At 40.1% G+C, this 288,358-nt stretch overlaps 3 protein-coding genes across 10 annotated transcripts; 1 reads left to right on the top strand and 2 right to left on the bottom strand.

Moving 5' to 3' along the window:
• Nucleotides 1–10,271: 10,271 nt before the first annotated feature.
• On the bottom strand, nucleotides 10,272–62,032 carry EIF4ENIF1 (eukaryotic translation initiation factor 4E nuclear import factor 1). Of its 4 annotated transcripts, none has more exons than XM_053702021.1 (19): nucleotides 61,888–62,032; nucleotides 61,210–61,328; nucleotides 57,187–57,260; nucleotides 56,967–57,094; nucleotides 55,317–55,609; nucleotides 55,018–55,219; nucleotides 54,374–54,540; nucleotides 53,344–53,479; nucleotides 51,850–52,026; nucleotides 39,079–39,311; nucleotides 38,445–38,510; nucleotides 38,156–38,336; nucleotides 37,998–38,080; nucleotides 37,655–37,791; nucleotides 37,436–37,523; nucleotides 12,318–12,447; nucleotides 11,800–12,129; nucleotides 11,522–11,686; nucleotides 10,272–11,014 (listed from the first exon to the last, which is right to left on the bottom strand). In XM_053702021.1, the coding sequence occupies exons 2-19, from the start codon at nucleotides 61,297–61,299 to the stop codon at nucleotides 10,803–10,805; spliced, it is 2,892 nt and encodes a 963-aa protein (XP_053557996.1). In that variant the 5' UTR covers nucleotides 61,300–61,328; nucleotides 61,888–62,032; the 3' UTR covers nucleotides 10,272–10,802. The 4 variants fall into 4 exon arrangements, with proteins under 4 accessions (XP_053557996.1, XP_053557998.1, XP_053557997.1 ...); XM_053702023.1 differs by lacking the exon at nucleotides 61,888–62,032 and adding an exon at nucleotides 61,792–61,848; XM_053702022.1 differs by lacking the exon at nucleotides 61,888–62,032 and adding an exon at nucleotides 61,645–61,772.
• Nucleotides 62,033–81,665: 19,633 nt separating this feature from the next.
• On the top strand, nucleotides 81,666–227,855 carry SFI1 (SFI1 centrin binding protein). 2 transcript variants are annotated; one of them, XM_053702014.1, is made up of 32 exons: nucleotides 81,666–81,764; nucleotides 87,152–87,313; nucleotides 95,222–95,293; nucleotides 99,803–99,913; nucleotides 101,892–101,986; nucleotides 103,253–103,370; nucleotides 103,466–103,568; nucleotides 105,889–106,045; nucleotides 106,955–107,116; nucleotides 107,656–107,726; nucleotides 107,868–107,960; nucleotides 108,910–109,007; nucleotides 133,672–133,738; nucleotides 133,809–133,939; nucleotides 151,355–151,436; nucleotides 151,786–151,964; nucleotides 153,340–153,415; nucleotides 170,313–170,408; nucleotides 170,514–170,590; nucleotides 171,049–171,151; nucleotides 171,232–171,328; nucleotides 171,469–171,629; nucleotides 171,728–171,802; nucleotides 171,882–171,956; nucleotides 172,100–172,276; nucleotides 180,715–180,935; nucleotides 209,909–209,998; nucleotides 210,774–211,029; nucleotides 211,568–211,700; nucleotides 211,809–211,914; nucleotides 227,356–227,467; nucleotides 227,605–227,855. In XM_053702014.1, the coding sequence occupies exons 1-32, from the start codon at nucleotides 81,742–81,744 to the stop codon at nucleotides 227,713–227,715; spliced, it is 3,690 nt and encodes a 1,229-aa protein (XP_053557989.1). In that variant the 5' UTR covers nucleotides 81,666–81,741; the 3' UTR covers nucleotides 227,716–227,855. The 2 variants fall into 2 exon arrangements, with proteins under 2 accessions (XP_053557989.1, XP_053557988.1); XM_053702013.1 differs by having other exon boundaries at nucleotides 209,906–209,998.
• LOC128649001 (phosphatidylserine decarboxylase proenzyme, mitochondrial) lies at nucleotides 227,784–257,989 on the bottom strand. 4 transcript variants are annotated; one of them, XM_053702016.1, is made up of 8 exons: nucleotides 257,708–257,989; nucleotides 256,799–256,857; nucleotides 255,123–255,298; nucleotides 232,893–233,129; nucleotides 232,648–232,786; nucleotides 229,276–229,410; nucleotides 228,832–228,992; nucleotides 227,784–228,736 (listed from the first exon to the last, which is right to left on the bottom strand). In XM_053702016.1, the coding sequence occupies exons 1-8, from the start codon at nucleotides 257,761–257,763 to the stop codon at nucleotides 228,512–228,514; spliced, it is 1,188 nt and encodes a 395-aa protein (XP_053557991.1). In that variant the 5' UTR covers nucleotides 257,764–257,989; the 3' UTR covers nucleotides 227,784–228,511. The 4 variants fall into 4 exon arrangements, with proteins under 4 accessions (XP_053557991.1, XP_053557994.1, XP_053557990.1 ...); XM_053702019.1 differs by lacking the exons at nucleotides 256,799–256,857; nucleotides 257,708–257,989 and adding an exon at nucleotides 246,811–246,976 and having other exon boundaries at nucleotides 255,123–255,217; XM_053702015.1 differs by lacking the exons at nucleotides 255,123–255,298; nucleotides 256,799–256,857; nucleotides 257,708–257,989 and adding exons at nucleotides 246,811–246,976; nucleotides 248,496–248,750.
• Between the last annotated feature and the right edge of the window lie 30,369 nt (nucleotides 257,990–288,358).

Here is a 288,358-nt window from a genome sequence, read left to right as displayed (position 1 = left end):
GTAGAGGTCTCTTACACAGCGCAAGAACGCCTCTACGTCTGGTCTACGAATAATCTTGAAAGCAGTAGTCTGCCTCTGGGAGGAAAACTTTTGAACTCTAGTTTGTATGCCGGGGACACTATTTCTACTGCCCAAGGATCCTGAACATCTCAAACCCAAGCCTGAGCAAAGGAGGAAAGTCTGCCCCTACAAGATCCGGTCCCGGATTAGGGGCAGACCCTTCATGCTGACTGATTCAATAGCAGGCTTCTTGGATTGTTTCCCCTTATTCCAGGACTAATTGGGTCTCCATGAGGGTTTAGACTGTTTCTGCTTGGAGGCAGAAGAGGAAGAATTTCCCTTGAAATTTCGAAAGGAACGAGGATTACTCTGTCGTCCCTTTTGTTTGTTTCTCTTGTCCTAAGGGAGAAGGTGACCCTTACCTCCCGTAATGTCAGAGATTATTTCCATCAAGCCAGGTCCAAACAAGGTCTTACCTTTGTAAGGAATTGCTAAAAGCTTAGACTTAGATGATACATCCGCAGACCAAGGTTTTAAACCATAAAGCTCTGCGAGCTAGAACAGAGAAACCTGAAATCTTTGCTCCCAGTTTCATTACTTGAAGTTAAGCATCCGTAATAAAGGAATTAGCCAATTTAAGAGCTTTTATCCTACCCTTTATTTCATCCAGGGGAGTTTCTGTCCTGATAGCATCAGACAACGCATCAAACCAATATGCCGCAGTACTAGTGACGGTAGCAATGCACTCTGCTGGCTGCCATTGTAAGCCCTGGTGTACATACATCTTTTTGAGTAACCCCTCTAATTTTTTGTCCATATGATCTTTAAAAGCCCAACTATCCTCTATGGGTATAGTAGTTCTCTTAGTCCCCAAGGTGGAAGGAGCCGTTTCCACCTTTGTTGTTTGCCAAGCCTCCTTAACTGAGTCGACTGTGGGAAACATCTTTTTAAATATAGGAGATTGAGAAAAAGGTATACCCGGTCTCTCCCACTCCTTAGCAATGATCTCAGAAGCTTGGTGTGGTACCGGAAAAACCTATCAAGGAAGGTACCTCAAAATATTTGTTCAGCTTACTGGATTTCTTGGGATTATTAACAACTGTGGAGTTGCCGTCGTCCAGAGTAGCTAAAACCTCCTTAAGTAACAGACGGAGGTGTTCTAGCTTAAACCTGAAGGATACAACTTCAGTATCAGCAAGAGGAATTACATGTCAGAATCTGAAATTTCACCTTCAGATGCTACTGCAGTATCCTCCTCCTCAGGCTTCTGTGATGGGACATCTGAAATAGCAACAACTGCATCAGAAAAAACATAATTTATGCTTCCTGATAAATTTATTTCTCTTGTAGTGTATCCAGTCCACGGATCATCCATTACTTATGGGATATTCTCCTTCCCAACAGGAAGTTGCAAGAGGATCACCCACAGCAGAGCTGCTATATAGCTCCTCCCCTAACTGCCATATCCAGTCATTCGACCGAAACCAACAGAGAAAGGAGAAACCATAGAGTGCAGTGGTGACTAGTTTAATTACATTTTAGACCTGCCTTAAAATGACAGGGCGGGCCGTGGACTGGATACACTACAAGAGAAATAAATTTATCAGGAAGCATAAATTATGTTCTCTCTTGTTAAGTGTATCCAGTCCACGGATCATCCATTACTTATGGGATACCAATACCAAAGCTAAAGTACACGGATGATGGGAGGGACAAGGCAGGGATTAAGCGGAAGGAACCACTGCCTGAAGAACCTCCCAAAAACAGCCTCCGAAGAAGCAAAAGTATCAAATTTGTAAAATTTTTTAAAAAGTGTGAAGCGAAGACCAAGTTGCAGCCTTGCAAATCTGTTCAACAGAGGCCTCATTTTTAAAGGCCCAGGTGGAAGCCACAGCTCTAGTTGAATGAGCTGTAATTCTTTCAGGGGGCTGCTGTCCAGCAGTCTCATAGGCTAGGCGTATAATACTCCGAAGCCAAAAGGAAAGAGAGGTTGCCGAAGCTTTTTGACCTCTCCTCTGTCCAGAATAAACGACGAACAGGGAAGATGTTTGACGAAAATCTTTAGTAGCTTGTAAGTAAAACTTCAAGGCACGGACTACGTCCAGATTATGTAAGAGACGTTCCTTCTTTGAAGAAGGATTAGGACACAATGATGGAACAACAATCTCTTGATTGATATTCTTGTTAGAAACCACCTTAGGTAAAAACCCAGGTTTGGTACGCAGAACTACCTTATCTGCATGAAAAATCAGATAAGGAGAATCACATTGTAAGGCAGATAGCTCAAAGACTCTCCGAGCCGAGGAAATAGCCATCAAAAACAGAACTTTCCAAGATAAAAGCTTAATATCAATGGAATGAAGGGGTTCAAACGGAACTCCTTGAAGAACTTTAAGAACCAAGTTTAAGCTCCATGGGGGAGCAACAGGTTTAAACACAGGCTTAATTCTAACCAAAGCCTGACAAAATGCCTGGACGTCTGGAACTTCTGCCAGACGCTTGTGCAAAAGAATAAACAGAGCAGAAATCTGTCCCTTTAAGGAACTAGCTGATAATCCTTTGTCCAAACCCTCTTGGAGAAAGGACAATATCCTAGGAATCCTAACCTTACTCCACGAGTAATTCTTGGATACACACCAGTAAAGATATGTACGCCATATCTTGTGATAGATTTTCCTGGTAACAGGCTTTCGTGCCTGTATTAAGGTATCAATTGTGGTTATCTATTAATTTAAAATATCTCTACTTTCTACTAAATATAATATACTAAATCTCTATGGTGGTACCACTAAAACCAACACAGATAAATTGTGAAATAAACTCTATGAGAGGGCCTCCACAATTTGTCAAACAGTTTATTTAGGAATCAATATATGTTAATAATAAGATAAATATTTACAGGTATATATATAAATCTATTTTACAGATAAACAGTCCAAAATTTAATTAATACAGGGCAACTCTTCTACACTAACCCCAATTGTGGAATACTGCTACACAGAATATTATCCCAGAAATACTTAGCCAGATTCTCTGTGTCCAACATCATCCATCTTTTAGCAGGAGCAGGATAAAATAGAGAGACAGAGGCTCTGGTGTTACAGTATTTTATAACCCAATTCAAAAGGGAGTGGCTTATCAAATGTCACTCATAAAGACCATGGGTGTGTCTTTCTAGACTACACTAGACAAAAGAACTACTTGAATAAACCAGCTATGTGAATTGTCAGTTATAAAATCTGTGAGCTATATTCCAATATCCCTGTGATAAAAATGTCACCACATCAATGACTGACTCAGAGAAGCCACACTTTGATAGAATCAAGCGTTCAATCTCCATGCAGTCAGTCTCAGAGAAAATGGATTTGGATTATTGAAAGGACCTTGTATTAGAAGGTCCTGTCTTAGAGGCAGAGTCCATGGTGGAAAGGATGACATGTCCACTAGGTCTGCATACCAGGTCCTGCGTGGCCACGCAGGCGCTATTCGAATCACCGATGCTCTCTCCTGTTTGATTTTGGCAATCAGTCGAGGGAGCAGAGGAAACGGTGGAAACACCTAAGCCAGGTTGAAGAACCAAGGCGCTGCTAGAGCATCTATCAGCGTCGCTTCTGGGTCCCTGGACCTGAATCCGTAACAAGGAAGCTTGGCGTTCTGGCGAGATGCCATGAGATCCAACTCTGGTTTGCCCCAACGATGAATCAACTGAGCAAACGCCTCCGGATGGAGTTCCCACTCCCCGGGTGAAAAGTCTGACGACTTAGAAAATCCGCCTCCCAGTTCTCCACGCCTGGGATATGGATTGCTGACAGGTGGCAAGAGAGTCTCTGCCCAGCGAATTATTTTTGAGACTTCTAACATCGCTAGGGAACTCCTGGTTCCCCCTTGATGGTTGATGTAAGCCACAGTCGTGATATTGTCCGACTGAAATCTGATGAACCTCAGTGTTGCTAACTGAGGCCAAGCCAGAAGAGCATTGAATATTGCTCTTAACTCCAGAATATTTATCGGAAGGAGTTTCTCCTCCTGAGTCCACGATCCCTGTGCCTTTAGGGAGTTCCAGACTGCACCCCAACCTAGAAGGCTGGCATCTGTTACAATTGTCCAATCTGGCCTGCGAAAGGTCATACCCTCGGACAGGTGGACCCGAGACAACCACCAGAGAAGAGAATCTCTGGTCTCTTGATCCAGATTTAGCAGAGGGGACAAATCTGTGTAATCCCCATTCCACTGACTGAGCATGCATAATTGCAGCGGTCTGAGATGTAGGCGCGCAAATGGCACTATGTCCATTGCAGCTACCATTAAGCCGATCACCTCCATACACTGAGCCACCGAAGGGCGCGGAATGGAATGAAGAATATGACAAGCATTTAGAAGCTTTGATAACCTGACTCAGTCAGGTAAATTTTCATCTCTACAGAATCTATACGAGTCCCTAAGAAGGAGACTCTTGTGAGTGGGGATAGAGAACTCTTTTCCTCGTTCACTTTCCACCCGTGCGATCTCAGAAATGCCAGAACTATCTCTGTATGAGACTTGGCAATTTGAAAGCTTGACGCCTGTATCAGGACGTCGTCTAGATACGGAGCCACCGCTATGCCTCGCGGTCTTAGAACCACCAGAAGTGAGCCCAGAACCTTCGTAAAGATTCTCGGGGCTGTAGCCAACCCGAAGGGAAGAGCTACAAATTGGTAATGCCTGTCTAGAAAGGCAAACCTTAGGAACCGATGATGATCTTTGTGAATCGGTATGTGAAGGTAGGCATCCTTTAAGTCCACTGTGGTCATGTACAGACTTGGATCATGGGTAGGATGGTCCGAATAGTTTCCATTTTGAAAGATGGAACTCTGAGGAATATGTTTAAGATCTTTAGATCCAAAATTGGTCTGAAGGTTCCCTCTTTTTTGGGAACCACAAACAGATTTGAATAAAAACCCTGTCCTTGTTCCGTACGCGGAACTGGATGGATCACTCCCATTACTAGGAGGTCTTGCACACAGCGTAGGAATGCCTCTTTCTTTATCGGATTTGCAGATAACCTTGAAAGATGAAATCTCCCTTGTGGAGGGGAAGCTTTGAAGTCCAGAAGATATCCCTGAGATATGATCTCCAACGCCCAGGGATCCTGAACATCTCTTGCCCACGCCTGGGCGAAGAGAAAAAGTCTGCCCCCTACTAGATCCGTCGCCAGATAGGGGGCCGTTCCTTCATGCTGTCTTAGAGGCAGCAGCAGGCTTTCTGGCCTGCTTGCCTTTGTTCCAGGACTGGTTAGGTTTCCAGGCCTGCTTAGATTGAGCAAAAGTTCCCTCTTGTCTTGAAGCGGAGGAAGTTGATGCTGCACCTGCCTTGGAATTTCGAAAGGCACGAAAATTAGACTGTTTGGCCTTTGATTTGGCCCTGTCCTGAGGAAGTGTATGACCCTTACCTCCAGTAATGTCAGCAATAATTTATTTCAAACCAGGCCCGAATAAGGTCTGCCCCTTGAAAGGAATGTTGAGTAATTTAGACTTTGAAGTCACATCAGCTGACCAGGATTTGAGCCATAGCGCCCTACGCGCCTGGATGGCGAATCCGTAATTCTTAGCCGTTAGTTTAGTCAAATGAACAATGGCATCAGAAACAAATGAGTTAGCTAGCTTAAGAGTTCTAAGCTTGTCAACAATTTCAGTCAATGGAGCTGTATGGATGGCCTCTTCCAGGGCCTCAAACCAGAAAGCCGCCGCAGCAGTGACAGGCGCAATGCATGCAAGGGGCTGTAAAATAAAACCTTGTTGAATAAACATTTTCTTAAGGTAACCCTCTAATTTTTTATCCATTGGATCTGAAAAAGCACAACTGTCCTCAACCGGGATAGTGGTACGCTTGGCTAAAGTAGAAACTGCTCCCTCCACCTTAGGGACACAGTCTGCCATAAGTCCCGTGTAGTGGCATCTATTGGAAACATTTTTCTAAATATAGGAGGTGGGGAAAAGGGCACACCGGGCCTATCCCACTCCTTACTAATAATTTCTGTAAGCCTTTTAGGTATTGGAAAAACATCAGTACTCACCGGCACTGCATAGTATTTATCCAGCCTACACAATTTCTCTAGCACTGCAATTGTGTCACAGTCATTCAGAGCAGCTAATACCTCCCCAAGCAATACACGGAGGTTCTCAAGCTTAAATTTAAAATTAGAAATCTCTGAATCAGGTCTCCCCGAATCAGAGACGTCACCCACAGACTGAAGCTCTCCGTCCTCAGGTTCTGCATATTGTGACACAGTATCAGACACGGCTCTTACAGCATCTACGCGCTCGGTATCTCATCTAACCCCAGAGCTATCGCGCTTGCCTCTCAATTCAGGCAATCTGGATAATACCTCTGACAGGGTATTATTCATGATTGCAGCCATGTCCTGCAAAGTAATCGCTATGGGCGTCCCTGATGTACTTGGCGCCATATTATCGTGCGTCCCTTGAGCGGGAGGCGAAGGGTTCGACACGTGGGGAGAGTTAGTCGGCATAACTTCCCCCTCGACAGACCCCTCTGGTGACAATTCTTTTATAGATAAAGACTGATCTTTACTGTTTAAGGTGAAATCAATACATTTAGTACACATTCTCCTATGGGGCTCCACCATGACTTTTAAACATAATGAACAAGTATCCTCTGTTTCAGACATGTTTGTACAGACTAGCAAGCTTGGAAAACACTTTAAAGCAAGTTAACAAGCAATATAAAAACATTACTGTGCCTTTAAGAGAAACAATTTGACAAAATTTGAAATAACAGTGAAAAAAGGCAGTTAAACTAACAAATTTTTTACAGTGTATGTAACAAGTCAGCAGAGCATTGCACCCACTTGCAAATGGATAATTAACCCCTTAATAACAAAAACAGAATAATAAATGACAAAAACGTTTTTTAAACACAGTCACAACAACTGCCACAGTCTACTGTGATTGTTACCCTCCTCAAACACGACTTTGAAGCCTTTTGAGCCCTTCAGAGATGTCCTGTATCATGCAGAGGGAAGCTGAATGTCTGTCAGTATTTTTACCTGCACAGAAAAGCACTAAAATAGGCCCTTCCCACTCATATTGCAACAGTGGAAAGCTTCAGGAAACTGTCTCTAGGCAGAAATCAAACCAGCCATGTGGAAAAAAACTAGGCCCCAATAAGTTTTGTCACCAAACATATATAAAAACGATTAACATGCCAGCAAACGTTTTATATTACATTTTTATAAGAGTATGCATCTCTATTAATAAGCCTGATACCAGTAGCTATCACTGCATTTAAGGCTTTACTTACATTAATCAGGTATAAGCAGCATTTTCTAGCAAATTCCATCCCTAGAAAAATATTAACTGCACATACCTTATTGCAGGAAAACCTGCACGCCATTATTGCAGGAAAACCTGCACGCCATTCCCCCTCTGAAGTTACCTCACTCCTCAGAATATGTGATAACAGCCATGGATCTTAGTTACTTCTGCTAAGATCATAGAAAATGCAGGCAGATTCTTCTTCTAAATACTGCCTGAGATAAACAGCACACTCCGGTACCATTTAAAAATAACAAACTTTTGATTGAAGAAATAAACTAAGTATAAAACACCACACTCCTCTTACGACCTCCATCTTGGTTGAGGCTTGCAAGAGAATGACTGGATATGGCAGTTAGGGGAGGAGCTATATAGCAGCTCTGCTGTGGGTGATCCTCTTGCAACTTCCTGTTGGGAAGGAGAATATCCCATAAGTAATAGATGATCCGTGGACTGGATACACTTAAGAGAAATACCTCAGCAGGGGGCATAAACACTTTTTTCTTACATTATTGCAATTTGCCAAGGAAATGAAAAAGGCGGAATATCACTAGGCAGCAGTTTTTAAGAGAGTGAAGTCTCACAAGATAAATATTTTATCATCGGACGAGATTTGCGAGTCATATTAAAAAAAAATTATGCTATTAACATGATTAGAGAGGCACGTGAAATGCTGAAGCTAGAGAGTACATAGAAGGGGGTGGGCGAGCAACACCTTAACTAGCCACTAGAGGTGGCTGAAAACACCACAGAAGGAAACATTATTCCTTCAGGAATGGTGCCAGTCTTGTAGATGGTCACAAAAACAAAACACATTAACACAAGGCAATATACCATACAAGCTCTTAGAACCTTGTAGCTAAATGATCTGGCTGTTTGTTTTGAATTAGACAATTTAGAACATCACCTGACTGACAGTTTTTTGCCTAAAGTACATATGTGATCCACCAGGATAGCCTATAGGTGCTAGTGTGTGTATTTTTATTTACATCTGTTGATTTTGAATTGGACTTAAATACAATTTGAACTCCTAGTATCATTTGTTGAAGAGAATACCTAGGTAGGTAGCACACAGCAGTTTTTGCAAGAACTGGACATGGCAGCAAAACAGTTGCCATATATTTATCTGGGCCCATGCCCTACCTGCTGCTGGATATTAGAAGTTTTAAAATGTTCTATTCCTGCAGACAGTTTTTTGTTTTTCATTTGGGTGAAGGTGTCCACACCTACCAAAAGAGCTGTAGCAATTACCAGCCAATGAACAACCTATCCCTAGGGATGCCATGTACACAAACCTGCCGTTCAAAGAGCTTTCACACTTTTTCTTGCAAAAAGTTGCCTTAAGCCCTTCAGGATGGAGGCAATTTGACAAAATTAGAGCAAAGTTCCGAAGTAAACAAACCAGGAAAAAAATAAATAAAAAAATGTTGATTTGATTCAGGGGGCTGCCTACGCTGCAGGCATGTCCCCCAGTCAACCCTTCAGTTTACTCATCTAGGAGGAAAACAGGACGCCAAAAACCCTTAGGATGTTCCATGCTGTCCTAAGGGTGTTAAAGCCCAGAGCTGTTCGGATGGCATGGGACGTCCAAAGGGAATGAAGGGGTTAAAAGGGATATAAAGGAACAAAGCTGTTTGTTATACTTAAAATCTTAGCTACACGTAAAAAATAAATACATTTTTATTGTTTAAAAAGATAGATAATCCCTTTATCACCAATTCCTCAATTTTGCATAACCAACAGTTAAATATACTTTTAACCTCCGATTACGTTTTATCCAAGCCTCTACTGACAGACCACTGATCACATGGCTATTATCTATTGACTTGCATTTTAGCCAGTTAGTGTTGTGTCCTGCACAACTCCACAGGAGTCAGCACAATATGGCACACACAAACTAGAAGTCTCCTGTTGTGAAAAGCATGTGATAAGAGGCTTTCTGTAGTGGCTTCGAAAAAGGCAGAAATTTTGAGGTTTAAATGTTAAAGTATATTTAACTAACAATGTTGGTTGTGCAAAGCTGGGGAATGGGTTGTAAAAGGTGTTAGCTTTCTTTTTAAAGAATAATTTTGGTGTAGATTGCCCCTTTAATCATTTTATCTTTATTTGTGCAGGGTCCATTACTTCCGGTCACAATCCAACAAGTGGGCTGGAGTAATCCAGCTAGGTCACAGCTCTAGAGCAACATGCGCTGGCTTACTGTTTAGCGAATGCTTTAAGGGAAAGGTCAAAGTTTAAAATGTGCAAGGGTGCATTTAAATTTGAAAATTAAGCATTTTGCAATATCCTTTTCATTAGCATTTTTCTGTAGCATATGCACACATACTGTGAGGGCCTGTCAATTTTGACTTTTCTATCCCTTTAAGAAATAAAAGTTGGTTTCTTGGCTATGCTCAGGAGACAGAATGCAACTTTCCAGTTTACTTATATTTTCCAATTTGCTTAATTCTTTTGGTATCCTTAGTTGATAAACATACCTAGGTAGCCACAGGAGCAGCAATGCATTACTGGGAGCTAGCTGCCAATTGGTAGCTGCACACAAATTCCTTTTCATTGGTTTTGTGATATGTGTACAGCTAGCTCCCAGTAGTACATAGCTGCTCTTTCAAACAGAAGATACCAAGAGAATTAAGCAAATTATATAATAGAAGTAAATTGGAAGGTTTAAAAACTAATGTTGTAGCTGAATAATGAAAGAAATTTTGAGTTTGATTTACTTTTAATTTCAGTATGTCAGCTTCCTTATATTACTAGAGACCGTGGCTACATGAACCATGCTTGTTTTGCAAGAAAACAAGCAAGTTTTTTGCTTAACAATTTTTTTCTTCTTCTAAAGGAGCACCGTTTCATATCCCTTTAAATCATGATAGAAATATGTACAATCTCATAAGTATCCTGTTTTTCAAACTGCCAACTCATGCTGGGATATGAGAGGGCAGATTAATCACAAACAGTCAGTTGACATATGCAGTTTTAATTGAAAGGAAAGCCACATGTACAATTAAAGGGAGAGCTCAGACTTGGTAAGTGGTGAAACAGCACAAGCACCAGCTTTCTCTTCTGTACAACTATGGTCTCCAAACAAAAACTACCCTAAATGTGAGTATATACAAGAACAAAACAAAAAAATAAACTTTATACAAATTTGTACACAAAGTTCTCCATTTCATCATCTGTCACAGGCCTCTCCGTTGCCCCTCAGCAATGTAAAAGTAAAAATAAATCGAAATGTGCCCTTTTCCCAAAAAGGCTTCCAGGGCAAATGAGATGCTGTTCTCTTTTTCATACAGACAGTCTGCAGTGTATTCAGCACATTGAGGGAAAGAAGCCGCTCCATTATTCCTGCAGTTCAAGTATTCCTGCATAGAACAGCCCAAAACTAACAAAAAAAAGTCATGCGGATGTCTCAGGTTGTTTTATCAGAGGCAACGGTCATCCTCTGACATTCCACAGATTGGGGCAGGAAGCAGACAGATGACCATTTCATCTTCATTGTCTGTATTCCAGCTCATCCACACTAATAACTTTAGCTGGCATGGAGGGGAGTGGCTGCTGCAGAACATCTGAACCAAACCACTTTGCCAGTCCCACAGGAGAAGTGCTTCTCTGAGAGTGACGTTGCTCCATCATATGAAGGCCTGTTCGACTGGTCATACCTTGGTGGGGTGCATGAATTCCAGAAAAGTTCTGTGCACCTGGCCCTGAAAGGAGAACCATTTTTAAAAAGTCATGTGATCCAGACAAAATAATATATATATATTATATATATATATATATATATATATATATATATATATATATATATATATACACACACACACACACCTATTATCAAATTTGCTTCATTCTTAGTGTTTTGTTGAGAAGCATACCCAGGTAGGTAGCGTACAGGTGCCTGACTACATAGCTGTAAACACTGCTCCCATCTAGCATACTTGCAAAGTTTTTTTTCTTGATTCAGATAAATGTTAAATCAGGTTTTGTTTTCCCTTTAATGGGTGAAACAGGAAAGGGAGGGAGAGAAACTGACAAATGTAAAACTAGACTAGTTTTGCTTTGAGAAAAAACCTCTCCAAATTGGCGCTAGATGCCCACCACTGGTCTAAACAAGAGTTATAGTTATAACAGCAGTATTGCAAAAGTGTTGACCAGTTTACCGAGTAGGCATTAATCTTGTGTTATATTATTTTAAAGGTACAGTGCCATACCAGAGCGCTGAGTTGGCTGCATCATTGCCAGCTGGATAGGATTTGCAGGACGTTGGTTTAGCAGTGGGTGATTTGTAGCAGCTGTTAATGGGTAGAAAGGCTGGCCAAGGACTGATGGGGAGAGACCCTGGAGGGGGGGCAAGTCGACACCAGATGAAAGAAGTCCTAAAACAAAAAAATGCATTTAAATTTCTGTACACTATAGGAATGAATTACAGTAAACTTACAGAACCCCCCCCCCCCACCACAACACCCTCCCCTCACACACAGTTACATACCTGCCTGCAGCAAGGGGAGATGCTGTGGTGGAACTCCTTGTGCCAGTAGCCTTTGTACTAGACCTGGGTGCATTTGGTGAGATGGCCGAACTATTGGAACAATGGGCATCTGATGAAGTGGCCGTAGGAAGGGTGCTCCAGGAACAGGGGAAGGTAAGGTAGGCGTTCTCCTGCCAGCTGTTTTGGGACGGAAGTCCTGGTCTTTGGTGTATCGGCTCTGGTGTGAGAGTGGTGGGGTGCATACAGGACGCTGAGATGGGAATTTCACTCCCATTATCGGTGATGTTTCTTGATGACTATTCTCAGACAACGGAGTGATTAGTACTCCATCTGCGCAATATAATACATGCTTACATTTTTTTGTAGGTTACCATAGGAGACAAGTAATTCATAATTGGATTATATTTCTAACATTCTCATTTGACCGTATGTTAGGATAGGTCTGAATAATACAAAAGCAGCATTGGAACATTGCAAACAAGAACCAGCTCTACAAAATGTCAGAGGGAAGAGAATACCTTCCTGCACCCTCTGCCCATCTTCCTTTCCACGACTGTTCTGTTTTGCAGTAGCGAAATCGTCCTTGCATTTCTCTTTGCTTTCATACATCTTGCGGATCACAGAGGTAGGCGTAAAAGATGGAGAAAGCTAAAAAGAAGAATTTGTATTTCAACAACTAGAGTATCCTAAAAGAATTAGAACTTCACATCTTCTACCAACAGAATCAAGTGTATATGCCAGAGACTGACTGGAAGCAAATAAAATCTTACAACTGATCAAAACAATTTTTTTCTTTAAATGAGTCAGGTAGAACATGCAATTTTAAACTTCTTTCCAATTTACGTCTATCATTAATTTGCTTCATTCTCTTGGTGTCCTTTGTTGAAAGGCATACATAGGTAGGAGCAGCAATACACTACTGGGAGCTAACCGTTGATTGATGAAGGCAGGTACCAAACGATACCGAATGAATGAAGCATACTAAAGATTTAAGAGAAGAACTTGCCAAAATAGTTTTTATCTTTTTTGTCACCAGTTTAACAGATATAGCATCCTTGTGATTTGGGAAATATATTGTAAAAAAAATAGTTTTCGGGGGGGGTGTGTGACAGTTTTAGTTAGCTTAATTTAAAGAAGAAATACATAAAAACAAAATAAAGAACAAAAACAGAAAGCTGCATGTTTTTGTGGAATGTATACACTATATACACACAAAAATATGAGAGTACGCTTTTTTTTAGTTTTGATAAAAAGGTCTTTATCTGCAGCTATGTAAATCATGTCTAAAATGATGCAATGGGGCAACTCATTTAGTATAGCAGAACTGCCCAAATTCTTAAAATTGACCAACAAAATTATATATACTTTTAAGTAAATAACCCCAGGTATTGATCTAGGCCCATTGTGTTATATTTAAACTGTTGGCAGTTAAACACACAACCACTTTTTTTTTAACCAAAACTACAAGTTTCTCACTGAAATAGTAATTTATTTATTTTTTTAAAGTCTTAAGACAAATTATTGGCTTCCCTAGTATCCCGTGTTGAGAATTAGCTGACATGTATGGGTTTATCATTGTTTTGTGTAATTTGAAGGGAACCAATTGCAACTGTGCACCACTTCTGAAAAGATAGACACATTATGACAATGGGTTCAGCGCTCATTTGGTATGGCATAACTGCATTTTCAAAATTAAAGGATAGAGATAGATATCATTAGAGATATCATTAGAGATAGATATATATTAGACAAGCCAGGGTTTTGATCTAGGTCCATTTTGACGTTTTATGCCACAAGTTGGCAGTCAGATGTATGTTAAATGTGATTAAAAATAAATGGGTTTCTCACAAAGTTTTTTTTTTTTTTTACACAACTTGTGAAGTCATAAGAAAATTGGTTGTTAACGCTTATCTAGGTCCTCTGTGTATAGAATTACCAGACATTTATAGATTTGTCATTGTTTAAGTAATTAGAAGGCCACTATTGGCAACTACTGAAAGATGATTTTTAAATAAGTTATTGCAGTGGGCCTGGGGCCAAGTATTTTGAAAGTAGACAACCAACCAAATCGGTTCGTGGTCAATCAGGGGTCACTCAAGGGATACACTCACTGGCCACTCAGGGGGCCCCAAGTTCCTCCATGGTCACTGATCCCCGACTGATCAAAACCAAACAGACAAGTGATAATTTGGTGCAATTAGTAAACAACTTGAGAGACCATGGTGGTAACAGGTCAATCTGTGGACTCTGAGTGACCCAGGTATCAATTCCTTAGATTACTGGGTCACTTTGTGAACACCACGACGACGGTCATCACCTAGTGGTCACTCATTCAGCATTCCTCAATGATGTGAATCACCAAATGGTAACTCAACCAGCATCCCACAACATCATGAGTCAATTAGTGGTCACTCAGCCAGCAACTTACAATGAACTTTGTCACCTTATCACAACCAGTCATCTTGTTCTCTGTTTAGAACATTTTTTAGAACATTTTTTTTTTTTTGCGATCTGGGAGACTAATACCTAGCACCAACGTTTCTTGTATTACAGGCTTTAAACTCCTTTCCAGTGTTTCACATAAAAGAGGTTCTTAAATGAACTGACAACAGAATTTAAAGCGATTGTTTCTGTAGCCGATATGCTAAGGAAACCATCACTTTGCACAAGACGCACTAAGACCACCTTTTGTAGGAAAGTTGGTGATTGCAGAGTATAAAGACTTCAATGGGACTACACTGCACTACAGCGGCCAGGAAGACCAGCTAACAGGTGGACATTCCCCGATTGTGTGCATTTAAGATTTTTAACTTTGTAAGTGCATTTTAACAGCGTGATTTGGGCATAATAAATTTACTACACTTGAACCGTGAATGCGCTGCTGCATTTGCGTTTTGTAGTCTAGTCCTCAATTCCTTGAGTTAGAGTGTACTGACGGGGATGGCCATCATCATTACTTGTGAGATATTCACCTCCTGGCCAGCAGGAGGAGGCAAAAAGCACCACAGCAGAGCTGTTAAATAACTCCTCCCTTCCCTCCCACTCCAGTCATTCGATGAAGTTAGGAAGAGAAAGGAAAAGCAAAAGGTGCAGAGGTGTCTGAAGTTTACAAAAAAATAACCTGTCTTAAAAGAACAGGGCGGACCGTGGACTTGTGTCTAAAAAGAAACAAATTTATCAGGTAAGCATAAATTTTCTTTTTAAAGACACGATAAGTCCATGGATCATCATCCTTACTTGTGGGATACAATACCAAAGCTAGAGTCCACGGATGATAAGGGAGGGACAAGACAGAGAACCTAAACGGAAGGCACCCCTGCTTGAAGAACCTTTCTCCCAAAAGCAGCCTCAGCTGAGGCAAAAGTATCAAATTTATAAAATTTAGAAAAAGTGTGGAGAGAAGACCAAGTTGCAGCCTTGCAAATCTGTTCTACAGAAGCTTCATTTTTGAATGCCCATGAGGAAGCAACAGCCCTAGTGGAATGAGCCGTAACTCTTTCAGGAGGCTGTTGTCCAGCAGTCTCATATGCAAAACAGATGATACTTTTCAGCCAAAAAGAAAGAGGTAGCCATAGCTTTCTGACCCTTACGTTTTCCAGAGAAAATTACAAAAAGAGAGGAAGACTGACGAAAGTCCCTAGTCGCTTGTAAGTACTACGTCCAAATTGTGCAGAAGATGTTCCTTCTGAGAAGGATTAAGACACAAGGAAGGAACAACAATCTCCTGATTAATGTTCCTGTCTGAATCAACCTTAGGAAGAAACCCTAGTTTAGTACGTAAAACTACCTTATAAGAATGAAAAATAAGGTAAGGCGAATTGTATTGCAACGCCGAGAGCTTAGACACTCTTCGAGCTGAAGAAATAGCAACAAGAAATAAAACTTTTCAAGCTAATATCTAAAGGAATGCATAGGCTCAAACGGAGCCCCTTGAAGAACTTTAAGAACTAAATCCAGACTCCATGAAGGAGTAACAGGTTTGAACACAGGCCTGATCCTAACCAAGGCCTGACAAAAAGATTGTAGATCTGGAACATCTGCCAAACGTTTGTGTAACAAAATCGATAAGGCAGAGATCTGACCCTTTAGGGAACTTGTCGATAAACCCTTCTCCAAACCTTCTTGGAGAAAAGACAAAATTATGGGAATCCTAACTCTACTCCATGAGTAGCCCTTGGATTCACACCAATAGAGATATTTACGCTATATCTTATGGTAAATCTTTCTAGTTACAGGCTTACGTGCCTGAATCAAGGTCTCTATGACCGAATCAGAAAACACCCGCTTGGATAGGATTAAGCGTTTAATCTCCAAGCAGTCAGCTTCAGAGAAACTAGATTTGGGTGAAGGAAGGGCCCTTGAATTACAAGATCCTTCCTCAACGGAAGTCTCCAAGGTGGCAGAGATGACATGTCCACCAGATCTGCATACCAAATCCTGCAAGGTCAAGCAGGAGCAATGAGGATCACTGATGTCCTCTCCTGCTTGATTCAAGCAATGACCCGAGGCAGAAGCGCAAACGGGGGAACAGGTATGATAGGCTGAAGGACCAAGGAACTGCCAGAGCATCTATCAATTCCGCCTGGGGGATTCCTGGACCTCGACCAGTATCTCGGGAGCTTGGCATTCTGACGAGATGCCATGAGATCCAACTCCGGCCGACCCCATTTGAGAATCAGGTTGGAGAACACTTCCGGATGGAGTTCCCACTCTCCCGGATGAAAAGTCTGTCTGCTCAGAAAGTCCGTCTCCCAGTTGTCCACCCCTGGGATGTGGATCGCTGACAGATGGCAAGAATGAGCCTCTGCCCACCGGATTATCTTGGCTACCTCGGTCACCGCTAAGGAACTCCTCTCGTTCCTCCCTGATGATTGATGTAAGCCACGGTCGTTATGTTGTTCGACTGGAATCTGATGAACTGGGCCAAAGCCAACTGAGGCCAGGCCAGGCCAGAAGAGCATTGAAGATTGCTCTTAGTTCCAGGATGTTTATAGGAAGAAGACTCTGAGTCCATACTCCCTGAGCCTTTAGGGAACCCCAAACAGCTCCCCACCCTAGAAGGCTGGCGTCTTGTCAAAATCACCCAGGACGGTCTGCGAAAGCAGGTTCCCTGGGATAGATGATCCGGAGACAACCACCATTGAAGAGAGTCCCTCGTCTCCTGTTCCAGGGTTATTCGAGGAGACAAGTCTGCATAGTCTCCATTCCACTGCCTGAGCATGTCTAACTGCAGAGGCCTGAGATGGAACTGAGCAAACGGGATGATGTCCATTGCCGCCACCAACAGTCCGATTACTTCCATGCACTGAGCCACTGACGGCCAAGGAGTGGACTGAAGGGCTCGACAGGTATTGAGAATTTTTCTGACAGAGGTCAGGAAATCAAAGATTCTGATGGATATAGAATCGATTAGAATTCCCAAGAAGGTCACCCTCGTCTTCGGGATTAAAGAACTCTTTTCCAGATTTACCTTCCACCCGTGAGTTCTGAGAAGGATAGCACAATGTCGGTATGAGATCTTGCTTGTTGACAAGATGGCGCCTGGATTAGAAAGTCGTCCAGATAAGGTGCCACCGCAATGCCCCGTGGTCTTAGAACTGCCAACAGAGACCCCAGAACCTTTGTGAAAATTCTGGGTGCGGTGGCCAGGCCGAAAGGAAGAGCCACGAACTGAAAGTGTTTGTCCAGAAAGGCAAACCTCAGGAACCTGTGATGATCTCTGTGGATAGGAACATGTAGATATGCATCCTTTAAACCTGAACTCTTAGCTGCCAATTTAATAATTTGTAGAGAAGCATCCATAATAAAAAGCATTGGCTAACTTCAGAGCTTTTATCCTATCTTGAATCACCTCTAAGGAAGTCTCAGTCTTGAGAGGCTCTGATAGAGCATCAAACCAATAAGCTGCTGCACTAGTGACAGTAGCAATGCACGCAGCCGGCTGTAAAAGCAGACCCTGGTGAACATAAATCTTTTTTAAGTAGACCCTCTAACTTATTGTCCATGGGATCTTTAAAAGCACAACTATCCTCAATGGGAATAGTAGTTTGCTTGGCTAAGGTGGAGATAGCCCCTTCCACCTTAGGGACCGTCTGCCAAGCTTCCCTGACAGCGTCTGCTATAAGAAACCTCTTTTTGAAAATAGGAGATAGAGAGAAAGGAATACCTGGTCTCTCCCATTCCTTGGAAACAATCTCAGAAGCTCGCTTCGGCACTGGAAAAACTGAGTAAGAAGGAACTTCAAAATATCTATCTAATTTACTCGACTTCGACTTCGCAGGAGCGACCACTACTGTAGAATCAGTTGTCTAAAGTAAACAAAACCTCCCTGAGTAACAGGCGGAGGTGTTCTAGTTTAAACCTGAAAGATACAACCTCTGAATCAGTCAAAAGGTAATTATCTTTGAGTCTGAAATTTCGCCTTCTGATAGAACCTCAATACCCTCCATCTCAGTTCCATGAGAGGGTACATCAGAGATTGCCACCATTGCATCAGAAACCTCACTGACAACATGGTTGTCTTTCCTCTTACGCTTGCCTTGAAGTATAGGAAAAGCAGACAACGCATCAGAAATTGTGGAAGACCTAAGCGCAGCTATGTCCTTTAAAAAGGTAACTCCAGCAGGCGCTAGTGCAGAAGTACAGGGCACTGCTTGTGCGGGCGTTAAAGATTGGGACGCTTGGGGAGAAAGCTGTGGCATACTTTGACACTCAGACTCCTGAGAAGCATCCTCGGAGAAATTTTGCTCATTGAAAATCTTATCCCTATAACTTAAAGCCCTCTCAATACATGAGGGACAGAAAGGGATTGGTGGTTCCACATTTGCATCCAAACACATGGAGCAAGTAACATTTTCCACGGCTCCTATGTCCATACTTAAGCACAATAAGAAAAACAAATGTAATAAACTTTTTTTTTTAAACATTACTGTCTCAAAAAAAACAAAAAAAAAACTACTACTACATGAGAATGAGCTCAAGCAAAGGGGCAAAATATAATCAAGTTACTCAATTTAAAAAAAAATATGGATGACAGAGAAAAAAAAAAAAAAAAATGTTACTGTGTCTTTAAACTTAAGATAACAGTTTTTACTGTAATATGCAAAGCGTGTCCCAGTAGCTAAGAGAACAAAATTCTGACACCCCTACACCTCAGCAATTCTGCTGAGGTGCCTATCTGCCAAACGGACTCACTCCTGGTCTCTTAAAGCTTGAACGATCCGGATGTGCAAGGACCCAAAAAGCGCTATAACCGCCTGCTTAAACTGTAAAGAAACCATGCGGTTTTTGGGGCAAAAAGGGCCGATGCCTTCCTACTCTTACAGGCTATGGCAGCTATAGATGGCTGAAAGTTGTGAAACTATTAGAAGCGTGCAAATGGATAGCCCCGCCCATCGTGGGAGCCACAGAGAAAACATAACCTGATCTGCTTAGAAGCGTTATCCTAGACTGATAGGAAAATAAACCACCAGAATTTTAAAATGAGCTCCCCAGCCCCAGTGCCTGTACTTATGGCTGTCCTTTACGCTCTAAACACGAGAGATAGATGTCCCAACACAAGGTTGTTTTAGAATCTGAGCCTTATGTACTATGCAATAATTTAAAGTGCTCACTTTCTCTTAATAAAAAGTTAGTTAGCACTTACCTTTGTATTCTGCCCGACAGCAGGGCAGCTCAGCAGGTTTAGGAGGTCCTCGCCCTCCCATAGCCCTGTGGAGAAAGATAAACCTGAGTTAAGAGTGCTTAGGCTATCAGGAGAAGGGCAGCATAAATGTATAGGAGGCGCAGTGAGAATTATGTCCCACCAGTTCCTATTGCTCTAAAGCCAACAAAAGCTCTACTGAAGAGACTGATATGGACTACGGCTACACCCTAGAACAAAGCAGCACTCTGGCACTACTTTAAAAATAATAAACTCTTGATTGAAGAATCTATAATATCTTCCTATCACTAACGTAGGCAAAGAGAATGACTGGGGTGGGAGGAGCTATTTAACAGCTCTGCTGTGGTGCTCTTTGCCTCCTCCTGCTGACCAGGAGGTGAATATCCCACAAGTAAGGATGATGATCTGTGGAGGAGCAGACAAACAAAAACAACTGCCTGCAGAACCCTTCTACCAAAATGGTAAAATTTTGTGAAGGTATGTAAAAACCACCAAGTAGCTGCTTTGCAAATATGATCAACTGAAGCCTCATTCTTGAAAGCCCAAGAAGTGGCAACTGACCTAGTAGAATGAGCAGTTATCTGCTGTGGTAGAGGCTGACCTGCCTTCAAATTAACTTCTTGGTTTAAACTTTTGATCAATGCACTAGGAAATTTAAGTTTTCCAAACCTTATGAAACATTTTCCTAGACACAGGCTTATTAGCCTAAAATCAGAGTGTCAATAACAGAGTCTGAGACCTCTATGCCTCAGAACCAAGCGTTCAATTTCCATGCCATCAAGTTTAGAGACTGTAGATCCGGATGGAAGAAAGGATCTCGAGACTAAATATTCCCTTTTCAAGCTTGAAGAGCCCTTAGAAAAGCACGGAGTTCCAGAACATTGATTGGAAGCCTCACCTCTCAAGGAGCCCAAATGCTCCCCTGAAAGACTTGCATGTGTAATGATCAGAGACCAGGTAGGACGAGTAAAAAGAAAATTTATGCTTACCTGATAAATTTGTTTCTTTTTAGACACAATGAGTCCACAGATTTCATCCTTACTTGTGGGATTATGCCTCCTGGTCAGCAGGAGGAGGCAAAGAGCACGACAGCAGAGCTGTTATATAGCTCATCCCCTCCCTCTCCAGTCATTCGACTGAAGTTAGGAAGAGAAAGGAAAAGCCAAGGTGCAGAGGTGTCTGAAGTGTACAAAAAACAACAACCTGTCTCAGAAGAACAGGGCAGGCCGTGGACTCATCGTGTCTAAAAAGAAAATTTATGCTTACCTGATAAATTTGTTTCTTTTTAAAGACACAAGTTCACGGATTTCATCCTTACTTGTGGGATACAATACCAAAGCTAGAGTACACGGATGAAAAAGGGAGGGACAAGACAGAGAACCTAAACGGAAGGAACCACTGCTTGAAGAACCTTTCCCCCCAAAACAGCCTCAGCCGAAGCAAAAGTAGCAAATTTGTAAAATTTAGAAAAAGTGTGAAGAGACCAAGTTGCAGCCTTGCAAATCTGCTGAACTGAAGCATCATTTTTGAATGCCCATGAGGAAGCTACAGCCCTAGTGGAATGAGCCGTAACTTTCAGGAGGCTGCTGTCCAGCAGTCTCATATGCCAAGTGGATGATACTCTTCAGCCAAAAAGAAAGATAGCCGTAGCTTTCTGAGCCTTAAGTTTCCCAGAAAAAAAAAAAAAAAAAGTTGATAAACAGAGAAGAGAATTGACGAAAATCCTTACTTGCTTGTAAGTAAAACTTTAACGCACGGACAACGTCCAAATTGTTCAGAAGACGTTCCTTCTGAGAAGAAGGGTTAAGACACAAGGAAGGAACAACAATCTCCTGATTAATGTTCTTGTCTGAAACAACCTTAGGAAGAAAAGTATAGTACGCAACACCACCTTATACGAATGAAAAATAAAAGGTAAGGCGAATTATATTGTAATGCCGAAAGCTCAGACACTCTTCGAGCAGAAGAAATGGCAAGAAGAAATAAACTTTCCAAGATAACAACTTAATATCTATGGAATGCATAGGTTCAAACGGAACCTCTTGAAGAACTCTAAGAACTAAATTCAAAAACTCCATGGAGGAGCAATTGGTTTAAACAGGCCTGATTCTAGTCAAAGCCTGACAAAAAGATTGAACATCTAGGACATCTGTCAGACGCTTCTGTAACAAAATAGATAAAGCAGAAATCTGACCCTTTAGGGAACTCGCTGATAATCCCTTCTCCAATCCTTGGAGAAAAGACAAAATCCCAACTACTCCATGAGTAGCCCTTAGATTCACACCAATAAAGATATTTACGCCATATCTTATGGTAAATCTTCCTAGTTACAGGTTTATGTGCCTCAATTAAAGTATCTATAAACAAATCGGAGAAACCTCGCTTGGATAGAATTAATCGTTCAATCTCCAAGCAGTTAGCTTCAGAGAAATTAGATTCGGGTGAAGTAAGGGTCCCTGAATGAGAAGGTCCTTCCTCAACAGAAGTGTCCAGGGTGACAGATGACATGTCTACCAGGTCGGCATACCAAATCCTGCGAGGCCACGCAGGAGCGATGAGGATCACTGATGCCTTCTCCTGTTTGATTTGAGTAATAACCCAGGGAAGAAGAGCAAATGGGGGGGGGGGGAATAGATATGCTAGGTTGAAGAACCAAGGAACCGCTAAGGCATCCATCAGCTCGGCCTGGGGATCCCTGGACCTGTATCTCGGGAGCTTGGCATTCAGACGAGATGCCATGAGATCTAATTCCGGCCGACCCCATCTGAGAATCTGTTTGGAAAATATTTCCGGATGGAGTTTCCACTCTGCAGGATGAAAAGTCTGCCTGCTCAGAGAATCCGCCTCCCAGTTTTCTACCCCTGGAATGTGGATCGCTGACAGATGGCAAGAATGGGCCTCCGCCCACTGGATTATCTTTGCTACTTCTGTCATCACTAAGGAACTCCTCGTTACTCCCTGATTGATGTAAGCCACTGTCGTTATGTTGTCCGACTGGAATCTGATGAATTGAGCCGAAGCCAACTGAGGCCAAGCTCGAAGAGCGTTGAAGATTGCCCTCAGCTCTAGAATGATGGGAGAGACTCGGTCTGAGTCCATATTCTCTGAGCCTTTAAAGAACCCCATACTGCTCCCCAACCTAAGAGGCTGGCGCCCGTCGTCACAATCACCCATGACTGTCTGCGAAAGCATGTCCCCTTGGACAGATGATTCAGAGACAACCACCATTGAAGAGAGTCCCTCGTCTCTTGTTCTAGGGTTATTCGAGGAGACAAATCCATATAATCTTCATTCCACTGCCTGAGCATGCTTAACTGCAGAGGCCCGAGATGAAATCGTGCAAAAGGAATGATATCCATTGCCTCTACCATCAATCCAATTACCTCCATGCATTGAGCCACTGATGGTCAAGGAGTGGAATGAAGAGCTCGACATGTAATCAGAATATTTGATCTTTTCCAAATTTACCTTCCACCCGTGAGTTCTCAGGAAGGATAGCACAATGTCGGTATGGGACCTTGTCTGCTGAGAAGATGACGCCTGGATTAGAATATCATCCAGATAAGGCGCCACCGCAATGCCCCGCGTTCGTAGAACTGCCAACAGAGACCCCAGAACCTTTGTGAAAATTATGGGTGCCGTGCTGTGGCTAGAACGAAAGGAAGTGCCACGAACTGAAAGTATTTGTCCAGGAAGGCAAACCTCAGAAATGTATGATCTCTGGATAGGAACATGAAGATATGTATCCTTTAGATCTACTGTCGTCATGAATTGACCCTCCTGGATCAATGGAAGAATGGTACGAATAGTTTCCATCTTGAACGATGGAACTCTGAGAAACTTGTTTAGACTCTTTAGGTCTAGGATAGGTCTGAATGTTCCCTCTTTTTTTGGGCATTACAAACAGATTTGAATAAAAACCCTGTCCCTGTATTGGAACGGGACGAATTACTCCCATGGAAGAGAGGTCTCTTACACAATGTAAGAACGCCTCTCTTTATCTGGTCTGCAGATAATCTTGAAAGAAGAAATTGAAAAGGGGAAGAATTTCTGAACTCCAGTTTGTATCCCTGAGACACTATTTCTATAGCCCAGGGATCCTGAACATCTCGTACCCAAGCCTGAATAAATAAGGAAAGTCTGCCCCTACCAGATCCGGTCCCGTATCGGGGGCAAACCCTTCATGCTGACTTGGAATAAGCGGCAGGCTTCTTGGATTGTTTACCTTTGGTCCAAGATTGATTTGGTTTCCAAGTGGACTTGGTTTGTGAATAGTTTACTTCCTGTTTAGGAGGAAGTGAAAGAATTTCCCTTGAAATGTCGAAAGAAACGAAAATTACACCGTCATCCCTTCTGCTTATTTCTTTTGTCTTGAGGGAAGACATGACCCTTGCCTCCCGTGATGTAAGCGATAATTTCATCCAAATCTAAGCTTTTGGCAATTCCCTATAAGGGAAAAACCTTGTTTGGACCTGGATTGAAGGAAACATCCGCAGACCAAGGTTTCAACCATAAGGCTCTGTGGGCTAGAATAGAGAAACCTTAACTTTTAGCTGCCAATTTAGTAATTTGCAGGGAAGCGTTTTTTATGAAGGACTTTGCTAACTTTAATCCGATCCTGGATTTCTTCCAAAGAAGTCTGTCTTAAGAGACCCTGCAAGAGCATCAAACCAATAAGCTGCCGCACTGGTTACTGTAACAATACATGGCAGGTTGCAGAAGTAAACCCTGGTGAAAATACATTTTTTAGTAGACCCTCCAACTTCTTATCCATGGGGTCTTTAAACACACAACTATCCTCAATAAGAATAGTAGTTCGTTTGGCCAAGGTGGAAATAGTTAATTCCACCTTAGTGACCGTTTGCCAAGGTTCCTTGACAGCGTCCGCAATTGGGAACATTTTCTTAAAAATAGGAGAGGGAGAGAAGGGAATACCAGGTCTCTCCCATTCCTTAGAGGTTTTTCCAGTTCCCAAGCGAACTTCGGAAATTATTGCCGAGTAAGAAGGAACTTCTAAATATCTGTCTAACTTACTCAATTTCTCAGGAACGACCACTCCAGTGGAATCACAGTCGTCCAAAGTCATTAAAACCTCCCTGATTAACAGACGGAGGTGTTCTAGTTTAAACCGGAAAGAAACAACAACTTCTTAATCAGTCAAAAATAAGGAACACCCCGAGTCTGAAATTTCACCTTCCGATAGAACCTCCATACCCTCTCTCTCTGAAACCTGGGAGGGTACGTCAGAGGTTGCCACCAGAGCATCAGACACTTGGTTAACCACATAGTAGTCCTTCCGTTTACGTTTGCCTTGAAGCATAGGAAAGGTAGATAGCGCCTCCAAAAGAGAAAGACATAACTGCAGCGGAAACTAGAGGCGAAGTATATGGTACTGCTTGGGCGGGCGTTAAAGGCTGGGACGCTTGGGGAGAAAGCTGTGGCATACCTGGACTCTCATTGTTAGACTCTCGAGAAGCATCCGCCACTGACAATTTTTTTTTTATCATGAAAAATCTTATCTTTATAGCTTAAAGCCCTCTCAATACATAAAGGGCAAAAAGGAACAGGAGGTTCCACATTGGCATCCAAACACACTGCGCAGACAACATTTTCTAATTCCATTCTGTAGAACAGGTCAGAAAATTAAACAAAAAATGACTTGAAAATGTTTAGGTTGGCCCTTTAAATGCACCACTCAGACTCTTACTATATGAGAGAATATTATTAATAATACGATCTTAATTTACTTTGAACACTTTCTTTAAAAACTAAACATAGCGGTTTTTCTTATGTCTTGTTGAACAGAAAAAAAATAGACGTTTAATAACTGAGCATATTAAATTCTGAAACAGAAATACTATTTACCCCATTCAGACACCTCACAGCCTCAATCGGCTAAGCTGAGGCGCCTACCTGCCTCCAGACCTCTCTCTTTAGGAATATGTCTGGTTGGGCTACAGAGCGCTAACAACCGCCTGCTTAGATAACCATGCGGTTCAGCGTACTGCCCGAAGAGCTGTAGAAATATGCAGCAGACTTGTTCCGTCTTCAATCTGAACAGGACCGGAACAAGCGTCAATATAAAATACGCAACGTCAAGAAAGCGCACAAATATAAGCCATTGTGGGCGTCATCTTAAACTGTTCGTACCGGGAGTATATAATAAAAATATGACCGATACTGTCCCTAGCCTTAGCCCAGTGCCTCAGTACCCATGCTATTATTATGGGAACCCTTTAGCCTTAGCCCAGTGTAAATGTACCCATGCTGTCATCATAGGAACCCCTTCCATCTGAAGAGTCTCATCCCAGAGAAATAAAGTAAAATTTTATCCGTGCAGAGTCCACTCCGAGTATAACTAAATTTGCCACAGAATCAATAGAAACTGCACTTACCTTAATGCTGTCTGACAGCAAGACAGCTCCAACAGGTGTAGGAGGTCCTCTCCCTCCCATAGCCCTGTTGAAAAAGATAGGTCTTCTTGAGAAGGGCAGCATAACAATACAGGAGGCGCAGTGAGAATTATGTCCCACCAGTTCCCATTGCTCTAAAGCCACCAAATGCTCTTCTGTAGAGACTGATATGGACTACGGCTACACCCTAAACAAAAACAGCACACTCTGGCACTGTTTGTAAAATAAACTCTTGAGGGGGGGGCGGAGCTAGCCACTGATCTGACTAGACGTGTGCACACTGAGCTCCGTGAAACAAATTTCTAAAAGAGATTTATAAAGTATTAATTTCGGTTTAACCTAAAGATAAAATCACCCATTCTGCTGCTGGACATTACTGTAATGCAGAGTGACCTCTTTTATACACCCTGTTAGCAGCCGATAACCATCGCATAAGGGGACACCTATAGAGGGACGAGTGGTCCCGCTACGGAGAGTGCAGACGGGTGTTAACGACAACTTGAGGAGTTTATGGTTCCCTCACCGGACTTTCTGCAGTCATCTGGACTAGCCTGATTAGATACAACTATCCTCTCTGCCTCTGCTGCCACTCGTTTGTGAACCGTGGTCCACACAGCAGCCCCTCACCTCTGGCGGCAGCCGTTTCCTAACTCCGGAGGGTCGGGGCTCCGCTCCGGAGTTGCGGCCTTCCCTCACACCAACTAGCATCGAACACCTGCCGTCGCCGACTGACTTCGCTCCGGAGGATCGGGGACCCGCTCCGGAGCACTCAGCTGTAGCCAGTTCCTGTGGGAGGAAGAAAGGATTACTAGCCTCGGGACTTACCTGGAAGTCTTGAGATACATACCCGCATACCTCCAGTGCCAGTCGGATTCAAGAGAGGGCTCAGAACGCCCAGATTCTCAGCGGTCAACAAGTTCTTGCCGTGCGGTGGATCCGGTAGCCACCTTGGAAGACTGCCCATTACCGAAGCTGGTGTTGCTCACGTCTTGGCCCCTACTGTGACCTGGGGGACCCGGGAACGGCCCTCACAGGCCGCTTCGTCTAAGTTCCGATTTGGCACGAAAGATCGCCATTTTGAGGCCTATGCGGGGGACTCACCAGTGTTCTACGCAGAGAGCATCTTGTCACAAGCGGAGTGTGAGGTAAGAGTACATGCCTGGCCACAACTCCATACACTGCTCTCATAAGCATAGCTAGTCCGTGGATGGTTAGGACATAAACGGCTCCATTGCAAGCATAATTTATAGTACAAGCAAGCTGCAGGCAGGTCTGAATCACGTACTGCCAGCCGGATCTACTGAATAAAACTCTGACACTCTGATATTTAATATTTAATGCTTGCTTCCTTTGCCTATGAGCCCACAGAGCTAGATTTAACTAACTTGCTGTCAAGGCAGGGTACTGACAACCCACCATATCTTACATAACATTCTGCCATCTAGCAGACAGATTACCTAACAGTAACTGAACTCAAGCCTACATTCAGAGCAATAGCTTGGGACACTAAGTGATATTTTCATACAGCTGCTGCGTCAGCCAAATGTTCTCTGTTATAAACAGAGTGGAGTGTAACTTTCTTCAGTGTATTGCTGCATATGTGTGCTGTCTCTACTTATGGTTTAAGAGTACTGATTATGTACAATAATCTCACTACACACCTTCTCCTTTTTAAACTCTAAGATACCCCTCACAACTGGTACAACATACTGACAACCTTTGAGCCCACACTGCACTCCCCCTACTGTAAAATACCTTCTGAAATCTTATATCCAGAAGAACATCATCTTCACCTACACTCCTGAACTAACAATTTAAGGACTTAATAGCAGGGTACCTTATCCACCCCTGCTCAATATTCCGCTGAGTTACACTGTCTGTTAATTCTCTCTGGCACCTCTCCCTTTCCGGTCCAGACAGTCTGGGCTGGTCACTTCCCTTCTCCCTTTTCCCTTCTATATAGTCATATCCCACCACTCCCTGGGGTGCCAGTGACTCACATACTTGCATTTATATGTTGGGACCGAAGGGTTCAATTACTACCTACTATTTGATGCTGTAACAAAATGTCATAAATATAGAAAGTGTTATTGACCCCTGCTCCGCAGTCTAGCAATACATATCAGACCTAGTAAACTTTACTGTACGGTGCTTTATACTCTTTAGATTGTTTTCAGAGCGCTCTATAACAGAAGGTTGGTGTTAATTTTTAACCTACAGACATACCTAACAGTCTTAACACAATGCCCCATGGGCCCAGACGTCAGGGGAAACCCTCCACTAACACTCAGAAGACTGTTTATGATCATTTTACTCAATCAGGAAAGGAATCTAACCCTGTCACCGAGGAGATGAGCGACCCTGAGTCGATCGATGCTGAATCTCATTCCAGTGTGCGCTCAGAAGCGCCATCACATTACATTACTAAGGCTACCCTACAACATATGTTGGCCAGTCAAACACGCTCTATCACCCAGGAAATTCAACGGTCCTCTGCGGAACTGAAAAAGGAAATCTCCGAGATTGGAGAAAGAGTTGAAGCACTAGAGCGGAAACGGGATGATCTAGCAGTAGATCAATCAAACCTGCTCACTTACTCTGAAACCCTAGCAGACCAGATGACTCAACTTGAATTTAAAATGGCAGACATTGAAGACAGATCTCGCAGAAATAATATCCGGTTTAGGGGCATCCCAGAAACCGTGGAAAATACTCATCTCCAACCCTACCTAAAAGGAGCTGTTTACAGTACTCGTGGGCACCCCAGATGGACACACTGATACAATGGAGAGAGCCCATAGAGCTTTAAGATCACGACTTGCTCCTGCCGACAAACCAAGAGATGTAATTGTCTGCTTTCACAGCTACATATATAAAGACAAACTTATGCAAGCAGCCTTCAAAAGACCGCCTATGCCAGAAAAATTCAAGGATGTTCAACTCCTGCCTGACCTTTCAACTCATACACTACAGTACCGTAAAACCTTTCAACAAATTACTCTGACACTCAGGAAGGCTAATATTAAATACAGGTGGGGCCACCCCACAAACCTAGTGGTCACCAGAAATAACCAGAGCCACACAATTAACTCCATACCTCAAGGTATGGCTCTCCTGGCCACATGGGGCCTACACCAGGAACAACCTCCACCGTTACAGCCAACTTACCCAAAGCCGAGAGCTTCGGCTCCCGAATGGTCTATTAAAGAACAAAGAGCCAAGAAACCTAAAACTAACCCACCGTAAAAACACGTCTGGTAGCCTTTCACGGAATTTACCTAGACTTTATTTAACCTGGAAGTTTGACCTGTCTCCAACAGATCATAACTGAGACTGAGTTAAAGTTTAAAAAGTTTACTATTAGATAGTACAATTAAGTTATGTGTTTGATTGTTATTTTAAGGTTGTTGTCTTAATTTAAGTATTGCACATATGTAATAGCAAGTTAATTTACAATGATTACTGCGGAGCAGGGTCCATTCCAAAGACCCCTGTTTCTATTAGCTTCTCGCCCCCTCACGGGCAGCCCACACTAGGGCTCCACCATAGCGAACTATTTTCGCTAACTTTTCTTTACTCTGTTGTCTATTTCCCTCCCCCTACCCTCCCCACCTACACTAACTCTCATTATTAAAAGACCTGACCTACTCCCAATACCTCCCTATGCCACCCCTCAAAATACTAACCCATAATGTAAGAGGCCTAAACTCCCCACATAAGCGTAGCCTTTTAGCTAGATCACTCAAATTCCATAACCCTGACGTAGCATTCCTTCAGGAGACACATTGGTCGTCAAGACAATCCTCCTTGCACAATATCTAAAGACTACACTGTCCTCGAATACACCTCTTTTTCAAAAAAAGCCAGAGGTACGGCAAATACATTAAAGAATAGCTTATGAACCAATCCAAGTTCTAAAAGACCCCCAATCTAGATTTCTCATTCTAACATGTAAGCTAGACCATACTGATCATACCTTAGTTTCTATCTATCTACCTAACTCACATCAGCCTAGATACCTCAAACGGATCCTACACACAGTTGACCGGATAAAAATAGGTAGAGTCTTGCTAGCGGGGGACTTCAACATGACTTGGGATCCAGCACTAGACAGAAAAAGAACTACCCGGACAAAACACACTACCCCTCCTGCTCAACTCTCCCAAAAGTTCAGACAAATTATCATCCACTTCTGCTACTTCGATGTATGGCGTTCACTTCATGCTAGAGATAGAGACTACACTCACTTCTCATTCCCTCATAAAACATACTCCAGACTTGATTATGTTTTTTGCTCAGCAGAAACCCTTGACCAAGTCAAACATTCTAACATCTCCCTATGCCCATGGTCTGATCATGACCTAGTTTCAGTAACTCTCCGCTCAGCGGAGCGACACCATGTGAAGCCTTCATGGCGCCTCCCGCATTTAAGGAAACCTTGAGAAAAGACATTGACCTGATTATTGTCATTAGTTTGGCAGTAGAAGGTTGAGATGACACACTATGGGGGGCGGCAAAGGCCACCTTTAGGAGGTCTCATAATTAAAAAACAAGCTCATCTTAAAAAAAACTATCTGGCCTACCCCTTTCCAAATCTCATATTGAATTGCGTCGACTAGAACTCCTAAATAGAAGTACACCCTCAGATGAAACCACAGCTCAAATTACACTGATTAAAAAACCATATTAACCAACTAGAGCTAAAATGCACCCAGGCTAACTTATTTAAACTGAAACAGATTACTTACCATAAGAGTAACAAAGCAGATACACTACTAGCAAATAAACTTAAAAACAGGGCGAGTACCTCAAGAATTCACCAGATTCAATTTGAGAACCAGACATACCGCAAACCCTCAGACATTGGTACTTGTTTTGAGAAATTCTACTCAAACCTGTACAATCTAGAAAAAAATGCAAGCGACAAACTAACTCCTGTTGACAAAATATGCTCCTTCCTTCGCAGCTTAAATCTCCCCTCATTGTCGCCTGACGACCAAGAAACACTTTCATCCCCCATCACCTCTATGGAAATCAAACACGTAATAAAGCATCTAAAGCCTTTTAAAACTCCGGGTCCAGATGGCTACTCAGCAGCCTTCTACAAAACATACACAAACGAACTAACCCCACTACTCTTAAGATTTTTTAACCACGCTAGAGAACAGGGTAGGTTTAGTCAGGAATTCTTGGAAGCAACGGTGATTACTATTCCTAAGCCCCAAAAAGACCCATCCTTATGCTCCAATTACAGGCCAATCTCCCTGATTAATTTAGACATTAAAATTTATGCTAAATTATTTGCTACACGCATCTCTAAATTACTCCCGAAACTCATAAACTTAGATCAAGTAGGATTTATCCCTCACCGCGAAGGACCAGACAACACTAGACGTCTCCTAAACATCTGCACTGAATCCACCAGACTAAATAGGCCATTCTCTGTCATCTCATTGGATGCAGAGAAGGCTTTTGACCGCGTTAGATGGTCCTACTTATGGGAAGCTCTTAAAATCTTTGGTTTCCCAGATCAAATTATCAAAGCGATACAGGCTCTTTACTCCACTCCCACAGCAGTAGTTAGAGGCCTAGGCTTTGCCTCACCCTCCTTCCCAATATCTAATGGCACCAGACAAGGATGTCCACTCTCACCCCTTCTTTTTGCCCTGGCAATCGAGCCACTAGCAGAGCAAATCAGACAAGATAAAAAAAATTGATGGCATTCGCCTACATGGCACTATTCACAAAATTGCACTCTTTGCAGACGACATTACTATATTCTCATCAGACCCCCTATCTTCATTCCCGAGACTGATAGAAATCTTAAACTCCTTTGGAGACATGTCACTCTACAAATTAAATCTAGATAAAACAGAAATCTTTACCTGGGGAATCCCACAGAACACAATAGACACCCTCAGGGTCCAATACAGAGTACATTGCGTCAATAACTTCATCTCCCACTTAGGTGTTAAGATATCGAATAATATCCCTCAGATGATCAAAGACAACTACCTGCCCCTTTTAACCGAACTGCGTACCCTGAAAGACAAATGGGACTATACTCACATCTCATGGATAGGTAGGTTAACAGCCCTTAAGATGTCTTTTCTACCTAAAATTACTTATTTATTTAGATGTCTTCCTCTCCGCATCCCAGGATATCTCCTTCACCAATTTCAGAGTGAATTTACAAAATATATATGGCAGCACAAACCCCCCAGAGTGGCGCACAAAATCCTTCAAAGCCCCCTTAGTAGAGGAGGTATAGCCTCCCCATCAATAACTAGGTATTATGAAGGAGCCATGCTCACCCACATCTCACAATGGGGTGCTAAAGACTCCCCTAGTAAATGGAAAACCATAGAACAAGCCTCCCTCCCAAATCATATATTTTTACCCGACTTAATTTGGATTCCTGCCCACCTAAGACGTACCACAGACATCAGAAATGACATAATACGAGAATGCCTCGCCATGTGGGACACGCTTAGACACTATCCACACATCGCCCCACATCCTTCACCTATTACTCCCTTGACAGGTCTCCTACGAGGCTTACCTGACTCTCATCCTTATGGCTGGACTAGAATTGGAATACAAACAGTAGCTGACCTTTGGGTTACTTCACCAACCCCGCGCTTCATGACACTCTCAGAAATAAAGGCTGGCTCCAATTTACCCAGGTACATGACATACGAATACACAAGACTAAAGAGCTTTCTTACTAATTGGGGATTTCAACCTGAGTTACACCGACCCCGTACACTCTGGGAAACGACTTGGCAACAAGGTAACAAACTACACAGACCATTATCAATGCATTACACCTTAATAGGAAACACAGACCCTGAGAATAAACTTCCTCACTTGGGAATCAGTTCTGAACCTGACTCTGCCCCCACAAGTATGGCAACATGTAATTTCCCTCACTAAAAAAGCACTGCACTGTGTCACACTCTTCGAAACATATTACAAACTCTTAACGAACTGGTACCTTACCCCTGCGAGACTTAATAAAATGTTTGTCTCTACCTCTCCCCTATGCTGGCGTAATTGTGGCAAAAAAGGAGACTCTCTACACATATGGTGGGAATGCCCCAAGTTAAAACCCTTATGGAGTACCTGCTTCCGTACGCTAGGGAGATTAGGCATAACACTTCCTATAACTCCTTCTAATGCCCTCTTACACATAGGCATTACTAAATTACCTAAACACCAAGCATATCTAGCAATTTATTTGCTAACAGCTACTAAAGCGACAATAGCCAAGGCATGGAAAACTGAGACGCCCCCAAAATGGTCATGCATCCTAAACTATATGGCATACATCTACAATATGGAGAAACCTATCTTTTACTCTCTAAATAATTCAGACCTATTTGAATTAGTGTGGGCAGATTGGCAATCTAACCACACCACTACTTGGGCCCCGTACACTAGAGCAAACACACACTAGGTAACCCTCTCCAAGTACCATCCGCATATGAACCAAAGCTCTGCCTCTAACAACTACCCTTCCTTTCCTCTCTCCCCAGTCCCTTCCCCCCACCCCAGTTAACCCACCCCATCTGACTTGAGCTATATTTCGTTCACTTTTTCATTTTAGGAACACATTCTAACCTGACATATTTTTAATGTTCCAATTTTTCTGTTCATACTTTCTGTAGGAGCCTAAGTGCTCCAAATCATCTAATATGTCATTGTTGTATTTGAGAAATCTTTACTAATAAAAATTTGAAAATTTAAAAAAATAAATAAAAAAAAATAAACAAACTCTTGATTGAAGAATCAAAAACTAATACCTCACTTTGCCATCGCCCATCACTAACATAGGCAAAGTGACTGGAGTGGGAGGGAGGGGAGGAGCTATATAACAGCTCTGCTGTGGTGCTCTTTGCCTCGTCCTGGTGACCAGGAGGCGTAATCCCACAAGGATGAAATCCATGGACTCATTGTGTCTTTAAAAAGAAAGAAGCCCCCTGAATAATGAGCTGATGATTCAGCCAAGTCAGAGACAGACTTGTACTGGAATCTAAGAATATCCTTTGAGAAATTTAAGAAGTCTTTGGTAAATTGATCCTTCAATCATGTTTGAAGACACACTAACAGTTGTCTGGTGTAAGATTCTGCTAAAGGAAAAGACTGAGCCTGAACCAAGATATCGTCCACAGCAGCACCTTCATGCAGACTTGGAGGCTGTGGCAGACTTCTTACCCTGATTGGGCTTGTTCCAATTGGCATTAGGCCCCCAGACTAAACCAGAATTACCTTGCCTCTGAAAACGAGTTCGGTTTCATTCCTTTTGTCAGACTTTTTGTCCTGAGGAAGACAGTAGTAGTAGCTATAAAAGAATCTAAAGCAGACCCAAAGAAACAATTTCTTCCCTTGAAGAGAGATAAGTTCCAATTTTCTGTCTAGAGGGTCTTTAAAAGAAGTGCCGTCTTCCAAATGAATAGTAGTATGCTTAGCTAGAGTGGAAATAGACCCATCAACCTTAGCAATGGTTTCCCATAACTTTAGAATAGCAGTAGGTTAAGGATATATCTTTTTTTTTTCAAATTCTCTTTATAGATAGAAACACACACATGGGAACCGACAGTTGTACAGAGACTTTTGTTCTCCTGATAACAATAGGAGATACGCTATAATACAGGCATGAGATTTTTCAATACAACAGTTTGACATTTAGTCTCATACGTTTTCCCGATATTGAGTCTAAGCATTTGATTAACATAATAGTTAAAGGTGTATATCTTTTTCATCCATGTATCCTTCTATACCAAGTTTTTTTGTTTTAATGCATTCTAACTTCTTAACTATTAAAACAATTACACTAAACAGTAGCCCCCCAACTTATAGTACGGTACACTTTTGGGCGATCCCTTACCAAGTTGCCGTTACTACCTCCCCACCCCCAGCCCAAACTGTGGTCTTTAAAATACAGTACTCCATTCCCCCTGGAGCTGTGCCTCTACAAAAGATCTCATGATGCAAGAAAGGTCTTAACACCTGTTGCTGTTGGCCCGGGGGGGGCAGTATAAAACTTTGCCATTTGTTTAGAAAGTGTCTCAGCCTACGCTTAGTGTCCAGAGTGGTGTCAAATTGCTCAATGAAAAAAGTTGTCTAAGCATTCTATGTTTGAATTGAGTCAAAGTGGGTGGTTATTTGGAGATCCACTGTGCCAGAATACACTGCCTCGTCAACAATGTGCCGAGTATAAGCATGCGATAATGATTTATGTTGCGCCTCCCACGAAAAAGATTTTTTTGGTCAAAAAAAAAAAAAAAAAAAAAGAGACCCACCTTAAAAGGTAATTTTAACCCAGTATTGCAAGAGTTTCCAGAATTGGTTTACATATGGGCACTCAGAAATAATGTTTAAGTGTAGGCCCTAGTAACGAGCATTTGATACATTGGTTTGGCAAGTCTTGGTTCCAATGTGATAGAGAAATGCAGATTAGGATGTTAAATAGACTAATCTGGACCGCTAGACTAGCCAATCTCGTTCTGTCTAAACTGGTAAGTACGTCATTAGTGGATATTTCCCCCAAATCCTCTATCTGTAGCCTAGTCAAGATATTTCCTACAACACCTTTGGAGGCCTGCGCCATCAAGAGTTGGTATATGGGGGACATAGAAAAATTACCCATCTTATAGGCAACATGGATATATGAAAAGGAAGAGAGCTGCCAAAAATCTGTCTGTTGGGCCATCAGCGTGTTAATATAGTGCCGGACCTGAAGGTAGGCGTAAAAAAAAAGTGTGAATTTGGTAAGTGATACTGGCTTTTAAAAGGTCCTGACCGTGTGACAAAGGGTCCAAGAGAGTGCCCACCGATGTGATCTCTCGCGATTTCCAGTCCTGAAAATGGGCCGTTTCATAGCCCGCCAGGAAATACTTATTTCCCCATCAGTGGGATGTATCTAGATGTGGGTGACCTGTTTCTCAGAAATTTGAACGCAAGCTTCCAAGCTCTTAGAGCATCCCTATAAATAAAGTTATTCTTGAGACTTGAGGGTAGGTCAACAAATGGTATGTATGGCAAATATGAAAAAACAAAACAAAACAAAAAAAAAACACAAAAGTGAAGTGAGACAACAGCTGTCTCCAAAGATGGGTCCTGAAAGTACATTGTGTTAAGTTGCCAATCCATCACCAGTCGAATTAGTGTTGCCCAGTTGTAAAACTTAAGATTTGGGAGCACCAGACCCCCTCTGAGGTATGGTTGCTATAGAACCGCAGCCGCTATACACGGTCTCCTGCCCCAAATAAAAAATTTTATTGCTCTATTTAGAGTTGCTATGTCTGCTTCGGTAAGCAGGAAGGAGGTTAAGGATATATCTTAATATGTACCACCTTAAATAAGAAAGAGGAATTATCAGGCTCAACATCAGATGAGGGATCCTCAATCCCAGAGGAAACCTCACCATCTGAAGATAACATTGTATCTCCAGCATCAGGACACTCACTACTAATAGAAGGAAAAACTTGAACTGACCTTTTATGTTTGTTTGAATGGCCGCCAGCAATGCCCTTGTAATTGCAGAAGCAATAAAATCTAATGCATGAATTAGCACTAACTTGAGACCGTAAAAAAACAAAAAAACAAACACCTCACTAACCCGAGCATATGACAATGTTGAGAACCGGGCATGGGAAGACTAAAGCGTGCCAAACATTATGCACACAAAAAGCAAAGGGGAAAGGTAAGAATGTGTGAGATATATAGATATATATATATATATAGATATATATATATATATATATATATATATATATATATATATATATATATATATATATATATATATATATATATATATATATATATATATATATATATATATATATATATATATATAATATCTCCACTTGCCCACCAGTAATAGACTGCCAAATCAAGTACTGAAACATAACAGCAGTGATAATTGAGATAGGAGTATAACAGATCTGAAGAAGAGTCCCTGGGACCGAATTTACAGAGGATCTGTGAAGGATTTCCCATGAAGCAAAAACCATCATATTATAGACCAAACTCCAAAACATCCCTCTAACAAGAGGGGAACCAGGCCTCAACATAGATTGAAGACCCTCTTCTGAAAAACATCTTCATTCTTTGACTACCTCCAACAGAGGCAAAGTAAAGACTGAGGTATGTGCCAGGTGGTAGGATGCAGCAAAGATTCCCAAACCCTAAGAGCTCTATAAAACCCCTAGCAGTAGAGAAGTAATTCCCAGGAGTAAAGGATCATACAATGTCCTTTTAAGGAATGAGGAAGGTGTTTTTCTTCCTACCAATTCCTAATGGAAACTTTACCAGTGTCCTGTGAAATATTACATAATGATTCCTCCGTTCCACACAATACACGTGGAGACAAATTATCCCATTTTAGTAATGTTTTCTATGCTGTAGGTTATTCCAGTTTATACAGGTACACTTCACTTTTAGAGTCACAAATCTAAGTTTGGCACCAGCTTAACAAACAAAAATGCAATTTGAATATATCAAATGATGCTTCATAAGTTATTTCCACCACAGAGATGCTATAACGATTTACCATGCTTGTGACGGAGGCACCAGGTCCTGGTGATATTGATGTCCCACGCATACTGGGCACTGGGGATTTGCTTATCCTCTGTTGTGGCCTGGAGAAAAAAAAATAATAATAAAAAAAAATAATAATTAGATGATAGATATAGAAGTGGTGTGGGGGGGTTAGATACCGACATGCCAAGAGATTTTAATATTCAAAACTAAATACGGTAACGAGCCTGACCTGCTACGGAAGTTGTCTCTGTTCTTATCCATTGACATCTTCCCATATCCTGGATGGTAGTAGCTTGCAGTCTGGAAAGCAATATCAGGTGGAACTAATCCTTCTAATGCCGCTTGCTGGAGTTCCAACGGACTAACCTGTTGTGAGGTATACAGCAGTTTTATATGCAGTGATCACTGAAATCTAATTGCAGCCTACATAGTAAACCAACACATGGGGGGGGGGGGAGAAGCAGGAAGTAACTACAAATTTAGTTTGTTAATTACATTACACTGTAATACTTCACCAACTGCTTAGTGAAACATGCATTTGCTCCCCTTCTGTAAAAAGTCATGATATTTACCTGGGCAATCATTGGGCTGTCAGACTTGGGTACCCCTGTGGGAAAGTTCTCTCCTAGAAGCTGCTGAGAACCTGAAGCAAAACCTGTTTGAAATAAACTTCTATTGATCAGCAAAATGTCATATGGTGAACAGTCATTCCAAATTATAGCAGCCTTACCTATGGGAGAAGGTATTCTAGGTTGTAGGTAATCTGCAGAGGAGGCACGTGTGGGAAACACCTGGGGAATTTGAGGAGAAGGTGTCCTATGTCCCATTAGTGAAATTGTTGAGTCAAGAGTCCCCATTAAATTACTGAGTACATTGGAGGAGGAATTAGAAACAGGAGGTCCTAGAAGCTCCTGAATAATGGATAGGATAAAAAAATAAAATACCAAATTTTTTTTTTAGAAAGTCTACTAGAAAAACAATTGAAAACAAGACAGCATATAAAAACAAACAGTCTATACCTGCAGTATGTTTCGCTGCAAAGAGGGACCAGTGATATCAGAAGACAAATGACTGTCAAGGTTTCTCTGAAAGAAACAGGATATAAGAGCTACGCACACAAAAAAATCCAAGAACTACACCCAACAGCCCAGAAGTAAAAACACCATTAAGCAAACACCCTTAAAACCATGTGAGAAATATTTAAAGTTAGGTACCACTTTAAACCAGGCATGATATGTCACAACTATTGTGAAAAAGGGGGGGGGGGGATGCACCTACTATTTTTGGATCTGGAATATACTAGACCTGAAGAGATGAAGCAACAAAATCAACAGAAGCTAAAATAAAAAATAAAAATCAGGAATCCAAAGAGCCAGAAAAAAAAAAAAAAAAAAAAAAAAAAAAAAAAAAAACACAGAAATTAAAAAAGTGGAATCCATACATTAATGACTCACCGGAACAAAAGCAACTAATCCATAAAAAAAAAAATAAAAATAAATATATAATAACCTCATTGCAAAGCCAGGCAGAACCAATGCCGCTACCAGACTCTGGTCATGCACAAGCAGCTGAGAAGTCATCTCCGGAAAGCAAAGGAGAATTTTACAAAAAGGTCAGTGAGGGCCTCTTAGGACTTCACGAGAAAGTACTTACATTTGCTTGAGGTTGTGAAGGCAAAGTCCCACTTGCCTTCATACTGTTTACAAGCTTGTTAAAAGCAGACATGTCTCCATCTCGACGGGGCTTCCTAGGACCAGCAATTGCTGTAAGAGCTTCCTCCAACTGTTCTGCCATGAACGGAGTAGCAATCTTCCCCTCCTGCTCTACTTTTAACCCTTTAAGACCAGCTTCAACTTCTTCCACTGACAGGACTACTCCAGTATGTGCTGTAAAAATGATATACATTACATACAGTAGTGCACCAGTTAAATTTTAGCTGTTGCTTTTGTGATTCAGCAGAAGACTTGCAGGTCCTTTAAAAAATGAAAATGAGTATTTTATGTTAAAGTGATGGTAAATCCTAGGATTACCAGTGCAACAAAAATACTTCATGCTTAAAGTTGCTTTTTCTGACTGCAGTGTATGCCGCGCAGAGTGCCTCAGACCACTCGTAGCAGAATTCTATTTTTTCAATGAGGTGACGTTTCCACCACTTAGCCAGATAGCTGCGTGGGCCAGTTGGCATTAAGCCAGATAGCTAGCACGCTATTGGCCAACATATCTTTTTTTAAAAACAAAACGCTCTGCTGTAGGTGGCCTGAGGTGCTCAGTGCAACATACGCTGCAATCAAAAAAAGGAACTTTCAGCACAAGGTATTTTATACTTTGAAATTTTGCTGCAGTGGTTAATCCTATTATTTCAAAAACACTAGGATTTACCATCACTTTAAATGCGGGGAATAGATAGAATAAGGTCCAAGAGATGCACTCGCCGTGTTACAATTTTTTTTTTAAATTAAAAGTGAGTTAACATTTTCGGGGAGTGACCCCGTCTTCAAATTCCTGTGGAGGGTAAAAAAAAAAAAAAAAAAAAACCCACCACACACCAGGAGTCTGAAGACGGGGTCACTCCCCGAAAACGTTAACTCACTTTTAATTTAAAAAAAAATTGTAACATGGCGAGTGCAACTCTTGGGACTTATTCTGGATATTATCTGGATTGCACCCTGCACTATGATCAAGGGAACAGTGAATGCGGATATTTGGGAAAAATTTTTTTTTTTTTTTAAATGCAGAAAATGCTAAGGCTAACAAGTCATAAAAGCAACTTCAGAAAGAGATAATGTGTAGTAACCAAAGTGGGTGCAGTGCTGAAGTTCCAATCTGTTGCTGCCCAACTGCCAGAAAGTTCATTCCACACACCCAATAGTGCGGCACTCAAGTCAAAAACGTTAATGATTTTATGTTTCTTTAGATAGACCATGCAATTTTAAAACTCTTCCATTCTTTTATGTGCACAATTTCTGATGCACAAACTCGTATACAAAATATATGCAAGAGAGCATAGGATACACTCAAGTTGATGGCTGTCACACGTGGAATGAAAATATAATTTATATTTTTACACAAAAAAAAAAAAAAACCCACCACACACACAAAACACTGCTGCATTGTCAGTCAATTATGCAATTCTACAGTTTTTTATTTAAGACAACACACAGTACAACGCTGCATATTTTAGTATTTTGCCATGCACGGCAACCAGAGTGCAGGGACTCCGTATCATAGTGTTGCTCTGAGTCATGTGACTGGATACGGAATTTCCCCTACCTGCACTGCTGGCCAGTGGGGATTGAGACTATGTCCCTGGATTACAACAGTACTAAAATGAATTGCACTAGGGTAATCTGACTGAATACCTACTTTTTGTGGTTGAAGACTTAATATGCATGCCTAGACCAGCATTGTGTATAGGTTTTATTAAAGGGACAGGAAACCCAAAACTTCTTTTATTTGGATAGAACATTTCCAGTTTAATAAAATCTATACACAAGGCTGGTCTAGGAAACTGGCTCACCCATGTGTTCAGATAGAAACCAGTAGTGCCATGCTGCTTCCTTAACAAATGATACCAAAAGAATGAAGCAAATGTGATAATAGAAGTAAACTGGAAAGTTGTTTAAAATTGTGCTATCCAATTCATTAAAGAAAATAAAAAAAAAATGGGTTTAATGTCCCTTTAATAAGACCTATACACAAGACTGGTCTAGGAGTAAAAGGGACATGAAACTCAATTTTTTCTCTCTCATGAATTGGATAAACAGAATTAAACTGAAAAGTTGTTTAAAATTGTATTATCACATTTGCTTCATTCTCTTGGTATCATTTGTTGGAGCAGCAACGCACAACTGGTTTCTATCTTAACACATGGGTGAGCCAATGAAAATATAGATATATCTCTCCACCAATCAGCAGCTAGAACCTAGGTTATTTGCTGCTCCTGAGCTTTCCTAGATAAACCTTTCAGATTCGGCAAGGTAGTACTGGCGCTTGGAAGCTTAAGGGTTAATGAGTATTGTTTTTGTAATAATTAATAAATCATAAATATTCTCAATATAAATAAGGACCTTTTAGATAGTTATATCAAGGAAAAAATGATTTCATAAAGTGATTATGAGTATTGATTAGATCAATATAAAGTACATTAATATATTCTCAGAGGACCCTTTTTAGGTTCGGTAAAGGAGACGATAAATATAAATTGTACTGAGATAATTCAATATAGCTATAAGCTCACGTGTATTAATCAGTTGTGTGGATCGGTATAACACTTATATGTTAAATTCTTAGGTGACTAAAGCTCCCTATCACTTGAGACTAGCTCGATATAAGCAGGTTACAAAAGTGTAGGAGAATAGGATTAATCTCAAACGTGTAGCAATCTATATAAACAGACTGTAAGTGATTGATAAATAACATTTATTATACAAAAAAATCTCCACAAACACTTATAAAATATACATATACAGTTGTTTATAAAATGAAAATGGGGTAAAACTAAAATTGGACGTCCAATAGTTCAAAAAAATAGAGTACTAAAATTCAGATTAGAAATCACATATAAATAACCTGCTGAGATGCAGTGTAGGCATAGAGTATGTAGATAAAAAGTTTTAAAGCGGTACCTTAAAAGTTTTTAATGCCTCTCTCTACGTCTAGAGAGAGGATATTAATGTGCCACAGTGTTGATACGAATGGATCCGGTTCTCATTAAATTGTACTTGGAATATCACGCTGTCACTGTACTGGTACTTTGCAAATTCAAAGTCTCTGAAACTTTTCCTGGGCCCAGGTAGTCTTCCGGCGTTGAGGTGTTACTGCTTCACCTTTGTTGTGTTCCGGCGTTGCAGATCTGATCCGCCTGTTGTATGTAGCAGAGGGCGGTTTTTAGTGGTGAGCCCCTGTCTTCTTCTTGTGACGTAAATCCCAACGTCAAGCTTTTTAGTTGTTGGCCCTTTTTGCCTGGTAGCAAGTTTTTATAGGCTGTGTCCAACTTTAGGATGGGCTGGTTTCCACTGGTTATATCCCTCTTTATGCTCAATCCAGGTTGAGGGTCTGTAAATCCGTAAGGTGCACTGTATTATTTCACAGCTGCTCGTCAGTTGTTGGTATTAAGTAGAAAATTTAGCAATTCAGTTCAACATGTTTCACCCCTCACTCGGGGCTTTTTCAAGAATGAAATGATTTAACTTACAATCTGTTATATAGATTGGTACACGTTTGAGATTAATCCTATTCTCCTACACTTTTGTAACCTGCTTATATCGAGCTAGTCTCAAGTGATAGGGAGCTTTAGTCACCTAAGAATTTAACATAAGTGTTATACCGATCCACACAACTGATTAATACACATGAGCTTATAGCTATATTGAATTATCTCAGTACAACTTATATTTATTGTCTCCTTTACCGAACCTAAAAAGGGTCCTCTGAGAATATATTAATGTACTTTATATTGATCTAATCAATACTCATAATCACTTTATGAAATCATTTTTTTCCTTGATATAACTATCGAAAAGGTGCTTATTTATATTGAGAATATTTATGATTTATTAATTATTACAAAAACAATACTCATTAACCCTTAGGCTTCCAAGCGCCAGTACTACCTTGCCGAATCTGTCCTCACTAACCCCTGGATCTTGTATGAGGGATCCTTTTCGTACTTGGCATATAAGGGGTCCTTAGCGCCACTTCTTTCCCTACTTCGCTAGATAAACCTTTCAGCAAAGGATAACAAGAAGGAAGCAAATTATAGGAAAGTTGTTTAGAATTGTATGCTTTATCTGAATCTCATGTAAAATTATGACTTTTCTAGCTGATCAAGGCCCTTAAAAGGGACAGTAAAGGGTATTACTTTTGGATTCCTGTTTATTGGCTGAAGACTGAATATCAGGATGCCTGTGAATATTGACACAAGTGTTTGGAAGCAAAGACAAATGCCTGGGTCTTTTTGCTCGATACACTAGAAGGCCAAAAATATGTTAATGGACCATACCCCTATATGGTGGGCATCAATATGGAGTTGCCCCCACCCCTTTTGCAGCCACAACAATTGTCACTCTTCTGGTAAGACTAAAAAAAAAAAAAAAAAAAAAAAAAAGATTTTGGTGTGTAACAATTTGTGCCTGTTCAGCCAAAAGAGCATGCGAGATCAGACACTGATGTTGGATGAGAAGGTCTTGCTTGCAGTCAGTTTCATTGCATAAAGATGTTAAATGGGGCCGAGGTCAGGGCTCTGTGCAGGCTACTCAAGCTCAACACACAAAAAAAAAAAAAAACAACCACTTGTCAAACCATGTTTTATGGACCTAGTGTTATCTAAAACAGTGATTTTTAACCTTTTTTTGCCGTGGCACACTTTTTTTTTACATTAAAACAATCCTGTGGCACACAACCATCTCAAAAAAAACAAACAAAAAAAAAACAGACATTGTAGCCTAATACAGTGTGTGTGTATGTGTGTATATATATACACACACACACATACACATACACACATACACACATACACACATACACATATATATATATATACACACACACACAAACCCACACACACTGTATGTATTGTTCTGCTATGCCATGCCTCCTACAAACTACCCCTGCACTGGGAGTAAAAAACAAGCAAAGTTTAAAAAAAATGTCACACTGTTGTCAGTCTGCTGTGGCACACCTGGGGATTTCTCACGGCACACTGGTTGCAAAACACTGATCTAAAATGTCTTTAGATCATGTAGCATCAAGATAACCCTTCATTGGAACCAGTGGGCCTAACCCAAGTTCAGAATAAAAGGAGATATAGATACACACACCACTATTGTAGCCTTTGAATCGTGAAAGAAAAGTCTAATTGACATACATACAGCATCCCTTTATTACCCATTCCCCAGCGTTACACAACCAACATTGTTATAGTAATATACTTTATAACATATAAAACCTCAAAATTTCTGCCCTTTTCTAAGCCACTACAGACAGCATCTTATCACATGCTTTGTTTTTCACAACAGGAGACTGCTAGTTCATGTGGGCCATATAGATAACATTGTGCTCACACCTGTGGAGTTAAACTACTCAATGCAGTAAGTTACATAACTAACAAGTATATAACAAGACAAATAGCACTAACTGTCATAAAAAAATCTAATGCTTATTTGAAATTCAAATTTATTTTTCTCCCATTTTCTGACCCCATGTATCATGTGAAAGACATCACTTAAAGGGACAGTCAAGTCCCCAAAAAAATTAAACAATGGATTCAAAAAGGGAATGTAATTTTAAACAACTTTCCTATTTACTTTTATCGCCAATTTTGCTTTGATCTCTTGGTATTCTTAGTTGAAATCTAAACCTAGGAGGTTCATATGCCAATTTTAGACCTTGAAGGCCGCCTCTAATCTAAATGCATTTTGACAGTTTTTCACCACTAGAGAGCATTAATGCGTTTTATATAGACAACATTAAGCTCATGCACGTGAAGTTACCCTGGAGTGAGCACTGATTGGCTAAAATGGAAATAAGGGGGGCAGTCTGCAGAGGCTTAGATACAAGGTAATCAGAGGTAAAAAGGTGTATTACTATAAGAACTGTGTTGGTTATGCAAAACTAGGGAATAGGTAATTAACCCCTTAACGACATACCAAAAAAAAAAAAAAAGGCCGTTAACGACCAAGGACGTACCCTGTACATAGTTTGTGTCTTCAAGCGGTGGAAGCGATCCTAATCGCTTTCATGTTATTGCATTGATATTGAGGCATCCCGCAATAAAAATGTTAAGCCATCCTATGCAGAGAGAGCCACTCTGTGGCCCTCTCTGCATCGGACATCGATGGCCAAGATCATTGGGTGGGTGGCCATCAATGGGGCGGGATCACGTTCAGGAACGCGCATGGGTGGGAACGCTACACTATGGCAAAATTCTTGTAAAATAAAGTTGGAGAGAGGAGGGAAGGAATTTTCATCTAAGGGATCTGGGAGGAGGTGGGGCACCTACACTACAGAAAAATTTGCGCAAAAAAACAAAAAAAAAAAACAAAACCACAAACACACAACACACAACCCACAACCCAAAACCTTTGATTTTAGTACTGGGAGACTTTTTGGAAGTACTTAAGGGACACTGAACCAAAATGTTTTCTTTTGTGATTCAGATAAAGCTTACAATTTTAAGCAACTTTCTTATTGACTCCTATTATCAAATTGTCTTCATTCTCTTGGTATCTATTTGAAATGCAAGAATGTAAGTTTAGATGCCGGCCCATTTTTGCTGAACAAACTGGGTTGTTCTTGCCGATTGGTTGATAAATTCACCCAGCAATAAAACAAGTGCTTTCCATGGTTCTGAACCAAAAAAATAGCTTGGATGCCTTTTTCAAATAAAGAAAGCAAGAGAACGAAGAAAAATTGATAAAAAGGTATAAATTAGAAAGTTGCATGCTCTGAATTATGAAAGAAAATTTGGGTTCAGAGTCCCTTTAAGATGGCAGGGACAATTGTGGGGTGGGAGAGGAGCCCATAAAGCCTTCAAAACCAAATTAAGACTCCAAGGAGGAGAGATTGATTTAATGACAGGCTTGATACGGACCAAAGCCTGTACAAAACAGTGAATATCAGGAAGCTTAGCAATCTTTCTGCGAAACAAAACAGAAAGAGCAGAGATTTGTCCCTTCAAGGAACTTGCAGACAAACCTTTATCCAAACCATCCTGAAGAAACTGTAAAATTCTAGGAATTCTAAAAAAATGCAAGGAGAATTTGAGAACACCATGAAATATAAGTCTTCCAAACTCGATAATAAATCTTCCTAGAAACAGGTTTACAAGCCTGTAACATAGTATCAATTACTAAGTCAGAGAAACCTCTGACTAAGCATTCAATTTCCATACCTTCAAATTTTACGATTTAAGATCCTGATAGAAAAACAGACCTCGAGACAGAAGGTCTGGTCTTAAAGGAAGTGGCCAAAGTTGGCAACTGAACATCCGGACAAGATCCGTATATCAAAACCGGTGAGGCCATGCTGGTGCTACCAGAAACACAAACTAATGTTCCATGATTATCTTGGAAGAAGAACTAGAGGCGGGAAGATAGCAGTTCCTTGGTTTTACCAACCGGCTTATAACGCATCCACCGACTTCGCCTGAGGATCCCTGGACCAGTACCTAGAAAGTTTCTCGTTCAGATGTGGGGTCTTCCAGAAATAGATCTGTTGGCTTCTCATCTAAACAATCTGAAAAAACACATCTGGATGGAGAGACCACTCTCCCGGATGTAAAGTCTGATGGCTGAGATAATCCGCTTCCGAATTGTCTACACCTGGGATATGTACCGCAGAAATTAGACAAGAGCTGGATTCCGACCAAGAAAGTATCCAAGATACTTCTTTCATAGCTAGGTGACTGCGAGTCTCATCCTGATGATTGGAATATGCCACAGTTGTGATATTGTCTGCACAACCAACATTGTTATAGTAATATACTTTATAACATGGCTGTTTCTTATTCTGTCGAAAAGAACGAAAACTATTAGAAGCTTTAGATTTACCCTTAGATCTTTTATCCTGAGGTTATAAAAAACAAAAAAAAAACCCCAACTTCCTTTGGCCAGTGACAGTTGAAATAATTGAATCCAACTGAGAACCAAGTAAAATTGTTACCTTGGAAAGAAAGATAGTAATCTAGACTTAAACACCATTCCAATATTTGAACCACAAAGCTCTTCTAGCTAAAATAGCTTTAACATCAATTTTTATAACAAAAATAGCATCACAGATAAAATGATTAGCATGTTGAAGCAAGCAAACAATGCTAGACAAATCAGAATCTGTTGCGCTAAGCTTTCCAACCAAAAAGTTGATACAGCAGGATATAGCAGGCCTAAGAATGTAGCCAGAAAATAAATAAGCTTTCCTTAGATACGATTCAAGTTTCCTATCTAAAGGATCTTTCAAAGAAGTACTATCTTCCTTAGGAATAGTAGTACATTTGGCAAGAGTAGAAATATCCCCATCAACTTTGGGGATTTTTCCCAAAAACTCCAATCTAGCTGCTGGCAAAGGATACAACTTTTTAAACCTAGAAGGAAGTACCAGGCCTATTCCATTCCTTTGAAATCCTATCAGAAATAGCATCAGGAACTGGAAAAATCTCTGGAGTAATCACAGGAGGTTTATAAACAGAATTAACCGTTTACTAGTTTTAGTATCAAGAGGACTAGTTTCCTCAATATCCAAAGTAATCAACACCTCTTAACAAGGAATGAATATACTCCATCTTAAACAGATAAGTAGATTTGTCAGTGTCAATATCTGAGGTAGGATCTTCTGAACCAGATAGATCCTCATTAGGAGGAGGATAAATCAGTAGGTTGTCGGTCATTTGAAATTTCATCAACCATATGAGAAGTTGTAAAATACCTTTACAAAAAGCGGATTAGCAGACAAAGCATTCTGAACCGCATCAGCAATAAAATCTTTTATATTCACAGGAATATCATGTACATTAGTTTTTGAAGGAACAGGCATTGTACTAGTACTGATGGATACATTATCTCCATGTAAAAGCTTATCATGTCAGCTGGAGATATAATCTCCACTAACTTACACCAGATACACTTAGCTTTGGTAGAACGGTTATCAGGCAGCAGGGTCCCAACAGTGGTTTCTGAGACATCTTGCAAATATAAAAGAACCCCCCCCCACTTATAAAGCAAAAGTATCAATTTCCTTATATGGCAGTTTCTGGAATGGGAAACAAAAAACGCAAACAGCATAGCCCTCTGACAAAATGAAATGACGCAACTCGCATCATGGCAGACGCAACCTTGTGCAAGGAAACTTGGCGTCAACTAAGATGCCGGAAATGACGAATTTGCGTCACCGAATGTACCTTCGCACCAAAAAAAAAAAATAAAAAAAAAATCTTGTGTCAAGAATGACGCAATAAATATCAGCATTTTGCGACCTTGCAAGACCAATTTTGCCTGCGAAAATGAAAAAGCAGTCAATTTGAACAAAAGACTATACCCCAGGTAAGAAAAAGATTTTTTTTTATAACTTCCTAAATATATTTTCCAAATTTTGAAACTGATAGGTTTATGTACATTTCCTTTTGCAGACTGACTCATGGCAAATAAGTATAATTACATATATTTAGAACTTTATATTGATACATAGAGTGCCAAACCATAGCTGAGTGTCTTAAAAAGGGACACTGTATCCAAATTTTTTCTTTCATGATTCAGATAGAACATGAAATTTTAAGCAACTTTCTAATTTACTCCTATTATCACATTTTCTTCATTCTCTTGGTATCTTTATTTGAAATGCAAGAATGTAAGTTTAGATGCCGGCACATTTTTGGTGAACAACCTGGGTTGTCCTTGCTGATTGGTGGATAAATTCATCCACCAATAAAAAAAAAAAAAAAAAAAAAAAAAAAAAAAAAAAGGCTGTCCAGGATCTGAACCAAAAAACCTTAGATAGCAATAGAACGAAGAAAATGTGATAATAGGAGTAAATTAGAAAGTTGCTTAAAATTGCCTGCTCTATCCGAATCATGAAAGAAAAAAATTGGGTTCAGTGTCCCTTTAAGTAATGAAAACATACTCACCAAAAGACACCCATCCACATATAGTAGATGGCCAAACCAGTACTGAAACAGTTATCAGTAGAGGTAATGGAATATGAGAGTATATTGTAAATCTGAAAAGGGAGGTAGGAGATGAATCTCTATGACCGATAACACAGAGAACCTTTGAAAAGATTTCCTGTGAAGAAAACCATAGAATCAATAGGTGAAACTCCCTTCACATCCCTCTGACAAACACTGTACTCTGCGAGGAATCTGGCTTCAAAATGCTGAGAAGCGCATAAACGAAGATAATCAAGCACAAACTTACTTCACCACCTCCATAGGAGGCAAAGTTTGTAAAACTGAATTGTGGGTGTGGTGAGGGGTACATTTATAGGCATTTTGAGGTTTGGGAAACTTTGCCCCTCCTGGTAGGATTTTATATCCCATACGTCACTAGCTCATGGACTCTTGCAAATTACATGAAAGAAAGTCCCCCCCCCCCCCCCCCCCCCCCATTTTTTCATCATATTTTGTTATAGTAAATTCTAAGATAATGAAAATGGAATCTTTAGAAAGTCTGTTAAATGGGTGAGAAAAAAACGGTATATAATATGGGTGGGTACAGTAAATGAGTAAGAGGAAAATTACAGCTAAACACAAACACTGCAGAAATGTAAAAATAGCCTTGGTCCCAAAAGGTCAGAAAATGGAAAAGTGCTGTGGTCCTTAAGGGGTTAGAGGGATAATCCAGCCAAAATTGGAAACCACATGGATGCATTTTGGTATTGAACAGAAACATTTTTGTAATTTACATGTATTAGCAAAAATGCTTCCTATAAAAGCGATAGCCGTTTCAAAAGTGTATTTAAGTATGCACCGTGCACCAGCATTTTAAGCACAGCACTTGCACTATCTGGTAATGACTCAACAAGGAATACAAAGAGAAGAAAATTTGATAAAACTAAAATTTTGAAAAATTGCATTCCATATCTGAATCATGAAACTTTCTTTTTGACTTGACTGTCGCTCTAATTTTTGTATTTTCAAAAAAAATTATTTATTTATTGAAGACCCAAAACAAAAATACAACAAATAAAGAGACAGTGTTGAATGCAAAACTTGGCAGACAGGTACAAGGAGATGCAAAACACAAAGATGTAAACAAATGTATTAGCTGTGCTATACAGACCGTGTCTAATATATAATTAAAAGGACATTGAACAACAAAAGTAGCATCAGCTTTAGTGCTAGTCATACCATATGCTTAGATTTAGCAGAACTGTTAACATATGTGACATATCCTGTATAAGTATTTATGTTATGTTATAACTAGGGATGCCCCGAAATTTCGGCCACAGAAATGTTTCTGCCGAAAATGGCATTTTTGGCTATTTCGGTTTTTTTGCATGTTATTTTCGGTAAAATTGTGTAGCATGTTTCAAATTTGATGCTAGCCTAGAGCTGCTGTTTAAGTTCATTAACTGACTTACTGTTTTGCATACGAGTTTTCTAGGACTATACTTTATTTGAATAATTGGTAAAAGAAAAAAACCCTTTTAAAACTGATTGTTACATAGAACAAAAACCAATTTACTGTATTATTCTTTAAAGGGATACTAAACCCAATTTTTTTCTTTCATGATTCAGATAGAGCATGAGATTTTAAGCACCTTTCTAATTTACTTCTATTATCATGCTATCTTGATTTGAAAAAGTAGTACTGTAAGCTTTAGAGCCGGACCATTTTTTGTTCAGCACCTGTGTAGCACTTGCTGATTTGTGGCTAAATGTAGCAAACCAATCAGCAAGCTCTACCAAGGTGCTGAACTAAAAATGGGCCGGCTCCTAACCTTTTATTACTGCTTTTTCAAATCAAGATAACAAAAAAACAAAGAAAAATTGATAATAGGAGTAAATTACAAAGTTGCTTAAAATTGCCTGCTCTATCTGAATCATGAAAGAAAAAATGTGTGGTTAGTATCCCTTTAAAGTAGGGATGCACCGAAATTTTGGTCGCAGAGACATTTTGGCCGAAAATGGCATTTTTTGCCTGTTTTTTTTCTTGGTAAAATTAATATGTAGCATATTATTGTTGTTTAAAGACATTTTTGTCCAATGTTAGTGTGCTACTTTCAATAAAAGTGTGTTTTTTTGATTGGCTTGAAGTTTTTCAATTCAGATTGATTAATTAAATTTAATTATGCAAAAAAAAAACCCAAAAAAAACCCCAACATTTTCAGTATCTGTTTTCGGCCAAGTGCATCCAGGATTTTCGGTGCATCACTAGTTATAACTATGTGGGGGATAACCCACATCTAGAGTCCCAAAGCGTTTCTAAGTAAATTATCTATATTGAAGAACCATAAACAAACGACCAGGCAACATCAAGGAGCCTCAAAAATGTTCCAACTCCCCAATTTATGCTAAGAGATTAAAACTTGTATTTTACAGCATGGGTATATAGAAGAAAAAGAAACAAAAATGGGAGGGGGAATGGAGAGAAACAGAACATCATATCCTTCCTCTCTCTACTCCATTTCCCAACTTTCTATCCTCAGAATGTTAGGTTCAGATTGCAGCCCTCCCAGTCTGCTCTATACAACCAGGCATCACAAACTTTCCAGTAAGAGTCTAACTTATCCAAATGTTAGCAATAGCTTCTTTCCATTTAAGCAAACCTGATTAAATATTTTTTTAATTTTTTTTTTTTTTTTTAGAGGGACAGAAACAAATCTATCCCCTTTCAATAGACTTAAGCCAACCAACCGCTCCAAAGTAACTTATGTAGGGACCTATCACACACACACATTAATCACCACCCATGCCCCATTTTACCCTCAACTCACAGCTCTCTCGCAGCTTCTCCTTGTTGGCTGTCAGGCTATTTAACAAGGGTTTCAAGTCTACTTTTGCTTTATGCAGCATCTCCAAGATGTCCACTTTGTCAGCGTTTTCTTCAAACTGGATCGGTGCAAAATAGTTTCCAGAATTTTGGCCCAGGGACGGAATCACTTGCTCCAAGCCTGCAGAAAACAGCCATATTACAAACATAAAGGAGAAGATTATATATATTTTAAAGTGATGGTAAATTGAGTGCAATTTGAAGGTAAAGTCTTATTACTCAAGTCGCTATCACCTAAATCAATTTTTTTTTATTTGTAACACTTTTTTTTTAATTTTACTTACTAAGCGCCATCTCTCCGCCCCCGGGATTACTTCCTGATCTATGTATGAGCTGTAGTAGAGAGCGGAACCACCCGCTCTCTAAGTCATTATATGGGCATATTGTTCTTCACTATTCACTTGCGCTTAATTCTTAATACATGTTTTCAGAAGATCAGTTTGAGATCTAACATGTAGCACATGTTTTACAGTCGCTGACTGGCCAGGATTCTGATTGCAAGTTGAAAACACGTGATTTTTAAAATCTATGGCGGCGATTGTATGGGTGGAGGAACGTAGGTGAAATTGAAGCATCTAAAAAGTAAATATTTACAAAAATACAGTTTTCTGCATTTTGGTGAATGAAACTGCATTTATTTTTTGGTTATCTATACGATCGCATGTTGGGGTTTGTGATAGAATTTTTTTAAATGGAATAAAGAACATGGACCTTAACTTGTGAAGTGCCGGATGGCTAGCACAGCTATTGTGTAAGTGGAAACTTAACCTCATAAAAGAACATTAGTTTTGCGGTGGATGGTTGGATGAGGTCATTTTAAAAAAACAAAAACTGAGGTTATATTTTAGCACATATTCCCGTAAAAAAAAAAAAAAAAAAAAAAAAAAAAAAAAAAGTTACAAAAAATAAAATTATATAATCATGAATTGAGGTCCAAGTTATATATTGTGTAGGCTAGCGGTTCACATTTAACATCACTTTAAAATGCATTAAATTAGATAAATGTATTACATGCATATTGGCGTGTAAAAACAAACACACATTACATAGTTACTAATTAGGAGCTAAAATCTACCAGCCAATAGGGCAAAGGTTACAAGTTAAAGAAAATGTTAACTCTTTTTACTACTCTGCTGCAATTTTTATATTTTAAGAATATATTGATGCCGTTTTGAAGAGAAAAAAAAAAAAAAAAAAAAAAAAATGTTCACTCACTTTGCATTTTAAATTTAAAAAATATATATTTTTTTTATCAAACGCATTCTTACTTTACAGCATGTATGCGTGCGCACAGTTCTACGTATGGTGAAAAAACAACAACTTTGGAGTACACATTTTCCTTAATCTGTTTGACCAACATCCAGAATGAAATCCTTTCCTTGCACTGCAGACACCAATCAAGTCTGCACTTAATTATCGCCCTTATGATCAATTTTACCTGCCAGCCTCTCCAGTTCTTCGTGGGGAGTGGACCTTAAGCTGCTGGAGCGACTTCCAGAGTGACTGTGATTGGAGAACCATATGCTGAATCTGCTGGCAGATACGGATCCTTCTCCCAACACATCCTCTATCATCTACAGAACAGAAAACAACTGTAATGCTCAGTCTCCCATGGCTTTGGGGAGTCTGATCACGAGAGGGAGAGACACTTACTTGCCAAAGATGGAACTGCTCTGGGGGTGCGGCACATCTGGTGTGAACCCGAGCTGCAGCTTTACGACTCTGAATCTACCCATCAACAACCCAAAGAGAACTGGCAGATGGGGAACAAGACTGGCCTTGTCACAATATGACAAATAAGAGGCCAGCAGATCTGGGGGTTCAGCAAAGCTAAGATACCAAAATTCTCACAGTAAACTAGCAGCCACTGCAAAATACATCTTAACATCCACTCAAAGAGGTTGAGAAAAAAAAATAATAGCCACATACAATACTCAATCGAAAAACAATCACACAGATCTTAATCTGCACACAAAAAATTAAAATTAATAATAATAAAAAAAAAAAAAAAAAAAAAAAAAAAAAAAAGTATATCTATCCTTACCATCTACACTGATGGTCAATTTGTTTTGCTAGGAGAAATGGAACAACTTACAACACAATATAATGAAGTGAATATATGCCTATTTGCATAAAAGGAAGTACCTGTGCTCAATATCTTTAGTACATGCTAGTGGCAATTGAGGAGTAGTAACAAAAAGTATTTAGTGAGATATCAGGCCAGGTTTTAACACCCTACATGCATACAGAACCCGTGAGTTTCCACCAGAAGTGTAAAGACACCATATGTGAAGAGCAAATTCAACTCAAACCCAGGAAGCATCTCTCCTACTCGTTCTATTTTTTATATTAAATACATTTTTTAAATAGAACAGACTCTTCCCCCAGCCATGTTTAAATATTTTTTTAAAAAAACTAGGAAGGTGCTTCCATAATATACCAAGTGCCACCCTCTTCACAGGACTCACCGATGCCAGGCCGGGCACACTTTTATCCATGTTGAAGAACTCATTAAAGTCAAATTCACCAGGTGTTGTTTCTGGAAGAACAGCCTCTTGAGGCACTTCCTGGTCTGCTGTGCGTTCAGGGGGAAGTGCAACTTCCTCTTCCAGTATTCCTCCATTGCATTCAATCCCTGGGAGTAGCAACAATTTGAAATTAATAAAATGCTAAAATATCAAATCAACAGATCTATTAGGAAAGAAAATCACATACACACAAAAATCACCTTGAAGGGACAACACTTTATTTTGTCCCCCTTTTCATGTAATTAAATTCTGAATTTGAGTTTTTAAAATTCCTGTGAGAAATGGAAGTGCAGAGCAGTTATATTCCACACAGCTATTTGAACTGTCCCTAATTGGCCACAGCAGAGAAGGTAATCCAAGTTACAACATGGTAGCTTCCATTGTTTTATAGACACCAAGTATTTAAAACTTTAGATATTGACAAAATAAGTGTAAACTTAAAAAAAAAAAAAAAAAAAAATCAGACACCACAACACACATGCACATACACTGGTTGCCACTTACCAGCATAATCTCCTAGACATTGAATTGGTGTTAACATAACAGTGCACTCAATCTAAACAGAAAAACTTTATTTGTCCTACCTTCTTTGACAGAGGTTGTCCGCTTTCGTATTCTCTTCCTCCCTTTTTGATCTTCCTCCAGTATTTTGTCATCAAAACCTGTAAGCTCAATGGTTTCAGACTGGCTAGTAGGACCCCCAGAGTACCACTCCGGTTCCTCCTCTGTGTAAGAATCATTCCTTCGTCGCTCTCCAAACACACGCTTACTTTCACCATACTCTCTCTGTGATTAAATTTAACAAGAAGTCAGCATACTAAGAATTGAAAACAAGTGTGCTAATTTGCTGCCTTGTTATAGGAGATAAGCAAAAACATCTCACCCTGAAACGTTTATCTTTGTACTCCTTTTCTCTATCCCTTCCTTCACGTGACTCTCTCAGGTCCTTTTCTCCCCCTCTGAGATCACGGTCAAACCCTCTGGCAGCTATTAACCTGCCACTTCCGATCCTACGGTTACCCATAAGACGTAGACTTTCATTTTCCTTATTGTCCAAGGGGCTTCCAGCTCGACGTGAGCTAACAGCAGCTGTAACATGGCACCCACCCCCAAAACTCCTCCTCTGTGGACTGAGGACTACATCCAAGTCATCTTCTTTCACACGTTCCCTTGGGTCTAGAGTCAACAACAAGAACACAAACATAATATAGAGTGCTAGATTTCCAGCACATGCCTTTTAAAAAAAAATATAAAATTAGAAAAATATTTCTAATAAAACCTCCAGGGAACATTAATCCACCAGAATATCATATAGGTTGGCATCACAAATAGAGAGACACAGCAGGAATTGCCATCTTATAGTCAAGAACTGTGGTGTTATAGGGATGAACTTTTTAGACCCAAAGACTGGCACCAGGGAAAAAGTTCTAGAAGCTGTAAGTCTCAGTGAGATACTGTATAAATTGCAATAAATTTCCATTTAGTACAGAGTCTCCTAACTTTGGAAGCTTACAAATAATGGTTTGTCTATGCTGTCCATAGGTTTTAAGTTTACCTAAATTAAGGCTCAACAAACTATGGTGCCAGGGAGCCACTGGAGCCTTAAATAAGGTATGGGCACCTATAGTTGATACCCATGGGTGACCACCCCCCTTAAAATGTAGTTTGGTGAAGCTTGACCCTTTCTAGCAGTGAGAGGATTTAGATTTTATTGATTTAATATATCTAGCGCTTGCTCAAAGGTGGCTAAATGTAGCCACCTATCAGCAAGCGCTACCCAGGTTTCTGAACCAAAAATGGGCCGGCTTCTAAGCTTACATTTCTGCTTTTTCAAACAGATACAAAGAAGAAAATTTGATAACAGGAGTAAATTAGAAAATTGCATGCTCTCTGAATCAGGAAAGATAAACAATTTGGGTTTACTATCACTTTAAAGATTACTAGATTCTAGTGTCTTCATTTTCTTTGCACTCAAAGCAGCAAGGATGTCCTCTTGATTCCCTCAATTCTGTAATTGCTAACCAATTACCAGTTATTTGGGATTTAATCCCTAGAGGATATGTAATAAAAATGATCCCACTTCATGAATACCGAGACTTTCAAAGCTTACACCTATATCAAGTAAAAACATGCATGGACCAACATGAGGTGGACGTGGAAAAAGGGGTTTAATAGCATTGAGACTTTCTAAACAGAAAACAAAAATTTGTGGCAATGCTGTGTATATATCAGATTGAGATAGATACAAAGGTTTCGGAAGCCTCCGAATGTGGAAGGCAGCAGTCATTCACTACCTTAGACACCGGATTTCTTCTTGTGGAAGTGCAACACACTTAGATCTGGACAAGAAAAAACTGGCTCCGAAAAGAGCTGAATGCCACCTTCGGAATGCACATGCCTATTCTATAGCACTTTAATGCCCCTATAAGTCATCCAATGATTCTCTAAAACTAATAGAATCTAAAAAAAAAACAAAAACCAACTAGGATTTTACACAGGACAGAGCACAAATTGAAATGCACAACAATCTCACCTGCTATTCTGCGTTTTAGAGACGTCCTATCTACATCAGGTTCTTTTCTCAAGCCTTCCACCGGAGAGCTACGTCCTGAGGTCGGATAAAGGGACGCATGCCACTTCTCAGGGTCCCATACACCATCACTGTATGCAAAGAGGCAACAAGTAAATGTATATGTTCTTAAAAAAGCATCATAAAAATAACTAAAATAAGGTTAACACCACACAGAACATACCTATCATATTTATCTAGAAGACATGAAGGCCTCTGTTTACAGTGTGGCAGCTCTTTTATATCCAAAAGCTCTTCCTGTAAAAGCACAATATTTTAAACATGAATTTCATTAAACAAAACAGAAACAATTCATAAACCTTTCTAAAGTTTAGAAGATGACAGCTAATTAACAACTAGGTGTTCAAACAGAACTTGGTATACCATGCAGTATATTAAAGGGACACCATAGAGAAATTTATTGTTGCATTATCGCAAAAGGGTTAAACACATAAATACACTGACAACCATGTCTCGAACAGAACAATGGCAACCTGCTTAACTGAAGTGTTTTAAACCCCTGCAATAAATTACATGTTTAAAGGGATATGAAACCCAAAAATTCTCTGATTCAGATAGAGAATATAATTTTAAATAACATTCTCAAATTTTATTGAAATATTTCAGGGTACAGAAAAAAGAAAGGAGGTGAGTTATCACAATAAATACATATTAGGGGAAAAATACATTTCTAATTATGTATCAAACCCTCCTAAAAAAGGAGGAAGTAAATAAAGGAAAAAAAAGAGGGGAAAAAAACCAAAAAAAAAAAAAAAAACCACAGCACAAATAATTGGACACCTATTGAAGCTTATTTGGTGTATAATAAAAAAAAAAAAAAAAAAAAAAAAAAAGAAAACCCCCCTCCGCTCAATTATACTTGCCAGTTAGATGAAAATAAACCGAGTTCCACTTGTTGCATAAACCAACTAGATTCCCTTAATGGGGCAATTAATTGTAATTGAGCCTCTAAGGGTAGAGTTAATATTATTTTCTCCCATTTAAGGAAACATCTTTGTATTTGATTGTCATTGGGATTTCTCAAACTGAATCGTTACAATATTATCTGATTATGAATTTTATTTACAAACTCCTTAAATTTAGGTTCCTGTGTAGTTTTCTAGTTTCCAAGGATGACATTGCGTCCAACTAGAATTACCGTATTTATAAGCCTGATGTTCTTATATGGTTCATCATGACTTAGAAGAAAGAAAATATGTCTTGGCCGGAGAATAAGACTACTAGCAAATACCTTATTTATCCAAAAGCAGACTTTACTCCAAAACTGTGAAACTTTAGGACAGGTCCAAAAGCAATGCATTTCATCTGCATCAATGAAGTTACATTTCGGACTGTTGTCTGCTTTTTTTTATACCATTTTGTCATCTTACTTGGAGTGATATATAATAAAATGTATTAATTTAAAGTGCGATTACCTCCAGTCTGTAGAGACCAGAGTTTGATCGGTTAGCTTAAAGCTTTGGAGAATATGTTCTTTAGTAAGGTTTGGAAGAATTTTGTTCCACTTCCTCACTAAATTATCAATGTGTATTAACCCATGATACTTGATAAGCATATTATAGAGAAGTGAAATAGTAACCTTCCCACAATGATAGTCTGATAATATCATCCAAACCCCCAAAAGAAAGGTTGGTCCCAGTCTCCACACGTAGTGTTCCAATCCAATGCCGAGTCTGAAGATAGGCATAGAAAGAGGTTTTTGGTAAATTGAAATTAGATCTTAACTCTGTAAAGGTCATTATCGTTAATGACTCATTTACACAAATGTCCTTTAAGTTTCTAAGACCTTTCCTGGCCCATATAGAGAAAACTTCATGCATGAGCCCAGGTGGAAAATCTGGATTCCCTAACAAAGGTAAAAACTCTGATTTACGAAAATTAACTTGAATCTCAGAGCAAACTTTTTGCCATGCCAGGATTATGTACAAAAGTGTACAAATGTGACACATTTACTGGTAATCTTGCAAATGGAATATGAATCATTGATTTAAGTGAAAATGGAGCTATCAGCTGTGATTCTAAATAATAAAAAAAAAAAAAAAAAAAAAAAGAGACATATTCCTTTTCTGATAGCCAGCCCAGCACAAATTTAGTAAGTGTGGCATAGTTGTAAAATTGAATATTGGGAAGAGCCAATCCACCATGTGTCTTAAAGAAAGATAATATAACAAGTGAAATCCTGGCTTTCTTCCCATGCCATAAAAATTTAGAAGATATTTTTTGCAAGAGATAGAGAATATGAATATATATATATATATATATATATATATATATATATATATATATATATATATATATATATATATATATATATATATATATATATATACATATACATATACATACATACACATATACACACACAATATCTTTCTTCAGAAGTAATAAAAGGTAGATTCTGAAGTAGATATAATAGTTTTGGGAATAGGATGTTTTTTATTAACATTACACGCGCCGACAATGAAATAGGAAAATTGTCCCATGCTAATAGTTTGCTCTCAAACATAGTAAAACATTTCGAGAAATTTAAGCTATCATTGTGAGGGATTCTTGCTCAAGAAAATACCTAAATACTTAATTTCCTGTACTTCTTTGAAAGGATGGAGTATGAGGTTCTTTGGTTTATAAATCCAAAGCAGCTCTGATTTCCCCCAATTAATTTTGTAACCTGAGATGGAACTAAAAATTTCAATGATCTGTAACAAATGGGGTATAGATTGTTTAGTATTACTTAAAAAAAAAAAAAAAGTAAAATGTCATCTGCAAATAGCGAAGTCACAAGATTCTTGTCTCCTAACTTAATCCCTTTTAACTCTTTACTCAGCAAAATCGCAAGAGGTTCTAGTGACAAGTTCAAGAGTAAAGGGGAAAGGGGGCAACCTTGGCGTGTACCTTGTTGCAGAATAAATCTGTTACCTCACCATTAACAATGATAGCAGAGGATGGAGCCTGATCTGATATGATAGCAACTTTCAAGTACATTAAAGGGTTTAGTAAAACTGAGGCTGTGGGTATTTTACATAAAATGGAAAATTCAAGAACAAGGGGTCATGAGCTTAAGCTAAAGGGTAGTAGATTCAGGAGTAATTTGAGGAAGCACTTCTTTACAGAAAGAGTGATTGATTTATGGAATAAACTTCCTCAAGAGGTAGTAGCAACAAACACTGTGGGGGACTTTAAAAATGCATGGGACAAGCATAGGGCTATCCTACGAACTAGATAAGTTTATACTGTTAGGTAAGGTCGGGCAGACTTGCTGGGCCTATGGCTCTTATCTGCCGTCAATATCTATTACACGTATAAATTGGTAAAAGTTTCTTGTAAACCAAATCCTTCAAGCGCACCAAACAGATGGTCCCATACTATACAGTCAAATGCTTTCTCAGCGTCAACTGTAAGTAGAGCTAAATCTGTTCTATTATGGGACTTTTTCCTTATTGATCTATTCCAAAAGTGGTCAATGACCAACATAGTTTTCCGTAAATTCTTCACCGGGTTCCTTCCCATCATGAATCCTGCTTGATCCATGTGTATTAATGATTTCAGATAATGCTTTAATTTTTAAATATTCTAATGTACTTCTATTATCTAATCTGTTTCATTCTCTTGTTATCATTTGTTGAAGGAGCAGCAATGCACTAATGGTTTCTAACTGAACACATGGGTGAGATTATATATACACACACACATTATATATATATATATATATATATATATATATACACATACATATATACACACACATACACACCAATCTACAGCTAGAACCTAGGTTATCTGCTGCCCCCGAGTTTGCCTAGATAAACCTTTCAGCAAAGGATAGCAAGAGAAGGAAGCAGATTAAATAAGTAAGTTGGAAAGTTGTACTCTATCTGAAATATGAAATAAATTTTTTGGGTTTCAGGTTCCTTTAAACAAATAATATTGGATGTTAATTTAAACAGATGTACCTGGTAGCATTGTAATCAGTGACATTTGACTGGCAGATCATGTAAGGTAACTTTGTAAACAACTGCAACATCTCCAATGTTGTATGCAGTCTAGTGTATTCAAGTGAAAGGATTTTACACTACAGTTGCTCATTTATGTTTACAGCAGACTGATCTTCTAAACGGGATAATTATTACACAGGTGTGGCTGTGGTCTAATGAATAAGAATGAAGTATAAACCTCAAACATCACCCACCTTAGTATAACAGTGCTGGGATTTGCTGCGGGTAGGTTTTCGAATGTCACCAAGATAGTCCCTGCTGTCTGTTTCTTCCTTATGATCCATGCTGAGAGGCCCAGAAAACCACTGAACACCTGACACAAACAAATTCACAAAACAAACTCCAGAGACCATCACGAGGAGAAAAATAAGACTACTAGAGGGTAAAACAGATAAATTATATGAACCCCATTGCTACTAGAAGAATTTCAAACGTAATTTTAAAACTATGTAATTATCAAACACCTACACAATGAGTTTACAGCCCTCCCTGGCAACCAGTGGGTTAATTGGAGGATACCCTTACTCTCATGAGGTAATACAAATTACCGTCCTATTAAAGACAAGGTACTGAATTAAACCAAAACACAAGCAAATCCCTAAACAGGCATATCCAAGGATGCCACATACTTAGCGGTACAACAGGAAGAGTGAGGACACTGCAATTGTAACACTACACCCAAACAAAGGGAGCCGGTACATCAACACCCAATTAAGACACAAGGCCCCAAATCAAAAGTGACCCCACCACCTGCTCAGTAAACAACAAAAACTCACCTGGGCACGCCCCCACTAACTCCCGGTTCCCCCTCCCTCTAATACCCTATGCCGCGCATTCACGCCGCCTGACGCACGGCACGCACGATTACGTACCGGCCCCGCGGCTCCCCTAGTTTGCCGCTACCCCAACACTGCTGGGAGCTCCGGGGCCCAGGTTACTCAGTGGCTTTCGGAAGACGGCACAGAATTTTGCGTTCGTCTTCCGGTCGGCGCAGGCAAGAACGGACAGCTACGTCAGAAGGACCCCGGGCGTTAAACGTCAAATGTTGACGTCACTGGGCGGTTCAGAGAGTATCACATGATATTTCTATCGGAGTTGATTGCGTGTAGTTTTCCACTTTTCTGTTGTATTTGTGTTTGTGAGAGACGTGGTTTGGGATCAGTAACAATTCAAATAAACAGTTTCCATCCCGCATATTTAAGCAGTGGCCGTGAGTCGCTGTAAAGAGCTCCCCATGTAAGGGCTTGCCTTATGAATTAAAGGGATATTAAACTGCCTGTTAATGGTTAGTATGCACCATCCTGTTGCTTGTTTTTATCTCGTGTGCTTGCAGTTTTCTTATTTAAACACTTTACAGAAGTGATGAATATTTACAGATTAGTGATGTTGCAGTTTTTCACAACTGTATTATGATATATAACAATGAACACACACACACACATATCACTATGGTTTATTAGGCAGGGGTTAAAAGCTTCTAGCCCAGATGGAAAAAGTTACTAGTCCACTCAATGTTGAAGTGATTGTAAAGTTGAATGACTTAAAGGGACAGAACATCCCAAAATTCTCTTTCAAGATTTGGATAGAACATAATTTTTAACCCCTTAGTGACCGGACCACTTTTCAATGTTCTTACCGTTAAAAGGACCAGGGCTATTTTTACATTTCTGTGATGCTTGTGTTTAGCTGTAATTTTCCTCTTACTCATTTACTGTACTCGCACATATACAGTTTTTCTCGCCAATAAATGTACGTTCTGGGGGAACTTCCGGGCGGCGGCCATGATAGGTCGTGTTGTTGTGAGCTGCTCCAGTATTCCCATATTATCTACAAATTATCTCTGGAACCAGCAGCCATCCAGGCTTTAATCAGCAGATATTTGTTTAAGGATATAAACAGCACCTAAATGATGTTCCTTTATTAGGGTTTGCTGCCAGCTTCAACAATCCGGAGCTAACTTTGAGGTTAAGGCCTCATTCTAAACCCCCCAGTGGTATACCCTTGGGATACTGCTGTTGCGTAGGGCCTGAGTCCTCTACATTCACCTAAAATTCTACACATTGCGGACTTCTTTTCAACAGTCACAACCAGTATGGAGGTACAGCTCTTCAAAGAACTTGAGAATCTCCTACACTATCATCTCACTCGAATTGACGATCATCTAAATGGCTCTATGATCGAGGGCTCACACAAAGCCTCACACACCACTTCTGATCCGGCGGCACACGCAAGCGATCCTGGGGTGAAGCCAGCTGACTTACCTTCAAACCGCTCACCACAGAGGACCCCTCCGAAAAAGGATTATCCAGTCTTGGACCCGATCGCTGAAAGCGAGAAGGAGACCATCCTCAGCCGCGATGCATCTGCAGCCGGTTCCAGCATAGCAAGCTGTGAAAGAGAGAATCCACCCAATGACCCGATACCTACTATATGGGCTACAGATAGGGAGCTCCATATGAATGGTGATTACCTAAGGTCTCGACACTCGCCACCTCCTACCTATTCTCATTGTGATATGATGGAAGCAGGCCAGCAAGCCTCCTGCAAATATGCACAGACTGCGGTCTCATGCCGGACCTCCTCTGATCAGTCTGAGCAGTCCGTTTGTAATCCAGATTCAGTAACCCAGATTGCAGAGGTACAGCATAGGTATAACACACTGTACACGGCTGGAACCACACCACCCCTTAAGGAGAGTAAAACAGACAAACAGGCCCTGATCTTACAGATCGCTGCAGAATTTGCCCATCGCCCTGTTAAAGGTACAGCAAGGAACTCAGGAGCCATTCTCATACCGGGTCGCATTGAACAGGTATGGGGTCCCATATCCCCATTAAAGTACTGCAGGGTAGAAACCCAAATCTGGGACAATAAGCATTCTCTCATATCAACCCTAGCAGCCCCCGCCGCACCAACTACCCACCAGCGGGCAACGGTATTTATAAATGCACGAAGGGAGCAGGTTCCAATCCTACATGACAGGCAGCTGAGGCATGGACACGCTTATTCACAAATGGAGCATTCTTTAGTAAAGGCTGGTGTCGGCTAAATGACTTGTTTTAATGTCGTCTAATCTGGCTATCATACTAGCCGGTTGATGTTCTGGGACATGCAATTTTCAATTCTTGCTCTACTTGCTTACACGTAAAGTTAACCTCTTGCATACTGGCATACTAACCAACAGTGAGTGCCATTGTGTGCAACATTTAACTTGGTTACATGCTGTGGTGGGACTGTTTAGATGACTGTTACAAGCGGAGCGTTATTTCAGCACTGTTTTTATGTAGTTGTTTTGTCTTTTGAACAACCCCACTTAGCACGAGTACTTTTCATATAATAGTTGGGTACCAATGTTTTGTTTGTCCCCTTAAAGGCCTCTTTCCATTCCCTTTCCCACTGTATAATATAACATTGTCCTATGATCATGCTTTGCCTTCCATTATGTTATACAAGTTTGATAACAGGTATGTAATGACGATAACAGACTGATAGGATATTTCTCTAGAGATTTTATATAATACTTATTTGAAGCTTAGCTATATCCTGAATTAGTAAATTAGAACACTTATGCCACCTGCAGTATATTACTTAGATGCTTATAACCTACGCCCTTAGTTAACAATATACTGGCGAGCATTAGTTTCAGGCACTTATAGTGTAATCTATATGAGCCCCGCGGCAACTGTGTATTAAGCCCTAATCCTTATTATTTGTTAACCCATTTAACTGCTCGTTACCTCTGGGGAGTACAGTATACCACTTATATTGGCATCCATTTCCTATTGCATGTTTGGAAGACTGGTCTCAAGGGTGTTGGATAATTTCATCTCCATGCCACTTCTATATGGTTACCCTAGAAATGTGAAATGTGTTTTTTTGTTTGTTTTTTGCTATAATGTTCTATACTTCAAAGCCAAAAGTGACTAGCGATTCAATTTTCTTGCCTCCATTGTATAGGTATATTATTCCATGGTACAAGAGTGACCTATTAATTCTAAAAGAGGCTTATATAATCATAAACATGAGGTTATAGCTATTCTTGCCACTTGTTATTATTTCATTTGGAATCTGTATATCACTGATCGTGGACTTTTTATGACTGTGCATTATATTCCAATGTTTATACTTTTCCAGTTTTGGCAATTCTTCCTATACTGTACATGTCAAGGGGCATTGTTCACGAGGTCATAGTACCTCACTGCTTTTAGCCGCTCGCTCGCTATTATATCTTCTAAAATCATAGAATACATGCGTGTGTGAAATTTGAGCAGATTAACAATAATACAGTCTCCGATATAGTAGAGACCTTTGCAGATGGTGATGTGAATGTTGGATGTTTATTAGCCAGAAGTAATATTAATGATAGCCTCCGCTATAGAAGAGGCTTACTTTAGCCAGGGGTTATGCGAGTCTCTCACTTTGTTAATTTGAATAACTGACAACTCATAATACCTCAACCTATATGTGTTTGGCAACTAAGGTGGCAACCTGATATTAGTGCTGGGTTTACTTGAATATCATAATTATAGCAATTGGTCAACAAAAAATCAACGGTACTGACATATATGTTATAATATTTATTGTATATTATCTTAAATACCTTCTTATATACATTAATGTAATGATACCCTGGTATTAACCTAAGCTACATTAATAACAGTGCAGCTTAGCATATAATTTCTTGTTACTGAGAGACATTAGGTATCGTTTTACTTCTCCGGTTGTGCTAATATGTATCAAACATACAATTGTATTTACTAGTAAGCACGCACACACCGGTCAAACCATTGAGAATACTGGGTCACAAAATACCGCATTGGTTAGACCTGTATTTTTTCTGAGCAACATAGCTGAACCTAAGATCTCAGTCATATCGCAATACATTTAATCTATTTCTGCGATATCGGGCGCTACCTTGTGCTCACTATTAGTGCACATATCACTGAACTTTATGAGACCCTAAATGCCAAAACTGAATACGTTATATATACATACTCTGGTTATTATTTCCTGAACACACCATCCAAGGGCCCACCATTTACTGTGCAACAGTTAATCTGCACATTATTAATAATCTAAGGAATCTTGTAACATTTGCCCATATCAGATATCCTTAAGAACTTTATTTGCAGAGATTACTGCAAAATTATTATTTCTGTTTCCCTCGCTATATATTGGATTCTTCTAATTAAAGACACGAGTTTGAGCTATTTTTAATCAGTGTATGTGTGAATGTTTGTCTGAGTCCTGCTGGACTTTATCTTTTGTCTCCCAATAAAGATTTTTCAGTATGAATGGTTTTCTGAGACAATTTTAACTTCATTCTAACCTCCAACTGGGTATTTGGGGTTCCATTTACCCCCTGACACAGAGCATTGCTCTCCTATATCATTTCACCACTTTGTGTTGATAATTTAAACTAGTGGGTTTTTTCAAGATATATACTTAGAGTCAGACAGGCCTAGCCCTTTTCTTGCAAGATCTCTTCTTGTCTTTGCAATTAATGGTACATCCATATGTATCCTTCCTGCCTCTCTCTTAAATTATAGGGCTAATATATTTATAATTCTCTATTATTTTTTCCCTATAATTTTTTATCCACTCTCAACCCACTAGCCCTCAGCCTCCCGTTTTCTATTTATACTGTACATGTATTTAATAACCTCAATAAAAATTAAAAAAAAAAAAATGTACGTTCTAAAGATACCATTATTTTCATCATATCTTTTAACTTACTATAAAAAAAATATGATGAAAAAAATAGAAAAAACACACACACTTTTTCATAACTTTGACCCCCAAAATCCAAAATTTTGTCCTGAGTTTAGAAATACCCAATGTTTACATGTTCTTTACTTTCTTTTTACAAGTTATAGGGCAATAAGTACAAGTAGCACTATGCTATTTCCAAAGCATTTTCCCCTTCTCAAAATTAGCTATAGTTACATTGTAACACTGATGTATGTCCGGAATCCCTGTATAACCCTTCACATGTATACAGATGAAACTCGAAAAATTAGAATATCGTGCAAAAGTTAATTTATTTCACTAATGCAACTTAAAAGGTGAAACTAATACAGGGAGTGCAGAATTATTAGGCAAGTTGTATTTTTGAGGATTAATTTTATTATTGAACAACAACCATGTTCTCAATGAACCCAAAAAACTCATTAATATCAAAGCTGAATATTTTTGGAAGTAGTTTTTAGTTTGTTTTTAGTTTTAGCTATTTTAGGGGGATATCTGTGTGTGCAGGTGACTATTACTGTGCATAATTATTAGGCAACTTAACAAAAAACAAATATATACCCATTTCAATTATTTATTTTTACCAGTGAAACCAATATAACATCTCAACATTCACAAATATACATTTCTGACATTCAAAAACAAAACAAAAACAAATCAGTGACCAATATAGCCACCTTTCTTTGCAAGGACACTCAAAAGCCTGCCATCCATGGATTCTGTGAGTGTTTTGATCTGTTCACCATCAACATTGCGTGCAGCAGCAACCACAGCCTCCCAGACACTGTTCAGAGAGGTGTACTGTTTTCCCTCCTTGTAAATCTCACATTTGATGATGGACCAAAGGTTCTCAATGGGGTTCAGATCAGGTGAACAAGGAGGCCATGTCATTAGATTTTCTTCTTTTATACCCTTTCTTGCCAGCCACGCTGTGGAGTACTTGAACGCGTGTGATGGAGCATTGTCCTGCATGAAAATCATGTTTTTCTTGAAGGATGCAGACTTCTTCCTGTACCACTGCTTGAAGAAGGTGTATTCCAAAAACTGGCAGTAGGACTGGGAGTTGAGCTTGACTCCATCCTCAACCCGAAAAAGCCCCACAAGCTCATCTTTGATGATACCAGCCCAAACCAGTACTCCACCTCCACCTTGCTGGCGTCTGAGTCGGACTGGAGCTCTCTGCCCTTTACCAATCCAGCCATGGGCCCATCCATCTGGCCCATCAAGACTCGCTCTCATTTCATCAGTCCATAAATCCTTAGAAAAATCAGTCTTGAGATATTTCTTGGCCCAGTCTTGACGTTTCAGCTTGTGTGGCTTGTTCAGTGGTGGTCGTCTTTCAGCCTTTCTTACCTTGGCCATGTCTCTGAGTATTGCACACCTTGTGCTTTTGGGCACTCCAGTGATGTTGCAGCTCTGAAATATGGCCAAACTGGTGGCAAGTGGCATCTTGGCAGCTGCACGCTTGACTTTTCTCAGTTCATGGGCAGTTATTTTGCGCCTTGGTTTTTCCACACGCTTCTTGCGACCCTGTTGACTATTTTGAATGAAACGCTTGATTGTTCGATGATCACGCTTCAGAAGCTTTGCAATTTTAAGAGTGCTGCATCCCTCTGCAAGATATCTCACTATTTTTTATTTTTCTGAGCCTGTCAAGTCCTTCTTTTGACCCATTTTGCCAAAGGAAAGGAAGTTGCCTAATAATTATGCACATCTGATATAGGGTGTTGATGTCATTAGACCACACCCCTTCTCATTACAGAGATGCACATCACCTAATATGCTTAATTGGTAGTAGGCTTTCAAGCCTATACAGCTTGGAGTAAGACAACATGCATAAAGAGGATGATGTGGTCAAAATACTCATTTGCCTAATAATTCTGCACTCCCTGTATATGAGATAGACTCATTACATGCAAAGCAAGATAGTTGAAGCCATGATTTGTCATAATTGTGATGAGTATGGCTTACAGCTCATGAAAACCCCAAATCTACAATCTCAGAAAATTAGAATATTACATGCAATCAATAAAACAAGGATTGTACATAGAACAATACCGGAACTCTGAAAAGTATAAGCATGCATACTGTTTGTACTCAGTACTTGGTTTGGGCCCTTTTTGCAGCAATTACTGCCTCAATGCGGTGTGGCATGGAAGCTATCAGCCTGTGGCACTGCTGAGGTGTTATGGAAGACCAGGAGGCTTCAATAGCGGCCTTCAGCTCTTCTGCATTGTTCGGTCTCATGTCTCTCATCTTTCTCTTGGCAATGCCCAATAGATTCTCTATGGGGTTAAGGTCAGGCGAGTTTGCTGACCAATCAAGCACACTAATCCCACGGTCACTGAACCAAGTTTTGGTGCTTTTGGCAGTGTGGGCAGGTGCCAAGTCCTGCTGGAAAATGAAGTCAGCATCCCCATAGAGCTCGTCTGCGGAAGGAAGCATGAAGTGCTCCAAAATCTCCTGGTAGACGGCTGCGTTGACCGTGGACTTAATGAAGCACAGTGGACTAACACCAGCAGATGACATGGCTCCCCAAATCAACACAGACTGTGGAAACTTCACACTGGACTTCAAGCATTTTGCAGTGTGTTCCTCTCCATTCTTCCTCCATACTCTGGGTCCTTGGTTTTCAAATGAGATGCAAAATTTGCTCTCCTCAGAAAAGAGGACTTTGGACCACTGAGCAACAGACCAGGTCTGTTTTTCTTTAGCCCAGGTAAGACGCTTCTGACGTTGTTTGTTGTTCAGGAGTGGCTTGACAAGAGGAATACGACATTTGAAGCCCATGTCCAGGATCCGTCTGTGTGTGGTGGCTCTTGATGCACTGACTCCAGCCTCAGTCCACTCCTTGTAAAAGTCCCCAACACTTTTTAAAGGCCTTTTCCTGACAATCCTCTCCAGGCTGCGGTCATCCATGCTGCTTGTGCACCTTTTTCTTCCACACTTCTCCCTTCCACATAACTTTCTATTAATGTGCTTTGATACAGCACTTTGGGAACATCCAACTTCTTTTGCAATTACCTTTTGAGGCTTTCCCTCCTTATGGAGGGTGTCAATGATGGTTTTCTGCACAACTGTCAGGTCAGCAGTCTTTCCCATGATTGTGATTCCTACTGAACCAGACTGAGAGACCATTTAAAGGCTCAGGAACCCTTTGCAGGTGTTATGGCTTAATTAGCTGATTAGAGTGGGACATTTTGAGCCTAGAATATTGCACCTTATCACAATATTCTAATTGTCTGAGATTGTGGATTTGGGGTTTTCATGAGCTGTAAGCCATAATCATCACAATTATGACAAATCACGGCTTGAACTATCTTGCTTTGCATGTAATAAGTCTATCTCATATATTAGTTTCACCTTTTAAGTTGCATTAGTGAAATAAATTAACTTTTGCACAATATTCAAATTTTTCGAGTTTCACCTGTATATTTTTTAATAGTAGACAACCCAAAGTATTGATCTAGGCCTATTTTGGTATATTTCATGCCACCATTTCACCTCCTAATGCGATCAAAAAAAAAAAAAAATGTTTACTTTTTCACAAACTTTAGGTTTCTCACTGAAATTATTTAAAAACAGCTTGTGCAATTATGGCTTCTCTGGGATCCCCTTTGTTTAGAAATAGTAGACATATTTGGCTTTGGCATTGCTTTTTGGTAATTAGAAGGCCACTAAATGTCACTGCTCACCACACTTGTATTATGCCCAGCAGAGAAGGGATTAATTAGGTAGATTGTAGGGTTAATTTTAGCTTTAGTGTAGAGATCAGCGTCCCACCTGACATATCCCACCCCCTGATCCCTCCCTGACCCCTCTCAAACAGCTCTCTTCCCTCCCTCATTCCACAATTGTCACTGCCATCTTAAGTACTGGTAGAAAGTCTGCCAGTACTAAAATAAAAAGCTTTTTTTAAAAAAAATATATATACTGCAGTGTAGGATCCCCCCTTAGCCCTAACCTCCCTGATCCCCCCCCCCCCAAACAGCTCTCTAACCCTCCCCCTCTACCTATTTCCCGCCATCTTGGGTACTGGCAGCCGTCTGCCAATACCCAGTTAGCTGTAAATTGGCTTTTTTTAATTAAAAAAAATACAAAAAAACAAACAAATTTTCTGTAGTGTAGCTGCCCCCCCTCACTAACCTACCCCCACCCCCTCCCAGATTCCGTTGACAACATTTATCCCCCCTCCTTCAACTTTACAGTTCCATAGTATAGCGGTTCTGCACGCGCTCCTGATCCTGCCCCCCTCTTCCCATGGCACCGGGTATCCTCCCTGCTGTGGGTCCCAACCACCAGCAATCGGCACCATCGCTGGCCGATGCAGAAAGGGCCACAGAGTGGCTCTCTGCATCAGTTGTTAAAAGGGTATTGCACAATGCCTTAATATTGAGGCATCGCTGCAAAACCCCAGGCATCGCTGCGAAACCCCTGAGGACTTACAGAGTATGTCTTTGGTCATTAAGTGACAGCTTTTGTAGGACGTACACTGTATGTCCTTGGTCGTTAAGGGGTTAAACAACTTTCCAATATATTTATATTATCAAATTTGCTTCATTATCTTGTTATCCTTTGCTGAAGGAACAGCATTGTACTACTGAATACATCTAGTTAGCCAATCACACAAGACAAATGTGTGCAGACACCAATCAGCAACTAGGTCCCTCTAGTGTGAGATATGTGCGTATTCTTTTTTAACAAGGGATACCAAGATAATAAAGCACATTTGAAAATAGATCATGTAATTTTAAGACATTTTTAAATTCACTTCTATCTGAATAATGCAAGTTTTGACTTCCCTATTCCTTTAAAGCCCAGTATTTAAAAATACTCTTAAAACATGGGCACCTTTAAGTCATTAAACTTTAAAATTACGCTTTTTAAAAATAATTACCTTTCTGTTACTGTAAACTTACCCCCGATCCTCCGTCCGCATCTCCTTCAGTATGGAGCAGATTGATGACGAATCCATCTTCCTCCAATTGTGTGCCCCCTTTGGTGTCCAGCTCATTAGGCACACAACGATTGGAGGAAGCAGGATCGTCATTTAAAGCTAAATACTGAAGGAGATTCGGGAGGAGGATTGGTGGTAAGTTTACAGTAACAAAAGGTAAGTATTTTAAAAAAAGAAGCGTAATTGTAAAGTTTAATGACAAAGTGCCCATGTTTTTAAGAGTATTTTTAAATACTGGGGTTTAAGTCATTCGACTTTACAATCACTTTAAAGATAGGAAAAAGTCAAATTTTTAAGTCATCAGCTGCAATTTCTAAGCTGCCCGGAACTAGTGGACTACTGGAAATTTGAAGCCGTATATGTACAGTGTATATATATATATATATATATATATATATATATATATATATATACACTGTACATATACGGCTTCAAATTTCCAGTAGTCCACTAGTTCCGGGCAGCTTAGAAATTGCAGCAGATGACTTAAAAATTTGACTTTTTCCTATCTTTAAAGTGATTGTAAAGTCGAATGACTTAAACCCCAGTATTTAAAAATACTCTTAAAAACATGGGCACTTTGTCATTAAACTTTACAATTACGCTTCTTTTTTTAAGATAGATAGATAGATACATATATACAGGAAACCCGGTTTACAATGAAAGTCAATGGGAAGTGAGGGAGTTAGGTTCCGGGCCCCTCTCAAAATTGACATAAGTAACCTATAATACATTATTTTTAAAGCTATGAAATGAAGACTATAAATGCTAAACAGCATTATAAACAGTATCAAATAATCACACCACACAGACTGTTTTATCAAACTAAGTTTAATGAAGAACAACATTTGTCTGCAAAAAGGTCTGCATTGAAACAGTAGCATACACTTTTAGCTAATATCGGGTCTGCAGCTATTCTATGCTTTCCAGTTTGGACTGATTTATAGGCACCCTCACCTCAAGCAGCTGGGATAGAAGAAGAAAGGGAAGTCTCTCTCACGGCTGCTAGATCTTGTTGCTTTAAAAGCTGCTCGATAGCTCAGCTCAGGTCTGATCTGTTCACACTGATTAATTTCAGCCTGCTTAGCTTGCATATCTTTGCTGCAACACAATTGGACAGCTCCACCTACTGACCTGCCCTTATTTTAATCAATGTGCTGCTTCTCAGTGCTTTTCAATAGCAGTCACATGACTGAAAATAAAGGGCGTTATTCTGAAACGGCTCAAATTGAACCGGTGCAAAACAAGGGCCAACTGTATGTGTGTGTGTGTGTATATATATATATATATATATTATCTATACTTATTGAGTGCTATATTGTGCTTGGTACTAAGAAAAAAGATAGAAAAGGGTGAGATGTTTTTATAATCCTGTGTTAATACATTAGAGACCAGAGGTGTGCGCGTAACAATAGGAACCATTTATTTTCACTAAGTTGAAAAGAGTATCAACAAAAATCAGTAAGTTCCCACTGCAAGAAAAATATGATAATAAAAGATTTACCTTGTTAAAATATGACCTTTATTATATGAACATAAAATAATACTTTGTTCCGTGTAGTTGTGCACAGGCTAACAATTAAAAACACTTAAACAATAAGCGAGTGTAGAATATTATTATTATGGATTTATGAATATTAGTGTATTTGATTCCTGCTTTCACAAAAATATATCATAATTAGCTAACCACGGAGCTCACAGGTTACCCCTAATATAATTCCATATACTATAATATACATGCACCAAAACAATTCTATTACTGATCTAAGCTTCTTCAATCCGGGAGCTAATTTATAGTTAACTATGCTGATGGTGATAGGATTGTGTGTGGAAAAAATAGAGGCAACTATTGCATAAAAATCACAGAAAATCACAAAAATCTCAAAGTTAATAATACAACAGCACTACAGCAAGCAAGTTAAAAGAGAGGCATAGCTTTTGCGTAGGTCCCCAGGCACGCGTTTCACCAAACGCTTCGCCAAATGCACAGTGAAACGCGTGTCGGGACATACACAAGAATTTTCATTTGCCCAATACTTTGTTTTTCAAATAGTATGTGATACTAATACTGTCCCCCAATTTAACAAATTCCATAAAGCACTTAGCTTGGGTGCTGAAATCCTCACCTGACCGTCACAGGCTAAACACACTTCTAGTAAAAATATGACATCATATGGTTAGATTACAAGTGGCATGCTAACGTTAGCAGCGTAACTTTTTTTTTTTCTTCAACAAGAAAAATACTCATTTTATTAACATGTAAACCAGGTGATCAATATATTTTAAATACACTGGATCAGCTTACAAGAGAATGAATGTAAATGTGCCACACTCATTGATATATAGTATATGTTTCTATTTCTTTCACAATAAAATGTACATAAGCATTTTGAATATTGGGCACTTGGCTGTAGAATATGTGTAAAAAAACATAACAATCCTTTTCTTTTAAGGCCTACCTGACTACCTCCATCCTCAATAAGTGCACATCACTAACAGACTTAAGTGCCATCAGAAAATGGTTATAGAGTTATTCAGAGTTTGTCAGAGGAAAGCCGAATATGTTAGTTTGAACTATTAAGCAAACTTACAACTGAAGGAAAACTACATGAGATGCAACTGCAAACCTTGAACCTGGTGAAAGCGAATTTCAGGCCATAAGCCATTCAGTGTTAGTAAAAGCAGAAACATATTTATTGCTAAAACTTTCCTCAGATGCAGTACAATCTTTAACTATATTTGACAGCTTATCCTGGCCAGACAAGGTCAAGGTGCTGATTTTTAAACATAAATATAATTACTTTTATGACAAGGTAGACCTATTAGAAACTGACTGGACTGACATGAAGCTTTCTGTTCAAAGTTGATTATCTTTCCAATAAACATTAAAAAAAAATTACCAGCAGAAAAAGAGGTTCCCTACACTATTCACTCTGATAAACTTCTATCACCTACATTCGCTTCATGTGAACGTGGCTTTAGTTTACAGAACCAAAATACTTTTTATAGATATTCAATGACTTTAGAGAATCTGGATGACCTATTAATCATTGCTGTCAATGGCCCATTAATTAAATATTTTAATCCAAGCAGAGCCATTGATAGGTGGTATTTCGCTTCAACTATTCCACTTCACCTCTTCCAATTAATTTTTAAAAGATGTTAAGGGAATTATCCTAATTTCCCATTGTTGTGCATTAGCTGTTCTGCTGTGCCAGTCCCTTCGATGGCTTCCCATACCCAGCAGAATTAACTTAAAATCTTAAAGGGATAGTAAAGTCCAAATTAGACTTTCATGATTAAGATAGATCATACAATTTGAAGCAGCTTTTCAAATTTCTTATAATATCAAATTACTTTGTTCTTTGGTATTCTTTGTAGAAGAGTATGCTCAGGACCAGCAATGCATTTCTGAAGCTAACGGAATGCATCTGCTGAGTCAATGGCAAAATGCATATATTTGCTGTCACCTATCACCAGCTAGTTGCCAGCACTGTATTGCTGATCGTAAACCTACCTCGGTATTCTCTTTAACAAAGGATATCAAGAGAATTAAAAAATGTGATAACAGTCATAAAATGGAAAATTGTCTCAACCTGCATGCTCTGTATCAGTGTTTCTCAACTCCAGTCCTTAAGTACAGCTAACGGGACACATTTTCTTAATATCTGAATTAGAGTACAGGTGAAATAATCAACTGATCTGTAACCATGGTTACTAGACATGTGCATTCGTCACTTTCGTTTAACAATGAATGCTGAATATGGCGGCTACCGGCATCCGGCTCAGAAAAGAGCCAAATTCTGCTGGTTGAGGCCTTATTCGGCATTAGTTGCTAAATGAAAATGACAAATGCACATGTCTAATAATTACTAACTTGCTCTCACATATCAGCTGATTATTTCACATGTACTCCTGTTTGATATAAAAATTAGGTGTACTTTTGAAATGGAGTTGAGAAACACTGCTGAATCATGAAAGTTTAGTTTTGACTTTACTGTCCCTTTAACCCTAAAGTTACTGTCCCTTTAACCCAGGACATACTTGAAAACAAGAGAAATCTCAATGTATCCTTCCTGGTAAAATATTTTATAAATAAATAAATAATAAATAAAAGTTCAAAGCATTACCATAAGACTCTACGCTCTGCTGCTTTCTAATGGTTCACCTACTCTCTGCGCTCATGACATGCTTCTCCATAATAATCACCTCCTTCCATACCTAAATAAAAAAATATTTTCCTTGGGCACCCTCTCAGACTGTCCCCCAATCATCATATGTTTAAACAAAAAAATTAGGCTAGGCTTGGTTTGCCTTTGACCTGGGTGTCACAATGTCTCTGTCAAGTACATTTCTTCCAGTGGCATGGAGACTCCACAAATCCATTCTAATTACTAACGGGAATTCAACTCCTGGCCACCAGGAGGAGGCAAAGACCACCCCAGCAAAAGCTTTAAGTATCCCTCCCACTTCCCATAATCCCCAGTCATTCTTTGCCTTTGTACATCATGGGAGCATGTGACATGTTCTCAGAGGGATAGGGATGAACATCTTTATTCCCTTAAAAGACGTGGCTTATATGGAGCAAATTTGCAGGTGGCCACTTGGTCCTCGTTTTCATATATTTTATAACGTTTACAACTTTGATGTTTTTGCCTCAGCTGAGGCTTCCTTTGGGAGTAGGGTTGCCAGGTGTCCGTCACAAAAATACTGAACACCTAAAAAAAAATGCAGTGGGGGGGGGGTATAGTTTGAGGTGAAATATATATATATATATATATATATATATATACACACTGTATATATGTATGTATATATATATATGCTATATATATATATATATATATATATATATATATATAGTGTGTATATATATATATATATATATATATACTAGCTATATATATATATATATATATATATACTGTATATATGCTATATATATATATATATAGTATGTATATATACAGTGTATATATATATATATATATATATATATATATATATATATATATATATATACAGTGTATATATATATATATATATATATAAAGAAAACCAGGGCATTAAATAGTGCATTTACTTATTTACTGCAGAATAAACTGTTAACAAAAAAGTTTACATTTTTTTACAGAGCAGCACAAAATATTAAAGAAAAACTTATAAACACACTATTCAGGCCCCTTAAGTACCAGAGAGAGTTGCACATCTGCTACAGCCCTCTCAAGCGCTTAGTGGGTTAAACAGTGTGTTTAATTAGACTAAAGCTAAATGAAAGTAAAAAATTATTTATGGCTTACAAGTTACAAATCACAGGGCATGGAGGTTAAGATAATCCTCACCTCTCTTCTGCCTGTGTTTAGGGAGAACGACACTGCACACTCCAACAGACTCCTCTCTTTGTGCTGCCCCTCCCCCACAGCAAACGGAGACCTGTGAATTGTAACAGGTCTCTGAAAGGGGGAGGGTTGTGCAGATCGTATCTCCCTCTTGTCAACCCCACGCAGAGAACTTAAAGAAAGCATGCAGTTCTTCACTTGCCCTGGTCAAAGTATAAGTAAATGCTACTGTAGGGGGCTATTTAAAATGTCCGGTTTTTCAATAAAAAATTTACCGGGCAGCTGGTTGAAAAAACGGACTGTCCGGTCAGATACCGGACACCTGGCAACCCTATTTGGGAGAATGGTTCTTAAGCAGTGGTGCCATTAGTTTAGGTCCGCCTGTCTTGTTTCTCCCTCTCTTTTCATTCTGTGTCCTCTAGCTTGGGTATTGGTTCCCACTAGTAACTAGAATGAATTTGTGGGCTTTCCATGCCATTGGAAAGAAAACAAAATGTATGCTTACCTGATAAATTATTTTCTTTCCTGGCATGGAGAGTCCACGGCACGCCCTTGTCTGATTCAAGTCGGCTTATTATTTTTTCTAAACTTTAGGCACCTCTATACCCTTGGTGTCATCTTCTCTTTCCGTATTCCCTCGGCTGAATGACTGGGGATTATGGGAAGTGGGAGGAATACTTAAAGCTTTTGCTGTGGTGGTCTTTGCCTCCTCCTGGTGGCCAGAAGTTGAATTCCCACTAGTAATTAGAATGGATTCATGGACTCTCCATGCCAGGAAAGAAAATAATGTATCAGGTAATCATACATTTTGTTTGTATATGGCTCTTCACTTTAAATTATGAAGGAACTTTCAGTATTTTCATTTTACAACAATATTAATTTAAGCAGCAGATGTGTACTGCTGTGCTGATGGGAATCTGACCTCTTTTCTTCCTTAGACACCATGACATCTAACTGCTCTCTCCAGTGCTTCCACTACTCTCAAAATGTGTGTGCCCATAAATTACACTATGTCAGCTGTTAATTGGTTTGAGAGCTCCTGCAGGCAAATGAGTGCCTATATGGATGTAATTCACAGGAGCACACATTTGGAGGGCAGAGGAAAGCACAAGAAGCAGACCACTGTCAGGACAATCATCAGGGAAAATTCACTATTTTGATATTGCATATTAATTACTGTACATGTGTCTGTGCTATAGTATGCAGGCGTAAAATTGATCGTGTGTATTTAATCATATATTCAGGTACACATACTACACATATATATTATTCATCAGTATTGATATGTAGCTATTAACTATTGATGCTTGTCAATATATAATTGCTTACAGGGATGTTTTTTGTACTTTACCAAATTAATTCATGTTTAGTTACTATTACATTCAAGGTCCCCAACTTACCTTTACCAGGTCAGAGGGACCCGCGCTGTGGCTGCAGCTCTCTATTTGCGCATGGCAGTGTGCTGCCTAGATTTAAAGGGCCCATGTCCCAATTATAGGAACTCCCACCTAGAGGACTCAGGTGTGGGAGTTCCTATAAAAACTCCAGTCCATCACTCTGGGCTGAGTTATTGTTCACCTACCTTGCTCACCTTGCTCCTGAGACCAAACATACTTACCTTATACCTGTGTATGCTTACCTTGCTTCTGAGACCAAAGCATACATACCTGATACCTGTGTATGCACGCCTTGCTCCTGAGACCAAGCATACTTACCTGATGCCTTTGTATGCTCACCTTGCTCCTGAGATCAAAGCATACTTACCTGATACCTGTGTATGCTCACCTTGCTCCTGAGACCAAGCATACTTACCTTATACCTGTGTATGCTCACCTTGCTCCTGAGACCAAGCATACTTACCTTGCATCTGCGTTTGCTCACCTGGTTCCTGAAAGCCAAGCAGAATAACCTGATACTGGTGTATGCTCACCTTGTTCGCAAAGCAGTGCCTGCTGTACCTATCTGATATCACGTGACAGTCTCACCAACAGTACCTGCTGGGTATCCTGTGCCTGCTGAGAAACCTGTGTCTACCATACCAGTGGCAGCCTTCATTAAACCAGTTGTCCCTGCTGTACCTATCTGATATCACGTGACAGTCTCACCAACAGTACCTGCTGGGTATCCTGTGCCTGCTGAGAAACATGTGTCTACCATACCAGTGGCAGCCTTCATTAAACCAGTTGTCCCTGCTGTACCTATCTGATATCACGTGACAGTCTCACCAACAGTACCTGCTGGGTATCCTGTGCCTGCTGAGAAACCTGTGTCTACGAAAGACTAAAGTGATTTGCATAATCTGTGATCTTTTCTTTGATCTTCAATCTGAACTATAAACTGTTCTTTTACTTATCAATCAGTAAAGCTTTCAAAAAGACTTTGATTTGTTCTGTGTATCTGTTCCTGCAATCTGAGTTCCACACACCCTAACCTCCTCACACCAACTTAGCTGCATGATTCCTATCATTATATTATTGTACATATCAAAACATATTTACAAAATACATATTTACAGCTTAGAGACGAGTGCCATCTTCAGAGGGAAAAATATTCTGACTGCTAAATCTTTTGCTCATTAACAAAAGTGTTAATTAATTTCTAATAAGTGTTAGACAATCATTTTTGTGAACCTAACCTTATCAGTTGGGGTGAAGTGAAGTTTTCCATAAAATACACACTCACCCACAAAAGGGGGGCACAAACAGGTGACACAAGAGGGGCCACACTGAACATGCACGATTATCACACCCTGTCCAGAGGAGATGGGAGGCTAATCTGACCAGACACGTCAAGATAATGGCAAGAGAGGGTCCAGGGGTATCCTAAGAGGGTCTTTTTACACTGAACCCTAGTGAAGGGTAAGTATGAAATAAACCCATATGAAACCGTTTTGTTAATATGATTGATGCTGTTTGCATTTATATTCAAAGTTTTTTTTTTATTTAATCAGATGAGTTAATCAATTCTGGTTTGCCCTTTATAGTCACAAATGTTTTTGTTAGGTAATTCCTATTAACCTAGTCTTACCTGTTAACAACAACACTGGGTCGATCAGGAATCTAATAATAATGTTATCATTTTCTTAAGGTTCTTTCTTAAAAAGGTACCAGAAAATGACACAGGATTTATCTATGGAGTTAAGAACCAACATAGGGAGACCATCAAATTGTACAGGAGCTATATTTATGACCTGCTATTAATTTGGAGAGGCAGTGAATCAAGCATTGATGATTTTGTATGCTATCTTAATGACAATTCGATAGGTCTATCCGTTTTATATGATAAAAATAACATCAAAATCAATTATTTGGATATTACCTTAATAGGGTTACCGGAGAATTGAATTATTACAGAAGCGTACAAAAAAAACCCAATTATGGGTAATACCCTCTTACATGCAAACAGTAACTATCCGAAAAGGGTCAATTTATCAGGCTCAAGAGAAATTGTAGGATTAAAGACACTTAGTTAAAGGGATACTGAATGGAAAAAAAATATTTCATGATTCAGAAATAGGATGCAATGTTAAGCAATTTTCTAATTTACTCCTATTATCAATTTGTCTGTTCTGTAGGTATCTTTATTTGAAAAAGCAGGAATAAAAAATTGGGTTCAGTTTCCCTTTAAAGGGATAGTAAACCCCAACATTTTCTTTTATGATGCAGATAGAAAATACATACAATTTTAAACAACGTTCTAGTTTAATTCTATTATCAAATTTTCTTCATTCTCTTGTTATCCATTGCTGAAGGGACAGCATTGCACTACTGACAGGAAGCTGAAAATATCTAGCCAATCACAAGAGACTAAAAGAACGAAGCACATTTGAAAATAGAAGTGAATTTAAAAGTGTCTTAAAATGACATGCTCTATCTGAATCATGCAAGTTTAATTTTGACTTTCCTATCGCTTTAAAGGGACACTGAACCCACATTTTTTTCTTTTGTGATTCAGATAGAGCATGCAATTTTAAGCAACTTTCTAATTTATTCCTATTATCAACTTTTCTTCGTTCTCTTGCTATCTTTATTTGAAAAAGAAGACATCTAAGGTTTTTTTTTGGTTTAGGACTCTGGACAGCACTTTTTGTATTGGTGATTGAATTTATCCACCAATCAGCAAGGACAACCCAGGTTGTTCACCAAAAATGGTCCGGCATCTAAACTTACATTCTTGCATTTCAAATAAAGATAGCAAGAGAATGAAGAAAATTTGATAATAGGAGATTAGAAAGTTGCTTAAAATGTCATGCTCTATCTGAATCACAAAAGAAAAAAATTTGGGTTCAGTGTCCCTTTAAGGCAAATAATTTATCGATTCAGCTGAGAGACATGTGACATCTCACACTTTTGGCAGACGAATGGTTAAAAGAGAGTGCTAGATGGCAAGTAGAAACCTTTTGAAGTACTTCTCTTGTAATGCCCCTTAACATAATAAATGTTTACATCAATATATATCAGCCTATTACATTACCAGGATGTTGCTTGCAGTACAAGCAAAGTACATCTGTTTATTACACCAGCTGCTACTGTTTTCTTATGGACCACTAGGTGGGGCAGCAGAGCTCTACACTTAGCGTTCTCGGTATCCAGGGCAACAAGCGGGAAGTGAAGCGCGGACAATTGGGGGCAGAGTAAGGAACCCGGAACATGGGATGTAACTTATGTAAGAGCACATAGAAGATGGAGAAAGCACCTAAAGGCCGGTGTGTATAAGTGTAGTATGTTGTATAACAGTTGTATATTGCATGAATTTTAGGATGCCCCAGTGGATTACAACGCTTACTTCACTGATAAAAGGAGGGAGAGACGGTGTTGTGGGAAACGGCCCTGCACCACTTTTTATACAACGGTTCTTAAAAAGTTTTGGCAATTGCAGTGAGACACGGTTCCTAAAATTTGACATCTAATTGCTTTACACAATTTTAAGAGATATGGTAGTCGAGTGCATTTCGGTTTGAAATAGAAGAATTTTTAGAGTACACTACTATAAGGTGCTTATACTAAAAGCTATCATTGTTTTAGTGCGAGCTTATACTGGATACTACTGCGGGCATGTGTGTTGGTTCTTACCCTTGCAAGCACATGCTCTGTGACAGACTGACTGGGATAGTTTTTACTAAAAGAATTTTGTGTATTCAAAAGTTATGTTTTTTTTTTTCTAATCTGAAATGAAAGCAATGTCTCTAAAAGCAGTTTTTAGACATTTGGCCTGTTGGCTTTTAAACTTATCTGAATTTTTAAATTGGTCTTTTATATAATCATATTCTTATTTTGCAAATATGCACAAATAGTGCTTTTGATTTTGTATTAATTGATATGTTTTCATTGAGTTTTACCAATACAACTAATAGTTTCAAAAAAAGAATACACATCTAGCACTCTAATCCCACACAATTATGATTAGTATAGGATGGTATACATCAACAAAAGATAAATAAAACATTAAACTTTATTGGGTATGGTTAAAAATGGAGTGCTGATCAACATATAATATCCTGGGTACAATTACACCAGGAATGCAATACTGTGCAGTGATATAGGTCAGTGTAGTAATGGGGTGAGCCGATTAGGAGACCTCTAATATATGTGGTCCCTATAGGCTAGTAGTATGACTAAGAAATCCGTTAGGGTCACAACACTCAGGTGTAATATAACTTGTATCATGTTAAGAATAAGTGCTGGAGGAGATGTACATTTTAAGCTTCCATTAAAAACTGACAAGCTGTAATTTCAATGTAGAAAAGTAGCAGGACCAGCACACACCTCAGAAGAATGTCCCTTTGTATCGATATTGAATGAATGTAGGTGCACACCTGGAGGACCTCCCTTTCTAGAGTCCCAGTGAATACTATGCAATAGAACACACAGGTAGCACACTATATGAAGCAACAGCACCTTTATTGAGCAACGTTTCGGGGCTCCTGCCCCTTTATCAAGCTTGATAAAGGGGCAGGAGCCCCGAAAAGTTGCTCAATAAAGGTGCTGTTGCTTCATATAGTGTGCTACTTGTGTGTTCCATTGCATGTAATTTCAATGTAGTCTGAGTTACAATAAGCACTACCGCTGGGGCATTTATAATATAAACTATACATAGAAATATAAGTAATATCCGGAGAAAAAAAACGTGTCCTTCATGTAACAGTCCTAAGTGGATACATTATTAATGCTTTTTTGCATTGCTAATACACGACGCTGCTGTTGTATAAAAAACAACATTTCTACATGTCTGACACTTTTAATAAAATCAGAAACAATATCTAAATGTAACACTGCTGATGATGCTATATTAATATTGCTCTGTGGAAATGTAAAGCTGTTACATTTATATTTAGAACAGCTGTTAGGGAGTCTCTATATAAAAATAGAGTGCATATAACACAAAGTGCACCTCAAGCCAGTTTATATTCCCTGTAATTTATATACTGTGATGTCCATATAGTAATATGTTACATTTGATATTTCATTTTAATACAGGACATAACAGCAAAGTATACTGACTAATGTACTAAACGATACGTATATTACCATGTGGTTGTTTATTTACTGAAACACACATAGATCTCCTGACTGCAGTTGTACATATAGAGTATTCCTAACACTTCCACAATACGTGTTACAGATTATGTTTTCGGAATCTCTGCACTAAAACTGCCCTAGGTGATAACTATCTATTAGTTGTATTGGTAAAAGTGGCTATTCACATATGTATAAGGCTAACTTTGGATCATTATAGGCCCATCCCCATCCTACTTTATATTAAGTAGTGCCATCACTCTTTTTCTTCTCTTTGCATGTTTTCATTGAGCACATGCGGAAATGTAAAGCTTTAAAATATAACTTAAAGTGACCCTGAACTCAAATTTTTTCGTTCGTGATTCAGATAGAGCATGCAATTTTAAGCAACTTTCTAATTTACTCCTATTATCAATTTTTCTTTGTTCTCTTGATATCTTTATTTGAAAAAGAAGGCATCTAAGCTTTTTTTTTATTCAGAACTCTGGACAGCACTTTTTCATTGGTGGATATATTTATCCACCAATCGGCAAGGACAACCCAGGTTGTTCACCAAAAATGGGCCGGCATCTAAACTTACATTCTTGCATTTCAAATAAAGATACCAAGAGAATGAAGAAAATTTGATAATAGGAGTAAATTAGAAAGTTGGTTAAAATTTCATGCTCTATCTGAATCCCGAAAGAAAAAAAAATTGGGTTCAGTGTCCCTTTAAAGGGACAGTTTAGTCAAAATAAAACTTTCATGATTCAGATAGGGCATGCAATTTTAAACAACTTTCAATTTTACTTTTATCATCAAATTTGCTTTGTTCTCTTGGTATTCTTTGTTGAAAGTTAAACTATCATAAACTGATTTCTAAGCCGTTGAACCACCTCTTATCTCAGTGCATTTTGACAGTTTTTCACAGTTATGTCTAAAGGAGTAGCAGCACCACTTTATCAGATTCAAAGGTTTATTGGGACATCACATAAACATATCTGCACAACCTTTCCGTCCAACCGACCTTAATCATAGTGTATAAATATGATTAAGTGGTGCTGCTACTCCTTTAGACATAACTGTATTATTTTAGGGTGAGTGCAGAACCCTGGTAGCGTGCACCTGTATGCAGGGGTGCTGGACATTTTCTGTGATAGTTTTCACAGTTAGGCACTGATATTTCATGTGTGCCATATAGATAACATTGTGCTCACTCCTGTAGAATTATTTAAGTCAGCACTGATTTGCTAAAATGTAAGTCTGTCAAACGTACTGAGATAAGGGGGCAGTCTTCATTGGCTTAGATACAAGGTAATCACAGAGGTAAAAAGTGTGGGGAATGAGTAATAAAAGGATTGTCTATCTTTTTAGACAATAACATTTTTTAAATAGACTGTCCTTTTAAAAAAATGGTCATCAGTAGCAATAGCAGCAGAAGACCATTAAAGTTATAGCCCCATACATTGGTTTGTATGTATATATATATATATATATATATATATATATATATATATATATATATATATATATATATATATATATATATACAGGGAGTGCAGAATTATTAGGCAAATGAGTATTTTGACCACATCATCCTCTTTATGCATGTTGTCTTACTCCAAGCTGTATAGGCTCGAAAGCCTACTACCAACTAAGCATATTAGGTGATGTGCATCTCTGTAATGAGAAGGGGTGTGGTCTAATGACATCAACACCCTATATCAGGTGTGCATAATTATTAGGCAACTTCCTTTCCTTTGGCAAAATGGGTCAAAAGAAGGACTTGACAGGCTCAGAAAAGTCAAAAATAGTGAGATATCTTGCAGAGGGATGCAGCACTCTTAAAATTGCAAAGCTTCTGAAGCGTGATCATCGAACAATCAAGCGTTTCATTCAAAATAGTCAACAGGGTCGCAAGAAGCGTGTGGAAAAACCAAGGCGCAAAATAACTGCCCATGAACTGAGAAAAGTCAAGCGTGCAGCTGCCAAGATGCCACTTGCCACCAGTTTGGCCATATTTCAGAGCTGCAACATCACTGGAGTGCCCAAAAGCACAAGGTGTGCAATACTCAGAGACATGGCCAAGGTAAGAAAGGCTGAAAGACGACCACCACTGAACAAGACACACAAGCTGAAACGTCAAGACTGGGCCAAGAAATATCTCAAGACTGATTTTTCTAAGGTTTTATGGACTGATGAAATGAGAGTGAGTCTTGATGGGCCAGATGGATGGGCCCGTGGCTGTATTGGTAAAGGGCAGAGAGCTCCAGTCCGACTCAGACGCCAGCAAGGTGGAGGTGGAGTACTGGTTTGGGCTGGTATCATCAAAGATGAGCTTGTGGGGTCTTTTCGGGTTGAGGATGGAGTCAAGCTCAACTCCCAGTCCTACTGCCAGTTTCTGGAAGACACCTTCTTTAAGCAGTGGTACAGGAAGAAGTCTGCATCCTTCAAGAAAAACATGATTTTCATGCAGGACAATGCTCCATCACACGCGTCCAAGTACTACACAGCGTGGCTGGCAAGAAAGGGTATAAAAGAAGAAAATCTAATGACATGGCCTCCTTGTTCACCTGATCTGAACCCCATTGAGAACCTGTGGTCCATCATCAAATGTGAGATTTACAAGGAGGGAAAACAGTACACCTCTCTGAACAGTGTCTGGGAGGCTGTGGTTGCTGCTGCACGCAATGTTGATGGTGAACAGATCAAAACACTGACAGAATCCATGGATGGCAGGCTTTTGAGTGTCCTTGTAAAGAAAGGTGGCTATATTGGTCACTGATTTGTTTTTGTTTTGTTTTTGAATGTCAGAAATGTATATTTGTGAATGTTGAGATATTATATTGGTTTCACTGGTAAAAATAAATAATTGAAATGGGTATATATTTGTTTTTTGTTAAGTTGCCTAATAATTATGCACAGTAATAGTCACCTGCACACACAGATATCCCCCTAAAATAGCTATAACTAAAAACAAACTAAAAACTACTTCCAAAACTATTCAGCTTTGATATTAATGAGTTTTTTGGGTTCATTGAGAACATGGTTGTTGTTCAATAATAAAATTAATCCTCAAAAATACAAATATATATATATATATATATATATTATATATATGTATATGTGTGTGTGTATATATATATATATATATATATATATATATATATATATATATATATATATATATATATATATATATATATATATATATATATATATATATATATATATATATATATATATAAAAAAAAAAAATTCCATTCAAATTACACACATATATATATATATATATATATATATATATATATATATATATATATATATATATATTTACAACAAACAAAACTAGAAAATTAAATGGCAAAACATATGCTAATGCCAGCATTTAAGTGCCCAATCAAATGTTAAAAAGCATGAATATTATGAGAGTAAACGTCTCTCCCCAGATAATGTAGTAATATTATATAATAATACAATGTATTATTTGATTGGGGAATTTTAATTTTAGAATTTCTGTGTTTTGGCATTTTTATTTATTAGCAAAAAACAACAAAAACTTACAAGTATATTTATTTATAAATTTCTCTAATTTCAGGAAAAATGCCACGAAATCTGGTACAGTTAGACCCCAGGACAGAGGTTTGGTTCCTGTAGTCAAAGCACCTGGCAGTTTGCGCCCTCATAATGCCCGCTCCATTCCTTACAGGGTCACCTACACTTGGAACCGGGGCGGCAGGCTGAAAGAGCTGCGAATCAGGTGAGGAATCGTTTCAATATATACTTTTTTTTTAAAGTACATTTTATATGGGATAACCGCACACCATTTCCCCATATTCATTATTTTATGGATTGTTCATCATGAGTTCTTTCACAGACAAAATGCCGTGTTTGCCATCTTATGGTAATTTATATAAAAAAAATATATTTTTATTTATATTATACATTTTTAAGAATTTTATCTTTATGGTCTTTAAATTATAGTATTTTAACATTGGTTCAGATTTACTAGATCCCGTTAACTGTATCTAATATGGGTTCATTCTAATCTAGACCCTGTACACTGTCTTCAGTTCTCTGTGAAACATTATAATTATTTTTTCATAATTATTGACCACCCCCCGAGATAATTGCCCTGTAACAGTTTTAAGGTGTTGGGGAGAAATGAGGAATTGTGCATTCGATTCTGTGAATTGCATTAGTGACTATAATACTGGTTACATTTGACATATGTAGGATTGTATGTTTTAAAGCTCTCAAACGTTAATTTCTTCTGTTAAGTGTGATCAGTCCACGGGTCATCATTACTTCTGGGATATTACTCCTCCCCAACAGGAAGTGCAAGAGGATTCACCCAGCAGAGCTGCATATAGCTCCTCCCCTCTACGTCACTCCCAGTCATTCTCTTGCACCCAACGACTAGATAGGATGTGTGAGAGGACTATGGTGATTATACTTAGTTTTATATCTTCAATCAAAAGTTTGTTATTTTAAAATAGCACCGGAGTGTGTTATTATCTCTCTGGCACAGTTTGAGGAAGAATCTACCAGAGTTTTTGTTATGATTTTAGCCGGAGTAGTTAAGATCATATTGCTGTTTCTCGGCCATCTGAGGAGAGGTAAACTTCAGATCAGGGGACAGCGGGCAGATGAATCTGCATAGAGGTATGTAGCAGTTTTTATTTTCTGACAATGGAATTGATGAGAAAATCCTGCCATACCGATATAATGTCATGTATGTATACTTTACACTTCAGTATTCTGGGGAATGGTACTTCACTAGAATTACACTGTAAGAAATACATAAAGCTGTTTAATAACTAGAGATTATGTTTAACGTTTTTGCTGGAATGTAAAATCGTTTTCATTTGCTGAGGTACTGAGTGAATAAATGTTTGGGCACTATTTTTCCACTTGGCAGTTGCTTAATCTGTTTTCTGACAGTTTCTGTTTCCCCTCACTGCTGTGTGTGAGGGGGAGGGGCCGTTTTTTGGCGCTTTTACTACGCATCAAATATTTCAGTCAGCAACTCATTGTATTCCCTGCATGATCCGGTTCATCTCTACAGAGCTCAGGGGTCTTCAAAACTTATTTTGAGGGAGGTAATTTCTCTCAGCAGAGCTGTGAGAATTATAGTTTGACTGAGATAAAAAAACGTTTATTCTGTAATTTGTTTCCTGCTTTCAGAATTTGTTATCTTTGCTAATGGGATTAAACCTTTGCTAAAGTTGTGTTGTTTACAAGGATTGAGGCTATAACTGTTTCAATTTATTAATTTTCAACTGTCATAGATCTTCTGTGCTTCTTAAAGGCACAGTACGTTTTAATATTATTCTAATTGAATTGTATTTCCAAGTTGCAAGTTTATTTGCTAGTGTGTTAAACATGTCTGATTCAGAGGATGATACCTGTGTCATTTGTTGCAATGCCAAAGTGGAGCCCAATAGAAATGTATGTACTAACTGTATTGATGCTACTTTAAATAAAAGTCAATCTGTACAAATTGAACAAATTTCACCAAACAACGAGGGGAGAGTTATGCCGACTAACTCGCCTCACGTGTCAGTACCTACATCTCCCGCTCAGAGGGAGGTGCGTGATATTGTAGCGCCGAGTACATCTGGGCGGCCATTACAAATCACATTACAGGATATGGCTACTGTTATGACTGAGGTTTTGGCTAAATTACCAGAACTAAGAGGTAAGCGTGATCACTCTGGGGTGAGAACAGAGTGCGCTGATAATATTAGGGCCATGTCAGACACTGCGTCACAGGTGGCAGAACATGAGGACGGAGAACTTCATTCTGTGGGTGACGGTTCTGATCCAAACAGACTGGATTCAGATATTTCAAATTTTAAATTTAAACTGGAAAACCTCCGTGTATTACTGGGGAGGTGTTAGCGGCTCTGAATGATTGTAACACAGTTGCAATACCAGAGAAAATGTGTAGGTTGGATAAATATTTTGCGGTACCGACGAGTACTGAGGTTTTTCCTATACCTAAGAGACTTACTGAAATTGTTACTAAGGAGTGGGATAGACCCGGTGTGCCGTTCTCACCCCCTCCGATATTTAGAAAAATGTTTCCAATAGACGCCACCACAAGGGACTTATGGCAAACGGTCCCTAAGGTGGAGGGAGCAGTTTCTACCTTAGCTAAGCGTACCACTATCCCGGTGGAGGATAGCTGTGCTTTTTCAGATCCAATGGATAAAAAGTTAGAGGGTTACCTTAAGAAAATGTTTATTCAACAAGGTTTTATATTGCAACCCCTTGCATGCATTGCGCCGATCGCGGCTGCAGCGGCATTCTGGATTGAGTCTCTGGAAGAGAACATTGGTTCAGCTACTCTGGACGACATTACGGACAGGCTTAGAGTCCTTAAACTAGCTAATTCATTCATTTCGGAGGCCGTAGTACATCTTACTAAACTTACGGCGAAGAATTCAGGATTCGCCATTCAGGCACGCAGGGCGCTGTGGCTAAAATCCTGGTCAGCTGATGTTACTTCTAAGTCTAAATTGCTTAATATACCTTTCAAAGGGCAGACCTTATTCGGGCCCGGGTTGAAAGAGATTATCGCTGACATTACAGGAGGTAAAGGCCATGCCCTGCCTCAGGACAAAGCCAAAGCCAAGACTAGACAGTCTAATTTTCGTTCCTTTCGTAATTTCAAAGCAGGAGCAGCATCAACTTCCTCTGCACCAAAACAGGAAGGAGCTGTTGCTCGCTACAGACAAGGCTGGAAACCTAACCAGTCCTGGAACAAGGGCAAGCAGACTAGGAAACCTGCTGCTGCCCCTAAAACAGCATGAATTGAGGGCCCCCGATCCGGGATCGGATCTAGTGGGGGGCAGACTTTCTCTCTTCGCCCAGGCTTGGGCAAGAGATGTTCAGGATCCCTGGGCGCTAGAGATAATATCTCAGGGATACCTTCTGGACTTCAAATACTCTCCTCCAAGAGAGAGATTTCATCTGTCAAGATTGTCAACAATCCAGACAAAGAAAGAGGCGTTTCTACGCTGCGTACAAGAGCTCTTGTTAATGGGAGTAATCCATCCAGTTCCACGATCGGAACAGGGACAGGGGTTTTACTCAAATCTGTTTGTGGTTCCCAAAAAAGAGGGAACTTTCAGACCAATCCTGGACTTAAAGATCCTAAACAAATTCCTAAGAGTTCCATCGTTCAAGATGGAGACTATTCGGACAATTTTACCTATGATCCAAGAGGGTCAGTACATGACCACTGTAGATTTAAAAGATGCTTACCTTCACATACCGATTCACAAAGATCATTATCGGTACCTAAGGTTTGCCTTCCTAGACAGGCATTACCAGTTTGTGGCTCTTCCATTCGGATTGGCTACAGCTCCAAGAATCTTCACAAAGGTTCTGGGTGCTCTTCTGGCGGTACTAAGACCGCGGGGAATCTCGGTAGCTCCATACCTAGACGACATTCTGATACAAGCTTCAAGCTTTCAAACTGCCAAGTCTCATACAGAGTTAGTGCTGGCATTTCTAAGGTCACATGGATGGAAGGTGAACGAAAAGAAAAGTTCACTCGTTCCACTCACAAGAGTTCCCTTCCTGGGGACTCTTATAGATTCTGTAGAAATGAAGATTTACCTGACAGAGGACAGGCTAACAAGACTTCAAAGTGCTTGCCGCACCCTTCATTCCATTCAACACCCGTCAGTGGCTCAATGCATGGAGGTAATCGGCTTAATGGTAGCGGCAATGGACATAGTACCCTTTGCACGCTTACACCTCAGACCACTGCAACTGTGCATGCTAAGTCAGTGGAATGGGGATTACTCAGACTTATCCCCTTCTCTGAATCTGGATCAAGAGACCAGAAATTCTCTTCTATGGTGGCTTTCTCGGCCACATCTGTCCAGGGGGATGCCATTCAGCAGACCAGACTGGACAATTGTAACAACAGACGCCAGCCTTCTAGGTTGGGGTGCCGTCTGGAATTCTCTGAAGGCTCAGGGACAATGGAGTCAGGAGGAGAGTCTCCTGCCAATAAACATTCTGGAATTGAGAGCAGTTCTCAATGCCCTCCTGGCTTGGCCCCAGTTGACAACTCGGGGGTTCATCAGGTTTCAGTCGGACAACATCACGACTGTAGCTTACATCAACCATCAGGGAGGGACAAGAAGCTCCCTAGCTATGATGGAAGTATCAAAGATAATTCGCTGGGCAGAGTCTCACTCTTGCCACCTGTCAGCAATCCACATCCCGGGAGTGGAGAACTGGGAGGCGGATTTCTTAAGTCGTCAGACTTTTCATCCGGGGGAGTGGCAACTTCATCCGGAGGTCTTTGCCCAAATACTTCGACGTTGGGGCAAACCAGAGATAGATCTCATGGCGTCTCGACAGAACGCCAAGCTTCCTCGTTACGGGTCCAGATCCAGGGATCCAGGAGCAGTCCTGATAGATGCTCTGACAGCACCTTGGGACTTCAGGATGGCTTACGTGTTTCCACCCTTCCCGTTGCTTCCTCGATTGATTGCCAGAATCAAACAAGAGAGAGCATCAGTGATTCTAATAGCACCTGCGTGGCCACGCAGGACTTGGTATGCAGACCTGGTGGACATGTCATCCTGTCCACCTTGGTCTCTACCTCTGAAACAGGACCTTCTGATACAGGGTCCCTTCAAACATCAAAATCTAACTTCTCTGAAGCTGACTGCTTGGAAATTGAACGCTTGATTTTATCAAGACGTGGGTTTTCTGAGTCAGTTATTGATACCTTAATACAGGCTAGGAAACCTGTTACCAGAAAGATTTACCATAAGATATGGCGTAAATACCTATATTGGTGTGAATCCAAAGGTTACTCTTGGAGTAAGGTTAGGATTCCTAGGATATTGTCTTTTCTACAAGAAGGTTTAGAAAAGGGTTTATCTGCTAGTTCATTAAAGGGACAGATCTCAGCTCTGTCCATTCTGTTACACAAACGTCTGTCAGAAGTTCCTGACGTCCAGGCTTTTTGTCAGGCTTTGGCCAGGATTAAGCCTGTGTTTAAAACTGTTGCTCCACCATGGAGTTTAAACCTTGTTCTTAATGTTTTACAGGGCGTTCCGTTTGAACCCCTTCATTCCATTGATATAAAGTTGTTATCTTGGAAAGTTCTATTTTTAATGGCTATTTCCTCGGCTCGAAGAGTCTCTGAATTATCAGCCTTACATTGTGATTCTCCTTATTTGATTTTTCATTCGGATAAGGTAGTCCTGCGTACTAAACCTGGGTTCTTACCTAAGGTAGTTACTAACAGGAATATCAATCAAGAGATTGTTGTTCCTTCTTTATGCCCAAATCCTTCTTCGAAGAAGGAACGTCTACTGCACAACCTGGATGTAGTCCGTGCTCTAAAATTTTACTTACAGGCAGCTAAGGAATTTCGACAAACGTCTTCTCTGTTTGTCATTTACTCTGGGCAGAGGAGAGGTCAAAAAGCTTCCGCTACCTCTCTTTCTTTTTGGCTTCGTAGCATAATTCGTTTAGCTTATGAGACTGCTGGACAGCAGCCTCCTGAAAGAATTACAGCTCATTCTACTAGAGCTGTGGCTTCCACTTGGGCCTTCAAGAATGAGGCCTCTGTTGAACAGATTTGCAAGCCTGCAACTTGGTCTTCGCTTCATACTTTTTCCAAATTTTACAAATTTGACACTTTTACTTCATCGGAGGCTATTTTTGGGAGAAAGGTTCTTCAGGCAGTGGTTCCTTCTGTATAAAGAGCCTGCCTATCCCTCCCGTCATCCGTGTACTTTTGCTTTGGTATTGGTATCCCAGAAGTAATGATGACCCGTGGACTGATCACACTTAACAGAAGAAAACATAATTTATGCTTACCTGATAAATTCCTTTCTTCTGTAGTGTGATCAGTCCACGGCCCGCCCTGTTTTTAAGGCAGGTAAATATTTTTTAATTTATACTCCAGTCACCACTTCACCCTTGGCTTTTCCTTTCTCGTTGGTCCTTGGTCGAATGACTGGGAGTGACGTAGAGGGGAGGAGCTATATGCAGCTCTGCTGGGTGAATCCTCTTGCACTTCCTGTTGGGGAGGAGTAATATCCCAGAAGTAATGATGACCCGTGGACTGATCACACTACAGAAGAAAGGAATTTATCAGGTAAGCATAAATTATGTTTTTCCCAATTGTTTTGAGAAACACTGGCCTAAACACGGTAAACAGAGGAATACACTAACCTAGATATCTAGCATTTTCCTTTCTAGTATATTTTTTTGTTTGTTGTGTGTGTTTTTCTTTCTTTTGAAATGAATGTAGCTCGCTCCCGCTACTAGACCAGAGCGGGAGCGAGTTACATTCATTTTAATGGGTGCGACCGAGCACACTGTGTCTAGACAGTGTTGCCGAGATGCGCTGTGTAAAAAACCAGACCCGCTCAGTAGAGGAAGGAGAGGCGTTCTGGTAAAATTAACTTTTACATAAAACATTTCTGCAATACTTTAATGTATACATCTGCCGGGAAGCTAATGTTATATAATTCTGCACTATGTGCAGAATTATATAACATTAGTTTGTAAGTTTACTGTCCCTTTAAAAGGATACTAAACCCAATTTTTTTCTTTCCTGATTCAGATAGAGCATGCAATTGTAAGCAACTTTCTAATTTACTCTTATCAAATTTTCTTTGATCTCATGCTATCTTTATTTAACCCCTTAAGGACCAGCGACGTACCCTGTATGTCGCTGGCCTTTTTTTGGGACGTGATTGTTTTATAGCGCGGTCTTGCCACCAGCGTTGAGACGGCTCTATTCCACAAAGCCTGCTGGAGGGAGGGCATTAATAGCGTTTTCTTGCTAGACTTGTGCTATTATGTCCTGAAAAAACTCTTAACGATCAGTGACATACAGGGTACATTGTGGTCATTAAGGGGTTAAAAACAGAAATGTAAGCTTAGTAGACGGCCCATTTTTGGTTGAGAACCTGGGTTATGCTTGCTTATTGGTGGCTTAAATGTTTCTTTATTTAAAAAGCAGGAATGTAAAGCTTACGAGCCGGCCCATTTTAAGTTCAGCACCCTGGATAGCGCTTCCTTATTGGTGGCTACATTTTAAGCCACCAATAAGCAAGCATAACCCAGGTTCTCAACCAAAAATTGGCCGGCTCCTAAGCTTACATTCCTGCTTTTAAATAAAGATAGCAAGAGAACAAAGAAAAATTGATAATAGGAGTAAATTAGAAAGTTGCTTAAAATTGCCTGCTCTATCAGAATCATGAAGAATAAATTTGGGTTGAGTGTCCCTCTATCCCTGTAGAAGTAAAGCTGTTTTTCAAGCTTTTAGACTTTTTTCAAAAGTGTTATGTGTTGAGACGGAGGTTTTATAAGATCATCATCCAAGAACTTCTAGCTTTTATGGGTAATTAGTGGAATAGGTAAATCAATTGGACAGTGTAGTGATTCTTTTAAAGTTTTTTTTTTTTCAATTTGGGTTTACATCATAATCTCCTGCAGCATTGCATTGTGGTCCTCTGCTTGCCATATATAGTTAGTGGCCCCTAGTCAGTATAAAGGTTATTGTAGTCTCACACAATAAGTTACAAATCCTCTGTAAACTACCAAACAGAGAACAAAGTCTCACTCGTCTGTGGCAAAATGCCAGACCTTAATTTCTGTCTTTTTCTTCTTCCAGACATCTGGCCAGGAAGTTCTTTCATCTGTGGGTGAGAAACACATTTGGAAGAGTTCTTCTGTCTACAGCTAGGTAATATAGAAGATGCAATAATCTTCTTCTTTCTTCTTCTTCCCAGCAAAACATATGTCATTCAGTTTTGTGTCTACCATTCTTTAATCATTCCAGGAGCAGTAAACACCATGTAATTACATTTGTTTTTTCAGGCTATAAACATAACATACTCGCTGATTTTTAAAATATATTGAATACAATATCACCTTGTTTGCTGCAGTTGTTTTTTAATAACCAAACTCCAGCCACCACTTGACTTAAAGGGACACTGAACCCAATTTTTTTCTTTCGTGATTCAGATAGAGCATGAAATTTTAAGCAACTTTCTAATTTACTCCTATTATCAAATTTTCTTTATTTGAAATGCAAGAAGGTAAGTTTAGATGCCGGCCCATTTTTGGTGAACAACCTGGGTTGTCCTTGCTGATTGGTGGATAAATATATCCACCAATGAAAAAGTGCTGTCCAGAGTTCTGAACCAAGAAAAAAAGCATAGATGCCTTCTTTTTCAAATAAAGATAGCAAGAGAACAAAGAAAAATTAATAGGAGTAAATTAGAAAGTTACTTAAAATTGCTATTGCTCTATCTGAATCACAAAAGAAAAAAATTTGGGTTCAGTGTCCCTTTAATTGGGGTAGCTGACCCCGACATATTATTGGAGTAGATGAGGCTATCCACAGCCATTATTTTAGCAAACAACATTTTTTTTGCAATTCCTTATCTTGTTCCTGTGATGCTAATTCGGAAAATATATGGTGTAGGGTTATACTTGTGTACTTAATATATTCATGCACCTCCCTCTAATGATGGCTGCTGCAATTTTGGAACCTAGTTTTCACTTCAAGTATCTGTAGAATAGTTGCTGAGCAGGTGCAAACACATGCAGTGAACGCTGGATGTTAACATGGCATAACCCATGACTATAGGGAGGCAGGGAATAACCTCAATACTATGCTTATAAAATGTATTTAATGTCCCTTTAATTATAGGAAAAGGGAGCAAAATAATAAAAGTATATTTTATATTGCAATCCCAAAGTGTTTACTGTCTCTGTAATTGCTTACTTTATGCAACTGTAGCTTTTCACACCTGGTTCATTTTTCTCTGTTTCTCTGATATCTGAAGATACATTTCTTGTCAGGAACTTCTATTTTTATTTCAATTTTTTTCATTTTTTTCTACTTTCTTTATATGCATTATTCATTTACATTACAATGTTCTCCTGCATGTTAATTGTTCAACTCTTTCAAAAATATTCATTGTGTGCCCATCTTAAAGGAATAGAAAAGTCAAAATTGAAATATGTGGGTGCATTTCGATTGTTAAAATAAATTTTTGCAGTATATTTCCATCCGCAAAAAATGCTTGTAGTAAAAGTTATTACTGTTTTTCGGTGGCATACAGGCATATGCTTTGGGGGCCCGTGCACCCGCATTCAAACAATGCACCTGAGAGAGTCAGCAGTGGCTTATATGACACAAATTAAAGGGACATTATACACTAGAGTTTTCTTTTCATAAATGTTTTGTAGATGGTCTATTTATATAGCCCATTTTGGGGTGTTTTTGTAAAAATGTATAGTTGTGCTTATTTTTAAATAACATTCTGTGGATTTTCAGACTCCTAACCAAGCCCCAAAGTTTTAGATGCATACTGATGTATAAAGACTTTAGACTGCTTCCATTTGTGTAATGGGTCTTTTCATATGCAGGGGAGAGGGGTGGTCTGCTATCAGCCCCTTTCAATGGGTGTCCCAGGCTTATCTCATTAACAGTGTTAAATTGGGAGCTTATAAGTAAGTTTTTAAAAGGTTTTACACTGGATTTTTATATTAGTATCTGTGCATATTATTCTTTATAGTAGTGTCTATTACATGCAGTTAAATAAAAAATGGTGTATACTGCCCCTTTAAGTCTTCACTAATGAAATACACACTACTGCCAGCTCTGAGCAGACTTGGTGTTTTACCCTGGTGCTCTAGTCACACGTAGCATATGTGCGACAGTAATCACCTTGTAATTACAAGACATTTCTGTTGTGTTGCTGGGAATAACATATCAGCCAAGTCTAAATGTTTTGTTAGAACAATTAATATTTGCCTTATTTGGAGGAGCCAAGTCATTAAAGAGTCATTATAGTAAAAAAATCTGTTAGAGCATGACATTTTAAGACCATCGACCCTGCAGAGGTGGGGTTAAACACACAGTAGAAATACCGCTCAGTTCTCATGGTGCACTGCTGGTCCTGAGCGGAAAACTAGTTGTACGTCTGAGTCCCGTGACTAGCACTGCTGATAGGATCAGCGGCGAGTTCCACTCAGGACCAACTGCACCGTGAGTCCCGAGCGGTATTTCTACTGTATGTTTAAAGTAATGGTAAATCCAAGCGTTTAACAAACGCAAGGATTTACCATCACAAAAAATAAATTTTAGTTTCTGTCATCAATTACTAAAAAATGAGTGCTAAACTCACCCTTTCAATGAGGTGATGTTTCCACCTCTAAATCGCCTCATTGGTAAAGGAGCACTGTGCTGTGGGCAGCCAGAAGCGCTGATTTTAGCGATTATACTTCAGCACAGAAAGGGTGTATTTAGCACCTGTTTTTTAGTAATTGACAGAAACTAGAGTTTATTTTTAGTGATGGTAAATCCTAGCGTTTTTTAAACACTTGGATTTACCATCACTTTAACCCCATTGCAGGGGTTAAATACACAGTACTGCAGGGTCAATAGATTTTAAAATTACATGCCCTTACGAATTAGAAGATGTAATTTTTCAATTATAATGGCCCTTTAAAGGGACAGTAAACAGCTTGTAATTACAAGACATATCTGTTGTGTTGCTATAGAATGACATATCAGCCAAATCTCAACATTTTGAAAACAAATTAACATCCTTTTTACTCCAGTTATTTTTTAATAGCCAAACTCCACCCACCATTTGTGTTATTTGGAGCAGCCAATCTGGGCTTTAGTCTGCAGACAACATGGCAAGTCCCGGTCATAAAGTTAGCATAAAGGGAATTGTTTAGCAGTTATCTGATAAAGCCTGTTAGGGACAGATGTATAGCAGGGTTAGCCTTGATAAGTCAGCAGGGTGCATTTTAATTTCTGAGAATTAGAAATTGCTCAATTATCAGAGCTACATTATATGAAAAGGGGCAAAATAAATCATTAAAATATATTGCAAAGTTGTTTCATTGTGTATAAATATATTTTTTTATATGAAACATATTAAGGTGCTTACTGTTCCTTAACCCCTTGAGCAAAATAGACATAAGTGCATTATCCAGTGTACCGTGTTGACATAGTACCTATGTACAGCATAGAAGTGCATGCTGTGCTCCCCGTATTCAGCTTAGATAGCGGAGAATGCAGCTGGGGGCAGAAGACACCTGTCTTCATATGGTAAGGGAACACTGATTTAGCGCTACAGAATTTTGCAGCGCTGTACAAATTAATGATGATGATAATAATAATATATGAAGGCGGATCGCTGACTGGCTGTCGGTAAGAAATATGGTGAGGTACTGTGCAAGGGGTTACGGTTAGAGAGCTGTTTGGGGGGGGGGATCAGGTAGGTGGGAGGGTGAGGAGGGATCTACACTACATAAATAAAAAAATAAATAAATATTTTTTTAAATAAATAAAAGTCCTAAACTGCATACTGGCAGACTATCTATTAGTATTTAAGATGGTGGTGACCAGTGGGAAGAGAGCTGTTTGGGAGGGATCAGGAGGTGGGAGATGTCAGGTGGGATGGTAATACCTACACTAGACTAGGGGTTTTTAAACCTGTCCCCAGGCCTCCCTAACAGGCCAGATTTTCTGGATATCAGAACTGGAGCAGAGTTGAAATCAGCTGATTAGTAAACATGGTTATTAACCCGCTCTCATACAAGATAATCCTGAAAATCTGACCGGTTAGGGAGGCTTGAGGACGTGTTTGAAAATATTAACCTTGCAAACTAACTGATTAACCCCTTCACTTCTGGGAATTTCAGAAGTGTGTTGTGCGCAGATGCATTTAACGCTAATTGCCAAAAAAACAATGGCAAAGCCATACCTGTCTGCTATTTCTGAACAAAGGGGACTCCAGAGAAACTTTTACAACTATTTGTCTTATGACTGCAGTAGTTGTGTGTAAATAATTTCAGTGAGAAACCCTAAGCTTGCAAAAAACGTAACCATTGTTTTATATATTTAGTATTTAGCTGCCTAATAGGGGCATGAAATATACCAAAATGGGCCAGGATCAATATTTTGGGTTGTCTACTTTAAAAAATAAATATAGTTTTCATAGGTATATTAAAAAAACAAACAAAGGTTCTATTTCTGTTTAAACGGAGTGATTGCAAAAATGCTAAGAATTCCTATTAGTGAAGGTGTTAAAATATCCATTTCTTTATGAGCAAATTAATTTAGAATTATTATTAGAAACCAAAGTAACTAAAAGGTATGTTTCTTCAGTAACATGTGTTTTATGATTTTTCCTTTGAAGAAGAAAAAAATGTCTTGTGCTTACAGGCATCATCATAATCGCAGGGTTTTGCGTCTCTGCTTTGGTATCTGGAAAGAGGAGTGGTGGATATTGCGTAAAGAATGGAAACTGAGTATCCGAGCTGACTGCCACCACAGGTTAGAGAGGACGATGTATTCCTGGATTTCCAAAAGAGAGCTTTATTTTTAATTTTTTTATTTTTTAAATATGGATGTCCTTGTGCTGTAAAATTAACATTTGGTCTTATGCTTTTTCTTTAACATGTTTAATCCGTCATATTCATAATAAAATTGTTGTTTAATGTCCCTTTAAATACTGCAGGTTATTTTTATATTTTCTAGGAAAATAATATAAATGCTCTTTATACAAAAACTTGGGTGTAAGAGAGGCGCTGTATGAACAGCTGAGAGAACCAACAATAGCTAAAAAAGTTTAAATAAAAATATCTCAATATGTATAATACAGTGTATCGTAAAATTAGATATATATCAATATGTATAATAAACAAACATAGAAAGGGATGATATAAGCTAGTTTAATAAAAAACAATAATAAATAACAATAGTAAGTTGTGGCCACAACTAAATAAAATGATGAAGAAAAATTAGCAGCATAGATTTACAATTCACAAATCAAAACGCTATTAATTAACTATGACGGTTCAGCGATGTAATATCACTTAGATAAGGTGCAATACTAAGCCTCCTGTAAGTAAATAAAACTGAAATAGTTGGCTTGTAATTTCTCCGATAATGTCCGTATGTGATTTAAAACTGGTGAGTTAGGGTATCCTTTGTGAATGAAATAGTCCCATTGAAAGTGTGTAGGCAAATTCCTATTGCGTGTACTGAGTTGAGCTTCGTGAGTTGAAGTGAGTGAGAGACAGGGCAATCAGCTGTTTTGCCGTACTGTGTTAAAGTGCAAGTGATAGATAGTTCTTTGTTAAGTGAACTGGTAGATACGTGAAACGCGTAGATAGGAAGCTGTGGAGTCTGTTTACACTTTCCATTGTCACCCATCATCTATCGATAGTACCCAGGAAAGATCCAGGAGGATCCAGGAAGATCAAGGAGACCATTGTCCATTCTTTCAACGGAACAGCCGAACGGCAACTAGAAAGGATTCAGTGCTGTTACAAGACAGTGAAGCAGCTGTGAGTACTTCCGCCACGCATTTACACACATACGCTGGCCAGGGAGCGCAGCTAATAAGCCTGTCATACAGCTGAAGATTCACATTGAACATTTTATAAATATCACATTGATAAAATATTCTTAAATAAGAAAATTTGTCACTTTTTTGCAAAGAAGTTAATTCAAAGAAATTCACGTATCTACCAGTTCACTTAACAAAGAACTATCTATCACTTGCACTTTAACACAGTACGGCAAAACAGCTGATTGCCCTATCTCTCACTCACTTCAACTCACGAAGCTCAACTCAGTACACGCAATAGGAATTTGCCTACACACTTTCAATGGGACTATTTCATTCACAAAGGATACCCTAACTCACCAGTTTTAAATCACATACGGATATTATCGGAGAAATTACAAGCCAACTATTTCAGTTTTATTTACTTACAGGAGGCTTAGTATTGCACCTTATCTAAGTGATATTACATCGCTGAACCGTCATAGTTAATTAATAGCGTTTTGATTTGTGAATTGTAAATCTATGCTGCTAATTTTTCTTCATCATTTTATTTAGTTGTGGCCACAACTTACTATTGTTATTTATTATTGTTTTTTATTAAACTAGCTTATATCATCCCTTTCTATGTTTGTTTATTATACATATTGATATATATCTAATTTTACGATACACTGTATTATACATATTGAGATATTTTTATTTAAACTTTTTTAGCTATTGTTGGTTCTCTCAGCTGTTCATACAGCGCCTCTCTTACACCCAAGTTTTTGTATTCTTTATTGGACTGAGTAGGGAGATATCAGTCTTATTTAGAGAGTCTAAGAGGGTTAGACTTAGTCCAGACTCTTGTTTTTTGATAAATGCTCTTTATATTCTGTAAAAATAAGACTGTTTTTAAATATTATTTTGACAAAAAATAAAAGTCTTGTGTAATTTTTAATATATGCTTTCAATTTACAGGTATGTTCTGTATAATGTGTGTTTTCTGGCCTGGAGAAGTTATCTTCTCATTCAGCACAAGAAGAAACAAAAGCACAATATTGCAGAGAATCATGGTGAGGAATTATCATTAAGATCGAAATCAGAGAAAATGATTGTGAGAGTATTGGTGAACTTGTTATTTTGTTTAGTTTCTCAGGGAAGCAGAGTTAAATGGACTTTTATTTTTTTAATCAGCTCATTGCAGCTGCACACCACACTTTTATTATTCCCAGCAGTGAAGGGGTTAATCAGGTAGCTTGTAAGGTTAAAGGGACAGTACACTGTAAAATTGCTTTTATATGAAATTATTTTCAATGACTTGTTATACCAGCTGGCAGAGTATAACATTTATGAGAAATTGTATTTTTCGATTTATTTGTATATGAAGTAGCTGGTTTTGTGCTTTGAAACCACAGCCTATTACAATGGGTTGAGCTTCAGGTAATATCAGATCTCATTATGTTATCACTTTGTGTACACAGACTTGCTTCTTTATCTTATATTTGTCTAGTAAACCAAAGCTCAACACATAGAGAGTACAATAGAAAATTATCATTTTATTACTTAACTATCATGCCCCCCACTGAGAGTGTAATCTCTTCTGTTGGCTGTGTTTACTTAGGCTTGTCAATAGCATATACTCCAGTATAGAAACTTTCAGTATAGGTTGGGATACCACAGGCTAAATAATCTATTTCAAAAGCCAAAATAGGGGTAAAGGAGCTAATTGTGAACAATTTAAAACACTCCAGCAGGTAAAATGAATCACTGTGAACAATTTAAAGGGGAGAAATTTTTTGGGTGAACTGTCCCTTTAATTTTAGCTTTAGTGTAGAGATTACCCTCCCACCTGACACTTCCCACCCCCTGATCCCTCCCAAACAGCTCTCTTCCCTCCCTCACCCCACACTGGTCACCCCGGTCTGCCAGTATGTGGTTTTAGTCCTTTTTTTTGTTTATTGGGATTTTGTTAGTTTTTCAGGGAAGCTAAATGGACTTTTATTTTGTTAATCTTTGTTTCATCCAAAACAACATTTTACAGGTTTTTGATAAACAAAACAATGTTTCTTGGGTTGTGGGGAGCGTTGCTGTCACCGATAGAATTGTGAGTGTAGGTTCTTCAGTCAGTGACTCTATCCCGTTAGCAAGTTCTGGACTTTTGTTAAAATTTTAAATTAGTCACATTTAACATAGCTTTTTCATGCTAACATATTTTTAGCATACATAAGTGGTGTTTTTGGTTTTTGTTGAAATATCCCTTTAAAAGTGAAATTGCTCATCAGGGTAACGTTCTCTTCCTTGTTCATTAACCCTTTTTGCATTATATTTGCTACTTGCAGTAAAGAGACGGATCTTGTGTCGTACATGGCAGCAATGGATGGTCTATGTGAAGATCTGTCGTATTAAGCAGCACATGCTGTCGGAGGCTCTAGAGTTCAGGGAACAGAAATACTTGAGGTGTGTTAGTAAAATCGCAAAACTATTATGATCAGCTAACGCCTCTCCCTATTGTAAGTCAGATTGTATTGATTGTTATCACCACTTCTTTACAGAAATGCTTTGCACTTGTGGGCAGTTCAGTTGCAGCGAAGACACACAGTCCGTGAGATGGAAGATCTGGCTCTGAAACACTGGGCTTTCAGCCTACAGATTAGGGTAATCAAAAAGTGACAGATATAGCAGGCCGTTTTATTTTCTGTTATTAACCTATATCAGACTTTTAACCCCTTAAAGGGACATGAAACCCAAACATTTTCTTTCATGATTTAGATAGAGAATACCATTTTCCAATTTACCTCTATTATCTAATTAGTTTCATTCTTTAAATATCCTTTGTTGAAGAAATACCAATGCACATGGGTGAGCCAATCACACAAGGCATCTATGTGCAGCCACCAATCAGCAGCTACTGAGCCTATTTAGAAATGCTTTTAACAAAGGATACCAAGTGAATGAAGCAAATTAGACAATAGAAGTAAATGGGAAAGTTGCATGCTCTTTCTAAATCACAAAAGAAAAAATGTGGGTTTCATGTCCGGGACCTGCCTTTTCAGACTAAAACTTCCCCAAAAGACCAGCGCATTTTTAGCATTTTTGCCATCACTCCATTAAAACAGAAGTAGAGCCAAATGCGATCAAATAAATAAAAAAAATAATTAACTTTTTCACAAACTTTAGGTTTCTCACTGAAATTATTTACATACCGCTTGTGCAACAATGACACAAGTGGTTGTAAAAACTTCTCTGGGATCCCCTTTGTTTAGAAATAGCAGACATATATGGCTTTGCCATGGCCTTCCATTTACCAAAAAGCAACTAATTGCAGCTGCACACCACACTTTTATTATTCCCAACAGTGAAGGGGTTAATAAGGTAGCTTCTAAGGTTAATTTTAGCTTTAGTGTAGAGATTACCCTCCCAAATGACACTTCCCACCCCCTGATCCCTCCCAAACAGCTCTCTTCCCTCCCTCACCCCCCACTGGTCACCCCCATCTTTGTTTTTTTTTATGTAATTTTTTTTCTTTTTCAGTGTATGATTACCCCTTTACCTTCTCACCTCCCTGATTCCTCCCAAAAAGCTCTCTAACCCTCCTCCTCTAACTAGTTTCTGCCATCTTAGGTACTGGCTGCTGTCTGCCACTACCCAGTTTTCTATCATTTTTCTTTTTTATTTAATAAAAAAAACAAAAACATTTTTTTTCTGTAGTGTAGCTGCCCTCCCTACCCCTTCAGCGATGGGTCTCCCACCGCTACCTGTCTCACTCTGCAACGGTCTCTCTGCAAATCTATTTCTGCACTGCCCCACTCGTGAGGCATGCAGAAATGGCACAATCTCGCCACTGTTAGCGAGATCGTGGTAAAAAGAGGACCAGGACAGCAGCTTTTTACATTGATTGTCCATCAAATGTGCTTTGTTCTCTTGGTATTCCTTGTTGAATGCTAAATCTAGGTAGACTCATATGCTACTTTCTAAGCCTTTAAAGGTTGTCTTTTATCTCAGTGCATTTTGACAGTTTTCACAGTTAGACACTGCTAGTTCATGTGTGCCATATACATAACATTGTGCTCACTCCAGTGTTATTTATGAGTCAGCACTGGCTAAAATGCATGTCTGTGAAACGAACTGAGATAAGGGGTCAGTTTGCAGAGGCTTAGATACAAGGTAATCACAGAGGTAAAAAGTGTATTAATTTAACAGTGTTTGTTATGCAAAGCTGGGTAATAAAGGGGTTATCTATCTTTTTAAACAATAAAACATTTGAAGTAGACCGTCCCTTTAAAGGACCAGTCACTACAGTAGATTTGCATAATCAACAAATGCATGATAAGAAGACAATGCAATAGCACTTAGTCTGAACTTCAAATGAGTTGTAGATTTTTGTTAAATAAATTGCAAAGTTATGTCTGTTTCCACTCCCCCTGTATCATGTGACAGCCATCAGCCAATCACAAATGCATATACGTATATGCAGTGAATTCTTGCACATGCTCAGTAGGAGTTGGTGACTCAAAAAGTGTAAATATAAAAAGACTGTGCACATTTTGTTAATTGAAGTAATTGGAAAGTTGTTTAAAATTGCATGATGTATCTGAATCTTGAAGTTTAATTTTGACTTGAGTGTTCCTTTAATGCCATGTCTCCTTTGTGACAGGCATCCTTTTCTCTCTAACCATACCTATAATTGTTTCTCTTGCCCATTTGTCTGTCCCATTACCAGACTTGATTCTAGGTCCCCTTCTCATTTTCAGTCATGCTGATGACATCCAATTCTACCTCTCTGGCCCACACTTCTGTTTGTTTGTGTAACCAGCTTTGGATCCGGTTTGTTGTTCCAGAAGTCCTCTTGCTATATAAACATTTTCAGAAGTGGTCTTCTTCACTTCCTCTCTACACCCACTCTTGCCGTCTCTCGTGTCTCATACAGTGCTCTTTCAAGACTAGAGTTGTCCTTTCTGTTCTCATCATTTTCTAGGCATGGCTGCAGTGGAGGGACTTTTTCCTTCAGACTGAAGAGGACAAGCAAAAGGAAGCTCATGCAGTGAAACATCACTGGTGCAGTAAGCTAAAGGCATCGCTGCAAGCCTGGCTGTCTTACGTACATTATCGCCAGGAAAAGCAGAAGCAACACAGTGAGTAAGGAGCTGATGCACCTATGACAAGATGCTTCTACTTTGGTTATACCTAACGTAAGCTCACTCGGACACTGTTCATTCTAAGCCTGACTTCAGTCTGCTGTGTTCTATTTAAAGGGACAGTATACACTCATTTTCATATAACTGCATGTAATAGACACTACTATAAAGAATAAGATGCACAGATACTGATATAAAAATCCAGTATAAAACTGTTTAAAAACTTACTTAGAAGCTGTCACTTTGGCTCTGTTGAAAAGGTAGCTGGAAAGCCCACTGCAAGTGGGAAATAAGACACTCCCCCCCCCCTCCCCCTTCTTTTGCATATGAAAAGACCTTTTACACAAACAGGAGCAAGCTGGAGAAGGTAGCTGACGGTATTCAAATAAAACTTTGGGGCTTGGTTAGGAGTTTGAAAATCAGAGCAATGATATTTAAAAATAAGCAAAACTATACATTTATTTAAAAAAAAACCTTTATGGGCTATATAAATAGATCATCTACAAAACATTTATGCAAAGAAAAAAATGAGTGTATAATGTCCCTTTAACTACGTTATACTTCCATGTTTAGTGTCTTGTCAGTTATTTTTACTTTTAGATAAATTTGTAGTTATACCAGACACATTCAGCTCATAGTATTAGAAAGACAAATACAATAATATCACTTTTTTTTATAAAATATGCTTGCATTTTCTTATTTAATTTTTATTTAAAGTCACAGTATGATAAAAAAAACACATATTTACACTGAGTAGATTTACTAATAATATATATATTGGAAACACACTAAGTATTTAAATCTATAAGAATGAGTAAAATAAGCACAAAATATATAACAATAAAATAGGTGGCATTTGTGATAATAAAATCTCACAGAATTGCTTGGTTTCTTATATTTCTATAGAGCTGGCTTTACTTTTATATCATCAACACCTTGCCCAGAGATATTTCTCAGAGTGGCACAGCAGCTTTGAGAGAGTTCGGAGTGTGCAAGCAGTGGAGGAACATTGCAGAGGATTGGCTACTCGCTGTGTCCTCCGTAGAACATTTATTCACTGGAAACATTGTATCCTTTTGTGTATTGCAGCTAAATCCAGTTTGCCCAAAAGGTAGATCAGTAAGTGCTAACCAGTAGATTACAAGACTGTTGTGTCAGTTTTCAACCACAAAATGGAAAGTAGCTGGGTGCGGCCAGGTTTTTTTTCTCTAATATTATATAATTTAACATGTATTTATTAATAATATGTGCAATAAAAATTTTACATTTTTAATATTAGCTAATTCTAGCTTAATATTGGCTAAAATTTCAGCTGGGTGGTGCTCCTGCTAAAAAGGTCCTGGGGAGAACACTGGTTTTCATTTCTTTCTCAGCCAGTAGTGACAGTATAGGATCAAGTTAAGTTAAAAATGTGTGTGCAAATCTATGTTCGACAAAAAAGGTTATTTAGCACAATAGTAGTAGTCCCTTTGCTGAATGAAGATTAAATGTATGTGCAAGCTTGGTTTTCTAAAGCTTTGTACATGAATAAGACACATTGGAGAGATATAGGGCTGAGAAACAGAATAAAAAAGCATCAGCCATTGATATCCTTAACTCAAACGTAGATGTGCTGAAGCGTTCTGGGAAGACTCATTTACAGATATTGGCGCAGGCACATTACAGACGTCATCTACTGGTAATATTTTTAGGGTTTGGTCAGTGTGAGCTTTGCTTCATGAGATAATCACTGAAGAGACAGTGAAATGATTTAAATATTTTTCCTAAATCTCCCTGTATTTAAATTATGAGATATAAAAATCCTCAATTTCCTTTGCAGAAGTTTGGCATGGGTGCCTTAAAAAAGAACACCAGGTATTCTCAGACATGCCATCAAAGGCGGCTTCAGGCTGTTCAACAGTACCGTGTTACAGTAAGTAAAGAAATCCACACTGATATTTATGTAGCTGATTATTCCCAATTCTCTCCCTTGAGCTATTCCTGACTGGTTTAGTCACGTCTGCCTATTCAGATCATTCAGAACTTACCGTACTGTTCCACATATTGTAGCTAGACTACTGGGCAGTTTTGATTTAGCCAAATTTTTAACCAATGTTTGTTTATATTTTGTATGCTAATATAGTAATGGATCTCTACATAGAGACCCGCAGCCTATCATGCACAGAGTCCTGTGTAAACTATTGTTCAAATAGCATATAAAATAAATAGGAGAAATAATGATACATATTTTATTGTATATCTATATATCCATATTTATCTGTAAATCTATATAAAATTTAACAGCAAAAACTATTTTCACAGAGTGCCCACAAAGCTGCCAACAGTGAGACAGAAAAAAATAAGTTTGTGTGATATTTGTAAAATGTAATTTGTTTGTGGGTTTTTGGTTCAAATTGCTTTTCGTCTGTCATTATCTGTTTTTAAATAAATTACAAAGGTGTGTACTTTATAATTAATACACACGGGAGACACACACACATTAATATATATGATATATTTATAGTTGTATTTAATAATTTCAGTTGCAGAAATAATGAACATGTTCTCAATTAAAGAAAAAGTAATAAATATAAAATGAGACTTCACATGATTTATACTTATACAAGCAAACACAATATTACAATTGCTTTAAGTGCTACATAACCACCTATAAATATAGACCTGAAGCACAGAAAAGAAACATATCTGAGAAAACGTTTCATAACTTAACTGTCTTGTGTGTTGAATGTGGATAAATGTAAAAGTGTAGATTTTCCCTTAAACTTATTAAGCACATTTGGTTGTTGAATTGTTCACCGCCCCCTGCTTTAGTTTAGACAATCTTCTGTGACTACATTCATGTATGAATACTTTTTCTGTAGCTGGTACTTCGGGCATGGACTGTCTGGAAGTTTCGTATGGAGCAGAAAGAGGATCAGCAGCTGCTTACCCTTACTGTAGGAGCACAAACTCACTACAGGTACCTCATCACTACACACACAACTACATACTTTTTAATTTTTTAAATTAAATTATCAAGATTTACTATTTTTCCCTACTTAACTATCTTCTCTGCCTGTGTCTTTATTTTTTTTATTTTTTTGTGTGTTCTAAAATGCAAATAATAGTCTAAATGTATTTAAAACAACAAATATTACTAGATAGAATGCTGGTTAGTACCTTCTGGATGGATCCAATACATATTGTTTATGATTTTCAATATATGAGATTGTTAGATTAATATATAAATTCTTTCTAGCATATGGCAGTAGACGATACGGCTTTATAACAACACAGTCTATGCATTGCCTGTGTGCTTTCTATGCTCCTTGAGATTAGATTACACCTAGATATATTAACATATAGTATTGGGTTATATTATATATGGCTTTATAGCTACGCATTGAGTGTATTGGCCTCTGTGATTCTATACATGGAAATCCGACTCTTTGGCCTGCCGCCACTCCAACCAACTGACACATTAAGCCCCTTGGTGCAGGTTGACAGGAGGAGTGTCCTTCTTAACCAATAGGAAGCCCGTTGTGGTTTGTGCACAACGATGGGGCTACGTCGGATTATCAACAAGAGCTTTACTAGATGCGGGCGACGCGAGGACATACACTGGTGCTGTTGATACCTCAGAGCTTATCTGTGTAGAAGGCATTTTCACATGTTATCCCATTGTGCTGTTATTCTTTACACGCATGTCATCTAGAGGTATGTTCCGCATTGTTCAGTGCAGTTCTGCGGATATTAATTGTTAGTCTCCAGCATGGTTTAACATTATTATGTACATCCTATTTCTAGGCATTATGTTAACGTTTTTCTGCTGATAACGGTATATATGTTTTTTTGGCTCTTACAGATCTGTTTACATGGTGTCACGATTATCATGGGATATAGATCGTTTATTTTTCTCTTGTTTACGTGTTTGGTATCTACTTAACTCTTTTTTTCACTTGTTTTGTGATACAAGGTATCCATTACTAGGATTATTAGATACTTTTTATTTGCACTTTGTATATTTATTCAATACATTTGATGTATATATTATTTGTTCACTGTAACAATGGCTGATTTTGCATTTTTCTGCACAGGGGGAGGGTCTAATAGGGTATAAATGTTTGCTGTTCTCTTTGTTGTTGTTGGTCTGATGAAGGGGTGTACTCTCCGAAATGTCACTGAATAAAAGGCACTTGGTGCATCTATTATCAAGCCCAGAGAGTGCTGTCTTCTATTGACTGTATATTATCTACCATTCAGTGCCCTGGCAAATTGATGAAGTTAGAGGCAATGCGTGTGTATATGTATATATGTGTATATATATATATATATATATATATATATATATATATATATATATATATATATATATATATATATATATTTTGCATACAAAGAGAGAAGCGCTCTACCAGGAACGAACAACAGCTCAGTGGCTTGTTCTATGGCGATTTACCACCCGGAAGCAGCCTCTTTTAGACCAGTGTGCTTTTCACAGAAGAAAACTTTCCTGAAGTATATCAGTCTGATCCCGCCAAGTAAGGTCAGTCCAGCCCCGAAATACCAGGCAATTCTCCTCTGAACAAGGAACATGACAACCCCAGACGATCGTTTCGGCCTTCTATGGGCCTCGTCAGTGAGGTGCAGCCACATTCCTCTAAGCACACTGGGCAAGGAGTCCACGTCTGGTTTCCCCCATCACCCATAGGGAGACTTCCCCAGGGTCATAATAATTTGCATACAAAGAGAGAAGCGCTCTACCAGGAACGAACAACAGCTCAGTGGCTTGTTCTATGGCGATTTACCACCCGGAAGCAGCCTCTTTTAGACCAGTGTGCTTTTCACAGAAGAAAACTTTCCTGAAGTATATCAGTCTGATCCCGCCAAGTAAGGTCAGTCCAGCCCCGAAATACCAGGCAATTCTCCTCTGAACAAGGAACATGACAACCCCAGACGATCGTTTCGGCCTTCTATGGGCCTCGTCAGTGAGGTGCAGCCACATTCCTCTAAGCACACTGGGCAAGGAGTCCACGTCTGGTTTCCCCCATCACCCATAGGGAGACTTCCCCAGGGTCATAATAATTTGCATACAAAGAGAGAAGCGCTCTACCAGGAACGAACAACAGCTCAGTGGCTTGTTCTATGGCGATTTACCACCCGGAAGCAGCCTCTTTTAGACCAGTGTGCTTTTCACAGAAGAAAACTTTCCTGAAGTATATCAGTCTGATCCCGCCAAGTAAGGTCAGTCCAGCCCCGAAATACCAGGCAATTCTCCTCTGAACAAGGAACATGACAACCCCAGACGATCGTTTCGGCCTTCTATGGGCCTCGTCAGTGAGGTGCAGCCACATTCCTCTAAGCACACTGGGCAAGGAGTCCACGTCTGGTTTCCCCCATCACCCATAGGGAGACTTCCCCAGGGTCATAATAATTTGCATACAAAGAGAGAAGCGCTCTACCAGGAACGAACAACAGCTCAGTGGCTTGTTCTATGGCGATTTACCACCCGGAAGCAGCCTCTTTTAGACCAGTGTGCTTTTCACAGAAGAAAACTTTCCTGAAGTATATCAGTCTGATCCCGCCAAGTAAGGTCAGTCCAGCCCCGAAATACCAGGCAATTCTCCTCTGAACAAGGAACATGACAACCCCAGACGATCGTTTCGGCCTTCTATGGGCCTCGTCAGTGAGGTGCAGCCACATTCCTCTAAGCACACTGGGCAAGGAGTCCACGTCTGGTTTCCCCCATCACCCATAGGGAGACTTCCCCAGGGTCATAATAATTTGCATACAAAGAGAGAAGCGCTCTACCAGGAACGAACAACAGCTCAGTGGCTTGTTCTATGGCGATTTACCACCCGGAAGCAGCCTCTTTTAGACCAGTGTGCTTTTCACAGAAGAAAACTTTCCTGAAGTATATCAGTCTGATCCCGCCAAGTAAGGTCAGTCCAGCCCCGAAATACCAGGCAATTCTCCTCTGAACAAGGAACATGACAACCCCAGACGATCGTTTCGGCCTTCTATGGGCCTCGTCAGTGAGGTGCAGCCACATTCCTCTAAGCACACTGGGCAAGGAGTCCACGTCTGGTTTCCCCCATCACCCATAGGGAGACTTCCCCAGGGTCATAATAATTTGCATACAAAGAGAGAAGCGCTCTACCAGGAACGAACAACAGCTCAGTGGCTTGTTCTATGGCGATTTACCACCCGGAAGCAGCCTCTTTTAGACCAGTGTGCTTTTCACAGAAGAAAACTTTCCTGAAGTATATCAGTCTGATCCCGCCAAGTAAGGTCAGTCCAGCCCCGAAATACCAGGCAATTCTCCTCTGAACAAGGAACATGACAACCCCAGACGATCGTTTCGGCCTTCTATGGGCCTCGTCAGTGAGGTGCAGCCACATTCCTCTAAGCACACTGGGCAAGGAGTCCACGTCTGGTTTCCCCCATCACCCATAGGGAGACTTCCCCAGGGTCATAATAATTTGCATACAAAGAGAGAAGCGCTCTACCAGGAACGAACAACAGCTCAGTGGCTTGTTCTATGGCGATTTACCACCCGGAAGCAGCCTCTTTTAGACCAGTGTGCTTTTCACAGAAGAAAACTTTCCTGAAGTATATCAGTCTGATCCCGCCAAGTAAGGTCAGTCCAGCCCCGAAATACCAGGCAATTCTCCTCTGAACAAGGAACATGACAACCCCAGACGATCGTTTCGGCCTTCTATGGGCCTCGTCAGTGAGGTGCAGCCACATTCCTCTAAGCACACTGGGCAAGGAGTCCACGTCTGGTTTCCCCCATCACCCATAGGGAGACTTCCCCAGGGTCATAATAATTTGCATACAAAGAGAGAAGCGCTCTACCAGGAACGAACAACAGCTCAGTGGCTTGTTCTATGGCGATTTACCACCCGGAAGCAGCCTCTTTTAGACCAGTGTGCTTTTCACAGAAGAAAACTTTCCTGAAGTATATCAGTCTGATCCCGCCAAGTAAGGTCAGTCCAGCCCCGAAATACCAGGCAATTCTCCTCTGAACAAGGAACATGACAACCCCAGACGATCGTTTCGGCCTTCTATGGGCCTCGTCAGTGAGGTGCAGCCACATTCCTCTAAGCACACTGGGCAAGGAGTCCACGTCTGGTTTCCCCCATCACCCATAGGGAGACTTCCCCAGGGTCATAATAATTTGCATACAAAGAGAGAAGCGCTCTACCAGGAACGAACAACAGCTCAGTGGCTTGTTCTATGGCGATTTACCACCCGGAAGCAGCCTCTTTTAGACCAGTGTGCTTTTCACAGAAGAAAACTTTCCTGAAGTATATCAGTCTGATCCCGCCAAGTAAGGTCAGTCCAGCCCCGAAATACCAGGCAATTCTCCTCTGAACAAGGAACATGACAACCCCAGACGATCGTTTCGGCCTTCTATGGGCCTCGTCAGTGAGGTGCAGCCACATTCCTCTAAGCACACTGGGCAAGGAGTCCACGTCTGGTTTCCCCCATCACCCATAGGGAGACTTCCCCAGGGTCATAATAATTTGCATACAAAGAGAGAAGCGCTCTACCAGGAACGAACAACAGCTCAGTGGCTTGTTCTATGGCGATTTACCACCCGGAAGCAGCCTCTTTTAGACCAGTGTGCTTTTCACAGAAGAAAACTTTCCTGAAGTATATCAGTCTGATCCCGCCAAGTAAGGTCAGTCCAGCCCCGAAATACCAGGCAATTCTCCTCTGAACAAGGAACATGACAACCCCAGACGATCGTTTCGGCCTTCTATGGGCCTCGTCAGTGAGGTGCAGCCACATTCCTCTAAGCACACTGGGCAAGGAGTCCACGTCTGGTTTCCCCCATCACCCATAGGGAGACTTCCCCAGGGTCATAATAATTTGCATACAAAGAGAGAAGCGCTCTACCAGGAACGAACAACAGCTCAGTGGCTTGTTCTATGGCGATTTACCACCCGGAAGCAGCCTCTTTTAGACCAGTGTGCTTTTCACAGAAGAAAACTTTCCTGAAGTATATCAGTCTGATCCCGCCAAGTAAGGTCAGTCCAGCCCCGAAATACCAGGCAATTCTCCTCTGAACAAGGAACATGACAACCCCAGACGATCGTTTCGGCCTTCTATGGGCCTCGTCAGTGAGGTGCAGCCACATTCCTCTAAGCACACTGGGCAAGGAGTCCACGTCTGGTTTCCCCCATCACCCATAGGGAGACTTCCCCAGGGTCATAATAATTTGCATACAAAGAGAGAAGCGCTCTACCAGGAACGAACAACAGCTCAGTGGCTTGTTCTATGGCGATTTACCACCCGGAAGCAGCCTCTTTTAGACCAGTGTGCTTTTCACAGAAGAAAACTTTCCTGAAGTATATCAGTCTGATCCCGCCAAGTAAGGTCAGTCCAGCCCCGAAATACCAGGCAATTCTCCTCTGAACAAGGAACATGACAACCCCAGACGATCGTTTCGGCCTTCTATGGGCCTCGTCAGTGAGGTGCAGCCACATTCCTCTAAGCACACTGGGCAAGGAGTCCACGTCTGGTTTCCCCCATCACCCATAGGGAGACTTCCCCAGGGTCATAATAATTTGCATACAAAGAGAGAAGCGCTCTACCAGGAACGAACAACAGCTCAGTGGCTTGTTCTATGGCGATTTACCACCCGGAAGCAGCCTCTTTTAGACCAGTGTGCTTTTCACAGAAGAAAACTTTCCTGAAGTATATCAGTCTGATCCCGCCAAGTAAGGTCAGTCCAGCCCCGAAATACCAGGCAATTCTCCTCTGAACAAGGAACATGACAACCCCAGACGATCGTTTCGGCCTTCTATGGGCCTCGTCAGTGAGGTGCAGCCACATTCCTCTAAGCACACTGGGCAAGGAGTCCACGTCTGGTTTCCCCCATCACCCATAGGGAGACTTCCCCAGGGTCATAATAATTTGCATACAAAGAGAGAAGCGCTCTACCAGGAACGAACAACAGCTCAGTGGCTTGTTCTATGGCGATTTACCACCCGGAAGCAGCCTCTTTTAGACCAGTGTGCTTTTCACAGAAGAAAACTTTCCTGAAGTATATCAGTCTGATCCCGCCAAGTAAGGTCAGTCCAGCCCCGAAATACCAGGCAATTCTCCTCTGAACAAGGAACATGACAACCCCAGACGATCGTTTCGGCCTTCTATGGGCCTCGTCAGTGAGGTGCAGCCACATTCCTCTAAGCACACTGGGCAAGGAGTCCACGTCTGGTTTCCCCCATCACCCATAGGGAGACTTCCCCAGGGTCATAATAATTTGCATACAAAGAGAGAAGCGCTCTACCAGGAACGAACAGCAGCTCAGTGGCTTGTTCTATGGCGATTTACCCCCCGGAAGCAGCCTCTTTTAGACCAGTGTGCTTTTCACAGAAGAAAACTTTCCTGAAGTATATCAGTCTGATCCCAGCCAAGTAAGGTCAGTCCAGCCCGAAATACCAGGCAATTCTCCTCTGAACAAGGAACATGACAACCCCAGACGATCGTTTCGGCCTCCTATGGGCCTCGTCAGTGAGGTGCAGCCACATTCCTCTAAGCACACTGGGCAAGGAGTCCACGTCTGGTTTCCCCCATCACCCATAGGGAGACTTCCCCAGGGTCATAATAAATTTGCATACAAAGAGAGAAGCGCTCTACCAGGAACGAACAACAGCTCAGTGGCTTGTTCTATGGCGATTACCACCCGGAAGCAGCCTCTTTTAGACCAGTGTGCTTTTCACAGAAGAAAACTTTCCTGAAGTATATCAGTCTGATCCCGCCAAGTAAGGTCAGTCCAGCCCCGAAATACCAGGCCAATTCTCCTCTGAACAAGGAACATGACAACCCCCAGACGATCGTTTCGGCCTTCTATGGGCCTCGTCAGTGAGGTGCAGCCACATTCCTCTAAGCACACTGGGCAAGGAGTCCACGTCTGGTTTCCCCCATCACCCATAGGGAGACTTCCCCAGGGTCATAATAATTTGCATACAAAGAGAGAAGCGCTCTACCAGGAACGAACAACAGCTCAGTGGCTTGTTCTATGGCGATTTACCACCCGGAAGCAGCCTCTTTTAGACCAGTGTGCTTTTCACAGAAGAAAACTTTCCTGAAGTATATCAGTCTGATCCCGCCAAGTAAGGTCAGTCCAGCCCCGAAATACCAGGCAATTCTCCTCTGAACAAGGAAATGACAACCCCAGACGATCGTTTCGGCCTTCTATGGGCCTCGTCAGTGAGGTGCAGCCACATTCCTCTAAGCACACTGGGCAAGGAGTCCACGTCTGGTTTCCCCATCACCCATAGGGAGACTTCCCCAGGGTCATAATAATTTGCATACAAAGAGAGAAGCGCTCTACCAGGAACGAAACAACAGCTCAGTGGCTTGTTCTATGGCGATTTACCACCCGGAAGCAGCCTCTTTTAGACCAGTGTGCTTTTCACAGAAGAAAACTTTCCTGAAGTATATCAGTCTGATCCCGCCAAGTAAGGTCAGTCCAGCCCCGAAATACCAGGCAATTCTCCTCTGAACAAGGAACATGACAACCCCAGACGATCGTTTCGGCCTTCTATGGGCCTCGTCAGTGAGGTGCAGCCACATTCCTCTAAGCACACTGGGCAAGGAGTCCACGTCTGGTATATATATTTCTCTTGTTAAGTGTATTCAGTCCACGGATCATCCATTACTTATGGGATATATTCCCTTCCCAACAGGAAGTTGCAAGAGGATCACCCCCAGCAGAGCTGCTATATAGCTCCTCCCCTCACATGTCATATCCAGTCATTCTCTTGCAACCCTCAACATAGATGGAGGTCGTGAGAGGAGTATGGTGTTTTATACTTAATTATTTCTTCAATCAAAAGTTTGTTATTTTTAAATGGCACCGGAGTGTGCTGTTTTTTTCTCAGGCAGTATTTGGAAGAAGAATCTGCCTGCGTTTTCTATGATCTTAGCAGAAGTAACTAAGATCCCACTGGCTGTTCTCGCACATTCTGAGGAGTGGGGTAACTTCAGAAAGGGGAATAGCGTGCGGGGTCTCCTGCAAATAAGGTATGTGCAGTAAAATATTTTTCTAAGGAATGGAATTGACTAAGAAAATACTGCTGATACCGAAGTAATGTAAGTAAAGCCTTAAATGCAGTGAAGTGACTGGTATCAGGCTGATTAATGTATGTGCAGTAAAGTAATTTTCTAAGGAATGGAATTTGACTAAGAAAATGCTTCTAATACTGAAGTAATGTAATAAGCCTTAAATGCAGTAGAAGTGACTGGTATCAGGCTTATCAATAGAGATACATACGCTTTTAAAAAAATGATGTTTAAAAACGTTTGCTGGCATGTTTAATCGTTTTTTGAGGTACATTGGTGATAAAACTTATTGGGGCATGATTTTTTCCACATGGCTGACTTATATTTCTGCATAGAGACAGTAACTGAGGCTTCCCACTGTTGTAATAATGAGTGGGAGGGCCTATTTTAGCGCTTTTTTTGCGCAGTAAAAATTCAGTCTCAGTCTTCCTGCTTCTTCCTGCATGATCCAGGACGTCTCTAGAGAGCTCAAGGGACTTCAAAAGTCATTTTGAGGGAGGTAATCAGTCACAGCAGACCTGTGACAGTGTGTTTGACTGTGTTAAAAACGTTTTTTTCTCTATTGATTATCCGTTTTGGGTATTAAGGGGTTAATCATCCATTTGCAAGTGGGTGCAATGCTCTGCTAACTTTATACATTTACTGTGAAAATTTGGTTGCTATAACTGATTTGGTTCATTGTTATTTCAACTGAGACAATTTTTTTGTGCTTCTTAAAGGCGCAGTAGCGTTTTTTATATTGCTTGTAAATTTATTTTAAAGTGTTTTCCAAGCTTGCTAGTCTCATTGCTAGTCTGTTTAAACATGTCTGACACAGATGTTTGTTCACTATGTTTGAAGGCCAGTGTGGAGCCCTATAGAAATATGTGTACTAACTGTATTGATTTCACTTTAAATAATAAAGGTCAGTTTTTATCTGTTAAAGAATTATCACCAGACAACAAGGGGGAAGTTATGCCGACTAACTCTCCTCACGTGTCAGTACCTTCGCCTCCCGCTCAGGAGGCGCGTGATATTGTGGCGCCAAGTACATCAGAGACGCCCATAGCAATTACTTTACAGGACATGGCTACTATTATGAATAATACCCTGACAGAAGTATTATCTAAATTTCCAGAATTAAGAGGCAAGCGCGATAGCTCTGGGATAAGGACAGAGCGCGCCGGTGCTGTGAGAGCCATGTCCGATACTGCGTCACAGTTTGCAGAACATGAGGACGGAGAGCTTCATTCTGTGGGTGACGGATCTGATCCAGGGAAACCGGATTCAGAGATCTCTAATTTTAAATTTAAGCTTGAGAACCTCCGTGTGTTGCTAGGGGAGGTTTTAGCGGCTCTGAATGACTGTAACACAGTTGCAATTCCAGAGAAATTATGTAGGCTGGATAGATACTATGCGGTGCCGGTGTGTACTGTGTACCTAAAAGGCTTACAGAAATTATTAGCAAGGAGTGGGATAGACCCGGTGTGCCCTTTTCCCCACCTCCTATATTTAGGAAAATGTTTCCAATAGACGCCACTTCACGGGACTTATGGCAGACGGTCCCTAAGGTGGAGGGAGCAGTTTCTACTTTAGCAAAGCGTACCACTATCCCGGTGGAGGATAGTTGTGCTTTTTCGGATCCAATGGATAAAAAACTAGAAGGTTACCTTAAGAAAATATTTGTTCAACAAGGTTTTATCTTACAGCCCCTTGCATGCATTGCGCCTGTAACTGCTGCTGCGGCTTTCTGGTTTGAGTCTCTAGAAGAGGCCATTCACACAGCTCCATTGGATGAAATTATGGACAAGCTTAAAGCACTTAAGCTAGCTAATGCATGTGTTTCTGATGCCATTGTACATTTAACTAAACTAACGGCTAAGAACTCCGGATTCGCCATCCAGGCGCGCAGAGCGCTATGGCTTAAATCCTGGTCAGCTGACGTGACTTCTAAATCTAAATTGCTTAATATTCCTTTCAAGGGGCAGACCTTATTCGGGCCTGGTTTGAAAGAAATTATCGCTGACATTACTGGAGGTAAGGGTCATACTCTTCCTCAGGACAGGGCCAAATCAAAGGCCAAGCAGTCTAATTTTCGTGCCTTTCGAAACTTCAAGGCAGGAGCAGCATCAACTTCCTCCGCTCCAAAACAGGAAGGAACTGTTGCTCGTTACAGACAGGCCTGGAAAACTAACCAGTCCTGGAACAAGGGCAAGCAGGCCAGAAAACCTACTACTGCCCCTAAGACAGCATGAAGGGATGGCCCCCTATCCGGAAACGGATCTAGTGGGGGGCAGACTTTCTCTCTTCGCCCAGGCGTGGGCAAGAGATGTCCAGGATCCCTGGGCGTTGGAGATCATATCTCAGGGATATCTTCTGGACTTCAAAGCTTCTCCTCCTCGAGGGAGATTCCATCTATCAAGGTTATCAGAAAACCAGATAAAGAAAAAGGCATTCCTACGCTGTGTACAAGACCTCCTAGTAATGGGGGTGATCCACCCTGTCCCGCGGACGGAACAAGGGCAAGGATTTTACTCAAATCTGTTTGTGGTCCCCAAGAAAGAGGGAACCTTCAGTCCAATCTTGGATCTAAAGATCTTAAACAAATTCCTAAGAGTTCCATCATTCAAAATGGAAACTATTCGAACCATCCTACCCATGATCCAAGAGGGTCAGTACATGACCACAGTGGACTTAAAGGATGCCTACCTTCACATACCGATTCACAAAGATCATTATCGGTACCTAAGATTTGCAATTCTAGACAGGCATTACCAGTTTGTAGCTCTTCCCTTCGGGTTAGCTACGGCCCCGAGAATTTTTACAAAGGTTCTGGGCTCACTTCTGGCGGTTCTAAGACCGCGAGGCATAGCGGTAGTTCCGTATCTAGACGACATTCTGATACAGGCGTCAAGTTTTCAAATTGCCAAGTCTCATACAGAGATGGTTCTGGCATTTCTGAGGTCGCATGGGTGGAAGGTGAACGTGGAAAAGAGTTCTCTATTACCACTCACTAGAGTCTCCTTCCTAGGGACTCTTATAGATTCTGTAGAGATGAAAATTTACCTGACGGAGTCCAGGTTATCAAAACTTCTAAATGCTTGCCGTGTCCTTCATTCCATTCCACGCCCGTCAGTGGCTCAGTGCATGGAAGTAATCGGCTTAATGGTAGCGGCAATGGACATAGTGCCATTTGCGCGCCTGCATCTCAGACCGCTGCAATTATGCATGCTAAGTCAGTGGAATGGGGATTACTCAGATTTGTCCCCTCTACTAAATCTGGATCAAGAGACCAGAGATTCTCTTCTCTGGTGGGTTTCTCGCGTCCATCTGTCCAAGGGTATGGCCTTTCGCAGGCCAGATTGGACGATTGTAACAACAGATGCCAGCCTTCTAGGTTGGGGCGCAGTCTGGAACTCCCTGAAGGCTCAGGGATCGTGGACTCAGGAGGAGAAACTCCTCCCAATAAATATTCTGGAGTTAAGAGCAATATTCAATGCTCTTCTGGCTTGGCCTCAGTTAGCAACACTGAGGTTCATCAGATTTCAGTCGGACAACATCACGACTGTGGCTTACATCAACCATCAAGGGGGAACCAGGAGTTCCCTAGCGATGTTAGAAGTCTCAAGGATAATTCGCTGGGCAGAGTCTCACTCTTGCCACCTGTCAGCGATTTACATCCCAGGCGTGGAGAACTGGGAGGCGGACTTTCTAAGTCGCCAGACTTTTAATCCGGGGGAGTGGGAACTTCATCCGGAGGTGTTCGTTCAGCTGGTTCATCGTTGGGGCAAACCAGAACTGGATCTCATGGCGTCTCGCCAGAACGCCAAGCTTCCTCGTTACGGATCCAGGTCCAGGGACCCTGGAGCGGCGCTGATAGATGCTCTAGCAGCCCCTTGGGTTTTCAACATAGCTTATGTGTTTCCACCGTTTCCACTGCTGCCTCGACTGATTGCCAAGATCAAACAGGAGAGAGCATCGGTGATTCTGATAGCGCCTGCGTGGCCACGCAGGACCTGGTATGCAGACCTAGTGGACATGTCGTCCTGTCCACCATGGTCTCTGCCTCTGAGGCAGGACCTTCTAATACAAGGTCCTTTCAACCATCCAAATCTAATTTCTCTGAGGTTGACTGCATGGAGATTGAACGCTTGATCCTATCAAAGCGTGGCTTCTCGGAGTCAGTTATTGATACCTTAATACAGGCACGGAAGCCTGTTAGCAGAAAAATCTACCATAAGATATGGCGTAAATACTTATATTGGTGCGAATCCAAGAGTTACTCATGGAGTAAGGTTAGGATTCCCAGGATATTGTCCTTTCTACAAGAGGGTTTAGAAAAGGGCTTATCTGCTAGTTCGTTAAAGGGACAGATTTCTGCTCTGTCTATTCTCTTACACAAGCGTCTGGCAGAAGTTCCAGACGTCCAGGCTTTTTGTCAGGCTTTGGCTAGGATTAAGCCTGTGTTTAAAACTGTTGCTCCTCCGTGGAGCTTAAACTTGGTTCTTAAGGTACTTCAAGGAGTTCCGTTTGAACCCCTTCATTCCATTGATATTAAGCTTTTATCTTGGAAAGTTCTGTTTTTGATGGCTATTTCCTCGGCTCGAAGAGTCTCTGAGTTATCTGCCTTACATTGTGATTCTCCTTATCTGATTTTCCATTCAGACAAGGTAGTTCTGCGTACTAAACCTGGGTTTTTACCTAAGGTAGTTTCTAACAGGAATATCAATCAGGAGATTGTTGTTCCATCATTATGTCCTAATCCTTCTTCAAAGAAGGAACGACTTTTGCATAATCTAGACGTAGTCCGTGCCCTGAAGTTCTATTTACAGACAACTAAAGATTTTCGTCAAACTTCTTCCCTGTTTGTCGTTTATTCTGGACAGAGGAGAGGTCAAAAAGCTTCGACAACCTCTCTTTCCTTTTGGCTTCTTGCATAATACGTTTAGCCTATGAGACTGCTGGACAGCAGCCTCCTGAAAGAATTACAGCTCATTCCACTAGAGCTGTGGCTTCCACCTGGGCCTTTAAGAATGAGGCCTCTGTTGAACAGATTTGCAAGGCTGCGACTTGGTCTTCGCTTCACACCTTTTCAAAATTTTACAAATTTGACACTTTTGCTTCTTCGGAGGCTGTTTTTGGGGGAGAGGTTCTACAGGCAGTGGTTCCTTCCGTTTAAGTTAAACGATAAATTTATTTCTCTTGTAGTGTATTCAGTCCACGGCCCGCCCTGTCTTTTTAAGGCAGATCTAAATTTTAATTAAAACTTCAGTCACCACTGCACCGTATGGTTTCTCCTTTCTTGTCTTGTTTCGGTCGAATAACTGGATATGACATGTGAGGGGAGGAGCTATATAGCAGCTCTGCTGGGGGTGATCCTCTTGCAACTTCCTGTTGGGAAGGGAATATATCCCATAAGTAATGGATGATCCGTGGACTGAATACACTACAAGATAAATAAATTTATCAGGTAAGCATAAATTATGTTATATATATATATATATATATATATATATATATATATATATATATATATATATATATATATATATATATATATATATATATATATATATATATATATATATATATATATATATATATATATATATATATATATATATATATATATATATAAAGCAAGAAAGGCACTCTCCGTGTTAATCACAAAACTTTACTTTAGGTGAACGTTTTCGGTGTTGCCACCGTCTTCAGACCTTACAAAACAACAAGTGAACAAACAATTTATGTGCTTTACCTGGTACTGATCCTGCTAGTGCGTGTGGCGTCCCTTCAGCGCAACTGCGCATGCGCGAGAGACCTTACAGAGGCCCTAGAGGGTCAAAAGGTTACCAAGGGAAAAAAATTAAAATTAAAAACAATATAACATACCCCAACACACAGCATCATCTTGAGGTTATAAGATACTAATTTATTTGAATAGAGTATGATGTTTAATGCGCTTTATTTGTGATATACTCTAAAGGGATGCAATGTTGTAGCTATGTGTGTGGCGCTGCTACAGCAGAAATCAATGCGGTACACGGATCTCACATATTTGGTTGTGTTAATGCTTTGACCAATCTCAATATCTCAATCTGAAACTATAGGCAGCACAAATCATAATGCGCTCTGATGAGAACTCAATCTGCCCTTGGACTGTTGACACTTGGTTGCCTAGCAACCAGTATACTCTGAATGGTAAACATACCCAAAAGTCTTTGCTGAAGACAGATATCAATAAGCAAGAGACCGGCAGATAATGCTTCAAAATTCATCAAAATCCCATAGCGTCAACGTCCCTGCCCGTGTTCACTTAATCACCCAATTATTCATACAAGGTTGCTAAGCAACCATAAACAAAATCAAGCGCTCAGTTCAGAGCGTATCATATCCCTATTCTTATACTCCCCCAGACAGCTGGTGGGCCATACAAAACAGAGATAAGCTGACTAACCCTGGTCACTCTCATATATGCGTCTTATACCTAGTGCAGAGCTATTATACAAAAATAACACGGAAGCGTGTCTTATCTTTCAACCCCGCAGAGAATTATGCCTTGATATACCAGCGCGTCGGTGACACAGTTAAATTCTTTTACAAAACATCAACACACAGATGCATTCCAGTCGACACGCAATCAAACTTATCCTCAAAGAAAACAACAGTTTGCATAGGGAGTTCAAGAGCCGCAACATGAGCCATAACCCCTCATACCTTAAATCGTGCGGAATGCACTGTCAGCGGCGTACTCCCAGAGTATAGTGAATGGAAAACTACCGCAAACCCAGCCTTTAAAAAGCCGTGCCCGCCATCTGCATGAGCCAATCACGGCACCAGCCGCTGACACACCTCAATTAGTAGTGTGCCCGGTACAGCCCTGCAACCAACCTTCATAAGCCTGCCAGCACTCGGTCCTGGTATAATGCCCTACTCAGATACCAAACTATGATAGTGTTCCATCAGGCAGTATGTCCAAACATAAACAATGCGTGTACATAACTCCATTGCATAACCACTCAAAAAGTGATGTCTCCACAAAACAGAACTACTCTAATTGGGATGTCTCCCCTAGGAAAAGATACAGAGAGAGCCAAGGCATAACAATCAACAAGAAAATAGACCACTAAAGGAGGAATAAAAACCTTACATATTGCTTCTGAAATACACAGTGCTAATCCGGTACCAGAGTGTAAAAGTGATCCAACAACACTACTAGTGTATCTCCTCATGTGCAATGCGAGGACACCACGCAGATGTACAGAGTGCCACAATAGGGATGCCACAGGCGACAAAAGATATTTCAGAGAACAAAGCCATGCAAGTAACAAGATTGTTGCAAGCCTTTAACGGGGAATATAACCACTGTACATTATTACCCATATCCAAGGTGGGCGTGCTAGACCCTCAAAGTAAAGTATGTGTAACCTCCATAGCTGAATACCACTGTACCCACGTCTGTGGGTTAAGCAATATCCATACGCACATACAATAGAGCTACAAGACACTAATCAAATCTCCAGTCAGAGCACCAAGCCAGATAGTCTCAGAAATATTTAGAGGGAAGCCAATTTGACAGTCCACCCATGTGGTGTATAATTTAAATAAGGAGTGATTCCCAACAAGGGGACCGACAATTAGATAAAGGTGCAATCACTTAACAAGAGCCAATGGAACAACCAGACATAGCAGATTTGTTGATAAAAAGGGAATAAATGTCAATTACAATCAGACAGTCAGAAAAATAGAGCGTAACCGATGCTAGCATTTAAACCATTAGGAGTCAGAGTGTTCAGCCTATGTATCCACCTAGCCTCGTTTCTGAGGAGTTCTGAGTTCCTGTCACCCCCTCGTTTCAAAGGGGCAACCCTATCAATGAGCATAGCCCTAAGGGTGGATACTGCGTGTCGTTGTTCAAGAAAATGTCTCGCCACGGGTTGATCCGAGTGGCCGTCCTTCAGGGCTGCTCTAATGGCGCTCTTATGGTTAGCTAGCCTTTCCCAGAATGGGGTGATAGTTTTACCCACATAGAACAGTCCACACGGGCAAGACAGTAGGTAGACCACAAAATCAGATGTACAGGTCAGTCTATGCCTTATCACAAAGCTCTTATTAGTTGCTGGATGGTGGAACCTTTCACCCGTAATGAGAGAGCTGCAAGTCACGCAGCTCCCACACTTGTAACATCCATTCTTTAGAGGTTTTAACCAAGTTTTTTCCTTTTTCCATGGGTCGGTTTTCATTAAGAATGACTTGAGGCTTCCTCCACTTTTATGTACCACCCTGGGGGGGTTCTTTAAACGGTAATGATTTGTCTCCACTTATCAGGGGCCAGTTCCTGTGGATCACTTTTCGTAGTTTGCCCGTAGCTGGAGTGTACTTTGTTACAATGTTCAGCGTCGATTCACTGGTGGTTGGGTCCTTAATCGACCCTCTAGTCATAAGACTACTCCGCTCCTGTTGCTTTACCTCTTCAAGTGTCTTTTGGACCATCGTGGGGTTATAGCCTCTGTTGAGGAATTTTGTTTTCATTTCCTCTAACTGGGACAACATCGTTTCTGGATTAGAATTGTTGCGCATGACACGCATCAGTTGGGACTTGACTATGCCTTTCATGAGTTGTGGCGGGTGGTAGCTAGTGAACTGTAGCAGTGTATTCCTATCAGTAGGCTTAGAATAGAGAGTTGTGTTCAACCTACACTCCCCTTCTACTTCGGATTTGAAAATGCACAAGTCTAAAAAATGTATCGACTCCTTGCTTATCTCATTCCTGCGGCATAATAATACATTCGGGTTGTTTAGGCTGAACACATATTTATCCTCAAACCACGCCATAAATAGGTTTGTGTAGGATGGGGCTAGACTAGACCCCATAGCCGTTCCTACCAGTTGGAGGTAAAAGTGTTCCTCAGATCGGAAATAATTGTGTTTCACGCACATCATTAGCCAATCTAGTAGTATCTCAATAGGAGGACCTAAGTACTCATCAGACTTCCTCAAAGCCTGTCTTACAGCCTCTACACCCAGGTCGTGTGGGATGATGGTGTAGAGGCTGTTGACGTCAAGCGTAACAAGGTAACAATCAGCAGGGAAGGAGCTGTCTTGGAGCAGGTTGATCAGTTGTATTGAGTCTTGCAGGAAAGCCCTCGTGCCTTTTACGATATCCTGTAAATGAAAGTCAATGTACTTCGCCAGGTTCTGGAACAAAGATCCCACAGCAGATACTATTGGTCGCCCAGGTGGTTTAGATGCATCCTTATGGATCTTTGGGATAGTGTAGATAATTGGGTGCCTGGGAAACTCTGGAATCAAAAAGTCACAGTGTTTGCTCAATGTATCCATTATTTAAGGCAAAAGATAAGATGTCTTCTAATTTTCTTTTATACATCATTGTAGGATTAGCTGGTAAGCTTTTATAGGTGACGGTATCACTCAATTGTTCCAGTAGTTCGTGTCTGTAGTATTGATAGTCGAGCACCACAATGGCACCCCCCTTGTCTGCCGGTCTGATGACTATAGAGTCATCTTTCTTTAGTCTTTGTAAGGCTGCCCATTCTTGTTTTTCTTCATGTTGACCTCGGTGGGTCCAGTAGTGGCTCAGTTTGTCTCATTTCCAGTCACATCTCTTCTTTCTTTCTCTGTCCTCTTTTTTTCTATGGTACACTTACCTTGTCTTACTTCTCCCTCAGCAGTTGGATGACCTGGCTTCCTTACTTCTTCAGAAGTTTTTATTTTAATTTTTATTCTTGGGAATTGATGGTTTTCTCTGGTGGAGGGCCACACTTTGGTGTATATATGGACACTACACTTTGTTGGTCACGTATTTTATCGTATGTTTTTTGTTTGTTTTTAGACTATGAATTTGTCTTGAAGAAGGCCTTAGAAAAGGCCGAAACATCGACACTGTATTAATGTAATTAGCATAATAAAAGTTACTTATTGATACAAGTCCTGTGAGTGCCCTCCATCTCTAAAACTACTCTATACATACCACTTGAGGATAGCACCCAGGCATTGGCAACATTGATGTGGAAGGAGTGCTAGGCCACCGGCTACAATACATATATCTTTAAAGAACTGTTCCTATGCACCCCCCTTACTAGGAGTACCAAGTACACCATATGGGCTTTGTGTCTCACCCTGCTCCCTTGAACTGTTGTTTTTAAATCACTATCTGAATAAGAACATTAGCCTGACCAGGGATCAGCTTACTGCTTTACTATACTCTTTATTTGTCTTGATTCTCTGATACCAACTGGATACCGTTCGTGATGGAAGATCTGGTGTACAATACCCAACCCTCTAGCCGGGTACCGACAGGGAAGAGGAGGCTACATTCGCTTTTACTGATGATGATGTGGCTAGGATACTACAATTATGTGAACCAGATGGTATTGATGAGGTACCCATCAACGTATATTATAAGTTACTAAGTCTTAAAAGAAAAGAAGTGGACTACCGACTCCATGTCAGTTATCTCACTGACTATTACAAAAGGAAGATGATCCCGCGGGGGTTTAGAGTCAAGAACTCTCCCACTATCGGCAGGAGTAACACTGAATTTTGTCGAAAATGGTGCCAGATTGCCAATAAGTGTTCTTTCGACTGGATACTGCTCGTCATAGAGGAGGTTGCAAGACTTAAGGTATCAGTTGCTGATGAATTAGATACCGTACAGAAGGACAAAGAGCATGTGCTGAAGGATGATGAAGATGAGGACTGGTTGGGCAAGCTGGCATCACAAGTGGACAAATACAGAAAAGATCTGATCAATTTCAAATATAAGAAAATGGCGACTGTCGAGACAGACTATCGCGAAAGAAGAGTTTATCAGTGGCTGTCAGGTAGAAATGCCCCCTTCAGACAAAGACGAAATGAACGCAGACCCCGGGCACTGGCCAATACTGTCGACATGAGTGGGGGTGACTCCAGTGAAGCTGAATCTTCTACTAGCAACCCGAATGCTGTGAAACAACAGACGCAGGTACAGACAAGATCACAGAAAAAAAAAACATTACCGGCAAAAAACGGCAACCAGCCCGCACAAGACGCAGGCCGTACGTCAGACGAAGTGGGTGGTGGAAGAAGACAGCGAAGAAACTAATGGAGACGGAAAGTGTGGTAATCAACATAAGCAAGAGACCTATTGATGATGAAATAAAACTACTCAGCAAGGGTTTAAGCTATGTTCCCACTCCACGAGTGGATGTCTTTGATAACTTAGTCGACATACACCGCTTGCAAAGAACTTTAAAAGTAAAGAACCATTTTAAGAACTCATTACCATTTGATAATGAAAGAAGGTTTGTAACTAGATCTGGGTTTGAACCTAAGAACACCCAACTATCAAGACATTCACCAATGAATGTTCCCGGGAAATCAACAATGAGCTCAATGATATGGGTACCTGCAGAACTAATCTAGAAAAACAAGAATGGGCATCCTTACAAAGACTAAAGAAAGATGACTCTATAGTCATCAGACCGGCGGACAAGGGGGGTGCCATTGTGGTGCTCGACTATCAATACTACAGACACGAACTACTGGAACAATTGAGTGATACCGTCACCTATAAAAGGTTACCAGCTAATCCTACAATGATGTATAAAAGAAAATTAGAAGACATCTTATCTTTTGCCTTAAATAATGGATACATTGAGCAAACACTGTGACTTTTTGATTCCAGAGTTTCCTAGGCACCCAATTATCTACACTATCCCAAAGATCCATAAGGATGCATCTAAACCACCTGGGCGACCAATAGTATCTGCTGTGGGATCTTTGTTCCAGAACCTGGCAAAGTACATTGACTTTCATTTACAGGATATCGTAAAAGGCACGAGGGCTTTCCTGCAAGACTCAATACAACTGATCAACCTGCTCCAAGACAGCTCCTTCCCTGCTGATTGTTACCTTGTTACGCTTGACGTCAACAGCCTCTACACCATCATCCCACACGACCTGGGTGTAGAGGCTGTAAGACAGGCTTTGAGGAAGTCTGATGAGTACTTAGGTCCTCCTATTGAGATACTACTAGATTGGCTAATGATGTGCCTGACACACAATTATTTCCGATTTGAGGAACACTTTTACCTCCAACTGGTAGGAACGGCTATGGGGTCTAGTCTAGCCCCATCCTACGCAAACCTATTTATGGCGTGGTTTGAGGATAAATATGTGTTCAGCCTAAACAATCCGAATGTATTATTATACCGCAGGTATATAGATGACCTGCTGGTCATTTGGGGTGGAACAGCAGTAGAACTCGAGATATGGATTAAAATCCTCAACGACTCTCTGACCCCGGTCAAGTTTTAGAATGAGATAAGCAAGGAGTCAATACATTTTTTAGACTTGTGCATTTTCAAATCCGAAGTAGAAGGGGAGTGTAGGTTGAACACAACTCTCTATTCTAAGCCTACTGATAGGAATACACTGCTACAGTTCACTAGCTACCACCCGCCACAACTAATGAAAGGCATAGTCAAGTCCCAACTGATGCGTGTCATGCGCAACAATTCTAATCCAGAAACGATGTTGTCCCAGTTAGAGGAAATGAAAACAAAATTCCTCAACAGAGGCTATAACCCCACGATGGTCCAAAAGACACTTGAAGAGATAAAGCAACAGGAGCGGAGTAGTCTTATGACTAGAGGGTCGATTAAGGACCCAACCACCAGTGAATCGACGCTGAACATTGTAACAAAGTACACTCCAGCTACGGGCACACTACGAAAAGTGATCCACAGGAACTGGCCCCTGATAAGTGGAGACAAATAATTACCGTTTAAAGAACCCCCCCCCCCCCCCCCCCGGGTGGTACATAAAAGTGGACAAAGCCTCAAGTCATTCTTAATGAAAACCGACCCATGCAAAAAGGAAAAAACTTGGTTAAAACCTCTAAAGAATGGATGTTACAAGTGTGGGAGCTGCGTGACTTGCAGCTCTCTCATTACGGGTGAAAGGTTCCACCATCCAGCAACTAATAAGAGCTTTGTGATAAGGCATAGACTGACCTGTACATCTGATTTTGTGGTCTACCTACTGTCTTGCCCGTGTGGACTGTTCTATGTGGGTAAAACTATCACCCCATTCTGGGAAAGGCTAGCTAACCATAAGAGCGCCATTAGAGCAGCCCTGAAGGACGGCCACTCGGATCAACCGGTGGCGAGACATTTTCTTGAACAACGACACGCAGTATCCACCCTTAGGGCTATGCTCATTGATAGGGTTGCCCCTTTGAAACGAGGGGGTGACAGGAACTCAGAACTCCTCAGAAATGAGGCTAGGTGGATACATAGGCGTATGGATACATGTGCGTATGGATATTGCTTAACCCACAGACGTGGGTACAGTGGTATTCAGCTATGGAGGTTACACATAATTTACTTTGAGGGTCTAGCACGCCCACCTTGGATATGGGTAATAATGTACAGTGGTTATATTCCCCGTTAAATGCTTGCAACAATCTTGTTACTTGCATGGCTTTGTTCTCTGAAATATCTTTTGTCGCCTGTGGCATCCCTATTGTGGCACTCTGTACATCTGCGTGGTGTCCTCGCATTGCACATGAGGAGATACACTAGTAGTGTTGTTGGATCACTTTTACACTCTGGTACCGGATTAGCACTGTGTATTTCAGAAGCAATATGTAAGGTTTTTATTCCGCCTTTAGTGGTCTATTTTCTTGTTGATTGTTATGCCTTGGCTCTCTCTGTATCTTTTCCTAGGGGAGATATCCCAATTAGAGTAGTTCTATTTTGTGGAGACATCACTTTTTGAGTGGTTATGCAATGGAGTTATGTACACGCATTGTTTATGTTTGGACATACTGCCTGATGGAACACTATCATAGTTTGGTATCTGAGTAGGGCATTATACCAGGACCGAGTGCTGGCAGGCTTATGAAGGTTGGTTGCAGGGCTGTACCGGGCGCACTACTAATTGAGGTGTGTCAGCGGCTGGTGCCGTGATTGGCTCATGCAGATGGCGGGCACGGCTTTTTAAAGGCTGGGTTCGCGGTAGTTTTCCATTCACTATACTCTGGGAGTACGCCGCTGACAGTGCATTCCGCACGATTTAAGGTATGAGGGGTTATGGCTCATGTTGCGGCTCTTGAACTCCCTATGCAAACTGTTGTTTTCTTTGAGGATAAGTTTGATTGCGTGTCGACTGGAATGCATCTGTGTGTTGATGTTTTGTAAAAGAATTTAACTGTGTCACTGACGCGCTAGTATATCAAGGCATAATTCTCTGCGGAGTTGAAAGACTAGACACGCTTCAGTTTTATTTTTGTATAATAGTTCTGCACTAGGTATAAGACGCATATATGAGAGTGACCAGGGTTAGTCAGCTTATCTCTGTTTTGTATGGCCCACCAGCTGTCTGGGGGAGTATCAGAATATTCACTTTCTGTCCTGTATATTTGAATATTGATGCTTCCAACTGTGAGGCACGTAGTCTGTGTGGGTAAGTTTGGCTTTCTGCTGCTGTTGCACAGCTTGCGGTTATCTGGCTCTGAGGTATCCCTCTCAGTGTTTACAATATGGCCCCTTAGCTAACAGTCACCGTTGCGATATTAATCTATATAACAACGGTTGGGATGTGACGACTGATGTGGGTGTGGATTGTACATGATAATAGTGTGGGTGGGCCTGAGATAGCGTCCACTTTGATACAGCTCTATGTTTTATCATCATCCCCTGTAGGATGAGGGGCTGAGGACATGGCGCACGTTATGGGTTTTGTCAAATTGTTTCTTTCTGTGAATATATGGTTGATTATTTTCTTTATCGAAGTGCTGCCATATATAACCCTTAGCATGGATGAATCTAGGGGAGTAAGGGATGTTACTACTGTATAGACAATGCTCGCACCTTGGATTGTGTATGTCTACCTGCTTGTATACCTGGATATCTAACTTGAGGTGATGACCCATTCTGGCTCAGAGTTGACTAGACCAATTACTGTCAGTAGTATTACTATTATGATTCTAAGATTCTGAGTATGGATAGTAGTGATATAGGCCCGCCACCAGGTGTATGACGGTACACTGTTGATTCGTGAGAATGTTGCTTCATGTTGACCACGGTGGGTCCAGTAGTGGCTCAGTTTGTCTCATTTCCAGTCACATCTCTTCTTTCTTTCTCTGTCCTCTTTTTTTCTATGGTACACTTACCTTGTCTTACTTCTCCCTCAGCAGTTGGATGACTTTCAGAAGTTTTTATTTTAATTTTTATTCTTGGGAATTGATGGTTTTCTCTGGTGGAGGGCCACACTTTGGTGTATATATGGACATTACACTTTGTTGGTCACGTATTTTATCGTATGTTTTTTGTTTATGTTTTTAGACTATGAATTTGTCTTGAAGAAGGCCTTAGAAAAGGCCGAAACGTTGACACTGTATTAATGTAATCAGCATAATAAAAGTTACTTATTGATACAAGTCCTGTGAGTGCCCTCCATCTCTACCACTACTCTCTCTCTCTCTCTCTCTCTCTCTCTCTCTCTATCTATATATATCTATATATATATCTATATATATATATATATATATATATATATATATATATATATATATATATATATATAAAGAAAGATCAGCACTCGCCAACCTTGTAACCACTCAGTGCACGGACAGTAAATAGATACAAGGATATGTATTGCACAAGGACAAGACCTGGTGGTGATCCGTATAGTCCCCCGCAAAAAAAGCCAGCACACAAGATTAGAAAAAACACCTTCCTTTAATGCCAAAGTAGCATAACGTTTCAGCTCCCACTGGAGCCTTGGTCACATGCAGCAATTCACAGAAGAAAATCAGGCCTGATATATACATACTAGATTTAATAAAAAAAATCATTTGTCAAATTCATATCTCTCTGAACAATGTGTCAAAATTGCAGAATTCATAAATGTTTGCTGATCCTCATTGCAAGTTGCAAGTCACTCTCCATTGTAACCAATGGAGTAGTATCAATCTCTTAAAGGGACAGCATTTCAAGATTTATATATATATATATATATATATATATATATATATATATATATATATATATATATATATATATATATATATATATATGTATATATAAATATAAAATGTGTAGTTATGCATAATAAAATAAAGAAAATAAAAGTATGAAATGACAAGAAGACAATCAAGTTGTGAAATAGCAAGACACAACCGCTAGACTACATACTCTACAGGAGTCTTTATGAAATCCTGACCACACCTCTAGAACGCCCCTGGAGACTGTGACTTTTACATAACAGAAGAAACGTATATTTTACAATTACAAACATTCACAGAAACTGTTTTGCAAAGTATTGTGGTTGTAATAAGTGTTTTTTTCCCCCACACAGTTCTTGTTTGATGTGTGAGATCTTGTCCTTAGCACCTCACACAACTATGTGTTAATGGAAGCAACACCCACTAATGAAACACAATTTAGAACATTATTTTGTCTTAGCAACCAGGCCTCACAAGAGTTAATGAATCTAGGCCTTTGTCTTGTCACTGGCTACCGTTTAGTTTTAAACCTTTCCATAAAGTGATAATGATCTAATATGCTATTTTCCTGCAGATCCGTTCTGATGCAGAAATGCTTTAGCACATGGTTAATGTACAGAGAAAAGAGGAAACTAAAGCAGGTGGGTAAACTTTTCCACCCTCACTACCACTTTTTTGTGTCAAGGGAGTAACTGTGTGTTTGTGCTTCAGGCATCGCGCAGCACTGCAGACAGACACTATGCGAAATCCTTGCTGCCCCGCACCTTCCAGCAGTGGAAATATTGTCATCGCCTTAAGCGGCACTGCAGAAAAATGGAGGAACATGCACTAAACTTTTACAGGTATGAAGGAATGGTAAACTGCACTAAAACAACCAAGACGCTTCTATTCTTTTAAAATTATGTTTAAGACCTTTTTCTTTGTTGCTACTTTATTTATTTATTTTTATTGTTTTTAAAGAAAGCAAAATCCTTTTGCAAAAAAAGCATAAATAAATAACCAAAGCGATAAATAGGATATACTTTTACTGGCCAACTAATAAAAAAATACGTTTTCAGGCTTCTAGGACACTGAGATTGCTTTGTCATAGGAACTAATGAAGGGACCTCATTTTTCTGAAAACTTGCAAATGTATTTCCTATTAGTTAGCGGTTAAAGGTATCGCCTGTTTATTTCTTGTGTTTTATTCCTTCTTTTGAATACACAATGCTAATGTGATGCTTTTAGCTTTATTTAAAGGGACTGTAAAGTCAAAATTAAACTTTCACAATTTAGATAGAGCATGCAGTTTTAAACAACTTTACTATTTACTTCTGTTAAAGGGACAGTACACTGTAAAATTTATGTTAATGTATTTTCAATGACTTGTTATACCAGCTACAGAGTATAAAATGTATGAGAAATTGCATTTCAGGTTTATTTGTGTATATGAAATAGCTGGTTTTGTGCTTTTAAACCACAGCCTATTACAGTGGGTTGAGCTTCAGGTAATATCAGATCTTATTATGTTATCACTTTGTGTACACACACAGGCTTCCTCATCTTATATTTGTCTAGAAAACCAAAGCTCAATACATAGAGAGAACAATGGACAAATTTAATACACTCCAGCAGGTAAAATGGATAATTGGGAGCAATTTAAATGGGAGAAAATGTTTGGGTGAACTGTCCCTTTAACTAATTTGCTTGGTTCTTTTGGTATCCTTTGTTGAAAGAAAATCTAAAAAATATATATATTGGTAAATCCACTTTGTGGTATGGCATGCGGACAACACATTCTTGAAAGTTAGACCTCCAACATTGCAATCACTGCTCCCAGTACTCCCCATCTTGGGACTCGGCTACTTCCGCTTGAATCCTGATATCATTCATCAATGGAGGCTCCAGCACCTAAATCCATTTGTGCGAGCCTCACCATGTACATTCACCACGTTGATCAAGGACAATATCTAACAGGCAGATATCCCCAGCAGCTCACTAATACTTGTTATGTGGATGTATTTGACATAAATTACACCAATCGCTTCTCATACCAAGCCACCTAGGACTCGGCTAGAACAGCACCACCATAGAAACAGGGTAGCCAGATTAAGAGCTCAACCCATTGATACTGGCAATGAATAAAAAAAATAGCTGAGCACTGGGATCTCTATTATGTAAAAGTAATCCAGCTCCCCATGCTCTCCTATTATGTTTGATCCTTTGTTGAAAAGCATACATAGGTAGGCTAAGGAGCAGCAAAGCACTACTGGGAGCTAGCTGTTCATTGGTGGCTGTACATATATGCCTCTTATTATTGGCTCTCCCGATGCGTTCAGCTAGGTCCCAGCAATGCATTGCTGCTTCTTCAACAAAGGATACCAAAAGAATGAAAATGGTTTGATTAAAAAAAAATATTTAGAAAGGTGTTTAAAGTTGCATACTCTATCTAATTCATGAAAGAAAAATGTTGTGTCTTATGTCCCTTTAACAAATTATTCCTGGTATCACTTAAAGGGACAGTCTACTCCAGAATTTTTATTGTTTAAAAAGATAGAAAATCCATTTATTACTCATTCCCCAATATTGCATAACCAACACTGTTATATTAATATGCTTTTTACCTCTGCAATTACCTTGTACTTAAACCTCTGCACTCTGGACTTCCCCCTTATTTTAGTTATTTTGACAGACTAACATTTTAGCCAAGCAGTGCCCTCTCATAAGTAACTCCACGGGCGTAAGCACAATGTTATCTATATGGCACACATGAACTAATGCCCTGTGAAAAACGTTCATGCGTTCAGATAAGAGGTGGCCTTCAACGGCTTAGAAATTAGCATATGAGCCTACCTAGTCTTAGCTTTCAACTAAGAACAACAAGAGAACAAAGCAAATTTGATGATATTGGAAAGTTGTTTAAAATTACAGGCCCTATCTGATTCCTGAAAGTTTAATTTTAACTATGTTGTCCCTTTTTAAATGGACATAAAAGTGCAAAACAAAACCGCTCTAAAATCTGAGAACATTTTATTATTACACTGTGCTTAACCCCCACAAACTTTGACCTAGCTGAATGCATCTGGTGAGACAGTGACTAGACGCCTATGTGCGGAGCCACCAATCACAAGCTAGCTAAATAGAACAGCTCTTGAAATTGCCTTCTGTATCTTAACAATAAACATTTTAATTTTGATTGTTATGTCCCTTCAGATTTCTTGTTCAGATGCTGCTGTTTCATATTTAGGACAATTAATGTTTGAGTTGAATATCCCATTAGGCCTCACAAGGCTTTTTAATTATTTTTCCATTAAGTATAGTTTTTTTTTCATTGCATAGCATCTGTCGACCTCCTTTTTCCTACATTATGTCTCAGAAACTTGCTTTCAGTCTGTACTTTTTTTAAACCATTGCCATATGCAAAAGTGTCTGATTTATAACGCCTTTTTATGCATCCAGTATATTCCATATGGCTCTTACGTAAACACTATACATGGAATTACAAATCTGTTAATATATATGTGGAAGATTGAATGTTTTTGTTGCTGAAATAATTTTATTATGATAACAATAACTGTTCTAGTAATACATTTTTTATATTATTATTGACTTTATGAAATAACACGTAACAAGAAAACAGCACACAAGACTATTATAGTTACTAAGAAAATAACATTTGTAATCCATAAAGCTGTAGTCCGTCATAAATGACTGTGTCAAACAAATAATTCCTGTGTGACTCTCAAGACACTTTCTTCTGTTAAGTGTGATCAGTCCACGGGTCATCATTACTTCTGGGATATTACTCCTCCCCAACAGGAAGTGCAAGAGGATTCACCCAGCAGAGCTGCATATAGCTCCTCCCCTCTACGTCACTCCCAGTCATTCTCTTGCACCCAACGACTAGATAGGATGTGTGAGAGGACTATGGTGATTATACTTAGTTTTATATCTTCAATCAAAAGTTTGTTATTTTAAAATAGCACCGGAGTGTGTTATTATTTCTCTGGCAGAGTTTGAAGAAGAATCTACCAGAGTTTTTGTTATGATTTTAGCCGGAGTAGTTAAGATCATATTGCTGTTTCTCGGCCATCTGAGGAGAGGTAAACTTCAGATCAGGGGACAGCGGGCAGATGAATCTGCATAGAGGTATGTAGCAGTTTTTATTTTCTGACAATGGAATTGATGAGAAAATCCTGCCATACCGATATAATGTCATGTATGTATACTTTACACTTCAGTATTCTGGGGAATGGTACTTCACTAGAATTACACTGTATGAAATACATAAAGCTGTTTAATAACTAGAGATTATGTTTAACGTTTTTGCTGGAATGTAAAATCGTTTTCATTTGCTGAGGTACTGAGTGAATAAATGTTTGGGCACTATTTTTCCACTTGGCAGTTGCTTAATCTGTTTTTCTGACAGTTTCTGCTCTCCCTCACTGCTGTGTGTGAGGGGGAGGGGCCGTTTTTTGGCGCTTTTACTACGCATCAAATATATACAGGGTCCCTTCAAACATCAAAATCTAACTTCTCTGAAGCTGACTGCTTGGAAATTGAACGCTTGATTTTATCAAGACGTGGGTTTTCTGAGTCAGTTATTGATACCTTAATACAGGCTAGGAAACCTGTTACCAGAAAGATTTACCATAAGATATGGCGTAAATACCTATATTGGTGTGAATCCAAAGGTTACTCTTGGAGTAAGGTTAGGATTCCTAGGATATTGTCTTTTCTACAAGAAGGTTTAGAAAAGGGTTTATCTGCTAGTTCATTAAAGGGACAGATCTCAGCTCTGTCCATTCTGTTACACAAACGTCTGTCAGAAGTTCCTGACGTCCAGGCTTTTTGTCAGGCTTTGGCCAGGATTAAGCCTGTGTTTAAAACTGTTGCTCCACCATGGAGTTTAAACCTTGTTCTTAATGTTTTACAGGGCGTTCCGTTTGAACCCCTTCATTCCATTGATATAAAGTTGTTATCTTGGAAAGTTCTATTTTTAATGGCTATTTCCTCGGCTCGAAGAGTCTCTGAATTATCAGCCTTACATTGTGATTCTCCTTATTTGATTTTTCATTCGGATAAGGTAGTCCTGCGTACTAAACCTGGGTTCTTACCTAAGGTAGTTACTAACAGGAATATCAATCAAGAGATTGTTGTTCCTTCTTTATGCCCAAATCCTTCTTCAAAGAAGGAACGTCTACTGCACAACCTGGATGTAGTCCGTGCTCTAAAATTTTACTTACAGGCAACTAAGGAATTTCGACAAACGTCTTCTCTGTTTGTCATTTACTCTGGGCAGAGGAGAGGTCAAAAAGCTTCCGCTACCTCTCTTTCTTTTTGGCTTCGTAGCATAATTCGTTTAGCTTATGAGACTGCTGGACAGCAGCCTCCTGAAAGAATTACAGCTCATTCTACTAGAGCTGTGGCTTCCACTTGGGCCTTCAAGAATGAGGCCTCTGTTGAACAGATTTGCAAGGCTGCAACTTGGTCTTCGCTTCATACTTTTTCCAAATTTTACAAATTTGACACTTTTGCTTCATCGGAGGCTATTTTTGGGAGAAAGGTTCTTCAGGCAGTGGTTCCTTCTGTATAAAGAGCCTGCCTATCCCTCCCGTCATCCGTGTACTTTTGCTTTGGTATTGGTATCCCAGAAGTAATGATGACCCGTGGACTGATCACACTTAACAGAAGAAAACATAATTTATGCTTACCTGATAAATTCCTTCTGTAGTGTGATCAGTCCACGGCCCGCCCTGTTTTTAAGGCAGGTAAATATTTTTTAATTTATACTCCAGTCACCACTTCACCCTTGGCTTTTCCTTTCTCGTTGGTCCTTGGTCGAATGACTGGGAGTGACGTAGAGGGGAGGAGCTATATGCAGCTCTGCTGGGTGAATCCTCTTGCACTTCCTGTTGGGGAGGAGTAATATCCCAGAAGTAATGATGACCTGTGGACTGATCACACTACAGAAGAAAGGAATTTATCAGGTAAGCATAAATTATGTTTTTATCATTTTCCTATAGTAAGGGATCATTAAAGGGACATGAAACCCAATTTTTTTCTTTCATGATTCAGATAGAGAATACATTTTTAAACAACTTTCCAATGTACATCTATTATTTAATTTGCTTCCTTCTCTTGTTATCCTTTGCTGAAAGGTTTATCTAGGCAAGCTTAGGAGCAGCAGAGAACCTAGGTTCTAGCTGTTGATTGGTGGTTGCATATATATATATTGATTGTGATTGGCTCACCCATGTGTTCAGTTAGAAACCATTAGTGCATTGCTACTCCTACAACAAATGATACCAAGTTAAGTAAACAAATTAGATAATAGAAGTAAATTTGAAAGTTGTTTAAAATTGTATTCTCTATCTGAATCATGAAAGAAAAAAAATTGGGTTTCATGTCCCTTTAAGCCAGTGCAGCAGCATAGGTAAAGCAAATATGAACTGAATATTTTAAAACGCATTGTTTATTATTAATTATATTAATAATAATATTATAAGGAGCATGGAATACAAACATTTACCTTTCGTCATTCAGATAAAGCATACAATTTTAGACCCCTTTCCAATTTACTTCTATTATCAAATTTGTATGATTTGTTGAATGAGCAGCAGTGCACTACTGGGAGCTAGCTGAGCCCATCTGGTGAGCCAATGACAAGACATATATGTACAGTCGCCAATCACCTGCTAGCTCCCAGTAGTGCATAGCTGCCCCTGAGCCTACCTGGGACAGCAAAAGAGAATGAAACGAATAAGATAATAAAAATTAAACATTGTTTAACATTGCATGGCTCTATATGAATCATGAAATACATTTTTGACTTTACTGTCCCTTTTAAATCCATTTAAAAACAATGGCAACAATTTACTGATAATGTACCAGACTACTGAAATGTTGCTCTTGCTGACCTTTTTTTAAACAGATGTAATAAATAGAAACATCAGTTAATATGTGTTACCTGTGCTGCACTGCCTTAATAATTCCTTACTATAGGGTAATTATAAAAGTGTCATGCAGAAATCACTTGTTAGGCATCAAGATAAACATATTCAATAAATAAGGTGAATATATTTTGGTTTATATAAGAGAGGTGTTGTCACAAGTCAGATATTCTGCTCCAGCAAATATAAGTTTGTGCTTATAAAAAGAAAGTCCAAAATGCATTAGGAGACCTCCGTATTTGAACAAATATTGATAGAGTGCCATAAAATCATGCTAAACGCCTTGTCATCTCCCAGCATCAAATCAGATCAGGATATGGATTTAAATAATAACTGGGTTAGCACGACTAAGAATAGAAAAAAAAAATGTATTGCAGTTAATCCATTCTGATAATGAGGATCCAGGTTTTTTCTTCCAGTAACCAGGAATAAGACGTTTGGCACAAATGAACCATTTCCTTTACATGAAGGGTAGTTTTAATTGCCCGCTTAACAGAAAATTCTAGGGTTATTTCCCAAAAAGTGACTTTATTTATATTACTACAATTTTAGCTGACCAAAAACCTTGTATAACGGGACAGTCCCACAAGTTGTGCACCGAGGTTCCCCTCTGTCCTCTTTCCCTCTGTCTATTGGATATAGTTCATGAGGTGTTGTTGTCTATAATGAAACAACACACCGGTGGCACTCAAAAAATGGCAACAGTGCCTTTATTACAGAGCAACGTTTCGGGGCTCCTGCCCCTTTATCAAGCCCCGAAAAGTTGCTCTGTAATAAAGGCACTGTTGCCATTTTTTGAGTGCCACCGGTGTGTTGTTTCATTATACTTGTCATTGGACTTTGGTTAGAGAAGTCCCCCTGGTGTGCACCAACTCGAATCATTGGAAAAATTAAGGATTAAGTGAGTGCTGGTCCTGCTTGTCTAAATATCAGTTTTGTTGTCTATAGTTTGTGTCTTACAACACCACTGTATGACCTACACTTCCTAAAACATACTGTGCTGCCAGAAGGATTTGAGATGCCATACAATGTCTTGCATAAAAATTGGCTTTGCATTTCATAGTTATGAGGCCTAGAAAAAATCCAGCCACACCGAGTTGAAATTTAGGTATGGCTGGTAGCAGCCAGGGAGGGAGGGCACCCGTGGGTGTCTTGGGACTCTAATCCAGGGCCTAAATTTAAGGCTCCAGTGGCTTCCTGGTGCCTGGGTTTGTTAAACCCTGCATTAATATATTTTTTAGATTTCTGTCATGTTAAGCATCTCCCTACTAGCTAAAAAGTTACTCATATCAGTTTTAATTATATTTTTGTATCTTTAAACTGCAGCCTTAGAAGCAGACTCACATATGGTGAATACTTCTTTGGCAGTAGTAATTTCTGACATCTTCCAGTCATTCCTTTTAACAGTCCAAATATACATGATAGATCTGTTTGAGTAAACTGGGTCAGTCATAGTGTTTGGAACCTAATTATTTCACTAGTTTGTGTGTGTGTATGTATGTGTATGTGTATATATGTATATATATGTGTGTGTGTACATATATATATATGTGTGTGTGTGTGTGTATATATGTATATATATGTGTGTGTGTGTATATATGTGTGTGTGTGTGTGTGTGTATGTATGTATGTATGTATGTATGTATATGTATATGTGTATGTATATATATATATATATATATATCTGGGTGATTCACTGCATATGTGGTTTTAAACCACGATTAACCGACGCAATTTAAAAACCGCGAGAGTATGTGGTTTTTATGGGGGGCGGGGCCTGGGGGGACATCACGTCACGACGATCGTGCCGAGTTAAGACAATGGAAGGAGCCGGTCCCGGACCACCGGTAACTGAGTGACATGTTCTGGCCTAGCATATAGCTAGGCAGAGGAGCCGTGCACACACAGCAGTTAGAAGAGGCAGCACTGCGGGGCATAGCAGAGTGGAGACGTGTTCAAGGTGGGGTGGGTTGCTCACTCAGGCGAGCTGGAGGCAAGCAAGTAAGAAACTTGCACTACGGGCTGGATAAGGCAGCGATCTGACTGCACTGCCACTGTCTGTAGGGTTATAAATAAAGTAAACAAGCTCCAGGGAGAGGGAGGCTCAGTGGAAATGAAAGCAGTCTGAATAACAGATGTAGCACTGCCCTGGCATATACTTATACCTGGAGATTTATCCAATAAAATATTTGTTTCTTTTGCAAGATGTACCAAGTCCACGGTTTCATCCTTACTTGTGGAATATTATCCTTCCTAACAGGAAGTGGCAAAGAGAGCACCACAGCAGAGCTGTCTATATAGCTCCCCCTTAACTCCACCCCCCAGTCATTCTCTTTGCCGTCTCTAAGCAGGAAGGGTAAAGTGAAAGAGGTGATAAACTGTTTTTATTTTATCTTCAAGCAAGGGTTTTCTTCTCCAGCCTATAGCGTGCATTGTTCCTGTAACCACTGCAGCTTCCTTTTGATTTGAGGGGCGGTCCTAAGGCCGCGGGGCATAGCAGTGGCGCCTTATCTAGACGACATCCTAATTCAAGCGTCGACTTTCCAACTAGCCAAGTCTCACACGGACTTAGTGTTGGCCTTTCTAAGATCTCATGGGTGGAAGGTGAACGTAAAAAAGAGTTCTCTTTTCCCTCTCACAAGAGTTTCATTTCTAGGGACTCTGTGATAGACTCGGTGTACATGAAAATATTTCTGACGGAGGTCAGGAAATCAAAGATTTTGACCACCTGCCGAGCTCTTCATTCCATTCCTCGGCCGTCAGTGGCTCAGTGTATGGAGGTAGTCGGTTTAATGGTAGCGGCGATGGAAGTAGTTCCATATGCTCGCTTACATTTCAGACCACTGCAACTATGCATGCTCAATCAGTTGAATGGGGATTATGCAAATTTATCTCCTCAGATAAATCTGGACCAAGAGACCAGAGACTCTCTTCTTTGGTGGTTGTCACAGGATCATCTTTCCAAGGGAATGTGTTTCCGCAGGCCAGCGTGGGTCATAGTGACGACGGACGCCAGCCTATTGGGCTGGGGTGCAGTCTGGAATTCCCTGACAGCACAGGGTTTGTGGACTCAGGAGGAGGCCCTCCTACCGATAAATATTCTGGAATTAAGAGCGATATTCAATGCTCTTCAGACGTGGCCTCAGCTGGTTTCGGCCGGATTCATCAGATTTCAGTCGGACAACATCACGACTGTAGCTTATATCAGTCATCAGGGGGGAACAAGGAGTTCCTTAGCGATGATAGAAGTTTCCAGGATAATCCGATGGGCAGAGACTCACTCTTGCCATCTATCAGCGATCTATATCCCAGGGGTAGAGAACTGGGAGGCAGATTTTCTAAGTCGTCAGACTTTTCATCCGGGGGAGTGGGAGCTCCATCCGGAGGTGTTTGCTCAACTGGTTCAGCTATGGGGCACACCAGAATTGGATCTGATGGCGTCTCGTCAGAACGCCAAACTTCCTCATTACGGATCCAGGTCAAGGGATCCTCAGGGAGTACTGATAGATGATCTAGCAGTACCCTGGTCGTTCAACCTGGCTTATATGTTTCCACCTTTTCCTCTCCTTCCACATCTGATTGCCAGAATCAAACAGGAGAGAGCTTTGGTGATTTTGATAGCACCTGCGTGGCCACGCAGGACTTGGTATGCAGACCTGGTGGACATGACATCTCTGCCACCATGGACTCTGCCACTAAGACAGGACCTTCTGATTCAAGGTCCGTTCAAGCATCCAAATCTAATTTCTCTGCAACTGACTGCTTGGAGATTGAACGCTTGATTTTATCAAAGCGGGTTTTTTTTGAGTCGTTCATAGATACCTTGATTCAGGCTCGAAAGCCTGTCACCAGGAAAATCTATCATAACATATGGCGTAAATATCTTTTTTGGTGCGAATCCAAAGGCTACTCATGGAGTAAAATCAGGATTCCTAGGATTTTGTCCTTTCTTTAAGAAGAATTGGAGAAAGGATTGTCAGCTAGTTCCTTAAAAGGACAGATATCTGCTTTGTCTATTCTATTGCACTAGCGTCTGGCAGATGTCCCAGACGTTTGGGCTTTTTGTCAGGCTTTAGTTAGAATCAAGCCTGTGTTTAAACCTGTTGCTCCGCCATGGAGTCTAAATTTAGTTCTTAAAGTTCTTCAGGGGGTTCCGTTTGAACCCATGCATTCCATAGATATTAAGCTTCTATCTTGGAAAGTTCTGTTTCTAGTTGTTATCTCTTCAGCTCAAAGAGTTTCTGAACTATCTGCATTACAATGGGACTTGCCTTATCTTGTTTTCCATGCTGATAAGTTTGTTTTGCGTACCAAACCTGGGTTCCTCCCTAAGGTTGTTACTAACAGGAATATCAATCAGGAGATTGTTGTTCCTTCTATGTGTCCTAATCCTTCTTCTAAGAAGGAACGTTTATTGCACAACTTGGACGTGGTTCGTGCTTTGAAGTTCTATTTGCAGGCAACCAAAGATTTTCGTCAAACATCTTCTTTGTTTGTTGTCTATTCTGGAAAACATAGGGGTCAAAAGGCTACGGCTACCTCCCTTTCCTTTTGGCTGAAAAGCATCATCCGTTTGGCTTACGAGACTGCTGGACAGCAGCCTCCTGAAAGAATTACTGCTCACTCTACTAGAGCGGTGGCTTCCACATGGGCTTTTAAAAATGATGCTTCTGTTGAACAGATTTGTAAGGCTGCGACTTGGTCTTCGCTTCATACCTTTTCCAAATTTTACAAATTTGATACTTTTGCTTCTTCAGAGGCTATTTTTGGGAGACAGGTTCTGCAAGCAGTGGTGCCTTCCGTTTAGGTTCCTGTCTTGTCCCTCCCTTCATCCGTGTCCTAAAGCTTTGGTATTGGTATCCCACAAGTAAGGATGAAACCGTGGACTCGGTACATCTTGCAAAAGAAAACAAAATTTATGCTTACCTGATAAATTTCTTTCTTTTGTGATGTACCGAGTCCACGTCCCGCCCTGTCTATTCAAGACAGATAGTATTTTTTATTGAAAACTTCAGTCACCTCTGCACCTTATAGTTTCTCCTTTTTCTTACTTGGCCTTCGGAATGACTGGGGGGTGGAGTTAAGGGGGGAGCTATATAGACAGCTCTGCTGTGGTGCCCTCTTTGCCACTTCCTGTTAGGAAGGATAATATCCCACAAGTAAGGATGAAACCGTGGACTCGGTACATCGCAAAAGCATAAATTTTGTTTTTTATTTTCATATATCTACACAGTAAGTAAAAAAAGTTTAATGGCTAATGCTTTACATACTTACATTATATATGTAATGTAGGAATTATTTTATTGAATAAATCTCCAGGAACAAGTATATGCAGCAAGTTATTCAGACTGCTTTCACTTCCACAGAGCCTCTCTCCCCCCTCCCTCTCTCCCCACAGCTTGTTTAGAAAATTACGGTGTTTTAGTCATTTTTTTTATGAAATCGTGATTAAAACCGCAAACCGCGTTTTTTTTGGGTCGAAAATCGCGATTTAGATTTTTGCCCATTTGTCAGAGTTTTTTCCCTGTTGTGTTTGCTATGTGCTGCTGGCAGCCATTTTACTCACCTCTCTTCCTGACTATGGTGCAGTGTGGGGGATGCTGCTCAATTCCTGCACTTCCTTTTATTACCAGACTGGTGTGCATCATCCATGTGAGACAGGATGCAGTCTCAGAATTGTGATGTCATCACTTATTATTTAAAGGGCCTCTGTTCAGTATGCTTTGCCTTTGCGTTGTCTCAGACCTGTTTGTGAGAGTTCCTGTGTATTTCATGGCTGCCTGTCGTCCTTCCTGGTTCCTGATCCCTGGCTTGTTCCTGGCTCATCTGACTTTTCGCTTTGGTTTTGATTCCTGGCTTGTTATTTGATTTGTGGACTTTTTATTATTTTTTGCTATTAATAAAGGTGTGATTATTTTTGCACTTCTCGTCTCAGTCGGATTCCTGGCACCCTGACATTACGCAAAGGCCATGAATCCTGATGGTGCTAATAATCCACCTTTACCTGCCATCAGTTCCAAGATGGATGTACAGGTTCACCGCTTGGATCAATTTGCACTAGCCCTGCAAACCCTGCTGACTCGCACTGCACATTTGGACCAAAGTGTCCCGCAAGTTATGGCTGCTCCTGTTTCCGCTGCTGCACCTATGCCTACCAGGAGCATTTGATGTTCCGGCTCGCTCCTCCTCTGCTGCTAAACGACTCATGTCCATTCAGCAAGGTACAAGATCTGTTGCTCAGTATGCTATTTTGTTCCGTACGCTTGCCGCAGAGGTAGGTTGGAACAATGAAGCCCTTGTTGCCGCCTTCTTTCATGGGCTCTCTGATGCGATTAAAGCTGAAGTTGCTGCCAGAGATTTACCAGAGGATCTCTAGGTATTGGTGTCTTTTTTTGATCCTAATTGACATCAGACTCAGAGAGTGGCCCTCTTTCAAGGAGCGCTTGCGGAAGCCTCCTGTTCCGTTGTCTCCTACGTGTTCGTTCCCACCCATGCCTCCCTCTCCTCGCATGCCTCCTGGTCCCGAGTCACCAGGTACTGCTGAGCCGATGCAGCTGGGATTCACGCGTCTCTGCGGCAGAGAGGGCCTTTAGGAGGAGGGAGGGGCTCTGCCTCTATTGTGGGTTACAGGGCCACCTTTTGAAGTCTTGTCCTACACGGCCGGGAAATGCTCACACCTAAGGTCCTGTCGGGGGCAGACCTTGGGTGGTTTATCCTCGTCCCAGAACCGCTTAAGGAGAAACCTTTGGTCACGGTTGTCCTTTCCTGGGTGGACTCCTCCATAGTCACTCAGGCTCTTGTTTACTCCGGTGCTGCGGGCTATTTCATTGACAGTGCTTTTGTATCAAAGCACTCCATTCCTGTTTTGCCTCTGTCCGTTCCGCTTGCTATTGAGGCCATTGATGGCAGGCCCCTTCAAGCCCGCACTCGTTACTCACGAAACTGCTCCGTTCTCCATGGCTGTTGGGGCTCTCCATATTGAAACCCTCTAGTTCCAGGTGATAAACTCTCCGCATTTTCCGGTTGTTCTGGGTTATCCCTGGCTCCAAAAGCACAATCCCAGTCTCGACTGGCGCAGGTCTGAAATTTTGTCGTGGTCCCCGCAATGTATTTCCACTTGTCTTCGGAAACCAGTTAAAGTCTTGTGCACTTCTTCGGTTTCTCAATTGCCAGAGGAGTACTGAGAGTTCCTAGACGTGTTTGACAAGGTTAGTGCCGGTACGTTGCCTCCTCACCGGTCTTACGATTGTGCCATAGACCTGCAACCCGGAGCCATTCCTCCTCGGGGCCGGGTGTACCCTCTGTCTGTTGCAGAGAATTGTGCTATGGAGGAGTATGTTGCCGATGCTCTGTCGCGGGGGATCATCCGCAAATCCTGCTCTCCTGCAGAGGCTTTGTGAAGAAAAAGGGTGGCGAGTTAAAGTGAAGGTCAATTTTCATCAATGAGTGCTCGGTTTTTAAAAATACTTTTAAAAACAGGGGCACTTTCATTGATGAAAATTAACATAGCAATGGATTTGAAGAAATACTTACCTTTTACTTCTGCAAAGCCGGATCAACGATCCCCCTCCTTCTTCTTCCTGCTGTAGACCACAGCAATGACGAAACTGGCTTCCTCCAATCACAGCCAGGCATCACGAGCTGGACGCTCTGGGGTGCAAGCCATGATTGGAGGAAGCCGGTTTTCGTCATTTCTGACGTCACTACAGAGGAACTTAGGCTGAGATCGGCGATCCGGTTTTGCAGGAGTAAAAGGTAAGTATTTCTTAAAATCCAGTGCAATGTTAATTTTCATCAATGAAAGTGCCCCTGTTTTTAAAAGTATTTTTAAAAACCGGGCACTCATTGATGAAAATTGACCTTCACTTTAAGACCATCTATCGATTATAGGGGTCTTAATCATCTTACAATTAAGAATGCTTACCCTATTTCGCTTATTACTGAACTCTTTGACCGCCTCAAGGGAGCTACGGTCTTTTCTAAACTTGATTTGAGAGGAGCGTACAATCTCGTTAGGATTAAGGAGGGTCACGAATGGAAAACAGCATTTAACATCAGGAGCGGGCATTATGAGTATCTTGTAATGCCCTTTGGCCTATGTAATGCTCCTGCTGTTTTTCAGGAATTTATTAATGATGTCCTACGAGATATGTTGCAACAGTGTGTTGTGGTGTACTTCGACGACATCCTCATACACTCACCCACACTTGAGGCTCATCGTTCTGATGTTACACGGGTTCTTCAGAGACTACGTGAGAACGGCCTGTTTTGTAAACTCGAGAAATGTGAGTTCCATGAGACTCAAGTAACCTTCCTAGGTTATGTTATCTCCGTTGCAGGGTTCTCCATGGATCCTGACAAGTTATCTGCAGTTCTGCAGTGGCCTCGCCCAGTTGGTCTTCGGTCTATTCAACGTTTTTTGGGGTTCGCCAATTACTATAGAAAGTTTATTAAAAACTTTTCTTCCTTGGTCAAACCTATCACAGACATGACCCGTAAAGAGAATGATCCACTCCATTGGTCACCTACTGCTATTAAGGCCTTTGATAGTCTTAAGACTGCCTTTGCTGCCGCTCCAGTTCTGGCTCATCCTAACCCTGTCCTGCCTTTCTTTCTTGAGGTCGATGCGTCTGAGACTGGAGTAGGTGCCCTCTTGTCTCAACGTCCTACACCTGACGGTTCCTTGCATCCGTGTGGTTTCTTCTCTAAGAAATTGTCTCCAGTGGAGTGCAATTATGAAATTGGCGACAGGGAATTACTGGCCATAATTTTGGCACTTAAGGAATGGAGGCATCTTCTCAAGGGTACTAGCGTGCCAGTGCTCATTCTTACTGACCACAAGAATTTAACTTATCTATCTGAAGCAAAACGTTTGTCGCCCTGACAGGCCAGATGGGCGCTATTTTTTTCTCTGTTTAATTATGTGGTTTCCTACCTGCCTGGTAGTAAGAATGTTAGGGCTGATGCCATCTCTCGACAGTTTTCGCCTCTGTCCAAGGAGGAGTCTGTACCTACTCCTGTTATACCTCCTGACCATATTTTTGCTACCATACGTACTAATTTGACTTCTCCCTTGGGAGAGGAGATCCTGGGTGCACAAATCAATGCACCGCCTGAGAAACCTAGTGGTAAGTGTTTTGTTCCTGAGAATCTTCGAACTAAACTTTTGCACACTTACCACTATCCTAAAGCCGCAGGTCACCCAGGCAAGAACCAAATGATTTGATCTGTCACTCAACAATTCTGGTGGCCAGGTCTTCGTTCTGATGTTGCTGCGTATGTTGCCTCCTGCTCAGTTTGTGCACAGAATAAGACTCCTCAACGTCTTCCTGTGGGTCTTCTTCAACCTATTGCTAATGGTGAGCGTCCTTGGACACATCTTTCCATGGACTTCATTGTCGAGCTCCCTGTTTCCAATGGCAATACTGTTATCCTTATGGTGGTTGACCGTTTTTTTCTGAAATGTCACATTGCATTCCCTTGATGAAGCTGCCTACCGCTCAGGAGCTTGCTTCAATTTTTGCTGGGAGGTCTTCCGTTTACATGGGTTACCCAAGGAGATAGTGTCGGACCGGGGTAGCCAGTTTGTCTCCAGATTTTGGCGTTCCTTTTGTGCCCAAATGGGGATCCAGCTTTCCTTCTCCTCAGCATATCGCCCTCAATCCAATGGGGCTGCGGAACCGTTTAATCAAGTTCTGGAACAGTTCCTTGTTGCTATGTCTCAGATCACCACAATAATTGGTCTGAACTTTTACCTTGGGCAGAGTTTGCTCGTAATAGTGCTATTAATGCTTCCTCCAAGATATCCCCGTTCATGGAGAATTATTGGTTTCAACCATTCTTGTTGCCCGATTCATTCATGTCTCAGGGTATTCCGGCTTTGGAGGAGCATCTCCGGCAACTCCGTTCCATGTGGGTGCAGATTCAGTATTGTCTTCATCGTTCTATGCAGCGCCAAAAGTTCCAGGCTGATCGTAGGCGTCTGCCCGCACCTTCCTATCAGGTTGGTGAGAGAGTTTGGCTGTCCTCCCGCAACTTGAACCTTTGTGTGCCTTCCAATAAATTGGCTCCCCGTTATGTTGGTCCTTTTCGAATACTCAGACGGGTTAATCCTGTGGCCTACGCTCTTGACCTTCCTCCTGCTATGCGCATCTCCAATGTTTTTCATTTCTCCCTTTTGAAACCATTGGTTTGTAATCGGTTTACCACTGTGTTGCCTCGTACCCGTCTTATCTTTGTTGACAACCATGAGGAGTATGAGGTCAGCAGCATTATTGACTCTCGTATGTTCAGGGGTATTTGGTTCACTGGAGGGGCTACGGTCTGGAGGAGCGTTCTTGGGTTCCCTCCTCTGATGTTCATGCTCCCGCCCTCCTCCGTGTCTTCCATGCCCGTTTCCCCAATAAGCCTTTTGTCCTCCCGTGGGGGAGGGGTCATTGAGGGGAGGGTACTGTCAGGGTTTTTTCCCTGTTGTGTTTGCCATGTGCTGCTGGCAGCCATTTTACTCACCTCTCTTCCTGACTATGGTGCATTGTGGGGGATGCTGCTCAATTCCTGCACTTCCTTTTATTACCAGACTGGTGTGCATCATCCATGTGAGACAGGATGCAGTCTCAGAATTGTGATGTCATCACTTATTATTTAAAGGGCCTCTGTTCAGTATGCTTTGCCTTTGCGTTGTTTCAGACCTGTTTGTGAGAGTTCTTGTGTATTACCTGGCTGCCTGACGTCCTTCCTGGTTCCTAATCCCTGGCTTGTTCCTGACTCTGCTGTTTTCCTTGTCCCTGATTCCGGCTCGTCTGACTTTTTGCTTTGGCTCCTGACTCGGCTCGTCTAACTACCAGCTCTGGTTTTGATTCCTGGCTTGTTATTTGACTTGTGGACTTTTTATTATTTTTTTGCTATTAATAAAGGTGTGATTATTTTTGCACTTCTCGTCTCAGTCGGATTCCTGGCACCCTGGCACCCATATCGCCCAACCCTAAAATATATATATATATTATTCTTATTATTATTTCTTCTTTTTTTTTATTGCCAGAAATGTGCAATATAAAAAGTGTTATTATATTAGCTGTGCCTAGAAGTGATGACGTGTGACATTCTTGCACATAAGAATATTTACTAATTTCTTGGTGCGGCATATTGTATCGGGTGCCAAACACCTTTATTGTACCTAATTGAAGGTCATAGTATTTGTTTCATCTGTTACATCTAAAAAGCCATTTTAACATCTATTCAAGTTTATGATTTATAGAAACAAGTGTTCAGCATCTACTCCTCATTAGGATCTGGGTTTAAAGCAACTCCTGTTTTTCTTATGTTTAGGCAAACTGTGCAAAGGAGAATTCTGCTTACATGGTGGACAAAACATAACCTGCAGAAAGAGAATAGGCTGGCCGAGAGATTGGTGAGTCCTGCTATGTACATTAGGGTAATCTTAAAGTGACAAGCTAAAATCTAGTGTACGGAGAAATAAAAAAACACTTGACTGATGTTGGTTCCATGTGCCTGGTGTTCTCTCACTGGTGTTGAACCAGACATGCTTTTCTAGTCATAATCTTTTGAATACAGTTAAACACTTGTATAGCATTTTGGCTGCAAAATTAATAATCTGGCTTTAATTTATTTTAGCTAAAGGCCTTCTGTGTCCTTAGTTTGTCGTCAGTGTTCGGAGGGGGGTAGCATTATTTCATAGCTACAACTTTTTCAGGCATATGTGTTAACTGATATTCACACTTACTATATTTTCACTGCAGTCCATCCTACATTACAACTGGAGGCTTGCAGAGAGGTACTGGTGCACATGGAAGGAACAAACGGAGTCACGTCAAGCAGAGCAGGAGGCGGAAAAGGTGGCTGCTGTGTACTGTTGGCGGCGCCAGTTGCTGACAGCCCTGTACACATGGCAGGAAAATGTTCAGGAAATTAAAGCAAGGTAAGAGCAGCTAATTACTATAGAGATATAAGGTAAAACTAATTTATATACTTGCTCAAAGAGAACTTGCTTTGCGGATAACAGTTGGTCATGTGAGTCTTTGCAGTTGTTTGTGTCACTAGTGTAAACAATGATATGATTCAATGTATCAACATATTTTACCATGTGTGCGTTTGTACCTATATATAATCTTTATATCTGATTTATATTGTTATACACGTATCCCTTTTAAATATGTATACTGTCTCCCTGGAGTTATTTGTGGTTACCATTGAGGGCACTCATTTTTAAAAGATGTGAATGGCTCTGTTCTTATGATGACACTAGAAAGGAAATATCCCAGTATAGTCATGACTTCAGGGGCACATTGATGCCTTTAACTCGCACTCCTTGCAAGCCTGAATTATCCATTGATGCCATGTTTTATAATTAGTTGCCTCTAGTTTTAAATTCCATCCCTAATTCTAAAACAGTTTTAGTTCCAAAAATGGGATATTATAATGTAGACTATGTTTCAGACCTTATATAACCCTAAGGGCACATTTGCCAAGAAATTAAACTTTTTGCTTTTGTGAAAAAATAAATTGTGTCCCACGCTTCCTCGAGAGTCCAAAAACATCTTACCTAGACTTTCTTCAAATGTTGTAAATCAATAACTGGTTTAGGGATTTTGTCGCATTTTTCAGAAAAACTAGGTTACAGAATGTTGTTTGTTTGATATATCTAGAGAGTGTGTGAAGATGTATTTAAAGGGAAATTCCAGCTAAAATTGGAATCCACATGGATGCATTTCAGTTTTTAATACATTTTTGTAATGTACATGTATTAGCAAAAATGCTTCTAATAAAAGCTATAGCTGTTTTAAAAGTTTTAGTATGTCACATGCACTTGCTCAGAGAGCCTTAGGTGCTTGTGCCATCTGGTAATGATTCAATTTCTTAATTGCTGACACGATAGAGGCCCCACTTTTGATCTGAGCAGCTGCAGTATTTAACGTTCTGGTGCACTGCAAATATCTAGCTATGCATCACATGCACATGCAGAGAAAAATGTTAATACTAAAACAGTTCCTATAATTAAGTGCCGCACTGCACGAAACGCGTAAGGACACACACCCTTTTTCGCTTTCTGTGTTGGTATGTTTGTATAGCGACTTCAATCCTGGAATAAACTTCTGACTTCTGTGTTTGAAAGACCAAGTGTGCCGCCTCCTTCTTTCTCAGTGATAACTTTTACTAGAAGCGTTTTTGGTAATACATGTATATTGCAAATATGTTTGTTTTCAAATATGTAATTCACGTATGTGCATTTAAATTTTGGCTGCAACTTTTATTTTTTTATAATTTGTCTAAAAACGGATCTAATTATCTATTAGGAGGATCAGAGAGGAACAAGCCTCATGCCACTACTGCCAGTGCTGCGTGCAAAAAGCCTGGCGTCACTGGAGAACGGTAATTAAAAAAAATAAAAATTTATGCTTACCTGATAAATTTCTTTCTTTCCAGGCATGGGGAGTCCACAACGTCATTCCAATTACTAGTGGGATATTTAACTCCTAGCCAGCAGCAGGAGGCAAAGAGCACCCCATAATCCCCTGTCATTCAGCCGAAGGAAAATGGATGAAGAAAAAGGTGCCTGATGTTTACTCAAAAAAATCTGCCAAATTATCATTAAAAAAGAGGGCGGGGTCGTGGACTCTCCATGCCCAGAAAGAAAGAAATGTATTTGGTAAACATAATTTTTTTTATTTCCTCTGGCATGGAGAGTCCACAACGTCATTCCAATTACTAGTGGGAACCAATACCCAAGCTAGAGGACACGGAATGAACAGGGAGGGAGAACAAGGCAGGAGGACCTAAACAGAAGGCACCACCGCTTGAAGAACCTTTCTCCCAAAAGAGGCCTCAGCTGAGGCAAAAGTATAAAATTTTGTAGAATTTTGAAAACGTATGCAAAGAGGACCATGTTGCCGCTTTACAAATCTGTTCCACAGAAGCTTCATTTTTGAAAGCCCAAGATGAGGAGACAGCCCTAGTGGAATGAGCCGTAATTCTCTCAGGTGACTGCTGTCCAGCAGTCTCATAAGCCAAATGAATCATACTTCTTAACCAGAGGGAAAGAGTAGTAGAAGTGGCCTTCTGACCCTTTACCCTTTCCAGAGAAAACCACAAACAGGGCAGAAGATTGCCGAAAATCTTTAGTAGCTTGTAGATAAAATTTTAGAGCACACACAACATCCAAGTTATGCAAAAGACGTTCCTTATGAGAAAAAGGATTAGGACAAAAAGAAGGAGCAACAATTTCCTGATTAATGTTTCGATCCGACACCACCTTAGGGAGAAACCTGTATTTAGTACGAAGGACCGCCTTATCTACATGAAAAATAAGGTACAGGGAATCACACTGCAGAGCAGAAAGCTCAGAAACTCTAGGAGCAGAAGAAATAGCAAGAAGAAACAAAACTTTCCAAGATAACAACTTTATATCAACAACATGCATTGGCTCAAACGGAGCCTGCTGTAAAACTTTAAGAACTAGGTTAAGGCTCCAAGGAGGAGCAACAGGTTTAAACACAGGCCGGATTCTGACCAGGGCCTGAACAAAAGCTTGAACATCTGGTAAATCTGCTATACATTTGTGCAAAAGAATAGACCATGCAGAAATCTGACCCTTCAGAGTACTGACTGACAATTCTTTCTCCTGGCCCTCCTGAAGAAAGGACAAAATGCAAGGAACCCACAGTGGACTCCTAGAGAAAAAAACTCGAGATTCACAGCAGAAAAAGTATATACTCTATACTTATGGAAAAAAATCAACCAAAACCAACTTCTGCGATGCCAAACTGAAGCAAAAGAAACACTGAAACATGCTCCAGAAGGACACAAACTATGTCCGAGAAAGAGAGCCAGCAGAGAATCTTGAAAGGAAACCATAGTCCTATGGAACAGCTAAAGCTAGACCATAGCTGTCTGAGGATCTCTCAATCTGGATCCAAAAAAGTAAGCTTGGCGTTTTAAACGAAAACATCATCAAAGCCAACTCCAGGACTCATCACCTGAGAACATTTCTATGGAGGAACATCGAGAATACTTCTAGATGAAGAGCCCACTAAGTACAAAAACTTACTCCCGGGCGAAAATCTGTCTGCACAGATAATCTTCATAAATGATTTTTGGAGAACATACAAAGTTTCACCAAGAGATGGTCACAGGTTTACAGGAATTCTGAGTCTTAAGGTGTTCTCTCAGCAGCATTATGCTATTACGGAACCCCAAACTGTTCCCTAGCCAGAGAGGCTAGCAACAGGACCCATGATCGCAAGAAGCATGCGCAGTGGGACAAGAGATCCTGAGAGAGTAACCAAAACCGAAATCTCTCAAAGAGATGTCAAAATTAACCTCAGAAAGAGCTCAGAGAGGACTCCAATCCCCTGAGAAGAAATAGGCCCACTGGAATTCAAACCCAGAACATTCTGGGTCTTAATCAGATATAAGAACTATTAAACTATAGGAGCACTCCCTATATAAAAAGTATAGTATAAAACAGCTTGCGGGCACACATTCAAGGTGCAATTAACTGCAGTAGGAACCAAACTGCAAACCTACCGATTACCAGGCGGTAGAGCCAGTACAACTAGTGTAAAATAAAAGATTATTGTACATGTGACACAGACATGAGCAAAATACCCCTCAATATGAGAAGAATTAAACAAGCCCGGAAAATTAAAATAGGGCAACATACATGTCCCAGAAACTAGAAAAAACATAATTTATGTAAGAACTTACCTGAGAAATTCATTTGTTTCATATTGGCAAGAGTCCATGAGCTAGTGACATATGGGATATACAATCCTACCAGGAGGGGCAAAGTTTCCCAAACCTCAAAATGCCTATAAATACACCCCTCACCACACCCACAATTCAGTTTAACGAATAGCCAAGCAGTGGGGTGATAAAGAAAGGAGTAGAAAGCATCAACAAAGGAAATTGGGAAATAATTGTGCTTTATACAAAAAATCATAACCACCATAAAAGGGTGGGCCTCATGGACTCTTGCCAATATGAAAGAAATGAATTTATCAGGTAAGTTCTTACATAAATTAGGTTTTCTTTCATGTAATTGGCAAGAGTTCATGAGCTAGTGACATATGGGATATCAATACCCAAGATGTGGAGTCTTCCACTCAAGAGTCACTAGAGAGGGAGGGAATAAAAATAAAAACAGCCATATTTTGCTGAAAAAAATTAATCCACAACCCAAAAAAAATAAGTTTATTTTCATTTTTGAAAGAAAAAAACTTAAATAAAAAAGCAGAAGAATCAAACTGAAACAGCTGCCTGAAGAACTTTTCTACCAAAAACTGCTTCCGAAGAAGCAAATACATCAAAACGGTAGAATTTAGTAAATGTATGCAAAGAGGACCAAGTCGCCGCTTTGCAAATCTGATCAACTGAAGCTTCATTCTTAAAAGCCTACAAAGTGGAAACTGATCTAGTAGAATGAGCTGTAATTCTCTGAGGAGGGGCCTGACCCGACTCCAAATAAGCTTGTTGAATCAAAAGTTTCAACCAAGAAGCCAAGGAACTAGCAGAATCCTTCTGACCTTTCCTAGGACCAGAAAATAAAACAAATAGACTAGAAGTCTTCCTGAAATCTTTAGTAGCTTCCACATAATATTTCAAAGCTCTTACCACATCCAAAGAATGGAAGGATCTCTCCAAAGAATTCTTAGGATTAGGACATAAGGAAGGGACAACAATTTCTTTACTAATTTTGTTAGAATTCACAACCTTAGGTAAAAATTGAAAAGAAGTCTGCAAAACTGCCTTATCCTGATGAAAAATCAGAAAAGGAGACTCACAAGAAAGAGCAGATAGCTCAGAAACTCTTCTAGCAGAAGAGATAGCCAAAAGGAACAACACTTTCCAAGAAAGTAGTTTAATGTCCAAAGAATGCATAGGCTCAAATGGAGGAGCCTGTAACGCCTTCAGAACCAAATTCCGACTCCAAGGAGGAGAAATTGATTTAATGACAGGCTTAATACGAACTAAAGCCTGTACAAAACAGTGAATATCAGGAAGTATTTCAATCTTTCTGTGAAATAAAACAGAAAAAGCTGAGATTTGTCCTTTCAAGGAACTTGCAGACAAACCCTTATCCAAACCATCCTGAAGGAACTGTAAAATTCTAGGAATTCTAAAAGAATGCCAGGAGAATTTATGAGAAGAACACCATGAAATATATGTCTTCCAAACTCTATAATAAATCTTCCTAGAGACAGATTTACAAGCTTGCAACATAGTATTAATCACTGAGTCAGAGAAACCTCTATGACTCAGAACTAAGCGCTCAATTTCCACACCTTCAAATTTAATGATTTGAGATCCTGATGGAAAAATGGACCTTGAGATAGTAGGTCCGGCCGTAACCGAAGTGGCCAAGGCGGACAACTGGACATCCGCACCAGATCCGCATACCAAAACCTGTGTGGCCATGCTGGAGCCACCAGCAACACAAAAGACTGTTCGATGATGATTTTGGAGATCACTCTTGGAAGGAGAACTAGAGGCGGGAAGATATAAGCAGGTTGATAACACCAAGGAAGTGTCAGCGCATCCACTGCTTCCGCCTGAACATCCCTGGACCTGGACAGGTATCTGGGAAGTTTCTTGTTTAGATGAGAGGCCATGAGATCTATCTTTGGAAGCCCCCCACATCTGAACAATCTGAGGAAACGCATCTGGATGGAGAGACCACTCCCCTGGATGTAAAGTCTGGCGGCTGAGATAATCCGCCTCCCAATTGTCTACGCCTGGGATATGCACCGCAGAGATTAGACAGGAGCTGGATTCCGCCCAGGCAAGTATCCGAGATACTTCTTTCATAGCTTGAGTCCCACCCTGATGATTGACATAAGCCACAGTTGTGATATTGTCTGTCTGAAAACAAATGAACGGTTCTCTCTTTAGCAGAGGCCAGAACTGAAGAGCCCTGAGAATTGCATAGAGTTCTAAAATATTTATTGGTAATCTCGCCTCTTGAGATTTCCAAACTCCTTGTGCTGTCAGAGATCCCACAACTGCTCCCCAACCTGAAAGACTCGCATCTGTTGTGATCACAGTCCAGGTTGGGCGAACAAAAGAAGCCCCTTGAACCAAACGATGGTGATCTATCCACCATGTCAGAGAGTGTCGTACATTGGGATTTAAGGATATTAATTGTGATATTTTTGTATAATCCCTGCACCATTGATTCAGCATACAAAGCTGTAGAGGTCTCATGTGAAAACGAGCAAAGGGGATTGCGTCCGATGCTGCAGTCATGAGACCTAAAACTTCCATGCACATAGCCACTGAAGGGAATGACTGAGACTGAAGGAGCCGGCATGCTGCGACCAATTTTAAACGTCTCTTGTCTGCTAGAGACAGAGTCATGGACACTGAATCTATCTGGAAGCCTAAAAAGGTGACCCCTGTCTGAGGAATCAATAAACTTTTTGGGGAATTGATCCTCCAACCATGTTTCCGAAGAAACAACACTAGTTGATTTGTGTGAGATTCTGCAGTATGTAAAGACTGAGCTATAAACAAGATATCGTCCAAATAAGGAAACACCGCAATACCCTGTTCTCTGATTACAGATAGTAGGCCAGCCAGAACCTTTGAAAAGATTCTTGGAGCTGTTGCTAGGCCAAATGGAAGAGCAACAAATTGGTAATGCTTGTCTAGAAAAGAGAATCTCAGAAACTGATAGTGTTCTGGATGAATCGGAATATGAAGGTATGCATCCTGCAAGTCTATTGTGGGCATATGTCCTTGCTGAACAAAAGGCAGAATAGTCCTTATAGTCACCATCTTAAAAGTTGGTACTCTTACATAATGATTCAAAATTTTCAGATCCAGAACTGGTCTGAACAAATTTTCTTTTTTGGTACAATTAATAGATTTGAATAAAACCCCAAAACTTGTTCCTGAGGAGGAACTGGCATGATTACCCCTGAAGACTCCAGGTCTGAAACACACTTCAGAAAAGCCTGAGCTTTTACTGGATTTACAGGGATGCGTGAGAGAGAAAAAATTCTCACTGGAGGTCTTACTCTGAATCCTATTCGATACCCTTGAGAGACAATGCTCTGAATCCAATGATTTTGGACAGATTTTATCCAAAAATCCTTGAAAAACCTTAATCTGCCCCCTACCAGCTGAGCTGGAATGAGGGCCGCACCTTCATGCGGACTTAGGGGCAAACTTTGGTTTCCTAAATGGTTTGGATTTATTCCAATTTGAGGAAGGCTTCCAACTGGAAGCAGATTCCTTGGGAGGAGGATTGCGTTTTTGTTCCTTATTCTGACGAAAGGAACGAAAACGGTTAGAAGCCTTAGATTTGCCCTTAGGTTTTTTATCCTGAGGCAAAAAACTCCTTTTCCTCCAGTGATAGTTGAAATAATAGAATCCAACTGAGAACCAAATAAATTATTACCTTGGAAAGATAGAGATGGTAATCATCTAGATTTAGATGTCATATCAGCATTCCAAGATTTAAGCCACAAAGCTCTTCTAGCTAATACAGCTAAAGACATGGATCTAACATCAATTTTGATAATATCAAAAATGGCATCACAAATAAAATGATTAGCATGTTGCAGTAAGCGAACAATGCTAGATATGTCAAAATCCAATTCATGTTGCACTAGATTTTGCTGGTAAAGGATACAATTTCTTAAACCTTGAAGAAGGAATAAAGGAAGTACCTGGCTTATTCCATTCCCTAGAAATCATATCAGAAATAGCCTCAGGAATGAGAAAAACACCTGGGGAAACCACAGGAGGTTTAAAAACAGCATTTAAACGTTTATTAGACTGAACGTCAATAGGACTGGTTACCTCAATATCCAAAGTAATTAACACTTCTTTTAATAAAGAACGCATATACTCTATTTTAAATAAATAAGTAGATTTGTCAGTGTCAATATCTGAGGAAGGATCTTCTGTTTCAGATAGATCCTCATCAGAAGAGGATGAATTATTATGTTGTTGGTCATTTGAAATTTCATCAGCTAAATGAGAAGTTTTAAAAGACCTTTTACGTTTATTAGAAGGTGGAAATGCAGACAAAGCCTTCATAATAGAATCAGAAACAAATTCTTTAAAATTTACAGGTATATCATGCACATTAGAAGTTGAAGGAACTGCAACTGGCAATGTACTATTACTGATAGAAACACTATCTGCATGTAAAAGTTTATCATGACAACTATTACAAATGACATTCGGTGGAATAATTTCTACAATTTTACAACAAATGCACTTAGCTTTGGTAGAACCGATGTCAGGCAGCAATGTTCCATCAGAAACTTCAGAGGCAGGATCAGATTGGGACATCTTGCTCAATGTAAGAGAAAAAACAACATATAAAGCAAAATGATCTATTTCCTTAAATGACAGTTTCAGGAATGGGAAAAAATGCATAGGCCTCTTGATAGAAAAGAAAAGCAGGAGGCAAACAACAATGGGGTATTGAAATAATGAAAAAAAATTGGCGCCAAATATGACGCACAACGTAACCTTTTTTGGCGCCAAAAATGACCGGAAATGTCACACTTGCGTCACTAATGACGCCGCCGTGTGAAAGGTCTCGGCGTCACGTATGACGCCAGAAATGACAAAGTTGCGTCAAAAACGTATTTTTTCGTGCCAAAAAATGTTTGCGCCAAAAATGACGCAATAAAGTCTAACATTTGACGCACCCGCGTGCCTAACACCCGCAATTGCAAAAAAGTAGTCAAATTGAAAAAAGACTAAACCCCAGGTAAGAAATAAATTTCTGAAAGAGTTTATATTCCCAAATATGAAACTGACAGTCTGCAGAAGGAAATACATGAACCTGACTCATGGCAAATATAAGTACAATACATATATTTAGAACTTTATATAATTGCATAAAGTGCCAAACCATAGCTGAGAGTGTCTTAAGTAATGAAAACATACTTACCAAAAGACACCCATCCACATATAGCAGATAGCCAAACCAGTACTAAAACAGTTATTAGTAGAGGTAATGGTAAATTGAGAGTATATTGTCGATCTGAAAAGGGAGGTAGGAGATGAATCTCTATGACCGATAACAGAGAACCCATGAAAAAGACCCCTGTTAGAGAAATCATTGTATTCAATAGGTGATACTCCCTTCACGTCCCTCTGACATTCGCTGTACTCTGAGAGGAATCAGGCTTCAACAATGCTGAGAAGCGCATATCAACGTAGAAATCTTAGCACAAACTTACTTCACCACCTCCATAGGAGGCAAAGTTTGTAAAACTGAATTGTGGGTGTGGTGAGGGGTGTATTTATAGGCATTTTGAAGTTTGGGAAACTTTGCCCCTCCTGGTAGGATTGTATATCCCATATGTCACTAGCTCATGGACTCTTGCCAATTACATGAAAGAAATCACCTCAGTATGAGAGAGAATATAACACGGAGATCAAGAAGAAAAATTTATAATGTATAATTATAAAATTCATGGACAAGAAACCCCACTCTGCCATAGGAGAACGTCAACACCTGAGATTCCAGTCTCATCAAAATAGGTTAACTAAAAAATAACCTAATAAGGATGTAGAAACACAAAATTGATATGTGTCAAAACGAATGGTACAGATAAGATCAAAGAGCTCCTCAATTCATGAGGGGAAATATAATATGAAATTCCTATAATAAAAACAGGAAAATAAATTAGAGGATTATACATTAAACATCCCCTATTACATACGCTAACTATATCGCCTAAATGTGAGAGAAATTAAAATAAGTATTCCTATAATACAGATATAGAAATAAATATAATAGCATTCTGATGAGAATGATACATGAAAACAACAAACCTGTAACAAAGAATGAATCCCCTATACACAAGATAGGAGAACACACATGTCACGGACATTAGTACAGAGTCATGGAGCCCCTGAGCCAAGAAGGAAAGCCTCTGTACAAGTAGAACATTAAGTTATATATCACTTATTATAACTAAAAGATCAATAAAAAATGATTATTCTTTATCACTGTAGAAAACTAGCAATAGTCATAAAAAATGCTAATAATCCCTCAAAACATATAATAATATGCACAGCAGAGAATAGATATAAGCAGACATAAGGCTTATAACACAATCCATATACACTGTGAACAGAAAAGGATTAAACATATAAAATATAATAATCCCTAACAAAATATATTTAAGATACACTGAAGACAAAAGATAAATAAGTAGACATAAAATTTATAAAAATATCTACTTAGAAAGTGAGGGGAAAAAATAAAATGCTATAAACCCCTAACATCCAATCTCAAGCCTATGAGAATCAGAAGCATCATCTTAACCTTAGTTCTAAAAGGCATACAGATGAAAACAAAAGCATTAGAATATAACTAATCTTGAAGTTATTACTGTCCAGACTGCACAGAAATTTATATCAGACTGAATATGCAGTATCAGAATGAAAGAAAAAAAGATAGTTCACCCTTATAAATTAAAAGCAAGGTGGAACCTGATGTTACATAAAACTGCCACCTGAGGGCAGTAAAAACTAGGATAACACTATTTTCAAGAGAAAAACACATCTTGAAAATAAAAGTGCAGGCATAAGGGATTATTGTAAAAAAAACTTTACAAAACGCCATGAAAATGAATACTGCAATATTGGCTTTGCAGCAATTGATAACATGTAATGTGTATATATAAAAACACATTCTTCTTTATTAAAGCATAACTGAAATATTTAGCCCTCATTACTCTTTGACTAATTTATACACGCAAAGAGAGGAAACATTTCAGATATATTTGCAGCCTGCGGGTCCCTTCAGAAAAAAGGAGGATCGCATGGAAATCAAATTAAAGCATTGTATAGCGCAACACTAACTGAAACAATATTTGAGGGAGAAAAGACAGATAGCGCCAAACCCTTCCTAAGTGCAGCCGCCATTACTAAAATAAAACACTACCCTATAAGAGCTAGAAAGCCCCAAGGAGGTTTAAAACGAGAGTTTAAAACAAGCCTACTGTTCCCATAGCCTGTAAAACTTAAACTCACGTAGTGCACATTGCGATTGTCCCAAGCTTAGAGCTCATAGGACTAAAATCTATGTATTGACTGCTGAGGGCCAGGAGACCTAGAGGCAAAGGAGAGACTAAAGCCAGCGTACTGTGATACCGCTATGCTAAATAAGCCTCTATTAAAACATATAGCCCCTCAGTCCTTAATAAAAGGCAGCAGCTGCAGGTAACGTTTAGTGAAAAACCTCAATCTCATAACTCTGGTATTGAAGGCATATAACATCCTTACTTCATGTAAAGATAGATAGTAACTCCCAATGTGCTTGAGCCTTCTAAACCTAAGAAGAAAATAAGCACCTACCTTGTAGCTGCAGCCATGAGGTAGGCATATATTCCCAGGTCTGTCAGCCTCATCTGACCCCTGGCAGGGACCTGGAGGAAGAGAAAAAATATAATTTATGCTTACCTGATAAATTCATTTCTCCTGTAGTGTAGTCAGTCCACGGGTCATCCATTACTTATGGGATTATAACTCCTCCCTAACAGGAAGTGCAAGAGGATCACCCAAGCAGAGCTGCTATATAGCTCCTCCCCTCTACGTCATATCCAGTCATTCGACCGAAACCATACGAGAAAGGAGAAACTACTATAGGGTGCAGTGGTGACTGGAGTTTAATTAAAATTTAGACCTGCCGTAAAAACAGGGCGGGCCGTGGACTGACTACACTACAGGAGAAATGAATTTATCAGGTAAGCATAAATTATATTTTCTCCTGTTAAGTGTAGTCAGTCCACGGGTCATCTATTACTTATGGGATACCAATACCAAAGCTAAAAGTACACGGATGACGGGAGGGACAGGCAGGATCTTTACACGGAAGGAACCACTGCCTGTAGAACCTTTCTCCCAAAAACAGCCTCCGAAGAAGCAAAAGTGTCAAATTTGTAAAATTTTGAAAAAGTGTGAAGTGAAGACCAAGTTGCAGCCTTGCAAATCTGTTCAACAGAGGCCTCATTCTTAAAGGCCCAAGTGGAAGCCACAGCTCTAGTAGAATGAGCTGTAATCCTTTCAGGAGGCTGCTGTCCAGCAGTCTCATAGGCTAAACGTATTATGCTACGAAGCTAAAAAGAGAGAGAGGTAGCCGAAGCTTTTTGACCTCTCCTCTGTCCAGAATAAACGACAAACAGGGAAGAAGTTTGACGAAAATCTTTAGTTGCCTGCAAATAAAATTTCAGGGCACGGACGACATCCAGATTGTGCAAAAGTCGTTCCTTCTTTGAAGAAGGGTTAGGGCACCATGATGGAACAACAATCTCTTGATTGATATTCTTGTTAGTGACTACCTTAGGTAAGAACCCAGGTTTAGTACGCAGAACTACCTTGTCTGAATGAAAAATCAGATAAGGAGAATCACAATGTAAGGCCGATAACTCAGAGACTCTTCGAGCCGAGGAAATAGCCATTAAAAACAGAACTTTCCAAGATAACAGCTTGATATCGATGGAATGAAGGGGTTCAAACGGAACACCTTGCAGAACGTTAAGAACTAAGTTTAAGCTCCACGGCGGAGCAACAGTCTTAAACACAGGCTTAATCCTAGCCAAAGCCTGACAAAAAGCCTGAACGTCTGGAACTTCTGCCAGACGTTTGTGTAAAACGATAGACAGAGCTGAAATCTGTCCCTTTAACGAACTAGCAGATAAACCCTTTTCTAAACCTTCTTGTAGAAAAGACAATATCCTAGGAATCCTAACCTTACTCCATGAGTAACTCTTGGATTCGCACCAATATAAGTATTTACGCCATATTTTATGGTAAATTTTCCTGGTAACAGGTTTCCTAGCCTGTATTAAGGTATCAATCACTGACTCCGAGAATCCACGCTTTGATAGAATCAAGCGTTCAATCTCCATGCAGTCAGCCTCAGAGAAATTAGATTTGGATGTTTGAAAGGACCCTGAATCAGAAGGTCCTGTCTCAGAGGCAGAGACCATGGTGGACAGGACGACATGTCAACTAGATCTGCATACCAGGTCCTGCGTGGCCACGCAGGCGCTATTAGAATCACCGATGCTCTCTCCTGTTTGATCCTGGCAATCAATCGAGGAAGCATCGGGAAAGGTGGAAACACATAAGCCATGTTGAAGACCCAAGGTGCTGTCAGAGCATCTATCAGCACCGCTCCCGGGTCCCTGGACCTGGATCCGTAACAAGGAAGCTTGGCGTTCTGGCTAGACGCCATGAGATCCAGATCTGGTTTGCCCCAATGATGAAGCAGTTGGGCAAACACCTCCGGATGAAGTTCCCACTCCCCCGGATGAAAGGTCTGGCGACTTAGAAAATCCGCCTCCCAGTTCTCCACGCCTGGGATGTGGATCGCTGACAGGTGGCAAGAGTGAGACTCTGCCCAGCGAATTATCCTTGAGACTTCCATCATCGCTAGGGAACTCCTTGTTCCTCCTTGATGGTTGATGTAAGCCACAGTCGTGATGTTGTCCGACTGAAACCTGATGAACCTCAGAGTTGCTAACTGAGGCCAAGCCAGAAGAGCATTGAAAATTGCTCTTAATTCCAGAATGTTTATTGGAAGGAGTCTCTCCTCCTGAGTCCATGATCCCTGAGCCTTCAGGGAATTCCAGACTGCGCCCCAACCTAGAAGGCTGGCGTCTGTTGTTACAATCGTCCAATCTGGCCTGCGGAAGGGCATCCCCTTGGACAGATGTGGCCGAGAAAGCCACCATAGAAGAGAATCTCTGGTCTCTTGATCCAGATTTAGCAGAGGGGACAAATCTGAGTAATCCCCATTCCACTGACTTACCATGCACAATTGCAGCGGTCTGAGATGCAGGCGCGCAAATGGTACTATGTCCATTGCCGCTACCATTAAGCCGATTACCTCCATGCACTGAGCCACTGACGGGTGTTGAATGGAATGAAGGACACGGCAAGCATTTAGAAGTTTTGATAACCTGTCCTCCGTCAGGTAAATTTTCATTTCTACAGAATCTATAAGAGTCCCTAGAAAGGAAACTCTTGTGAGTGGCAATAGAGAACTCTTTTCTACGTTCACCTTCCACCCATGCGACCTTAGAAATGCCAGAACTAACTCTGTATGAGACTTGGCAGTTTGGAAACTTGACGCTTGTATCAGAATGTCGTCTAGGTACGGAGCTACCGCTATGCCTCGCCAGAAGAGAGCCCAGAACCTTTGTAAAGATTCTTGGAGCCGTAGCTAACCCGAAGGGAAGAGCTACAAACTGGTAATGCCTGTTTAGGAAGGCAAATCTTAGATACCGGTAATGATCCTTGTGAATCGGTATGTGAAGGTAGGCATCCTTTAAATCCACTGTGGTCATGTACTGACCCTCTTGGATCATGGGTAAGATGGTTCGAATAGTTTCCATTTTGAACGATGGAACTCTTAGGAATTTGTTTAGGATCTTTAAGTCCAAGATTGGTCTGAAGGTTCCCTCTTTTTTGGGAACCACAAACAGATTTGAATAGAATCCTTGCCCGTGTTCCGACCGCGGAACTTGGTGGATCACTCCCATTAGTAAGAGGTCTTGTACACAGCGTAGAAACGCCTCTTTCTTTATCTGGTTTGCTGATAACCTTGAAAGATGAAATCTCCCTTGTGGAGGAGAAGCTTTGAAGTCCAGAAGATATACCTGAGATATGATCTCCAACGCCCAGGGATCCTGGACATCTCTTGCCCAAGCCTGGGCGAAGAGAGAAAGTCTGCCCCCCACTAGATCCGTTTCCGGATCGGGGGCCCTCACTTCATGCTGTCTTAGGGGCAGCAGCAGGTTTTCTGGCCTGCTTGCCCTTGTTCCAGGACTGGTTAGGTTTCCAGCCCTGTCTGTAGCGAGCAACAGTTCCTTCCTGTCTTGGAGCGGAGGAAGTTGATGCTGCTCCTGCCTTGAAGTTACGAAAGGCACGAAAATTAGACTGTTTAGCCTTTGGTTTGGCCCTGTCTTGAGGCAGGGCATGGCCCTTACCTCCAGTAATGTCAGCGATAATTTCTTTCAAGCCGGGCCCGAATAATGTCTGCCCTTTGAAAGGAATATTAAGCAATTTAGATTTAGAAGTCACATCAGCTGACCAGGATTTAAGCCACAGCGCTCTGCGCGCTTGAATGGCGAATCCGGAGTTCTTAGCCGTAAGTTTGGTTAAGTGTACTACGGCATCAGAAATAAATGAATTAGCTAGCTTAAGGGCTTTAAGCTTGTTCATAATCTCATCCAATGGAGCTGTGCTAAGGGTCTCTTCCAGAGACTCAAACCAGAATGCCGCAGCAGCAGTGACAGGCGCGATGCATGCAAGGGGTTGTAATATAAAACCTTGCTGAACAAACATTTTCTTAAGGTAACCCTCTAACTTTTTATCCATTGGATCTGAAAAAGCACAGCTATCCTCCACCGGGATAGTGGTGCGCTTAGCCAGAGTAGAAACTGCTCCCTCCACCTTAGGGACCGTCTGCCATAGGTCCCGTGTGGTGGCGTCTATTGGAAACATTTTTCTAAATATAGGAGGGGGTGAAAAGGGCACACCGGGTCTATCCCACTCCTTGTTAACAATTTCTGTAAGCCTTTTAGGTATAGGAAAAACGTCGGTACACGCCGGTACCGCAAAATATTTATCCAGCCTACATACTTTCTCTGGAATTGCAACCGTTTTACAATCATTCAGAGCCGCTAATACCTCCCCTAGTAATACACGGAGGTTCTCAAGCTTAAATTTAAAATTTGAAATCTCTGAATCCAGTTTACTTGGATCAGATCCGTCACCCACAGAATGAAGCTCTCCGTCCTCATGTTCTGCAAATTGTGACGCAGTATCAGACATGGCTCTACTATTATCAGCACACTCTGTTCTTACCCCAGAGTGATCGCGTTTACCTCTTAATTCTGGCAATTTAGATAGTACTTCAGTCATAACATTAGCCATGTCTTGCAAAGTGATTTGTATGGGCCGCCCTGATGTTCTTGGCGCCACAATATCACGCACCTCCTGAGCGGGAGGCGAAGGTACTGACACGTGAGGAGAGTTAGTCGGCATAACTTCCCCCTCGTTGTCTGGTGATATTTTTTTAACATATAAAGTTTGACTTTTATTCAAAGTAACATCTATACATTGAGTGCACAAATTTCTATTGGGCTCCACATTGGCCTTTAAACATAGTGAACAAACAGATTCATCTGTGTCAGACATGTTTAAACAGACTAGCAATAACACTAGCAAGCTTGGAAAAAACTTTTAAATAAATTTACAAGCTATATAAAAAACGCTACTGCGCCTTTAAGAAACATAAAAATGTGACACAATTGAATTAACAATGAACCAAATATGTTAAAACAACCAAATTTTAACAGAAAATGTATAAAGTTAGCAGAGGATTGCACCCACCAGCACAAGGATGATTAACCCCTTAATACCCAAAACGGATAACAGTTGAAATAATAAACGTTTTTATCACAGTCAAACACACTGTCACAGGTTTGCTGTGACTGATTACCTCCCTCAAAACTAGTTTTGGAGACCCCTGGGCTCTGTAGAGACGTCCTGGATCATGGAGGAAGAAATAGGAAGACTGTGACTAAATTTTTACTGCGCAATAAAGCGCTAAAATAGGCCCCTCCCACTCATATTACAACAGTGGGGAAGCTCAGTAAACTGTTTTTATTCAGAAAAAAACGACAGCCATGTGGTAAAAATCATGCCCATAAAGTTTTATCACCAAGTACCTCAGAAAAAACGATTAACATGCCAGTAAACGTTTTAAAAATTGAAAATTATGAAGTGTTATTAATAAGCCTGCTGCTAGTCGCTTTCACTGCAGTGCAGGCTCAAATATTACTTTAATATTGACAGTATTTTCTTAGTGAAATTCCATTCCCCAGAAATACCTCAGAGTATACATACATACATATCAGCCTGATACCAGTCGCTACTACTGCATTTAAGGCTGCACTGACATTACATCGGTATTAGCAGTATTTTCTCAGTCAATTCCATTCCTTAGAAAATAATTTACTGCACATACCTCCTTGCAGGTGGGCCCTGCATGCTATCCCCTGTTCTGAAGTTACCTCACTCCTCAGAATGGCCGAGAACAGCAAGTGGATCTTAGTTACGACCGCTAAGATCATAGAAAAACTCAGGCAGATTCTTCTAATGGTGCCTGAGAACAAACAACACACTCCGGTGCCGTTTAAAATAACAAACTTTTGATTGAAGAAATAAAAACTAAGTTTAACACACCACAGTCCTCTCACACGTCCTATCTTTAGTTAGGTGCAAGAGAATGACTGGGTATGACGTAGAGGGGAGGAGCTATATAGCAGCTCTGCTTGGGTGATCCTCTTGCACTTCCTGTTAGGGAGGAGTTATAATCCCATAAGTAATGGATGACCCGTGGACTGACTACACTTAACAGGAGAAAACAGTAACCAACCCTGGTTTTCTATAAAGGGGTAGCATTGTTTTTAGAAGTTTAAGCAAAAACTACCTCGCCGTCTTCTAACTGCTAAAAGCCACCATTACTCTTACTAAAGAGATTGACATGGACACAGCATAACCCCAATCCTTGCTTGCAGGGAAAAGTACCCATAAAAGGATTATATTTTCAGACACCATCTTTGCACATCCTCCATTGACAGTCACAGAGGCAAAGATAATGACTGGGGATTATAGCTAAGGGAAGATACACTTAACAGCTTTGCTGGGGTGCTCTTTGCCTTTTCCTGCTGGCCAGGAGTTGAATATCCCACTAGTAATTGGAATGACGTTGTGGACTCTCCATGCCATAGGAAAGACATTTTTTTAATCAAAATAAATCCACCTAGCAAAGGAAAGATAATATTATATATTGTATCAGCAAACACAGTGCACCCAAGCAAGCTGTTTCATGCGAGTTAAAGGGACAGTAAAGTCAAAATCACACTTTAAATAAGCATTCGGGAATGTACATCTCTGTCATGGTCTTTTGAGCTTACCTTGCCTCTATCTTCCCATGCAGTTACAGGGATTTGTCACTCACACATTGTTGTTTATTCTCCATAGTAAATGCACCCAAGGAAAGAAAATAACTTTGCCTTTTATGGTCCCCTCTTTAGATGTATATTCAGTTTATCTTCCCATTCTTGGTCACTAAAAACGAACTCATTATAAATTAAATATGTCAAACCCTTTGTGGGATATTTGATCTATTATTGGTTGTCTAGCATTTTAGAATTTATAATAAATGGAGTAACATTTTAACCAAAACATCAAAAAATGATTTTTCTTTTGGGAGCAGTTTGTGCTTCATGGACGTATGAAGAGGCAAAAACAACTCTCTGCTGATCGTCACTACTGTCACTGCCTGCTCACACGAGTTTTTGGTGCATGGAAGGTATGTCTGCCTCAGACTTAACACATTTTTTTAGAGCAGGCTACAAATCATCACACTATAGCTTTATACACCTTGTGCAGATCATTTCTCTCCTTCCTTTTACAGCATTATCACAGAGATACACAGAATATTTTGCAAATTGTAAAGGAAAAGGAGAAACAGCAACAATCTTTCATCCTTCAGTGAGTATTTACCCTGGTAAGGTAGCATTTAGCAAACACTTATATGGCCTGTTTAGTTAAAGGGACACAAAACCCAATTTTTTTCTTTCATGATTCAGGTAGAGCATGCAATGTTAAGGAACTTTCTAATTTACTCCTATCATCAATTTTTCTTCATCCTCTTGCTATCTTTATTTGCAAAACCAGGATTGTAAGCATAGGAGCCGGCCCATTTCTGGTTCAGCACCTGGGTAGCGCATGCTGATTGGTGGCTACATTTAGCCACTAATCAGTAGGCTCTACCCAGGTGCTGAATCAAAAATGGGCTGGCTTCTTTGCTTACATTCCTGCTTAAGGGAACCTATTTCCCTGAAAGACAGTGACACACGCAAACAAGATAATGCTAGTGTTATCATTCCTATGCTAGGTGACCACGATTTATTATGAACTTAACCCTATTCTGTATATTTCTATTCTAGTGCTGCACTGTGCACTTGGAGGACAAATGCAGAAGTTCAGGCCATGAATAGAAAGCAGGAAGTTGAAGCTGCACTGCACTATAGGGATAAAACCCTTTCTCAGGTAAAGTGTCTAGAGTAAAGGTTATGTCCCTGCTTAAAGCCTTGTAAAGTGCTCTTATTCACCTGGGTTTCCTTCTGCAGGTTTTACAGGCGTGGAGAGACGCTGCATCTATACGAGCATATTATAGAGAGCAGAAAGCTGAAGCTGTTAGAGATGCAGCCGTTTGTCTACAGAGAGGTGAGCAAGGACTTACATGAGAAGGGGCGAATCTATTCATTCCTTACAGTAAAGTCATATACCACTATATGAGTACCCCTATAGATATACACAATAAAAAATGACTGCATTTACAGTGACTTGGTTTTTTTTCCCCCCAGAAAGACTCAGATGCTTTTTTTTGTATTGGAAAGAACTCGGCAATAGAAGTGCAAAACTAAGAATTAAAATGGAGACAGCAACAATGCACCATGGGAGAGTTCTCCTGAGCAAGTTTGTTAAAAAATGGAAAATGTATCATGACCAATGCATACGGAAAAAGGTATGAAGAACAATGGGTGGTGTTTAGTATCCCAGAGACCATGGTATGAGCACACTTAAGAATACAAAAACCAGAACACTCAGTAGCTATTCTTTCAGTTGTTGCAGCTTCAGGAAGACTGGTTTGCTAAACGTAGACTCACCCACTCATCCTTCAGGCAGTGGCAGCAGATGGTAAAGTTCAAGCTTTTATTCACTGCAAATTTTTGACCCATATATGACCCATGAACCAATTCACCAATGTATTTTACAGGTGGTGGAGAAGCAACGACAGGATAAGCTGACCGTGCAAGCCTTGTGGCATTGGTCTTTTACACTGAAAGGAAAGGTAATGCATTACTTTTGTTTGTTATTATTACCACCCAATCTTCTTTCAAGTATAGTATCAGTTTAAAGTAGTGATCGTATAATTAAAAAGATTACAGCTGCACTCTGCATTCCTCAAATATTTGAACAACCACCTGTGTGTAGGTGTTAGATGGCTGGCTGGAGTATACATGGGAGCGCAGAAGGAGGAAGAGTCGCATCACTGATGCAGTAGAGGTGTATCGTGCTGACCTGATGCAAGAAGGGGTCACCAGGATTCTACGTTACATGTCTGGAATGAAACAGTTTAGATCTCAACTCATCACTCAGCACCAAGTAAAGGTGAGTGACTGAGAGTATACGAAAAAGTACTAAACCACAACTAGTGTTGCTACTGCTAAATTATATACCAATGATTTACAGATACCCCTTGCTTATTAAAGGACCATTAAATATTGTAGCATTGCATAATCCACAAACACACCATAAAAAGACAATGCAATAGCACAGAATATCAGTAGTTTATTTTCTAAGAAGTGCTAGATTGCTTCTATTTCCCTGCCCAGTGTGTCATGTGACAGCCATCAGCCAATTAGAGACTCATATACATTTATACTGTGAACTCTTGCACATGTTTAGTTGGAGCTGGTGCCTCATAAGTGTGCATATAAAAAGACAGCACAAATTAATAATGGAAGTAAATTGGAAAGTTTTTAAAATTGCATGCTCTGAATGGTGAAAATTAATTTTGTCTTTAGCATCCCTAGTTATTGTTTTATCAAGGAAATGAAGCAGTACAGTCACCAACCAGTACCAAAATAGCAAAGTCATCTAACAGGAGAGAATTACAGCTAACATGGTCCTTATCAAGATAAAATCATTACAAAGTGTTTTTACTGCATTGCTTTTAGTGAAATTCTTTGTATTTTAAACTGTGTTTTATAAAATGAATGAACTATTTCTGCAGTAATAGATTATGTCAATATGTCATACCTCTTGATTGTCATATATAAAATGGTTTTCACTGTAAGTACTTTAAGGCAGTTTTTCTGATGTTCATGCTTTGGTTAATTCATGGTTTGATTACTGTGACTTACCTGAGCTGTAATAGGGTAATCATTAAAGGGACATTTAACACCAAATACATTATATAAACATAGTGCTAAGGTTATTCCCCAACTCTAGTCATGGGTGCTGCCATTTTGGAACCTTGCTTTCACTGCATTCCATATGTGCAGCAACGCTCCTTCAGACACCTGCAATGAAACGTAAGTTCTAACATGGTGGCACCCAGAATAAGGGGGAGGTTCATGAAATCTATTTAGTGTTTAATGTCCCTTTAACGTGACCAGTTAAAGTGAAGGTACATTTTCATGAATGAGTGCCCGCTTTCTAAAAATACTATTAGAAACAGTGGCACTTTCAATCATGAAAGTTTACATTGCAGAGGTTTTGTTAAAATACCTTTTCTCTTGTTAAGTGTATCCAGTCCACGGATCATTCATTACTTGTGGGATATATTCCCTTCCCAACAGGAAGTTGCAAGAGGATCACCCACAGCAGAGCTGCTATATAGCTCCTCTCCTCACATGTCATATCCAGTCATTCTCTTGCAACCCTCAACATAGATGGAGGTCGTGAGAGGACTGTGGTGTTTTATACTTAGTTTATTTCTTCAATCAAAAGTTTGTTATTTTTAAATGGCACCAGAGTGTGCTGTTTTTTCTCAGGCAGTATTTGGAAGAAGAATCTGCCTGCGTTTTCTATGATCTTAGCAGAAGTAACTAAGATCCACTTGCTGTTCTCACACATTCTGAGGAGTGAGGTAACTTCAGAGAGGGAATGGCGTGCAGGTTTTCCTGCAACTAAGGTATGTGCAGTAAAATATTTTTCTAAGGAATGGAATTGACTAAGAAAATGCTGCTGATACTGAAGTAATGTAAGTAAAGCCTTAAATGCAGTGAAAGCGACTGGTATCAGGCTTATTAATAGAGATATATACTCTTTAAAAAATGTGTTTTAAAACGTTTGCTGGCATGTTTAATCGTTTTTTAACGTACATTTGGTGATAAAACTTATTGGGGCATAATTTTTCCACATGGCTGGCTTAATTTCTGCATAGAAACAGTTAACTGAGGCTTCCCACTGTTGTAATATGAGTGGGAGGGGCCTATTTTAGCGCTTTTTTTACGCAGTAAAAAATTCAGACTCAGACTTCCTGCTTCTCCAGGACTTCTCTAGAGGGCTCAAAAGGCTTCAAAAGTCATATTGAGGGAGGTAATCAGTGTGTTTGACTGTTTTAAAAAACGTTTTTTCTCTATTGTTTATCCGTTTTGGGTATTAAGGGGTTAATCATCCATTTGCAAGTGGGTGCAATGCTCTGCTAACTTAATACATTTACTGTGAAAATTTGGTTGGTATAACTGCTTTGGTTCATTGTTATTTCAACTTGAGACAGGTTTTGTGCTTCTTAAAGGCGCAGTAGCGTTTTTTATATTGCTTGTAAACTTATTGTGAAGTGTTTTTCAAGCTTGCCAGTCTTATTGCTAGTCTGTTTAAACATGTCTGACATAGATGAATCTACTTGTTCATTATGTTTGAAAGCCAGTGTGGAGCCCCATAGGAATATGTGTACTAAATGTATTGATTTTTTTAACGTACATTTGGTGATAAAACTTATTGGGGCATAATTTTTCCACATGGCTGGCTTAATTTCTGCATAGAAACAGTTAACTGAGGCTTCCCACTGTTGTAATATGAGTGGGAGGGGCCTATTTTAGCGCTTTTTTTACGCAGTAAAAAATTCAGACTCAGACTTCCTGCTTCTCCAGGACTTCTCTAGAGGGCTCAAAAGGCTTCAAAAGTCATATTGAGGGAGGTAATCAGTGTGTTTGACTGTTTTAAAAAACGTTTTTTCTCTATTGTTTATCCGTTTTGGGTATTAAGGGGTTAATCATCCATTTGCAAGTGGGTGCAATGCTCTGCTAACTTAATACATTTACTGTGAAAATTTGGTTGGTATAACTGCTTTGGTTCATTGTTATTTCAACTTGAGACAGGTTTTGTGCTTCTTAAAGGCGCAGTAGCGTTTTTTATATTGCTTGTAAACTTATTGTGAAGTGTTTTTCAAGCTTGCCAGTCTTATTGCTAGTCTGTTTAAACATGTCTGACATAGATGAATCTACTTGTTCATTATGTTTGAAAGCCAGTGTGGAGCCCCATAGGAATATGTGTACTAAATGTATTGATTTCACTTTAAATAATAAAGGTCAGTCTTTATCTATAAAAGAATTATCACCAGACGACGAGGGGGAAGTTATGCCGACTAACTCTCCTCACGTGTTAGTACCTTCGCCTCCCGCTCAGGGGGCGCATGCTATTATGGCGCCAAGTACATCAGAGACGCCCATAGCAATTACTTTACAGGACATGGCTACAATCATGAATAATACCCTGTCAGAAGTATTATCTAGATTGCCAGAATTGAGAGGCAAGCGCGATAGCTCTGGGATTAGGAGAGATGCAGAGCGCGCTGGTGCTGTAAGAGCCATGTCTGATGCTGCGTCACAGTTTGCAGAACATGAGGACGGAGAGCTTCATTCTGTGGGTGACGGATCTGATCCGGGGAAACCTGATTCAGAGATCTCTAATTTTAAATTTAAGCTTGAGAACCTCCGTGTATTGCTTGGGGAGGTTTTAGCTGCTCTGAACGACTGTAACACAGTTGCAATTCCAGAGAAATTGTGTAGGCTGGATAGATACTATGCGGTACCGGTGTGTACTGATGTTTTCCCTATACCTAAAAGGCTTACAAAAATTATTAGCAAGGAGTGGGATAGACCCGGTGTGCCCTTTTCCCCACCTCCTATATTTAGAAAAATGTTTCCAATAGACGCCACTACACGGGACTTATGGCAGACGGTCCCTAAGGTGGAGGGAGCAGTTTCTACTTTAGCAAAGCGTACCACTATCCCAGTTGAGGATAGTTGTGCTTTTTCGGATCCAATGGATAAAAAATTAGAAGGTTACCTTAAGAAAATGTTTGTTCAACAAGGTTTTATCCTGCAGCCCCTTGCATGCATTGCGCCTGTCACTGCTGCTGCGGCATTCTGGTTTGAGTCTCTGGAAGAGGCCATTCACACAGCTCCATTGGATGAAATTATGGACAAGCTTAAATCACTTAAGCTAGCTAACTCATTTGTTTCTGATGCCGTTGTACATTTGACTAAACTAACGGCTAAGAATTCCGGATTCGCCATCCAGGCGCGGAGAGCGCTATGGCTTAAATCCTGGTCAGCTGACGTGACTTCTATATCTAAATTACTTAATATTCCTTTCAAGGGGCAGACCTTATTCAGGCCCGGCTTGAAAGAAATTATTGCTGACATTACTGGAGGTAAGAGTCATACCCTTCCTCAGGACAGGGCCAAATCAAAGGCCAAACAGTCTAATTTTCGTGCCTTTCGAAATTTCAAGGCAGGAGCAGCATCAACTTCCTCCGCTCCAAAACAGGAAGGAACTGTTGCTCATTCCAGACAGGCCTGGAAACCTAACCAGTCCTGGAACAAGGGCAAGCAGGCCAGAAAACCTGCTACTGCCCCAAAGACCGCATGAAGGAACGGCCCCCTTTCCGGAAACGGATCTAGTGGGGGGCAGACTTTCTCTCTTCGCCCAGGCGTGGGCAAGAGATGTCCAGGATCCCTGGGCTTTGGAGATCATATCTCAGGGATATCTTCTGGACTTCAAGGCTTCTCCTCCTCAAGGGAGATTCCATCTTTCAAGGTTATCAGAAAACCAGATAAAGAAAGAGGCATTCCTACGCTGTGTACAAGACCTCCTAGTAATGGGGGTGATCCACCCAGTTCCGCGGACGGAACAAGGGCAGAGATTTTATTCAAATCTGTTCGTGGTTCCCAAGAAAGAGGGAACCTTCAGACCAATCTTGGATCTAAAGATCTTAAACAAATTCCTAAGAGTTCCATCATTCAAAATGGAAACTATTCGGACCATCCTTCCCATGATCCAAGAGGGTCAGTACATGACCACAGTGGACTTAAAGGATGCCTACCTTCACATACCGATTCACAAAGATCATCATCGGTTCCTAAGATTTGCCTTTCTAGACAGGCATTACCAATTTGTAGCTCTCCCCTTCGGGTTGGCTACGGCCCCGAGAATCTTTACAAAGGTTCTGGGCTCACTTCTGGCGGTTCTAAGACCGCGAGGCATAGCGGTGGCTCCGTATCTAGACGACATCCTGATACAGGCGTCAAGCTTTCAAATTGCCAAGTCTCATACAGAGATAGTTCTGGCATTTCTGAGGTCGCATGGGTGGAAGGTGAACGTGGAAAAGAGTTCTCTATCACCTCTCACAAGAGTCTCCTTCCTAGGGACTCTGATAGATTCTGTAGAAATGAAAATTTACCTGACGGAGGCCAGGTTATCAAAACTTTTAAATGCTTGCCGTGTCCTTCATTCAATTCCACGCCCGTCAGTGGCTCAGTGCATGGAAGTAATCGGCTTAATGGTAGCGGCAATGGACATAGTGCCTTTTGCGCGCCTGCATCTCAGACCGCTGCAATTGTGCATGCTAGGTCAGTGGAATGGGGATTACTCAGATTTGTCCCCTCTACTAAATCTGGATCAAGAGACCAGAAATTCTCTTCTCTGATGGCTATCTCGGGTCCATCTGTCCAAGGGTATGACCTTTCGCAGGCCAGATTGGACGATTGTAACAACAGATGCCAGCCTTCTAGGCTGGGGAGCAGTCTGGAATTCCCTGAAGGCTCAGGGATCGTGGGCTCAGGAGGAGAAACTCCTCCCAATAAATATTCTGGAGTTAAGAGCAATATTCAATGCTCTTCTAGCTTGGCCTCCGTTAGCAACACTGAGGTTCATCAGATTTCAGTCGGACAACATCACGACTGTGGCTTACATCAACCATCAAGGGGGAACCAGGAGCTCCCTAGCGATGTTAGAAGTCTCAAAGATAATTCGCTGGGCAGAGTCTCACTCTTGCCACTTGTCAGCGATCCACATCCCAGGCGTGGAGAACTGGGAGGCGGACTTTCTAAGTCGTCAGACTTTTCATCCGGGGGAGTGGGAACTCCATCCGGATGTGTTTGCTCAACTGGTCTATCGTTGGGGCAAACCAGAACTGGATCTCATGGCGTCTCGCCAGAACGCCAAACTTCCTCGTTACGGATCCAGGTCTAGGGACCCGGGAGCGACGCTGATAGATGCTCTAGCAGCTCCTTGGTTCTTCAACATGGCTTATGTGTTTCCACCATTTCCTCTGCTGCCTCGACTGATTGCCAAGATCAAACAGGAGAGAGCATCAGTGATTCTGATAGCGCCTGCGTGGCCACGCAGGACCTGGTATGCAGACCTAGTGGATATGTCGTCCTGTCCACCATGGACTCTGCCTCTGAGGCAAGACCTTCTAATACAAGGTCCTTTCAATCATCCAAATCTAATTTCTCTGAGACTGACTGCATGGAGATTGAACGCTTGATCCTATCAAAGCGTGGCTTCACTGAGTCAGTTATTGATACCTTAATACAGGCACGAAAGCCTGTTACCAGGAAAATCTACCATAAGATATGGCGTAAATACTTGTATTGGTGCGAATCCAAGAGTTACTCATGGAGTAAGGTTAAGATTCCTAGTATATTGTCTTTTCTCCAAGAGGGTTTGGAAAAAGGCTTATCTGCTAGTTCGTTAAAGGGACAGATTTCTGCTCTGTCTATTCTTTTGCACAAGCGTCTGGCAGAAGTTCCAGACGTCCAGGCTTTTTGTCAGGCTTTGGCTAGGATTAAGCCTGTGTTTAAAACTGTTGCTCCTCCGTGGAGTTTTAACTTGGTTCTTAAAGTTCTTCAAGGAGTTCCGTTTGAACCCCTTCATTCGATTGATATTAAACTTTTATCTTGGAAAGTTCTGTTTTTGATGGCTATTTCCTCGGCTCGAAGAGTCTCTGAGTTATCTGCCTTACATTGTGATTCTCCTTAACTGATTTTCCATTCAGACAAGGTAGTTCTGCGTACTAAACCTGGGTTTTTACCTAAGGTGGTTTCTAACAGGAATATAAATCAAGAGATTGTTGTCCCATCATTGTGCCCTAATCCTTCTTCAAAGAAGGAACGTCTTTTGCATAATCTGGACGTAGTCCGTGCCTTGAAGTTCTACTTACAGGCAACTAAAGATTTTCGTCAAACATCTGCCCTGTTTGTCGTTTATTCTGGACAGAGGAGAGGTCAAAAAGCTTCGGCAACCTCTCTCTCCTTTTGGCTTCAAAGCATAATACGCTTAGCCTATGAGACTGCTGGACAGCAGCCCCCTGAAAGGATTACAGCTCATTCTACTAGAGCTGTGGCTTCCACCTGGGCCTTTAAAAATGAGGCCTCTGTTGAACAGATTTGCAAGGCTGCGACTTGGTCTTCGCTTCACACTTTTTCAAAATTTTACAAATTTGACACTTTTGCTTCTTCGGAGGCTGTTTTTGGGAGAAAGGTTCTACAGGCAGTGGTTCCTTCCGTTTAAGTTCCTGCCTTGTCCCTCCCATCATCCGTGTATTTAAGCTTTGGTATTGGTATCCCACAAGTAATGGATGATCCGTGGACTGGATACACTTAACAAGAGAAAACATAATTTATGCTTACCTGATAAATTTATTTCTCTTGTAGTGTATCCAGTCCACGGCCTGCCCTGTCTTTAAGGCAGACCTAAATTTTTAATTAAACTCCAGTCACCACTGCACCCTATGGTTTCTCCTTTCTTGTTTTGTTTTGGTCGAATGACTGGATATGACATGTGAGGGGAGGAGCTATATAGCAGCTCTGCTTGGGTGATCCTCTTGCAACTTCCTGTTGGGAAGGGAATATATCCCATAAGTAATGGATGACCCGTGGACTGAACACACTACAAGAGAAATAAATTTATCAGGTAAGCATAAATTATGTTTTTCTTCAGCCAAGACGGACCAGCAATCCCCCGCCCGCTTCTTCCTGCTGTACTTACACAGCAATAACGTAACCGGCTTCCTCTAATCACGGCGTGGCCTCGGGAAATGTTTGCTCAGGGGGGGGAGCCATGATTGGAGGAAGCTGGATTCGTCATTGCTGACGTAAGTACAGAGCAGCTGCGGGCGGGGGATCGCTGGTCCGGCTTGGAAGAAGAAAAAGCTAAGTATTTTAACAAAGCCGCTACAATGTAAACTTTCTTGAATGAAAGTGCCCCTGTTTTTAATAGTATTTTTAAAAACCGGGCACTCATTCATAAAAATTTACTTTCACTTTAAGGAAAACCTGAGGACTTGAGCTTCATTGTTAAATAGTTCATTCTTAATTACATATCTCATTATTATTATGATTACATATTATTATACATATATCTCATTATTATTATAACATATCTCATTATTATTTAACAATGGTCACATGTTAAAGGGACATTACACACTAGATAGATTTGATGAATCCCCCTAATTCTGGCTGCCGCCATGTTAGAACTTAGGTTTCAGGTATCTAAAGGAGAGTTGCTGCACATAAGCAAACACCTTGGCACTGGAATGCAGTGAAAGCTTGGTTCCAAAATTTCAGCACCCATAATAAGGGGGAGGTTCATTAAATCTATTTAGTGTTTAATGTCCCTTTAACGTGACCAGTTAAGGAAACCTGAGCTCCATTGTTAAATAATATTAAGGAGATATGTAAGATTGTGAATTAGCTGAGTCTTCTAGACGTAACAGCAATGACTGAATTCCTGTGTGTTCTCTGCCTCAGGAAGTGTATACACAGCACCTTGCAGCACGTCGCTGTGCTATGATCTGGAAAGAAAAGGTTTTCAGGAAGAGATCTCTGCCACCAAATCAGAAGAAAAAAGTGACCTTCCAGACACCGTGCCTAGATGTGCAAGCTGAGACTTCTTTGCCAGCACAACAATTTGTCAAAAATAAAGTGCCTCCTGCTCCTCTGGCCACGGGAGAACCTGTCCTGAGCACAATGTAAGAGAGGGCCAAAGGATGGGTCACCTTTTCTGTACCTAAAGAGACAGTCCACTCCAACATTTGTATTGTTTAAAAAGATAGATAATCCCTTCATCACCCATTCCCTAGTTTTGCACAACCAACACAGTTATATTAAAATACTTTACCTTTGTGATTACCTTGTATCTAAGCCTCTTTTGACAGCCCCCTGATTACATGGCTATTTATTATCTATTGACTTGGATTTTAGCCAATTAGTGCAGTGTCATCCACAACCCACGGGCGTGAGCACACTGTTATCTATATTGCCCACATGAACTAGCAGTCTCCTGTTGTGAAAAGCTAATAAAAAAGCATGTGATATGAGTCTGTCTGCAGAAATGTGGAGGTTTATATGTTATAACGTATATTAATATAACAATGTTGGTTGTGCAAAGCTGAGGAATGGGTAGTAAAGGCAATATCTATCTTTTTAACCCCTTAAGGACCGGGATTTGACAAAAACTTCCCCAAAAGACCAGAGCATTTTTGCCATAACTACATTTAAGCAGAAATAGTCTTTCTTTCTAATGGCACGATGAGTCCACGGATCATCTCTAATTACTATTGGGAATATCACTCCTGGCCAGCAGGAGGAGGCAAAGAGCACCACAGCAAAGCTATTAAATATCACCTCCCTTCCCTTCAACCCCAGGCATTCTCTTTGCCTACGTTAAGAGCAAGGAGGTGGTAAAGTTTAGGTGTCTGAAAGACGATTCTTCAATCAAGATTTTAATATTTTACAGCAGAGCAAGTTTGTTGTGCTCCTTCCTGGGGTTTAGCCGTAGTCCATGTCAGTCTCTTCAGTAGAGCAATGGTGTCTTTTAAGCAATTGGGAACTTGTGGGGTATAATCTTAACTGCGCCTCCCAAATAGTTGTTGCTGCCCTATCCTTAAAGCCTGATTAGTTTTATTTAGTCTTGCTTGTTTTCCACGGGTCTATGTAAGGAGGTGTGCCTCTCAAACCAGGTGAACTGTCCTCCTGCCGGACAGCTAGATGCAGGTAAGTGCGTTGGTCTTCTATGTCTGGGGGACTTGCACTTAAGGGTTAAAAGGCTGCACAGTATTTTGGGACTTTTATATCCTTTATGGTATGTTTCAGGCAGGACGCAGGCACTATGTGACATGTACAGCTTCAGCGGTTAATACTTTGATTATTAGTATTTCCTGAATGATTGCTGTGATTGGGGATACCTAGGAGTTAACTTCAGGATAGAAGGGGTTAATCCTAGTGGGAGGCTCAGAATAATCTTTTTTTTTTTTTTTTTTTTAATTCTTATGTATGACTTTGTTACAGTGTTTTAGACATGGCTTAAAGACTGGAGGTTGTCAGTTCAACTGCCTATGTATTTTAAAGTTTATTAGAGGAGAAATGAGGAGACCGTACATATCTGTGATGTTATGATATTATGTATTTATTATCTAGAGGAGAGCTTGTTCTCTTTTTTCTGACGCATTTGCTTTTATGTGTTGGGGAAGGAAGGAGGAACTCAGTGCAAGGGTTGTTTTCCCCCTAGAAAGAGGTTTAGTTTTGGCCGGATGAAGCGCGATGTATGTGCGCTTCATTTGCTGCAGTTTTTGTTCCCGCCTCCTCCTTCACAGACACGGAGCGGCGCCATTTTGGAATCTGAGAATACATTCCGTAGTTCCGCCTCGTTTCTCCAGGTGAAGATCAGAGCGGCTCTCTGGTGTTGCAAGTTTGAATTTTATTTTAAGAGGATTTATTGTCCACTGTTTAGATGCCACAATAGGCGTACCTTTCATTATGTACCAAGTGCTACACTGAAGGATTCACTCATGAAATAATATTTTAAATCCTTTAAGAAAAATTCCATACACTGTTTTTATTATAGCAGTATGAATTTCATTTTTAATAAAAACTCATTGTGGGGCTAGATAATTTATATGAATTTGTCTATAACTTTATGTTCTGCTTGATTAGTTTGATGTCTATGTAAGCAGTAAAATATTTTCCTTTCTGTTTTTGTTTCCCTATACAGGTGGGGCAAATTATAAATATATTGTGGGTACAGTTGTTTTGCTGCCTTAGTTCCTCATTTTCTCCCAGGATTATGCTGTTTAGATATTGCTACAGCTTCTCCTATATGTCCCAAGTTTTAACGGGGTCACAGCCAGTGCCCTGTGGTTCCTCTTAATCTCAAGGAGGATTGCATTTGCTTGCAATTTTTACAGCTTCGGTATCTCTACGATATATGCTAATCCTCTGAGCCTCATATCTCCCAGGATGATACTGTTTAGGCAATAACACAGTTTTATTCTTATCTATCCCAAGCCTCTATTTGCGCCACTTGCAGTGCCCTGCGGTTCCTCTCAATCTCCTGGAGGAGTATGTTTGCGTACAGAGTTGCTTAGGTGTCCTTTGCAATATCTACGGCTTGCCTGTTTTTCCCTATCTGCAGGAAATATGCAAGAGGATATGTTATTCGGATTGTAAGGTTTCTGCTTCACATTCTTCTACGCAGGTTGCTTTCTCTTCTGAGTTGGTGAAGAGATATCGCCGGTAGATTTCTGAGGGTGAAATTTCAGATTTGGACAGTTTAATTCCTTCATCTGATGCTGAAGTCATATGTTTCAGATGCATGCTTGTTCGCCTCTTGTATCGTAAAGGAGGTTTTCGCTATTTGGGCGACATCGATTCCCTTGTCGTTGTCAACCTTTGAGAGTTTGTGAACGCTATCATTTCAGTGATGTTCCTTTCTATGAGGAAGTGTTTCTAGACCTGCTTTGGGATTTTTCCAGGACAGGAGAAGCTAGGGATACCTTTTCTCCCTGTCTCCCGTCCCTCAAGGTTTTTTTTGTGTAAATGACTCCATTAAATGCACAATGTCTTAAGTAGAGGGATAATTTTCTACTACATCTCATGGATTTTTGATCCTTATGGTGTTCTTTTTCGGATCCTTGGATGAGAAGCTGGAGGTTTATTTGTTCCTTTCGAACAATGCCTTGCCTTATTAGACTTACTGTGCTAGTCCGTCTGGTTGAGGCTGAGATCTTGTTCAGACAAGAAGCCTACCTGTGGCTTTGCAGCTCAGTTTAGGCTTTATTGTTCTGCAGTTGCAGATTCAGTATTTTGTTTCCTCCAATTCCACGCTTCTGTTTTTTTTTTCCTTTCAAGGATGAGTCCTTGTTTGGACTTAGCTAGTATATTTGTCTCCTGACTTTGCGGGTAAAAAAAGGAGAATAAGAGTAAAGGAAGATTTAGTCGTGTTTCTTGGTAGCCTATCTAGGGTTTACTCCCAGGGGCAGATTTCTCATTCTTGCGTATCTGCAATCCAGATATGATGAGAGGATTGTCCAAAACTGATTTCAGGGACTTCCTCTCCTGGAGTGATAGTTCCAGTCCTCGTTTGGGTACGGTACAAGTTCCTTAGAGTACCGTCCTTCAAGATGGAAACTATTCGTTCCATTCTTCCCTTGGTTTAAGAGGGTCAATTCATGACAACAGTAGATTTAAAGGATGAGTACCTGCATGTTCCTATACACAGGGATCATCACAAGTTTCTGAGTTTCGCTTTTCTAGACAAGCACTTCCAGTTTGTGGCTCTTCCATAGCTCCCAGAATTTTTTCAAGGGTCCTGGGATCCTTATTGGTGGTGCTCCGGTTGCGGGGCATTGCAGTGGCGCCTTATCTGGACGACATTCTGGTTCAGGCGCCTGTCTTTCAACAAGCATTGTGTTCCTGGGAACCATAATAGATTCCATATTAATACGAATTTCTGATAGAGGTCAAAAATCAAAGCTCCTCGACTCTTGTCGGGCCTTTCAGTCCTGTCCTTGGCCGTATGTGGCTCATTGTATGGAGGTGATTGGTCTGATGGTAGCTGCCATAGACATCATTCTGTTTGCCCGGTTCCATCTCAGACCTCTGCGGTTATGCATGCTCAGGAAATGGAACAGGGATTATGCAGATTTTGTCTTCCTGAATTTCTCCCAGGGAACCTGCTTTCGCAGACCCTCCTGGGTGATTGTAACATCAGATGCCAGCCTGCTGGGATGGGGAGCAGTCTGGGGCTCTCTAAAGGCTCAGGGAATATGGACTTGGGAGGAGTCTATTCTCCCCATAAATATCTTAGGGCAATCTTCAATGCTCTTCTGGCCTCAGTTAGCTTCTGCCCGATTTGTCTGGTTCCAATCGGACAACATAACTTCAGTGGCTTACATCAACCATCAGGGAGGAACTCAGAGTTCCTTCGCCATGACAAAGGTAGCCAAGATTATTCAGTGGGAAGAGACCCACAACTGCTGTCTATCTGCGATCCACATGCCAGGAGTGGACAATTGGGAAGCGGATTTTCTGAGCAGACAGACATTTCACCCGGGGGAGTGAGAACTCCATCCGGAGGTGTTTTCAAGCTTGATTATCAAACGGTGACAGCTGGAAGTGGATCTCATGGCATCTTGACAGAATGCCAAGCTTCCAAGGTATGGGTCAAGGTCGAGAGATCCTCAGGCAGGTACTGATAGATGCTCTGGCGGTCCCTTAGAATTTCAGTCTAGTGTACCTTTTTCCTCCGTTCGCTCTCCTTCCTCGAGTCATTGCTCGAATCAAACAGGAGAGGGCGTCAGTGATCCTCATTGCACCGGCGTGACCTCGCAGGATCTGGTATGCAGACCTAGTGGAAATGTCATCTCTCCCACCTGGGAAACTTCCACTGAGGAAAGATCTTCTACTTCAAGGATCCTTCCTTCATCCAAATCTTGTTTCTCCGAAGCTGACTGCTTGGAGATTGAACACTTAATTTTATCTAGCATGGGTTTTCTGTGTCGGTCATTGAGACCATGATTCAGGCGAGTAAGCCTGTTACTAGAAACATTTACTATAAGATATGGCGTATATTTCTGTATTGGTGTGAATCCAGAGGCTACTCTTGGAGTAGAGTTAGGATTTCTAGAATTCGGTCCTTTCTCCAGGAGGGTTGGAGAAGGTTTTTTTCGGCAAGTACTTTGAAGGGTCAAATGTCTGCCTTATCTATTTTGTTACATAAACGTCTGGTGAATATACCAGACGAGCAATCGTTCTGTCAGGCTTTGGTCAGAATCAGGCCTGTGTTTAATTCCGTTACTCCTCCCTGGAGTCTTAACCTTGTTCTTAAAGTTTTTCAGCAGACTTCGTTTGCGCCTATGCATTTTTTAGATGTTAGGATGTTATCTTGAAAAGTTTTGTTTCTTGTTGCAATTTCTTCTGCTCGCAGAGTCTCTGAACTCTGCGTTGCAGTGTGAATTCCCTTACCTTATTTTTCATTCTGATAGTTCTGCGTGCTAAGTTGGGTTTCCTTTCTAAAGTATTTTCGGATGGGAACATTAATCAAGAAATTGTTGTTCCTTCTTTATGTCATAACCCTTCTTTTCATAAAGAGCGTCTGCTGCACAGCCTAGATGTGGTGTGTGTGTTGAAATACTATTAGCAGGCGCCTAAGGATTTTCGCCAGTTTTGGCCCTGTTGTCGTCTTCTCTGGGAAACGTAAGGGTCAGAAAGCTACGTCTACTTCTCTTTTTTTGTGGCTGAAGAGGCTCATTCACAGCTCATTCCACGAGGGCTGTTTCCTTTTCCTGGGCATTCAAAAATGAAGCTTCTGTTGAACAGTTTTACAAGGCTGCAACTTGGTCCTCTCTTCACACTTTTTCAAAATTCTACAAAATTCGATACTTTTGCCTCGGCTGAGGCTTCTTTTGGGAGAAAGGTTATGCAAACAGTGGTGCCTTCTGTTTAGGTTCCCTCTCTTATCATCCCTCCCTTATCATCTGTGTCCTCTATTTTGGGTATTGATTCCCAATAGTAATTATAGATGATCCGTGGACTCCTCGTGTCATTAGAAAGAAAACAAAATTTATGCTTACCTGAAAAATGTATTTATTTCTTGACACGGTGAGTCCACCGCCCGCCCTGTTTATTCAGACAGTATTTTTGTTTTGTAAACCTCAGGCACCTCTGCACCTTGTTACTTCCTTTCTCTCTTTTTACTTTGGTCGAATGACTGGGGTTGGAAGGAAGGGAGGTGATATTTAACAGCTTTGCTGTGGTGCTCTTTGCCTCCTCCTGCTGGCCAGGAGTGATATTCCAAATAGTAATTATAGATGATCCGTGGACTCATCGTGTCAAGAAATAAATAAATTGATCAGGTAAGCATAAATTTATTTATTTTTTTAATATATTTACCTATCAAAACTATAAGAAAAAATGGAGAGGGTGTTTAGGCTTGCGCTGTGTATTAATGCAAATAGTTCTTTTGCTATGTTTAAAGTTCCTCCTGATGTATTTCTAAGCAGCTTAGTCTAGTGATTCCACTATCATCAAATGGAAAAGATAGAAGTATGGGTAGGAATTGGAGGTTCCAAACTGTAGCGCTCGTAGAAAGGGAGAAACATAAAAGAGAGAACTATTTTATGGTGCAGTATGAATCCCATAAGTACCTTACTCCAATTGGTCACAAAGATAAACATCTCTAGCACCAATAGGGAATAAATTCTCTCATAGGCACTTCACATACCTCACATGTATTGAGGTTAAAACAGGTGAGCAACAATTTTTTACTTTTTTGCACTATGTTGTAAATTAGTATATTCATACTGCACCATTAAATTTGTTCTCTTTTATGTTTCTCCCTTTCTATGAGCGCTACAGTTTGGAACCTCCAATTCATATTTTTATATATATATATATATATATATATATATATATATATATATATATATATAATTTAGTAGACAACCCAAAGTATTGATCTAGGCCCATTTTGGTATATTTCATGCCACCATTTCACCGTCAATTTTTCACAAACAGCTTGTGCAATCATGGCACAAATGGTTGTAAATGCTTCTCCGGGATCCCCTTTGTTCAGAAATAGCAGACATATATGGCTTTGGCATTGCTTTTTTGTAATTAGAAGGCTGCTAAATGCTGCTGCGCACCACACTTGTATTATGCCCAGCAGTGAATGGGTTAATTGGGTAGCTTGTAGGGTTCATTTTAGCTTTAGTGTAGAGATCAGCCTCCCACCCCATGATCTCTCCCTGACCCCTCTCAAACAGATTTCTTTCCTCCCCCACCTCCCAAAGGTTACCCCCATCTTAAGTACTGGCAGAAAGTCTGCCAGTATAAAAATGTTTATTTTTGTTTTGTTTCCTTCTTAATATAAGGAGAGTCCATGGCTTCATTCCTTACTGTTGGGAAATACTGAACCTGGCCACCAGGAGGAGGCAAGACACCCCAGCCAAAGGCTTAAATACCTCCCCCACTTCCCCTATCCCCTTGTCATTCTTTGCCTTTCGTCACAGGAGGATGGCAGAGAAGTGTCAGAAGATTTCGGGGTTGTTTCCTTAGGAGGGGTATCTACCCTTCGATATGGGACTGGAGTTTTAAGTAGACTTGTCAGCCTCTCAGTGAGAGAATTGACGAACGTTAGAGTCTGGAGATGCAGGGAGAGTCTTTCTGGGAACCCATCCAGACTGCCTGCTAACAGCTCCTTAACCAATCAGTGTTGACGAGTTTCACTGCCTGCTTAAGTCCATGTCAGGAGCGATGCTACAAGACTTTCAAACTTGAGAGGCTGTGTTTCTGTTTCACAGCATGGATTTTAAGATTGTTTCAATTTTTTACATATTTTGAAAACGCTAGAAGACAGGGTCACAGTGTTACTCCTTTTATCTTAATAGAATCATGGGTTAATATCTCCTGAGAAAGGTTATTGAACAGTGGGGATTAATCAAATGTTATGCTTTTTTAATTGGGCTTATAGTTTGTTAGGTGGCTGGAACACACAGGTTTTTGCTTTCACTTTGAACGCTGCGCAGCTTGTAGCTTGGCGGTCCTGTCTTGCGCACCACGTGACTGGGAGTAGTCACACTTTCACTTCCTCTTTCCTGACCGAGCTAGCCGAGTTTGCCTGGGTCTAGGAGGTGGTGAGTGCCCCAGCCATTGGGAGTATAAAGGTGCCGTTTTTGTTAGAAATAAAAAGATCATTTGTATTCTGTCATTTGCACAAGCTATGGAGGATTCTGATATTCTTGAGGGTACTCCCTCTATTTCAAATAGTAATACCTGTTTATATTGTGAGGAGGCCTTGGTATGCCCGCCCTCTCAACTATGTTCCATATGCATCAACAAAGTTATTATGTCTAAGAAGGTTAACCCCTTTAGTACCACTGAGCCGTCCACCTCTGAGGACTCGCTATCCCGTGAGGTGCATACCCATCAGTCATCTCCCTCATCACATGCAGCTTCCCGTAGCACGCCTGATCCTCCATCTGGAGGGAGCCTATTATCATCAGACTTTACCGCGCAGTTAAAAACTGCGGTGTCTGAGGCTCTTAGTGCTTTACCTCACCCTGCAAAGCACAAGCGAAAGGTTAAATATAGCTCTCCTGTCCAGGGGTCATCAAGTGATTTATTGGATTTATCTGTTTTGAAATTATCCAAGGATGGGTCACACTCTGAGTCTATCTATCTATCTATCTATCTATCTATATATATATATATATATATATATATATATATATATATATATATATATATATATATATATATATATATATATATATATATATAATATATATATATATTTATTTTTATTATTATTATTCATGGCCCGTGTTCTCCAATGGGCGGCCCACTAAATTATATTTCTCCAACATAGGTGTGTCCGGTCCACGGCGTCATCCTTACTTGTGGGATATTCTCTTCCCCAACAGGAAATGGCAAAGAGCCCAGCAAAGCTGGTCACATGATCCCTCCTAGGCTCCGCCTACCCCAGTCATTCTCTTTGCCGTTGCACAGGCAACATCTCCACGGAGATGGCTAAGAGTTTTTTTGGTGTTTAAATGTAGTTTTATTCTTCAATCAAGAGTTTGTTATTTTAAAATAGTGCTGGTATGTACTATTTACTCTGAAACAGAAAAGAGATGAAGATTTCTGTTTGTAAGAGGAAAATGATTTTAGCAACCGTTACTAAAATCGATGGCTGTTTCCACACAGGACTGTTGAGATGAATTAACTTCAGTTGGGGGAAACAGTGAGCAGACTTTTGCTGCTGGAGGTATGACACATTTCTAACAAGACTTGGTAATGCTGGAAGCTGTCATTTTCCCTATGGGAACCGGTAAGCCATTTTCTTAGTTTAGTATAAGAATAAAGGGCTTCACAAGGGCTTTAAAGACTGGTAGACATTTTTCTGGGCTAAAACGATTACTTTATAAGTATATTTAATGGATGTTAACTATAAATAGTTCTTTTAATCTTGGGGATGTATTAAAAAAACGGCAGGCACTGTATTGGACACCTTTTTCACTGGGGGCCTTTTCTAGTCATAGGCAGAGCCTCATTTTCGCGCCACTAATGCGCAGTTGTTTTTGGAAAGCAAGGCATGCAGATGCATGTGTGAGGAGCTAAGAACCACTGAAAAAGCTTATTGAAGGCGTCATTTGGTATCGTATTCCCATCTGGGCTTGGTTGGGTCTCAGCAAATTTGGTGTGCAATACTTTTAATGCTTTAAGACACTGTGGTGAAATTTTGGTGAATTTTGAACAATTCCTTCATACTTTTTCACATATTCAGTAATAAAGTGTGTTCAGTTTAAAATTTAAAGTGACAGTAACGGTTTTATTTTAAAACGTTTTTTGTGCTTTGTTATCAAGTTTATGCCTGCTAACATGTCTGAACCATCAGATAGACGATGTTCTGTATGTTTGGAAGCCAAGGTTCCTCCCCATTTAAATATATGTGATGAATGTGACTTAGTGTCCAGACAAAGTAGGGACAATGATGCCACTGATAATGATATTGCCCAAAATGATTCCTCAAGCGAGGGGAGTAAGCATGGTACTGCATCATCCTCTTCTGTGTCTACACCAGTCTTGCCCACACAAGAGGCCCCTAGTACATCTAGTGCGCCAATCCTTCTTACTATGCAACAATTAACGGCTGTAATGGATAATTCTATTAAAAACATTTTGTCCAAAATGCCTACTTATCAGAGAAAGCGCGATTGCTCTGTTTTAGATACTGAAGAGCATGAGGACGCTGATGATAATGGTTCTGACGTACCCTCACGCCAATCTGAAGGGGCCAGCAGGGAGGTTTTGTCTGAGGGAGAAATTTCAGATTCAGGAAAAATTTCTCAACAAGCTGAACCTGATGTTATTATTTTTAAATTTAAATTGGAACATCTCTGCGCTCTGCTTAAGGAGGTGTTATCTACTCTGGATGATTGTGACAATTTGGTCATTCCAGAGAAATTATGTAAGATGGACAAGTTCCTAGAGGTCCCGGTGCCCCCCGATGCTTTTCCTATACCCAAGCGGGTGGCGGACATTGTAAATAAGGAATGGGAAAGGCCCGGCATACCTTTTGTTCCTCCCCCTATATTTTAAAAGTTATTTCCTATGGTCGACCCCAGAAAGGACTTATGGCAGACAGTCCCCAAGGTCGAGGGGGCGGTTTCTACTCTAAACAAACGCACTACTATCCCTATAGAAGATAGTTGTGCTTTCAAAGATCCTATGGATAAAAAATTAGAGGGTTTGCTTAAAAAGATGTTTGTTCAGCAAGGTTACCTTCTACAACCAATTTCATGCATTGTTCCTGTCACTACAGCAGCGTGTTTCTGGTTCGATGAACTAGAAAAGTCGCTCAATAAAGACTCTTCATATGAGGAGGTTATGGACAGAGTTCAAGCACTTAAATTGGCTAACTCTTTTATCTTAGACGCCCCTTTGCAATTAGCTAGATTAGCGGCGAAAAATTCAGGTTTTGCAATTGTGGCGCGCAGAGCGCTTTGGCTAAAGTCTTGGTCAGCGGATGTGTCCTCCAAGAACAAGTTGCTTAACATCCCTTTCAAAGGTAAAACGCTATTTGGCCCTGACTTGAAAGAGATTATTTCAGACATCACTGGGGGAAAGGGCCACGCCCTTCCTCAGGATAGGTCTTTTAAGGCTAAAAATAAGCCAAATTTTCGTCCCTTTCGCAGAAACGGACCAGCCTCAAATTCTACACCCTCTAAGCAAGAGGGTAATAGTTCTCAAACCAAACCAGCCTGGAGACCGATGCAAGGCTGGAACAAGGGTAAGCAGGCCAAGAAACCTGCCACTGCTACTAAAACAGCATGAAGTGTTGGCCCCCGATCCGGGACCGGATCTGGTGGGGGGCAGACTCTCTCTCTTTGTTCAGGCTTGGGCAAGAGATGTTCAGGATCCTTGGGCGCTAGAAATAGTTTCTCAAGGTTATCTCCTGGAATTCAAGGAACTACCCCCAAGGGGGAGGTTCCACAGGTCTCAATTGTCTTCAAACCAAATAAAAAGACAGGCATTCTTACATTGTGTAGAAGACCTGTTAAGAATGGGAGTGATTCATCCTGTTCCATTAGGAGAACAAGGGATGGGGTTTTACTCCAATCTGTTCATAGTTCCCAAAAAAGAAGGAACATTCAGACCAATTTTAGATCTCAAGATTCTAAACAAATTTCTCAGGGTTCCATCGTTCAAGATGGAAACCATTCGAACAATTCTTCCTACCATCCAGGAAGGTCAATTCATGACCACGGTGGATTTAAAGGATGCGTATCTACATATTCCTATCCACAAGGAACATCATCGGTTCCTAAGGTTCGCATTTCTGGACAAGCATTACCAGTTTGTGGCACTTCCATTCGGATTAGCCACTGCTCCAAGGATTTTCACAAAGGTACTAGGGTCCCTTCTAGCGGTGCTAAGACCAAGGGGCATTGCAGTAGTACCTTACTTGGACGACATACTGATTCAAGCGTCGTCTCTGTCAAAAGCAAAGGCTCATACGGACATTGTCCTAGCCTTTCTCAGATCTCACGGGTGGAAAGTGAACATAGAAAAAAGTTCTCTGTCCCCGTCAACAAGAGTTCCCTTCTTGTGAACAATAATAGACTCCTTAGAAATGAAGATTTTTCTGACAGAGGCCAGAAAATCAAAACTTCTAAGCTCTTGTCAAGTACTTCATTCTGTTCTTCTTCCTTCCATAGCGCAGTGCATGGAAGTAATAGGTTTGATGGTTGCGGCAATGGACATAGTTCCTTTTGCACGAATTCATCTAAGACCATTACAACTGTGCATGCTCAGACAGTGGAATGGGGATTATACAGACTTGTCTCCGACGATCCAAGTAGATCAAAGAACCAGAGATTCACTCCGTTGGTGGCTGAACCTGGACAACCTGTCACAGGGAATGAGCTTCCGCAGACCAGAGTGTGTCATTGTCACGACCGACGCCAGTCTGGTGGACTGGGGCGCGGTCTGGGAACCCCTGAAAGCTCAGGGGCTATGGTCCCGGGAAGAATCTCTTCTCCCGATAAACATTCTGGAACTGCGAGCGATATTCAATGCTCTCAAAGCTTGGCCTCAACTAGCAAAGGCCAAATTCATAAGGTTTCAATCAGACAACATGACGACTGTTGCATATATCAACCATCAAGGGGGAACAAGGAGTTCCCTGGCGATGGAGGAAGTAACCAAAATAATTCAATGGGCGGAGAATCACTCCTGCCACTTGTCTGCAATCCACATCCCAGGAGTGGAAAATTGGGAAGCGGATTTTCTAAGTCGTCAGACATTTCATCCGGGGGAGTGGGAACTCCATCCGGAAATCTTTGCCCAAATAACTCTATTATGGGGCATTCCAGACATGGATCTGATGGCCTCTCGTCAGAACTTCAAGGTTCCTTGTTACGGGTCCAGATCCAGGGATCCCAAGGCGACTCTAGTAGATGCACTAGTAGCACCTTGGACCTTCAACCTAGCTTATGTATTCCCACCGTTTCCTCTCATTCCCAGGCTGGTAGCCAGGATCAATCAGGAGAGGGCTTCGGTGATCTTGATAGCTCCTGCGTGGCCACGCAGGACTTGGTATGCAGACCTGGTGAATATGTCATCGGCTCCACCATGGAAGCTACCTTTGAGACAGGACCTTCTTGTTCAAGGTCCATTCGAACATCCGAATCTGATTTCCCTCCAACTGACTGCTTGGAGATTGAACGCTTGATTTTATCAAAGCGTGGGTTTTCAGATTCTGTAATAGATACTCTGATTCAGGCTAGAAAGCCTGTAACTAGAAAAATTTACCATAAGATATGGAAAAAATATATCTGTTGGTGTGAATCTAAAGGATTCCCCTGGAACAAGATAAAAATTCCTAAGATTCTATCCTTTCTACAAGAAGGTTTGGAGAAAGGATTATCTGCAAGTTCTCTGAAGGGACAGATCTCTGCGTTATCTGTTTTACTTCACAAAAGGCTGGCAGCTGTGCCAGACGTTCAAGCGTTTGTTCAGGCTCTGGTTAGAATCAAGCCTGTTTACAGACCTTTGACTCCTCCCTGGAGTCTTAATCTAGTTCTTTCAGTTCTTCAAGGGGTTCCGTTTGAACCCTTACATTCCGTAGATATTAAGTTATTATCTTGGAAAGTTTTGTTTTTGGTTGCAATTTCTTCTGCTAGAAGAGTTTCTGAGTTATCTGCTCTGCAGTGTTCTCCGCCCTATCTGGTGTTCCATGCAGATAAGGTGGTTTTGCGTACTAAGCCTGGTTTTCTTCCGAAAGTTGTTTCCAACAAGAATATTAACCAGGAGATAGTTGTACCTTCTTTGTGTCCGAATCCAGTTTCAAAGAAGGAACGTTTGTTACACAATTTGGACGTGGTCCGTGCTCTAAAATTCTATTTAGAGGCCACTAAAGATTTCAGACAAACATCTTCCTTGTTTGTTGTTTATTCTGGTAAAAGGAGAGGTCAAAAGGCAACTTCTACCTCTCTTTCTTTTTGGCTTAAAAGCATTATCCGATTGGCTTATGAGACTGCCGGACGGCAGCCTCCTGAAAGAATCACAGCTCACTCCACTAGGGCTGTGGCTTCCACATGGGCCTTCAAGAACGAGGCTTCTGTTGATCAGATGTGTAAGGCAGCGACTTGGTCTTCACTGCACACTTTTACCAAATTTTACAAATTTGATACTTTTGCTTCTTCTGAGGCTATTTTTGGGAGAAAGGTTTTGCAAGCCGTGGTGCCTTCCATCTAGGTGACCTGATTTGCTCCCTTCCATCATCCGTGTCCTAAAGCTTTGGTATTGGTTCCCACAAGTAAGGATGACGCCGTGGACCGGACACACCTATGTTGGAGAAAACAGAATTTATGCTTACCTGATAAATTACTTTCTCCAACGGTGTGTCCGGTCCACGGCCCGCCCTGGTTTTTTTAATCAGGTCTGATGATTTATTTTCTCTAACTACAGTCACCACGGTATCATATGATTTCTCCTATGCATATTCCTCCTTTACGTCGGTCGAATGACTGGGGTAGGCGGAGCCTAGGAGGGATCATGTGACCAGCTTTGCTGGGCTCTTTGCCATTTCCTGTTGGGGAAGAGAATATCCCACAAGTAAGGATGACGCCGTGGACCGGACACACCGTTGGAGAAAGTAATTTATCAGGTAAGCATAAATTCTGTTTTTTCTTCTGGCACCTTTTATACCCTGATATTTCTCCTACTGTTCCTTGTTCCCTCAGCAGAATGACTGGGGGATAGGGGAAGTGGGAGAGGTATTTAAAGGGCCAGTAAACCCACAAAATATTGTTCTATAATTCTGCACATAGTGCAGAATTATATAACATCAGCTTAGCGCAAACTTTGTACCTTTAAAAGATTTCGGTGAAAAAATGCTACGAAATTTACTTTCACAGTACGCCGCTCCAGGCTCTACTGAGCGGGTGTGTTTGTTTTCCCTAAGCCATCGGGCATGCTGTCTATTCACAGCCGGCCCGATCGCTCCATTAAACTCAATGTAACTCGCTCCTGCTACCAGACCAGAGTGGGAGCAAGTTACATTGAGTTTAATGGCGCGATCAGGCTGGCTGTGAATAGACAGCGTGCCCGATGCGCTTAGGGGAAACAAACAGACCCGCTCAGTAGAGCCAGGAGCGGCGTACTGTAAAAGTAAATTTCGTAGCATTTTTTCACTGATATCTTTTAAGGTACAAAGTTTGCGCTAAGCTGCTGATATATAATTCTGCACTATGTGCAGTATTATGTAACATTATTTTGTGGGTTTACTGGCCCTTTAAGCCTTTATCTGGGGTGTCTTTGCCTCCTCCTGGTGGCCAGGTTCAGTAAGGAATGAAGCAGTGTACTCTCCTTATACAGAAGAACATTAAATTATCTGGTAAGCATAATTTTTTTTTTTTTTATATATATATATATTTTCCCCAGGGTAGTGTAGCTGCCCCCCTCCCGGATCCCACATAGGATCCCCCTCACTGCCGGCTTTTTTCTTCTTCTTCATCTCCTGTATTGTGTAGTAGCGGTCCCACCTGCTCCCGCCCTCTTTGCGCCCCCTCCAGCGATGGGCCACTCACCCTCCCACCCACCAACGATCGGCATCACCGCTGGCCCTCTTTGCACTGGTAACTCTGCAACTCTATTTCTGCAGAAATAGCGCAATCTTGTTTTCTCCAACATTGGTGTGTCCTGTCCACGGCGTCATCCATAACTTGTGGGAATATTCTCTTCCCCAACAGGAAATGGCAAAGAGCACAGCAAAAGCTGTCCATATAGTCCCTCCCAGGCTCCGCCCCCCCAGTCATTCTCTTTGCCGCTCTGAACAAGTAGCATCTCCACGGAGATGGTGAAGAGTATGTGGTGTTTAGTTGTAGTTTTTTATTCTTCTATCAAGAGTTTGTTATTTTAAAATAGTGCTGGTATGTACTATTTACTCTGAAACAGAAAGAGATGAAGAGTTCTGTTTAAAAGAGGAGTATGATTTTAGCAGCAGTAACTAAAATCAATTGCTGTTCCCACACAGGACTGTTGAGCTGAGAGAACTTCAGTTGGGGGGAACAGTTTGCAGACTTTTCTGCTTAAGGTATGACTAGCCATTTTTCTAACAAGACTATGTAATGCTGGAAGGCTGTCATTTTTCCCTCATGGGGATCGGTAAGCCATTTTCTTAAGACTCAAACAGAATAAAGGGCTTATTATGGGCTATAAACTGGTGGACACTTTTAGGGGCAAGATCGATTGCTTTATTTAAATATTATATGCATTTTGAAGTGAATTTCACACTTTTTTAATATTGGGGAACGTTTTTAGCACCAGGCACTTGTTAAGACACCTTCCCAGTCAGGAAGGGCCTTTCTCTGTAGTAGGCAGAGCCTCATTTTCGCGCCATTATTGCGCAGTTACTTTTGAGTACAGTACATGCAGCTGCATGTGTGAAGGTCTGGTATCCACTGAAAACGTTCCTAGAAGGCTTCAATTGGTATTGTATACCCCCTTGGGATTGGTAAAGTCGCAACAAAGGCTGTGGCTGGGACTGTAGGGGGGTTAAAATTGCAAACGGCTCCGGATTCCACATTTTAAGGGTTAACAACTTGAAAATTGGGGTGCAATCCTTTGAGGGCATTAAGACACTGTGGTGAAAATTGGATAATTCCTTCATAGTTTTTCACATATTCAGTAATAAAGTGTGCCCTGTTTAACATTTAAAGAGACAGTAACGGTTTTGTGTTAAAACGGTTTTTGTGCTTTATTAACCAGTTTAAGCCTGTTTAACATGTCTGTACCTTCAGATAGATCATGTTCTGTATGTATGGAAGCCAATGTGGTTCCCCCTTCAAATATGTGTGATTATTGTGCCATAGCGTCCAAACAAAGTAAGGACAGTACTGTCACAAATAGTAAGGTTGCCCAGGATGATTCCTCAGATGAAGGAAGTAGACATAGTTCTACATCATCTCCTTCTGTGTCTATACCAGTTATGCCCGCGCAGGCGACCCCTAGTACTTCTAGCGCGTCAATGCTTGTTACTATGCAACAATTGACGGCAGTAATGGATAACTCCATAGCTAATATTTTATCCAAAATGCCAGCATTTCAGAGAAAGCGCGATTGCTCTGTTTTAAATACTGTAGAGCAGGAGGACGCTGATGATAATTTTTCTGTCATACCCTCACACCAATCTGAAGTGGCAGTGAGGGAGGGTTTGTCAGATGGGGAAATTTCTGATACAGGAAGAATTTCTCAGCAGGCAGAACCTGATGTTGTGACATTTAAATTTAAATTAGAGCATCTCCGCGCATTACTTAAGGAGGTGCTATCTACTCTGGATGATTGTGACAATCTGGTCATCCCAGAAAAATTGTGCAAGATAGACAAGTTCCTAGAGGTCCCGGTGCACCCTGATGCTTTTCCGATACCTAAACGGGTGGCGGACATAGTGAATAAGGAGTGGGAGAAACCAGGCATACCTTTTGTCCCTCCTCCTATATTTAAGAAATTGTTCCCTATGGTCGACCCCAGGAAGGACTTATGGCAAACAGTTCCTAAGGTCGAGGGGGTGGTTTCTACACTAGCCAAGCGCACGACCATTCCTATTGAGGACAATTGTACTTTCAAGGATCCTATGGATAAAAAATTGGAGGGTTTGCTTAAAAAGATTTTTGTACAGCAAGGTTACCTCCTTCAACCTATTTCGTGCATTATTCCTGTCACTACAGCGGCGTGGTTCTGGTTCAAGGAACTGGAAAAGTCGCTCAGTAGGGAGACTCCGTATGAGGAAGTCATGGACAGAATTCACGCACTTAAGTTAGCTAATTCCTTTATTTTAGACGCCGCTTTGCAATTAGCAAGGTTAGCGGCGAAAAATTCAGGGTTTGCAATTGTGGCGCGCAGAGCGCTCTGGCTAAAGTCTTGGTCGGCGGATGTATCTTCCAAGACAAAATTGCTTAATATCCCTTTCAAAGGTAAGACCCTTTTTGGACCAGAATTGAAAGAGATTATTTCAGACATCACTGTGGGAAAGGGCCATGCCCTCCCACAAGATAGGCCTTTTAAGGCTAAGAATAAGTCCAATTTTCGTTCCTTTCGCAATTTCAGGAACGGACAGGCTTCCAACTCGGCAGCCTCTAGACAAGAGGGTAACGCTTCCCAGACTAAACCAGCTTGGAAACCAATACAAGGCTGGAACAAGGGTAAACAGGCCAAGAAGCCTGCTGCTGCTACCAAAACAGCATGAAGGGGTAGCCCCCGATCCGGGACTGGATCTAGTAGGGGGCAGACTCTCTCTCTTTGCTCAGGCTTGGACAAGAGATGTTCAGGATCCCTGGGCACTAGAAATAGTCTCATAGGGTTACCTTCTAGAATTCAAGGAACTACCCCCAAAGGGAAGGTTCCACATGTCTCGCTTATCTTCAAACCAAATAAAGAGACAGGCATTCTTACATTGTGTAGAAGACCTGTTAAAGATGGGAGTGATACACCCAGTTCCAACTATGAAACAAGGTCAGGGGTTTTACTCAAATCTGTTTGTAGTTCCCAAGAAAGAGGGAACTTTCAGACTAATTCTGGATTTAAAAATTCTAAACAAATTTCTCAGAGTTCCATCATTCAAAATGGAAACCATTCGAACAATTTTACCTACAATCTACATATTCCTATCCACAAAGATCATCATCAGTTCCTAAGGTTCGCCTTTCTGGACAAACATTACCAGTTCGTGGCTCTTCCATTCGGGCTAGCCACTGCTCCAAGGATTTTCACAAAGGTGCTCGGGTCCCTTCTGGTGGTCCTAAGACCAAGGGGTATTGCAGTGGCACCTTATCTGGACGACAAAGCAAAGGCTCATACAGACATTGTTCTAGCCTTTCTCAGATCTCACGGGTGGAAGGTGAACGTAGAAAAGAGTTTCCTGTCTCCGTCGACAAGAGTTCCCTTTTTGGGAACAATAATAGATTCTTTAGAAATGAAGATCTTCCTGACAGAAGTCAGAAAGTCAAAGCTTCTAAACGCTTGTCAAGTTCTTCACTCTATTCTGCAGCCTTCCATAGCTCAGTGCATGGAAGTAGTAGGGCTGATGGTTGCAGCAATGGACATAGTTCCTTTTGCTCGAATTCATCTAAGACCATTACAACTGTGCATGCTCAAGCAGTGGAATGGGGACTGTACAGACTTGTCTCCAACGATTCAAGTAGACCAGATGACCAGAGACTCACTCAGTTGGTGGTTGACCCAGGATCACCTGTCCCAAGGAATGAGTTTCCGCAGACCAGAGTGGGTCATTGTCACGACCGACGCCAGTCTATTAGGCTGGGGCGCGGTCTGGGATTCCCTGAAAGCTCAGGGTCTATGGTCTCGGGAAGAGTCTCTTCTCCCGATAAACATCCTGGAACTGAGAGCGATATTCAATGATCTCCGGGCTTGGCCTCAGCTAGCGAAGGTCGGATTCATAAAATTCCAGTCAGACAACATGACGACTGTAGCTTACATCAACCATCAGGGGGGAACAAGGAGTTCCTTGGCGATGAGAGAGGTGTCCAAAATCATCAAATGGGCGGAGGATCACTCCTGCCACCTATCTGCAATTCACATCCCAGGAGTAGACAACTGGGAGGCGGATTATCTGAGTCGTCAGACTTTCCATCCGGGGGAGTGGGAGCTTCACCTGGAGGTGTTTGCCCAGTTGACTCAATTATGGGGCATTCCAGACATGGATCTGATGGCGTCTCGTCAGAACTTCAAGGTTCCTTGCTACGGGTCCAGATCCAGGGATCCCAAGGCGACTCTAGTGGATGCATTAGTGGCGCCTTGGTCGTTCAACCTAGCTTATGCGTTTCCACCGTTCCCTCTCCTTCCCAGGCTTGTAGCCAGGATCAAACAGGAGAAGGCCTCGGTGATTCTGATAGCTCCTGCGTGGCCACGCAGGACTTGGTATGCAGACCTGGTGAATATGTCATCGGCTCCACCATGGAAGCTACCTTTGAGACAGGATCTTCTAGTACAAGGTCCATTCGAACATCCAAATCTGGTTTCTCTGCAGCTGACTGCTTGGAAATTGAACGCTTGATTTTATCCAAGCATGGGTTTTCAAATTCAGTGATAGATACTCTGGTCCAAGCCAGAAAACCTGTGACTAGAAAGATTTACCATAAAATATGGAAAAAATATATCTGTTGGTGTGAATCCAAGGGATTCTCCTGGAGTAAGATTAAAATTCCTAGGATCCTCTCCTTTCTCCAAGAGGGTTTGGATAAGGGATTGTCAGCGAGTTCTCTAAAAGGACAGATTTCTGCTTTATCTGTCTTGTTACACAAACGACTGGCAGCTGTGCCAGATGTACAAGCTTTTGTACAGGCTTTGGTTAGAATCAAGCCTGTTTACAGACCCTTGACTCCTCCCTGGAGTCTAAATTTAGTTCTTTCAGTTCTTCAAGGGGTTCCGTTTGAACCCTTACATTCCATAGATATCAAGTTACTATCTTGGAAAGTTTTGTTTTTGGTTGCTATTTCTTCTGCTAGAAGAGTTTCTGAATTGTCTGCTTTGCAGTGTGACCGTCCCTATCTGGTGTTCCATTCAGATAAGGTTGTTTTACGTACCAAACCTGGTTTTCTTCCAAAAGTTGTTTCCAACAAGAACATTAACCAGGAAATAGTTGTTCCTTCTTTGTGTCCGAATCCAGTTTCAAAGAAGGAACGTTTGTTACACAATTTAGATGTAGTCCGTGCTTTAAAGTTCTATTTAGAAGCAACAAAGGATTTCAGACAAACTTCTTCTTTGTTTGTTGTTTATTCTGGTAAGAGGAGAGGACAAAAAGCTACTGTTACCTCTCTTTCTTTCTGGCTGAAAAGCATCATCCGATTGGCTTATGCGACTGCCGGACGGCAGCCTCCTGAACGAATCACAGCTCACTCTACTAGGGCTGTGGCTTCCACATGGGCTTTCAAGAATGAGGCTTCTGTTGATCAGATATGTAAGGCAGCGACTTGGTCTTCTCTGCACACTTTTGCCAAATTTTACAAATTTGATACTTTTGCTTCTTCGGAGGCTATTTTTGGGAGAAAGGTTTTGCAAGCCATGGTGCCTTCTGTTTAGGTAACCTGATTTGCTCCCTCCCTTCATCCGTGTCCTAAAGCTTTGGTATTGGTTCCCACAAGTTATGGATGACGCCGTGGACCGGACACACCAATGTTGGAGAAAACAGAATTTATGCTTACCTGATAAATTACTTTCTCCAACGGTGTGTCCGGTCCACGGCCCGCCCTGGTTTTTAAATCAGGTTTGAAAAATGTCTTTCTCTATACACTACAGTCACCACGGCACCCTATAGTTTCTCCTTTTTTTCTCCTAACCGTCGGTCGAATGACTGGGGGGGCGGAGCCTGGGAGGGACTATATGGACAGCTTTTGCTGTGCTCTTTTCCATTTCCTGTTGGGGAAGAGAATATTCCCACAAGTTATGGATGACGCCGTGGACCGGACACACTGTTGGAGAAAGTAATTTATCAGGTAAGCATAAATTCTGTTATTTTTAGCGAGATTGCGGCATAACGACCACTGTCGTACAGGGTACGGTGCTGGTCGTTAAGGGGTTGAACAATAACAATTTTGGCGTTGACTGTCCCTATTTGTATAAAATAGAAAATAAGATTTATGCTTACCTGATAAATTTGTTAAATTTGTCTAAACTTTTTAGACACGATGAGTCCACGGATCATCTTAATTACTACTGGGATATTCACCTCCTGGTCAGCAGGAGGAGGCAAAGAGCACCACAGCAGAGCTGTTAAATAGCTCCTCCCTTCCCTCCCACTCCAGTCATTCGACCAAAGTTAGGAAGAGAAAGGAAAAGCAAAGGTGCAGAGGTGTCTGAAGTTTACAATAACCCACAACCTGTCTAAAAGACCAGGGCGGGCCGTGGACTCATCGTGTCTAAAAAGAAACAAATATATCAGGTAAGCATACATTTTCTTTTCTTTTTTAAGACACGATGAGTCCACGGATCATCTTAATTACCTCTGGGATTCAATACCCAAGCTAGAGTACACAAATCATACGGGAGGGACAAGACAGGGAACCTAAACGGAAGGCACCACTGCTTGAAGAACCTTTCTCCCAAAAGCGGCCTCAGCCGAGGCAAAAGTGTCAAATTTGTAGAACTTTGAATAAGTGTGAAGAGAGGACCAAGTCGCAGCCTTGCAATTCTGTTCCAAAGAAGCTTCATTTTTTAACGCCCATGAGGAAGCAACAGCCCTCGTGGAATGAGCCATAACTCTCTCGGGAGACTGCTGTCCAGCAGTCTCATATGCATAGCGTATGATACTCTTCAGCCAAAAAGAAAGAAAAGTAGCCGTAGCTTTCTGTCCCTTATGTTTTCCTGAGAAAATCACAAACAAAGAAGAAGACTGACGAAAGTCCTTAGTCACCTGTAAGTAAAACTTTAAAGCACGGACCACGTCCAAATTGTGCAGAAGTCTTTGCTTCTGAGAAGAAGGATTAGGACACAAGGAAGGAACCACAATCTCTTGATTAATGTTCCGATCAGAAACAACCTTAGGAAGAAATCCTAGTTTAGTACGTAAAACTACCTTATCTGAATGGAAAATAAGATAAGGAGATTCATACTGCAATGCCGAGAGCTCTGACACTCTCCGAGCAGAAGAAATAGCAACCAGAAATAAAACTTTCCAAGATAATAGCTTAATAGCTAAGGAATGCATAGGCTCAAACGGAGCCCCTTGAAGAACTTTGAGAACCAAATTAAGACTCCATGGAGGAGTAACTGGTTTAAACACAGGCCTGATCCTGATTAAGGCCTGACAAAAAGATTGTACATCTGGGACATCCGCCAGACGTTTGTGTAACAAAATAGATAAGCCCAAGATCTGACCCTTTAGGGAGCTCGTCGATAAACCCTTCTCCAAACCTTTCTGAAGAAAAGACAAAACTCTAGGAATCCTAACTCTACTCCATGAGTAGCCCTTGGATTCGCACCAATAGAGATATTTACGCCAAATCTTATGGTAAATCCTAGTTACAGGCTTACAAGCCTGAACCATGGTCTCTATGACCGAAATCAGAAAAACCCCGCTTGGATGAAATTAAGCGTTCAATCTCCAAGCAGTCAGCTTCAGAGAAACTAGATTTGGGTGAAGGAAGGGCCCCTGAATCAGAAGGTCCTTTTTCAATGGGAGTCTCTAAGGAGGCAGAGATGTCATCTCCACCAGATCCGCATACCAAATCCTGCGAGGCCAGGCCGGTGCTATGAGGATCACTGAAGACCTTTCCTGCTTGATTCAAGCAATTACCCAAGGAAGGAGAGCAAACGGAGGAAATAGGTATGCTAGACTGAAGGTCCAAGGGACCGCCAGAGCATCTATCAGTTCCGCCTGGGGGTCCCTGGACCTCGACCCGTATCTCGGTAACTTGGCATTGTGACGGGATGCCATGAGATCCAATTCCGGCTGACCCCACTTGAGAATCAGAGTGGAGAACACTTCCGGATGGAGTTCCCACTCCCCCGGATAAAAGGTCTGCCTGCTCAGAAAATCCGCCTCCCAGTTGTCCACCCCTGGGATATGGATCGCCGAAAGACAACAAGAGTGGGCCTCCACCCACTGGATTATTTTGGTTACCTCTGTCATCGCTAAGGAACTCCTCGTTCCTACCTGATGATTGATGTAAGCCACTGAAGTTATTTTGTCCGACTGGATCCGGATAAACTGGACCGTGGCTAACTGGGGCCAGGCCAAGAGAGCATTGAAGATCGCTCTCAGTTCTAGAATGTTTATAGGAAGAACATACTCTGACCGAGTCCAAACTCCCTGAGCTTTTAGGGAGCCCCAGACTGCCCCCCACCCTAAAAGGCTGGCGTCTGTTGTCACAATCACCCAAGCTGGTCTGCGAAAGCAGGTTCCCTGGGAGAGATGATCCAGAGACAACCACCATTGGAGAGAGTCCCTTGTCTCCTGCTCCAGAGTTATTCGAGGAGACAAGTCTGCATAATCTCCATTCCATTGCCTGAGCATGCTTAACTGCAGAGGTCTGAGATGGAAACGAGCAAACGGGATGATGTCCATTGCCGCCCCGATCAGCCCGATTAACTCCATACACTGAGCCACTGACGGCCGAGGAGTGGACTGAAGGACTAGACAAGTATCGATCATCTTTGATTTCCTGACCTGTCAGAAAAATCTTCATGGACAAGGAGTCTATTATGGTTCCTAAGAACGTGACTCTTGTGTCTGGAACTAGGTAACTCTTTCCCAAATTTACCTTCCACCTGTAAGCTCTCAGGAAAGATAACACTATGTTGGTGTGGGATCTTGCTTTCTGAAAAGATGGTGCCTGGACTAGAATGTCGTCCAGATAAGGCGCCACCCCAATTCCCCTTGACCGAAGGACTGCCAACAGAGACCCCAGATCCTTTGTGAAAATTCTGGGAGCCGCGTCCAGGCCGAAAGGAAGAGCCACAAATTGGAAGTGTTTGTCTAGGAAGGCAAACCTTAGGAACTTGCGATGGTCCCTGTGAATAGGGACATGAAGGTATGCGTCCTTTAAATCCACAGTTGTCATGAATTGACCCTCCTGGATTAAAGGAAGAATGGAACTAATAGTTTACATCTTGAAGGAAGGAATCCTGAGAAATTTGTTTAGACTCTAGGTCTAAAATTGGTCTGAAGGTTCCCTCTTTTTTGGGAACCACAAACAGATTGGAATAAAAACCCTGTCCCTGTTCCTGTACTGGAATGGGAACAATCACTCCCTAGGCGGAGAGGTCTTTTACACTGTAAGAACGCCTCTCCTTTTATCTGGTCTGCAGATAATCTTGAAAGCAGAAACCTGCTTCCTGGGAAGAAAACTTTTGAACTCCAATTTGTATCCCTGAGAGGCTATTTCTATCGTCCAGGGATCCTGACCGTCCCAAACCCAAGCTTGAACGAAGAAGGAAAGTCTGTCCCCTACTAGATCCGGTCCCAGATCGGGGGCATGCCCTTCATGCTGTTTTGGACTCAGTAGCCGGCTTCTTGGATTGTTTACCCTTGTTCCAAGACTGGTTGGGTCTCCAAGTAGGCTTAGATTGTTCCTGCTTAAAGGAGGAAGAGGAAGAATTTCCTTTGAAATTTCCAAAGGAACGAAAATTACTCTGTCGTTCCTTTTTGTTTATTTCTCTTATCCTGAGGGAGTAGATGACCCTTACCTCCTGTGATATCAGAAATAATTTCTGACAGGCCAGGTCCAAACAGGGTCTTCCCCTTGTAAGGAATCGCTAAAAGCTTAGACTTAGATGACATGTTTTTAACCATAAGGCTCTGCGGGCTAGGACAGAGAAACCCGAGCTCTTAGCTGCCAGTTTAATAATCTGAAGTGAAGCGTCCGTAAAAAAAGCATTAGCTAGCTTCAGAGCCTTTATCCTATCTTGGATATCTTCCAAGGAAGTCTCAGTCCTGAGAGACTCAGACAGAGCATCAAACCAATATGCTGCCGCACTAGTGACGGTAGCAATGCACGCAGCAGGCTGTAATAACAGACCCTGGTGAACATAAGCTTTTTAAGCAAACCCTTTAACTTCTTGTCCATAGGATCTTTGAAAGCACAACTATCCTCTATGGGAATAGTAGTTCTATGGGAATAGTAGTTCTCTTGGCTAAGGTGGAAACAGCCCCCTCCACCTTAGGAACTGTTTGCCAAGCCTCCTTGAAAGAGTCAGCTATGGGAAACATCTTCTTAAAAATAGGGGAGGGAGGGAGGGAGAAAAGGGAATGCCTGGTCTCTCCCACTCCTTAGTATTGCTCTCCGAAGCTCGCTTTGGAACCGGAAATACGTCTGAGTAAGAAGGAACTTCGAAATATCTGTCTAAATTTACTTGACTTCGCAGGGGCAACCACAACTGTGGAGTCACAGTCATCTAAAGTAACCAAAACCTCCCTGAGTAACAGACGGAGGTGTTCTAGTTTAAACCTAAAAGTTACAACCTCCGAGTCTGAAATTTCGCCTTCAGATGGAACCTCAATACCCTCCTCCTCAGGTCCTTGGGAGGGTACTTCCGAGATTGCCACCATTTCATCAGAAACCTCACTTTCTGCATGTTTGGCTTTCCTCTTACGCTTGCCTTGTAGCATTGGGAAAGCAGACAACAGAAATTGTAGAAGACAAGAGAAAGGCTATGTCTTTTAAAGTAACTCCAGAGGACGCTAGAGCAGAGGTGCAGGGCACTGCTTGTACGGACGGTACACTTTGGGACGTTTGGGGAGAAAGCTGCAGCATAACTTGACCCCCGTCAGAAGACCCTGGGGCAACATTAGCCTTAGAAAAATTTTACTCAGAAAAAATGATCCCTAAAACTTAGTCCTCTGAATACATGTGGGACAGAAAGGGATTGGTGGTTCCACATTAGCTTCCAAACACAAGGAGCAAGAAACATCCTGCAAGGCCCCTTGGTCCATATTTGTTCACAATTGATCTTTTTATGCATTAAAAATATTTCAAAAAAACGTTACTGTCTCTTTAAATTCAAAGAGACAACTATTTTACTTTACTGCTTTAATGATAATTTTTGCCACTAAATTATCCTGGAGTAAGAATAAAAACACCTCTGCACCTCATAAGCTGTGCTGAGGTGCTCCTACCTGACCAGCAAAAACGGGAGCTAGAGATTCCAAACAGCGCAATCACCACACGGTCCGGTACGCTGCAGTCTAAAAATGTCACAGAACAAGCTTCCTTAACAGGTGTTAGAAATGCATGCTCTAACACAAACCATGCGCTTCTACACCGCTCCTCAGGAAATTCCGACTGACTAACTTCCAGACTGACGCGCAATGGAAATGGCGCGAGTCGGAAGCTCCGCCCATCGTGGGCGTGTTATCACCACAATGAAAAACGTTAACGTCTTTGAATAAAAAGACCTATAAAACGTGAACAACCACCTGAGCAAATGGGCCCCCAGCCCCAGTACCTAACGCTGTCCATTATCCCTCCTAACTAGGAGAGTTTTTGTGTCCCAGATTAAGTGTCCTCCTTTTATTGCACTTAACTCTGTTTATAGGTAATGGTGAGCTAACTCTTTCCAGGGTCCCCCCAGAAATAAATAAAGTATCACTTACCATAACTTCTGCCTGACAGCTAGGCAACTCACAGGCTTAAGAGGTTCTCTCCCTCCCATTGACCTGTGGAAAAAAGGCATGCTGAGTAACTCTTTTCCTCAGACTAAGGCATACAGGGCAGAAAAAACATGGGAGGAGCAGTGAGAATTATGTCCCACAAGTTCCCATTGCTCTAAAGCCACCAAAGCCCTACTGAAGAGACTGCTATGGACTACGGCTACACCCTAGAACAAAGCAGCACAATCTTGTACTACTTTAAAAATAATAAACTCTTGATTGAAGAATCTAAGACTAACACCTCACTTTACCTCTTCCTATCACTAACGTAGGCAAAGAGAATGACTGGGGTGGGAGGGAAGGGAGGAGCTATTTAACAGCTCTGCTGTGGTGCTCTTTGCCTCCTCCTGCTGACCAGGAGGTGAATATCCCATTAGTAATTAAGATGATCCGTGGACTCATCGTGTCTTAAAAAAGAAATCTGTAAAACCTGCCTGGATACAACTATCAAACCTTTCTAGCATGCCCATATTTATATACATTTGACACTGTTACTATTAAAGGGCTATTAAGCTTCTCTTGTTGAGTAAAAATTGTGTTTTTTCCCAGAGAAACAAAAATGCAAAATCTGTAACTCAGGTTTTCAATATGCTGCAAACTGCCTAAGCCAGCTATCTAAAGGTCAGCATTTAGGTTTTTATAATTTATAACGACCCTTTGAACTATACTACAGTGTGGGGGCTACTGAAGTCTTTACCGCTCATTTCTATGAATCTTTTATTCTGTTAACTTGCAACTCAGACAGTAGTTTGCATTTTATTGTTAGAAGGAACTGGTGCAGTGTGGGATTACTCTGCATTTGAAAATAAGTAAGATGATAAAGGTAGTGGGTGTGACGCAAACCAAGTCATTGTTTTCAGAAGCCATAGCAAGAGATTCTGGGCCAGGTCCCAAGTAGAGCGATACAACAGAATTGTAATATATATATATTAGTAAACGTCATGCTTTCCTTAGTTATACCACAGTATATTTCTTTCTACAAGTTATTTAGTTGCTGTATCTTCTTTTTTATATTGGTTTATTATGCAGAACACACATTAATGCAAGTTCTCCATCTGTCTGTGAGACTGTTGTTTGGTCTAGGAGCCAGTCTGGAGTTCTAAATTCAATCCTAATTCAGTAATTCCTATAATTTAGTAAATGGTCAGGAAGAATAATTATTTTTCAAGAGAATGAGTATGAAGATTTTAGACTTACTGCTCCCATGTTATAGTCTAAGACAAATATAGTACCGCTATTTAAAAAACAGAAAACAGTGCAATTGTTGTGTTATATATAACCTAATATTGTTTCTATTTTAATACTTCTGCATTGTTTAATGAGCTATGGGTCATGTTATACATTGCAAAAGGCCTATACATGCAATAGATGGAGAGGACAAATAATTAAAGTGACATAAAATCCAACACAACAAGTTTCCAATTTACTTCTATTATCAAATTTTCTTGGTTGCCCTTTGTTGAAAAGCAGGAAGATAAGCTCAGGAGTGTGCACGTGTCTGCAGTACTATATGGCAACAGATTTGCAAGAGCACTAGATGGCAGCACTTTACGACAAACATTTGCATGCTACCTATCTAGATATCTGTTCCCTAAAGAATAACATGAGAGAATTTTATTTTTTCAAATTGTATGCTTTGTCTGAATCATGAAAGAAAAATGTTGGGCTTCATATATTGAATTTGCATAGTGTTAAATAGAGAATGCATACTAATGTATAGGGCTTTATAAAGAAATGATTGGCTAAATAAATGACAAAAAACAACATATTTTGGACAGGTTGCTTCCTGTGCTGCAGTGTTATGAAGGCAGAAAAAAACAGAACTTCAAATTGCAGTTTATTTTCCCGTTTTCGCCATAGTTACGGTTGCCTTTCGTACCTTAGTGACTTGCATCTCGGTACAATAGGAATATTAAACGAGTTCACAAACCATTTTATGACCTTTTATGCTAATCTTAAACTGCTGTTCTAACCATTTGCCATACTTTGCAGTAGCACGCTGCGCTCAGAACGACTCAAACCCCGTAGCCCAGAATTTCTTCAGCAGTCATTGGAGAGAGAAGGACTACTGAGTACTGTTCTCAGGTAGGAAGAACTTAAATAGATCATGTGGCTGCATCCTATTTTGGATTTTTGAATGAATAATTCCATATTTTATTTAATTCCTTGTAAACACTGGTAGGACAATAGTATAGAAGTTTCACGTTTTAAAATGATGGGGCATTTATGTTGCTAAGAGGTTAGCAACATACTTTTTCTTGTGTGGCAGACAAAGGGTTAAAACCTTGCCTGCAACAACATTTCATCATTAAAGGGATAGTAAAGCCCAAATTAAACTTTCATAATTCAGATAGGGCATGTCATTTTAAACAACTTTCTAATTTACTTTTATCATCAAATTTGCTTTGTTCTCTTGTTATTCTTAGTTGAAGGATAAATACTAGGTAGGCTAATTTCTAAGCCCTTGAAGGCTGCCTCTTAGTTGAATGCATTTGACAGTTTTTTTTCACAGCTAGAGGGCGTTAGTTCATGTGTTTTATATAGATAATATTGTGTTCATGCACGTGAAGATATTTAAGAGTCAGCACTAATTGCCTGAAATGCAAGTCTGTCAAAAGCTCTAAGATAAGGAGGCAGAAGCTTAGATACAAGGTAATTACAGAGATAAAAAGTATATTTCTATAACCGTGTTGGTTATGCAAAACTGGGGAATGGTAAATAAAGGGATTATCTATCTTTTTAAACAATAACATTTTGGGGGTTTACTATCCCTTTAAGTGTGGGTGTATATGCATATTACATGTAGTTTTGTATCAGAATATTTAAAGGAACAGATCCTAGTATGTTTTCTTAAACACAGCTGCTGCATCAGAACAGACTATGCTGAGACTCATCAGATTTCAGAAATAGCCGAACCTAGAAACCTTCATCATCAAGAGACTGTGCAGCTGTTACTGCCTGATGACTCTAGATCTCAAGCTGCTACTGTACCAGCAAACATCATCTGGACCTCAGTGTCTGCTGCTCCTCTTCCCACCGCCTGCCAACTAGTACCTAACCCAGCTCTTATGCCTCCTTCATCATTTATGCCTCTTATTCAAAAAGAAGCTAGCACAGTAAGTAATGTATGAGCTGGAACTACTATTTGCTTGTTTCACTCTGGATTTTATTTAAATCCCTGCACAAATGATAGAACAAAGTAAAACTCATACATCTCCCAACTTCATGTGGCATCTGGTTCAGCTCCAGCTCAATGTATAGTTATGCTGATTTGTTTCTCCCTTATTGCTGGACTGACTTATCAAGCTCTTTAACATGAACTTAAGCGGTGTCATGGTTTTATGGAAACATATTTTGTCTAGATGGGGCACCAGTTGTTAATCACATGGTAGTAAAATCTTCACTGGCTTATAAAGCTATTTATTACTGTCTGCTTATCAGTTTACAACTGATACGATCTTGGGAAATGCGAATATTTGGAATTGGCTGCATTCTGCAACATTCGGCTCATTTTAGCGCTAGCTGTATTAGTAAAAGTGCATACAATTTTCTGGATTTGCACACATATTTGTGTATTGCACTTTTATAAATCAGGGGCTGAAATAAGCTGAATGCTACAGAAAGCCAAACTTTTTTGTGTGTTCTTTTCTTTAGAAAAAGCAGTCTCCCTGTGCGGAAGTTCCTCAAAAAATAAAGCCTTCCTCACCAGATTATGCCAACCTACTGCATTCACCAAGTGACTTTTTGCATGAGGCAGGACCAAGAGGAGATGCTGATAGCATTGTAGGTAAGATATAACCTGTATGACATCCTCAATCCATTACAAGTATAAGTACTCTTCTCCATAGAGCATAAAATTCTCTCTAAGTAATACCATTTGTCTGTTTTATTGCAGTTCACAGCTTACATCCTAACGATCGAGAATCTTCTGACATCCAAAATGAACTTCTGCAGATTCAACACATAATGCAGGAACATCTGGAGCAGAAGCAAGAACTGAAGTAAGTGTACAACAGGCGGGGAAGCAGCATTCTCAAAATACAGGGGACAAATAGTAATCAAAGGCAAATTTGTCTTATTAAATCTTAACCACTTCGCTACTGGGAATTTAAACCGAAATAGAGCCTTGTTTTTTTTTTTTTTGTAGACAACTCAAGACATTGATCTAGGCCCATTTTGGTATATTTCATGCCACCGTTTCACTGCCAAATGCGAGCATATAAAAAAAATACTTTTTCTCACACTTTGGGTTTCTCATTAAAATTATTTACATACTGCTTGTGCACTCATGGCACAGATGATTGTAAAAGCGTCTCTGGCGTCCCTTTTGTTCAGAAATAGCAGACATGAATAGCTTTGTAATTAGATTTTGGTAGTTAGAAGGCTGCTCATTGTTAAAGGGACAGTTCACTCAAAAAATGTCTCCCCTTTAATTTGTTCCCAATGATCCACTTTACCTGCTGGAGTGTATTAAATTGTTTACAAGTAGCTCCTTTACCCTTATATTGGCATTTTAAATGGTTGATTTAGCATGTGGTATCCCCACCTATTCTGAAAGTTTGTGGCCAGCTATAGATAAGCTTTGTAAACACAGCCAGCAGAAGAAATTACACTCCCAGTTGGATATAGCAGAGATAAGGTAATAAAATGTTGATTTTCCATTGTTCTCTCAAGGTACTGGTGATTGTTTTAAGAACAGATATAAGATAAAGAAGCAGGTATATGTGCACAATGTGATACAGTAATGAGATCTGATTATACCTACAAGCTCAACCCATTGTATTAGGTTGTGGCTTCAAAACACAAAATCAGAGCTTTAATATACAGAAATAAACCTTAAAAAGCTAATTTTCATACATTTTTTACTCTGCAGTTGGTAAAAAAAACAATTGTAAACACATTAAGGGAAAAACTATTTTACAGTATACTGTCCCTTTAAAGGAGCAGTCAACACAGATTTGCATAATCAACAAATGCAAGATAACAAGACAATGCAATAGCACTTAGTCTGAACTTCTGAGTAGTAGATCTTTTTTCTGAGAATTTTAAAAGTTTTGTATTTTTCCACTCCCCCTGTACCATGTGACAGCAATCAGCCAATCACAAGTGCATACACGTACCATGTGACAGCCATCAGCCATTCACAAATGCATACACACTTATTCCTGCACATGCTCAGTGGGAGCTGGTGACTCAAAAAGTTTAAATATAAAAAGAATGTGCACATTTTATTAATGGAAGTTAATTGGAAAGTTGTTTAAAATGACATGCTCTATCTGAATAATGAAAGTTTAATTTTGATTGAGTGTCCCTTTAACTGCGCTCGACACTTTTAATTAGAGTAATAATATTTCTTTCCTATGGCATGGAGAGTCCACAACGTCATTCCAATTACTAGTGGAATATTCAACTCCTGGCCAGCAGGAGGAGGCAAAGAGCACCCCAGCAGAGCTGTTAAGTGTCACTTCCCTTACCCATAACCCCCAGTCATTCTTTGCCTCTGTGACAGGAGGACGGCAAAAATGAGTGTCTGAGAAGATTAATCCTTTTAATGGGTACTTTTCCCTGCAAGCAAGGATTGGGGTCTGGCTAAGTCCATGTCAATCTCTTTAGTAAGAGTAATGGTGGCCTTTAGCAGTTGGAAAGCAGCGAGGTAGTTCTTGCTTTATTTCAAACACAGTTGTCTACAGGTCCCTGATCAGGGATAGGCAAGGTGTTCGTACACGGACACTGGTGTCCGTGACTAACCTTTGCAGTGTCCGCCACAACCTTAGTATATCTTTTCTTTCTGATGAAATAATATGAATAAAAAAATGTAGTGTGAATAAAGTTAGTGGCTTGTCAAGAGACTGCTAGCAATATTGGGTGATAAGTTATGGAATAAATAATGCCTGAGTGAAATACTGGATGTGCATCTGTTTAATAACACCCAGCTCTATGACACTGGCACATGCATATAGCCAGATCAGGGCTGGTTATAGGGTCAGTGGTATCTGCATCAGTATAATAACACCCAGCACTATATAATGACACAGTAGTGACACTGTTTAATGGGTATAGCCAGATGAGGGCTGGTTATAGGATCAGTGGTATCTGCATCAGTATAATAACACCCAGCACTATATAATGACAGAGTAGTGACACTGTTTCATGGGTATAGCCAGAGGAGGGCTGGTTATAGGATCAGTGGTATCTGCATCAGTATAATAACACCCAGCGCTATATAATGACACAGTAGTGACACTGTTTCATGGGTATAGCCAGAGGAGGGCTGGTTATAGGGTCAGTGGTATCTGCATCAGTATAACACCAAACACTATATAATGACACAGTAGTGACACTGGCACATGTGTATAGCCAGAGGAGGGCTGGTTATAGGATCAGTGGTATCTGCATCAGTATAATAACATCAAACACTATATAATGACACAGTAGTGACACTGGCACATGGGTATAGCCAGAGGAGGGCTGGTTATAGGGTCAGTGGTATCTGCATCAGTATAATAACATCAAACACTATATAATGACACAGTAGTGACACTGGCACATGGGTATAGCCAGAGGAGGACTGGTTATAGGGTCAGTGGTATCTGCATCAGTATAATAACACCAAGCACAATACAAAGACACAGTAGTGACACTGACTCACAGGTATAGCCAGAGGAGGGCTGGTTATAGGATCAGTGGTATCTGCATCAGTATAGTGACACTGGCACATGGGTTTAGCCAGAGGAGGGCTGGTTATAGGATCAGTGGTATCTGCATCAGTATAATAACACCAAACACTATATAATGACACAGTAGTGACACTGGCACATGGGTATAGCCAGAGGAGGGCTGGTTATAGGGTCAGTGGTATCTGCATCAGTATAATAACACCAAGCACAATAAAAAGACACAGTAGTGACACTGACTCATGGGTATAGCCAGAGGAGGGCTGATTATAGGATCAGTGGTATCTGCATCAGTATAGTGACACTGGCACATGGGTATAGCCAGAGGAGGGCTGGTTATAGGATCAGTGGTATCTGCATCAGTATAATAATACCTAGCGCTATATAATGACACAGTAGTGACAATGGCACATGGGTATAGCCAGACAAGGGCTGGTTATAGGGTCAGTGGTATCTGCATCAGTATAATAACACCCAGCACTATATAATGACACAGTAGTGACACTGGCACATGGGTATAGCCAGAGGAGGGCTGGTTATAGGGTCAGTGGTATCTGCATCAGTATAATAACACCCAGCACTATATAATGACACAGTAGTGACACTGGCACATGGGTATAGCCAGAGGAGGGCTGGTTATAGGATCAGTGGTATCTGCATCAGTATAATAATACCTAGCGCTATATAATGACACAGTAGTGACACTGGCACATGGGTATAGCCAGACAAGGGCTGGTTATAGGGTCAGTGGTATCTGCATCAGTATAATAACACCCAGCACTATACAAGGACACAATAGTGACACTGACTCATGGGTATAGCCAGACAAGGGCTGGTTATAGGATCAGTGGTATCTGCATCAGTATAATAACACCCAGCACTATACAAGGACACAATAGTGACACTGACTCATGCGTATAGCCAGAGGAGGGCTGGTTATAGGATCAGTGGTATCTGCATCAGTATAATAACACCCAGCACTATACAAGGACACAATAGTGACACTGACTCATGGGTATAGCCAGAGGAGGGCTGGTTATAGGATCAGTGGTATCTGCATCAGTATAAATAATATTTTTAATTTCAAATGTACCTTGGTGTCCTTCACTAAGGTCTTTACTTTGGAAAATGTCCGCCACAGCCTTTTTCAGTGCCTATCCCTGACCCTGATAGAGGGTGGAGTATCTATCACATCCTTGTAGCTGTCTCTCTGCCCGGCAGCAGGATCCTCAGGTAAGTTCTTTTTGCCTTCTAGGATTAAATCCTCCTGGATCTTTTGGGACTCAGTTTATCCTTTTATTCAGGATACAAACAAGGGCAGTCTGCAGGCATGTTTGTATGTATTGGAGGAACTGATTTATGAAGGAGACTTAAAGGATTACTTTCTGTTATCATTTTTAAGCTAAACAACTAACATATTAAAGTTATTAAACATTAATTAAAACCTACTGACCTATATTTTCTCCAAAACGAAGTTTCATAACGTTCTAAAAGTTATATCTTTTATTCGCCGATGATGTCACGTTATCCTGCCCACTATTTTCAGCACTGCATGTTCAAAATACTTAAACCAATAACTTTGTGTTTAAAGCGCCATTTTGAAACCTAGGTATTGTAAACGGATTGGTACAGAGCAAAGGATACCCACTGAGTGGGTTTGGAAAACAATTAAATTTGAAGACAAGATTTCTGACATACGGTAGAGATATGTTAATGAAATGCTATTGATAAAAGGCGTATTTGGGGTAGTTAGTTAGTAACAGGCATAGAAAATATTTACTTACAGTGGCCCTTTAAGGGTTAATCCTTTTCCCCTATTTTGAGAATTACATTTTTCTCATGTGTGGCTGAAGGTTTTTTTATAAGGGGGTTTAGTTTCCCTCCTTTGACCTGCTCAATTTTCATGTGCAGGAGATAGAGATTTAGACTTTATTTTGCTGAGCATTTGTTAACATCGGAACTGTCCTAGAACACGTGCCTTTTACTGTGGCGCATGTTTACTTTTCATCTGCCAATCACATGACTCTCTGCTCTTCCGGCTTTACGCTCGTTGTTTGCTCCGTCTGTGAAATTTTTCTCTGATGGCTGTGCGCTTGACGATCGGATTGTCTTGGAAGCAGGATTTTGTGACATCAGCTGGAGAGTCCTCAATCGATCTAGTGGCAGTCTGGTTACGGTAGGACACCTCCGACTGAGGGTTAGTGGTGCCTGTATTTTATCTGTTTTTGAGTTACGCTCTGAGGATTTCCTCTGCAGATTCAAAACATTTTTTTCCTCACCGTGACCTGCCGGTTTAAGTGGATTATTTTTCTAATTATTTTGATTATTATTAGGATCTGTTTAGTTATGGACACATAACAGGGTGCTTCTATATCTATGGACAAATGCTTACTATGCTTAGAGGCTCAAATTGTCCTACCTATACAGTTTTGTTCCTCATGTCTATCTAAAACTTTAAAATTTAAAGACCAGTTACTCCCTTCTGAGCCACATGTCTCGCAGGATAATGCTGATCAGGATATGCCTCCACTTTCTCCTCAAACGTCCCAAGCCTTAACTGTCTCACATACAGTGCCTTGCAGTTCCTCTCATCCTCCTGGGGGTGTTTATTTGCCAGGAGATTTTGCTGCACAGATAACTTCTGCGGTGTGTGTAGCTTTATCTGCTATCCCTACTTCGGGTAAGCGTAAAAACAAATCCAAACATTTTTCTGCTAGTAAGGTTTCTGACCAAGATCAAGTTCTGTTAGTCAACCTTTCCCAAGTGTCTGATGAGGAAGATACCTCAGTAGCCTCTAAAGCTGAGATATCTGACTGACATAATGGGGGATAATTCTGCAGAATCTGAAGAAGTTAATTTTAGATTTAAACTCGACCACCTCCGTTTACTTCTAAGGGAGGTCCTGGCTACTTTGGTACGCTGTCAACCATAAAAAAAATCTAGTAAACTCAATAGATATTATGATGATCTTTCTTCCGTGGACGTTTTTCCAGTTCCAAACCATAGGTCGGAAATTATAGATCAGGAATGGGGATAAGCCAGGTATTCCTTTTTCCCCTTCTCCTGTTTTTAAAAAGATGTTTCCTGTTGCTGACTCCATTCGTGATTTGTGGCACACTGTGCCAATGGTGGAAGAAGCTATCTCTACTCTAGCCAAAAGAACTACTATTCCTATAGAGGATAGCTGTTCTTTCAAGGTTCCATGGATAAGAAGCTTACTTAAAGAAGATGTATATTCATCAGGGATTACAGTGGCAACCTGCTGCAAGTATTGCTACGGTTGCAAGCGCTGCATCTTATTGCTGCGATACCTTATCTGAACAACTGGCCAATTATTTTATTTCTGATGCCAACATGCAGGTCATTAGACTGGAAGCCAAGATGTCTAGCTTCGCTGTTCTAGCTTGCAGGGCTCTTTGGCTAAAGTCTTGGTCAGCTGATGTAACTTCCAAGTCCAAACTTCTATCTTTACCTTTATAAGGGTAAGACTCTATTTGGTCCTGGTCTGGTGGAGATAATTTCCAAGATTACAGGCGGAAAGGGATCTTTCCAGCCTCAGGACAAGAAGAATAGACTTAGGGGTCGCCAAAATTCTAATTTTCGTTCCTTTAGTAACTTCAAAGGACAGAAGTCTCCCTCTTCCAAGCCGGAGCAATCCAAGTCCTCCTGGAGGTCTAACCAGCCTTGGAATAAGGAAAAGCAATCCAAAAAGCCTTCATCTGATACTGTCAGCATGAAGAGTCCGCCCCTGGTCCAGTTTTGGATCAAGTGGGCGGCAGGCTTTTGCTTTTTCGACAAGCTTAGATATGCAATGTCCCAGACCCTTGGGCTGTGGATGTAGTGTCCCAGAGTTACAGCATTGGATTCAAGACTTGTCCTTCCAGGGGCAGATTCATCCTCTCAAGATTATCTGCAGATCAGTTAAAAAGAAAGAGAGGCCTTCTTAAACTGCGTACAGGACCTATCCTCCCTGGGAGTGATTCATCAATTTCCTGTAAAGGGAAGGAGGTCTAGGATTCTATTCAAATCTTTTTGTAGTTCCCAAGAAGGAGGGAAATGTCTCAACAAATCCCTTAGAGTTCCGTCCTTCAAAATGGAGACCATTCATTCCATTCTTCCCTTGGTCCAAGAGGGTCAATTCATGATGACCATAGACCTGAAGGACGCGTTTCTTCATGTTCCCAATCACAGGGATCATCATCAGTTTCTGAGCTTTGCCTATCTGGACAAGCATTTCAAGTTTGTTGCACTTCCGTTTGGCCTTGCCACGGCTCCCAGAATATTCACAAAGTTTCTGGGGGCGCTTTTGGCAGTGGTCAGATCTCAGGGAATTGCAATGGACATCATACCTTTTGTTTGGTTCCATCTGAGAAAAATTGTTTTTTTTCTTGCTATTTCTTTTGCTTTCAGAGTTTCTGAACTCCCGGCTCTGCAGTGCTATTCCCCTTACCTTATTTTTCATGCGGATAAGGCGGTCCTTCGCACCAAGCTGGGATTTCTCCCTAAGGTAGTGTCTGATCGCAATATAAATCAGGAAATCGCTGTTCCTTTTTGTCCCTATCCTTCTTCCCAGAAGGAATGTCTTCTGCAAAACCTGGATGTTGTGCGTGCTCTGAAATTTTATCTACAAGCAACTAAAGATTTTCGACAATCCTCTGCCCTGTTCGTTGTTTTCTCTGGTAAGCGTAGGGGTCAGAAGGCCACTTCTACTACCCTTTCTCTCTGGTTGAGAAGTATTATCAGATTAGCTTATGAGACAGCTGGTCATCAGCCTCCTGAGAGAATTAAAGGGACACTGTACCCAATTTCTCTTGTTAAGTGTATCCAGTCCACAGATCATCCATTACTTGTGGGATATTCTCCTTCCCAACAGGAAGTTGCAAGAGGATCACCCACAGCAGAGCTGCTATATAGCTCCTCCCCTCACTGCCATATCCAGTCATTCTCTTGCAACTCTCAACTAAGATGGAGGTCGTAAGAGGACTGTGGTGTTTTATACTTAGTTTATTTCTTCAATCAAAAGTTTATTTTTAAATGGTACCGGAGTGTATTGTTTATCTGAGGCAGTATTTAGAAGAAGAATCTGCCTGCGTTTTCTATGATCTTAGCAGAAGTAACTAAGATCCTTTGCTGTTCTCACATATTCTGAGGAGTGAGGTAACTTCAGAGGGGGAATAGCGTGCAGGTTTTCCTGTAATAAGGTATGTGCAGTTAAAATATTTATCTAGGGGTGGAATTTGCTAGAAAATGCTGCTGATACCGAAGTAATGTAAGTAAAGCCTTAAATACAGTGATAGCGACTGGTATCAGGCTTATTAATAGAGATACATACGCTTATAAAAGTGTATTTTAAAACGTTTGCTGGCATGTTTAATCGTTTTTTACATATGTTTGGTGATAAAACTTATTGGGGCCTAGTTTTTTCCACATGGCTGGCTTGAATTTTGCCTAGAAACAGTTCCCTGAGGCTTCCCACTGTTGTAATATGAGTGGGAGGGGCCTATTTTGGTGTTTTTTTGCACAGCAAAAATTACAGACAGACATCCAGCTTCTTCCTGCATGATCCAGGACTTCTCTGAAGGGCTCAAAAGTCGTATTGAGGGAGGTAAAAAGCCACAGTAGAGCTGTGGCAGTTGTTGTGACTGTTTAAAAAACGTTTTTGTCATTTGTTATTCCGTTTTTGGTATTAAGGGGTTAATCATCCATTTGCAAGTGGGTGCAATGCTCTGCTAACTTATTACATACACTGTAAAAATTTTGTTAGTGTAACTGCATTTTTTCACTGTTATTTCAAAATTTGGGAAAATTTGTGTTTCTTAAAGGCGCAGTAACGTTTTTTATATTGCTTGTAAACTTGTTTAAAAATGTTTTCCAAGCTTGCTAGTCTGTTTAAACATGTCTGACACAGAGGAACCTACTTGTTCATTATGTTTGAAAGCCATGGTGGAGCCCCATAGGAGAATGTGTACTAAATGTATTGATTTCACCTTAAACAGTAAAGATCAATCTTTATCTATAATAGAATTATCACCAGAGGGTTCTGTCGAGGGGGAAGTTATGCCGACTAACTCTCCCCACGTGTCAGACCCTTCGCCTCTCGCTCAGGGGACGCACGCTAATATGGCGCCAATTACATCAGGGACGCCCATAGCGATTACCTTGCAGGATATGGCTGCAATCATGAATAATACCCTGTCAGAGGTATTATCTAGATTGCCTGAATTAAGAGGCAAGCGCGATAGCTCTGGGGTTAGGAGAGATACAGAGCTCACAAATGCTGTTAGAGCCATGTCTGATACTGCGTCACAGTATGCCGAACATGAGGATGGAGAGCTTCAGTCTGTGAGTGACATCTCTGACTCGGGGAAACCTGATTCAGAGATTTCTAATTTTAAATTTAAGCTTGAGAACCTCCGTCTATTGCTTGGGGAGGTATTAGCTGCTCTGAATGACTGTAACACAGTTGCAATTCCAGAGAAATTGTGTAGGCTGGATAGATACTATGCGGTGCCGGTGTGTACTGACGTTTTTCCTATACCTAAAAGCCTTACAGAAATTATTAGCAAGGAGTGGGATAGACCCGGTGTGCCCTTTTCCCCACGTCCTATATTTAGAAAAATGTTTCCAATAGACGCCACTACACGGGACTTATAGCAGACGGTCCCTAAGGTGGAGGGAGCAGTTTCTACTTTAGCAAAGCGTACCACTATCCCGGTTGAGGACAGTTGTGCTTTTTCAGATCCAATGGATAAAAAATTGGAGGGTTACCTTAAGAAAATGTTTATTCAACAAGGTTTTATTTTACAGCCCCTTGCATGCATTGCGCCTGTCACTGCTGCGGCGGCATTCTGGTTTGAGGCCCTGGAAGAGGCCATCCAGACAGCTCCATTGAATGAAATTATTGACAAGCTTAGAACGCTTAAGCTAGCTAACTCATTTGTTTCTGATGCCATTGTTCATTTGACTAAACTAACGGCTAAGAATTCCAGATTCGCCATCCAGGCGCGTAGGGCGCTATGGCTTAAATCCTGGTCAGCTGATGTGACTTCAAAGTCTAAATTACTCAACATTCCTTTCAAGGGGCAGACCTTATTCGGGCCTGGCTTGAAGGAAATTATTGCTGACATTACTGGAGGCAAGGGTCATACCTTTCCTCAGGACAGGGCCAAATCAAAGGCCAAACAGTCTAATTTTCGTGCCTTTCGAAATTTCAAGGCAGGAGCAGCATCATCTTCCTCCGCTTCAAAACAAGAGGGAACTGTTGCTCATTCCAGACAGGCCTGGAAACCTAACCAGTCCTGGAACAAGGGCAAGCAGGCCAGAAAGCCTGCTGCTGCCCCCAAGACAGCATGAAGGAACGGCCCCCTATCCGGAAACGGATCTAGTGGGGGGCAGACTTTCTCTCTTCGCCCAGGCATGGGCAAGAGATGTTCAGGATCCCTGGGTGTTGGAGATCATATCTCAGGGATATCTTCTGGACTTCAAAGCTTCTCCTCCACAAGGGAGATTTCATCTTTCAAGGTTATCAGCAAACCAGATAAAGAAAGAGGCATTCCTAAGCTGTGTGCAAGACCTCCTAGTAATGGGAGTGATCCATCCAGTTCCGCGGACGGAACAAGGACAGGGATTTTATTCAAATCTGTGGTTCCCAAGAAAGAGGGAACCTTCAGACCAATCTTGGATCTAAAGATCTTAAACAAATTCCTCAGAGTTCCATCATTCAAAATGGAAACTATTCGGACCATCCTACCCATGATCCAAGAGGGTCAGTACATGACCACAGTGGACTTAAAGGATGCCTACCTTCACATACCGATTCACAAAGATCATCATCGGTTCCTAAGGTTTGCCTTTCTAGACAGGCATTACCAATTTGTAGCTCTTCCCTTCGGGTTGGCCACTGCCCCGAGAATTTTTACAAAGGTTCTGGGCTCACTTCTGGCGGTTCTAAGACCGCGAGGCATAGCGGTGGCTCCGTATCTAGACGACATCCTGATACAGGCATCAAGCTTTCAAATTGCCAAGTCTCATACAGAGATAGTTCTGGCATTTCTGAGGTCGCATGGGTGGAAAAGAGTTCTCTATCACCACTCACAAGAGTCTCCTTCCTAGGGACTCTTATAGATTCTGTAGAGATGAAAATTTACCTGACGGAGTCCAGGTTATCAAAACCTCTAAATGCTTGCCGTGTCCTTCATTCCATTCCACGCCCGTTAGTGGCTCAGTGCATGGAAGTAATCGGCTTAATGGTAGCGGCAATGGACATAGTGCCATTTGCGTGCCTGCATCTCAGACCGCTGCAATTATGCATGCTAAGTCAGTGGAATGGGGATTACTCAGATTTGTCCCCTCTACTAAATCTGGATCAAGAGACCAGAGATTCTCTTCTCTGGTGGCTTTCTCAGGTCCATCTGGCCAAGGGTATGACCTTTCACAGGCCAGATTGGACGATTGTAACAACAGATGCCAGGCTTCTAGGTTGGGGCGCAGTCTGGAACTCCCTGAAGGCTCAGGGATCGTGGACTCAGGAGGAGAAACTCCTCCCAATAAATATTCTGGAGTTAAGAGCAATATTCAAGGCTCTTCTAGCTTGGCCACAGTTAGCAACACTGAGGTTCATCAGATTTCAGTCGGACAACATCACCACTGTGGCTTACATCAACCATCAAGGGGGAACCAGGAGTTCCCTAGCGATGTTAGAAGTCTCAAAGATAATTCGCTGGGCAGAGTCTCACTCTTGCCACCTGTCAGCGATCCACATCCCAGGCGTAGAGAACTGGGAGGCGGATTTTCTAAGTCGTCAGACTTTTCATCCGGGGGAGTGGGAACTCCATCCGGAGGTGTTTGCTCAACTGGTCCATCGTTGGGGCAAACCAGAACTGGATCTCATGGCGTCTCGCCAGAACGCCAAGCTTCCTTGTTACGGATCCAGGTCCAGGGACCCGGGAGCAACGCTGATAGATGCTCTAGCAGCTCCTTGGTTCTTCAACCTGGCCTATGTGTTTCCACCGTTTCCTCTGCTCCCTCGACTGATTGCCAAAATCAAACAGGAGAGAGCATCAGTGATTCTGATAGCGCCTGCGTGGCCACGCAGGACCTGGTATGCAGACCTAGTGGACATGTTATCTCTTCCACCATGGACTCTGCCTCTGAGGCAGGACCTTCTAATACAAGGTCCTTTCAATTATCCAAATCTAATTTCTCTGAGACTGACTGCATGGAGATTGAACGCTTGATTCTATCAAGGCGTGGCTTCTCAGAGTCAGTCATTGATACCTTAATACAGGCTCGGAAGCCTGTCACCAGGAAAATCTACCATAAGATATGGCGTAAATATCTTTATTGGTGTGAATCCAAGAGTTACTCAAGGAGTAAGGTTAGGATTCCTAGGATATTGTCCTTTCTCCAAGAGGGTTTGGACAAAGGCTTATCGGCTAGTTCTTTAAAAGGACAGATCTCTGCTCTGTCTATTCTTTTGCACAAGCGTCTGGCAGAAGTTACAGACGTCCAGGCATTTTGTCAGGCTTTGGTTAGGATTAAGCCTGTGTTTAAAACTGTTGCTCCCCCGTGGAGCTTAAACTTGGTTCTTAAAGTTCTTCAGGGAGTTCCGTTTGAACCCCTTCATTCCATTGATATTAAACTTTTATCTTGGAAAGTTCTGTTTTTGATGGCTATTTCCTCGGCTCGAAGAGTCTCTGAGTTATCTGCCTTACATTGTGATTCTCCTTATCTGATTTTTCATTCAGACAAGGTAGTTCTGCGTACCATACCTGGGTTTTTACCTAAGGTGGTTTCTAAAAGGAATATCAATCAAGAGATTGTTGTTCCATCATTGTGTCCTAATCCTTCTTCAAAGAAGAAACGTCTTTTGCATAATCTGAACGTAGTCCATGCCTTGAAGTTTTACTTACAGGCTACTAAAGATTTTAGTCAAACATCTGCCCTGTTTGTCGTTTACTCTGGACAGAGGAGAGGTCAAAAAGCTTCGGCAACCTCTCTCTCCTTTTGGCTTCGGAGCATAATACTCTTAGCTTATGAGACTGCTGGACAGCAGCCCCCTGAAAGGATTACAGCTCATTCTACTAGAGCTGTGGCTTCCACCTGGGCCTTTAAAAATGAGGCCTCTGTTGAACAGATTTGCAAGGCTGCGACTTGGTCTTCGCTTCACACCTTTTCAAAATTTTACAAATTTGACACTTTTGCTTCTTCGGAGGCTGTTTTTGGGAGAAAGGTTCTACAGGCAGTGGTTCCTTCCGTTTAAGTTCCTGCCTTGTCCCTCCCATCATCCGTGTACTTTAGCTTTGGTATTGGTATCCCACAAGTAATGGATGATCCGTGGACTGGATACACTTAACAAGAGAAAACATAATTTATGCTTACCTGATAAATTTATTTCTCTTGTAGTGTATCCAGTCCACGGCCCGCCCTGTCCTTTTAAGGCAGGTCTAAATTTTAATTAAACTACAGTCACCACTGCACCCTATGGTTTCTCCTTTCTCGTCTTGTTTCGGTCGAATGACTGGATATGACAGTAAAGGGAGGAGCTATATAGCAGCTCTGCTGTGGGTGATCCTCTTGCAACTTCCTGTTGGGAAGGAGAATATCCCACAAGTAATGGATGATCCGTGGACTGGATACACTACAAGAGAAATACATTTATCAGGTAAGCATAAATTATGTTTTTTTTTCTTTTGTAATTCAGAAAAAGCATGCAATTTTAAGCAACTTTTTAATTTACTCTTATTATCAATTTTTCTTCGTTCTCTTGCTATCATTATTTGAAAAAGAAGGCATCTAAGCTTTTTTTGTTTCAGTACTCTGGACAGCACTTTTTTGGTGGATGAATTTATCCACCAATCAGCAAGGACAACGCAGGTTGTTCACCAAAAATGGGCCGGCATCTAAACTTACATTCTTGCATTTCAAATAAAGATACCAAGAGAATGAAGAAAATTTGATAATAGGAGTAAATTAGAAAGTTGCTTAAAATTTCATGCTCAATCTGAATCACGAAAGAAATTTTTTGGGTACAGTGTCCCTTTAAGGCTCATTCCACGAGGGCTCTCTCTTCTTCCTGGGCTTTCAAAAATAAATCTTCTGTGGAGAAAATTTGCAAGGCGGCTACTTGGTACTCTTTGCATACCTTTTCAAAATTCTACAAATTTGATATTTTTGCTTCGGCTGAAGCTTCTTTTGGGAGAAAAGTTCTTCAAGCAGTGGTGCCTTCTGTTTAGGTCTGCCTGTCTTGTCTTCCCTCCCTTTTCATTCTGTGTCCTCTTGCTTGGGTATTGGTTCCCACTAAGAATTGGAATGACGTTGTGGACTCTCCATGCCATAGGAAAGAAAACAAAATTTATGCTTACCTGATAGATTTATTTATTTCGGGGCATGGAGAGTCCACGACCCCACCCTTATTTAAACAACTTTGACAGTTTTTTTTCTGTAAACTTCAGACACCTCTATACCCTTGTTATATTTTTTCCTTTGGCCTAATGACTGGGGGTTATGGGTAAGGGAAGTGACATTTAACAACTCTGCTGGGGTGCTCTTTGCCTCCTCCTGCTGGCTAGGAGTTGAATAGCCCACTAGTAATTGGAATGATGTTGTGGACACTCCATGCCCGGAAATAAATTTATCATGTAAGCCTACATTTTGTTTTTTAATGCAGGGATTACCCTCCCATCAGCTTCCACACACATCTGTCAGTATGAAATTTTAGGTGTTTTTAAAAAAAAAAAATCTTATTTATTTTCTGCAGTGTAGGATTCCTTCCAAACGGCTCTATAACCCCTCCCCGATCGTGCTTTGTTACCATATGAAGGCAGATAACTGCAGCCCAGGAAGAGCAAGTCTCTGGAGCTTCCTGAAAAGTCGGACGTAGATCGGTTAGGTGGTACGATGGGCTTTGTACCGTATGACTTAGATCTATGTCTGATTGGTGTAAGGTGTTAATCTTAATGTTCATAAGGGTACTGTCTATTATGAGGACTTTGCAAAAAGGAAAAAAAAGTTTAGATTTTTAGTATAATGGAAACAGATTGGGAATGAGGGTTAAAGGGACAGCATACTATAAAATTGTTTTTCTCTTAATGTGTTTCAAATTACTTTTTAACCAACTGCAGAGTTTAAAATGTATAAGATTTGCTTTTTTTAAGGTTTATTTGTGTATATGAATTAGCTGATTTTGTGTTTTGAAACCACAACCTAATAAAATGGGTTGAGTTTGTAGGTATAATCAGATCTCATTACTTTATCACATTGTGTACATATACCTGCTTCTTTATCTTATATCTGTCCATAAACCAATTACCAATACTTGGAGAGAACAATGGAAAATTAACATTTTATTATCTTATCTCTTCTAAAACCCCCTGGGAGTGTAATTTCTTCTACTGGCTGTGTTAACACAGCTTGGCCTTGAGGCCAAAAACTTTCAGGATGGGTGGGGATACCACAGGCTAAATAAACTATTTCAAATGCCAATATAAGGGTAATGGAAATACTTGTAAACAATTTAATACAGTCCAGCAGTTAAAGTGAATCATTAGGAACAAATTAAAAGGGGAGAACATTTTTTAAGTAAACTGTCCCTTTAAGTAAGAAAGAGATTAAAAAAAAATGGGTGAGTTGATCCGAGGGATACTGAACTGTAGAATGTGTATGTCATCTCATTCACCTACTATTGTAATAAATGACAAATGTGCCATGAGAATTAAAATGACTCTAGTATATTATCAGGGCATGTCTAATAAGTGAATCTGTTTTTAGGGCTTGGTGTAGATATGCAGGAGTCTTGCGTGGGTGGGTGGAGACTCATGATGCCGTGCTGAACCATGATGAACAATCTATCACACAGGATGTGCAGAGCGACCTGTTGCAGGTAGAAATGGAAGCAAAAGTTCAGAGCATTTCTTCTAACCACCCCCCTGCCCGCATGTCTCGATTACAGTGCCTAATGTCATTCTTATTTATAGTTTTCTCACACTAATTATACTTGTGTACACTTCTTTCCTTCAGCTGGAGCTACAGATTGAGAAGCGTAAACAAAAGCTAGATATGGAGAAGACACAGATGCAGGGTTATATCAGCCGTATCCAGGAAATAAGAATCTTGCTGGACTGTTTGTAATGGAGACTATGCACACCTTATGCCTTTCAACTAAAGCCAGCATCTGGCTAGTGACTTGCTCAGAAATGTGTTTTTTATTGGATCTTTTATTATTTTATTTCAAAATGTTAACTATTAAATGAATTAATGTATTACATAAATTGTACCCTTCCAAAGTAAAAAAGAGAAGTGCTACAGCTTCTCCAAGGTTTCAGTAAAAATCCATAGTGCTAATCCTCCACCCACATATCTGAAGCAGGTTCTGCACACAGGAATCTGACCTTCATTTTCCGGTCTATAAGATGGCGTCAATTTAGTCATCATTTGGGTGAATGTCAGTGTTGGGACAGAGGCTGCCTTAAGGGTAGCACTTCCCTGAGGTTGGCAGTTTGTCCTTTCTCTTCCTAGTATATGGCATTCCTCCATCGACTGATAAAAGTAGCAGATTTTCAAAGGTTACAAAAATGATTGCTGTCATAAAAAATAGACATTCTTCATTTTTTTTAAAAATGGCAACAAGCTGCTCCAGCACAGCATTGCAAAAGTCAACAACCAACATCTCTTAAACAAGGAGAGAGAAAAAAATGGAAGCAACCAAAAATAAGTGCTGAGTGAGAGTAGGAAGGGGCTGGTGTATGATGCAGTGGGCAGAGCAGATGGTTTGTGCAGCTACTACCACCACCACTATGTTTAGCATGTGCAGACATTTACATCTGCAGAGACACTGCCGCGTGTGTGTCAGCACCAGGCTTCTTCAGAGCAGAACAGTGCAACTGGGCACATGTTTCATCTTCAAGGCAGGATTACAAATGGTGTTCTACATAGAACCCACAGCTTCACCAAAATGTATTTTCTGCCCAGCCTTCAAGTTAAAAGTGAAATCTTTTGGCGCCTCAAAGATCAAGACAATGGTGGAACCAAGGTTAAATTCTCCTAGTTGGTCTCCTTTCCTCATAACAATTCCATCCTGATTATTGTTCGTTACATAGCTTAAATCGTTGTGAGAGCCTTTACTGTAGCGAGGGCTGTTAGTCTGTAAATCCTTAGAAAGAGAAGAAGAAAAAAAAAGAAAATTGATCTTTAGACAGTAAATTTTTCATGACATCAAAATGTTGTTGATACTCTAAAATTACTTACCCTATCAAAATATATGCGTATAGAGCCCACATTTGTGGCCCCCACTGCCGTCAGGGAAAAGAATCCATGTTTCCAGCCACCTGTAAGTACGACTCGCTCATTATAACAGAAGAGCTCTTTTATCCAACGAGCTACTCCTGGATTCACCGACATGAGGGAGCCTGCAAGACAATTCATTTTCTATTTAGTAACCTTAAAGTGTGTGTCACAAGTTTCACCAGCCCTCGGCAATACCACGCTGTATTCAGCTAACTACTCATTTGGGAATTTCCAAAAATACAATAAAGACACTTAGTTTATAATGTGGGTTTCTGTCACAAAGATATCCTTTGTAAATAGCCTGAGCGCTTGTTCTGGTGGTGATCGCATAATCATACATCACATTTAATTTTACTAGACAGAAATCTCCCATCAAAACAGTTCATAGGGTAAAGTGGAGCTTACCAGGAAAATGCCTGCGGTGATGCACATTCCAATCAGTGGGTGAGTGGAAGCAGTGATAGTCCCCAGGTGCCAGATAAATGACACAATGATACAACTGGTTTCCTTCTTTTGTCACCAACTTGTCCTGAAATGAAGCTAGCACACATGAAGGAGAGACAATAATGCATTACTCATTGTACTTAAAGGGACATTAAACACCAGGTTACAACTTCAGTAACATGTTTAATACTTCATGCAAGTGTCATCCTGTACCTGCAGCTCTCGTTAAAGCCATTATTCTCTTATTTTAGCCAATCACAGAGGTATGTTGTAAATGATTTGCCTCTTTATACTGGGCACCACCATCTTGTAGCATTCTGTCATAGAAGCAGTGTGCTACTACTTTTTGACAGCTATACTTTGCACTTTAGGTTAACGTATGCAACAAAAAAACGAAGCTTTACATTTTTGCAGGGGGGTGTTTAAAAAAAAAAAAGTCAAAATAAGAAACTCATGATACAGAGCAGCAATTTTTAACAACTTTGCCATTTCCATTAACAAAATATGTGCACTTTTTGAGTCACCAGCTCCTACTGAGCATGTGCAAGAATTCACAGAATATACGTGTATTCATTTGTGATTGGATGATGGCTGTCACATGATACAGGAGTAGAAATAGACATAACTTTGTTAGAAAACAAAATCTACTACTATTTGAAATTCAGACTAAGAGCTATTGCATTGTCTTTATTATGCAAATCTACATTTTTATAGGTGCTGTTTATTTACTGGTCCTTTTAAATAATGTAACCACTGCAAAAATGTACAGCCCCCACTCTATATTGTGTATGCTAAACTGAAGAGAAAAATAAGGTAACAATATCATAGATCTGTGAATACCAACCATTTCTGTCAGTGTGTGTGAGTACACTTAAATTCCAAGATGGCGACGCCCGGTGTGAAGATGCAGCTTCACTAACCAGCACTTGTAAAGGGTTAAACTAAGAGAATGGCTTTAAAGAGAGCTGCAGACACATGAGGCAAAAACAATAGCATGGGGAGTAGTAACTGTTACTGTAGTTATACCTAGCAGTTTAATGTCCCTTTAAAAAGGGACATGAATCCAAATGATCTTCTTTCATGATTCAGGTAGACTATACCATTTACTTTTGTTATCAAAATGTGCTTCTTTCTATTGGTATCCTTTGCTGAAGGAGCAGCAATGCACCAATGGGAGCTAACTGAAAAGCGGGTGAGTCAATAACAAGATCCATAGATGTGCAGCCACCATTGCTGCTCATGAGCCTACCTAGGTATGCTTTTCAACATAATACCAAGACCATGAAGCAAAGAGCATGTTCTGTCTGAATTGTGGAATTTACAATTTTCTTATTTTTATATATCTATCTATATATCTGTGTCCCATTAAGAAGTTAGAAATGGGCAAGCCAATTAAGTTGCTTAACTCCAGCCCTCATGTACCTTTATCAGAGAAGATTCTAAAGAATTCCCTACCTGAAACGGATAAATCCACTGCCTTGAATGAGCCACTTAGCAGTCCAAGTGAATATGTTAAAGGGACATTAAACACCTAAAGATATTTATATACATTGTTTAATTACATGTAGTAAAACAACTTTAGAATATACTTTATTTATTTTGTTTTCCTTTTCTGTAATTTGATCCTGAATATTGTGTTTTCCAATTCATGTTAAACATGGAAGTGCAGACACTGCTGTATTCCTCACAGTCATTGGTTGCACACTTAATAATCCATTTATAATCATTCCTAATTGGCCTCTGCAGGAAAGGTAACATAAGTTACAATAAGGTGGTGCCCACAGCTTTATGGACATTAACCTTAATTTTCAATATATTTTTAAAAATACATGCATAAAATTATTCTCAGGCTAATCTTTGCTCTGAATACATCATTCAAGCAATGATTTATTTAGTCTTTAAGGCACATATAAAAATGCTCTCGGATCAGCATTGCACTTCTGGGACCCAAGGGCAAGCGGCATACGTGCCAGCAATAACCATGTAACTTCTATTAGTGCATTGCTGCTGCTGAGAATATGTATATGTACTTTTCAAAACACTAGCTTAAAGGGACTCAATATGTTACCGCTAACTTCTAAAAAGAGAATATTTTTAAATGTTACATTAATGCTTTTTTTTTTTAGGGATATAAAACCCTAAACATTTATTTTGAGCTTCAGACGCTCTATACAAATTAAAAAAACATTTATTTTTACTTTTGTTAGCAAATTTGCTTTGTTCCCATGGTACTGTTTGTTGAGATACCTAGGTAGGTGTCAGAAGCATTACATGGCTGCCATATAGTGCTCCAGACAAATGCACACTCCCGAGCATACATCCCTGCCTTTTATTATTTTTTTTAACAAGAGAACAACAAGAAAAATTGTTAATAGAAGTAAATTAAAATATTGTTTAAAATTGCATGCGCTATCTGAATCATAAAAGAAAAAAATGTTTTTTATGCCTTTAATAAAAATAGGCTCCTGTGCTGGACAAACTAAATGTTTCATCATGCAATAGGCAACAGATAAGGATCAGTAGTACACAGATATGTACTTCCTATTTGCTTCATTTTGCTTTTAAACAAGTTAAAATAGTTTTGCATGGGGAAAAAAACTTCTACTCTTTCAAGTAGATGATAGAAACATTTTAATACTATGTTCTTTTAATCAAAGCAGTTTGGTTTCAAGTAGGGATGTAGTTAAAGGGACATAATACTCATATGCTAAATCACTTGAAACTGATGCAGTATAACTGTAAAAAGCTGACAGGAAAATATCACCTGAGCATCTCTATGTAAAAAAGGAAGATATTTTACCTCACAATCTCCTCAGCTCAGCAGAGTAAGTTCTGTGTAAAAAGTTATAATTCAGCTGCAGGTAAAAAAATAAAAATATGAAGAAATGAACAGCAGCCAATCAGCATCAACAGTGCTGAGGTCATGAACTCTTTTACTGTGATCTTATGAGATTTCATTGTAAACTTCCTTTAAACTGAATAGGGAAATAACATGAGTGCACGAGGCTCAACCCCTTCCGCATGTTTCAGGACAGACATACTGATTTACTGCTTAGAAGTCCTTTACAATGAGATGTGGCTACGGAGGAACCTTTGAGTTAAATATCTTTCTTTTTTACATAGAGATGTTCAGTTGATATTTTCTAGTCAGTTTTTTACATCTATGCTGCATCACTTTCAAGTGTTTCAACATTTGGGTATCATGGCCCTTTAAATCTGGCGTTTTTGGTAACATTTGAGAAGTAGCAATGCATTACAGCTGATGATCTTTGCCTTCATTAGACCCTGTAGATTCGCACACACAGGCTAGCGTACCAGACACAGTGCTCTTACTTTTGCTGACAGACACGTTTTCAGTCCAGGTCTGTGGCCCCAGAAAGGACTCCAGAGAGTATGTGACCCCTTTAACCTGTTCCACCTCACAGTTTTTCACTCTGCCAAAGTGTAGGATTTTTCCATCAGATGGACTTATCTACAGAGGAGAGATAAGATACATGCCATACTTTTATATCCCCAGAGAATTGTCAGTTTACTGGATATGTATATTCCAGCACATGTGCATGCTTCTCTATACGTACCATAATATGGGAGTCGCACACTGGTCGGGCCTGTGGCTTCAGCTTTCTACGGAAGAACTCACTGAGGTTGCGATATTGGTGCAGATCTTCCACTGCAGCTTCCTTCATATTTACCCCAAATGTCCAAATGTATAAACTATACACTGGTTTACGCAACCATGTTGGCAATTCCACCTGATTCAGGCGGCCCCAGGCGCGAGATAGTAGTCTTGTGGGCACAGACTTGTAAAGAGCAACCTGCAGGGCAAAAGGGAGAGGGGCTTTAATATAAATATGATTAACTAGGCTGCTTCTTGATCACGTGGTTTACAGAGACTCTGGTTAGTCAAGTGTTCAACATAAACTGTAAACCAGAGCCCAAGTACCCAAAGTAGGTGTTAAAGATTTCCTTACTTGATCACAAGCATGACAATTACTGACACCAATTAAAAAGGAGTTTTGATTGTAAAAATGAATTAGATTGATCAAGCATTACATTTTTAGACAAAAGGGTTAAACACATAGTTTAAGTTGCATTACTGCACAAGATGAGCAAGCTCCAATCACTGGCCATATCCTCACTAGCTGTATACTCATCTTGAGTGGTTCAAAACACAACTTTGCAGTTGTCATTTTTTCCTCATGTGCCATTTTCTTATTTTAAACCTTTATGTGCGCTAGTTGGTTACGTTCCACATTTTCATATTTTGGCGCACCATCTTAGAGGCTTTCGTATGCTTGTTCCCTGTGACAGAAGTGATGAACATTCATAGATCAGTAGCATTGTTTGCTTTTGGGTTAGCACACACAGTGAAAGAGAGCTTTACATTTGTGCAACTTTTATACACAGTGTATATAGAGCAATGCAGTGACTGCAAAAATGTAAAGCTCCTACTCTTACGTGCAATAACGGATGTGCACCGTTCAGCGATAACATTACTGCTCTTTGAATGTGCACCGCTTCTGTCACACAGGGCAAGAATATCTAAGGTACAAGATAGCAAAGCCCAGAATGACGATGTGGAGCTGGACCAACTGGCACATATAATGGGTTATATTGAGCAGCTTAATATATTTTAAAGAACAATATAAAAAATAAAATGCTTCCTTTCGCTAATGTATTTTATTTTTCACTAGAAGGTCCCTTTAACTATGCAGGATACTTTAAAGATATGCTCATTGTTCTGGGAAATTTAGCAGGTATGCTTTTATCATGAAGAAAACACCACAAATGCATCGATCAGAATTGTAGTTTTAAAGCAAGTATGGTTGGACTTTGCATAAGGGTATGCTGAGGTCTGTGAAACACATTCCCCCTCCATAGCAAGTTAAGAGAAAGCAACATTTCTCATCTTGAGCCAGTCTCACAAAAAATTAGGGACAATCTAGTCAAAATTAAATTTTCAGGATTCAGACAAGGCGTGCAATTTTAAACAACTTTCCAATTTACTTTTATCATCACATTTTCTTTGTCCTCTTGGTATTCTTTGTTGAACGTTAAACCTAGGAGGTTCATATGCTAATTTCTAAGCCCTGGAAGGACACCTTATCTCAGGGCATTTTGTCAAAATTTCACAGCTAGAGGGCGTTAGTTCATGTGTGCTCACGCACGTAGTTACCTACTAGGCAGCACTGATTGGCTAAAAGCAAGTCTATCAAAATATCTAAAATAAGAGGGTAGTCTGTAGAAGCTTAGATACAAGGTAATCAGAGAGATAAAACTATATTAAAAGAACAGTGTTGGTTATGCAAAACTGGGGAATAGGTAATAGAGATTATCTTTTTAACCCCTTAACGACCGATGACGTATGGGGTACGTCTTCCAAAAAAAATACAGTTAACGACCGAGGACCTACCCCATACGTCGCCTGTCTTTGAAAGCGTTGGAAGTGATCCTGATCGCTTCCAGATGCTTTTCTGTTATTGCAGTGATGCCTCGATATTGAGGCATCCTGCAATAACAATACTTAGCCATCCGATGCAGAGAGAGCCACTCTGTGGCCCTTTCTGCATCGGACATTGATGGCCGTGATCGTTGGTGGGTGGGAGGCGGCCATCCATGGGATCTAGCATGAAGAGGGGGGCGGGATCGTGGGCGGGGGCACGAACCACTACACAATGGAAAATTGTTACATTAAGTGAGAGAAAGGGGGGAAGCTACACTACAGAAAAAAGTAAAAAAAAAACCTTTTATTGTAAACTGGGTGCTGGCAGACAGCTGCCAGTACCCAAGATAGCTCCCAATAAGGTAGAGGGTTAGAGCGCGGTTTGGGAGGGGGTATCCTATGCAGCAGAATAAAAAAACAAAAACAAACAACTTATTTCTCTTGTAAAGGTGTATCCAGTCCACGGGTTCATCCATTACTTGTGGGATATTCTCCTTCCCAACAGGAAGTTGCAAGAGGACACCCACAGCAGAGCTGTCTATATAGCTCCTCCCCTAACTGCCACCCCCAGTCATTCTCTTGCAACGCTCGACAAGATAGGAAGTGTAAGAGAAATGTGGTGACTTAGTATCGTTTTTACCTTCAATCAAGAGTTTGTTATTTTTAAACGGTACCGGTGTTGTACTGTTTTACTCTCAGGCAGAAATTAGAAGAAGAATCTGCCTGGAGGTTGATGATCTTAGCGCTTTGTAACTAAGGTCCATTGCTGTTCTCACACATAACTGAAGAGTATGGAAAGAAAACTTCAGTTGGGGGGACGGTTTGCAGATTACCTGCTTTGAGGTATGTTCAGTATATTTATTTCTAGAGAGATAAGGTCTAGAAAATGCTGACAGAGCCTTGTATATTTGAGGTAAGCCTGATGCAGTGATTTATCAACGACTGGGTTCATGCTTACAAAAAAGGGTAATATTCATGTTAATACGCATATTACTTAGTTAGTGTCAAAACGTTTGCATGGTTTATAGAAAAAACGTTTTTTCTCCGAGGGTGATAAATCTTTATTTGAGGCCTAGTTTTCCACATGGCTAGTCAGATTACTCCTAGGAGTACTTTATTAAGGCCCTCTGACATTGAGTGCATGGTGGGAGGGGCCTATTTTCGCACTCTAAATGCACAGTTGCTATTCAGACTGAGACATCCAGCTTCCCTAAAGGAGTCCTCTGGCATCTAGGACTACAATAGAGGGTTTTTTTCCTGAAAAAATCATGTTTAAAGGCAGGTAGGAACCATAGCAGAGCTGTGGCAGTGTGTTTGACTGTTTATTAACGGTTTTCAAATCCGGTTTGGGGCCTAAGGGGTTAATCATCCATTTGCAAGTGGGTGCAATGCTGCTTTAGTCCCTTACACACACTGTAAAAATTTCGTTGAGTTTACTACTTTTTAACACTGTTTTGCAGTTTATGTGGTAGTTTTTTTTCTCTTAAAGGCACAGTACCGTTTTTGTTTCATTGCTGTTTCACATTTATTAAAGTGTTTTCCAAGCTTGCTGGTCTTATTACTAGTCTGTTAAACATGTCTGACATAGAGAAAACTCCTTGTTCATTATGTTTAGAAGCCATTGTGGAACCCCCTCTTAGAATATGTACCAAATGTATTGATATTTCTCTAAGTTATAAAGACCATATTATGGCATTTAAAGATTTATCACCAGAGGTTTCTCAGACTGACAAAAGGGAGGTTAAACCACCTAGCTCTCCCCATGTGTCAGAACCTATATCTCCCGCTCAAGTGACGCCAAGTACATCTAGCGCGTCCAATGCGTTTACCTTACAAGACATGGCGGCAGTTATGACTAATACCCTCACAGAGGTATTGTCCAAACTGCCAGGGTTACAAGGAAGGCGAGACAGCTCTGGGGCTAGAACAAATACAGAGCTTTCTGACGCTTTAGTAGCTATGTCCGATATACCCTCACAATATGCAGAAGCCGAAGCAGGAGAGCTTCTATCTGTGGGTGACATTTCTGATTCAGGGAAGGCGTTACTTCAGTCTGACTCTGAAATGACAGCGTTTAAATTTAAGCTTGAACACCTCCGCTTGTTGCTCAGGGAGGTTTTAGCGACTCTGGATGACTGTGACCCCATTGTAGTCCCAGAGAAATTGTGTAAAATGGACAAATACTTTGCAGTGCCTGTTTACACTGACGTTTTTCCAGTCCCTAAGAGGTTTTCAGAAATTATTACTAAGGAATGGGATAGACCAGGTGTACCGTTCTCTCCCCCTCCTGCTTTTAAAAAGATGTTTCCCATAGATGCCGCAACACGGGACTCGTGGCAGACGGTCCCTAAGGTGGAGGGAGCAGTCTCTACCCTAGCTAAGCGTACAACTATCCCCGTCGAGGACAGTTGTGCTTTCCTAGATCCAATGGATAAAAAATTGGAGGGTCTCCTTAAGAAAATCTTTATACAACAAGGTTTTATTCTCCAGCCTCTTTCATGCATTGCCCCAGTCACTGCTGCAGCGGCTTTCTTGTTTCGAGTCTCTTGAGGAGGCTCTTCAGGTGGAGACCACGTTAGATGATATTTTAGACAGGATTAAAGCTCTTAAATTGGCTAATTCCTTTATTTCTGACGCCGTTTTTCATTTAACCAAGCTAACGGCTAAGAATTCAGGTTTTGCCATTCAGGCGCGTAGGGTGCTATGGCTTAAATCCTGGTCAGCTGACGTTACTTCAAAGTCTAAGCTTCTCAACATCCCCTTCAAAGGGCAGACCCTATTCGGGCCTGGACTGAAGGAGATCATTTCTGATATTACTGGAGGAAAAGATCACGCCCTTCCTCAGGATAGGTCCAACAAATTAAGGACCAAACAGACTAATTTTCGTTCCTTTCGAAACTTCAAGAGTAGCGCAGCTTCAACTTCCTCTAATGCAAAACAAGAGGGACATTTTGCCCAGTCCAAACCAGTCTGGAGACCTATCCAGGCTTGGAACAAGGGGAAGCAGGCCAAAAAAACCTGCTGCTGCCTCTAAGACCGCATGAAGGAGTAGCCCCCCGATCCGGGACCGGATCTAGTTGGGGGCAGACTTTCTCTCTTCGTCCAGGCTTGGGCAAGAGACGTCCAGGATCCCTGGGCTCTGGAGATTGTTTCCCAGGGATATCTTCTGGACTTCAAAGTTTCATCTCCAAAGGGGAGATTTCATCTCTCACAATTATCTGCAAACCAGATAAAGAGAGAGGCATTCTTACGTTGCGTTCAAGACCAACTGGTTATGGGAGTGATCCACCCAGTTCCAAGGGAGGAACAGGGGCAGGGCTTCTATTCAAATTTGTTTATAGCTCCCAAAAAAAGGGAACTTTCAGACCAATCTTGGATCTCAAGATCCTAAACAAATTTCTCAGGGTCCCATCCTTCAAGATGGAGACTATTCGAACCATCCTATCTATGATCCAGGAGGGTCAATATATGACTACCGTGGACTTAAAGGATGCTTATCTCCACATTCCGATACACAGAGATCATCATCGGTTTCTCAGGTTCGCCTTCCTAGACAGGCATTACCAGTTTGTGGCTCTTCCCTTCGGTTTAGCCACGGCACCAAGAATCTTTACGAAGGTTCTAGGGTCCCTACTGGCGGTTCTAAGGCCACAAGGCATAGCGGTGGCTCCTTACCTAGACGAAATTCTGATACAGGTGTCGACTTTTCAAATCGCCAAGTCCCATACGGACATTGTTCTGGCCTTTCTGAGGTCTCACGGGTGGAAGGTGAACGAAGAAAAGAGTTCTCTCTCCCCTCTCACAAGAGTTTCCTTCCTAGGAACTCTGATAGATTCAGTAGAAAAGAAAAAATTCCTGACAGAGGTCAGGTTGTCAAAACTTCTAACTTCCTGCCGTGCTCTTCATTCCACTTCTCGGCCGTCAGTGGCTCAGTGTATGGAAGTAATCGGCCTAATGGTAGCGGCAATAGACATAGTTCCGTTTGCCCGCCTATATCTCAGACCACTGCAACTTTGCATGCTCAATCAGTGGAATGGGGAATACACCGATTTGTCTCCTCGGATAAATCTGGATCAAGAGACCAGGGATTCTCTTCTCTGGTGGCTATCTCGGGTCCATCTGTCCAGGGGAATGAGTTTCCGCAGGCCAGAATGGACTATAGTGACGACAGATGCCAGCCTTCTGGGCTGGGGCGCAGTCTGGAACTCCCTGAAGGCTCAGGGTTCGTGGACTCAGGAGGAAGCCCTCCTTCCGATAAACATTCTGGAACTAAGAGCGATATTCAATGCTCTTCAGGCTTGGCCTCAGCTAGCTGCGGTCAGGTTCATCAGATTTCAGTCGGACATCACAACTGTAGCTTATATCAACCATCAGGGGGGAACAAGGAGCCCCCTGGCAATGTTGGAGGTTTCAAAGATAATTCTATGGGCAGAGGTTCACTCTTGCCATCTCTCAGCTATCCATATCCCAGGAGTAGAGAACTGGGAGGCGGATTTTCTAAGTCGGCAGACTTTTCATCCGGGGGAGTGGGAGCTCCATCCAGAGGTATTTGCCCAGCTGATTCAACTATGGGGCAAACCAGAACTGGATCTCATGGCGTCTCGTCAGAATGCCAAGCTTCCTTGTTACGGGTCCAGGTCAAGGGATCCCCAGGCAGCGCTGATAGATGCTCTAGCAGCGCCCTGGTCCTTCAGCCTGGCTTATGTGTTTCCACCATTTCCTCTGCTCCCTCGTCTGATTGCCAAGATCAAGCAGGAGAGAGCTTCAGTGATTTTGATAGCTCCTGCGTGGCCATGCAGGACTTGGTATGCAGATCTGGCGGACATGTCATCCTTTCCACCATGGACTCTGCCGCTGAGGCAGGACCTTCTACTTCAAGGTCCCTTAAAACATCCAAATCTAATTTCTCTGCGTCTGACTGCTTGGAGATTGAACGCTTGATTTTATCAAAGCGTGGTTTTTCTGAGTCGGTCATTGATACCTTAATTCAGGCTTGAAAGCCTGTCACCAGGAAAATCTATCATAAGATATGGTGTAAATATCTTCATTGGTGTGAATCCAAGGGTTACTCATGGAGTAAGGTCAGGATTCCTAGGATATTATCCTTTCTCCAAGAAGGATTGGAGAAGGGATTGTCAGCTAGTTCCTTAAAGGGACAGATTTCTGCTCTGTCTATTCTTTTGCACAAACGTCTGGCTAAGGTTCCTGACGTTCAGGCGTTTTGTCAGGCTTTGGTTAGAATCAAGCCTGTGTTTAAACCTGTCGCTCCGCCATGGAGTTTAAATTTAGTTCTTAAAGTTCTTCAAGGGGTTCCGTTTGAACCTTTGCATTCCATAGATATTAAACTTTTATCTTGGAAAGTTCTGTTTTTAGTAGCTATCTCCTTGGCTCGAAGAGTTTTGGAGTTATCTGCTTTACAGTGTGATTCCCCTTATCTGATTTTCCACGCAGATAAGGTAGTTTTACGTACCAAACCTGGGTTTCTTCCTAAGGTGGTATCTAATAATAATATCAATCAGGTGATTGTTGTTCCTTCATTATGTCCTAATCCTTCTTCAAAGAAGGAACGTCTATTACACAATCTTGATGTGGTTCGTGCTTTAAAGTTTTATTTACAAGCTACGAAGGATTTTCGTCAAACATCTGCTTTGTTTGTTGTCTACTCTGGACAGAGGAGAGGCCAAAAGGCTTCGGCAACTTCTCTTTCTTTTTGGCTACGAAGCTTAATCCGCTTAGTTTATGAGACTGCTGGCCAGCAGCCTCCTGAAAGAATTACAGCTCATTCTACTAGAGCAGTAGCTTCCACATTGGCTTTTATACATGAGGCCTCTGTTGAACAGATTTGTAAGGCGGCGACTTGGTCTTCGCTTCATACCTTTTCTAAATTCTACAAATTCAATACTTTTGCTTCCTCAGAGACTATTTTTGGAAGAAAGGTCTTACAGGCAGTGGTGCCTTCCGTTTAAGTTCCTGCCTTATCCCTCCCTTCATCAGTGTCCTAAAGCTTTGGTATTGGTATCCCACAAGTAATGGATGAACCCGTGGACTGGATACACCTTTACAAGAGAAAACAAAATTTATGCTTACCTGATAAATGTATTTGTCTTGTGGTGTATCCAGTCCACGGCCCGCCCTGTCATTTTAAGGCAGGTGTTTTTTATTTTTAAACTACAGTAATTTTGTTTTTAGTACTGGCAGACTTTCTGCCAGTACTTAAGATGGTGGGGACAATTGTGGGGGAGGGAAGAGAGCTGTTTGGGAGGGATCAATGTGTGTGATGTGTCAGGTGGGAGGCTGATCTCTACACTAAATCTAAAATTAACCCTGCAAGCTCCCTAATTAACCCCTTCACTGCTGGGCATAATACATGTGTGGTGCGCAGCGGCCTTCTAATTACCAAAAAGCAACGCAAAAGCCATATATGTCTGCTATTTCTAAACAAAGGGGATCCCAGAGAAGCATTTACAACCATTTGTGCCATAATTGCACAAGCCGTTTGTAAATAATTTCAGCGAGAAACCTAAAATTATTAAAAATTTTAAAATTTTTTTTTATTATTTGATAGCATTTGGCGGTGAAATGGTGGCATGAAATATACCAAGATGGGCCTAGATCAATACTTAGGGTTGTCTACTACACTACAGCTAAAATTAACCCTAGAAGCTCCCTAATTAACCCCTTCACTGCTGGGCATAATACACGTGTGGTACGCAGTGTCATTTAGCGGCCTAATTACCAAAAAGAAACATCAAAGCCATATATGTCTGCTATTTCTGAACAAAGGGGATCCCAGAGAAGCATTTACAACCATAATTGCACAAGTTGTTTGTAAATAATTTCAGTGAGAAACCTAAAGTTTGTGAAAAAGTAAACAATTTTTTTTTATTTTATCACATTTGGCGGTGAAATAGTGGCATGAAATATACCAAAATGGGCCTAGATCAATACTTTGGGATGTCTACTAAAAAAATATACACATGTCAAGGGATATTCAGGGATTCCTGAAAGATATCAGTGTTCCAATGTAACTATCGCTAATTTTGAAGAAAAAAAATGGTTTGGAAAATAGCAAAGTGTTGCCCTATAAACTTGCAAAGAACATGTAAACATTGGGTATTTCTAAACTCAGGCAAAATTTAGAAACTATTTAGCATGGTTGTTTTTTGGTGGTTGTAGATGTGTAAAATTTTGGGGGTCAAAGATAGAAAAAGTCTGTTTTCTTTCCCCACTTTTTCCTCATATTTTATCCCAAAAAAAATTATAGTAAATTATAAGAAATTATGAAAATAATGATATATTTAGAAATTCCATTTAATGGCAAGAAAAACGGTATATAAAAATAGCCCTGGTCCCAAACGGTCAGAAAATAGAAAAGTGATCTGGTCACTAAGGGGTTAAACAATACAAATTTAGTAGTAGACTGTCCCTTTAACATATCAGCAGTCTGAACTATATCAGAACAAATCAACAGTGTTTGCTGCAATTGGTTTTCAATGGTCAAACTCCTCCCACCACTGGCTTCACCAGAAATCATAAGATAAGCTGCAAATAAGGGAGTGCTATGTGGCCCAGACTGTTATGCAGCGCTATACAAAAGGTACGACATTGTGTGTGACTATACATTACTACACTTGCATTGACAACAATAAACAAAATGAGAGGAGCACCATCGGTTGTAGATGCACTTTAATACAATGTGAGCTACAGTTAGAGAGGCTCTCAAGGACCAGTAAACACAGCAGATTTGCATAATCAACAAATGCAAGATAACAAGACAATACAATAACATTTACTCTGAATTTCAAATGAGTAGTAGATTCTTTTCTAACACATTTCAAAGTTATGTATATTTCCACTCCCCCTGTACCATGTGATAGCAATCAGCCAATCACAAATGCATATACGTATAGTCTGAGTTCTTGCACATGCTCCGTAGGAGCTGGTGACTCAAAAAATGTAAATATAAAAGACTGTGCACATTTTTTTTAATGGAAGTAAATTGGAAAGTTGTTTAAAATGTCATGCTGTATCTGAATCATTAAAATTTAATAAAACCTGAGTGTCCCTTTACACTCTAAAGACGTATATGAGTGTGATGTGTTTGATATTCATATGTGATATTTTCTTATTAGACTTTGAGTCTAAGCTTGTCTAGGGTTAACTGGCTGACGGATGTAAGCCCCGCTTCCTGAGCGCGCCACGGAGCACCCAGCAATATGGGAATTCATTTATTGGGGAAAACAAACGTTATTTTGTCCAGTTTCCTCGTTACTGCATCCAGAGAATACATTCTGTTGAATTCAGAATCTTGATAGTGCAACAGTTCACCCAGTAATTTGTTACAGTATGTAGCTTATTTACTGTACATCTGCCCCATAAGTAGCCACAAGAGAGCAGATAAAGGCACTCAAACAACTGTTGAAGGGGTATGGCCTGGCATTACAAACACATTTACAACAATTTTGTATGCAGATTTCCAACTGAAAGGGACATGAAAATAAACTTTGCAATAACGGCTACAGTGAGATTTTTACTGATAAATAGGAATGTAAACGTGATTCTGAGAAACATTGTCCTCAGTTAGGAGTCAGTGCAATCTGTCAATCTACATGAATAAGCCTTGTAAGCAAGCAGGGATCATCTAGTGCAGGGCAGCACTAACCCAGGTGGCTCCTACCTCTAGACTCCCCCTGCCATGGAAAACACAGGACTATAGCTTCCATTTTATAGACTATAGCAGGTGTCAACAAATGTGTTTAAAATTTAGGAGCCAGTAAGAATATTTAGGAGCCAGAAAGTGGTATTTGTATATAGTTCTTTGGAGAATAACCCAAAAAGTTAGGAACCAGGGGCTCCCAGGTTTGTCGAGCCCTGGACTATGGCATAAAGGGAAACCAAAGCACATTTTCTTCTTTGTTGCATCCAAATGAGTTGAAAAATGTATGAAGCATCAAGAATACAGAGAGACCAATTTTTTTCAGAACCCAGATAAATCTGTTTGTATATATGAGCAGAATATGAACAAAACTATAAGTAATGGCTCAGCTCCGTGACTCCTGAGATTTTACAAGCCCAGTAAAAAAGGGGGTGTTTAAAATATATCCGTGTAATTTATTTTATTAAAGGGATAGTAAACACCAAAAATGGTATTGTTTAAAAAGATAGATAATCCCTTTATTTACCATTCCCCATTTTGGCATAACTAACATGGTTATAGAAATACACTTTTTACCTCAGTCATTTCCTTGTATCTAAGCTTCCGCCTCCTTATCTCAGATCTTTTGACAAACTTGCATTTCAGGCAACTAGTGCTGACTCCTAAATAACTTCACGTACATGAGCACAATATTATCTATATGAAACACATGAACTAACAACCTCTAGCTGTGAAAAACTGTCAAATGCAGGAAGTGGCTTTCAAGGGCTTAGAAATTAGCATATAAGCCTACCTAGGTTTGATGATAAAAGTAAATTAGAAAGTCGTTTAAAATTACATGCCCTATCTGAATCATGAAAGTTTAATTTGGACTTTAATATCCCTTTAAGAAATAGTTGTTCCGGTGATGAATAAAGCTACTACTTTTTATTTGTAAAAATGTGTCCATGTCACAAGGGAAGTGATTAAAGGGGCATGAAACCCATCATTTTTCTTTCACAATTCAGATAGGGCATACAATTGTATATGCTTTTCCAGTTTACTTCATTCTCTTTGTATCCTCTGCTATAGGAGCAGAAATGCTCTACTAGGAGCTAGCTGACCAAATTGAATGAGCGAATGGCAGGAGGAATGTATGTTTCCACCAATCAGCAGCTAGCTCCTAGTAGTGCACTGCTAAGCATACTTTAGTATGCTTTTCAACAAATTTTGGGTTTTAACCATGCCTGCCCTAAAACAGTCTGCGCTTAGGAGAAAAAAAAATAAAGTAAAATGGAGGAAAGGAGGACTCAAACCGTGCTACTGAAAAGTAATGTCACTGGGGAGGAAAAACTAGAAACCTGACTACATAGAAATAACATCCCACTTTTTATCTGTGCTCTATAGAAAGAGGGGGGATATAAAAAAAAACATAGGCTTAACTAGTTTATATACTGCCATAAACCTAGTGGTTCTTGCAAGTTAAACATAGCAAAAACCAAGAGTTAAAGGGACACTGAATCCAAATTGTTTCTTTTGTGATTAATGTAGAGCATGCAATTTTAAGCAACTTTCTAATTTACTCCTATTATCAATTTTTCTTCGTTCTTTTGCTATCTTTATATGAAAAGGGCATCTAAGTTTTTTTTTGGTTTAGAACTCTGGACAACACTTTTTTTATTGGTGGGTGAATTTATCCACCAATCAGCAAGGACAACCCAGGTTGTTTACCAAAAATGGGCCGGCATCTAAACTTAAAGGGACATTATACACTAATTTTTTCTTTGCATAAATGTTTTGTAGATCTATTTATATAGCCTATAAAGTTGTTTTTTTAAATAAATGTATAGTTTTGCTTATTTTTAAATAACATTGCTCTGATTTTCAGACTCCTAACCAAGCCCCAAAGTTTTATGTGAATACTGTCAGCTACCTTCTCCAGCTTGCTCCTGTTTGTGTAAAGGGTCTTTTCATATGCAAAGGGGGGGGGGGGGGGGTCTTATTTGCCACTTGCAGTGGGCTTTCCAGCTACCTTTTCAACAGAGCTAAACTGACAGCTTCCAAGTACGTTTTTAAACAGTTTTATACTGGATTTTTATATCGGTATCTGTGCATCTTATTCTTTGTAGTAATGTCTATTACATGCAGATATATGAAAATGAGTGTATACTGTCTCTTTAAATTCTTGCATTTCAAATAAAGATACCAAGAGAATGAAGAAAATTTGATAATAGGAGTAAATTAGAAAGTTGCTTAAAATTACATGCCCTATCTGAATCACGAAAGAAAAAATTTGGGTTCAGTGTCCCTTTAAGGGCAAAGAAAGGAGAGCTTGAGGCTACATAGTGCAAGGGGTGGGCAGAAACAGAAGAATTACATTTAACATGGTGGAAGTTAAATAACCAGAAAATTGTGTTTTAAAATGGCTATTGGCAGGTTTAACACGCACATATATAGGCCTGTGTGTCTAGAGTCTACACTTCACTGCAGAAAATCAGTTGTATTGTAGAACATAGTCTCAAAATAAAAACGGACCATTGTTTCCAAACTGGATTCTATGGCACATCTGTGTGTTCCACTATGACTAGGGGTTCGACTGGAAACTACCACAAAAGTATTATCCAATGTACAAGGAATAAGACTGAAACCCAATTTTTTTTCTTTCATGATTCAGATAGAGCATGTGATTTTAAATAACTTTGCAATTTACTTTTGTTATCCAATTTGTTTTGTTCTCTTGATATCCTTTGTTGAAAACGATACCTAGGTAGAATCAGGAGCTACTGATTGGTGCTGCACATATATATCTCATCTTATTGGCCCACTCAGTGTATTCAGATAGCTCCCAAAAGTGCATTGCTGGTTTTCCAACAAAGGATACCAAGAGAATGAAGCAAAATTATATAATAGAAGTAAATTGGAAAGTTGTTTAAAAATTATATTCTCTATCTGAATCATGATAGAAACATTTTTGGGTTTCATGTCCCTTTAAGGTTGTTTACTGCTCTGTTATAAAGACTTAAAACAGCATTTTTTATAAAAAAAATTCAAGGTGTGGTTATTAACTTATCTTATGAGCTATGACAAGGGGGGGGGGAAATCTACAGTACATTTCATGTATGTTCCCTCAACATATAGATAGCAAGAGTGTTTTCTCTCTTTTTATTGCGATAATGTTAAAAAGTAGAATCCAGACAAAGAATAGCTTAAGGTTTTTGTTTTCCCCAATAACAAAAAGCTGACAGCAGTCTGGTAATAACCGCCCGCTTACCTAGGGATTGCCCTACCACCAACCGCTCACCCTTACAGTAAGCGCTTTACAATGAATTTCAAGTAATTTATGACACATGACCAGTTTCTGTTAATCAAATCACTCCTGTTACCATCACACAAAGAGGGAATGAGGAAGGACACTTACTCTGCTGGTAGGGCGCCATCCTACTCTTGCCAATGGTTTAAGTGCAGCGAACGGTAGGAGGTAGTAAAGGATTGTGAGAGGCCAAGAGCGCAGTTTCAGAGCGGACCTAGACATACAGGTCAGCTGCCCCAACCTCCGTCTGAGTGCCAGCTGTGGGAACTGTAACCTGTGGGATCAGATACAAGTGTCAGATGATGAGGAATAAGCCTTGGCACCATGCGCAAGACTTGGCTCCCACTCAAATCAGACTGAGAACAGTTGAGAGTCCTAAGTACACGGCCAACACATGCAGAGTATTGTGTAAAGAGACTGTGTTTGCGTAGGGAATTCTGGACTGAATGCAAGCGACCTGGCACACACTCAGATCTGATCAGCAGTACATCACAGTAAGTAGGAGGCAAGTTAGAGACTGGGAAACCCACTCTAAGGATAATAATGTACAGAGAAGACACAACCAACCAGTGCCAACAATTTAATGTTTTCCTGCTTAGTCTGTACACAGCAGCTGATTCCCTTAAACTTCCATGTAATCAACCTGCACTTGGATCAGGACACGTTTAGTCATTTACAAGTCACTGATATGAGACCAACTATAATTTCCAGCTAGTTTATCACTAAAAGATCAGATGATTAAGAAGAATAAGTTTCCCTTCACTATTAAAACTACAGCAGTATTTTCATATCACTAAAAGGGACTTCTTTGCACACTATTTATAGCTCATTATGCAAATGCTGCATTAAGAACTAGACCTCTCCACTGTTGTTGTCCTAACATCACCACAGAAGAATCAGACTCTAATAACTGGTCACAGGTTTCAATATGGTCAAGTCAAGGTAGCTACTACTTTTAAATATAAAATCACACTATCAATAAAAATAAAAAAATCAAGGATATTAACTGAAACAGAAGACAAAATGAGAAAAAAAAAAAAGATATACACTATTTGGCAACGACTAAAGTGGTGAAACAAAATACTTGATTAAAAACATCTTTAACAATCTAAAAAAACATTTAACGTGATTTCCACATTACTTTATAGCTGTCATTCATCCTTTGTAATGATGAGTAAGTAAATATAGATCTGCTCTTTCTGTGCAGTTAGAGAGACAGCTAGTAATGATTGTAAGAGACACAACGAGACAACAGATGAACACTGCTACAGGAAAGATGCTACAAACCCCTTCCCCCAACCTCGTCCCTATTCTGGGTGTGAAGAGTTGGTTTTCAGAGATGACTTAAGAAACCCGATTCTAAAACATAGTTTAGATACACAACAAATAAGCAGCTCATTTGTAGAACTCACCACAAAGCAGAAATCTTTAGCTAGAGTTTTTTCTCCAGCACCAGTAGCAAACAAAACAGAATGTACCCAGTATCCAGGGCCACCTCCTGCTCCCCCACCTCACTGCAGACAGCTAACGACCAATCCCTGCCTAGCTGCCTCTCTCCTCATCCATCCCTTCCAGAGACACATTCCTCTCAGCCCCGGTGCTTCATTCACACAACACATGCTGAGCCAGCTTCTTTTCTATGTGGTTGCTTGAACAGTCACACCATTCTCCCCCTCCTTCCCCTTCTCCAGATGAATACATAAGAAGCTTTCAGCTAATTAGGCCAAACAAAGGCTTAGCAATTGCTCTCACTGCCCTTCCCCAGGCAGGTTTGACCTGCATTCTAAGGGTACCTGAAACGCGTCCGTCTGTTAGTGATATTCTCACTGTTTGCTGGTTCTGATGGATCTGCTTGGTCCTCCCTAACCCAGCTGTTGGTGTTGGCAGTGTGTCCCCTGCAGACATGAAGTTTCACTTTGTGCAGGTTACAGCAGGAGGGAGGATGCGTTGCAGGTTTCCGGCATCTCACCATCTCCTCAGGTGCAGATCCGGAGCGAGTTGATCGCCCTGTAACTTTAACATCATCAGAGCTGAGGCCCGCTGGTCTCTCCTGCCTCCTGCACTAGTGGAGGATGTGACGACAGACTAATCTGCTGTGCTGAAGGAAAAGCACATCTCTGGCTTTTGCTCCTCCTATTTCTGTCTCACGCAGTGTCTGTTACCTGCTTCAGGACCACACTGATGGCTAAAGCGCCATGACATTAATATAAAACCACGCATATAGCCGTTACAAAACTTGCACAATATACTTGTAACATGGTATTGGTAAAAACACATGAAAATGTCTTGCTAGAATACACCATGGACAGCAGCTCTTGGAGTTCAGTTCTTGTTGATGCTAATCGCAGATATGAAGCTGATAAAAGCAAATGCCACTAAGAAGAATTTTTTTTTTTTTAAAAAAAATAAGTCCAATCAACCTAAACAGAAACACCTGGGTCACACCTTGGCACTCTTTCCAAGTGTGACATGCCGAAACAATTTTGGCATGTGGCATGCATTGCTTGTCCTTGGGTTATTGCCATACTGCCAAAGACAGAATTTTATAGTATATTATCACTATTTCAGGCACACTCTCAAATAAGTTTGCCACTGTTGTAGTAGGTTATCTCACTAGTTAATACAGAAGTAAAGCAAAACTACCTCTGTCAATCAATTAACACAACCCAAACCATTATCAAGGGCAACAAATTTCTCTCCAATACACAAAACATTCAAACTGTTGGCAATAATTGAAAATAGGTTTTATCTGCTTATGCCTTGATCAAAAAACATCACATTGGTAATAAGTATGTTTTAGACAAATTCCATCAACACATAAATGTAGTAAAATTTCAGTTACTAATACAGCTTGTAAAAAATAACTAAACCAGCAACCACAAGAAAACAGTAGTCATTTATGGAGTAAAAATAAAATCTATATATTTAGAACCAAAAATGTTTTATTATTTGTGAGACAACCATAGCACACACACACACACTATTTAAAGTTTAACACTGGTATTATCAAACGTCTACACAGATCTGATGTATGGTCACTAAAATTCATACAAGTGCTTAAAGGGACACTAAACACATGCTTAAAATCCTTAAATCTTGCTCCTTCTAATCTATCAAAATCAAGTTAGCATGAATGTCTATGCCAACTTGTCATCTTACCCCAAATTGTTCAAAAAAAAGTGTTTTCAATAACAATGGTTTACCTGTGCTCTTTGTGTGTATGCATGCCCCCATATTGTGACGTGCGTTACACACAGGTACACCAGTCACATGACGCACGCATATTGTTCTATTATGTATTTGCTTCAGTGCTTAGAGGAATCACATCTGCAGCACACACTCACTGTGATGCATTCAGCAGCAGCACATGTGATTCTTGCAGAGCGTGTGCTGCAGTGTTTGTAGAGATATTGTTTCAAATGTGACTAATAGTAATACGTATTTTCAACATAAGTAATACATAAGTTAGTAATGCAGGCTTCAGGAACAAGAATTAAAAGTAGCAAGCTTCCATTGTACTCTAGGCAATCCTGGTGCAGATAAACTAGAGTATAGTGACATTAAAGTGAAGGTAATGTTTGATGAATCAGTGCCCGTTTTTTTAATAATCCTATTAAAAACAGGGGCACTTTAATTCATCAAACTTTACATTTCACTTGTTTTGTTCAAATACTTACCTTTTAATCCTGACAGCCGCTCCGGCAATTCCCCCGGCCATTGGAGGCCTCTTCATATGCCAGAAATGACAAATCCGGCTTCCTCCAATCACGGCTTTCCCCCCTGGGGGAATCATGGCCTGAGGCAATGCCGTGATTGGAGGAAGCCAAATTCGTCATTTTGGACCCGCAAGGAGGCCTTGTGACGGGCAGAGGAAGCGCTGCAGCGGCTGTCAGGATTAAAAGGTAAGTATTTGAACAAAACAAGTGCAATGTAAAGTTTGATGAATTAAAGTGCCCGTTTTTAATAGGATTATTAAAAACCGGGCACTGATTCGTCAAACATTACCTTCACTTTAAAGACCAGATGCATTTTGTAAGCATTGTATCGGAGCTATTTGTTGCCTCCCTCTATCCATGGATACCGACCGTCTTGATGAACGCTAGATTTCATTGCACTCGAGGACCAACGTGTTTGCACACGTGCAGCCACTCTCCTTCATATACCTGCAGTGAAACCTAGGTTCCAAAATAGTGCCAGCTATAATTACAGGGAGGTGCATGAAATGTATTTAGTGCTTAAGTATGGTATGCACTCCAGTCTGGGAAGAGTGGTAGAACATTTTATTTCAAAGACTTTGAAAGCACAGGCAGACAAAATAAATAATAATGTTTACTGCAATGTTTTACTTTCCTTTGTAAAACATCTTATCAGGGTAACATTCGGAGTATATTATATATAAATGTGTTCAGGCACATTACTGTCAACTAAAGAACATTTGTATGAGAACTGAGGAACAATCAAAAGTCATAGTTTTAAAAATCCTAGATTAAGAAACCCGCATTTTATATTTGTTTAATGCTTAAAAACTGTTCTAAGGCGAATCTTACAAGGTCAAATCAAATTAGCAAAGTTTAAAACCAAAATAAACAATGGAATTCTGCAAAAAGTACCACAATTAAACAAAGAAAGGCTATGGTTTCAATGTAATACACCCCCAATCTGCGAGTAAATGTATATGTATCAAATACAGACAGTATAGCCAACATTATAGCAGTTACAGTTCATCTACTGATCACTAATTCAAATGGCCATAATGTGCTAAAACAAAGTCAGTGGCTTGTCCTGAGCAAGTTAAGATTGTGACCGATATGTTCAACAGCGTCATTATACACACCTAGGGGCCGAATTATCAAGCTCTGAATGGCCCCTGATTCCCCTGTTTACGCTGCTCCATAACTGTTCCGCCGCCTTTGAGGCTGCGGTCTGCAATCCACCCGATCCTATACGGCCGGGCTGATTGATACCCCTGCTAGTGGCCGATTGGTCGCGAATCTGCAGGGGGCGGCATTGCACAAGCAGTACTAGTGAAGTGCTTGTGCAATGTTAAATGCTGACAGCATATGCTGTTGGCATTCAGCGATGACTGTCGGACATGATACGCTACAATGTATCATATCGGACAGACATTGATAAATCGGCCCCACATTCTCAAAATTCTAGTGCAGTTTATCACCGAACAAACCTGTGAGCCTAATAGACTAAATATTAACCCGTGAACAAGCTACACTGAGTGCTTAAAGGACAAGTAAATACAGTAGATTTGCATAATCAACAAATGCATGATAAAGACAATGCAATAGCATTAGTCTAAACTTCAAATAAGTAGATTTTTTTCTGACAGATTTCAGTTATGTCTATTTCGACTCCTACTGTATCATGCGACAGCCTTCAGCCAATCACAAATGCATATACATATATTCTGTGTATTCTTGCACATGCTCAGTAGGAGCTGGTGACTCAAAAAGTGTAAATATAAATTGGAAAGTTGTTTAAAACTGCGTGTTCTATCTAAATCATGAAAGATTAATTTTGACTTGAGTGTCCCTTTAATATTTTAGATCACTGTTCAATACTTATAAAAAGGGACATGAAACCCAAAATTTTCCTGTCATGATTAAAGGGACTGTCTAGTCAAAATTCAACTTTCATATAGGGCATGCAATTTTAAACAACTTTCCAATTTACTTTTATCATCAAATTTGCTTTGTTCTTTTGGTATTCTTGGTTGAAAGCTAAACCTTGGTAAGCTCATATGCTAATTTCTAAGCTCTTGAAAGCCGCCTCTTATCTCAGTGCATTTTTACAGTTTTCACAACTAAACAACACTAGTTCACGTGTTAAATATCGATAACATTGTGCTCACTCCTGTGGAGTTACCTATGAGTCAGCACTGATTGGCTAAAATGCAAGTCTGTCAAAACAACTGAAATAAGGGGGCAGTCTGCAGAGGCTTAGATACAAGGTAATCGCAGAGGTAAAAAGTATTTTAATATAATCGTGTTTGTTATGCAAAACTGGGTAATTAAGGGATCATCTATCTTTTTAAATAATATTCTGGAGTAGACTCTCTCTTTAAGATAGAAGTGAATTGGAAACTTTTTTTAAATTGTATTCTCTATTATCAATTTGCTTTGTACTCATATTATTATTTGTTGAAGAGCTATCTAGATAGGTAACGTGCACATGTATGGGGCACTACATGATAGGAAATAGTGCTGCCATCTGGTGCTGCAGGCACGTGCACACTCCAGAACATATCCAACAAGAAAACTTAATAGAAGTACATTTGAAAGTTGTTTAAAATTGTATGTTATCTGAATCATGAAAGAAAAATTGGGGGGGTTATGTCCCTTTAACACATAGGAATAAAAGTCCAAATTGTTGCTTTGCCCTTTATTCTTAAAGTGATGGTAAAATTTTCCCAAACTGCTAAACATATTTGGAAAGGTCTTCTCCTAACTAGCATATCGATATGCTTATTTATTACCCAAGTCATCTGTACACTAAATAAATATTTTCATTCATGCTACATTACATCATTGAATGCAGCCTCTCTCTCCAATTTTTGATTTAGGTTATTTCAGTGGCAGCTCTTCTAGCCAATCAGAGCATCACCATGCGCCCCATGTTAATTAATCACAGCACGCTCCCAAACTTGGAACTCTGCGATCAACTTGAAATGCGCATGCGCAACTCCTTGCGCTATTTGCGCAACTGAAGCAGTTGAGCAAATAGCGTAAGGAGTTGCGCATTTCAAGTTGACCGCAGAGTTCCAAGCACGGGAGCGTGCTGTGATCAATTAACATGGGGCGCATGGCGACGCTCTGATTGGCTAGAAGAGCTGCCACTCAAATAACCCACATGAAAAATTGAAGAGAGGCTGCATTTAATGACGTAATATAGCATCATGAATAAAAAGATTTATTTAGTGTACAGATGACTTGGGTAATAAATAAGCATATCGATATGCTAGTTAGGAGAAGACCTTTCCAAATATGTTTAGCAGTTTGGGAAAATTTACCATCACTTTAAGTGTCAGGACACTCAGACTTCAAATCCTTTTTTTTGTACCAAGAAAATTAGATGTCCCCTATCACAATGTAAATAAAAACAGAATCCAAAAATGTGTCGGATGGATATTGAAAACTTTAGCTTTTCCTCTAAGAATTAGATACATAAGGTAAAACCAACTGAGGGCTCAAAGCCAAATTAAAGGGATATGAAACCCAAAATGTTTTCTTTCATAATTCAGATAGAGCATGTGATTTTAAACAACTTTCTAATTTACTTCTAGTATCAATTTGTCTGCGTTCTCTTGGTATCATTTGTTGAAAAGTAGAATCATAAGCTTATGAACCTGCCCATTTCTAGAGTACTATATGGCAACAGTTTTGCAAGAATGTTATCCATTTGTAAGAGCACTAGATGGCAGCACTATTCCCATGTGCCATGTACTGCTCCAGATGCCTACCTAGGTATCTGTTCAACACAGAATATCATTGGAACAAAGCAAATTTGATAATAGAAGTAAATTGGAAACTTTTTTTAAAATAGTGTTAATAGTTTAAAAAGCAGGAATGTAAAGCGGACCATCTTTGGTTCAGAATTTGGGCTACGCTTGCTTATTGGTGGCTAAATGTAGCCACCAATAAAAGCAAGTGCTATCCAGGGTGATGAGCTTAAAATGGGCCGGTTCCTAAGCTTTAAATTCCTGCTTTTTAAATAAAAAGATAGCAAGAGAACAAAGACAAATTTATAATAGGAGTAAATTAGAAAGTTGCTTAAAATTGCATGCTCTATATGAATCATGTAAGAATTATTATTTTTTTTATTTAGTATCCCTTTAACAAACTCTTTGCAGAAACCACTGTTCAGTTCACCCTTTTAAAGAAGTAAATGATTTCTGCATAGAACTCAGTAACCCAAGTAGTAAAGCTTTTAGCTGCACCTAAAATCATCCAAAGCAAGGTTATTAAGGAACAATGTGGTCAGAACAAAGATCTACAGTGATAGGTCAGTTTTTCCCTTGTAAAACAAATATGCTAGAAAAGTTGAAAAAGCTTACCTTGCTCTTTTGTTGTACCAACACAGTGCTGGTAACGGACAATAATATTTCAGGTTGTTTTAGCAATTTATAAAAACTTTGTACTGTAGCTTAACTGTTTGCCAAGTATTGTTTTATGGGTATGGCTTATCAGAATAACTACGCTATCAATACAGACCTGTGTCATTTCCAACAACAATGTTCCTTTAAATTGTATTTATTTTCATTGACATTGTCTCTTCTGTAGACAAATGTTTTCTTATATTTCAAATAAAGCATTTTGTGTCTGCAATATCACATGTAGTGAGACAAATCATGTCTGACCAGTAAACTGAAGCTATAGGAAAGGAACATTAGGGAACAGATAAGCTCCTACCTCCCAGGAGTATGCTACTTTCCGTGGAAACTCAATGCCTAAATTCTCCAGGCGGTGATCCTTGTAACTTTCATACTGTCTGTAGCCTATGTAACCTCCACCAGTTCCCACCAAGACATAGAGAGGCCGAAATTTCACAGCCAGACTAGTGGATGCAGCATGGAGTGTTCTTGCATCTGTAGGAAGACAGAAAAGATAAGCTGAACAAAGCACTATATAAGAATAGAACATACAGGAAAAAGGTTTACTTGTTCCTGAAATAAAATACTTAGGGTTATTAACAATATGGTAGAATCATATTAAAGTGATATTAAAAGGGACAGTAAAGTCAAAATTAAAACTTTCATTATTCAAACAGAGCATTACATTTTAAACAACTTTACAATTTACTTCTGTTATCAAATTTGCTTTGTTCTCTTGGTATCTTTTATTGAAGAGCAAAACTAGATAGGTTTATAAGAGCTCAGGAGTGTGCACGTGTCTTTAGTACTCTATGGCAGCAGTGTTTGCAACATTATTTGTAGCTTTGTATTACAATGTTGCAAACACTGCTACCATAGAGTACTAAAGAAACGTGCACACACCTGAGCTCATGATCCTACCTACTTTTTCCTCTTCAATAAAAGATACCAAGAGAACAAAGCAAATTTGATAACAGAAATAAATTGGAAAGATGTTTAAAATTGCATGCTTTATCTAAATCATGAAAGTTAATTTTTTACTTTATTGTTCCTTTAACCGCTTTGGGTAAAAAGCTGGATTTCGTTTTTTTCTGTTTTTTACTATTTAAAAAAAAAAAAGTGATTCCCCCCAGATCCCCCTTATACCATTGGAAAGTTTAGGCGATTACCTTTCCAAAGGTGGGTCTTGGGGGTCTGTAGCTGCTTAGATGCCTGAGAGGCTTCTAAGCAGCAGGCCACCTTTCCCTATATTTTGTATTGTAAATTTTAAATAGAGTTGCATGTGACATCATCAAGTCATTGCGCGTGACGTCACCGGGAAGCCCCGGCAATGCCTGTCACTATACAGGCCCGATCGTTGGGGTGGGAGCCCCCAGATTGCTCTAAAGGTGGATGAGTACTAGCGACGACAATAAATGCTAGACAGAACACTGTATTCAAAAGAAAATTTAGCCTCAGAATAATATGTAGATGTATTTTTTTACAATTAGGTTATTTAAATATTGAAGAAATACGTCTAAAAGTTTAATTTCCATAAAGTAAAGGGTGCCACCATGTTTGAACTTAGGTTCTTTCTCTCTCTCCTGCTGAGGACAGTTAGTGACAAAAATAAAACAAGCAATATAAGAGTGTGCAAACAAAGCTTAGTTTTATAGACAGTGAAATTAAAAAAATAACTTTCAAAGAAAAATAACAGGAAATAGGGATGTAAATAAATAATGAAAGTATATTGCAAAGTTCAATATCATAATGTTTAATATCCATTTAATGTGAGAATTTTTTTTTTAGCAAGTTCAGCAAAAAAAGGTGGAAACAGTAATGGAATATTTTTAACTTGCTACTAAAAATAACTGTTAGATTTGACAAATACATTTTGACAGGCAGAAATATATATATATATATAATTTGCTTTAAATATTTTGTAGGTATATCTCAAATGAATATGAAGATGAAAAAATTATCAACAAAATCTACTAGCTCTGGAAAAGGACTTACTTGTACGGAGACTCCGAACATGAATGCCACAGAGTGGGAAAGTATTATTGCTCAGGAACCTATAGAGGGAAAAAAAATATATAGGTAATATTAAGACACATTCTAATAAGCTAAAATACATAGCTCTGAGTCAGTGACACAGTATATATATATATATATATATATATATATATATATAAGGTTTGTTCTCCAAATCACACTATAGATCAGTAAAATCTGACTATAAAAATATCAAAATCATGCGCAGATATCTTCCAGTATGATCATCCAGGGTAATTTCCAAGACGTCTACATTTGTCATATCACATAATATGGTTCTATCACATTTAAACTATTAAACAAAAGTTAAAGAAATACAGTCTTGGAAAAAAAAACTACAACTGATCAACTACATAGTTTTCAGAGATTTTTTTTCAAATATATGATTATTTGATATTTCAAAGTGCAAAAGAACTGTTATTGCTTCAATAACTTATATTTGAATTTTTAATTTTTTTTTTAGATTTTCCCAGCTAATATTTTGTACTAATCTAGAACAAAATATTGTGGTTTATTCCGTTCAAAATATCGAATTCAAATACTGTCTGGTTCTCAAAATAATGATAAATACATTACAATGAATATGTTATGTGAAATAATCCTCCTTAAGAAAATGTAAAAAGAGAAAGGAACCATATCATATATTGCAGTCATTTTGTTTCTCTGCCAATATTTTTGTGTTATGCTATGAACTAGGAATCTCAAATAATCTACGACCCTTAAACACTAGGAGAGATGGGTACACTTGCACACCACAGCTTAACATGTTGTTATTGTGAATATCTGCCCAGGTTTCCGTATTTACATTACATTGCCTGTCATTTTATTTGTCTGAAACTAAACAGCGATTACTGAACATATTCTTCTTACTTGTGAGCCCCACACGCCCTAGTCATGAGCGCAGCCATCACGCTTAGTCGGCTCATGACGCTGTCAATATGCGCCTCTTCGACGAGCTGTAAAGGTCTTTGAAAACACAATACTGCGCATGCGCACACGGTGTTATGTCAGATCACGTAACGTTCTGATGTTATGTCATGTGAACGACCTATCAGGGCTGGAAAACAGTAGCGACTCAGTCAGTTAACCATTTGATGGCCAAGGACGACGCATCAACTAAATTTACAGCTATAGTTTTATGATGTACAGTATATACTATTGTTGTATAACTATTAATAATATACAATTACATTTTGAGGTGCTGCGTAGATTAAAAAAAAAAAAGTCAGTAGAAAAACATTTTCAATTTATGTTCATTTTTTCACTAAGTTATCATTTCAGCTCCAGATAATCCACAATATCAACTATACGTACTTAAATTTGGTCCTCCGTCTTTTGTCTTACTAGGGCTACAAGCAGTGGTGGGATTCAGCCTGTTCTAGGCACACGAAACCCAAGATTTTCTTTCATGATTTAGATAGAGAAATTTTAAACAACATTCCAAATTACTTTTATTATAGAATATACTTCATTCTTACGGTATCCTTTGTTGAATAAATAGCATATGTACATGGGTGAGCCAATGACACGCATCTATGTTCAGCCACCAATCAGGAGCTACTGAGCCTATCTGGATATGCTTTTCAATTGTGGATATCAAGACATTGAAGCATATTAAATATAAGAAGTAAATTGGAAAGTTATTAAAATTGCATGCTCTTTCTAGATCATGAAAGAAAACTGTTTCCAATTTACTTCTACTATTAAAAGAGATTTTTTTTTTTTTAAAAAGAGATACCTAGGTAAGTCGCAAGCACATTTCCAGAGCACTACATGTCAGAAAACACTGCTGCCACCTAAAGCTCTTGCAAATGTATATCATTGTTATATATTGCGCTTGTCACATGCAAGCTCCTATATCTTTTTTTTTACACACAATCTGAATAATGAAAGAAAATGTTTTGGTTTTATGTACCTTTTAAAGGGACACTGAACCCAAATTATTTTTGTGTGATTCAGATAGAGCATGCAATTTTAAGGAACTTTATAATTTACTCCTATTATCAATTTTTCTTCGTTCACTTGCTATCTTTATTTGAAAAAGAAGGCATCTAAGCTTCTTTTTTGGTTCAGAACTTTGGACAGCATTTTTTTATTGGTGGATGAATTTATCCACCAATCAGCAAGAATAACCCAGGTTATTCACCAAAAATGGGCCGGCATCTAAACTTACATTCTTGCATTTCAAATAAATATATTAAGAGAATGAAGAAAATTTGATAATAGGAGTAAATTAGAAAGTTGCTTAAAATTGCATGCTCTATATGAATCATGAAATAAAAAATTGGGGTTCAGTGTCCCTTTAACTATACATCTAATCCCTTTAAGGGACAGTAAAGTCAAAATTAAACTTGCATGGTTTAGATAGAGCACACAGTTCTAAACAACTTTCCCATTTACTAATATAGCCAATTTGCTTTGTTCTCATGGTATCCTTTGCGGAACAGTAAACCTAGGTGGGCTCACAGTACTTTAGGAGCATACGCATATCTTTAGAACTCTATGACAGCTGAATTTGCAACTTTGTACAGCATTGTAGCATTGTTTAATTTTGACTTTACTGTCCCTTTAATTAAACAGGGCCTTTTATAACATTTGGCAAGCTAGAAAAAAGAAGTGGATTGTTCAGACAAAATGAGAGGGATAAGCTTGTTGGAAGAGGTGTGATAATGAGCCAGGTCTCATTTGAGAAGCAAAGGAATGTGTCCTTATTTAGATTTTATGCTGTGGATTCTGGAGGTTTTGTAATAAGCATCTTTGAAGAAACAAGTCTTTAAAAAGTATTTGAAACTATTTTCCCTTTATTCTATTTCTGTTTTTGCTTCATTTTCTGAGCCATTCCAAACCAACCCATCTTGTATTTTAATCTAAGTTTTATTATGTCTTACAAAGCCTATTTCGATCCCTCATAAAACCTGATGCCCATCATCTGCATCAAAATATGCTTATCTTTCACAGATATATGTGGAACAATATTATTTCTATTATTATTATTTTTATTATTAATAAGAATAATATAATGTCATAGTTTCAAGGGATTCTTGATATGCCTTTCACCTGGAAGAGTGAAACCATAATACAACCAGTTATGAAGAGGTTGCTTTAACCTCTTAAGGACATATGACGGAATTTTTCCGTCATAAAACAATTGAGCAAACTGAAAGCTGTGTCCTTAAAGGGTTAAATTCACAACTAATGCTGCCTATACCTTCAATGTACCGTTTACATTCTAGAGTACAACGTCCATATCTTGCTAGTCAGAAACCATCAGACCATCCTAACATGAAAATCTTGTGCATATCTAAGATTTACCTTTGAGAGCCTCACAGTATTTATCCTTTAAAGGTAATCTGTTTATGTCTGCATTATTAGATCTTTTCTTGGAATAGCAAGAGGTGTTACTCTTTCAGAGCATTTTATGACCTCATCTTTAATCCATCATCAGATTCACACACGTTTGTAAGGAATTTGGACTTTTGGATGAACATTTTTTTTTTTGATACTTACAGATCCATAACTGTGTTGGAGCATGAAGGTATTTCCTAACTTTTAAGTGGAAAACCTATTTTCTTTAGCTATTAAACACACCATTCAAATGATCTTATTCTACTAAATTGCTTACTGTACTGTAATGTGTTTCTGACTAATCATCTAAAGTAGCATGGTATAAAGTAGACTGGCATTAACTTGGAGTATTGCATATTCGTATTTGTGGATTCCCTTAGTGGGACTTGGAAAAAAAAAAGTAAGTTAATTGTTCTTTTCGCAGTGAGAAAGACCCTGGTTTGTTGACAATTATGTCCTAGATTATAAGTGGCGGGCTAATGATAGCGAGGGACACGATAAGCAATAATGCTGGATTGCGCTAACATTAGCGTGCAACTTGATATTACAAGTCCATGGTAAATTCCATTCACCAGAGAAGGGTTTGTGCAGCCAACATGGTTCTAGTGCAACCTATGCTTTCAATGGATATTGCGACTGCACTAAATAGTTATAGGTTGTGCTCGAGTGGAAGCCGAAACTAAGCTAGAATATTTAGCGTGAATTGAGACCTGGAGTAAAATATAAGGGTTAAAGTAAAGTTGCACAAAACAAATCCAAAACATATTAAAATAAATTATTACACTCACATATACACATTTTTTTGTTAAAAATATTTTAATATTGATAAAAAATTTTTAAAAGGGCTAAAAAGGGATATGGTATATGCCAAGATGTTTGATTGGAAAGGGCTCCAATATATATGTATTTTATATATATATATATATATATATTTATATATATAACATGTCTAAATATGTGTCTGCATGAAACCCAAGTTTTTTTTTCATTATTCAGAAAAAATACGATTTTAAACAACTTTTCAATTTACTTCTACCTAATTTGCATCATTCTCTTGGTATGCTTTAATCCAATGCATTAATGACAGCAAGTTAACACATTAGGTGAGTTAATAACACAATATGTACAGCCACCAATCAGCAGTTCTTGAGCCTACCTAGGTATCTTTTCCAACAATTTATAACAAGAAAACAAAACAAATTAGATAATAGAAGTAACTTGGAAAGTTCTATCTGAATCATGAAAGAAAATATGTGGGTTTCATGTCCCTTTAAAGGGACAGTCAACACCAGAATTTTTGTTGTTTTAAAAGATAGATGATCCCTTTATTACCCATTCCCCAGTTTTGCATAACCAACACGGTTATATAAATATACTTTTTAGCTCTGTGATTAACTTGTATCTAAGCATCTTCTGACAGCCCCCTTATCACATGACATTTTATTTATTATCTATTGATTTTCATATTAGCCAATTAGTGCAGTGTCTGCCACAATCCACGGGCGTGCTCACAATGTTATCTCTAGGGTTTACCTGAACTAGCTCCCCCCTGCTGTGAAAAGCAAATACAAAAACATGTGATTAGAGGCGGCCTTCAAGGGCTTAGAAATTATCATATGAGCCTTCCTAGGTCTAACTTTCAACTAATAATACTAAAGAACAAAGCAAAATTGGTGATAAAAGTAAATTGGAAAGTTGTTTAAAATTACATGCCCTATTTGAAACATGAAAGTTTTATTTGGACTTGACTGTCCCTTTAAGTACAATTTTTTTGCGCATCCAGTGTACTTAAATTACTATTTACGCTGTGCATAGTTAATATGATTTATTCCTGTGTAATTTACATACAAATTCTACATTTTTGATGAAATACGATTTTTGGTAAACAATTTTGTTACGATTATTATGCACCTAAAAAAATAAAAATGTTCCCTGCATATTTTTGTGTAAATAGTTCAGTTATTTGTTTTGTAAGATTTTTAAATTGCTAATTTTATTGTGCACCGCAGTATACGCCCCCGAGTGTAAAAAGTGGAAATAAAAGGACTGGCGAGTGGTGAGCATTCTTATAGAATCTCACCAGCCCAGAGACCTTTTTAGAATTAGAGCCTCACTCCAGTATAGCTGACTCAATTTTTGGTACTAGCTTATTGTACTCCCTGAGTCTAAGAGTACAAAGGGTTCAAAAATGGCCCTATTTTGTCTGATTCTTCGATACTTCCAGTTTATTAACATAATATTAGGTGGTCCCAGAGAAGTCACTATTTATCATTTGGCGATATCCTATTTACATGCACTATCACTTGCTAACAGGGGTTCATATTTAAAAAAAAAACTTGAGGTTCAGTTCTGTTTGATACAGGCCTATTAGGTTGCAATTTAAAGGGCCATAATACCCAAATGTTTAAACACTTGAAAGTGATGCAGCATAGCTGTAAAAAGCTGACAAGAAAATATCACCTGAACATCTCTATGTAAAAAAGAAAGATATTTTACCTCAAAAGTTCCTCAGTAGCCACATCCTATTGTAAACGATTTCTAAGCAGCATTTTAGTGTGTCTGTCCTGGGACAGCTGAAAGGATCAGCCTCCTGCACTCTCATATTATTTCCCTATTCAGGTTAAAGGAAGCATACTATGAAATCTCATGAGAGTTAAGTCAAATCTCATGAGATCACAGTAAAAGAGTTCATGACCTCAGCACTGCTGATGCTGATTGGCTGCAGTTCATTTCTTCATTTTTTATTTTTTTTTACCTGCAGCTGGGAGCAGCTGAGTATAACTTTTTACACAGAACTTACTCTGCTGAGCTGAGGAGATTGTGAGGTAAAATATCTTCCTTTTTTACATAGAGATGCTCAGGTGATATTTTCCTGTCAGCTTTTTACAGTTATACTGCATCAGTTTCAAGTGATTTAGCATATGAGTATTATGTCCCTTTAACTGTTCTAGATTTTTACTTTGCTCATTGAGATATGTTTATATTATTATCATTCCTACACCTATGTGAATGTATTTTGATGTATAAATGCTATGTTGTACGACTTGTCTGTAAACACATGTATACCTACCTCAATAAAAAATAAATAAAAAAATGTCTTTAACTTTACAAAAAAGTTTTGCATATAAGATTAGTTCAAACAAAATAAAATTTAAGACAGTAGACACCTTGTAATTGCCACATTTCTCTGCTGTCTTTCAGTAAATTAACTTACCATTTTCAAGCATATCATGTTCAAATTCCATCCAACACTTCCCTCATTTGGAGGAGCCAGTCCTAGAGACAATAGTATTTGCCATTGTTGTGTTAAAGGGACACTAAAGTCAAAATTAAACTTTCATGGTTCAGATAGCGCATGCAATTTTAAACAACTTTCCAAATTACTTCCATTAACAAAATGTGCACAGTCTTTTTATATTTACACTTGTTGAGTCACCAGCTACTACTGAGTATGTGCAAGAATTCACAGAATATGTATATGCATCTGTGATTGGCTGATGGCTGTCACGTGATCTAGGGGAGTGGAAATAGATATAACTTTAAAATTTGACAGAAAAAAATCCACTCAATTGAAATTTAGGCTAAGTTCTATTGCATTGTCTTTTTATTATGCATTTGCTTATGCAAATCTACTGTATTTAGTGGTCCTTTAACAATATCTCCATTGTTTGGCTTCAGCAGCAATTATAAAATAAACTACAAATAAGAGACAGATGTAGCAAGATTATGTTTGTAAAGCCTTCCATGTTTTCTTTTACTTCTCAGGATGGAAAATCCCCAATTTTCAGACTTAAAGGGACATTAAACCTTAAAAATAATGTTATATAATTCTGCACATAGTGCAGAATTATATAACATTATATTAGCCAAACTTTGTAAATCATAATATTCCCTTTTTATTTTGTAAAAATACCGCGCCATTAGACACAGTGCAGCTCCCTCCTGCTGTCAGACAGAGCGGGAGCGAGCTGCACTGTGTCTAATGGCGCGGTAGGGCCGGGCTGTGACTATACAGCTGGCCCGATGCGCTCAGTAAAAACAACAGACCCGCTCAGCAGAGTACAGAGAGCGGGTCTGTAAAACAGCGGTATTTTTACAAAATAAAAAGGGAATATTATGATTTACAAAGTTTGGCTAATATAATGTTATATAATTCTGCACTATGTGCAGAATTATATAACATTATTTTTAAGGTTTACTGACCCTTTAAAGGGACACTGAACCCACATTTGTTTCTTTCGTGATTCAGATAGAGCATGACATTTTAAGCAACTTTCTAATATTCTCCTATTATCAAATTTTCTTCATTCTCTTTGTATCTTTATTTGAAAAGCAAGAATGTAAGTTTAGATGCCTGCCCATTTTTGGTGAATAACCTGGGTTGTTCTTGCTGATTGGTGGATAAATTCACCCACCAATAAACAAGTACTTTCCAGGGTTTTGAGCCAAAAATTGTCTGGCTCCTTAGATTAGATGCCTTCTTTTTCAAATAAAGATAGCAAGAGAACGAAGAAAAATTGATAATAGGAGTAAATTAGAAAGTTGATTAAAATTGTATGCTCGATCTGAATCATGGGTTCAGTATCGCTTTAAAGTAAAAGAAAAGGAGCAAAATAAATATTAATTAGTATTACTACTATCAGTTATTTCTAGAGCGCCAACAGATTTGATATTGCAAAGTAGTTTTACTATGTATAATTAAACCCAAATTGTTTTTTTCATTATTCATAAAGAACATGTGATTTTAAACAACTTTTCAATTTACTTCTATTATCTAATTTACTTGAGTCTCTTGGTATCCTTAGTTGAAAAGTTCAGGTGCAGCAAGGCATTACTGGAAGCTAGCTGCTGATTGGTGGCTGCACATAAATGCCTCTTTTAGTTGGTTTACCGGATATGTTCAGCTAGCTCCCTGTAGTGCATTGCTGCTCCTTCAACAAAGGATACCAAGAAAATGAAGCACATTTGATAATAGAAGTAAATTGGAAAGTGGTTTAAAATCACATTCTCTATTTGAATCATGAATATAAGTTGTCATATAGGCACTTTTATCTGCAGGGAACAGCTTTTAATATTAGCTATTTTTCCATTTGCTCTTTCCTTTACCTTGCTACTATTTGCCTTTTTTTTTTTGTTATACAGTAAAAAAATAAAACTGGGAGAAGTAAACTAAACTGTGGAATATTCTGGCAGTGCTGTAGAATATTGTGTCTATTTACCATTAAATTATAACAATAATAATGTATACTACATTTTGAAATTAAAAAGCAATTTTTTTAATTAATATTAAAAATGCCACCCCCCCCCCCTTTACAAAAGACAATGCAGGTTGTTGCTGTTCAAAGCCAGACGTAGACTCAGATCTTTAGGAACATACAAAAAGTGGAGGTGATAGAGTCACTTCCACAAAAGAATGCGGTTTTAGCACTCACTGTCTTAACCTCATATACGGCGTTTACTTCCAGAGTGTAAAACTTAACTTTTATTTATTTGACTAAAATAATTGGAGAAGGGGGAAAAAAGGGGGAAAAACATAAACGATTAAAAGCCTAGGATAAAGTAGTCTTGTATAGACTGTATTATATGCAATAATCTGTGTAAATAGGCCTTTGGGGTATGATAGCCCAGATAATTATATTACAGTATAATCTATACAGAAATCTATGCGGTACACCGGTTCAATTAAATAAGGCTTAGTTAATATAGTGTAGATTATTGTAGCAATACCCTGTATGGAGTTGCTTAAGCTCAGATTAGTAGTGCGGATGTCTTGTACAATAAGTAATCAGTTAAATACTGATACAATATGTTTATGTATACATATTGTTATCATCCATCCTCTGAGACTTTTATTTATTTTGGGTGATCTGTTACATATAGGGTAATCTACACATAAATTACTGGATTTCTATTGGTTGTCTTAATAGGAGGAACACTAATTGTTTTGGAATACAGGGATATTTCTAGGGTATCTGAGATAAGATAGTTGCCAGTATTGTCCTTCAGTTCTTTATTGTTGTATCAGTATAAGCCACTTAACAATGGCTGTGTTGTGGCTGCTACTGTCTTTGCTTGCACTCTCTTTTGTGTTTACTTATCGTAGGGTTATAGTCAAGTAACTTAGTTTGATTGCATTATAATATCCCACAACCTCTTATCTAATTGCGTTTGACCCTCTGGTCTATGACGGTTTTGTATTAAGAATAAACTAGAATGTAGTGTAATCAAGCTATTTTTCTTTCAAGTTTACATATACCTTATTCAATTCAGTATCATAATCGCTAAGTGTGCATTGAAGAAGCCCTAGCTATTCTGTATTTCCACGTCAAACTAGTAATATGGTCTTAAGCATAAGAGGTCATTTTTATTTTTTTGTGCAGCAGGGGTTTTCGTTGTTATTACTGTGTAGATCCCAGTACACTGTTAAGTGGTGTTGTTGTTTATTGATGTGATTGAATCAGAATATTGTGGTGTAACAATACCACTACACAGTGTGAAATACTTGGGTATTATGTTGTGCATCAGTTGTGATTTTTGAATTTCATTAAGTTTTAATGGTACTACTTGCAATATTATGCAGCAACTGAAGCAATTGTTATAGTAAGTTGTATTTTGCTGAATTCGAATTCCCTGTGCGTAGATAGTATCACTCTAGTGCAATCACTGTTAACATTTCAAATATGAAATTCTATTCCCCAAATGAACCGTAATGTAGTTCATTTAAATTTATTGAGACAGCAATCGTGTGTCTACAGAGAGCTCGCTACATGTAACTTGATACCCTGTTACTCTTTGCCCTTTAGTACACTTCTATAGTATGATAGGTTCTATTGTAACTATCGTTTACTCATACACAAAATGGTATCAGGCTACCAACATGTAGTTTATTCTGTTGGTCTGTTATTGTAAGTCAATCTCTTGATTATTTATCTGAGTTGACAGTACTCTGTGTAATTGCTGGTTATACTGGTAGTCTAAATTAGCCCAGTTACCCATGTGCATATCTCATACAAGTTTTAGCCGTATTGTAACCATTGGTCGTCAACTTATTACTGTTCAGCTCTGAAGCGATTATGAATCTAGGTTACTGATATAAACGGTATTGGTTAATGAGCCTCCCTCACAGGAGTTTCCTAAGTGGTGTACCACGCTGACAACCTATTGATGCCGGTGAGCCACAATAAACATAACCGACTACTATATCCTAATTTTTAAAAAAAGAGCTTAACATTGCTCTATCTCTACACCTAACGCGTTTCGCCCGTATAGGGCTTTATCAAAGGCGGCGGGCCGCCCGTCTCTGAGAAATTTAAACCCGGTATGGACCGGAAGTTCCGCCTTAGAAATTTTCTGATTCGGCAAATCCGCCTGTCACTCAAAGTCCACATTTTGTCTGGTTGTGGGTCCCGGATGTTGTTAAGGAGGATATTAGTATATCGGCTTAAGGTGGAATGTATTTAATTAAAGTCAATTTGCTGTAAGTTTGTTATTATGTCTTTACACAGAAGTGACAATTCATTCCGATATAGTACCATCCATGGCAAATTTGTTTAATCGTATCTTGCATAATTTCAATTACATGTATTTTTTCGATGTGATAATACATATGTCTATTTGTTTTGAGCTGTATGTAACTTAAGCTGTGATAGGGTCCTCGGATCGTATGTCCCTTTCTGTACTTATAGTCTAATGATGTGGGTACCTATTTAAAGGTCGACTGGTATGGTGGAATCCTTAATCAAATCTTAAGATGACCGTATCTGTATTGATTTTTACATTTTTTATGAATCCACAAAGTTTTTTTGCTAGAAATTTATATTCAGGTAAAGAGATCTTGAGTGGCTAATCAAATAATGATTTTAAATTTGGAATCACTTGTTCTGATATATGATGATCTCGTCCTTACTTCCGATGTTTTGAAAAATTTATATCAGGGAAGTATTTCCTACGATGTAATAAAAGTGAGTAATAAGAGAAATTGTGTTAAAATAAGAGAGTTCATAGTTGGCTATGTTCTTTTTATATATATCTTTTATTCTATATTCATATATAATTTTATCCCATAGTTGTCCTTGTTCTATGAAAACATTTGGCTAGTGATTTTGTGTGAAATGGTTAATAATAAAAATGTGCTGATCTTTTGTGCTATTGGTGACATGGTGTTTTCGTGATTAAATGTGAACAGTGAGCAGTGTGATGTGCCAAGACAAATAAAAATCTCAAAAGCAGAGCCTAGGTCTACTGTGATAGCAAAGGAAACCTACAAAATGTCAGAAATACTAACTAAGTAAATAGTGAGGTAGGTAAAAATGTTCAATAAAAAGATGTTTATTAATACGTGATGGTAGGTGTTGCGTATCTCGACGTGTTGTGGTAAATGTGTATCTCCTGTAGTAAGTGGATGATACAGTGATATAAAGTGATAACTGAATTTTTATGTTCCCGTTTTTGTTTAAAGAAGAGGGAAAGTGGAATTCCTATACTGTGTGTAGCATGGAAAAGATGTGATAGTAATTTAATCTACAAGATATTCCCTGAATGGGGGTTCCTTATAGAAGAATTAACCAATAGGTGTTAGTTGTGATAGTAATTTAGTCTACAAGTTGTTCCCTGAATGGGGGTTCCTTATAGAAAAATTGACCGGTGGGTGTTAGTGGTGATTTAGTGCACAATGTGACAAGCTTCAGTGTGTTGTCTTTATGCTTGGAAAAAAATTTTTATATTATTTTCTCATAAGGTATTTTCTATGGTTCTTTATTTGATCCAACTACCATAATAACTCTCATTTTAGTCTACTTCTTGGTAGTGTATTAATTTTTATTGATGTATCTTGTCATCTGGACGTAATTATTGCTTGTCTTAGAAAAATGAAGATTTCTCATCATCCTAGTATGATTTTTCTAGTTATTTCCCCATTGTTAATTCAATTGGAGTTTTGATGCAAAATATGTGTTTGCCTAAGATAGTTTTTTTGGGGCAGCAAAATCAGTAATTGGTCTTTTTCTTCGTATTTTATAAAAATGTGAAATAATTATTTTGTTCATTAAGGCCTATTGGATATACTGAGTTCAGTTGGTATATCCACCTGCTCTCTGCTCTTAGTAGAGCAGTTTCAAGATCTCCTCCTCTTATCCCTAGGCTCACTTTCTTCTGTTATGTGTGATCAGTCCACGGGTCATCATTACTTCTGGGATATAACTCCTCCCCAACAGGAAATGCAAGAGGATTCACCCAGCAGAGTTGCATATAGCTCCTCCCCTCTACGTCAGTCCCAGTCATTCTCTTGCACCCAACGACTAGATAGGATGTGTGAGAGGACTATGGTGATTATACTTAGTTTTTATGACTTCAATCAAAAGTTTGTTATTTTACAATAGCACCGGAGCGTGTTATTACTTCTCTGGCAGAGTTTGAGGAAGAATCTGCCAGAGTTTTTTTACTATGATTTTAACCGGAGTAGTTAAGATCATATTGCTGTTCTCGGCCATCTGAGGGAGGTAAAAGCTTCAGATCAGGGGACAGCGGGCAGATGAATCTGCATTGAGGTATGTAGCAGTTTTTATTTTCTGAATGGAATTGATGAGAAAATCCTGCTATACCGTTATAATGACATGTATGTATACACTTCAGTATTCTGGGGATGGTATTTCACCGGAACTACTCTGTTAAAAGTCACTAATCCTTTTAATAAGTATTATCATGTTAAACGTTTTTGCTGGAATGTAGAATCGTTTACATTGCTGAGGTACTGAGTGAATAAATATTTGGGCATTATTTTCCACTTGGCAGTTGTTTGCTTTTAATTGTGACAGTTTCGTTTCTCTTCACTGCTGTGTGTGAGGGGGAGGGGGCCGTTTTTGGCGCTCTTTGCTACGCATCAAAAAATTCCAGTCAGTTACTCTTATATTTCCTGCATGATCCGGTTCATCTCTGACAGATCTCAGGGGTCTTCAAACTTCTTTGGAGGGAGGTAGATTCTCTCAGCAGAGCTGTGAGAATTTTATATTGACTGTGAATAAAAACGTTGCTCTGTAATTTTTATGTCAAATTTAATTATTGTTATTTTACTAATGGGAACAAACCTTTGCTAAAAGTTGTGTTGTTTTAAAGTTTGATGCTATAACTGTTTTTCAGTTCATTATTTCAACTGTCATTTAATCGTTTAGTACCTCTTTGAGGCACAGTACGTTTTTGCTAAAAAAGATTATAACCAAGTTGCAAGTTTATTGCTAGTGTGTTAAACATGTCTGACTCAGAGGAAGATATCTGTGTCATTTGTTCCAATGCCAAGGTGGAGCCCAATAGAAATTTATGTACTAACTGTATTGATGCTACTTTAAATAAAAGTCAATCTGTACAATGTGAACAAATTTCACCAAACAGCGAGGGGAGAGTTATGCCGACTAACTCGCCTCACGCGGCAGTACCGGCATCTCCCGCCCGGGAGGTGCGTGAGATTATGGCGCCTAGTACATCTGGGCGGCCATTACAGATAACTTTACAAGATATGGCTACTGTTATGACTGAAGTTTTGTCTAAATTACCAGAACTAAGAGGCAAGCGTGATCACTCTGGGGTGAGAACAGAGTGCGCTGACAATACTAGGGCCATGTCTGATACTGCGTCACAGCTTGCAGAGCATGAGGACGGAGAGCTTCATTCTGTGGGTGACGGTTCTGATCCAAACAGATTGGATTCAGATATTTCAAATTTTAAATTTAAATTGGAGAACCTCCGTGTATTACTAGGGGAGGTCTTAGCAGCTCTCAATGATTGTAACACCGTTGCAATACCAGAGAAACTGTGTAGGTTGGATAAATACTTTGCGGTACCGGCGAGTACTGACGTTTTTCCTATACCTAAGAGACTAACTGAAATTGTTACTAAGGAGTGGGATAGACCCGGTGTGCCGTTCTCACCCCCTCCAATATTTAGAAAGATGTTTCCAATAGACGCCACCACTCGGGACTTATGGCAAACGGTCCCTAAGGTGGAGGGAGCAGTTTCTACTTTAGCTAAGCGTACCACTATCCCGGTGGAGGATAGCTGTGCTTTTTCAGATCCAATGGATAAAAAATTAGAGGGTTACCTTAAAAAAATGTTTGTTCAACAAGGTTTTATATTGCAACCCCTTGCATGTATCGCGCCGATTACGGCTGCGGCAGCATTTTGGATTGAGTCTCTGGAAGAGAACCTTAGTTCATCTACGCTAGACGACATTACGGACAGGCTTAGAGTCCTTAAACTAGCTAATTCATTCATTTCGGAGGCCGTAGTACATTTAACCAAGCTTACGGCTAAGAACTCAGGATTCGCCATACAGGCACGTAGGGCGCTGTGGCTAAAATCCTGGTCAGCTGATGTTACTTCTAAGTCCAAATTACTTAATATACCTTTCAAGGGGCAGTCTTTATTTGGGCCCGGTTTGAAAGAAATTATCGCTGACATTACAGGAGGTAAGGGCCACGCCCTACCTCAAGACAAAGCCAAAGCTAAGGCTAGACAGTCTAATTTTCGTCCCTTTCGGAATTTCAAAACAGGAGCAGCATCGACCTCCACTGCACCAAAACAGGAAGGAGCTGTTGCTCGTTACAGGCAAGGCTGGAAGCCTAACCAGTCCTGGAACAAGAGCAAGCAGGCCAGGAAACCTGCTGCTGCCCCAAAGACAGCATGAACCGAAAGCCCCCGATCCGGGACCGGATCTAGTGGGGGGCAGACTTTCTCTCTTCGCCCAGGCCTGGGCAAGAGATGTTCAGGATCCCTGGGCACTAGAGATCATATCTCAGGGATACCTTCTAGACTTCAAATTATCTCCCCTAAGAGGGAGATTTCATCTGTCAAGGTTGTCAACAAACCAGATAAAGAAAGAAGCGTTTCTACGCTGTGTACAAGATCTGTTATTAATGGGTGTGATCCATCCGGTTCCGCGGTCGGAACAAGGACAAGGGTTCTACTCAAACCTGTTTGTGGTTCCCAAAAAAGAGGGAACTTTCAGGCCAATCTTAGATTTAAAGATTCTAAACAAATTCCTAAGAGTTCCATCGTTCAAAATGGAAACTATTCGGACAATCTTACCCATGATCCAAAAGGGTCAGTACATGACCACAGTGGATTTAAAAGATGCTTACCTTCACATACCGATCCACAAGGATCATCACCGGTATCTAAGGTTTGCCTTCTTAGACAGGCACTACCAGTTTGTAGCTCTTCCATTCGGATTGGCTACGGCTCCAAGAATCTTCACAAAGGTTCTGGGTGCCCTTCTGGCGGTACTAAGACCGCGAGGGATTTCGGTAGCTCCGTACCTAGACGACATTCTAATACAAGCTTCAAGCTTTCAAACTGCCAAGTCTCATACAGAGCTAGTTCTGGCATTTCTAAGGTCGCATGGATGGAAAGTGAACGAAAAGAAGAGTTCTCTTTTTCCTCTCACAAGAGTTCCATTCTTGGGGACTCTTATAGATTCTGTAGAAATGAAGATTTACCTGACAGAAGACAGGTTAACAAAGCTTCAAAATGCATGCTGTGTCCTTCATTCCATTCAACACCCGTCAGTAGCTCAATGCATGGAGGTGATCGGCTTAATGGTAGCGGCAATGGACATAGTACCTTTTGCACGCCTACACCTCAGACCGCTGCAATTGTGCATGCTAAGTCAGTGGAATGGGGATTACTCAGATTTGTCCCCTACTCTGAATCTGAATCAAGAGACCAGAAATTCTCTTCTATGGTGGCTTTATCGGCCACACCTGTCCAGGGGGATGCCATTCAGCAGGCCAGACTGGACAATTGTAACAACAGACGCCAGCCTACTAGGTTGGGGCGCTGTCTGGAATTCTCTGAAGGCTCAGGGACTATGGAATCAGGAGGAGAGTCTCCTTCCAATAAACATTCTGGAATTGAGAGCAGTTCTCAATGCCCTTCTGGCTTGGCCCCAATTAACAACTCGGGGGTTCATCAGGTTTCAGTCGGACAACATCACGACTGTAGCTTACATCAACCATCAGGGAGGGACAAGAAGCTCCCTAGCAATGATGGAAGTATCAAGGATAATTCGCTGGGCAGAGTCTCACTCTTGCCACCTGTCAGCAATCCACATCCCGGGAGTGGAGAACTGGGAGGCGGATTTCTTGAGTCGCCAGACTTTTCATCCGGGGGAGTGGGAACTTCATCCGGAGGTCTTTGCCCAAATACTTCGACGTTGGGGCAAACCAGAGATAGATCTCATGGCGTCTCGCCAGAACGCCAAACTTCCTCGCTACGGGTCCAGATCCAGGGATCCGGGAGCGGTTCTGATAGATGCTTTGACAGCACCTTGGAACTTCGGGATGGCTTATGTGTTTCCACCCTTCCCGCTGCTTCCTCGATTGATTGCCAAAATCAAACAGGAGAGAGCATCAGTGATTCTAATAGCACCTGCATGGCCACGCAGGACTTGGTATGCAGATCTAGTGGACATGTCATCCTGTCCGCCTTGGTCTCTACCTCTAAGACAGGACCTTCTGATACAGGGTCCATTCAAACATCAAAATCTAACTTCTCTGAAGCTGACTGCTTGGAAATTGAACGCTTGATTTTATCAAAACGTGGTTTTTCTGAGTCGGTTATTGATACCCTGATACAGGCTAGGAAGCCTGTTACTAGAAGGATTTACCATAAAATATGGCGTAAATACCTATACTGGTGCGAATCCAAAGGTTACTCCTGGAGTAAGGTTAGGATCGCTAGGATATTGTCTTTTCTACAAGAAGGTTTAGAAAAGGGTTTATCAGCTAGTTCATTAAAGGGACAGATTTCAGCTCTGTCCATCTTGTTACACAGGCGTCTGTCAGAAAATCCAGACGTCCAGGCCTTTTGTCAGGCTTTAGCTAGGATCAAGCCTGTGTTTAAAGCTGTTGCTCCGCCATGGAGTTTAAACTTAGTTCTTAACGTTTTACAGGGTGTTCCGTTTGAACCCCTTCATTCCATTGATATAAAATTGTTATCTTGGAAAGTTCTGTTTTAATGGCTATTTCCTCGGCTCGAAGAGTCTCTGAGTTATCAGCTTTACATTGTGATTCTCCTTATCTGATTTTTCACTCAGACAAGGTAGTTCTGCGTACTAAACCTGGGTTCTTACCTAAGGTAGTCACTAACAGGAATATCAATCAAGAGATTGTTGTTCCATCCTTGTGCCCAAATCCTTCTTCAAAGAAGGAACGTCTTCTACACAATCTGGATGTAGTTCGTGCCCTCAAGTTCTACTTGCAGGCAACTAAAGATTTTCGCCAAACTTCTTCCCTGTTTGTCGTTTATTCTGGACAGAGGAGAGGTCAAAAAGCTTCTGCTACCTCTCTCTCTTTTTGGCTTCGTAGCATAATACGTTTAGCCTATGAGACTGCTGGACAGCAGCCTCCTGAAAGAATTACAGCTCACTCCACTAGAGCTGTGGCTTCCACTTGGGCCTTTAAGAATGAGGCCTCTGTTGAACAGATTTGCAAGGCTGCAACTTGGTCTTCGCTTCATACTTTTTCCAAATTTTACAAATTTGACACTTTTGCTTCTTCGGAGGCTATTTTTGGGAGAAAGGTTCTTCAGGCAGTGGTTCCTTCTGTATAATGAGCCTGCCTATCCCTCCCGTCATCCGTGTACTTTTGCTTTGGTATTGGTATCCCAGAAGTAATGATGACCCGTGGACTGATCACACATAACAGAAGAAAACATAATTTATGCTTACCTGATAAATTCCTTTCTTCTGTTGTGTGATCAGTCCACGGCCCGCCCTGTTTTAAGGCAGGTAAATATCTTTTAAATTATACTCCAGTCACCACTTCACCCTTGGTTACTCCTTTCTCGTTGATTCTTGGTCGAATGACTGGGACTGACGTAGAGGGGAGGAGCTATATGCAACTCTGCTGGGTGAATCCTCTTGCATTTCCTGTTGGGGAGGAGTTATATCCCAGAAGTAATGATGACCCGTGGACTGATCACACAACAGAAGAAAGGAATTTATCAGGTAAGCATAAATTATGTTTTTTCTATGCCCCAACAGGCCAAATCTTCTTGTTTTGAGTTGTGATATTCCAGGAAATGTGCTGCTACAGTGGTGATAGATTTTCCATCCAGTTTGTCTTTTCTTGCATTCTTGATGTTCCTTAGATGTTCCATTAATCTGGTTCTTAATTTTCTGGTCGTCATACCGACATAGTATTTGTCACATGTGCATTGAAGTACATAGATTATCCCTTCGCTCTGGCAGCTGATATATCTCCTGATTTTATGTATTGTGCCAAAACGATCTGTGATATTCGTTGTTTTCTTAATGTATTTGCACGTGCTGCAGTTTCCACATTTGTGACATCCTGGATTAAATGCAGTTTTTGTTTTCTTTGGTTGGAAGTGACTACTCGTTAGTAGATCCTTTAGATTTTTGGTTCGTCTGTAGCTTATAGCTGGTTTGTTTCCTAAACATCTTTTCAGTGTGGGGTCAGTCATTAAGATATCCCAGTGTTTTGATATAATTTGTACTATTTGCGAAGTTTGTGAATTGTATGTAAGGACCAACCTAGGTTTATTATCATTAGTTTTGGTCTTTTTTTGTAATAGTTCTTGTCTTTTTGTTCTCTGGGCTCTATATTTGGCCTGTTTGATCTTCCTTTTGCTGTAGCCCCTTTCTATTAGCCGGGAGGACATTTGTTTAGCTCGTATTTGGAATGTGGTATCTTCCGAGCAGTTTCTCCTGGTTCTGAGAAATTCACCCGTTGGTAGACCTCGGATGGTGCCTGGTGCATGCGCACTTGTACTGTGTAGGATGCTATTGGTTGCTGTATGTTTTCTATACAGATCTGTTTGGATGTTGCCTTCAGGATCTTTTTTAATGGTGAGGTCTAAGAAATTTATTTCATTTTGGCTCGCTTCATACGTAAGTTTGATGTTTAAGTTGTTCCTGTTCAGTATATTTAAGAATGTCAAAAGTTCTTCTTGGGTTCCTTCCCAGATGAAGAAGATGTCATCTATGTACCTTATCCACATGGGTATAAGGTCTGTATATAGGTTGTTTGTATCAGTGAACACTTCTTCTGCCTCCCACCATCCTAAAAAGAGATTAGCATAGGTCGGGGCACAGGCAGTGCCCATGGCAGTGCCCCGAACCTGTAGATAGTGTTGGTTGTCAAAGATGAATGTGTTGTTGGTTAGTACAAATTCCAGTAAGTTAAGGATGAAATCATCATGCTGTTTTCCCTCTTCAGATTTTTGTTCTAAGAAGTAACGAACTGCTTGTAAACCATCTTTATGTTGAATTGAAGTATACAATGACTCAACGTCCGTTGTTACTAGCCATGTTGATTTATTTAAAGAGATGTTGTTGAGTCTCTGAAGCACCTGCATGGTGTCTTGAACGTATGAGGGGAGCTCTGCAACATAGTCTCTTAAGCGAAAATCTATGTATTCGCTTGCTCTTTCAGTGAGGCAGCCTATACCGGACACAATAGGTCTTCCTGGTGGAGTTTCTTGATTCTTGTGGATCTTCGGTATTAGATAGAATGTTGCAGTCTTTGGTTTTGTTACGTTCAGATATTTTTTCTCTTTTTCATTGATAACCCCTTCATATGCGGCTTCCGTGATCAGCTTGTTGTATTTCTTGTGGATGTTAGCTGTTGGGTTATTGAACAATTTCACATAGCAGGTTGTATCTTTCAGTTGTTTATATACTTCTTTTAGGTACAATGTCAGGGGCCAAATTACAATGTTGCCACCCTTATCTGAGTTTCTAATGACAACTTCATCACAATGTTGCATCTCTTGTAGTGCTTGTCTCTCTTTGTAGGTTAGATTATTGATCTTGGGAGGTATATTCAAACTAGTGATTTCATTGCAGACCATCTCATTGAATATGTCCAATTGGGGGGCATTCACATTTTGTGGTACAAAGGTAGATTTGTTGTGGATTTTATTTCTCCATTTTTTGTTCATACTTGGATCGTTTTCATCCAATAGACTTTGTAAATCTTGAATTGTTTGGATTTCCTCTGAATTCCAGCCCCATTCTGGTTCTTTATCTGTAAAGATTTTTTTTAGGAGCAGTTTACGTATGTATAGTTGAATGTCTTTTATGACTTCGAATTTATCTACTGTTTGTGATGGACAGAATGAAAGTCCCTTTGATAATAGACAGATGTGACTTTCTGAAAGTTGGATGTCTGATAGATTGATAACCCTTAGTGATTCAGACGTATTTGGGAGAACGGGCTGGGGGTCCTCTTGTATTGATTCCCATTCTTCTGGTGGTTCGATTGTTGGAATGTCCTCCCTCTGGCCGGCTTTTTGTTTTTTCCTCCCCCCTCTTCTGGTCTGTCTTCTTCCCCGCCTGATTCTAAAAAATCCTTCCTCTTGTTACGGCTGGATGATCTTGGGGCTACTGTTAATGTTTTGTTGGGGATGGGAGTGGCTGTACCGGAGCTGCCTTCCTCTCCATCTGTGTCTGATACGTCACTCTCCACAATGGTTACCTTTGGGTTTTTGTTCGGCTGTCTGTAGAATGATCTATTGCGCCACTTATAAACTCTGTTGTTACTAAAGTCATTAATATCTCTGTTTAGTTTTCCTTGTTTGGTATTTTTTAGTTCTAGTTCATATCTGTCCAATTCTTTCTGATAGGTTTTGTATGATTTTTCAAATTCTGAGTTGTCTTGAAATTGTTTTAATATTTCATTCTGTTCTTTTATTTTGGCTTCCAATAGGTCATATTCTGATTGGTCATTTTTCATGAGTATCTTCATAAGTTTGGTAGAACACTCTGAGAGTGCTTCCTCCCATTCTATACTGAGTTGTTGATTTTTAAATTCGTATGCCGGGAATAACTGGATTCTTAGACCTCTAGGTATGAGTTTCTTTTGGATGTATTTCTCGAAGAAATGGCGATTCCACCATACTTTATCTTGTTTAAACATGGTCTTATGTAATTCTCTAAGGGCTCCATCTAACGAGGTTACTGTATTCTGTGGTTTAGAAATGTTGCCATCCTCAAAGATTTCTTCTAGATCAGCTGCTCTTTTCTGCTGTCTATTTTGTCTGTCTAGGTCCCATGGAAATGCCATATTTGTGACTATTTTTGTAGAGGTCGGTGTGCTCTATTACTCGAGAATTCTGGATAACCCAGATAGCTAAGACTATTGGAAACGAGTTTAAGCAATGGCACTACACTCAGACACACTCCCCAGTATTTCTATAGTGGTCAATAGTGTTTCATTAATGTGAAATCAATCTGTACTATTAGGGGGAGGGGTGCTACCGCACAGCAATAGCATACATACAAAAAGTGGAGGTGATAGAGTCACTTCCACAAAAGAATGCGGTTTTAGCACTCACTGTCTTAACCTCATATACGGCGTTTACTTCCAGAGTGTAAAACTTAACTTTTATTTATTTGACTAAAATAATTGGAGAAGGGGGAAAAAAGGGGGAAAAACATAAACGATTAAAAGCCTAGGATAAAGTAGTCTTGTATAGACTGTATTATATGCAATAATCTGTGTAAATAGGCCTTTGGGGTATGATAGCCCAGATAATTATATTACAGTATAATCTATACAGAAATCTATGCGGTACACCGGTTCAATTAAATAAGGCTTAGTTAATATAGTGTAGATTATTGTAGCAATACCCTGTATGGAGTTGCTTAAGCTCAGATTAGTAGTGCGGATGTCTTGTACAATAAGTAATCAGTTAAATACTGATACAATATGTTTATGTATACATATTGTTATCATCCATCCTCTGAGACTTTTATTTATTTTGGGTGATCTGTTACATATAGGGTAATCTACACATAAATTACTGGATTTCTATTGGTTGTCTTAATAGGAGGAACACTAATTGTTTTGGAATACAGGGATATTTCTAGGGTATCTGAGATAAGATAGTTGCCAGTATTGTCCTTCAGTTCTTTATTGTTGTATCAGTATAAGCCACTTAACAATGGCTGTGTTGTGGCTGCTACTGTCTTTGCTTGCACTCTCTTTTGTGTTTACTTATCGTAGGGTTATAGTCAAGTAACTTAGTTTGATTGCATTATAATATCCCACAACCTCTTATCTAATTGCGTTTGACCCTCTGGTCTATGACGGTTTTGTATTAAGAATAAACTAGAATGTAGTGTAATCAAGCTATTTTTCTTTCAAGTTTACATATACCTTATTCAATTCAGTATCATAATCGCTAAGTGTGCATTGAAGAAGCCCTAGCTATTCTGTATTTCCACGTCAAACTAGTAATATGGTCTTAAGCATAAGAGGTAATTTTTATTTTTTTGTGCAGCAGGGGTTTTCGTTGTTATTACTGTGTAGATCCCAGTACACTGTTAAGTGGTGTTGTTGTTTATTGATGTGATTGAATCAGAATATTGTGGTGTAACAATACCACTACACAGTGTGAAATACTTGGGTATTATGTTGTGCATCAGTTGTGATTTTTGAATTTCATTAAGTTTTAATGGTACTACTTGCAATATTATGCAGCAACTGAAGCAATTGTTATAGTAAGTTGTATTTTGCTGAATTCGAATTCCCTGTGCGTAGATAGTATCACTCTAGTGCAATCACTGTTAACATTTCAAATATGAAATTCTATTCCCCAAATGAACCGTAATGTAGTTCATTTAAATTTATTGAGACAGCAATCGTGTGTCTACAGAGAGCTCGCTACATGTAACTTGATACCCTGTTACTCTTTGCCCTTTAGTACACTTCTATAGTATGATAGGTTCTATTGTAACTATCGTTTACTCATACACAAAATGGTATCAGGCTACCAACATGTAGTTTATTCTGTTGGTCTGTTATTGTAAGTCAATCTCTTGATTATTTATCTGAGTTGACAGTACTCTGTGTAATTGCTGGTTATACTGGTAGTCTAAATTAGCCCAGTTACCCATGTGCATATCTCATACAAGTTTTAGCCGTATTGTAACCATTGGTCGTCAACTTATTACTGTTCAGCTCTGAAGCGATTATGAATCTAGGTTACTGATATAAACGGTATTGGTTAATGAGCCTCCCTCACAGGAGTTTCCTAAGTGGTGTACCACGCTGACAACCTATTGATGCCGGTGAGCCACAATAAACATAACCGACTACTATATCCTAATTTTTAAAAAAAGAGCTTAACATTGCTCTATCTCTACACCTAACGCGTTTCGCCCGTATAGGGCTTTATCAAAGGCGGCGGGCCGCCCGTCTCTGAGAAATTTAAACCCGGTATGGACCGGAAGTTCCGCCTTAGAAATTTTCTGATTCGGCAAATCCGCCTGTCACTCAAAGTCCACATTTTGTCTGGTTGTGGGTCCAGACACCACTTAACAGTGTACTGGGATCTACACAGTAATAACAACGAAAACCCCTGCTGCACAAAAAAATAAAAATTACCTCTTATGCTTAAGACCATATTACTAGTTTGACGTGGAAATACAGAATAGCTAGGGCTTCTTCAATGCACACTTAGCGATTATGATACTGAATTGAATAAGGTATATGTAAACTTGAAAGAAAAATAGCTTGATTACACTACATTCTAGTTTATTCTTAATACAAAACCGTCATAGACCAGAGGGTCAAACGCAATTAGATAAGAGGTTGTGGGATATTATAATGCAATCAAACTAAGTTACTTGACTATAACCCTACGATAAGTAAACACAAAAGAGAGTGCAAGCAAAGACAGTAGCAGCCACAACACAGCCATTGTTAAGTGGCTTATACTGATACAACAATAAAGAACTGAAGGACAATACTGGCAACTATCTTATCTCAGATACCCTAGAAATATCCCTGTATTCCAAAACAATTAGTGTTCCTCCTATTAAGACAACCAATAGAAATCCAGTAATTTATGTGTAGATTACCCTATATGTAACAGATCACCCAAAATAAATAAAAGTCTCAGAGGATGGATGATAACAATATGTATACATAAACATATTGTATCAGTATTTAACTGATTACTTATTGTACAAGACATCCGCACTACTAATCTGAGCTTAAGCAACTCCATACAGGGTATTGCTACAATAATCTACACTATATTAACTAAGCCTTATTTAATTGAACCGGTGTACCGCATAGATTTCTGTATAGATTATACTGTAATATAATTATCTGGGCTATCATACCCCAAAGGCCTATTTACACAGATTATTGCATATAATACAGTCTATACAAGACTACTTTATCCTAGGCTTTTAATCGTTTATGTTTTTCCCCCTTTTTTCCCCCATCTCCAATTATTTTAGTCAAATAAATAAAAGTTAAGTTTTACACTCTGGAAGTAAACGCCGTATATGAGGTTAAGACAGTGAGTGCTAAAACCGCATTCTTTTGTGGAAGTGACTCTATCACCTCCACTTTTTGTATGTATGCTATTGCTGTGCGGTAGCACCCCTCCCCCTAATAGTACAGATTGATTTCACATTAATGAAACACTATTGACCACTATAGAAATACTGGGGAGTGTGTCTGAGTGTAGTGCCATTGCTTAAACTCGTTTCCAATAGTCTTAGCTATCTGGGTTATCCAGAATTCTCGAGTAATAGAGCACACCGACCTCTACAAAAATAGTCACAAATATGGCATTTCCATGGGACCTAGACAGACAAAATAGACAGCAGAAAAGAGCAGCTGATCTAGAAGAAATCTTTGAGGATGGCAACATTTCTAAACCACAGAATACAGTAACCTCGTTAGATGGAGCCCTTAGAGAATTACATAAGACCATGTTTAAACAAGATAAAGTATGGTGGAATCGCCATTTCTTCGAGAAATACATCCAAAAGAAACTCATACCTAGAGGTCTAAGAATCCAGTTATTCCCGGCATACGAATTTAAAAATCAACAACTCAGTATAGAATGGGAGGAAGCACTCTCAGAGTGTTCTACCAAACTTATGAAGATACTCATGAAAAATGACCAATCAGAATATGACCTATTGGAAGCCAAAATAAAAGAACAGAATGAAATATTAAAACAATTTCAAGACAACTCAGAATTTGAAAAATCATACAAAACCTATCAGAAAGAATTGGACAGATATGAACTAGAACTAAAAAATACCAAACAAGGAAAACTAAACAGAGATATTAATGACTTTAGTAACAACAGAGTTTATAAGTGGCGCAATAGATCATTCTACAGACAGCCGAACAAAAACCCAAAGGTAACCATTGTGGAGAGTGACGTATCAGACACAGATGGAGAGGAAGGCAGCTCCGGTACAGCCACTCCCATCCCCAACAAAACATTAACAGTAGCCCCAAGATCATCCAGCCGTAACAAGAGGAAGGATTTTTTAGAATCAGGCGGGGAAGAAGACAGACCAGAAGAGGGGGGAGGAAAAAACAAAAAGCCGGCCAGAGGGAGGACATTCCAACAATCGAACCACCAGAAGAATGGGAATCAATACAAGAGGACCCCCAGCCCGTTCTCCCAAATACGTCTGAATCACTAAGGGTTATCAATCTATCAGACATCCAACTTTCAGAAAGTCACATCTGTCTATTATCAAAGGGACTTTCATTCTGTCCATCACAAACAGTAGATAAATTCGAAGTCATAAAAGACATTCAACTATACATACGTAAACTGCTCCTAAAAAAATTCTTTACAGATAAAGAACCAGAATGGGGCTGGAATTCAGAGGAAATCCAAACAATTCAAGATTTACAAAGTCTATTGGATGAAAACGATCCAAGTATGAACAAAAAATGGAGAAATAAAATCCACAACAAATCTACCTTTGTACCACAAAATGTGAATGCCCCCCAATTGGACATATTCAATGAGATGGTCTGCAATGAAATCACTAGTTTGAATATACCTCCCAAGATCAATAATCTAACCTACAAAGAGAGACAAGCACTACAAGAGATGCAACATTGGGATGAAGTTGTCATTAGAAACTCAGATAAGGGTGGCAACATTGTAATTTGGCCCCTGACATTGTACCTAAAAGAAGTATATAAACAACTGAAAGATACAACCTGCTATGTGAAATTGTTCAATAACCCAACAGCTAACATCCACAAGAAATACAACAAGCTGATCACGGAAGCCGCATATGAAGGGGTTATCAATGAAAAAGAGAAAAAATATCTGAACGTAACAAAACCAAAGACTGCAACATTCTATCTAATACCGAAGATCCACAAGAATCAAGAAACTCCACCAGGAAGACCTATTGTGTCCGGTATAGGCTGCCTCACTGAAAGAGCAAGCGAATACATAGATTTTCGCTTAAGAGACTATGTTGCAGAGCTCCCCTCATACGTTCAAGACACCATGCAGGTGCTTCAGAGACTCAACAACATCTCTTTAAATAAATCAACATGGCTAGTAACAACGGACGTTGAGTCATTGTATACTTCAATTCAACATAAAGATGGTTTACAAGCAGTTCGTTACTTCTTAGAACAAAAATCTGAAGAGGGAAAACCGCATGATGATTTCATCCTTAACTTACTGGAATTTGTACTAACCAACAACACATTCATCTTTGACAACCAACACTATCTACAGGTTCGGGGCACTGCCATGGGCACTGCCTGTGCCCCGACCTATGCTAATCTCTTTTTAGGATGGTGGGAGGCAGAAGAAGTGTTCACTGATACAAACAACCTATATACAGACCTTATACCCATGTGGATAAGGTACATAGATGACATCTTCTTCATCTGGGAAGGAACCCAAGAAGAACTTTTGACATTCTTAAATATACTGAACAGGAACAACTTAAACATCAAACTTACGTATGAAGCGAGCCAAAATGAAATAAATTTCTTAGACCTCACCATTAAAAAAGATCCTGAAGGCAACATCCAAACAGATCTGTATAGAAAACATACAGCAACCAATAGCATCCTACACAGTACAAGTGCGCATGCACCAGGCACCATCCGAGGTCTACCAACGGGTGAATTTCTCAGAACCAGGAGAAACTGCTCGGAAGATACCACATTCCAAATACGAGCTAAACAAATGTCCTCCCGGCTAATAGAAAGGGGCTACAGCAAAAGGAAGATCAAACAGGCCAAATATAGAGCCCAGAGAACAAAAAGACAAGAACTATTACAAAAAAAGACCAAAACTAATGATAATAAACCTAGGTTGGTCCTTACATACAATTCACAAACTTCGCAAATAGTACAAATTATATCAAAACACTGGGATATCTTAATGACTGACCCCACACTGAAAAGATGTTTAGGAAACAAACCAGCTATAAGCTACAGACGAACCAAAAATCTAAAGGATCTACTAACGAGTAGTCACTTCCAACCAAAGAAAACAAAAACTGCATTTAATCCAGGATGTCACAAATGTGGAAACTGCAGCACGTGCAAATACATTAAGAAAACAACGAATATCACAGATCGTTTTGGCACAATACATAAAATCAGGATATATATCAGCTGCCAGAGCGAAGGGATAATCTATGTACTTCAATGCACATGTGACAAATACTATGTCGGTATGACGACCAGAAAATTAAGAACCAGATTAATGGAACATCTAAGGAACATCAAGAATGCAAGAAAAGACAAACTGGATGGAAAATCTATCACCACTGTAGCAGCACATTTCCTGGAATATCACAACTCAAAACAAGAAGATTTGGCCTGTTGGGGCATAGAAAAAGTGAGCCTAGGGATAAGAGGAGGAGATCTTGAAACTGCTCTACTAAGAGCAGAGAGCAGGTGGATATACCAACTGAACTCAGTATATCCAATAGGCCTTAATGAACAAAATAATTATTTCACATTTTTATAAAATACGAAGAAAAAGACCAATTACTGATTTTGCTGCCCCAAAAAAACTATCTTAGGCAAACACATATTTTGCATCAAAACTCCAATTGAATTAACAATGGGGAAATAACTAGAAAAATCATACTAGGATGATGAGAAATCTTCATTTTTCTAAGACAAGCAATAATTACGTCCAGATGACAAGATACATCAATAAAAATTAATACACTACCAAGAAGTAGACTAAAATGAGAGTTATTATGGTAGTTGGATCAAATAAAGAACCATAGAAAATACCTTATGAGAAAATAATATAAAAAAAAATTTTCCAAGCATAAAGACAACACACTGAAGCTTGTCACATTGTGCACTAAATCACCACTAACACCCACCGGTCAATTTTTCTATAAGGAACCCCCATTCAGGGAACACCTTGTAGACTAAATTACTATCACAACTAACACCTATTGGTTAATTCTTCTATAAGGAACCCCCATTCAGGGAATATCTTGTAGATTAAATTACTATCACATCTTTTCCATGCTACACACAGTATAGGAATTCCACTTTCCCTCTTCTTTAAACAAAAACGGGAACATAAAAATTCAGTTATCACTTTATATCACTGTATCATCCACTTACTACAGGAGATACACATTTACCACAACACGTCGAGATACGCAACACCTACCATCACGTATTAATAAACATCTTTTTATTGAACATTTTTACCTACCTCACTATTTACTTAGTTAGTATTTCTGACATTTTGTAGGTTTCCTTTGCTATCACAGTAGACCTAGGCTCTGCTTTTGAGATTTTTATTTGTCTTGGCACATCACACTGCTCACTGTTCACATTTAATCACGAAAACACCATGTCACCAATAGCACAAAAGATCAGCACATTTTTATTATTAACCATTTCACACAAAATCACTAGCCAAATGTTTTCATAGAACAAGGACAACTATGGGATAAAATTATATATGAATATAGAATAAAAGATATATATAAAAAGAACATAGCCAACTATGAACTCTCTTATTTTAACACAATTTCTCTTATTACTCACTTTTATTACATCGTAGGAAATACTTCCCTGATATAAATTTTTCAAAACATCGGAAGTAAGGACGAGATCATCATATATCAGAACAAGTGATTCCAAATTTAAAATCATTATTTGATTAGCCACTCAAGATCTCTTTACCTGAATATAAATTTCTAGCAAAAAAACTTTGTGGATTCATAAAAAATGTAAAAATCAATACAGATACGGTCATCTTAAGATTTGATTAAGGATTCCACCATACCAGTCGACCTTTAAATAGGTACCCACATCATTAGACTATAAGTACAGAAAGGGACATACGATCCGAGGACCCTATCACAGCTTAAGTTACATACAGCTCAAAACAAATAGACATATGTATTATCACATCGAAAAAATACATGTAATTGAAATTATGCAAGATACGATTAAACAAATTTGCCATGGATGGTACTATATCGGAATGAATTGTCACTTCTGTGTAAAGACATAATAACAAACTTACAGCAAATTGACTTTAATTAAATACATTCCACCTTAAGCCGATATACTAATATCCTCCTTAACAACATCCGGGACCCACAACCAGACAAAATGTGGACTTTGAGTGACAGGCGGATTTGCCGAATCAGAAAATTTCTAAGGCGGAACTTCCGGTCCATACCGGGTTTAAATTTCTCAGAGACGGGCGGCCCGCCGCCTTTGATAAAGCCCTATATGGGCGAAACGCGTTAGGTGTAGAGATAGATCAATGTTAAGCTCTTTTTTTAAAAATTAGGATATAGTAGTCGGTTATGTTTATTGTGGCTCACCGGCATCAATAGGTTGTCAGCGTGGTACACCACTTAGGAAACTCCTGTGAGGGAGGCTCATTAACCAATACCGTTTATATCAGTAACCTAGATTCATAATCGCTTCAGAGCTGAACAGTAATAAGTTGACGACCAATGGTTACAATACGGCTAAAACTTGTATGAGATATGCACATGGGTAACTGGGCTAATTTAGACTACCAGTATAACCAGCAATTACACAGAGTACTGTCAACTCAGATAAATAATCAAGAGATTGACTTACAATAACAGACCAACAGAATAAACTACATGTTGGTAGCCTGATACCATTTTGTGTATGAGTAAACGATAGTTACAATAGAACCTATCATACTATAGAAGTGTACTAAAGGGCAAAGAGTAACAGGGTATCAAGTTACATGTAGCGAGCTCTCTGTAGACACACGATTGCTGTCTCAATAAATTTAAATGAACTACATTACGGTTCATTTGGGGAATAGAATTTCATATTTGAAATGTTAACAGTGATTGCACTAGAGTGATACTATCTACGCACAGGGAATTCGAATTCAGCAAAATACAACTTACTATAACAATTGCTTCAGTTGCTGCATAATATTGCAAGTAGTACCATTAAAACTTAATGAAATTCAAAAATCACAACTGATGCACAACATAATACCCAAGTATTTCACACTGTGTAGTGGTATTGTTACACCACAATATTCTGATTCAATCACATCAATAAACAACAACACCACTTAACAGTGTACTGGGATCTACACAGTAATAACAACGAAAACCCCTGCTGCACAAAAAAATAAAAATGACCTCTTATGCTTAAGACCATATTACTAGTTTGACGTGGAAATACAGAATAGCTAGGGCTTCTTCAATGCACACTTAGCGATTATGATACTGAATTGAATAAGGTATATGTAAACTTGAAAGAAAAATAGCTTGATTACACTACATTCTAGTTTATTCTTAATACAAAACCGTCATAGACCAGAGGGTCAAACGCAATTAGATAAGAGGTTGTGGGATATTATAATGCAATCAAACTAAGTTACTTGACTATAACCCTACGATAAGTAAACACAAAAGAGAGTGCAAGCAAAGACAGTAGCAGCCACAACACAGCCATTGTTAAGTGGCTTATACTGATACAACAATAAAGAACTGAAGGACAATACTGGCAACTATCTTATCTCAGATACCCTAGAAATATCCCTGTATTCCAAAACAATTAGTGTTCCTCCTATTAAGACAACCAATAGAAATCCAGTAATTTATGTGTAGATTACCCTATATGTAACAGATCACCCAAAATAAATAAAAGTCTCAGAGGATGGATGATAACAATATGTATACATAAACATATTGTATCAGTATTTAACTGATTACTTATTGTACAAGACATCCGCACTACTAATCTGAGCTTAAGCAACTCCATACAGGGTATTGCTACAATAATCTACACTATATTAACTAAGCCTTATTTAATTGAACCGGTGTACCGCATAGATTTCTGTATAGATTATACTGTAATATAA

This window comes from Bombina bombina, chromosome 2 (assembly GCF_027579735.1).
Source record: "Bombina bombina isolate aBomBom1 chromosome 2, aBomBom1.pri, whole genome shotgun sequence".
In the NCBI taxonomy this organism is placed as follows: domain Eukaryota; kingdom Metazoa; phylum Chordata; class Amphibia; order Anura; family Bombinatoridae; genus Bombina; species Bombina bombina.
This window is presented reverse-complemented; position numbering and strand designations above follow the sequence as displayed.

Excerpts from the sequence above, each read along its gene's own strand:
- EIF4ENIF1 (XM_053702020.1), bottom strand. The coding sequence starts at position 61,368 with ATGGTCTCTGGAGTTTGTTTTGTGAATTTGTTTGTGTCAGGTGTTCAG. Across the intron at positions 12,130-12,317 it reads TGGGCAGAGGGTGCAGGAAG|ATGGAGTACTAATCACTCCG; the intron begins GTATTCTCTTCC and ends TATATTGCGCAG. Across the intron at positions 11,015-11,521 it reads GCAGCCAACTCAGCGCTCTG|GGCCAGGTGCACAGAACTTT; the intron begins GTATGGCACTGT and ends TTCTCCTTTCAG.
- SFI1 (XM_053702013.1), top strand. The coding sequence starts at position 81,742 with ATGGAGAAAGCACCTAAAGGCCG. Across the intron at positions 103,371-103,465 it reads AGGGAACAGAAATACTTGAG|AAATGCTTTGCACTTGTGGG; the intron begins GTGTGTTAGTAA and ends ACTTCTTTACAG. Across the intron at positions 151,437-151,785 it reads ATAGGCTGGCCGAGAGATTG|TCCATCCTACATTACAACTG; the intron begins GTGAGTCCTGCT and ends TTTTCACTGCAG.
- LOC128649001 (XM_053702015.1), bottom strand. The coding sequence starts at position 248,674 with ATGGTGAGATGCCGGAAACCTGCAACGCATCCTCCCTCCTGCTGTAAC. Across the intron at positions 233,130-246,810 it reads GATGGCGCCCTACCAGCAGA|GTTGCTCTTTACAAGTCTGT; the intron begins GTAAGTGTCCTT and ends TTTGCCCTGCAG. Across the intron at positions 232,787-232,892 it reads TGTGCGACTCCCATATTATG|ATAAGTCCATCTGATGGAAA; the intron begins GTACGTATAGAG and ends TCTCCTCTGTAG.